This window comes from Tinamus guttatus, unplaced genomic scaffold (assembly GCF_059628265.1).
Source record: "Tinamus guttatus ecotype Peru unplaced genomic scaffold, ASM5962826v1 Tinamus_guttatus_pri_ptg000069l, whole genome shotgun sequence".
Classification (NCBI taxonomy): Eukaryota; Metazoa; Chordata; class Aves; order Tinamiformes; family Tinamidae; genus Tinamus; species Tinamus guttatus.
In genome coordinates this window covers 776,632-1,064,989 of record NW_028288603.1, presented here as the reverse complement: position 1 = coordinate 1,064,989, position 288,358 = coordinate 776,632, and the positions used below count along the sequence as shown (strand labels likewise).

The following is a 288,358-nucleotide window of genomic DNA, read 5'->3' as shown; positions in this document are numbered from 1 at the left end:
TTATAAGCAAGTCCCTAGACTTTGCCTACATAGTGAAACTGCACGGTATCTCTAGCACTTGGGAATTGCTTGGGAAGAAACATCATTGTGGAGAATATTTTTTCTTTGAAGTATCTTTTTCTAGAATAATTAATTTGATTTGTGAATGGAACAATTACTCTAAGGTAAAATTTAATCCCAATACATAATTTCCCTGTTGGGGCTATTAAGTTATTTATTCTACAAAAGAATTCTACTCAGCATCTAAAATTAAGGATAAATACACTTGAAGATTTGGCTGTTTTGTAGTGACAGGAATACCGCTATCTAAAATTAAAAAAGAGGGCTAAACAGATCAATAGTGTTTTCACTTCTGCTTCTTTGTCTAGACCATGTAATAGGAGTTAGTCTCACCAGTATTTGCCATTCAATGATACATTGAATGGTCGGAGGAATGGCCGAGGGAATAGAGGCAAACTCTGGGTGTCTCTGCTTGAGTAGGACGGTTGGACTAGATGGTCTCCAGAGGTCCCTTCCAACCTCAACTCTTCTGTGATTCTGTAATACAGGGACTTGTCTAGGGAGGTAGAAGGAAAAAAGTCCCATGGATTTCACAGCAGGAGGAGTGGGAGGGAGAGGTTGGTTTTAGATTCTACAACATCATATCTTCAGGTGCATCTCTAAAGTACAGAAGAGAGAACCTCCATCCTTTTGTGAAGTGGAAATCCAAATGTTGTATTTATTTCTAGGAAGTATTTTAACAAAATATCCATGACTTCTTGAACCGAAACCCAGAAAAGACACAAACCAGAAAATGTGTTACACATATTTAAAAAAAAAAAAAAATAAAGGAAAGAGAAAGACAAATAAAAGCACAGGAATTTCATGCCAGAGACACTGCTACCAAAACTAAGCTTTTTTCTGATAGAAATGAACTCTATGACAACAGACTACTTCCATTTATAGTAATATATGAGATGCTGTACAGGTTGAGCACCTTTTTATGCTAAAGTCAGACATCTGAAGAGTTTTTACACTTATGGTTTGTCCTAATTTTTCAGCAAAAACTAAACTGCCGCTTGATTTGCGATCAGATTTGCAATCAAAGACATGATACTTGCCATTCCCATTGGGAAACTGTAGGTGCTGCTGAAGCTGCATAGTTGCATAAAAGAGGCAGGTGACCTAATCAAACCCTAAATGTATTGGTTAATAGTTTTAACACCCTCTTGAGCAATCTGTTTTCCTGCTTGTATGTGATACTCGAGAATGCTTTTGGACTCACTGCATTCCTTGCGACTTGTATGGGCTTTTTGCATTTTTAATATAATTTTCCCAGAAAATCAACTGATGTGGATTTTAGCTTGCTAGCAAATTATGTCCTGAGAGAAGCTTTGTGGGGTCTGCAAGAGCTTGACATTTTATTTTGATTGAAAGAAGAAAAAAAAAAAGATCTATTAAAAGCCAATTGTGTTTCATGGACTTTAGAGTACATGGAACTGAGCGTGTTTATTATGTTTTAAAAGGAAAGTTGGTTAAGGAAACAATACGCTCTAGACAATACTTGGAGTTTAGTCATCTAGTTTATCACTTTTGTTGTCCCAGTGACCAGTTCTCCAACCACAATCTGTTTCCAGTCTTTTTGTCATCAGAGTGAAAAGATCAGTGGCCTTTGACATGGCGGGAGCTGCCGAGTGAATCAGGGGAAGCGGCACCACCGGGAAGAAAGACAAAGATCAGAGTTGAGCTTAAAACAAGTTCAGAGCTGCCGAGGCCTCCAAGCACAAGGACTTGTTCAAAGGTCCCAGGGAGTTCAGGCGTTGCTTTACACTTTGTTTTCTTTTGAAGTTCTGGACCCCACCACCTTTCAGAACTTTATGCTGAATTGTTCACATTCTGGCATTTCTCCTTATGATATCCCAGTGTCACTCACGTTAAGCATCTTCAGAATGGCCTAAAAATAGACTTGTCAATCACAACAGTGAGAAAATAGAAAACTTTCAACAGTCTGACATAGCTGAATAGAAAGATTTACATTTCCTATCATGGGAGAAAACACAGAATGAAGTCTGATAAAAATACGGCATTTTCAAGACAGATCAAATGAAAGAATGACTATAATTATCTCAGTACTGATGTTGCCTGTCTCATCAAAACAGCCTTAAACCACACCTTTATAAAGCATAATTTTCTATGGTATAAGTTATTTGTAACTTAGACAAGAATTATGTTGCTACATAAAGCAAAAATGGATTTGCTTTTCCTTATCTTTCTCTTTTTTGCATGCAAAGTTAAATGAAATAAGATTGTAAACTTTATTCTACCAGTAAAAAGATAAAAAAAAAAAGAGTTACTATTACTACAAAGAATATATGTGATACACTAAATAATAGCAGAAGATCTCAACTTTTTAAAGTATACCTGTGTTAGGAAAGCTTGTTAGCTTTTAGATGTTAGACCCCTCTTTAATTATGTAGATTCTCTTGGCAAAGCTTGAGGATTTCTAGTTAAGCAGTTGGGTGGCCGAGTTACCTCTCAGTCCTCCTCTCTGTGCAGCACTGGCCAGACAAACCTGTGTGACGGGCAAATGATGGATTCCCCAGTCCCTGACAGGTCGATCTGCTCTTACTGCTACTTGTGGGTCTTGCCTATAGCCTTCCATGCAGCTACCACCAGCAGTGCCCTCCAAAATCACTACAAATAGAGAAGATAAAGTCAGCCTTGCCTAAAGAGACCCAAGTTTCATGGTATTAGTCTGACGAACAGGAAGGAGTGCTAGTGGCTGAGGAGAAATGCTAAAACCCTCAACCAATTCTAAGATAGTCTTAGCTGCCCTGATGAATAAGGATGTCTTTGTCTTCACCAAACTCTCCTTCTCTATCAGAGCACAAGCAGACTTGTTAAAGATCCATCTAAAGGACTGGTTACCCTTTGAAGCTGAACACTTTCTGCCTGCCAGGAATTTTCAGTGTGCTGGGAGAAGTAGGGCAGCAGGAAGAAATTATGCCATATTTTTCCCCAGAAACAACTGTGTTTATTTACATAGGCTTACATTGTGGGCGAAACACCTCCCTGGCTGTGTGTGAGATGGTTCATTGGTGGAGCAATTCTGGCTTAAACTAATGGAGATCATAAATAAAATACTCCATTAGGGAGAGCATGTTGTTTCTGGATTAAAAAAAATAGAAAAAAAATCATTAAACACTAGTACTGGTCAGTACTTACTATTAGTAGTTTCTACATAGGCCATTGCACTATGGTATATACCACAGAAGAACATATAAAAACCCACATCTTCAGCATTCCACCCTGTTTCACTTGCTGCATGTTTAAACATGCATCTCTGTGGGAGAAAATATAGCCAAACACAATTCACTGCCTTTTATCCAAAGATATTAACTGATCAAATCAAGACAAAGGTCTGCAGTTGCTCGATGACTGATCCAGGTTCAAAACACATCTCATTTCATTTGGAATCAGAGTGGGATGTCTTTTCTATTGAAGTTTCTGCATTTTTAGTACTACCCTTTTTTTTTTTCTTTCCAAATTAGAGAGGACCTTGCCATAGATGTCTTCTAACACTTTGGAGCTCACGAGAGAACAACTAATTAAGGACAGATCTATTATTTTCATCCAGTGAACTTTCTGTCTACTCTGTAGTATTACTAGCCAATTGTCCAGGAGAGCCTAGCAAGAGATACCCCTCAGACCTTGTCAATACATTTTTTTTTCCTTGGAAAATAGATTAGAAAATACCTGGTTTCACTAGCCTTTCTTCTTTTTTAACACTTGAATTTTAAGGTAATATAAATATCTGTCTTTACAGAGTATCTGGGAAGTACATCACTGACAAAGCATATTGCAAGAAGGACTTGAGCAAAGGATGGCTGTCATGCACCTAGGTAGAGAACAATTATAAATCTGAAAGGAATTATTGAAGCAATGTGATTCAAATATCAAAGAATAAACTTTTGTCTTTTCATGCAGCTTCTTTTGGAAACATCATAGTAAGCAATGCAGGATTTGGGGATTTTTCCTTAAGCTGTCTAAAATGTGTCAAATATTGAAGCAAAAAAATTGAGACAGGTGGCTATGAGATGCTTGCATGTGTGCTGTTTGCAGCTTCCCTCATGTCAGCATTAGAGTGGATTATAAGTATAAATTTAATACACACGTAAATATCATTAAAACAAGCTCCATTTTTTTTTCTTCTTTTCAGCCCTGATTTCTTCTTCAATGGAAAGCAATGCTAAAAGGCTCTTTTGCTCACCACAGCACAGCAGAACTGACGCTATTTCTCTTAAAACCTCTAATTTTAGTAATTGTCAATATCTTATGAATGCTTCCTCATCTCTAGCAGATTCTTTGGTGTAAATTTTGTTGTTTATTTGACTAAGGGGGAGTATATGTGCAGAGTGTGTCATTCTAGAGTTTGGAAACTTCCCCAGAAGGTTTCTTACCATTTTGCCAGCTCAGGGTCATACTGATCCCTCCTGCTATCTCTTAGTACATACTTTATGAACAACTTGTGCAAAATTTACAGAATGTTAATCACCTGTGCAAAATATCTGCTATTACGCAAATGGGCTAATGAGAGTAATTAAAAGGATAATTATGTAACTACATACTGCTTAAAAGCATTATTTAAATCATGACCATATGTCTGATTTATATGTCATCTAAATGAATAACAAAACCTCTAGAAGTGTTTTGTGGATACACGGGGTAGCATAATGCCTTTCTGGTGTTTGTGGCATGATGTTCTTTCCAGTTCTTCTAGAATATGATTGTTATGGCAAAGCAATCTCCCTTATATGTGCATGTAGGCTCAAACTTCTCTGTAAAAATACTACCTTTCTACTCAGCATTCTCTCTTTTATATGCTGATCTTAATCTCAAAACATTTTAATCTATTTAATCCCATTAATCCTGAATGACTAACAGAGAGAGTGAGCTAGATTTTTGCCCTGCATCAGTTGCCACCCTTAGCATTTATATCTGGTGGGGTATCCTGCCCCGTGGTCAAAGACTGACCTCCCTGCCTACATTTTATTTTTTCAAGTGTCTATCAGTTGCAAAACTAATTTCAGTCCTGTGAATATACACCTCCTTCAAGCACCAGGAAGCCACTGAGCAGAAAATCCTGTCAGTCATTTTCAGCTAACTTGCTCAGATGATTTAAAAGCAAGAGTTCAGGGTCCCCAAACTGGATGCCTATTTCATGCCATAATCCATCTCAAATATTAGCAAGGAAGGTCAAATAGGGCATTTAAATTATATCCATAGTCCTTTCTATTTTTTTTTTCAGATATCTCATACTACTTGAAAGGTAGCCAAAAGATGAAAAGAAGGAAGAAACAAACTGTTCTGGTAGCCTTAACATTCTTATCTTAAAAAAATCGGTTTTCTTCTTAGTGATCCTGTATACAGTATTTGATGCTATATTGACCAGAGATTGAATTTCTCTTTGAGGAACTAATTGGTTTGACAATCATGAAATCAAAAATTACTTACCTTTAGTTGGAGCAAACTGAATAGAGCATCAACCAGTAATCAAGACCTGGAACCTTAAAACTATTTCCCAGTGCTTAGAATAAACGATACAACCTCTCCAGGTTGTTGAAAGATAACACTTGCTACAAATAAGAGTTTCCGATATACAGGCTGGGAAAACTTAAACCCTAGAGTTCTGGCTGAACTATGCAGCCTTTTTGATTCCTATCAATCTCTTTGAACTATAAATAACCATTTCTTATGAGTGCTAATAAAACTCGAAAATGACAGAGGATCTCCAAATAAGGTCTACAAAATAACATCTGCAAATCACACTGAGGCTGAACCAGGAAATTGTAGATCAGTTAGAGTAACTTTGGTCGAAGTTACACAAAAGTTGCATTGAAGAAAGAAAGTTGATCTGGCAATCAGAGAATTGAAGACCAGAATAGAGACTGTAGATAAAACAACTCACAGTCAGACTTTCATGAAAGGTGCCATAACATTTTGAATTTATTTTTTCATGATCATATATATGGTCATTAAATAGTGCTGATATAGAATAGGATATAATGTGCATGAATTTATCCAAAACTTTGTATCGGACAGTATGTGTGTATATATATATATTTGATAGATGTTAACTGAAACGTAAGGGAACTAATGCTGTTTGGTTTTAAAATGGGCTCATCTTCTGTGTTTTGAGATCAATCAGCAGGAAGACATCAAAGATGGGACTTTTCTAATGAGCTCCCCCATGGACTGGTGCTTATTCCAAAACTATGCAGTGCTTTTACTAACAGCAGACCTCACAGCTCACAGGTGCTGCAGAATCCACAGCAACGCAGATGTATTGCTGAATAGCTATGGCATGAGTAGTGTGATCGCAAGGCCACAATTAAGAGAATGTATTTCAATAAAATCCAAGGCAACACGGAAAAAAGATCTACAAACACCCTCTAAGGACACTGAGACCAGCGTTAAGGTTTCCAAAGGAAAAAACTATGAATTTTTCGTGCCCTGGTGGGGCTGTCGTTGCAATATTCTGTGATCAGAGGTATATGAAAACCCAAAGGGAGATGAGGAAGGCGGTGCGGCAGAGGATGGCGGGGGCTGGCAAGAGGGACCGGCGCGAAGCCCGCACTGCAGCCGCGTGGGCGCTTGGAGTTCTGGCGCCTCCAGCCCATCGCAGCCGGCCAGCCCCACACCAGGGATGCCCCTCGCCGCGGCACCCGCACAGGTTTCGGCAGGCAGAGGGGCGCTCGCCAGCCGCTGGCACGAGATGCCTGGTGGCAAACACAGCAGCTTGCTCCAGCGCCAGCACGGAGCCGCAGCACCAGCACGAGCCCCGCTGCAAGCAGGGAACTGAAGCCAGTGCTGCCCCAGTCTCAGGCTCCAGGCGTATGAGGAGGTGCCTTGTCCCAGGCCATGCTGGCAAGACCCTCAGCAGCGTCTCAGCTCCTGCAGAGTGAAGTGAAGAGGTGACCATGTAGCTCCAGCGCCTGCGGAGCGAGGCTGAAGCCTGAAAGCAGCAGATGGGGCCCAGACTACAGCTACCGCGCAGAGCGGGCCTGGAGGAAGCCACTGTGCCATCAAGTAGTGTTAATTTGGCATACGCCTTATGCCATTTGATATTTTCAATGTTTCTAGAGTGGAAGGGATTGTACTCATTAACTGAAAATAAATAAATAAGTAAAGACCCTCCCAGCTGGAGACAGGAGCCAAAGCACAGAGATACAGCTCAGCAGGCCAAAGCCCAGAGCAGCTGGACCCACGCAGGCCCACTGCATGTGGGGACCCGAGCAGATAGTGGCATGAGGTCTCTTCCAGGTGACCCTGACTGGCCATCAAGCCACTTCCTGGAGCCTGGGGTGCAGCCTGGTGTGCACGCTCCCCAAGGGCCCTGGAGAGCAGCTCCCTCCAAAGAGAATGCAGCTGCACCACGGTCTAGGAGTGCCCGTCCTGCCTCCAGGCAAAGCTCACTTACACCAGGTGCTTAACTTACAGATGGCCAAAACTGGGGATCTGAATCCTGGCTGAAGCCTAAATAGGGTAGATTTTCATCGCAAGCTATTTAAGTCGGTCTGTCTAATTAAAAACTGGGGTATGGAGCTGGATATACCCTTGATTTATAATCCAGACTTTCTTGATTTGTTTTACCATTTTTTTGTATGAACTGTCTCATCTTCATGCCAATGTATGGTGTTTGTGCATTACTGGTCTCCCCCCAAATGGTACTTTTGCTCTCATATTTCGAAAGACCCCTAAGCACTTGCAAATTAAGGAAGAACACCTGTAAAAGTAGGTTAAGTTCCTCAAACCTGGGGGTGGATATGACATTAGCTGGGTGTTCAGGACAATTATTGTATTTATTTTAAAGGAAGCCCCTAGACAGCACTGACTTACTACTGCTAATGATGTCTGGCAGAAAGGTTACATACTAATATGGAAAATGACAGTGTGGAATACATTTATCTTCACAGTTCATTCATGATGCTTCAGGGCATCATAACTGCTTCAGGCTTTATCGCCTGTGAGTTAGGGACCCCACATTCACCAAGAAGCAGTTAGTGAATATTATATCACAGCGCGTTCCCTCCTCTGCACTGCACGCGCATCCCTAATGTTGAATTAGCACGAAACGTAGAAGGGAAATGAGTGTATTGAAATATATGAGACACAAAGATAAATGCGTATAGGCACAATCCCACATGCAGATATCTACCTACAAGGCAGAGTGCCAGAAGCCTCCACAATTCACACAGAAAGCATTGGAAAACATCTATTTTATACTTACGAAGTGATATTACAGAGGCAAGTAGCAATGAAAGCCATGTCAGGAGCACGCACACAATACACTCTGAGGTTTTCAAAAGAACCCCATGCTCCATAGCATCAAAAAGCTGCAACAAGGATCAAGAAGAATTAAAACTGATGATGTGACAGAAGTAATCCACCTTGCAGCATAAGGTCATTACACCCACCTTCTCTATTGAAGTCATCTCAGTTCTGAGGCCTCAGCTAAAGCTCTCTGGCCTGAAAATGCTTCTAATTAGTGTATTAGCATGAAGATGAATGAGAGCTGCATTTACCCCTCCATAACCATTTCCAGGGCATTTGCAGACAGGCTGTAGGTTCAGAAGTTCCTTGTTACAAGTGCCCTGTCTGGCAAACTTAAAAGAATTCGCACTCACAAAACTTGCTTAGCAAAGAGAGAAAGTCCAGTTCTGATCTTGGACTGATATAATGGAATTCTGTTCATGTAGAATCAGTGAGAGGCTAGAATCAGATATAACTGCTGATAATTAACCAGATATACATAATACATCCAAGCATGCATACCCCTAAATTACATTAAATTAAGAAAAACAGCCTATATGTTACAGACTGAAAAAGATGGTATTAAAGACTGAAAAAGACCAATTAAATTACTAATCTAAATTCTAAGTAAAAGGTTTTCAATTTCACATAGACAGGGTAAAAAGGCAATGCTAGCCTATGAAAATTCACTTCATAGAACCTCAGAAACATTAGCAAGTCCTCTCAGCCTATGCGTGATGTGTATCAAGACGCACATTCAGATGACACAGCGCACCGTGAAACTCGTGTGCTGTTTGCAAGGGCGCCGCTACAGGAGTTCTGAATTTAAAGAGAAACTACACACAAGAAGCTTTCCACATTTCCAGTCCCACATGGCCTGAGCCCTAATAAACTGCAAAGGAGATTTATTCCTTGACTGCACCTCCATGAACTAACAGAAAGCATCTTGTGCTTATTGCATCAACCACATACTCCCTCAGACCCACGAAAAGGAAACATCCATGTGTATGCTTTCTGCTTTGCTCTGGTATTCCTTGAAGTCATGTGCTATATTGTCTTAGTTTGCTGAATGGGAACTCAGGTTAAAATATTCTGCACAACATTTTTACTATGTCAAATATAAAATGCAGGTCTAGGTTGCATTCCAGGGTAGAAACCATAGGTGGCTGTACCAAGTTGTGTGTGGCTGATGTTGGTGAACCAGAGGCTTTGAGCTGGATAAGTTCTTCATAATTGGAGGAGGCTAAATGACAGAAATTAGGCTGCAAAGAAAATATCAACATTTCAAAGTGCTGTTTTCATGGAAAACGAAAATTCCAAAGTTTTGTTTCAGAAATTCTGCTGTCTCTAAAACTCTGTTTTCCCTTAGTCCTGGTGAGTTTTGTCCTCTGACTGGATAGTCGCAAGGTGTTTCATGATCCAGAGCTCTTGGGCAGACCATCTTTAGATTTATCTGGTATCTGAGGACTACCAGACACTGTGACTCTACCTGGCTTCCCAAAGGGCCTCAAACCACTTTCATGACTCAGGCTTCTCCAAGAGACAGTTGGTACAGGAGTCCTTAGCTGTATGACAGACCTTTAATTCCTCCTTAAAAAACAGACATTTAGCTTCTGAAATCTCCAGCTAAATAAGCCTCCAGGATCCCAAATGACAAAAATACCAAGAGCTGTACCTGACTGAGTCCAAAATTTTTTAACTATGCTCCAGGGTTGCCCCAGAAGCCTTAAGAGCCTGGGCTTCTGAGGAGCCAGATAGGCAAGACAGTAACAAAACCAAGCTGGTTTCAGTGGGACCTATGCCTTGAGGGACTAAATTTTCATCCAAACAGATGTATTTGAAAACTTCCCGTTCTGACAATCAGCAATTCCAACAAAATACTGTTTTATATTAGAAGTCCGGATAGGTTTTACTGATGATTGTTACTCATCAGCTGAGCTATTTGATGGCTGCAAGAATATGCACAAGCAAGAAGTCAAAACACAGCTGGTCAGCATCAGAAACATTATGGCGGAAATTTCAAGTTGTGATTTTCTTGTAAATCCAAAGCAGATTTGTTTTCAAAATTTCGTGCACATTTCTTCTGTGGGAATGCTTCTTTTTTAAAGCATTACCACGTGCTTCTTCTTTAAAACATTAAAAAATATATATTTTTTTTCGTTCTCTAAAGAAGGCTAAGAAAAACCCTTCAAATGACAGTTCACCCAAATGGGAAGTCTCTCAGACATTTAGTCCCCTCTTCCCTTTTTATTCATGAAACAGCTTATTTACATGAAATCCTATCTGCCCTCAATGAGGTAACCATCAGTGATTAACATGCCATGACATATCCCCTAGTCTCTTTTCCCAGTATATCTTAGCTGAAACGAATAGATTTTTACCTTTGTGGAGTAGATCAGTACAAAACCAGGCTCAAACAAAGAAATAACATTCCTCACAAAATGCAATTCACCCATCCTTAGGGATTGAAAATGGGAAAGGCAGACTGAAGAATATGCTCAAGAATTGAAGGTTTCTGAGCCAGGCCCTCAAAGACCACTGCTTTGGGTATCACAGTTCTTTTTCTTACTTTTCTTAATGACAAATATCAACAAAACAGTGCTTTTTTTCTTAATCAACAAATTGTAACGCATATCAATGCTATTCACCTCACATCCAGTCCCCCACCCCTGACAGCCTTTTTCCCTATCAGACTGCTTTGCCTGAAGTTAATTTTCTTGCAGGAGAAACAGGGATGCTAGCTGATGTAGGCATACTAGTGCTCCTTAAGGTAATTCAGACTTCAGAAAAGCTGTCATCTCCTTCTGGGCAGTTCACCAAAAAGCACAAATAGTAAAAGTTGGTGGGAGGGAGGGAGGATGAGGCTGTAAGCAGGGGTAGAGGAATGCAGGGTGGGGGTGGTGAATGACAGGGGTCTGTCAGTTAGTGACTCTGATTCCCTGCAAGTCTTTTGCTCTGCCATCAGGTGGTATCACATTGTGCGGATATTTTAATAAACGTTACTTTCCTGGTAACTCATACAGAGAGATTGGTCTAGAGTTTCATTCCTCAGATGCTTCACAGCCTTCAGCTGATTTTCAGTTTATCAGTAGTAATTTTTAAATCATTTATCTCTGTGCAAAGGCTGTCTATTTTGCATAAACAGCTTTTTTCCTGCCTTGCTGTTTGCTTCTGTTGTGTATTCAGAAGCAATAATATCCCTTTTGGCTATTGTTTTTCTGGTTAAATAAGCCAGTTTTATTGCTTTCTTAAAATACAAGCAGATTTTTCCCCTCTTTTCCTTAGCAGCCTGTGGGCTTAGCCTGGTTTGGCTTGCCCTTCCCACACAAGTCTCTGGAGCGCTGTGGAGAACTTCTGTGGGCCTGGGCTGCAGGTTAGGGGAATAACCTCAAGTGGAAATATCTCTCCTCTGCTTTTGCAATGACTGCAACAACATCAGTGGCTTCTAGTCACTGAAGGACCCATATGTTTGAATTTTACTGAGTACCACCTTTTAGAGAGGAAAACAATCTTCTTATTAGTCCCTGAGTTAAAGACTCCGCACTCTGTACATTAAGTTGCATTCAATCCATATTGCTGCAGCTCTTAAGGTTCATTTTCTCCCTTTGTCATACTCCCAGCTTCCTGTCTGGCTCGTGACTCCTAGTTTTGAGAGTTCACTAATTTTCATTAGTACAGTACCACTTTTTATGCCACAGTAACTAATGAATAAGTCACGATTGAGTAAGACCGAACACTAGACGCTAAAGGACTTCATTGTATTCACGCTCCAGCTTGATGCTTTCCCTTTCAGCATAAAACAGTGTCATCTTTTCTTTTAGCTCCGTAATCATCTCACAATTTTGCAACTGATTCCCATTTTGCCAGTTTAACTGAGAATTGCCATTATAGCAGTGTATCAGATGTTTTACTGAAGTCAGACAGATTTTATATACCTGTATCTGTAGCTATATATTGGATTTCTCTCAAGTAAAAATGTAAGTAATACTGTTGAGGTGGTAAACTGGACTGACAAACAAAGAACCTCTAGGAAAGCTACATTACATTTCAGCCTACTTTCTATTTAGTAGCACTTTTTCATTTTTTATTTCTTTCAGAATTTGTTCTAATGTTCTAATGCCTATTATCCCACTTACTTCGGAACTCAAATCATGTTTTTGTAACTTCCACTTTTCCCCCACAATACATTTTCTAAATAAATAAAAATATGCCTCATGAGCCTGAACATCTGCCAAGAAAAAGAATCTCCAAAAAAAAAAAATACCGAAGGCACAAGAAAGACAAGAGGAGTGATTATGCCTAAGAACACTAGCCAAGGAACTAAAATTAGCAGGCCTTTCTAGTTGAGAATAGCAAATGGGTAAAAAGTTGATTGATTGATCATTTTCTGAGGAGTCTTGGATGATATATAGAAGAATAAGGGAATCAGTAGTAAGAGCTATAGTGAATCAGTTGAGCTTATACAATAGCTACTCTCTCTAGATGGAAAAAGGACATTTGATCTAATTTAACTGGTATGGAATCAAATATTTATTTTACTTTAGTTTTAGTTAGAAGTTTATGAAAAATAAGAAAATGTGAAAACCAACAGACTGAATAAATACATTTAAATAAATAAATAAGATTAAAATAAATAAATAAATTTCCCCAAGTCATTACTAAATCACTAAATAAATATTTCTATCAATATGTGTTGGTTTAAAAATGTACTAAAAGACTGAATCACTGAAAACATGAAAGCCTTATAATCATTAGTGAATGTATGAGAAGGCAAAATAATGTGAACAGAGATATTGTGAGCACAGCTGCTAAAAGTTGGGCAAGAGTAATAAACTACCAAGTCAGACAACAAACCCTTAAGGAAAAAAAAAGACAAAGCAAGGTTCAGTCAGCAGTGTTTAATCACCAGAGTAAAATCCAGACGTGAAGTCCTCAGAATGCAAAGGGAAGGTGGGAGGGCAAGTTCCTGTCTCTCATAAAGTAACACAGAAAAAGAAGGAAATTTATATACAGCTTTGAGAACTCTGTGTGCTTGCTACGATTAAAAAGGTTTAAGAATATGCATTCTTCAAATAGGGCAACACCTGCTTCCTGAAACCCAGATTCCTAAGTTCCTATCTAGGATATAGTGAGAAAGAGAGTACAGCTTCATGAAGCAGCAGTCTCGAAATTCAAAATATCAATTTAGCTTTGAGTAATCTTATTCAATAAACAAAATGTCTTCACCATTCTCACGTTCTCTTTGAGTGAGATGCTGGCAAATATTCAGTGATAGTTTTGTGACAACTTGAACCAGAAGATATATTTGAAATCATGACACTTTCTATGCTGTAAAGGCATAGGGTGAGGTTGCACACACCATTACTGAGAGCTTAAAAGAAAGTAAAGCTAGGTTATCAATTTCTTATATTACGAAAATAATTAAGAAATTAAGAAAATAAGAAGCGTAATCAAGCTGAAACAATAACTGAGTAATATAATATATAAATTATATATTTTAAAAAGTCTGTAAAATAAAATTTTAATATGAAAACTAACTTAAGGGTGCAGAGGTTGAATCAGCAGATGCTGGAGAAATTACAGCTGATACCGAGACATCTCTGCATTTTTTCCCTGTCGTTCCTCTCAAAATTGTTCTTTAAACAGCTGACATTTCTCCTCAAAAGTATTACCCTTGTCTCCAGACAGATGGTGTGATTCCAACTCCTATTAATATTATTAATAAATACTGCTGGCTCCTTTCTCTAAGGAATTCTAATTGACAAAAATTATTAGTCCGATCATCTAACAGAGATTTCTTCAACTGAAATATGTTTGCTCCTTTGAATTATGTCTGCTCCTTAGGAATACTACCAAGCACCACAGTAACAAAAAAGCGTTTTTTACTCTCCAAATAAAATATTAGCCCAGTAGCCAATATCTAAAAGATGCTGTTTCAGTGTTATGTGCTGTTTTACTTTATCCACAAACTAGTGTAAGAGTTCTGAAAGCATAACTCAAAAGGCGATGCTAGTAATACATAGTAGCAGTACCTAGCTACCTAGCTTAAATAGAGAGAAAAATTCTATGAAGCAGTGATTCCCTGCTGATTTTTTTTTCCAGTGTACCAACTCTTGCAATTTCTTCACACTTTTCACAGCATATGATGTTTTGCTTAAAATAAGAACTACCTGTATCAGGAAATGGCGTGCGAATCTCCGCTTTCATTAAAAAGTGTGTTCCAAGGCCTCTTGGCTGCAGACAATTGCTCAGTAGCCCAGTATGCCTGAAAGTCAGAGAGTAGATAAATAGAAGGATACAAGCACTGTTAGTAAATCCCTATATTTTAACCAGTCACATTAGTATATGAGCAGGATTAATGAAAGATGTGATCTGGACACTAACCAACATTAAAGAATACTTTTGATTTTTTTATTTATAGTGGTTCTGTGACTAAAATTAAGTACATATTCCCCTTTCTGAATTAAATGGACTTAATAGTTTATTTGAAATGGATGGCTTAGTCGACTATAATCTGTAAAAAAAAATTTCCATTGATAACAAAAAGATCATTGAAGAGCTGCGTGTTTGCTATCGAAGTTTTGATTGTGCAGGACTGAAGAAGTAGATGGCTCAGTACTGGGGACCAGACTTTGTGGAAACAATAATGGTGTTTTGGCAGCTGGTGTCTCTTTGGCAGCTTCGGCCAGTCTGGTACGTCCCCTTGTCCTTAGCAGTTTGGGAAATCACTGTGTGCTCCCAAACCTCGCAGGAATATGGACATGCTTACTAGGTAGCACAAGGAAAAGAAATCCTGAGTTCAGGAGCACCAAGAACCTCCCAAGCACCATGCACAGTCATACCCGTTCCATGCATCACTGAGGAGATCTCTGCAATGCCCTTCTCCGGACTTGGGTGCTTGAGTCCCTGGTGGTTCCTGGGACATCCCAGCAGGGAATTTCACCCACCACATCCATAATGTTGACATTAGCTGCTCTTCCCTAATCTCATCTGCCAAAATAACTGTCTCTTTCCAAACAGATTCATCTTGGGGCATGGCAGATTTCACTCTACATAGCCAAAGTTAAGCAAAGTTAGAAGCCCACAAAAAATAAGCCCTGTAAGTGTGAATTATCAAGCAAATTTAAATAGCGGTGACACTTGCTTGTAATCAGATAATAATGGTCCAGATCCTGCACTGTATCTCAGTACAGCTCCATCAACACCATCATTCTCCAGTCACTACACTATCACCAACCGATAATTTAGCCTGGTGGCCCTAGTAAGACTCATTTTTATTTATTATTCCACATTACAGAACCCAGGGTTTTAAAGACTTATAAAAGAAATTGTATCGTCTGTGGTCACTGCAGTGTTCTGAGAGTTCACATGGCAAGAAGCATTTGTCATTGTGTGAACTGAGTTGAAAATACATTTTTAATTTAAAACTGGCACTTCTGAGCCTTTTGTGTTATCAGCTACCATCTTGCTGACAATTCATATAATTTGTGACTGTAGCGGTATGAGGCCAATATCAGAAATTATAAATCTGCTTTCATTTTGCTTAACTCCTTCTTTGCTCTTCTTTGTACTTCTCCTGCTGCTGCAGCCCCTGTTATTGGCACCACAGCATAGCAGGGAGATGCATATACAGAGCTAGTCCTGGTATTATTGTGGGACCCTAGCTGTAGGCACTTTGTCCAGACACCCAGCCCTGCTTGGAAAAGCAGAGGATCCTTGAACAGCTTTTAGGAAGGAAGAGATTCATGCCCTATCCCTCCAAAGCCTATTTCTGGGATCACCTTCACTGACAATAGCCATCTGCCTTCTTTCCCATTAATGGCAAAGCCCCATTCAGGCCCAGGACCCCATTAGCCTAGGTCAGTCATTCTGCATTTGTTGCCTGAAAGCCCTTCTGACGTTGTTCAGGGTGACAGGTAATGATACATATTTCTCTGAACTGATGGGAGGGAAATGCCCAGTGATGCCTGCAGAGCTTTGCTTGCTCGCTCTGTGTGTCCATGCACCGGCAGCCGCTGGACTTCGCTGCAGTAAGCAGTGCCTGGATGCAGGGCAAACAGACTGTCCCTGGCCCGCATCACTTGTGAGCAATGCATTGCAATTATAACAGGTTATTAACGTTTTGAGGAAATCTAAGCATTTTATTTGGCAGAAAGGGATTGGTTGTTCCTCAGGAAGAGGACAGGAGTGCAAGAGTACCGGATTCACCTCAGTTGCCATCCAAGTTTCCAATGCGGTAGGAAAAGTGAATTACCTCAGCTGCACAACTCTAGCTGCACATTAATACATGCCTAGAATTCACTTAGGACAGCAGTGAAGCCGTTAGGATGGGTTTTGAAGACCTGTGATTTAATATTTAAATAAATGTTTAAACATTCATGTTCTTCTTACAGCTGACAGACCCATCTTGGGTCATGGTAGAAACAGATTTATAGCCTCTCTGAAGCAGTCCGCTCCAACCGCTATATGAGAATAATACTTTGCACTTTGGTGGCATATTTCATCTGAGATCTCAAAGCGCTTTGCAAGTGCACAATAATTAGCTAAACCTCATAATGCTCCTCTGCAGGAGGTGTTGTGTTATTTGTCCATTTAACAGATGTTAAAAATGAAGCATGGCGATGTTAGCTCCACTTGTAATGTTTAACAAACAAGAAGTGTTTGCAGTGTATAGCAGACACAGCCATAGTAAAGGGGACACACAGTTTGTAAGTACTAGCATCACTAATGTTTTATAATCTTCAGTATGACATGAAACCAGAACAGCTGCTAGAATTTCACCTCTGCCTGCCATCCTCTGAAGGAGGATGGAAAGAAGTTGTGTAACAAAGCCAGGGGTTTAAGGTAAACACGCAGGTAAAGGCCTATTTCTGTGGACATCACAGCTCAGGGACCCCCGTTTACTCGAGGCCACCTACGTTTATGAACGTGCAGCAGGAGCAGCTATTTTGCCAGCAGCGTCTTCCTCCTGAGTGATCTTCTTTGTCCACGTCTGTACGTGTTCCAGGCTGAGGCAGCCACAGAGCATGAGCGTGGTGAAGAAGGACAAGCCAGCAGGCAGCCACCACCAACCTGGTGGCCCAGGACATGGTCTCTGCGGTGGCCAAGCACCTTGGGACGGCATAGCTGAACAGGAGCCTGCAGGAGACACCAAGGACCTCAAGATCAACCACAGAAAAGGGCTGGAAATGGCATTAGCAAGTGTATGTCATGTATAAGAAAAGTATAGAAAACACCTAGCAGTCCAGAGTAGTATAAAGCTATTTGAATTGTACGTGGAAGAAAACAGGCTGGATAGAGAGATGACAAGAGAAACCAAAAGATGCCCAAAGTGTTGCTGAGACCTCAATGGGATCTGCTGGGATTGCAATGAAGGATGAACAGATGGCAGAGAAAAAGTGATTGACTTTGTTCAAAAAAGCAGGGAATGATGGGTTTCAAGGCTTGCTGCAATTAGTACCCTTTCACTCTAAATGAATTGCTCATTGCAGTAATAAATTCAGGAACTGCTGCTTTTGGTCTGCCCTTTTCACAGACAAGGGACAAGGAGACTGCACAAGCCCTAGGCAAAACTTGAAATTTTGGCCTTTTATATATTAAGGTGTATCAGGGTGACAAACCTGGATTTCTATAACCTATTATTCCTTTCCTTCTCCCTACAACCAGGTATTGCCAAAATACTCTTCCTGTTATGTCAGATGCTTTGTAAGCTCCAGAAACATGCCTTCTTGGTAAGCAAGGAACAGGATCTCTCAGTCAGAGCTTGCTCCTGAGGGGATTAGGAAATGGCACTAGTTCTTTTGGAGTTTCCCAGGCAATTAAGCGCATATGATCTCTTTTCCCTGCAACCCTCTCAAGATTTTCCTGAAAACCTGAACTACAATAGAATATTCAGAGAAAAAAAAAAAGTGAATAGAAAATAAATCTTCACCTGAACTGCACTCAGCAATCCAGACATACTGTATCACTGCTGAATCTTTTTATGTCTGTATGACCATAGAAAAAGAATCCAGAAATGATGTAAGAATCTTCATCTTCTTAAACTATTTAATTTCTGAGAGCAAAAACTCTGTAGCTACTGGATAAAGGCTTGGCAGTCCATTAGTCTCCAATCCAAAACCGTTTGTCTTCCATCATCCAAACTGCTCTTGAATCACAGCATCTGCAAAAGGGAAGGTGGAAGCAGCCAGGTCCACTCCCTGCCAGGCAGAGGATTATTCCCTAGGCAGCACCTTGTAATGCTTTTTTCAGTCTGCAGTTCATTGTATAATGTGTAGGGGCCTTCACCACTTCTTTGGGACAATTATTATACCATTAGAAAAAGTTGTCCTCTAGGAATTTTTCTAGGTCTACACCATAAAAAAGTTTAAATATGTTCATTATATCACTGTCATCAATGTTTCCGGTAAGTTGTTTGTTTGATAAAAGGTCTTAAAAAGCTACTCCACTGATTCTTCCGGTTTTTCTAACTTAGTTTTAAAAGTAATTAGTAATGTGCTAGTTCTCCATCATCCAGTGGTGAAAAGTTAGAAGAAAATATTGACATGAGAGAGGCAAACATTAATACACAAACAAAATATGAAAATTTTTGTCATGTTCTATTAGTAGTTTCTGTGCTAGCATCTAAGTGCGTTAGCCTTTGTTTTCACTAATGTGATATGAAAATTGCTTGAAATGATTGCAAGGTCATAACTTATTAGGGAAATCAAATGCTAAAATTCTATGATATTAACATAACATGATAGAAAATCGCTAATACCATAGAAAGTCACTAATATGTTACGATGGGTCATCTAGGTAAAGTTTATCTTTTTTTCACATGCTTTGCTGAACTATTTTTACTCCTTTTTCTCCAAAGAGAATGGAAGGTGACAAAGTGACAAGATTGCTGAGGTTGCTGAATGCTGTGCATGCCCTTGAATGCCCTCCTGTGTGAATTTTATGAATGCTGATGTTTTTCTTTGATTGAAATCCCTTGAAATTCAGGCAGAGTTGCTCTGAAATTGTTCTATTCCCTTCAGCAAAGGCCCAGAATCAGTCTCTTAATTATCTCCACTTGCATTAGGAAAAGATGACTGTCAAGCATAATGATACAGCTTTTGTACACAAGCAAGTTCTGTTTACATGGATGATAATGACATCAAGGGCCACAGTCACACGTAATTACAACTTCTAAGATGCTGCAGCAGCTCTTGTTAAGAGCGCAGGTATTTTTATTTGCGCTTGCTTTCCATCTGATGAAATAGCGTGGAGTTTTTCCAAGTAATCTGGGCTCTCAGTTGTCAGAAATTCATAACCAGCCAGAGCTTTCTTGCTTTAAGACTCACAGATATTTTTAGAATGGCAGCTCAGACAGACCACGGAGGCCAAGGACAGGAGATGGGCAACTGGGCAAACAGATCCCTGGAGCTGCAAAATGACTTTGAGGTATCCTATTAGGGCATAGTTCTTATTTTGTAAAGGATCTCCAGGGCAACCTTTTATAGCCTGGCTCAGTAGTGTGGTTCAGTCCCTGTGAAAAGTGGGTGAATGAAAACTGTGCTGATTGTCCTTGAACTTGGAAGTCCCCAAAATGGATCTTCTATGTCCTTTGCCATTGCAGTTCCTCCTTGCATTTCTAAGGATCCTCAGTCTGATTTTTTCAGACCTTGTCTTTGTGACTTGTGTCACTGGAATCAATGGGTTTAAGAATTTACACTGAGCTGGTTCACAACTAGTTTAGCCTCTGAATTTATGTCTTTTTGTTTGTCTTCACTGGACTTCTTTGTATAATCCTAAATCTGTACTGTTGCCATGCAGGAAGATAGTCCTGCAAGGCCAGTTATACAGTTTTATCTCTTCTGAACGTGTATTGGTACAGCCAGCTGCAAATAAAAATATTCACATATATAAATGCACAATTCTGTTCTGCCACCCCCCCTTTTTTGTTTGTTTGTTTGTTTTTAGGTTTTGGGCAATAGTCCATGTAGTTTCTGTCATAGGCTATGGGGAAGAGTTTCCTCAAATTCTGAAGTAATGGTAGCTGTCCTTGCTTGTGGGAAAGTAATAGAAGTTACTTATCTGTGCTATACTTTGTGGTAAAAACATTTAAAAAAAAAAAAAAAAGAAGTTTCTCTGTAGCCTTCAGTTAAAGTCTTTCTCCCTAGCTTTGAGGTGACTGTCTTGGCCACTGATTGGAATGTTTAATTTCTTCCTTTTCTTCTCCTCTAAAGCTGTATCCCAAACGTAGGGTTTGTAATTTGGGGAAGATTTTGCTTTGCCCACCTCAGCGAAGATGTGCGCCTCCATCAGCAGTGCTGGGTACCTGGAGAGCCTCCCTGCTAGCAGGGACATGGGCAGCAATTTCCTGAAGCTGATGAAAAAGACAACCCTGAAGACAATTGCAACCTAAGGAAGGAGAGGGGATTTTCATACTCAGCGCAAGCTGAAGCCAGGAAGTATTCCTGCCCTTTAATCTTCATGCTGCAATAGGAAGTCCTTCTGCACAAGAAAAAGCCCTAAGTGAAAAGTCCCATGGCAGTAGCATGGATGGTATTAAGCAAAAAAAAGCAATCCTTTACTCATGTGGGAGATTTTGACTTCGGGGCAAGTAATCCTTTTTTCTATCATTTTTGAGGGGCTAAAATGGGAGCATGCAGAGTGAAGATGTGTGCAAAGTGTTTGTTAGGTGCGCTAATGTCCCCCAGAGTTAATGGGATTTAGGCACACATCTGCCATTATGCTTTAAAATGTCTTTCATTTTGTACTTTTTTGGCAATCAACATCACTCTTGCTGCCATGTAAAGCTAGTAAGAAATTAATACACTGAAGAATGCCATGTGTGCATTTGATAATACAATTAAAATAAAACACATACTCCATGGCTCATTCCTGGTAATTCATTCCTCCTTTGCTTCCTGCAGACCCCACCTCCCGTGAGTGCATTGGCATGCATGAACACAAACACACCAGCTTGCAAAAATAAGGACAAAACATTGCATTTTAGAATGCTTGAAATAATCGATTTTTTTTGAAAAGTGTTATTTATTTCTTATACTCACTCTCAGCCTCTCTCTCTTTCTTATGCTTATTTTAAAGCCCTGAAAGATTTTCTTAAGATATTATATTCACACTGGAAATGCTAAGTTCTAATGTTTATCTTAATGTAACATTTCATACACTGAAAAAATCTTTTTATTCCAAGATGACATTATCTACGGTTTACAAAATGATTATGATGATTGCTTGGAGGGCTTGGCTTAGGAAATCTAGCCTTGACACACATTACTTTTATGGAAAAATAAATTTATCTCAATTGGCTCTTAATGTCATCTGAAGAAGGGAGCTATTTAAAATTAGCTGCCAGACACAGAAATAATCTTAGTGGAAATTAGAATATATTTCATAAAGACATGAACTGGCTAACCTGACTTTTGGGTAGTGCAAGTATTTTAACACTTCTTATTACTACCTGAAAGATGTTTCAGGCAGGGTTTTGAGATGAAGCCTACCAATTCATTTCCCACATTCAGTGCTGTGTTCCAATATGCTGAAAATGTTTGCAGAAAACAAGATATATTGTACCCCTGACTTTTGTGCAGCTCTTTGGAGAGCTTTGCAGTATCAATAAAACAAATTAACTGAAATAACAGCTGTGCTAATTACGGACAAGTTTAAAAAGCCGAGGCTTGTGTTTAGGTTTGGAAATGCCAGTGGACTCAGCTAATTACCACATGCTGTCGCGGTTAGAGCAGCCAGGTCATGTTATCAAGACCTTTGTTGTCCAAAGGCAAAGAAAATAATGGAAGGAAAATACCCAGCACCTGAAATAAAGACCGTGGGCAGCAGGTGCCAAGTCCGGCCCCTTCCCGTCCCGACATCCAGGCTGGTGTTGGAAGCAGGAGGGTATATTCACATCTGAGAATTAAGCCTTGGGACTAGTCTGGATTATTTTTTTAGCAGTTTTTAAAGTGTCTCTCTCTTGAAACAGAGGCTTTTGCAGCAGAGGCTTTTGCAGAGTCTTATTTGTCTGCGTCATTTGTAGCCCTGCTCATTGGAGTCTGCTCAAGGCGCAGAGGGTGAGCACCTCTTTCTGGCCGGCGCGGGATCCCTGTGAGCCCCGGCGAGGGCACGTCCCGCTCTGCGACGCGGTGCCGGGAGCCTGGCGCTCCTCTCGCTTGTGCCGGGGGGCCGTGACGGGTCACAGCGACGGCCACGAGGCCGTCCCGCAGCGAGAGCTGCTGCAGAGCACAGCCAGGCTCTGTGAGCTCGCTCACGGCGAGGAGCTGGGTGGGAAATAAGTGAGAAAAGCACCTGGCCTGAAAAAGAAACCATCGGCAGTAGGCAAAACAGCCTAATTTGAATATATTTTCCTTTATTCCCCCCTTTTTTTTTTCTTTTTTTTTGATTGGTCAAAATTTACTAGATATTTCCTAAAGGTTGTTTGGCTTTTTGGTTTCCTAAGAGAAAAATGAAATTTGTCATTAGTGCAATCCATTTACTTAAAATCCCATGCCCAGGGAAGACAGACACACACGCTCCGCCTGAGTTTTGACATATCAGCCTCAGCGTACACAAATCACCAGCTTTAAATTTCCACAATCACATGCTCCATTATCAACCACACAGATAGTAGGGCAAGCCTGAAATAAAACTGCTTTGTTCCACCCAGGAGCTTAATAATATCCCTTATAAATCAGGATTGGCTGTATGGTTTCTTGCACACAACCCAGAGATTCTTTCTGTAAAAGGCATTGACCATCCATGCCACTCTCTTGCCTCTTTTTAACTGAAGAGTTGCTTTTTGGAGGAGGAGAAGGGGGGGGGGGAAAGCGAAAATTTATGGGTTATGAATATTGACACAGAATATATTCTTTGTTTATTGAAGTCTTGTTTACATAAAAGCTCTTCACAGGCTACCCCCTAAGTCCAGAGGTCCTACAGCAGTGTCAGTGAGCTGTCTGGGTATTTTTTCCCACGTATTGCGCCGCTATTCCGCCAACAATAGAGACCCATTAACGTTTGGCCCTTCAAGTTAGCGCAGCCCAAGCCTCAGTGGCAGGACGTCTGCCCAATATGTAAAATAATGGAATGAATGGATCCTTGGAAACAATGATAACAAGACCTGGCTGAGCTAACTGTGACAGCATGTGGTAATTTTCCAGCCCGCTGCCCCTGTAAAGAGAGCCGGAGCACAAAGCTGAGGCTGTGGGGCAGGTTGGGCTGAATGGCTGCAAACAAGTGCAGAATATCTGATGATGTCATACACACAATTTGACAGATGGGGTTAGGAGGGTTGTCGGGTTTTTCTTGTTTTTTGTTTTCCTTTTCTTTTCCCTTAAACTTGAACTTAACTGTTTATTTCCCAGCGCCTCCGCCCCCGGCGAGTATAATGCGGCAAGCCACACCTGCTTGGAAAATGCCTCTCAGAAGCGGGGTCACGTGTGCGCTTTAGGGAACAACCTAATTTCCTGGTGAAAAATGGCATCGCTTTGCGCTGAATGCTCTGGGAATGGCGGGAGAAAGTGCCTATAGAATGATGCATTATCTCTGTATTCAGCCCCGCGCCTGTGTTTTGAATCTCGCTCCCTCTGAATCCTAATACACACTTTGAATGGCATAAAGAAGTATTGTGGGTGCCTCGCTCTAGGCATGACATCAGAGCAACAGACAACCAGAGCTATCTAAACTGATTACTAATTTCGGTTTGGTGTCTGGATGCAAAATGCGTTAGAAAGGGTTTGTTTGCTTGTTTTACTATGCCAAAATAGGGCGGGGGGGTGCTGTTTGGGCTGAAATTCTCTCTAAGCTGGCACGGGTAGCAAACTTTTTTGAAACACAGGCAATACTTTAAAAACATCAAGTGCAATCTGAATAAACAAATCAGAGGGCCAAATTTTGAGGACAGCTTTTTTTCCTTGCTTTCAATGCCATTTTTCAAACAGAGAAACTGTTGGGGGGAGGGGGGGGGTGCTATCACAGCTTGAAATTATCATTATCCATAATATTTATTATGCCTGTGCCTCATCAACAGCCGCGGATCCACCCCCTGTGAGCTAAAGCTGCTATGGACTCGGAGTAGCAGGCTCTGTGACCCAGAGGGACTGCAGTGAAATGGGCAAATTCAGCACAGAAGTAAGCACAAGAGTTCTCTATATATCCCCAATCGATTAAATCCCTCCTGTCCTCAGTACGACAGGAAATGGCAGGATTCTCTAGAATGGGGAAAGGGAATTTGAACACTTCCAGCGTAATTTAAACAACAGGTCAATTTTATTGCAAAGGCATGACCTTCTGGCTCCGCTTTATTGTATTGCATCTTTGCGAGGCTCAAGCTCCAGCAGCCTGGGAAGAGCACAGTGAGACCACGCGTTGTTTCACGAGGCTGTACAAAAATACTCCCGAATACCTCTAGCTCTTGCCTTTTCATTGCTCCCTGCTGTACGAACGGAAAGTTTCCAAGTTATGGAAGGTTTATGTTTTCACTACCTTTTACTCCATACATGAAGTCAGGACTTTTCCACCCATGAAAACTCCCCTCTGCTCGTCAGAGAATTAGCCAAATTCTGGCACAGAGTTGCCGTAGTGAAAGTGTGGCAGAGACTTCAGCCCGCACACAGTTTCTATGAGGAGAAAATGTTGCTTTTTTTATTTACAGGATGTAAAATAGTTAATGAAGAAGGCATTGGCAATAAGGCAGAAAATGACTCGTCAAATCACAGTTGATAACTTTTTAATTAAAAAAAAACTTTTAATGTCTGCATGCTTAAGCAGGTAAATGTATCAAGTATATAATTTTTAATTAAATTAATGAATTGTCTGTATCATTATTATTATAAATTATTCCATAGCGAGTAATTTTTAATGCTAATATACTTAAGTAAAATATAACATAAGATATAATTAAATAATGTAAAGTGTATCTATTTTAGCATGACAAATGAAGAATGCTCTCTTCTAAACACACTAGGAAGAATAAATATAAATTTCAATGCTTTTGCATGTTATAGTTGGAGCTTTGCTTTCAAGGAAACACTTTTGACTTTCTTTAAATGTAGGAAACCTTAGTGCATGGTGGTCTAAATTGATTCAATACAATGGGTCAATCATTTTTCTCCAGAGCACAAATGCTCATTCCCACAGACCTCTCCACAGACCAAAGAGCCTCTGCAGTCATACAAGTATGTAGCCCAGATGAGGGTGGCAGCAGCAGACCTAACTTTTATTAAGGCTACACCTGTGTTGTACCCTAAGTGGACCCTTAGGAACTTCTGGTGGCAGCTGGTCACGCCACAGAGGGAGAGAAGGGCTGGCACCAGGAACCACAACACGAGCACCAGAGACTCAGGCGTCGTGCTAGCAATCTAGGCATACAGCTGGCCAATAAACTTGCATTTTGGGCAGATGCTTTCACAGAAATTTAATCAGAAAGAAATGTGCAATTTTTTTATGCATACATTGCTGTACAAATACGAAGTGCCATCAAATTTAAAATACTATTCTTCATTTCTGTATAGATTGGCTAAGCAGCAGAATGCAAGCATGCAAGTAAATCACCCCCATGTCCATTTTGTAGAAGAACCAGGGGAAAAATGACAAAGTGACAAAATGACATGGAATAGTCATGGACCTTTCTTGTCTTGTTCCTCTACTCTAATAACTAATTCTGTCCCTGATGAGCTCTGCGTTACTCTTTTGCTAAGCTGTTTTTCCTAGTCTAAAGCTTGCATGATATCAGGTAGGCATGGACTCAGGAAGCAATTTCAGCTCTATAATGACAAATCTCTGGTTCTGCACACCATGGTGGTTTAGATCCAGGTGTGAATCGAACTGGTTGTATAGGGCACTTGGTTGAAAAAAAAAAGTTTGAATTTGAGCTCTCTTTTTAGAGGATATACATTGTAATAATTATTATGAGAATCATGCTTACATAGCAGTACAGCTCTGTTTTTAATGTAGAGTTATCAAAATCCAAGTTGAAATGATTACTTAATTTTCAGTCTGTAAAGGAGAAGAAAAAGGATATATGGCCTTGTTTATGCACAAAATTGGTTTTAAATCAATTAAACTGGTAAAAACCCCTATGTGAACACATTTAAATTGGTTTACATCTGGCTTGTATTAATTTAACTTCATTCAGTTTTCACCAAATCAATGCAAATGTGTAATTAGCTTAATGGCTCTTGCTCTTCCAGAACAATAGTCTTTCAGGCTTGACAAAGGGGAGCTGTTTGCATTTTCCAGAGATTCCAAAGGAGGCATCTAGCCATTTTTATACAATCACTTTTACTATTTCCTTATTCTTCCCTTTGACTACTTAAGGGCTGATTCTAAGCATTAAATAGTCAAAAGTGACAGGCCATGAGGCCAGGTGCAAGGTAACCCAGAGAAAGAGGCTTTTCTGTGTTTTTATGGGCTCAGATAAAAGAGCGCTCTGCGGCAGATACAGAGTAGGTCACCCACTCCAGCTTCTGGGTATTTTTAGGGTGTTAATTTCTCCATCTAATCTCCAACATTTGTCACTTGTCAAACAGTCTTCGTTTGCCCTTTCTCAGGCATTAATTCCATTCATTAATTGCTGTTGGGCTTAACTATTTTTTCAGTTAATTAAAGTGAGTGTTTCTTGCTTGGGAATAAATACCCAGCCCTGGGGCTTTGTCCACGTCCACGCTGTCCTTTGGGCTCCCTCCAGAAGAGCTGGGAGGTGTCTGCTTTATTGTCTTGTATTTTCTCTAAACTGGTTTTGTTTAGGAACATACTTATGTGGGGACATATCCCCAAAAGTGCTAAATAGTTGATGGGAATTTTCAAGTGTCCTCGGAAGATACCCTCAAGAGAAGAGAGATGACGGTGATCAGAAACCCCACCAGGTGCCCTGCACTTCATACAACCCATCCCTGCACCTTCTAGAAGGTTTGTAAAAATAAAAACTTATTTTAAATAAAAGTAACAGGTTATCCATAGTTACCCTCTGTTCTGAACTGTCCCTTGTGTTTATTTTCTGTAACACTGTGTTCCTTAGAGAGAACGATGCAGGAAATATGTCAGGACATTCTTTATGCAATGGCTCAGATGTCATGACACGAGCGGCTGAAGCCAGGGAGTTCATTTCAAGGCCTTGAGAACATCACAGTCTTGTAAAACCAACCAAATAATTTTCAGCTTTACCAAATGCAGCCATTATGTAAAAACCTTTCCCATAAATCATCCTAAACTTTTTTTTTTCTCAATGGCAATTCAATATAAACCTACTTTTCCAATCAGGCATATCTGTGGTATGAAACACCAAAGAAAACCATGAAAGCTGCTTTTGTTAATTCACTCTAGAAATATAAATAACTGAACTAGCAGTCAGTTGCTTTTGACATGGGAGAACTGCTGGAGAAATTAAGATGCCAAAGGATAAACTGAAATATTCAGTAAATTACATATTGCAAGCCCTGATGGAAATCACTAATACATTATTTCAAGTGATTGGTAACTGAGTTAGTGTTTTCTTGCCGATATTGCCTTGGCCATCCTGGCTATGAGTTTCTGAAAAGCGAACCATTTTTTCTAATGCATTATATTGTTCTAACCATGAAAGTTCAAAAACAAAATCCTATTCCCACTGTGGAAAAGACACCATTAAGTTTTAATTGAAAATAGATACTGCATCAGGAAAAGATTAAGCAATGTGTGATAACACTTTTAAGTATTTTCCATATCTAATCTACTTGAAAAAAAAGTTCTTATTTTTGGAACTACTGTCTCATTCTCCCTCTCCTCCTTAATACTGACAGTCTTGGAGAGCAGTTAGAAACGGGGCACAGCACACCTGAAATACGGAGAGGGAACAAACAAACCCAACTTCAGGTGACCACGGACGGGCTCTGTCAATCCAGAACTCCTCAACAGCCAAGCATTTGGGGGTGTGAGGATGGCTATAGACTTAATGTAAAAGAACCATGTTTAATGGTCTACAGATAGGGCTTTTACTGATGTTTGTGTGAAGGTAATTGCAGATATGGCTACACCCCGGCCTTTATCAAAACAGAAAGATGTAATGTGACCCGGTGTCTCGAGACAGCGGGTGGTACTGCAGATTCTCCTCTTGACGAGCAGAACATGCCAGGAGGCACAGGTGGCCACTGCTCAGAAAATGTGGGGTTACCCCCTGCCGCACACCCACCGTTTCTGTCTCTCCTGCCTCCCCCTCGGGGATGCCCAGGCAGAACCAGCGCCTCCCCGCAGATTCAACGTACACAGACTCCACGGTAGGTACATGAACCCCTATCAAATTCCTGCGTAAAAGGTGGTGCACACACACCTGTGTGCTAGCTGGCAGCAGTCTAAACACTTTATTTTGTGCCTATCATTAAAGCTACGCAGCTGAAGCATGTTCATTAGCTACTTCTGTTTCTGGTCTACATTACCTTTCTGCTGCATAGAAGCAGAAGCAGATACACTCAATAACTTATTTTAATATCGAGGAAAGAGAGAACAAATACATAGCTTTTATTTTGCATTTTACTTCTCAAATTATTCTTTAAAAGTGCCAGTCACAATGACCTATACAAAACAATGCAAATCTGTTAAAATTAACAGAAAAGAAGGCTTTGATCCAGGCAGGAGGCTGTTCCTGCTCTCATAATAAAGTTTTGCTAGGATGTATGTGTGTCTTTTTTTTTTTTCTCAACTGCAGCATTTACAGTAGTCCACATCTGGCATTCAAGGCTGAAGATCCAAAAGATAAATAAGATATGAACAGTATGTGATTGCTTGACGACCTTTCTGTATGTTCAGTGTAAGCTCAGCATTGGTTTATCTTTGTCAGAATTATATGATTATTTTCTGATATGTCTTACAACACTGATGTCAGCAAAGGATAATGTGACTAGTGTGACAGCGCTTTGAAATTTTATCCAAGCCAGATTAAAAGCTACAGTATTCAAACTTTCTTTCTCTTCTTTTATGATCAAATTTAAACTGGGTAACACTTATGCCTTCTTGTTGGCTGAATAAAGAGTGACATCTCCTTCTTCAAAGAGAAAATGGCAAAAATAGATGAAAACCCCCCACTCATTTTGTAGGTATGAAAACCATTTTACTGGAACTCGGAGTCTTTAGAGAAGGTATAATCGTCACAGATGGCCCACTTAAGGCTGTTAATGTATAAAGTCTTGCCTGCTGTGCATTACAAGGCTATAATTTTCATCTTGGGGTTCCTATGACTAAACAGCTCAACTTAGCTCTCTTGGTTTATGACATCAGAGAAACCCTCGGTGAAATTATAACCTTGGGAATACCCTGCAGATGCTTTTATTTCTACTTACCGTTTTGAGCTGCTTACATATCACTGCGGAGCAGGTTAACAGTAAGCGATAAAACAATGTAAAGTTTATTTAATATATAAGAACGGTTTCCTTGGGTGATGTGGTTCACAGCAATATCGATTGTTTAAGAGGACGTGGCATTGCCTTTGTGAGTGCTTTTCTCCAGCCTCTTTGCTGAGGGCCAGGCTCACGGCCTGGTGGCAGAGGTCGGCGTGGCCCAGGTGCTGGCCACCCTCTTTGGCCGAGCTGACTGGTCTCTGCTCCCTCACGGCTGCTGAGGGGTACAGTGAGCACCACGCGCCACGGCTCTTCCTTGGCGGTGTTTGTGTTGGTTGCTCAGACGTCCCTGGCGTGCACAGACCCGTAGCTGTGAGGGCAGAGCCCCAGCACTTTCATTACTGGTGAGATTTGCCCAGCCTCCATCCTCCTTCTTGAGCAGGTCCCGAGCCCTGAGGCAGGCAGCCTGCGCAGAGCAGTATGAGCACATGAGGCAAAGCATGATCTGTGCCTACAAAACTGATGTTCCTCTTTCTGATCCTGACTTCTATCAACCCGTGAATTATTCCTAGGTGCTCACTAGGCAGCTCTGAAGAGTGAGCTTTTCAGTATGTGGGTGCCACTTTGCAGGCTATTTCTTCTGAATCCTTGCCATTTATTCTTCCCAGTAGGTGACCAGTCACTCCAGTCACTTTGGTGATGTCGCTACCACTCTTTATTTGGAAAAAGGTCTTTAAAGCAGAGTGCTTTAAAGCAGAGTTGATAGCTGCCTAGACTGCATATCTGCTGGGATGCACATGATGGGGAAAGCAGCACTGAAGGTCCACACTTCCCAATTTCCCGAAGTGCGTCTGTAGCGTGCATGCGCAATGAACAGCATCAAATCCACAAACCATCATGAAAACATACCAGCATTTTTGCTTGTAAAAATACTCTTTATTGTCATTTTCTGTACTGTTCAGATTTCTTTAAAATGTTTAAAATTCCCCATGCTTAATGTCCATTAAGGAATAAAAAATTAGAAGAGTATGTAGTTGCTACAGCTTGGTACCATAACAGATTGTAACATTTTGGTCCACTGCTTTTATTTTCATAATAAGCCAGTTTCTTGGTGTTTACTATTACGTAAGCTGATTCTAATCTTCCCTCACACACAATCACAGACTGATGTGTTGCAAAATGTAGGGGACTGAGAGGAAGAGGTGGCTACTTGAGATCTCTTCCAGTATCATAATCTGGATTTCTGCATTATAACTATTGAAGTTCTTCCTAAGTAAAATCTAAAATAAATTACATCAAAGAAACACCTCTATGCCTTATAGAGTACGATCTAACATCTTGGAAATCCATAGCTCACTGGAAACAAGAGGTATTGTAGTGTCCTGTAGGGGTTAAACATTCCTGTAATTTCTTGTCACAAAGACCTTCAGATCATACTACATTGTCCATCTCCTTTGGAAACATTTGATATAGCATTACTTGGCATTCAAAAGTAGCTGTGTTTCACCCAAAACATGCAGGAACTGCCTCCATGGATAATACCAAAGCACCATACTGATGAGAAGTGTAAAACACGTCTTATTTCCACACTGCTGTAAGAACAGATTTAAATGCAAAGAAAGGAGCCAAATAAGTGCTCACAAATAAGTGCTTAAGTCATTTAGATGTTTTGCTTTATATTTTCACTGCTCTGCTTCATGTTTCTATCATCTACTAGAGGCAGATACTGAAACCAGGAAGAAAATTATATTCAGAGGAGTTTAACTGCGTGGTGCAGTAGTCAAGTGAAATCTCCCAGGTAAAAACCCAGCTGCTAGATGAGAGGCATTTAAACAAGACTCTTGAAAACTTTTGGAGCACTTTGCTGCATAAGGTCACCACATTTGCAGAGGCCTGCTCATCAGCTATTATCACTACTGAACTTATGTTTTGTCTCATCTTACTTCTGCTTCCGTCCCACTGACCTGTTTCAAGGTAAGCCCACATTGACTTCAGCAGTAATTTTGATTCTGAAAAACATGGGAATCAGGCCTTTGATGTTATTTGATATTAAAACAGATTAAAACTATTTGTCTTCTGCAATGGTGCTTTATTTTTGCTTTATTAATTTTCTTTTATCTCATCACGTTTGCATATACCAGGATTTTGTAACATTAGTGAGTACACCAAGGGGTCTTGTCAGTGTTTCCATTATCATTCATAAATCATGATTTTCAAGGTTAATATTTCAACAGTTGTAAATCACATCTTGCTGAAATGAAGCAGCGTGGATTTGAGTCTATTCTTTCCCTTCTGAAGTTGGTTTTGACCCATTAAATCATTTTTGGCTTGTTTCTTGAGTGACAAGGGGCACAACAGTAGGCTTCAGCAAGCATTTGGCTGGAATCTCCTGAATAACATCACTATCCAAAGAAAGAAAGGGGTAGAAAATCAAAATTAAAGAATTTCTATATTAGTGAGCTCCGCACCTGTGTGAGGCCTTGCGGGGCCTCCGGCAGGCGCAGGTTTCTCGCAGTGCCCAAGGCTCGCAGTGCTCTGCGCCGCAGAGCAGCAGAGCCCCTTCCTGGTGGGGCAGCTGCTGCTCTTCTTGCAGCGATCCTGGGGAACCCGGCGCCGGCAGCAGCGTGACGCTCGGGAAGCCTCGGCCCCACAAACTTGGCAGCAACATCCATTTCACTCGGAGACCTAGGCCTGATGCTGCTGGCATCTAGCATTGCAAAGGATCAGGCACAGAGGTGCTGCTGAACAACTAATGTTACACTTACTGGGTGTTTTTCTGAGATAGACATAGTCTGTCTTTACTGAGAGATGCCCATTCCTATCTGCTTAATTATTGCCGTTTCAAAATAGGTATGAGATAAAAATATATATGTACATACATATATAAAGCAGGACCTAGAGGTAGCCCAGAACAATTCACCTGAATATTTAAAACTTTTATATATATATATATTTTACATGAGAAAAAAATCAGGAAAAGATATCAATTTTTCAGTGTTCTAATAGTAATTTAGTCTTTCTGTTATCAAAAGCTAAAACATAAATCTGTACAATCAGCTTGCAGAGGAACAGTGTCTGTACAAATTAAGCCATTTTTAGGACGTTTAAACTTAAGACTCAGACCTCCATCTTAGTAAAAGTCCTCACTGGGGATTTTTCTTTTGTGATTTTTCATCACAAAGAATTTGAAATTATTTTGTGCATCATTCTGCTCTTCTTTCTTTTTGCCTCAGTGAGATCTTGAGTAAGAATCCCAAGCAGACCTCATCAATGCACCTCAAGAACCATTTTATGACCCTCATATAACACTTTACATGACTGTTTAATTTCCTATCTAAAACAAATTAACTGTTGCATGCTCTAATCAGGACACAAAGGATCCCAGATCTTGTCTGGAAGTATGCGGAGGTTACCGAGAGGTTGTCCAGATTGATGGTTCCAGGGAGTGTATGACCCAAGGATGAACTTTGACTAAACTTTGCTCTTTGTGCACTTGGCAGTCTGTATTTGGAAAGCATCAATTGTCCACATTCAACGTATTAAATGTAAGGCATATGCTTTCCTCGGGCTTGGAGCTTCTTTGTTTTTATAGAAGCCAAAATCTTCATCAACCTTATTTATATCGGTTATACCAGTTATTCCATAGCTATTTCAATCTGCTTTAATACGCATTTATTTCATTGTAAAGTATGTAACCGTTTCAGATTTTTCTGCCGTTTCCTACTCTTCTAGATTGTGTATCCTCATCATCACTAAGCTATGGCAAAGAAAACAAGGATTGTGTCTTGTGTCTTGTGTCTTGGCTGGTAAATTCCCACTGCAATGGGGCAAGAATTTGCTGTATTACCTCAGCTCCATTCCCCTCATAGCCAGTGCTGGAGTCAAGGTTCCCATTTGTGTGTGTGTGTTTGGGTTTTGTACACAAATGTAGACATCACGAAAACAAGAATGGGAGACAGAAATTTCTTTCTTGCCAGTAATCCTATTATCCACCAAAGAAACTTCTACTGAAAATAAAAAGGGTTGCCAATGCTGTTTGTGGAAATAAAATCGCCTATATATGGTGTTTTAGCTTCTGCAATTAAGTGGCAAATTCCACAAAATTAAAAAAAAATCCTAAAACTGTGCTATGAAATTAATCATTTTTCCTATCCTATTCCTAACTCAAACACAGTGCCCATTAGGGCTATTTCTGTCAGGCTATTAATATACAGAACAGCCTACTAGGGAGAAAAAGACAAAAACTATTCTAATCCTCAGGCCTTACTGTCCTTGTTTACATGCTTTGCTCATGTGTTTTAGCTCACAGATTTTTCTGCTTCATCTTAGTAGCCTTATTCTTTATCACAGGTCTGAATGCATTAGGAAAGATTACTTTGCTTTGAAGGATGAGACCAGTTAAAACTTTTTTTTTTAATTGACCCCAATTAAAAGCAAGTAAATATTTAAAGCATCTCTACAATCATAATAACATTTTGATGGGCTTAGAGCGAATCCTTTTGGACTGTATTCTGGCCAAAAAAAATGTTATACCAATTTCTCATCAAGTTTGTGGTTTTAGTGGTACTAACAGAGCTATAAATGTTTGTGGAGACAACTGCTGTGTCTACATGAAAACTGCTCTCAGCCTTCAGACATACTTTTTTTACACTCATAAAGATTTCAAGCTTATGTAGAATTCAAGTTGCTGGGATCATGCTCCAGCCCCTGCAACTATCAGACATGGGCTCAGCATCAGAGCTCTGGGCTCTCCAGTGTCCAGCAAAATCCCAGGTCCCGCTCACCAGCCTGGGTCCCCTGAAAGCCAGCGGCACAAGCCACACTTTTCTTAACAAACTGTTCCAGAAACCTTCTCCTTTAACCCATCTGATCTTAAAAATGTCCTACCTACTTCCAGGAGCTCTAGAAGCTCGGTCTAGGATGACTATTTTTAGATTTGCAACTCTAATGAGCTGTTTTCTCCTCATACTAAGCAAAATCTAAATTTTATCTGCTTCTAAACCTGTCTTTCCACAGATGACCCCATGATCAAACTGTCCTTCATTCGCATTGCACCAGTGCAAATCTGTTGGAGGTGGCCAAAACACTTGGGAGGTTCTTGTCCTCATTAACTTCCCCAAGTGCCCTCTGGAGGCACAGAATGATCTCCCACACCTGCACTTTGCCAGTGATCTGCACAAATGCAAGAGAAAGAAATTATCTAAATCATGTAAGAACGAATCATATAGAAATGTACTTAAAAATCTCTTGGAACTAATTGCCTGAGCTGGTCAGGAAAGGTGATAGGATATTACATCCATGCAGATATTTTATTTCCCCACCTTTAGGAGAGATAATATTTGGGACTGGTATGGCACGGCACCACTTGGCGAGACAGATTTCTGGCACAAGGAAAGCCCTTGCAAGCAGCAGGGACTAGGACTGACACAGCAAGGAAGTGAGCACGTAGCTCGCTTGAAAAGCTGAAGGAGCTCACTTGAAAACCAGGAGCTGTGCAGCATAACGCAGAGCGCTCAGCAGATGCTTTTCCAGCTAGATTAGCTGGAAAGTATCCATACAGTTTTTGTCTGTAGACAGAGCCAGGGAAAAACAAGCGTTTTTCTGACACAGCAACTTGCTGTGAGTTGCATGGAGGGAGCATGAAGTAACATAGAGCTCTTCGAGGGGTAAGTTGTTCTGCAAAACTCTTGACACCACCTTGGGTGCATCTATGCTGTTTGATAAAGGTGCAGAGCATATAAGACAACACCTTAGTGCTCTTATGCTATACTTTTTAGGTAAGAACACCTAAGGAGCTGTACACCTAAACTCCACTGTATTAACAGCTGCTGTGGTATTAGCAGTATTTGCCCAGAACAGCTGCCTAGGTGGATCCCGAAGGGAAGAAGCATGAAAACCAAGGTTGGCACTAGGCAGCACTGCTCCCACAAGCAAGCAGCCCCCTTGGCACTTAAAATAAAGACACTTGCATTACACAGCACATATGGGGTGTTCCTGCACTGTGTAAGTGCACTGTTATATTCTGCCTTTTTGCTTCATCACACTTTCTAAATGAAGTACCAATCCCATCCTAAAAAACTTCAGGGAACACCAAGCTTATTTTTTCCCTGGAGTTTCCCAACTGATTTTTGGGCATGCTGGCCACTTATTACAATACCTATGCATTACTTTCTGGAGAACACATTTCCTCCATCGACTTACAGAAGTGATAATTCTAAAAGCAAACTACAGTTATGGCGTTGTTCATTAATATCAATATCAAGGACATATCATGAGAATTGTGGATTTTCCATCATTCATAGATATGCTTCAACCTCTTTTTTTGTTTGTTTGTTTGTTTCAATATCTGCCAGTTTTCATCGGAATAATAAATGCTCGCTCAGTTCTGATGCGGACGTGACACTGTGTTGTGAAGATGTTTGTTTGTGCTTTTTCCAGCCTCTAAAGTGCAAGGCTTGCTCTCAAAAAGCCCATGTTCTGGCACTCCTCAGACGCCAGTGAACACAGAGTTGCAGCTTATTAGAGCTCATCTTCAGAGAAATCCCCTGTTGTAAACAAATGAGGAAACAAGGCTTTTGTATTCCCACCACATGTGACATTAGCTTTTCAATCAGCTGCCTCCCCATTGATTAGTCAAACAGACCAATGAATGTCAACCAACCATCAACGCTTGTGATATTTTTTCAGAGTAAATGACATACATATGTGGTTGCTTTGCTTTAGCTACGCAATCCTTGAGGAATTCATCTGCTCTGAAAGCGGAAGTATTTCTTGGATAAAAGATAACTTGTGATCTTTACCAACTCAAGTACATTTTTCAAGTAGCCCCACTTAACTTTATACCTAAGCTGTGAAGTCAGTTCAGTTCAGTATAGCCACTCTGTAGCAGCTCTTTCCCCTTCTCACAATTTACTTCCTTTAAAAATCCTTCTACTGCCCTCTTTGTGGCTGCTCTTCAAAATCTTTCTATATTAAAACTTTAAATCACTGTTAGAAACATTTATTTCCACCTCACTGCTTCTGGTCAGAGAAGTATTCAGATGACATCCAACTCAATATATAATGATCCTTGAGACTTTTCGTCATTAATAAAAGCTGAACTTCTCTTGTCCTTCTTTTTAAATTCTTCTGGCGGAGCAGCAGAATTCTCTCTGACTCGATCTATAAAGTTTGCACAAGCAGCCTGGTTTAAAAAAGGAACATTCCCATGAGAATCTTGGATTTGTAAGATTCTCACTTGCATTTCTACAGATTTAATTCGCTGTACCTTCCTGGTGAGCGAGTCCCTCTGTATGCTCTCTCCTTCCTGTCAGATAAAAGCTAAGTACACTTGCAGGTTGATGTGAGTGTAACTTCTCACACATGTCAAAACTACATGCTTGTGCAGGCTGAATAGGGGATTCCCTTCTGAAGGTAATGGGACTTTCCTTTTTCAAAGCAAAATGAGCAATATTACACTGTTTTCAACTCTGGCCATATCATGGCTTGGGGTGCGTAAGGCTTAAAATTCTTCTTCTTCCAGTTTCCTTTTAAAATATAAATTCCCTCTCAGGGTACTGTAACGAGGCAAGATGCATTACGGATTGGGGCCTGTGATGAAAAATAATTTAATTTCTAAAATGATTCGGTGAGATAGTAGTAATACTATGTAAAAGCTTCAAAAGGATGCTTGTTTTAAATATCATAGGACACCTTTTATATGCTAATGAAAAAGAAAAATGTCTCTAGGAAGGAAGAACGTGTTTGAGGTTTAAAAAATAAATGAGAAAAAATCTTCAGTCTGCACAGTACAAAGATCCACTTCAGCCTAAGTGTATTCACTGTTCATTTCCTGGTAAATCTCTGGCGGGGGGGCAGAGGGAGGGCTGATTTCACAGTCTACTCAAATGTTCTGTAATTAGAGCAAGGACTGCTCACACTCTTTATCCGCAAGGTCCTTTTTTCCGCCCCCATAAAAGAACAATATCAGTTATTAAGCCACAGGCATAAGGGCAACCTGTTATTTTAACACTAGGACGTTGACTTGCTGGCACTCCAGGCCTAGGCTCTGGGCGCGCGGCCGCGTGGAGCGGTCGCTCAGCCGCAGCGGATGCGCCGCGCTGGGCGGCGAGGGCCGGCGCCGGGTCCCGCACCGCTCCGCAGCGGCACGGCGCAGAGCCCGGTGAACAGTGCTCCAAAACAAGCAGTGCTCGTGGGCCTCCCAACAGTGTGGTATTCACTCTGAACAGCTCTGAAACGTGCTCCTGAAATAGGATTTGACCCGAACGCGCTCATTTCAGCCAAAGTGCTGTCACGAGTTTCAAAAGACAGCAAGTCAGGCTCTACATTATCGTAGTCTTTGCATCGTCATGGGGAATGTAGGAACAGTGTAGGTCTGTCTCCCAGCTCACGCCTTAAATTAACACTATAGCATCATCTCACTTGACCAAGAAAATGACACAAGTAATATACCAGAGCAATACCTAAATATTATTTAAAATTGGCCTTGTGCTCTCATATCCCAAAGGCTAAATCTTAAAAACAGGCCATTATGCTATTTTAAAATGATTGCTTAGAGAATGAGCTAGAAATTTACTACTGACAGGAAAGCAGCTGCTTCTGGCAAGCAGATATCACACCTCCCAAGCTGAGATGCTAGCCATCATCTACATGTTAGAAATGTATTGCAATTTCATCATGAAACCTGCTGTTTGTGGTTACTGGGTTAAGTTTCTTTTAAATAATTTTTAAACGATTTTGGTAGGACATTTTCTTAATTCCAACACACACAAAAAATAATTAAAAGCACTGCACTAAGAAAGTTCTTTTATCTACTTCATAGTTACACGTTCAGGAAGGACAGAGTAGAACAATTAGTCTTTGTTATCAGAGGAAGAAACTATGGTTACCACTTCGAGATAATTTCAAAAAAAACCTCATTGTATTGGATTTTTGTGGTGGACTAAACAGAAGTGCTATCTGAATGATGACTGATCTCTCTACAAATGGGCGGAGTGTGAGAACAAGTGGATGCAGTTTATTTGCCAGGACGACTCATGGGTTAAGCACTATTATGATCATAAAGGATCATCTTTCCTCATAAAATAAGTCAAAGAACATCATTGCATGTTTTCTACATCCAGACCTATAATTTATAGCTGAAGTGAAAGATGGTTGTTAGAAAGATCCAGGAGCATCTTGGTTTTTGTTTTGTTCTGTTTGCTTTTAGTATCCTTACTCTGGTTGCCTCTTTTATCACATTCAAGTTCTAAAAAACCCTTACAACCAGCTTTACTGTTAATGCCTGAGAAGAGGTAAACATAAAATATGTAATCTGTCTTTGATTTGAGCTAGAGTATTGCATTGCTGTGCTTTGAAATTATGGCTGTATTATAAAACTGACACCTTTAATGGAAGAGTGGCTTTCAAAAAATGGTATTGAAAACATAGTGAAGAATTCTCTGAGTGGTGGTTATTTCACTACCTGCATATTCAGGGTAACAACAAGAGGCACAGTTGTACCTTATTCTCCACCTTATTCTCCTTATTCTTCTGAGAGATAATTCAGTAGTAATAAAACATACCTTGCTTTACAGTAAAACCTATACAAGCAACTTGTGTATTTCAGGCCACTTCCCATTTTAAATGACCACTCCTAAACAACTCATTATTTTGATTCCTGATGAAGGAACTTAAGAGTCCCTGGACTAGTATATTATTTCTTTCTAAGTGATATATGTAGCGGATCTCTAAGGTCTTTTGATAAAGGTTACTGATTATTTTCCCGTTTTGTTCCCCTCTCTCATTCTCAACTTAAACACAAATGTATGAAATTCCCTTTCTGGTTCTCCTTGAGGTCTCACTGAGGGTTTCAAAGGTATTGTTTATGAGCATTTTCAACTTAGAATTCTGAGGGCAGGGAATGATTAATCTTAACACTGATCATCTCTACACCGACATGTTGCTAAAGCACTCACATGAAATACCCATTAACCAAAACAAAAGAAGTTTTAAATAGTAATTCTTTATGTCAATCAGCTTCCACTCGTATTCCTGGTATGGCAGTGCTATGAATTTTCCAGTCAGCAGAAGTCTTCTAAGGCAAAGAAGATAGCTGAGATCTGAATTTTGAATTTATAGTCCAAATAAAACACAAACGAAACACTTGCTTTTAAACCTGTTCCTTTAGTCCCTTCTTACATACAATAAAAAGAAAAACAAGAGATCAAGCATATTTCTTTCCTTTTACAAGACATCCTTAAGACAGATTTCTCTTTTGTAGAATCTTGCTAATAACCCAGGTTTACACAGACACACATTTTCTACTCTACAGAAAAGAGCAGTAGACTCTCACCAGCTCCTAGGAAAGATTTAATAGTGGATGCCACAGCATATGACTAAGACAATTATTTTTACTGTATTTTCTGGAGTCCATTTTCCATCCTACTATACACTGGAAAAAAAAACAGACATAAAATTCAGTTAGATGAAGTGCATTTTGTGGTGCTTTGTCTTTGCTTTTTTTTTAATTGTATCAGTTCATTTACTCACCGATAAACAGCATTCAATCATTTGGCTCACAGCGCAGATGTGAATTAAAGAAGTTTCTCTGGTACACCCGGTGCAAGCACACCGGAATGAGGACAGCAGCCAAAAGGAGATGACATCCTAGCCTTCAATTTCACATAGCTTTCAGCCATAGCTCTATGCACCCAAGGTCACAACATGCATCTTGCCTCCATATATTATCAGCTAAAATCAGATGTAAACTCTGCATATTCCAATCAGTTCAGCAGAGGACCTCCAAACTCAGGATTACACCGAACTGCTCTAAAATAAATATATGCCAGTTAAATAAATAAGAACACTTCCCCACACTTCCCATTCAGGCATTAACATTGCTTTTTAACAACCATTGACTAGCACATTTTTCTATCAGGGGTTTGTTTACTTGTGTTTCCTCTTGTGTGTTTTTCAGGAAGCCACTTTGCAGCTACTTATTTAAACTTGGAGTAAGAAAATGCCATTATTATCTGCATCAAATATACTCTAGTGTGATACATCACACTGCTCAGCAGGACTACTTGCAGAACAGTGCACTGCTTCCCCAAGAGTACCAGAATTGGTACAGTAAATAATTCATTGCAAGCCTGTATTTTGAGGTGATTTTTTAATAAAAAGCTTTTAAGAAATATTAAGGAGTAGATAGCTCCCAAACTGAAAGACTGATGATTTAATATTTGTGTATATGATGGAGAAAAAGTGTTTTACCTTGCATAAGAAAAATTACATCAGTAATCTATGATGTTTCTCTGTAACTCATTATTTACAGTTTGGCAACTGTGAAAAAGAGCAATAGTAACACACTTGCCGTAGCAATATTTTGGTCAAACCAGCCAAAACAAAGTTTCCCTGAACCCAGCTGTGAATTCACCCATATACAGACAGCAAAATTCTGGAAGGAGTTTTACATAAATGGGGACTGCCATAGTACTGTAACCTGTGTGAGATCAGCTACTGCCCACACGTGCACAAATTACATGGAGGATCTTAACTTAGATTTAAAATTGGCTATGATGGGACAATTTTACCTTCATAGAACAAGCACTTCATGGGAAATGATAGGCACCTCTAGAGAGCAACCCTCCTCACCTAAGAGTTACTGTGTTCCACTAAATACATAGACTAGTCAGATGATTTAGGAGGCTAAATCTGGTTGGTCCTAATCTAGACTTTACAGTGTAAGAATTTATAAAACAAGTTCCTGTCGTAAAAAGATCACACTGGTAATCTGACTAATCCAGTGCAATTTCTCAAATTATGAGGAGCAGGAAAATGAAAGAAAAACTGCCTTTTGGGAAAGTTTCTTCCTACTTGGTGGGTTTGGTGGAGATGCTTGGGTTGGGTGCTAGGCCAAGAAGTGTAGACTTCTCTGCCTCCACTTCTATTAACTCCAAGTCTTCAGTGAGTATATCAACAATTACCAGCAGGATAGCGTTCCATTTAATTTTTACCCAGATATTTCCAATATACAAATTTATGCAGGAATTCTGAATGAAATGAAATGGCACCTAGAGAAAGATCCATCATGAAATAATACAGCCTTCTTGGGGTGTCCCAGGAGCACAGCAGCTTCTCCTCACTGTATCCTGTCATTTGGGGCAATACCAGCCTTTCCTTGAGGTGATGACCTGCCAGTGCATCTCCAAAGCCCACGCTTTAACTTTGATTAAGCAAAGGTTTCACTGCAGCTTTGGTGAGGGTGTCATGCTCGGAGGAGATGAGAGGCAGGCAGGCAGATGCTACCCCATGTTCAGAACTGTAGGGTGAACTTGTACCTACGCTGCTGGATGTAGTCAGAAACATGTATTACGAATACTCCTTTTTCCCTGCTCCATGAGTCCTGGTACTGCATCCCTCACCTATGAAGATTAGTCCTCAGAAAGCCAAACCGGTTAATTGCATAATCCGTAGGTTTTCTACAAAGCTTTCTGTGTCCCAATAGTATTGATTCATAGCATGGAGTGAAAGGGGTTTTAGGAACAAAGTGGCAGGTGGTAGATTCAGCCTCAACACACCATCTCCCTTCAGGGAAAGTGACTCTTACAAACAACAGATGGATGGTACAATGGCTAAAGGCTGGGAACTCAAGCTGCATTATTATCTAAAAGGGTTTTTGTTTTAATTTAATAGCAGTATGATAGGTTAATCAAATCAGCGGGGGAAAATCCTGCAGTGGCACTGGTGGAGAAAATACAGTATGTCATTCAATCTGGTAATCACTGTAAATGGGAATGGTAGGGGCAGTGAGGTATATTAATACAGAATGAGACGGAACAAATGTTCCGCGGCTTATTCAGCTACTGTCTCCATAAGGCATATTTTGCTAGAGTCAGACATGGAGATAAATGTATCATGTGAGCCTCCAAACCAAGCTATTGAATGAACGCATTAGGGAAAGGCAGAAATCATTCAGACCTATGCGTAGACTCCAAATTAGTGGAAAGTCATGGGAAGGCAGGAAAAAAGTTGGGTTTTGTGCTTTTCTTAAGAAATCTTTGCCTGGCATTTGTCTGCCTGCATCATCATCATCTGTAGTACCTCTTTCTGCTGCCACCCAGATTTCCATTCACTGATTTGTTTAACCTCAAAGTGGGAAAATAACTAACACAAATACATTCATTGTCCCTGCTGTAATAGAATTAGGATCCTGAATACGCTTCCTGCATTTTAATGAGATTTGTTATACACTGCGTTTTGCGGTTGTCCCCTTTTTCTCCCAACAGTTCCGAAGACTGGTAAAAGTGCAAGATCGGATTTTTTTGTCTTTTTTTTAAGCTCACATATACAATGTGAACAGTGTTCAAATGCTGCGGTTGTGGCACAACTAGAGAAATGCCAGGAGATTCACAGTTTTAACTTACACTCCTTCCTCACTGATGGCTTTGTGAATAAGGGAAGGGAGAAGGACGTGGTATCGTATCTCCAATTCTGCCGTCTCTTGAGTGGATTGCAGACACCCCGCATGCACAGCCAATGCCAAGTATGTTCTTCAAACGCATATTATTTGTCCCACAGGAAACAGGACCTCAGGGCACTCTTCTTTACAGGGATGATTTGGTTTGGTTTTCATGGATTACTGCATACCTACCTTGACCTCCAATAAATGCATTATCACTCTCTAATAGGTCTTGGTCATAAGGATTTACAAGTAGCTTTAGCCTGTTTTCAGCCATAGGTTGTTGGGATATATACCAGAAAACAGACACAAAGGAAGCCACAACACAACGAGAGAAGTGAATTCTTCTGGTGCCCGTTTTTACTTCCTTCCTTCATGCCCTTCTGCTCAGGAGCTGGTGCAACGATCCCAATACACAGGTTGAAAGCCCAGCCCCACTGGAGTCACCCGGTGCTTTAGCCTGGCGGACATAAGGCCACTGGGGCAGACAGTAAGCAGCATGCAGGGCAAAAACTGCTCTTCTCCCCAGCTGAGAGCCCACATCTCTTCCCTGGAGTCCCCCGGCACCGGGAGCCTCAGCAGATGTCAAATACTGTGACAATGGAACTGAGACCAGGTTAGGCCTGGTTAAATGTTTTGAAGATCTAATTTCCAGGCATGGATACTTACAAAGAATAAGGTAATTGTTAAATGGTACTTTTTAAAATGCATGTAGCATTTAATTCCTCTTGGCCATATAGAGTGTATGACAGAGTTGGACACTTATTCAGACGTGTAATAGCAGTACTGCCACAGCACACAACCTCTTAGCCCTCACTTTCCATGCAGAGAATTCACTGAAATGCCAACTTTAGGCATCATTAGCCTATCTATGGTCCCTATGGCCATCCTGTACAGACTTTTCAAGACTTTCTTGAATGCAGATGCTGCAGTTGGCCACAGATCTCCTCTTTATACCATAGCACATAATCTGAGTACAGTTCTTTTCATCTCAGTATTCTCTCCATAAAAAATCTATCCCAATCGCGGTGGAACTCTACATACTAAAGATAGGGAGTGACTCAGATGCTGCTGTTGTAGGAGTCTGTAAATATTGTTTCTTCCTGTGAAAAACATTCTGGGGACCATGGATCTGAGAAAGAAAGAAGAAGATTCAGCCACAAAACATTTTGAGATATCTGGTCCCAAGCAATCTCTCTCAAAAGCTCCGCAGATTTTTTCAGATAAAAAAAAATGCCACTTTTTTTTCCAAATGTAGAATATTATTGTTTAATTACATACTATAATTGCAACTTATATCACATACTTGTCTATAAACCTGAAAACTTTAAAAGAATCTGAAAGACTCAGAGTGCAAGAATCATTTGCCTTTAACACTGAGGGTAACTAGTTGTGACAGCTGTGCTCCTTCCCCAGCTCCACCTGACTCCACAGGTAGTCCTATCCAGGCGTTAACAACCAGTGACATTATCTGATCCTGGTGGTGGCCTCCCTGATTTCTTCCCCCACTCAGACATTAACCATTGATAACAGTCCTGATAGCTGCATCCTGATGGGGAGATAAGGTTAATTACAAATACACTAGCCAAAAGTAATCTGAAATGAAAGAATGACTATAAGTCAATCATCTTATCCCATAAACATGGGGTGAGCCTATGGAGCTCTCCTTGCATGGCAGTGGGCAGCATGCCAAGATCTCCTCTTGGGCAGCGACAGAGCTCAAGGATATTCTTTGGGGTTGACAGATACTTGCCAGATCCTAACAGATTCATGGTAAGTGTCTGTAGCATGCTCTCTTTTTGAACTTGTAAACTTTACTAACATAATTGTGCACAAATGTCCTTAGTCATAAACCACTGACCGGGTCTGGGACTAGCATTGGATCCAGCTGTACCCAGACCTTTTCCAGAAGGAATTTGGAACGTAACAGTGTCCAGTCTGAACCCTGTGACTCAACAGGGGGATCTGCTTGATAATTCTGTGTATTTCTTGTACCCTGTGCAGTAAATAGTAAGTGACCTTGCCATAGAATCTTGTGAAACTATTACCCATATCAATAAAAGATATTACTATTTTTTTTTCCACACAAATGAAGTACATGGTGTCACCACCACTCGTTCTGTGACACTAGTATATGTATACACAAAGTTAGCTTCTCTTAAAATATGACTAGATCAGTTTACTTAAGGATGTTTCATAAAATCTGATTATTATATAATACTACTATACTTTTCAATGTTTTGACATATTAACTAATCACTACCTTGAATATTTAATTTTATACAGAGACTTAACTTATTATAGATTATTAGAAGTTTAGTCAACTTAGATTTTCCTAAGGTAATCAGCACATTATCTATTTGTTACTGCTGTCTGATAGAAGCTAATTATGCTTGCACTCCCAGTTCCTTTTGAAAGGACGGCCATAAAAGCAATGTAGGCAGGATTCAGTCCCTAGTGTTAAAATAAATCAAAACAAAATTAGAACTGTAACATCCACTTAAAGTACACAAAAGTGTTGCCTAGCCATTTAGTACTTCTTAGAGCTCAGTATTTTGAAGTGATTCCAGCTATTCCAGCCGGATTCATACGTTTTTGTGTGTTGTGCCTGTGAGCCCAGCTTTGCAGGAGTTCCTCTTATTCTGATTCCATTATGCAATGTCTATTGGTTTCTGCACAACATCAACAGAAATAAAGAAAGGAAATGCAGAACAGACTTCAGGGCTTCCATTTGTGGTTTGGTAACAGTGATTACAAGAGCTTTACAATTAATTTTTCTTCCTGCCTCTCTCACTCTTTCCACAAACCAGCACACACACCTGTAGAAATAGGCAGTATTTAGACACAATGCATCATCACAAACCACACTTGCTGTCTTCTGTAGGCAATTAATTGGGTCTTCACTGTTTTCAAAGGCAAAATAATAGAAGATGGAGTCCTTTACTATAAGTCTTTGTTGCTGAAATTGATATTTTGTATTTGCGAGGAATTGTACTCATGCTTTTATGGATTCAAATAAATACAGGTGCAAAATTCTACGCTGAGTTTTAAAGGTGGTTTTAAATTTGGCAGGACTCTGATACAAACTTGTCCTTAAACACTGCTCATTTAAAATGATGGATGCATTAACTTATTTTGAGATGATGGGAAACTAATACAGGGTACTGCAGATCTAAAGCTCTAATAACATCTTTCATTGTCAAAGGGTGTTAGAGCTAATGACATGGAAGTCTGATGCCCTTTTTGTTGGAGTTCAAGTAGCACAGTTGTGGACCCATAAAAATATGGAATTAGGCTTTTACTTATGCATAAAAATAATCATAGTTTGCTTTGCAAGCTCCTGACTCAAGAAGCTGACTATGCTGATTTAGAAAATTGCCGTAAACTTAGGTCCAGGCTTACATTAACTTGGTATGATGGGTTCGTAAGTGTGTCCTGAAACACCAAAGTGAAGGTGAAGTAAATGATAAGAGTATCAACAAACAGATCTAAGTCAGTAATTCTAATGAAGCTTGGTTTCAGTAGATTTGTGGCTCTTGTGAGATTCTCTGGCATTTAATGAGATATGAGCACCAAATTAAGCTTCTCCCATGACTGCAACAGTCATAACACCTTTCTTCCCAATTTCTCTAGTGTTTAGGAGCTGCTCAGCACATGCTAAGCCTTTTCTTCATTGGGTAGTAACAGAAACTCCCTTCATTACATAGCCAGTTTTGCCTTAAACTTCAAAGAATTGAGTACCACTGTGATGGTACACACAATTGAGTACCACTGTGATGGAATGACACCATTCGCTGTCAGATTTGCTTGCAGTGGGTCAGCAAGTTCAGTGTACAGACAGCTTGATTGTATAAACTTTTCATGACTCTGACCACTACTAAATGACATAATTAAAACAAGAATGTACTTTCACATCCTGGATTCTTTGAGTTTATTAATACCTGTTGCTTGGAACAAAAAAAAAGATGACATGCCCTTAGCTATAAAAGCCCAAGCAGAGCCTGCCTTAATAAATTTTCTTTAGTTTTATGCTTGCTGCATTCTGAAATAAAAAAGCTGTGGTGCTGCAGGTGAGAATATGACAGCCCTACCTTTGAATATTTTATTGTCAACTTGCAATTGGCACCCTGCACGTGTAAGAACACTCCTAATATTTTTCCGTGACAACAGATTGATGACTTTCACTCTTTCCTGCTGTTTGCTCTTGGCCCCAGTCCTGCTATGGTTCTGTAGCACGTTCCTATAATTGTGCCCCCAAATCAAAAGAAACCGGCTTAGACACAACTGTCCACCTGCCCCAGGCTATCTGGAAAACTGAGAGTCTGCTTTGAGCCCGCAGCCTGCTGCTGTTGTGCAGAGTTCATGGGGAGCCGGGACCTGGCGCTCGGGCTGAACTAGTGCCTTGGACACAGCAGCTGCAGCTGCTCGGAGGGGGCAGCAAGAGCAGCCACACCATCATCCAAGCTGAGGAACTGGAAGAGGATTCAATTGCTCTCCAGTTTCCTGTTATATCTGTATGGCATTTCATTCCTTTTTCTCCTAATTCACCACGAGGTGTGTTAGAAACTAGCAGAAGAAGAGAGAATGATGCGTCTTTAACAATTTGAAAAAGCAAATCTGTGCCTTCTATGGTGCCTTTATACCTCTGCATAGGAAGGTTCTTGGCTCCTGGAAATGTTTCATTTGTTTAGACTTGGGATTCTTACTCAAAGCTGGCTGGAATTTGTGTCATGACAGTGTCAGCTGATACAGTTTCATCAGTAGACTGAGAAACAAACTGAAAGATCACTCTTACAAATACAGGAAAAAAATAACTATTGAGCTTAAAACAATAGATGATAGATGAACTGATTTCTGGTAATCCTGAGTTCCCAGCAGGTTGGATAGAAGCTGCATTAATTATTTCCTTAAAAACACAGAGGGAAAATCCTACTTCTGTGGAAATCAGTTACAGAACTTCTGCTGAAAAGACCACTTACACTCCTTAAAAGTTCTCTTTTCTTTTAAAAGAAGAAGAAGAAGAAAAAAAAACCTCTCATTTTCTTTTTTGGCCTTCTGGAACACTTGTTCCCTATTTGTTATAGCCCTACTTTGTCCTTAGAAAGCACTCCTGATCACTCTGAATGAAGGAGATAAATATGGCTTGTCTAGGTTCAAAGTTCACCAGCCTGCTATGCTGAATACTTGCTATGGGAGCTACTGCAAGTCTGCTATATTCCCATGATACAGTTTCAGTAAGGGTTGGCCCACATGTTTGAGAAGGACTGGAGTGGAAAACTGGGCTCTAATGACCTTTAATTTTAGCTTAGTCAGTAACAAGCATCCCAGGCCATTTCCAAAATTTCTTATTTGCAGTCTTAGCTCCAAAGCATAACAACAATCCCTACTAAATCTTTGTGACTTTTAAGAACTCTCCTGGTAGGATAGCAAATGAACTATACCCCCTCCAGAGGCTGTTATACTCCACTTTATAACATTTTTGAGACTTAAAATCAGTTTATTTTGTGTGATACATCTAAAATTGTTTTAAAAATAAAAGTTAATTCAAGATGAGCAGCAGTTTTGATTCATAGAAAAGCAAAAACCAGAGCATAGGAGGCAAGTATTCAAAAATAGCCTCCACAAACAAGATATTTGAATGAGAATCCTGAAAAAAGACTCTTTTAGAGCAAAAAAAAAAGTTCAAATAACCTCTAAGGACTTCATCCCTTCCTGCCCACCAGAACTTTAGAGAATCTACAGAGCTTTGTTAACCTCAGCACTGCTAAGGAACTGGCCTTCAGTCATGTGGTCTTCCTAAAATATTAATCCTTGGTGGGTGTTTCCAATGTTTTCCATTTCTGAAATATTTCACCAAAAATATAGAATTAAAATGAAAAATCATGAAAGGCTTCAAAAGCAGTTGTCTTAGGCTTTGCTTTTGATACTACTTTTTCAGAGAGACCTGGCACCAGTTGATCCCTTTCAACACTTGACACCTTTTAGTTGCTGCCTTTTTGTTTTCTTTTACTACTGATAAGATTCTGGTCTTTTCCTAAAATCAGGTCCACTTTGAATGCCACCAGAATAGAGCAAAATCCTACCAAGACTGGCAAGCAAGTGAGGACTTACATTCAGGTGACAATAATCTGACACTAAACCATGAAGCAAAACTTACACTGGACTGGCTGTATTTGTTGCACATCCTCACTGGATATAAGGACAGGGAGGCAGCACATTTATCACCAGGACCAGCTCAGTATGTGAACTGACATTCCTGATCCAGAGGAGCATATTTCCCATGCAAATGGGAAAAAGGGGCGTCCAAGTAATTTTCCTTACTAGTTACTAAAATTTTCACAACCAGAATCACAATTTTGATGATGCAGTAAACATACTTGGGAAAAGGAGAAAGTGGAGAAGAATAAAAGTTTTTTTTTAATTAAAATAACTTTAAAATATTTTTTAAATACAAGCTTTCATTTTGACCAGATCTAATCACTGCTCAGCAATTGAGCATTAAAACCTCAGATGGCTACACACTTCACACTGCGTCCTCTTGAAGAAAAATATTACAATTTCAATATGCATTACGCACACCTTGCATTATTCCAGATATACTATGTTCCATTACTTAATTCACTGAAAACTGCCTTAAAATCTACTGATTATAGTATGCATTCTAGTAACACATATTTCAATATATCTGCACCTCTGAAGGACATTTTTATCCTAATGTAAGGATTCTATACTGCAGGTTTAAGTGGGCAGAATAAAAAGACTTAAGGAGACTGGAAGCTGCCTAAATAGCCTGGTTCAGATTAGTGCAGCTCCCTACTTTGCACCATCATTTCTAGTGCCACGGTGGGTGCTGGAAGAATGTGCCACCCTCTCCGCTGTGAACATCTGTGCTCCAAAAAGTGATCATTTTTATTTCCCCAAATCTGTAGTGGATAAAATGCCTGGGTCAAGTGGAACTGGGAGGAGGTTGGGCTTGGTAATAGGAGAGATAACAAGAGAATTACGACATTATTGCTTGGGAAAGCTCTCCCTAAGCACACTGAAGCCAGCACTGGCAGTGGAAGCCAAGCGAAGGTGCACAGAGCTCTGTGGGTTCGGCTGAGACTGAGGCGACTTTTCCTCACAGAATAGAGACTGAAAGTGGGCTGGGAGGGAAGGCTTCTCCCTCCTCCATCCACTGCCCAGTTGCTCAAGGGAAAGCTGCAGAACAAGGCCCTGGGAGCTCACATGCACAGGAACCTGAAAGGTTCTGGCGTCAGGCACTTTTCTGCAAAACCCCTAAGCAATTGGTAGAGAAAAAAATAAAATGATGATACCTCAAATATGTGAGGTTATCATTATTATTTGGCAGGTGACCAGTTCAGCATCAGACACTACCTCATCTAGGTTCAGGCATGTAGAAATTAGCTCTGCGAGTGCGTTCTTGACTCCATGGGCTAAAGCAGCTCCTTCTGTGGGACAACAGATTTCACTTATCTGCAGCAGCTGCCTCGGGATGCAGTCCCACAGGGAACTTACCTCCCTTCATTGACCAAAAAGGGCCCTGAGGACTAGCTTACTCTTAGCTGAATTTGCACACAGTGAGCGCCTCAGACACAAGTCTGTCGCGCTCAGCGCGCATAAAGAAGATACAGATGCGGCCTCCCCGCCTCGGCGAGCTCATTGAAGGCACCCTGTCCACACTGTGGTAGAAATAAATATTTACCCATGGGCCTCTAGCCTGCAGCACATTTTGTAATTTGGTAGCTGTAAAGTAGGTTAGGTTCATGCAAATTATGTGTTTTTCATTTGGATTTGTTCTGCTTCATTATGACTTGAAGAAGGAAGTGTAAATCCTCCTACCATCCAAGTCTCCCGAGAGATCGGACTCTGCCTTCGGTTAAGATGGGACATGGCAAAACAGAGCTGGGATTGAGGGATTTAGGGGATGCTGAGGGAAAGAAGCTGTGCAATACCTGTAGAACTTGGAGAAGTAAGTGATCTATGGAAGGGATATACAATCCAGGACAAGAGGAAAATAATGCAGGAAAATAATACTGAGCTGGCTTCAGTTCTGCTCTCCAGCCAAACAACTTTGTTGAAGCACATCACTGAATTCAATAGGGCTGCTCAGTTGCAGTCAGAAATAATTTTTTCCACTAAAGGGAGGGGAAAGAAGTCTAAAACTGAAGAATAGTCAAGTAGGACTGAATAAATAACAGTATTTATTTTATGCATTGGAAATAAAGAGAGAAAGGCTTATCATTTATGAAAGGGGAAAAAAGGCTAATTTCCCCAGTCCTGCCAAGTTCGATGTGATAATTAGTTTGCACCACTTACTTGTGAAAACTGGATTGACAGTACCAAAAAATATACAGAGATGAGATAGGCAATGGCCTAGAGAAGAAAGATAGTATTCAAACAACTATCATTTACTCAGATAACAACTGCTTGAAAAATGCAAAAGTTTAGTGATCCTGAAAAAAAAAGGGAGAGGGGGGAGAAGAAAAGACATTGATGCAACTGAACTCCACTTGTGCTGTGAAAAATTGAGACTTTCTGCATAACATCTAGAGATTCAAACATTAATTTGAAGAGTGCACCACAAATACTGATCTCCCTGAGAAACTGGCTCTTTGAGAAAGTTGAATAAGATGTTGTTTGCAGATGGGCTCAGATACATTCATTTCTCAGCTTTGTCTCAAAGTGCAGTGCACGTGAGACGAGTCAAAAGAATAGGAAAAAAAATCAGAAAGGAGAAAGCTGTAGAGGTGAACAGAAGAGCTAGAATTCAATGAGTAAGAGCAACAGAACTGAAGAGCAGGAGAAAGAGAAGATGTTTGAAGAGCACAGAGTTCAAAAAAATGAAAGTGGAGAAGTAGATACAAGGACTGAGAAGAGAGATTGAAAACTACAGGAAAGAAAAGTCTGTGAAAGAAGGAGAGAGGAAGAAGAACATGAAAATATACACGGGACTACACTATACACTGACTTTGAGAAATCATTCAAATGAGAGAAAGAAAAAAGAGAGGGAGGGCATTCAGAAAAGAATATATTAAAGAAAAGAATATATGCTTAAAGTCAGATAGAATTATTTAAATGATGCATGTTTTTAGGAATATGAGAAAGAGGGAGAGAGAGGAGTAGAAAGGAAAGGGAATTGAAGCCTTCTTCAGAAGAAATGAGTTATTCTGGAATTAGTTTGTAGAAAATGGGGTGCTAAAACTTGATATAAAAAGTACATGTAAATATGCCTATTTTTGAAGTGAATCTGTCACATCTCAGCACTCACAGGCTCAAATCCTGCAGTCTCATGATAAAATCTTAAGAGTATTACTGGGGAAGGCTGCGATTCTGCAGCTCCGTATATCCCTGGTTTTAGGAGAATATTTCCTAGGAGCATGTGATTCTGGCTGGTAATACGCAGGAATCCCCTGTGGCACCGCCTGGATTGCACAGAGGTTAGCTGGAGATGAGGCAGCCGTAATCCAGCAGAGCTCACGCCAAGGCAGAGATCCGCGCACCGCGGCGCTGCCTTGGCCCTGCGCCCACAGCCCTTGCCCGGCCGGGCTGCCGTGCTCCGCTTTAATTTAGGGAACAGGTGGCTTCTCCGTCAGCTGGCACCGCTGGTGAACGGGAGATGATCTAAAGAGACAAGAGAAGAAACCATGGAGGGAATGAATTTTAAATGGCATGAAATAATCTGGAAACCTCCACAGGGGGTTTATACTCATCTGTGTTACCTCTTGGGTGAAAAACAGTCAATGGTTCCCTGCTAGCAAGCAAAGTGCTCTATATTTCCTAATGAATGTGCCTGCTATAACCACACATTCCTTTTTATTAAAAAAAAAAACAAAAAGTTAATATAGATTCCAGTTTAATTAACATGGACTGTGTTGCAGTTCATGGAAACTTTTAGAGGCTTCATACTCAAATTATACTGTTTTCAAGCTCTTTGTGATACACATCTTCACTAAACGTGGTCTAAAAGGTGCACAGAGAGCATGAGGGAGCTATTGGTGCTTCAGAGTGACAGGTTAGATCTGGCTCCCATGCACATAGCTGGATCTCCTACTTCCTTTTTGGTCCATGTTTCCTTTCTTTGGAAAAGACATTTTCCATTTCAGTTAAGCTCCCATTTAAAAAAAATGATGCCTATTTGGCGTATTTGCTCACACACGTGCTAACCCAAGCTGCAGTAAATATTGATGTTCTGGTGTATGCTTCTGTTAAACTCTGGCACGCAGTCAGTTCTGCTTCCAATTGTAAAATGCCATGAAAGCTAAGCTATACCTGAGCTACCAAACAGCAGCTCCATTATTTTAATACCCAAGACTCAGTTGTCAGCATCTGATCTAGCACATCTACCTGCAAACCTCTGTGCATACCCTGGATCCTGGATACACATGGGTATATGTCTTACAATTTACCCTGGTTAAAGCACAGCGAAAAGAATGCTGGATATTCATGCAGTGTTGCAGGCGTACTAAATAGTGTGGGAATATCTTGAGATTTCTATTTCTAGTAAGAAGAATGTTCAAAATCAGACAGTCAAATTGCAGAAGTAATGGTCCCATACATTATTTCCTATGTAAGGCATCATCTAGTGCTTGAGCAGACAAAAAAAAAAAAAAAAAAAGAGGGTTTGTTAAAAAACGATATTTCTTCTTTTCAACAGAAGGGAGCTTGTATCTCCCCACACCTGCAACCATTTCACACTCCTAGGTTTGGTATTCTTTTCAAAATCAGCAAGTATATGCAGAGACAAAATACACCTCATAATTGAGACCATAGGGGATGAATACGTGGATCATTGTAACACAGCCCCTCACGGCGATGCCACCACGTTGTCCCAGGCAGATTCTCCTTAGTCTCCTCGCCGCGGCCGGCAGCTCTCGGGCACTGTCCATCGTCCAGGTGCAACGCAGTGCGCGGTGGCTGCCCTCAGAGCCACCCCCGACAGCGCCCTGGCACGTGTCAAGCTCCCCGCAGGGCTACAAGGGACCCAGCCAAGAGAGGAGCGGGAACGAGGCTGCAGGGTCTTTTCAGACCACGGCTCCTGCCTGCCCTCTCTTTAGCGCTGCTTCCTCCAACAAGGAAGCTCTGGAAAGTGGCGCCTTTCCGAAAGGACGTGAGCCAAGCACGTCCTTCCTGCTCTTTGAGGGCTCATTCATAGGCTGCCTGAATGCCTTCTTCAAAGCCCAGCAGCTTCTTCTCCTCCCTGGCAGCGCTCGCTGGTTCCTTCTCCCCAAGGGCATTTCACCTCACCGTTGGGCTGGAAGCAGTGTGTCCTACCCAGCCGCCCTCCAGCTCCTGCCCGGGCCTCTTGTGCTGCGCGGAGCTGCAGGTGGGCAGCGAGGCCGCCTCTGAGCGCCTGCTCTGCGCAGGGCTCGGCCTGCCGACGCTCCAGCGTTTAAAGCCAGTGCAGAGTTAGTGTTATGGCAGCTACACGCTGCTCTGTAAGCAGCAGTGCCAGCGTGAGCTCTGCATGCACTGACGCTTCTTGTCCCCCATCCAATAATACAGGGATGTCCTGGATTGAGACTCTGAAAGCAGCCCAGATACACCTGGAGGAGGAAGGGCATACTAGAAAAAACATCAGAAATCTTCCAAACGTTTCTGAGTTCTCCTTCTGCCTATCTTTATTTTATATAGCTTTCATTCCGCTCCCCCATCAAATCTATACATTTTCCAGAGGTGTCTCTGGCGAGGGGAGCCGACATGGCAGTCATCCCCATAGGGCCATTGCACCGCAAAGCCACGCAGCCCGGCGACACCTCTGCCTCCCCACGGCCTGCACTCCCCTTGCAGACCGGGCAGAGGAGGCATCCGGGGGCAGCGCGGCAGCAGAAGAAAGGCCCTCTATGAGCATGGGCACAGGCAACTCTGTGCCACAAAGGCCATGAATAGCGCTCCCAGCTGTCCCCACTGGACAGGGGCCAACACGGGCCTCAGCAATTACCGGGCTGATAGCACACACAACGCTCATTTCATAGCCTGTCAATGCCAGCGACTGACACAGCACTGTACTTTCATAGGCCGTGAAAGCGCCATCAATTATACGTCATCCCTGGGATGGCAGATCTGCCACAATTGTGAATATAACCAAAACCGCTGACATTTTTCCCGACTCCAAATCTGCTCTCTGTAGTAAAGCTTGGCTCTTATGTTTCAGTCATGCTTCCTAGCTGATTTCACAGGCCTCCATGTTGCTCCAGCTATGTTTGGCCCTCCCAAAGAGACTTTGCAAAGATAATTGAAATATTAGGTGCTTGGCAGAGCAGCATTTTATAGTGGGTCTCCATTGGTTGAGGTGTGCAATAACTTTTGAGGCAAATTTCATATTATAACAAGAATTCAGCAAAGCCCCACCCCCTTTTCTTTTTCCCCTCAAAAGGACAATCATGCAGGGCTTGATGAAGAGCAGGCCCCGGGATCCTCAAGCCTGCAGGGCGTGAGCGTGTAGCCAGGGCTGCAAGAGAAACCCGCCAGCGTGCAGGTCAGGGGACAGGCACCTTAACAACAGCGCACACCCCATGGGTGGTCCTGGCTTTACTCCCATTTGTACTTTTGTGATACCTCGGTACAAAAACACAAATGTTTCTTTTCTTAGCATTTGCTGCTTCGGGTCTCAAACTTGCCTGAAAGGATCAGCACGAGGACCCCCGCATCCTCAAATGCTCAGGATCTTGCAAAGCCAAACGTATTCTTCTTTTTCTTCCTCCTTTTTTGAAGGCAGCTGATTTCAGGACTAAGATTACCCTTTGGCCATTTACCAGACAGACCATACATTGTATTCATGCTTTTCAGCATTGTTGCCCTCCTAGTATCACCATGGTATGCTGCATTAGCAATAATATTTACCATCTTGTCAGTCGGTCAGTGGCAACAGGCTTAATGAAATGGGTCGTTTGTTATTCAGCACAAATCACAGTCATTGAGAAATCAAGCTGGGAGATGCTTATTTACTGAACTTTGATTATTGAAATGTGCACAAGCTTTGGGAAAAAATGTGTAAAACTTTAGAGTTTGAATAGTGAGAATGAGATGGGGGGAAAAGAAAGAGCCTTTATACCAATTCTTTTAAACAAAGTTTGCTTAACCAATTTTGCCAGTGTAAAAAGGATGTGAGTGTAATTTGCTTATTTGCAATTTAAGAGCCCTTTCATGCTATTAGAATAAATAAGGAGCTATTGGCAGCTATGTTTTACCTTCATACAGCAAACTTGTATTAATTCTGCATGGCTAAAACAGTGCATATAACACTACACTACTGTTGTGAGACTGCAAAGAGAGATTTGCAGGAATAACACTGTCAACTAATGCCACCAGAGAGGAAAACCTTTCCTTCCATACAGTGTTAACATCTAGGAAAACATATCAACAATGAAATGCTCTCTTCTCCCACCACATCCCTGGTCTTTTCTAGACTGAATAAACACAGCATGGTTATTCAAAGGCTTGTTTTCAACTTCAAAAGCGCTGGAGGAATTAACTGAAACTTCTAGTGTTCCACCAAACAATGACCTGAGTGTGGTAGCCCTTTTACTGGGATTTTTTACTGGGGGGAGGTTGTTTTTCCATCCTCTATCTTTGGGGGGAAAGGTGGCAAAGACACATATTTAATTTTACTTTATATTAAAGCAATTAGATAGAAAGAGAGAAAGAGAGAGAGAAAGAAAGAAAGAGAGAGAGAAAGAGAGAGAGAGAGAGAGAGAGAAAGAAAGAAAGAAAGAAAGAAAGAAAGAAAGAAAGAAAGAAAGAAAGAAAGAAAGAAAGAAAGAAAGAAAGAAAGAAAGAAAGAAAGAAAGAAAGAGAGAAAGAAGGAAAGAGAGAAAGAAGGAAAGAAGGAAAGAAAGAAGGAAAGAAAGAAGGAAAGAAGGAAAGAAAGAAGGAAAGAAGGAAGGAAAGAAGGAAGGAAAGAAAGAAGGAAAGAAAGAAGGAAAGAGAAAGGAAGGAAGGAAGGAAAGGAAGGAAGGAAGGAAGGAAGGAAGGAAGGAAGGAAGGAAGGAAGGAAGGAAGGAAGGAAGGAAGGAAGGAAGGAAGGAAGGAAGGAAGGAAGGAAGGAAGGAAGGAAGGAAGGAAGGAAGGAAGGAAGGAAGGAGAGAGAAAGGAGGAAGGAGAGCACAGATGTTTTGTTAATTACAAAAATAGAGGAAAATATTCTTACCTATCTTTTTGGACAAGATTGCCTTACCATGCTTCGTAAACTGGTCTTAGATGATGCCCTATGTAAAACTCTCCTCAGATAATACAGTGTTACCAGATCTTCTCCAAAGGTCTGGACTCTGGCCAAAGTTGCCTGGCCACAGTAGTATTCTTGGCACTAGAATGGCCTGATTTGTCAGCTATCTTAATCTAAAGCATCTGTGAGGCTATTTCTAATTTTGTCTTTAGGATTACAGAAATGTCACAACAACTTGTGCCACCTCTCCACCAAAATCCTTCTTTACCCCTTCCCAGAGATTTATGCTGTTGTCCAGCTTCCCAGTGGCTGATATGGAGGCCAGCCATGCTTCCACCCATTTTTTGGGACATCTCTCCCTGCCAGCCGAACTTCCTTGGCAGCCAAACGCTGCTGCTGGAGAGGTGCTGGGGCCTGTAGGCTCTGGGAGGGGACAGGAGCAAAGCTGCACTCTGGGAGGAGGTGCAGGAGGACCAAGGAGCAAAACTCCTCCAAGAGCAGGTCCTCAAGCCCAGCAAGACCACAGCAAGTGGGAAACAGTTACTGAAGAAAGGCCGTCACAGAAGGCAAGGTCTCTCAAAGATTCCCAAACCAATGATATCTTGCCTGAGTTTTACTCAAAATATATGGTGGCATCCGACTTCTTCATGAACTGTGAAAGATTAATGGTACCACCAGTCCCTAATAACATTACACTTCTCATCTCCAGTCCTTTTCTTTACGAATGGTCACCAAAGTCATTGGTGTCCTCCCCAGGGTGCTGCTTGGGTCTCCTGCCCCTGTCGTTTGCTCACCTTGCACACAGCAAAAAGCAGGGCTTTCCCCCCGTGATAGTGGATGAGCAGGTCTTGCAACACAGTGGCTGTGCCACTTGACCCATGAGAGCTGTCCTGTTATTAAAACAGGAGGCTGTTTCCACAGGTATGTTTTGAACGTGCAAATTTTGCGTCGTGTGAAAATGTACTTCTGAATATATCCACATGTTTCCAGTGATTTGCAGCATCCTGTAGGCTACAAATCCCATGCAAATAACTTCCAGAATTCAGTCCCAGTGAAAACAGAGAGCCCTTGGACAATTAGGCCTCTCCAAAAGAAAGAGAACAAGATCATCACAAAGCTTCTTTTTTTTTCTTTTCATGGATGTGTTTGAGGATGGTGCTGCAGAAAGGGCATGGGGAGGGAGGGGACTTCATTATTATTTTCTAAATTAAAGGGAGAGAAGAACTATGAGTTTAGCTAAATCATCTGCAAGTGAAATGCTGCATTGCTCGCTTGTTAGCATGAATGTGCTGCATGATAGTGCCCGGCCGTACACTGCGTAGCATAAGGAGTTGCTAGGTTACCCAGAGCATCAGGAATTCAGGGAACAATGTACTTATATCTTTTTCAATTTTGAAAAATAAAATAGGTATTGACATAAAATACAGTGTGGCACCGAAGTAATTTTGTAGTGGAGAGATCAGAGGAAGGGGGCCTTTCATCTCGGTGACAGCAGTTTACTCCTTGTTGTGCCTTAGCGAGGGCAGCGGCGGGGCGGCACGCCGGGACGTCGGCCGGCGCGAGGATGCTTGCGGCTCCTGTACCCCAGCAACTCGTTCTGAAGCCCAGCTCTCCAAAGCCACCGAGCAGCTGCTGTTCAGAGCCATGTCAACTGGTCCTACAGAAACGCATGACAGCTCCAATGATGTATGGGCCCGCAATGGAAAAAAACAACCCTTTCATGTTAAAAACAAATCTGACAGGTCTAGTGGAGGCTCCCGGCCTACTGGTGTTGTGCCTTGAGCTTTATTATTGTTGTTATTATTATCATCGTTCTCCTGTTCACAGATAATGTCATAATTTACAGTCAGGTATTGTTTGTGCTGAATGATTGATGTCACTTGGGCATGAATAACCCTTTCTGTAGGATTAATAATGGGTCTTCAGTGGGAAACAGCAAGGGCGGCTGGAGGCAGTGGGGGAATTTGCTCCTAAAGGCAGCCTTTGCTTGCGTCTCCTGCTCAGGGGAATAGGGTGAAGCTCCTCAAACCTCAGAGTGGTGCTCCTGCTCTCCTGAAACAGGCAATAGGTACTGCAGAAACGCTAGTTTATTCCTCAAACCAGCAGTGAAACCAAATACTATGTTCCTTTTTCCCTCAGACCCAGAGTTTAGGTACAAACAGCACATCTTCTTGTGCGGGATTTGCTGGAAGGTTCACACTGACTGCTCTTTGCAATTAAGAGCTCGCTCTGACATTTATCCTGGTGGAGAAAAGACTCGCCTGCTTGTCTCCTCCATCTTGGGAGGGTAAAGGAACGTTATTAATGAGAACTATGTTCCTCTAATAGGGTAGGTTCTAACACAGGCACTGTGGCTGCACAAAATGGATTGCATTTTTAATGACAAAAGATACATCACTTTTCAGAAAAATGTGAGTGAGGATAGTTCTGCAGCTATGGTACTCAAAGGACCAGAGCAGAGAGGCTGAAAAGGGTATCATCTTTCTATGATATTATTTAAAAAGAAACCAACATCCACGTTTCTGTGAGGTGTCTGAGGGAACTGTAATATTTCTTAAAACTGACACCAGACTAATCATGTATTCTTTTTACCTCTCTATGCAGTGTTGTGTACATGTCCTTCGGCAGCCCCAGCAGCGCTCCTATGTTTGGTGCCCATGGAGGCCAAAACAGGCGCTACTCGTTCCCCCACAGGTCCCCCTGGCTCCAGCATCTTGATGCCAACATAGCAATGCCAAGCTGTGAAAAGGTCTCCTTTTAGCATTCCTTCTTTTCATGTGCATCCTTCTCAAATTGCCAGGGGATTTGGTGCATTTTTGTTGATGATTCTGATGATGCCATAAATCATAAGGTCAAATCCTGAATGCTTGGCAAAACCTAAAAGTAAAATTTTGTTTTAAAATTAGTAGAGAATGAAATGACTTTGGCTGGGTTTATTGGATCAGAAGACTTTGGGTACTTTTACAGATATTACCTAAATTGTCCAAACTTGTTGGATTCCCCCAAACCAAACTTAATTTCTTTATAAACAAAGATTCTTCATACGTGTAAGTTTTAAAAACTAGGGCTGTAAGGATCTCAGGATACTCTGTGACCCAACTGCCTGTTCCTGTCAGAACTGACAACATCTGCCTCTTTCCTGTCATGTTTTCGTAACTTGTTCTTGGAAACCATGAACAATTGATATATCAGAGCTTCCCAAGACAACACAGACTCTAGCGCTTTTAACTCTCCCTACCTTTCATTAGTTTTCCCTGACGTTTAACCTCAGTCCTCTTTGCTGTATATATGAGCTCATAACTCCAATATAATTTACAGCAGGCAGAAAGGAGTTTATTCCTTTCTTTTTTTTTTTTCCCCAGCAGCTCTTGGTGCACTTCGAGGAGGTTATCCATTTCCTCTAAGTCATCTCTGCGCTAAACTAAGCAAATCCTCGATTCCTCCTGCCTTTCCTCCTAGCTCACGCCTTCCAGAATGGATCTCTCTCATCGCCATCCTCTGCATCCTCCCCTCCTTCTCTCTCTCATGACATCTCTTCACTTACCATTTCCAGCCAACCTTTAAATACTACTGCCAGGTCCTGAAGAAAATCAATGCTGCCATATAAATGGAATTAAGTTGACTAACCCAACAGTTACAACTGCTCATATGATCAGTAAAGTGGGCAAAAAGATATATGTATACTTAGAAGTGCTTTGGCGCACAGGGATAAAAAGCACTGCAGTCGTAACACCACTACTGTTTTCCCCTGCTGTTGTGAATCAGCACCACTGTACTTCACCTCCGTATGCAAGCTTTACTTGCATTATATTTACTTAGCCTTTTATTTCTTAACTCACACACACCGCTGTACTCAGCAATATAGGCCATACTCATCATAGAATCATAGAACACTTAAGGTTGGAAGGGACCTCTAGAGGTCATCTAGTCCAACCCCCCTGCACACGCAGGGTCACCTAGAGCACGTGGCACAGGACTGCGTCCAAGTGGGTTGGAGTCTCTTCTCCAGAGAAGGAGACTCCACAACCTCTCTGGGCAGCCTGTCCCAGTGCTCTGTCACCCTCACTGTTAAGAGATTTTTCCTTAAGTTCTTGTGGAACTTTTGGTGTTTCAGTTTGTGGCCATTACCTCTAGTTCTGTCGGTGGCCACCAGTGAAAAGAGGCCAGCACCATCCTCCTCACTGCCTCCCTTGAGGTACTTAGAGACACTGATCAGGTCCCCTCTCAGGATTCTCTTCTCCAGGCTGAACAGGCCCAGCTCTCTCAGCCCCTCCTCATAGGGCAGATGTTCCAGGCCCCTGGTCATCCTTGTAGCCCTGCGCTGGGCTCTCTCCAGCAGCTCCACATCCCTTTTGTACTGTGGAGCCCAGAACTGGACACAGTACTCCAGATGCGGCCTCACCAGGACTGAGTAGAGGGGCAGGATCACCTCCCTCCACCTGTTGGAGATGCTCTTCTTAATGCACCCCAGGATCCCATTGGCCTTCTTGGCCACGAGGGCACACTGCTGCCTCATGGTCAACTTGTCATCCACCATGACACCCAGGTCTTTCTCCGCAGAGCTGCTCTCCAGAAGGTCGGTCCCCAGCCTGTACTGGTGTCTGGGGTTATTCCTCCCCAGGTGCAGGACCTTGCACTTGGCCTTGTTGAATTGCATGAGGTTTTTCACCACCCAGTTGTCCAGTCTGTCCAGGTCCCTCTGGATGGTAGTGCAGCCCTCTGGGGTATCGGCTACTCCTCCCAGTTTGGTATCATCAGCAAACTTGCTGAGGGAGCACTCTGTGCCATCATCCAGGTCATTGATGAGTAAATTGCACAGGACTGGACCAAGGACTGACCCCTGGGGGACCCCACTAGCTACAGGCCTCCAACTAGACTCGGCACCGCTGATCACCACCCTCTGAGCTCTGCCATCCAGCCAGTTCCTAATCCACCTCACTGTCCACTCATCTATCCCACACTTCTAGAGCTTGCCCAGGAGGATGTTGTAAGGGACGGTGTCAAAAGCCTTGATGATGTTGATACAGACGACGTCCACCGCTCTCCCCTCATCTATCCAGCTGGTCATTCCATCATAGAAGGCTATCAGGTTAGTCAAACAAGATTTCCCCTTGCTGAATCCATGCTGACTACTCTTCAGCACCTTCTTGTCCTCCATGTGCCCGGAGACAACCACCAGTATGAGCCGTTCCATCACTTTTCTGGGGACAGAGGGGAGGCTCACTGTAGTTGCCTGGGTCCTCCTTCTTGCCTTTTTTGAAGACTGGTGTCACATGGTCCTTCTTCCAGTCCTCCGGCACCTCTCCCGTTCTCCAGGATCTTTCAAAGATGATGGAGAGCGGCTTAGCTATGACCTCTGCCAGCTCCCGCAGCACTCTGGGTTCCATCCCACCAGGGCCCATGGATTTGTGGGTATCGAGTTTCCTTAGGTGCTCTCTGACCCAATCTTCCTCTACCCAGGGCAAGTCTTCCTCTCTCCAGCCTTCTTCTCTTGTCCCTAGGGCCTGGGGCTCTAATGGGCTGCCCTTGGTAAACACTGAAGCAAAGAAGGCATTGAGCAACTCTGCTTTTTCTGTTATTTGTAACCAGGGTGCCCATCCCGTTCACCAGCGGACCCACGTTTTCCCTGATCTTCCTTTTGCTGTTGATATATTTGAAGAAGTTTTTCTTGTTATTTTTAACATCCCTTGCCAGATTGCATTCCAAACACGCCTTAGCTTTCCTTGTCGCATCTCTGCATTCCCTGACAACGTTCCTGTATTTCTCCCAGGGGACCTGTTCTTTTCTCCACATTCTGTATACCGCCTTTTCTTATCTTATTCTGGATACTGCCTGTATCCCTATTAGACAACACTTTCCTTTGGCTTTATGCTTCTTTTCCCTTGTGTATGTCGATCCCTGCCAGCCCTGCTCTTGAGCGGGAGCAGCCTGTTGAGATCTCGAGGGCTGGGCAGGAAGGATTTAAAAGCTGGCCCCGAAGCATCATGAAGCTCAGGGAGAGCTTTACGCTGCAGCAAGAACCTCAAACTGCTTCCCACTCCCGGGAACAAGCTGGCAGTAGATCCAGAGATCTGTGACATGATTGGAGACCTGCTTTCTCCACTGCAGAGCATGTTCTCTTTTTTTTTTCTAATTCTCTTCTAACTTTTGATTCTTTTCTCTTCTTAGTCAGCCCAAAGTTTAGAAAAAAGAAAACAAAAAGAGCATTTGTTCCACAGTGGAGAGTCACATTCCTCTCCCACATCTTGCCCTGGAACGGCAGTGCTATAAACCTTCTCTATCTCAAAGCAGAATCCCAGTACTGGCAGCTTAGACAATTTGTATCACATAATTCTGGGGCACTAACCAAAAATAGACAACGAAAACATCTATTTTTTAAGCCCTTGGTGTATTACTTACTGTCTTTTCTTCAAGATAGGATTAATCTTTCTATTCATCAGATAAAAGGTAATTTGAAAATATTTTCTAGAATATAGAACACCAAATTATAGCCTGGAGTAGAGAAAATCAAATTATTTTTTAATTTTAAAATACTTTTATTAAGAACTCAAATTATCTTCCAACATTAAATTTGCAATAAGATAGCAGAATTACAACCCCAAGTTTTAACAGAAAATGGGATTTGCATTGCTTGATTTCCAGGACATTTTTTTTTTCCTATAAAGTGCCTTTCTACTCTGAGAAGAGCATTTGCAAAAATGGTATCATGGGGTGCACACTTTTCATCTCTCAATGACTTCCAGATCCAAATCTGATCTCTTTAAAAGTAAAGAGATTTCTTTTTAACTCATATTATGCTCATCTGTTACATTCCTTGTCTGCAAAGCACTTGTCTTTTACAACAAAGATGTTATTCAAGGCTGCTGAAATAAAACGATGTAATTCTCTTACAGTATGTTGACTACTCATTTTTCTATCTCTCTATTTCCTTAAACATCCATGGTCTACAGTGCAACTAGACAAGTCAGTTTAATCTCTGGCATCTGTGGGGCATTTACCATGTCGCCAAGTTCCAATACTTAATGTTCTCCTTCAAAGAAATCTCACGTGTGAGGTAGAGGATTTCTGCCGTCTGAAAATGAGTCAAAACCTGTGTGCTGCTGAACTAAAAAAAAAGTTTCTGAAGTGAGTTGTGCTCCACAGCACAGATCCTCGCCCTCCCTCACGTAACACTTGCATCCAGGGGGGTCGGTGTCCGGAGGCTGCTGGCAGGTGGACACTGCCAGCCTGTGGCTTTTATCCTGACCACAAATTCCTGGGATACAAGCATAATGTAGAATGATTTTCCAGAAAAAATACTGCATTTTGGCAGCTGCAGCACACAGGTGGGGAAGATCACTCATCTCCCCCTATGGCATTCAATGAGAAGAGTATCAAGCGAATTCCAATTATCCTATCACAATTGTGAATGCCTCATTAACTCTATTGGCTCCAAAGCCAATTACACTAAGCTTAGGACATGCCCTAAAATTAGGACATGTCATAATATGGATGTGCAGTGAGAGGAGTGTAAGGCAACTTTTCCTTCCCCTTCCCTCATCCGCAAATAGGCCTATCATAACTGTGAATGTGGTGTTGACACCACTGGCCCCAAAGTCAATTATCCCAAGCTAAGAAAGCTTAGCACTCTCTCCCACACAAGCCCTCCATCACAGGCCTGCACAAACTGGAGATCAATTCCCCATCACTTGTCATGGGCAAATGCAGGTGTTGCAGGCAGGACCGATGGTGTCTGTGAACACGAACAGAGCAGAGATTGCTGAGAGAGACAGGAAGCATTCAGGTATCAAGGCACCCACCATCATCTCCTTTCCTACCTTATACGGCCCTCCACAAGGAGGAGGAAAATGCAGCACCTCACAGAGACCACTGGCAGATTCAAAATGGAGAGCTCCAGATTAGAAACATGAGCATGTTTAACTTGCAATTCTAAAACCTCTGCTTTCTCTCCATAAAGGTCAACTACGAGCTTATCTAGCAACCAAATACATGCTGTGCATGCTCATAACCCACCTGAACATAGTCTTCCTGAAGTAAGCAATTATAGCATTTCAATTATCGGAATGTGTCACACTCACTCACTGTGAGTGCCCTGCAGAGAAGAGCCTCAATACTTGCATGTATCTGTCTGACTAGGCAAGAATTTGCTCTTTCACTTCAGTGGGAAAGATGGTTTCATAAAGCTATCCATCAGCTCCCGAAAATTTTCAATCCCTTTGCTGTCAGGATTGCACACATTGTTCCTCCATTTAAGAGGCATATGTTAGCATCACAACTGAGCCAGTATTGCAGTAATACCAGATCCTGTGAAATAGGCTTAAAAATGTAGGGGAAAAATATAGGTAAAGACACACCGCACAGCTCTCCTGTGGTGAGTTTATTAAGTTTTTCAAAAGCAATAGAAGATACAGGTTAACATATGGCCCAATAGTGACTACAAAGCAATAATCCAGGTGAAGGGCTCTGCCCACGTTCCAAGCAGTGAAAGCTTGGTTTAGGGGGTTAAGCTGGGATAGAATTCATCAGTACAGGTCAAAAGTAAGGACTGGATTCCTGTTCTAATTACAGGAATCTACCTACTTCTGTGACATGCCCCCTCCTCCCTCAAGAAAAAAAAAAAAAAAAAAGGACAGGAAAAAAACAAAACATAAAAGATACCAGGCAAAGGAGTCGGTAAAAACCCAGGTCTCCACACTGCTAAGCACTCTTTTGCACTAGTCATTGCTAGACACACAGAGACTGAAACAAGGCAGTAGGATTTGCTCTTGCTGAGCAATTTGTTTAGGAAAGGTGAGAAGGAAGCAGTTGCACCATTGCCCCATCAGAAAATGGTCACTGGAGAAAGTTTCCCACCAGGCACAGACCATGTTTGCCTGCAGGCTCTGTTGCATCCTAGGAGAAGGTGGCAACTAGAGAAGCAGCTCTGCTGTGAAATGCACTCTCTAGTATAGAAGAGCAAGAGCTGAAGGAAAAGATGAAGTCTCATATTTGTTGGAAAAGACTGGGAGGTTTTGGGCTCAGAGTCGTCTCCTCAGATATAGAAAAAAGCAGTGTGATCCATTCAGCAGTCAAATCTTCTGCAGTCAAATCAAACCATAAGCTGGAAATGATGAGGGAAAGTATTGAAATGTATATTGCTATAAATATACAGAAAGATACCCTCACAAGGACAGGCTTCACGGGCAGTAATAACATATACAGTGGCGAAGTCGGAGAAACCTTTCAACCCTCTAACCCTTCACTTTGTGCATGGACACTGTAACATAAAACAGAATATATTCCATTCTCCATAGAAAAAATACATATATATGTATTTATATATACATATATATGCTGCTATGGACAAGCAATCTGAAGGTAAGCAAGTAAGAAGATAGTAAGGTCATATTCTTGGTTAGTCCAGAAACCAAGGCCATGAAAAACCTAACAAAGAGATAACCTGTAGAAATAACTAGTGGTATGCACAGGATCTGTAAAGTGGGAATAGTTTCTGAGGACAAATTCAGTATAGAGGAAATATTTCAAATCCAGGCAGAAGGTCTTGTAGAAGTGGCCAGAAGAAGAAAGTCAGGATATTGAGACTAGGCAGCTGGATATAGGAGTCAGGGCAGATGACAGTGTGACAGGGAGAGAAATGAAGTCTGCTCATCTTTAGGAGACCTGGGCCAAGACCATGTGGAAAGTCCATCAAAAGAGGGATGGGTGTGAAATGAGGAAAGCATTAGGAAGAAATGGGATGAAGACAGAAGACATGGCCAGGGGATCGAAATGCACAAGTCAAATGATGTGAATTAGGGAAAACTTAGGAAAGCTCAAAGTACTGCAGAAGTAAAAACTAGCTAGAGAGAGAGCAATGAAACAAAAAGTGGGAGACAATAGGCAGAGAGCTCCTTCCAGACACTGTCAATCTTTCTTCCAGGGAATCAGTAAAATCCCAAGCAAAATAAGAGAGACATAGAAGTAGCGAAGAAGGAAAAGGAGATGAGATTTTAAGCAAAAAGTCAAATGTGGTAAAGAGCTTTTAAAGATTAGAAATCTCTGAGCAGATAAGAGGAGAAATAAACTGGCCTGGCCAGAAAGAAGATAGAGCTCAAAGGAAAGAAAAAAGGTCAAACTCACAGCACAGAGAGCAAGCAATGTCAGAAGGGAAGACTTCTCTCTGATGTCCTTAGCAGAGCAAGAACAAGGGCCAGGAATACTGAAAGATGAGAAAAAAATCACAGTTGTTGACACCGTGGTAGCACTGATTCTGGCTTTTCTTTGCCACCACTTTGATATTCCTCAGGACCTTGTGGGCCCTTGGGTTAATCCATTTTTCTTTCCAACCATAATCCTTTCTCCTCTCAATCTGGCGGTGGCTGCAACGACAAAAGCATAATGAATATTGCTCCCTGTCAGCTGTGCAACAGGGAGCTAAAGAGGAGAAAGAGACAATAAACCTCATGTGGGGAGCAGATTTTGAGCCATCCAGACACATATCCTCACCCCTTTGGACCACCCAGGGACAGCAAACATCACTAACTGCCCACTAATTTGAGGCAATTGGCATCCAGCACCCTCCAAGGGCAGAGATCTTGGCAGCAGCAGGCAACACTGGGCACACACAAAGTCAGAGGCAGCGAGCAGCACTCAGGGCACAGCGCCAGGACAGCTTGTCCCCAATGCAGACAGGGCAAGCGAGTGGTCCCCTGTTGAGGCTCCACATAAAGCTTTTTCTCTGGCCTTTAAAACCTGCTTCAGGAGCCATTTCCTACAGACCCCACTTGAGCACTATCATCATGAAGAAAAAGGGAGCCCCACACACGCAGAAAGCCCTTTGAAAACCTTGTGATTGTTAATTTCATATTGGGGAAAATACTCTGTTTTGATACCACAACTGGAACCAGGCTCAAAAGAAACAAGACTTGAATATCACTTTCCCATTTACCCCGTTGGATCAGAATCCAATGAGGACCTTGCACATTTAGAAGCTAACGTAGAGTGACATGTTTTTAATAACTGCTGTAATGGGTTTGGCTGCTGGAGAGATGAACCCATAGGCATTGATATCCACATTCTTGGGTTGATATTAGAGTAAATAGAGAAATTTCAATTTTTTTAGATGTTATTCACTTGGGATGACTGTTCACTTTATACAGAGCAAGCTACAGATATGCTTAAACAGAGGAGTAGAACATTAAAATTAAAAACCAGCCTACTTTTCTCCAAGTACCTTTTTCAAATGGCACAGAGAACTTTACACAAGCTAAAGGAATCTCTACATTTAATTCCTAAAGGCAATGATATTTCCTAAGCTCATCCCACAGTCTGCTCAGGTACTGCTGAGTCAACCTAGTTCTGGGACCTTCCTTGCCTGTTAATGCTGTGCACAGGCCTTGAGATGTCATTATTTCACTGCTGCAGCACCGCAAGAAAAACCTCCTTGCTGGCTAACTGCAGCTTAGAAGCAAAGGTTTTAAAATCCCTAACATCGTGTTTACTCTCTTTAAATCCAAACTTGAAATGCCAATTCATTTGAAGAAGTAGCTTCTCTTTCATGCTGTGATGTTATTTCTCTCGGGTTCAGGTACTCTCACAGTTATATAAGGACTCTAAAACACTGAATTTCATAAAACATTGAAACCTAATTCTATTTTCTGCAGCACTACCATGGAGTGTCAAGCTTGTCATACTGAGGCTTACAGCATTAGAGACCTTAAAAAGTGTGTGAGTTTCAAAAGAAGTGCTCTGCATACATCAGAGAGCAGCACGTTAGCTGTTTACCATTGCTGCTGATTTGCCCAGCAGACCTGCCCTTCTGCCTCCAGAAGTGACACAGACGCAGGGGTGCAGCAGGGCACCAGCACATGGACCTTGTGACCCACTACAGCATTGCCGTGAGAGCGTATGCATGCTAGCAGGGGGAGACAAGGCACTAAAAAAGCAATGAAAGGGAAAAGAAATGTCTCATACAAAAATAATGAATACAAACCAGCCATGAGCAAACATAGAAATCTGAAAATAACCTCGGAAATGCCATTCTGCATCTTGCAGGAATAGTGAACAAAAAAAAAAAAGCTTAGCTACTGCAACATATGTTAAATGTTTTTAGGGAATTACACGAACTTAACTGGACTTTAGTACCAGGATGATGGCCATAATGTTTCAGTGTGGTCTCCACTCCTGCCCTTTTCTGCTTCCACAAGGATAATTGTGCAGCACTGAAAACATGAAAGAACAAATTGTACTACCAAATGTTGCCCTACTCCCTGGCAAACAATTATCATAAGCAGGGGAATGAGCCTTTTGTGACGATGAGCATATTGCAAAAGTCTGTTCCAACCAACCCGACCAAACTCCTTCACTGAGGCGACTTCCATGTGCAATGAAGGCAGTCTCCCCTTGAGCTTCATGGGTTTTAAATAATTGGAAATACACTGGCAGGTAAAATTTGAGATATCTTATCCATATCAGTGTTTTTTGTACATACAAGAATACCTGAACCTGTGCTGACAGATGCTGCTCTACATTTTTTTAAAAAAACAACCAGTGATAGCTGCTCCACAACTTCAGCTGCAGCTATGCATCATGTTGGTATTTTTTTATAGTTAAAAAGTTCCACTGCCTCTGCTAACCCCTAGCACGTCCCTTTAAGACCAGCATTCACAGTGGAGATGGAAGATAGTTTCTTTTCTCACTCTGATTTTTTTTTCTCTTAATTTCTATGAAGCATAATTTTTGCATATATTCTTATGTAAATGTCCATGTCTCTCCAAAGAGCTGAAAAGGTTTCAGAATAAGTGCAGTTCTCTAAAGCACTAACAGCTTCCTCAGGGCTCTTGCTTCCCTCCTCCATTAGGAGCTCCATTCCCACAAAAAGCCCAGTAAAATTCCAGTAAGACACAGGTCTCTTTGTACTCATGTGGCCCCTGAAACTGGAGTCCCAAACAGTCAGCCACCACTTCGGGGATGACGGGGTATAAGAAATGCTCACTTGTGTCGCCGAGGTGGCATCCCGAGCCCTGCAAGACAGGAGGACAGGGGTGAGAGGACATGAAAACGGGTGGAGAAGTGAGGAGGTGTCGGTAGCACCCAGGGGTCTGTCCTCGGCGCTGTTTCACGTCAATGGACCCAGGTATGTGCCTGGCTAGCACCTGCCTCAGGATCCCCACCTGGAAGGGGAAACTCACATAGATCCCATCCATGGGAGGCACTGAGCTGGACCAGTGTGCAGAGGGCAGAGAAAATGCATGAATTAACACTCCTGGGGCTCAGGCTCTCGGGGATGCTCTTCTCCACCCCCCAAAAGAGTGGCTGCACGGATGTCACCCCGCAGAAGGGGCAGTTTTCCTGAAGCAAAACAAGCCCCGCGTGCCCAGGGGAGCCCACCTGGGCCATAAGGCAATAAGCATAATTAAACAATCCACATAAAAGCCACCTCCTTATTTACCATTCTGCTCAAATATTTGAACCTTCAAATTGTTTAACATTTTTGAGGTGGAAGGGATGAGTGGCAGAGCCTGAGAATTTCATAAAGGAGGTGACCAGAAAAGCAGTGCTTTGGTTACCTGCTCTTTTTTTCACCTTTTTTTTTTTAATGAAGGTTTCATTTCATTTGCCATAGTTAATGTAAGATATCATTACTATTTATTATCATTATGACTAATCTTACAGTCATATGGAAGAAAATCTTTTAAAGTCAGTCTTATATATGATATTGGGAGGAAAAAAATCACTTCCCAGGAGACTTCATGAAATCTCCATTCACTTCTGTTTTTTTCCCCCGATCTCTTATTATTCATACCTTATATTAAACTCGCTTTCTTCCATTATTTCATCAGCTGTGTCTTTAGATGAAATTTGGAGCATTAGAGAAATATTAGTTACATTTTGCCATTAAAAGATCTTAATATGAGCATCACTTAATTACAAAAATAACGTAACATGGAAATTAATACTTTTATTGAAGCAATCATTTTGAATAGATTTTTATACAAAAAAGAAAGCTTTACACTGTATTGCATGTGTATGGACATGCAAAGAGTTTCACAGCCAAAACTGGGTTTAGAGCAATGTATTTGTATTGGGGACCAGTTATTCTCTTTCATTACTGCAAACAACAAATAAGCAAGTGCCAAGGGGATCATCTGGAAAACTTAACGTGATACCTGCAGCGAAGGAGAAGCGAAGACAAACTGCTTGTAACTGGTGTCTGGTCTTGAAGCGCTTCCCAGGCAGAAAGTGCTAAAAATACCTGATTTCTCACAAGCCTAGAGGGGAAACAGACATTTAAATCGTTCCTTTTAGTTATATTTGGGATCACGTTCCTAGCTTTACACTGCTTTACAGACAACGAAACCTAAATTATCTTACTTTATTTTTTTTAACCTGGTGATGGATGAGCAGGGCGTGCTCCGCCGGCTGCCCGGGTGCCCCGGGACACCCGCTGCAGCGAGGGCGGCTGCCGCTGCGGGACGGGGCCACCGCGGGGATGGGGCCGCCAGGACGAGGCACGACACCCAGAGGCAACGCCGGAGCCCTCCTCGCTTTGTCCCCGCACCGGGGATGCCACAAGCTGGCAGCACCCGACCCCGGCTGGCTACAGCACGGTGCTCCCTGCAGGGCCCCCAAGTCCCCATGTGCCCTCTCAGGTTGCTCCTGGGCAGCGGGGCTGGGGTCAGACCCTGGCAGAAGGGAATTTGCCGCCCCAAAGAGCCTTACTGCTTCCCGAGTGACTTAGAACAATTCGTTGTCCTGCTGGCTAAAGCTCTTGATTTTTCAGACTTAACTTTTTCAGACTGAGATAAAAAAAAAAAAAATCACAGTTCCCTTGAAGATGTAGCTACAAATAAAAGATCTTTTAATATGAGATAGACATATTAATGTTAATAGTTGTAAACATAGTAAAAATGACTTGTATGTTGCTCTGCAAAGACTTTCTCACACAGCTGCATGAAAATAATTTAGAATATAAAAAGCCACCACCCGAATAATTAACCCTAGCTAGACCCCCAACAGAGTGCAGCTTTGTTGCATGTATTGCATATCCATACTAAATAATGCAGGGGAAATGTATTTGTTTTTTCATAGTTCTTCCTATGTACGTTTCCTGTATATATGCTGTATATACCATGGCTATTCCAGTACTTCTATCGTCACTGTTAAAAAGGGGCCTTGCTAGTAATCAGGTGCCTTATGAAAATGCCAGTTACTTCAGTAAGACAAATTGTAACATGAAAACCTGTAATACTTTTCTCCCTAGAATGGTAAATTATATATTAAATTCAGAATGAAATACAGATGTACAAAACACTCTATCATTATTTTTTCCCCTTAAAAAAAAAAAAAAGCTTTCATATAAACTGACCTGTTCCTTTCCTTCCATAATCCCCTTCAATAGTGGGAGAGGAATATAATTAAATCATAATTTTCACAGATTTTCTCAACTATTCTGTCTTTGAATCAAATTACTGCATTGTACAATATTTTGTAACTGAGAGATTATTATTGCAAAGTTGCCAGTGCATTTGCAACTGAAGAGAATACATTTGGGGTTAGTATAGTACACATTACCTATATATTTAAATGGGTAGCACAAGTACAGAATTTTGGAATCAATTTCATAATAACAAGAGCACTATAAGGTTACAAATGCATCTGCAAAATTAGAATGATGCTTAAAAGTCATCTGTTTTGCTGCATTAGTCACAAAATATCGATAACCCTACCAGTTGTCAGAAAACTGCCATTATGATTACTGATTAAATTAACAAGGGGGGAAAGGGGTTCTTTTAATCCTTCCAGATGCCCTGCCTAGATATAACACAGCAAGCTGGAAAATTTACCTGTAGCCATTTCCCTGACCGGGGAAGGTCTGTGTGTTGGCGCTGGTTGGTAGCCCAGGGGGTGGGCGAGGATGCTCTCTCCGTGCAGACGCTCCTCAGGCTGGCACGAGGAGCAGCCTGGTACCACTGCGCTGAGCTCCGCGGGGACGCAGCTGGGCTCGGCCTGCTTGTTTTAAGGGATGCAAATGTGAGAAGAGGCCTGTGTCAAAACTAACAGAGAGAGAGGGACGTAATCTGAGGAGGTCTGAGACTGCTCCTGGCTGGGCTCACTGCGGTGGCTCCACGTCTCTCATGCTGCAGAGCCCAGCACTGGAGCCAGGTGAGGCAGAGGCAAAGGGTCCCCTCCATTGACCTGCCAAGGCCCACATCTGGGAACAAAAGCCATGCATTGCAGGACCCCCATGAAAGGGGAGGCACATGAGGCACTCGCCACAGCAGACTTGTTCTTTAGGTTTGTATCAACACAGAGGAAGGAGGAATAGGGAGGTTTGGGCAGGCTTGTCACCACTCAAGGCAGAGGCATGATATTTTCCTGTCAGTTCCTGTATTGATTTTAAAAAAAAATCTACTGACATAATTTATATTTGAAAGAGTTGGTGTAACCATGTGGGTGAACACATTGCCTACTCTTTTTGCTATAAATATGCTTTTTAACTGTCTTTTTCCCTCTTTCCATGCCCTAAGCTTACTAAAGCAATCTGAGTTGTACCTACGATGAGAAAAAAATTAACTCTTTTCTGCCTCCTCTTGGCCCTGACTCTTTGAAACTATCAAAGCCTTCCCCGTTTCACTCCTTCTCCTGCCACACAGTCCCAGCAAGCATCCCCAGGCCACATCAACTGGTGGCTAAGGGAAAATAGCAGCCAAAACAAGGCTTGGCACAACCCCGAAATGAGGAGCGAGGTGGCTGCTTGCACATCCTTGACCTGGGTTTGAAGCTCTCCTCAGACTAGGTGTGAGGCGTTAAATTATCTCCCCTGAGAACCCAGTAGCTTGATCCCCACGCAGGGAGACATGTATCCATCATATGTGCATCACCACTAGCGCACGCACAACCGCCACTGAATAATGTGGGGAGAAACAAGCCATCCATCATCCCAGCCCTGCTGGTAGGGCCACAGTTCACCAACTCCAGAAGAGACTTTTCTAGACTAAAAAGAATTTAGCAATAAACTCACTTGGACGAAGTTGCAAGAAGATACACGAAGCAATGAGATGCCCCAGCCTTCAGAGAGGAAGAAGGTGGACAGTGGGATGGGAAAAGACAGCGCTGCATTAAGAGGTGAGTAATCTTTCTGATTGTGCTTTCTTCCCTGCAATTTTTATTTTTGCATACACACCACACACAAATTTTGGAAGGGAACAAGATCTGAGAGCAGACGTGACAACAGACGTTAACTGACAGAGGGAGGCGACTCCAGCGACCGCGGCAGGTGTTGGGGACGAGGAACAGGGTGCGATGGAGATATCCCCAGACCACATCAACTCTTTCCCAATGATAATGAAGTACCACATTCTGAAAAAAATGGTCATACAGAAAAAAGCATCAATGTGGAAGCAACAAAGGTTTTCTTGCTGTGGTGCGAAATAATCTGGACCAGTTGAAAAAGACAAGAAGGGGAAAATAATCTTGAGGGAAGAGAGGAAAAGGGATGGAAGAAAGGCGCATGAATATGAAATGCATAGAACAATCTATAAAATCAAGTTGTTGGACAAGGTCTCTTGTGGAGGGACAAGCCTTTGCAAGTCTGCTGGCTGTTATCTTCCAGAGACATGGCATTTATTATGAAAAATAACGTGGCCTGTCCCATGATGTAGCATCTTACTCTCACCGCTTCGACATGGCCCTGTTTCTTTGTCTGCGTTGCCATATATCATGTATGCGCATCTGGTTTTGCTTCATTTCTTCCTCCTTTTCCCAGCAGGGCTTTCCCCCGTCATTGCAGCAGGTGACACTTCATTAAGGCAGATGCTAATTGCAAGCGTGGAGCGGGCAGCCCGTGCCTGGCATGGGCACCTGTTGACTAAATGGCCGATGCACTTGCAAAGCCCAAGAAAAGCAGCCCAGGCCTTTGTTCCCTTCCAGCTGCCAAATCTCCAGCCCCATAAATGAGGGTCTGAGTGCACTTGGAGTGGGTTTTCAGGGTGCTCTAACCCCTGGCTCAGCTCTGTTTTCACTGAGTCAGCTGCAATGTCACAACTCTCTTAGGATTTGTGACTTCACCATCGAGGCCCTTCTGTTTTTATGGACAGTTTTGAAGCTTGGGTGCATTGGGGAGGGATATTAACTACCATTCTGGAAAGAGAAAGGACATTCATAAACATATACTGCGATGATATTCACTCTGAGGTGCGTCACCTTGTCTAAAGGCAGCTAATTATTAAACTACGAAGATTCATTCCAGATTTAATCATGTAAATTTCAGCCATTCATTGTGTAACATGGCCCGCAAATATTTACTGTGGCTGTGCAATTGCCCTTATTAACTGCCCTCCCACTTGGTCCTAAAAAGATCATATGTCCCAAAACTAGCACATACAGGCTGTTGCTGCTTCCTTCAGTGGAAGGACTGGATTTCTTTGCACTTCTAAGAGGAGAGAAAGACAAATAAAAAAAAAATAGGCAGGGTGCCAATGCTTTATTCCTGGGATTTCAAAATTATATAACAGCACCGATGATGAGGCATTCATTTATTAACATATTCCTAATAGGAGTGCTCTAAGGAAGACATTCTTTAGGTTTGTTATTATGCAGATATTGGTTCAGATCCTAATGATTTCTTTTCCTTTGGTGAAAGTTCTCATTGATTTTGAGAGTACCAAATTGCTAGTATTTGTATCCAGTTAGTCCACAAGAAAATGAGTACACATCCCCCAAGCAGACAAATCTTAAGTCTCACTTGCTACGAGCATTCAGACCAGACAGTTTATGATTTTGAGCAGTATTCGTTCAGAAGACAAAATGCAATTTATGACCAATTACAAGAAAGTAGATGTCACATTCCAGAGGGCAAAAACAACACACGAAAGAGCTGACAGAGGTCAGGTCATTCCTAATGTGCAAGAAAAAAAAATCAAGTTTTTCCAGAAAATGCAATATGCATTTGTTAGCAGTTTTCACTTTACTCTGTGCAAATATTGAACCAGACATGCCCTACTGACAGGACACACAGGTGCTCCCTCTTCATTTTAAGGCAGAGCATCTGTTTCATAAAACCACAAGGTTCAAGCATGCAGCCTTACCAGGAGGCATGATTGAGACTGCAAAGCAAATTGAACTATTCTCATACTGCTTTTCAAAATAAGGGGGAAAAAATGAGGGAAAACATGCACAAAAACTATGATTTACATTCAAAGTAAGCAAATTGTGCCATCATATAACAAGACAGTTTCCTTAGAATATCTAAGACCACTTTGAATAAGATCCTGACCATTGTCAGTAAAAGTAATTTCAAGCACATAAGAGTTAGTAAGACAGTGACAACTTAGCAGACACTCTTTGCAAAGTGGACTAGGCTATTTTTTAAAATAGCAAACTTTCTCCAATCTCAGTTTCTCGAACTGTTTAGTCTTTAAACATGTGAGCATGAAAAATGCACCCACTTTTTGCTCAGCAAATGGCTCATCACCTTTAACGTGACTGATGCCAACACCAACACAGGGCTTCTTTTCTTAGGAGAGCATCACCATGGTCCCCTCCTTCACCTGGGCACAGCCTGCACCTACTGAACAGAAATGTTGATATAGCAGAGGGAGTCTTATGAAAAATAATACTAACACATGGAAAGGAATCAAAAAAATTACTAGAACATTTATAGGCTGTGCATACACAACGGTACTAAAAGCCTTACAAAACTTACTACAGTGCTGCTTGAGTCACTAACAAATTGAAGCACTTTATAAAATTTGTAGCTCTTCAATAATTTTGAATCACTCTAAAGTGCTCGTGCTCCAAACCATAAAGTCTTTCTTAACCACTGCAAACGTATAAAAGGCACATCATCAAAATGACGGTAATCAACTTCTTCAATCTCAGGTGTGAAATTGTTCTCTATTTTTCCCTTGTCATTTTTGTTATTCACCAAGTGGGGAAAAAAAAAAAAAAAGGCGGTCATAAGGACACAAGAAAAAAAAAACATTTTCTACATTCCTATGTAATCAAAATTCAAAAAAAAAACTTTGCAGATTAAAAAAAAAATCACAGTATCTTATGCAAGGTTGACTAAGCTATCATAGACCTTTTGTTTTTTAATATCCACCTCGTACACAAGAAGAATCAGTGAAGGGGCTAAACAACCTCCAGAGAGGTTTCCTCTAGCAGTGAAAAGTGTGGGGAGAGTGGCATGAAGACGCGTACTCAAAGCATGTTCTGTTGGGTACTGAAAGAAGTATAACACACTTGTTAAGCTAAACATTTTTCCTATAACTCCCACCACACAGCAGAGAGCAGTATTGAATTGTCTAGGTCAGATGTTCATAACTAGAAGTTGTATGAAGAGTGTGTTTCTCGCTTTAGCCATGAAACCAAAAGAATACTGGTGTGTAGGAGGGGAAATTTCAGACTAACTCCAAACAGCATGAAAATATTTTTTACACCAACTGAAAAGGTCAGCTGCAAAAATTGAAAACACTTAAAAAAAAAAAAAAAAGGGATCGAAATTAAAAGTTTCTACTTCTCTATGGAAAAGAAAACCAAATTAAAAAAAAAATGCCAGTTACCCATTTACCTTGCAAATATTCCTAACCCCCTGAGCAGGATAGTCTTTTGGCTTTTTGTTTTTACTATCCCCTCACCTGCCTCCACGGTGCCCACCACCGTCGTGCACGCACACATTCGGCAAAAAAAGGCCTTGCCGCATCCGCCGCTCCCAGGACAACGCAGGCGACTGCCATGGGCCTGGCCGCAGCCCGGCGCTCCTTCAGAGGTCCCCCTGGGGACCAGGTCATGCTTGGTCTGACAGCCAGCACCCAAACTTGGGTTCTCACCCAAGAAAACTCCACAAGAGCAGGGCTGAACGGAGATGTCCGGTTAAGACATATTATAATGCAGCAACGCAGCGGGGCATTTAAAAGCAATATTACATTTAAAAAGGCAAAGCAGAGGGAGAGGACGAAGGAGGGACAGAAGGGAAAAAAATGGGGAAAAAAAGGCAATGCAAAGCCCCACATGCTACAGGAGCAGCAGCAATGCCCCCTCCTCCTGCCTCTCTGCCACAGCTAACTACAGTAATCAGATCAACTAGGTCAGCATAAATGAACAAGGTGAGCCAGCTGCAGACTAAATGGGCAAAACAGCAGCAAGCAGGAGAGCTCGGAGGGTATGTGCACCAGAGTTCAAATCACCAGGGAGCAGCTTCATGCAGCTCTAATCAATTTTTAAATGTGCTTATTCTTGAGTTTTGCAAGTGAGTTTAAAACTAGCATTTCACACTAATTTTGGAACCATATTTTGCATCAAACGACACTATAAACTTGTCACTAAATTACAAAAAACTTCAATTAAACTTTCTGTCTGTGTTAAAATTAACCCAAAACCATTCCTTTTGATTCAGCAAGGCCTGCATACTCCCTGGATCCCATGTTTACCTTTAAGAGCCTCCACCTACAGAGTGTGGAAAATATTCATACTTGTGCGACATACAGGTGAAAGTACCAAAGCACATTACATTGCTAAATTCACTCCAAATACAACACAAAATAGGGGAGGAAGCAGGACCAGAAGCAAGGTCCTGCAGAAGACACATAGAGAAAGAGGCAAGCATGAGCAAGTAACACCCCGCAGTATGTATATGCCCTCACCACAGGGGCAAAGCCCAGCTCCAGGTTAAAGAAAGGGGGGCTTAAAATCATATGGTGGGGAAATGAAAAACGCAGATTTGGGGTGGAGGCAGACCCAACACTGCTGTACCTAAATCCGCTGTGGATCCACTCAGCCAGCTGGAGATGTGCCCAAGTTTAAAAGTCACCAGTAGAAAAAAAAAAAAAAAAAAAAAAGGGCAAGACCAGGGCCTCTGTGCACACTTAGGAGCTTGCCTTGAGGTAGGCAGCTTTGAAAACTTTGGCCTAGAAACACGGAGAGGGAGATTTATAACGACAAGGTGGTCTAATATTTACCCACTAAACAAACTATTTACATTGCTAATTCAGATTCATTGCCGTTTTGTTTGTTCAGCAGCAGAAACTTAATTTTAAAGCCTTTTTAATTGAATGACCTGCTAGAAGTATATTAAAGTGATTTCATTATTTTAAAATTTCCTCAGGAAAGGTCATTTGCATAGCGATCATTTTTCACGTGCAGCAGCACCAGCCATTTCTCAACCTTCAGCCTCCGCGGCCCCCTTCCTCCCCGCCGCTCTCTCACAGTTAATTTGACACCAGGTAGCAGACGCTCTTTGTCCATAACGGCTCTGAGAAGACTTGGCCACCAGGAACTCTATGCCACCCATTTTAAAAGTGTAAAAGATTCAGACCTTGTACCTCAGAATTTCGCAGCTTCACCATGTTTTTGGTCCTGAGGCCTCCCTTCACCACTGCAAGCTCAGAAGGCCCAGGCAGGACATGATGTTGAGCGAGGAGATGGCGCCTCACAGGGGGCGCATTCGCCGTTCCTCACACAGTTCCTTCCTTTTCGGGAAAAATAAAAGCCAAGGCAGGTTTTGGTCCAAGGTTACGGTTGAAGGTTTTGGTCCAAGGTTATGGTGTGCAAGAAGTCGTCATTGTTGAGGGAGAGGCTTCAGGAGGTGGTTGCAGTTACCCTTCCTTATGCTCTTCACCAGTACCTCGTCCTTTCCGCAAGCGATTTGTACCATTTAGGCTTGATTTCATTATACCTCCATTGCCAAAACTAGCAAAATGTACCCATCTTGATGCCACTTCTAAAATCCAGTCTTTTCACACAGATACTGCCACCTGGCACTTTATTTGAATATAGAACCATGAAACCATTACTAAATACATACGTTCAGTCTCTACTGTTGTGCTTTTGTCTACCCGGAACCTTCTTTGAAAAACATACGCGGAGGCAGAAGAGAATTCTTTCAGTGTTTTGACAATTTTTTATTAAGCATATGAAACATTTGTGTGTGAAACATTTATCATAGTCATTCCCTAAGATACAATAGCCCTCTCACAGCAAAGAGTTTGGAGGGAAAGAAAAAATCCCCACGCTTTTACTACGCACTGAATTAGAAGACTCCGATAATGGAAGAAAAAGTGGGATGCTACAGAGTTTGAAGAAAGCAACACTAGGCACTTCAAAACTTATTTCTGAGAGTTTTTGAAGAATTTTAACGTAACCTAACTGAAAGATTGAAAAGCAGAACCGCCACTAAAGCCACAGTTCTATACGGAGGACCAAAGTGTAATGGGGGGACAAAAGGATGAGCATAAGGGTGCAGACCTCCCTGTGATGCCCACCACACCTGCTAAGCTCTCCACCAAATTTTGGGGCACTCTGTCCTGCCCTGCTGAAGAGCTGCTGCTCTGCTTCGTATGGAGCAGCATGAGAAGTATTAGTGGCTTAATTTCGCGCTTGCGTATGCCTATTTAATTCTTTCTGCAGAAAGTTACTCCCTTCTTTGCTACAGCTCTGCCATGGAGAGGAAAATATCTTTAATTCTTTATGTTGTTGAGATGCTCAGAGAATACAGGAGGTGAAAATATCAAAGTCTAGCAAAAATAAAGATCATCCTACTGGAAGTACTTTGTACAATAACATTATTTTTTTCTTTTTGAGCCTAGACAGGCTTTGTTTTCTATTGAGGCAAACATCTGGAACCTGTGGATATGACAGACAACAAAGCTTATTTCACCCACTTATCCTGCAGGAGAAATTCATGCTGCAGGGTGACTGAGCAGGTTTCAACTCCTGCAACAGCTCGCTTCCCCCAAATCATATAAGCAAACTGACTTTGCTAGGAAGAGTAAAGAGAGAATGGCAAGTTATGCTAGCATGACAGAAACCAAAAAGTAATTAGTGCAAGAAACACAGATTCTTCCATAACCAAATAATGGTACTTAATTAAGGAGCATAGAAAGGCTTCTATCGGCAGATAGGGACAAAACCAAGAAAGCTAAAAGGTCTCAGGCACGAAGGAAATAAGAAGAAAAGATTTCTTAGTAAGGAAAATAAAAAAGCTGCTGGAACACCCCATGTTTAATTTTCCACAGTGATAGGCCAGAATACAGGAAGAAAAGACGATAGACTGTTAAGTTAGATGCATTTAACTAGGAGGGCATGATGAAATCCTCTGGAGTACTCACTACACAACTGACAGTGTCACCACACAATTACTGGTCATCTCATGGAGGATAAGAAGTTTCACAGGGTTTAAGACAGGGAAATATAATGTCCCCCTTTAGAAAATGTGGAGGATACCGGGATATTAAATCGCCCAACCTAACTTTAATACCCAGACAAAAAAAACAAACAGATTACTAATCAATTTGTAACCTCTGAGGGGGTAAAGCGATAAGGAAAGCTAACACAGATTTGCCAAGGACAGATCATGTCAAACCAATCTAATTTCCTTTTTTTGTCATAACTGGCCTGATGGGAAAGGGGGAGGCTAGAGATGCTATCGTTCCAGGCTTTATTAAGGTCTTTGAGGCAATCCAGCATGAAATGCTCATAAGCAAACTAGAACGTATGGATTAAGCAGGCACATGCCAGTTAAACAGTATAGGCAGAAGTGAGCATCTACTATTGGCAGAAAGCAGTGGGGAAGCCATTTTAATATGGACATATCTAGATATAAACGTGAGCTCTTGTGGGAGCAAAATGCTTCAATCTTTTCATTAGCATCTTAATACAGGAGCAGAAAACACATTAATCTAGCAGACATCAAGTTACAATTACTTTGAAAGACAATGTTAGAAATTAAAATAACTCTGACGCACTGAAAAAAAGATATAACATTTTAATGTAGTTTTAATTTTAAGTGCTACACTTAAAAAAAATGCATAAATACAGAGGATAGTGTAGTGACAGTACTGCCAAACAGGATGTGGGAATTATGGTAGATCAAATGCCCAGATAACCACCAGTACTGCAAAGTTCTTGCAAAATAAAGGTAGAGTCAATTCTGAGATATATTAATGGGACTGTCACATTAATACTCAGGCAGTGAATATCTGGGAGGTTTGAAAGAACTAGGCTTACGGCAGGAGAGAAAAAAAAACAAAACAGGGAGCACAGCAATAGCCTTCAGAAATACATAAAGGGGTACAGTAATAACCAGCTAAATTTGCATCTACAGATAACTGGGAAAGTGGTAACACTGGTGTCCCTGTTTGTGGGAACAAGGATATGAGGAATCTCATACCTGCAATCATAGAATAATTATGGTTGGAAAAGACCTTTGAGATCATCGAGTCCAACCGTAAGCCTCCCAACACCATAGCTGCTAAATCATGTCCCTAAGCACCTCACTGACACAATGTTTCTTGAACGCCACGAGGGACGGTCACTCCTGCACTTCCTTGGGCAGCCTGCAAATCTCTCATCTCTAGGCGCAGACGCAGTGAGCACCTCAGCGGAAACCACCAACTTTCGCCTAAAAGCTGTGTTTAAGGGCTAGAGAACAGATTACACAAGAAAAAGAAAATTACAGGTGAAAAAGGAAAAAGTGTACCAGAAAAAAAAAAAAAAAGAGAGAGAGAGAGATAACTAAAGGAGATGAAAGTCGTATAGTCTAGCCTGTAGGGAGCCTGTAATAGACAGGGACACCCTGAGTTCCTACAGAAGCATCCATAGCCAAGTGCAACAGTCTGCTTAGACCACCGTCATTAGCCACCCTCTTCTTGAGCACAGTTCTAGTGAGGAGATGAAGCTGCAGGGGGAAAGGAGAGGAAGCAGCAATATAGAGTTTCTTGGCAGTGGCACAAAAGTCTCAGTAGTACAGCCAGGAGCCTCCAAAAAGTATATATGAAAAGAAAAGAAAAAAAAAAGAAAAAAGTACAGAAGAAACAAAAATCATCCTTAATTCCAGGCATTCAAAGAAGTAAATTCAAGCACAGATTTGAAGCCTGTGACTGCAACAGGAAATCTCTTCCTACCAACAGCTTCTGCTGCTTTGAAAGCCAAAAATATAACTAAAATGTGTCAGTTCTTGCTTTCTCATCTAGCAGCTTCCTTAAGAAATCTATGTTTGTCTATTTTTAGCTGGTAAGTTAAAATCATAAAATCACAGCGGCCGAAGAGTTAAAGTACTAAAAACTGGCCCCCCTAACTCTGTAAGAACACAGTTATGACTCTACCGGTAACAGGAAGTTTGATTCTGCAGCTTTTGGAAAAAGAATTTTCAGAGAAAGTTTTCTCTTCCAGGACATCAGTATGCTATTAAAAAGGCAAAAAGTAAAATTTGTATTTCCCTACTTTCCTATTTATGTGACCTCTTTTGCTAGATACCAGCAAAATCTGTTTTAGAATTTTTGAGCCTTGCAATTTCTCAAAGGCATTCAAACCTACACAGTCTACAAGTCCAAATTTTAGACGCGTGACAGTGAACTCATCACTTCAGGTTGCAAACTGATTAGTGAATCACTCTATTAAAACTATTTTCTGCTATTGGAATTTATCTATTGTCATGTTCAAGTCACAAGTTCTTACCCTGTCTTCCTCTATAAGTGTCCTTCTCTATGCTGCTATTACTCCCCATTAAGGTATTTTAATTTCTGAATTTTCCTTTGATACTCTGCAGAGGTTTCTTTCTATTTCTCACTAAGAGTATTTTTCTAGTCCTTAAATCCTCCACTTTTCCAGGTTTTCACATTAAATAAATACATACGCACATAAAGACCTGTCTGTAGTCTTGCAGTGTTGGTCGAAGTTATCCTGGTTTACACAAAGCAAGCAAAATTCAACCTACCACTTTTGTTCCCAAAACCATAAAACCCCATCCTCCTGGATGCTGTTGAGCAACCTATATGGAGCTGCCTGTTCACCACATTGCACTTGTGCAGGTCGATTAGAATAGAGTATGCTCACACAAGGAGAAGAATTGGATTTGAGGACCAAACTGTCCACTTACGACCTGCTCCCAACATAAATCAAGAGACTGGGTAGCAGCTCAACCTCTGTGATCCTTAAATAGCAACTACACTGTCTAATCCTAATTTAGAGTCTGTATGCTTTTAGTTTTTGACAGTTGCAGGACTGCATCTTGCACAAAGAAAGAGTACTTCAGTAAACCACTTGAATATGGCGATTAAAATGCTTTCAAATTTGACACTTGGGAAGCGTGCCCATCCGGAGTTGCAGGGAGTAGTTTGTGCCTTTCATAATTCAGAGATGATGCTTTATTTCCCTTTGAGCTTTCAGGAGAGACAGAATTTAAAACTGTCTCCATAGTTCCAAGAATAAAGTTCAGTCAGGGCTGCGGCACTAAGATTGGTCGAGGGCAATCCCTCTGATAACGATGCTTCAGAAGGGTCTTTAAATGAACTGGTATTACAAGAAGCTGAAAATATTCTAGGGTTGACTCACTTGAACAAGTATAAGAAATTGCATTTTGCTAACATGAAACTTTAATAATAATAAATAGCCCTCAGAGAAAGAGGCTTCCTGTTCTTTGGAAAAGTCAGCTGGTAAACGCTGTTCTAGCCGAGTTTCTAAGACTCAGCTATCATCACCACTATTATAGATAGGATCCAAAAACCACAAAACTGTGTTTGGAGCAGTTTAATTGGAACCCATGAGCTGTGACTGTTATCCCAGGTTTAGGTTGTTCACGTAGAGCACACCTTCTGAGGAATATTCGATCTCTACTGTGCCTCTTTTGCAGTAACAACCTGTCTTACCATGCAAGCAACAATAACTGAGTAATAACTTTTTAATTAATATTATTTATAACATATGAACTAAGTTTCTTATTCCTGTCCAGAACAACTAGAATCAGGCAGATACCAGACACTTTTGCAGTCTTGCCTTGACTACACTCCCAGGACGTCCTACAGAACCGTGCTTTTATAAAACTAGAACTAATGTTTTAATGTTTTAAAAATTTGAATGGTCCCTAGGACATCGAACGCTACGGTGAATCATGCATGCTTGTCCTTTACAAGGGAGCACTTCTTCTAAAGGTTTGTTCACTTATGGCCTTTTAAATCAGTGGGGCATTAGATAGTGTTGAACTTACGGGTTTGATATAATCCTTGAAACAAAAGGTTCCTTTCTATTCCAAAAGGGCTGCCGCAGACCTTCAGCGCGGCTCCTTGCTGCGGAGGACACACGCGCAGCGGGGCGGGCAGCGCGGCGGGCACCTCCGTCAACAGCAACCCGCGGCCACAGCTCCGCGGGGACGGACTTTCCTCCCCAGACAAACGAGCTCTGCAGCACCTGAGCACTCAGCCCTGCTCGCGGCGCAGGGAAGCGACCCTGCAGCGCCTACAGCCCAAATAATCCGTAATGCTCAGTATGACCCCACCAATACCCACTGGAACATTAAATATGTGTTCCAAGGTACAGAAACCTAGCCTGGAATTAAGCCTTGAAAATCATCCCAGTATGTTGGCACCCACCAATTAACCCTGAACTTTGAAGTAGCAAACTGGTTTCAATACATTACTCAAAGTCTCCATCTCTACAGAAACAGGGACTACGAAAACTGCAGACAAGCATACAACATTAAGTATCACTTCTGGAAAGTTTGAAGGATTGTACATTTCTTTTAGTTTGCGAAAAAAAAGAAAAAAGAAAACAAAGCAAAAACACCAATTACTTTCCATCTAAACAGGATCTCAAATTCACCCCATTATCTGGGATGGGATAAATACCCTTAGGAAGAGGGTCCCACAGTTCCTGTAGCTTGCGCGCTTCCAAATATGTCAAAAATCAAGACTACCATCCTCATTTTTTGCTTTAGCTTTTCAAAAGCTGCTTGTAATTATATATAATTACATGGCTTTAAGAAATTAACAGCTTTCCTTGGTCAGTCTGCATAACATATGCCATTGCTTGTAAAATTTTAAAAGCCCTTGTTCAAGAATTGTTGTATCATAGCTCTTTTCCTCAGGACTGAGGAGCACTTTTCCCTTCTGTTTGCAGTTAAAGGAGATGGTTTTCTCAGGGATATATATACATTTTTACTGCTGCAGAACTACCTGGGAGTAATTAACTGAGCAGTTATGGCACTGTTCATCTGTATGTGCTGGTACATGTGCATCCATGAAAAATAAATGCATACCCAAATTGAATATATATTTTTTTTAAAGTGACATTTTTCTCATATTTCTTTTCAAGTATATTCCTTGCTAGTCCTGAAACTCCAGTGATGACAGAGATAGAAGAGACCTTGAAGTATGGTTTTAAACACATTACTTATCTTCTTTAGTTATTGAAGATTACAAATATAGTCCATGTTTAAGTGGTTACCTGTCAGGAAGGGTGACAGTCAGGAAGAATGGTGGGAGATAAATCCAGCAGTGGGTGTAGTGTCAAACTTGGAAGCTACTGCGCTAACCTTTCTGAACAGTAGATCTTTTTCCCTGAAAGTTAAATTATTTCCTAAATTTCATTCTGAAACTCTCAGAAATTAAAATTTTATCCAAACTGTAAGTGTTTTTTTTGTGGACAAATAGCTATTCACAGGATTAAATCTGAGCCATTCCAGATATGGAAGGGAAACATTCCCGACAGGGGTGTCCAACCATCCCACCTTGGATCAGTACAAAGATGGAATATGTGTATAAGTTTGTATGTGACAAATGGGATGCAGTATACAAGAAAGAATTACACTGACACACAATAACCATTTATTGATGTTCAGCTTTAGAGGCTGTCTTATTCTGAACAAGGGCACTACTGTCTAAAATAATAGAAGGTATTTTTTAACCTAGAGTAAGTGCTACAAAACAGCCTAAGCCATCATTTTAGTGCTCAAATGCAAGGCATGCAGAGTAGATGCAAGTATGCTAAAATATTGTGTCATCTCTAACGCTGTAGACATTAAATGCCTCTCAGATCAATGCTTTATAAAGGCAAGCCTGTTGACACACAGCAAATATCTTGTGCTTTTCTTAAAGCCAGTGGGGTAATATCATTAGTACCTAACTAATACAAATTTAAATAAACTGTTTTTCATAAAGCACAAATTAATTACAGCATCTCAACAGAATGCCTAGGGGGATAAAAAGAAGTATAATCGCTTCTCACTTTGCAACATTTAATGCCATCAAGGGACTTTTGATTTTTTGGATTACACACTAACACTTACTATTTCTGCCAACATTAGTAAAATGCTCACTAACACTTACTAAGCAAGACAAAAACAGCTTCTTAGATGCTCTTTAGTAAAACAATAAGCAACCCAATTTCTTACACATAGTGCAAAGAAATGTTTAGTAAGCTTCCTAGAGCAACTTTTCTCAGGGTACTACATATAGTTTAGAGTGAAAAAGATAATTCTTAGAGCTTAAAGCTCTACATGTTTTTATAAATCTTCCTTTAAGAAGGCTTCCCTTGGTAGATTTAAATTAATAACTCAATTTACAAGCACTTCACATTTAGAATGTATAATTAATTCAAAAGTAGGCACCTACTGTTGTCATCACTTTTTTTCCTGCTGAATCAGACCGGTCAGGTTTCATCATCGGTTCTTACAATTCTCCAGGGCAAAAAAAAAAAAAAAAAAAATAGTAGTGGAAAGGTAGGGAAGGTGTTGCTATTTGATACCCTGATAGCAGTTTGTGCTTTTTGTTTTGGATCCACTTTGTTCAGTCTCAGACAGGTATGTTATAACCCAGCTCTTTCATACTCCTTGTGCCCCACATCCATACGGATGTGATGGACTTCAGTCTCTCTAAAGCTCAAGCAGAACTACCTATCTGGCTACAGTTACCTATGAGGCTACTGAATAGAGACATAGCAACATCAGGGCTGTCGTTACCACATGCTGTCAGAGCCAACCGTTCCAAAGATGAGCAAGTCCTTCAGTCTCAGGGGAAAAAAAAAAAAAAAAAAAAGAAAAAAGGAAACTGAATATGAGGTGTTAAATTATCATAATGGGCAGAGCTGTTAGAATATCATTACATATGAAATTAAACATTTCTACAAAATCTTATTTGCTGCCCATGCATAACAACCCCTAACTCATACAGGTATTCTATATAAAGAAAACTAGAAAAGAGTTTCATATTAAGTCCCTTTTTCAGATGCGGCAGTTACTTGCATCTTCTTTCCCAAAGATAACCTTCTGTTATTTAGCAAGGTACCTACAAAGGCACAAATTGAAAATACGTCTCGTTGAGACCATTCACGCTTAGGCACTTCAGGTCTTCAATGTACACAAAAACTGCAACTTTTCTGTAGGTTGTTTCTTATTGGTAGTAATTGCACCTAAGTATTGTCCACGCTATCCTAACAAACAAACAAAAAATCCAAAGAGAAACGTAAAACCCCAACTTCAAATCCAACAGCTCTCCAGCTGTTCCAACAGAGGTTGCCCTCTCCTGCTTGTTAACTTCCAATGAACCTCTAGAGCCCAGAGCAAACCAGGTTTGTTTTAAAACCATGGGCAACGCAACCCTAGCCAGAATGAGTGTGCATAATCCACCCATTTGATATCATCTTCACCATGAAGCATGCCAGTCTCGATACTTTTAAAACTGGAAATATCAAAATCATATTTTTACAGTAATTTAGCAGAAGCAGGAAGTTATAATTTACATAAGTAAAAGGAGTCCTTCCTGTTTGAAATGAAGGGAGGGGAGCACTTTGGTCTCAGGTACTATCTAGAATAGGAAGTGTTATGTGCTCTTTGCTCAAGATGAAAAAACAAACCAAAAAAACCCAAACAAACCACAAAAAGACTAACAACAGCAAAACAACAGCAACACTCAATTTATGTGTGTTCCCAGCAACAGAGTCATATCCAAAGTAAAATATTTACAGCCTAAAGCATGTACCCTGTGCAATTTTTAACAAGTCTACCTTAAGAGAAATTTTAGGCATAAATTATTTAATACCATGTTTACATAAATATTTGCTCATACAGATGAAAAAAATGAAACATTAGGTGAAGCTTCCTGGGATTGCTATTACAGATTGTTCTCCCATGTATATTGTTCCTAGAAAATCTTACATATACTGCAAACATGCAAGATCGTTAATAATAGGACAAAGACATAACTGAAGACAAGAAAAACAAATTGTTAGTTGGCACATAATGACCAGGCATAAACTGTATTTACAAAATAGAATTTTTGGTGCATTTTTTCTTCATTTTAGCTTTTTATCAAAAATACTGTAAATATGCATTCTTGAAACTTAAAACATATGAGGAAAGCAAAGTTAGCAGAAGAGAATAAAGTTTGATTTTAAGCACAAGATAGTTTAAGTTGAGCTTAAAAAAGAATTAGCAGCATCATAAAATAAATGTCCAGCTACCAAGAAGTTTGAAAAAAGCTACTCTCTAAAACAGTTTTCTACATAGTTGGGTCATAAGGATAGCATGTTGTTGAGAGAAATACTGCGAATCTGGATTTCCTCCATTACTCTTGACTGATGTGGGATCTGAAAAAAAGTTTGGTATTTATAGGTTGATACCACACTTTAGTATGCAACTGCACACTTGATAACACTTCAGCATGGATATCAAGTTTTTTAAAAAAATCCGAATATAGGAATATTCGAATTCTAGTTGCAGGCACTGGTATTAATTTTCTTAAAAATGAAAAGTGATAGATGATACCAGAATTAAAAATAATTTCCATTAAAAATGTCATTCAAACCAAGATATAAAAATACATAAACACTGGTACGTAAAACAATGTCCAGTGTAGCATGTCTCTTCTGACAGTCAACTTCGAATAAGTGCAGCATATGTGGCTTTCAGTAACAGCATCCTTGGCCTCACCATCTCTCCTGGGCAGGAGGCAGTCCTTTCTGTCTAAAACTAGGAATGAAGTTTAGATATGCCATCAGTTTCAGAACATGCACTACCACAGCCCCGAAGCACGGCAGCCCTTTTTGAAGTAAAAATTGCACAAATTAATTCTGACGTATAAGCTGACTACCCTCTATCAACTGTAGCTCAGCTATATCTAGCACTTGGCTAATATTCTTGTTGCCTCTATCTCCTCTAGAGTAAATATCAGTAGGGTGAAAATATTGCTCTTCATTTATCATTTGGGATTTAAGACTTAGGCTGCAGATGCTGAAAATAACAGTTCTACTCGTTATGATAAACATTCACCATCAATATTTCATTTAGAATACAAGTGACCTGCTGTTGCCTTCCTTTGCTAAGATTTTGTTCAGACATAACAGATTTCTCCAACAGAGCACACTATTTTCTTTGGCCTCTTTTTTATTCAAGCTTTTCCATTTTCACTGTGCACTTATTTTTTTCTATTTTAAGTAAAATATTTTAGTAGCTTTCTAGGGACAATTAAGTGTGAGATTGAACTTAGCTTTTCTGACTAACAAATGCACAAACTGTGTTGTGTTTCAAAACATGGAGCATTTTGAATCTAGTCAAAAATCTCAGGAAGAACAAGTTTGTGTTCAAAAGGAAAACGAAGGCCTTTGAGAATAACGAGGTATAAGGCCTTTTACAGTGTAGAGCTTTCCAACACATCTAAGGCTGAAATCTGAAATAACAGGTTTCAGGACTATCTGCTTTTTTATGCGTTAAATCCAAGACCTCATTACCAGTTAGCTGTCATTACCGTGACAAAGCACAAAACATTTACCTGTTAAATTTTCTGTACTCGATAACCATATTGCATCTGAAGTTACGTATGCTAACCGCAATGTTGATGTATCCTCATATCATTATTGTTCACAGGCAAGTTTGACTTGCGAATCTGAGTGAACAGGCATCTCTGCTCTCGTATCTTCCAGTATTTGCGACTAAAATGATGAAGAACAACTCTAAAAATTGAATTTTTTAAAGCCTGTTGTTCCATACCAATATGTTCCCTTGCACTGAGATATAACCTGCTTTTTCACTTGTTATCTGTTAATTCTTATGCAAGAGAAGTCAGAAAGACCAAAACAGAAAATAAAAGTATGCAGCTGAAGTTACCACAGTCCCTTCAGCAAGTTGGAAATCCTAAAGCTTCGTTAGGTATCAAAAGACAGGTGCTACCTGGGAATACTGAAAAATGCCCACAAAGTGAAAGAAAAGACTTGTTTACAATCCCTTCTCCTCTTCCCAGTCACTTTCTCTAAGCTCAGAAATAGGCAGGGTTCTGTTTGGCCTTCCCTGAATCTTGCTGGAAGACTTGGATTTATCACTATCCTAATATTTTGTCTAAAGGGACTTCTACTATAAACCAGAGTGCAGCATTCACCCAAACGGTAACAAGTTTGTGTTTAGCCATTCACATTTCAGCTAGATTTCAAAGGTATTTAAACTATTTGAAGGAAGTAATCCTTCACAGACAGATGAATTTATATCAAAACCAAAATAATGAAAATCAAACCATAATTTAATTTAGCCAAGTCAGTTCTAAACCACAAAAGTTCCCAACTTAGAGAAATTGTGGGCAGGAAGGAAAGCCAGGCTAACAAGCACATTACTGGAGTGAGAAAGGGAGAGTGACATGGAGGAAGGAAGGAAGAAATGCTGATTCTTCAACAAAGACATCTTTAAAAAACAAAAATCTTCAAAATTAAGTAGTGGAGGGGAAAAAAATCAGCAAAACAAGCTGCTTAGGCATCCTGAATAAAAACTTACTGTTTTCTGATTCAGGTTTTACCTGCTTTTTCATTTCTGCAAATTACTTCCTCTCCCTCACTCATGCTGACAAAGTTCTGCAGGAAAAATGCATTTGCAGGCGGCTGTTTTAAAGTTAACTCCCTGAAGAAGTGAGCAGTTACTTCTTTGAAGCTTACATAATGTACGTGGAAGTCAGGACTATCAAACCTGCTATTTTATTTCGGCGCCATCACGTAGTTGTACAAAGCACTGCTCACCATCAGAGCAGTATTCTTCCTCTAATTCCTGTGTCACCTCACATTTCAAAGACATTTGTTGCTACATGGTAGTTTATATTAAGCCTCCTGGACTCATGTAAAGATTATATGAGTCCAATGACCGACCATCTCCCACCCAGACCCAACTGCTGACCAGAAGGTCAACGATTCCGTTCTGCAGAGCAGCAACAGCCAGAATCGATGATCTTAATGACAACGGCATCCAGGTGCATATTTTCAGTTTGATCAGTATGAGCTTATCAGACGCTTATCACCAGTTCAGTGAGGCTCAGCTACAGCACACAATCAACTATCTGAAAAACTGCTGATTTTATATAACTACAACTTATTTTCAGTCATGAGCTTTTAAATTAAAAGAAACTAAGACAACAGAAACTGTATCTCTTCACAGAAAAGTAACTTTCCAAAATTTGACTCTGAAGTCAAACATTATCTAGCCAATTCATACAGCCAAGCCTTTGTCACCATGAAAAGTTGGTGTAAAAAAATGAAGATCCAGTGGCACTGAAATATTATATTGCAATGAAGCCAGGAGAATCATGCAAGGTGTTCTCAGATATCCCAAACACATGCAGTAGGTACTAGCTGCTGTACACAAGCATTGTCCCAGTATCAGTAAATACAATTTAATAAACTAATAAATAACTTAAAAGGTTTTCAGAGTAGCAGGACAGTTATCATCAGCTTAAACCCTTAATTTTCTGCATCCATTGACACTCTCTCATCCATTTTCCCATATGGTAAGTTTGCAACAGATGAAATATTTGTTAAGCTTTTCCATTTATAAATGCTTAAAGCCAAAGCTTTGCACAGTTTCAAGAGAAAAAGAACAGTAACATAAAAAAATAGATGAGATTAAAAACCGAGAACTCCCAACAGCTTATTAAAAAAATGCTACTCCATTTAAGTTTCCATTGCTGTTTTCTGATTACACAAAATATCTGTAAAATGTTGTTATTCTAGCTTGCTTCCCAAGGTTCCTATACTTAGTATCTATCCTACCAATTAGGCAAAACTTGAAATATCAATGCTTTGCTCCTCCTTACTATACTGCTTTATTATACTGAAAATCTATTTCTGAAGCCAAATTGCATTAGTTGTTATTATATGGCCAAGTTAATAAATATTAAACTGGCAAAAGATGATGATCTGATGGAGCAAAAATCTCAAGATTAAACAGTTTTAAGTGGATCTTTTCTTCCAAAACAGTGAAGGTTAGTTAGTATAGTTAAGTACCTTTGTAGAGGCACCAAAAACAAATAGCCCTTTCAAACTGAACTTTCAAAAAGATTTTAATTTTCATTTCAAAAGGGAGCTTAAAACTATTAGATACACATATATCCCTGCCCCACTGCCTTGTAACATACATTCAGTAATTTAAAATAAAGATTCAATATTTTATAGGTTTCATATATATTATATATTTAATATATAATATATATTTATATGTACATTACACAGATACATACACTCTCAGTCAGCAGGATTAAACTGTTTTGTTTTGAAATGTTTGATTGGTATCACTAGCCTACATCGATTATTTTGTGAATTCAATGGTATTTATCTATTACCTGAAAAGATGAAATTTAAAAGACCCAAATGGAATCCATGGATCGATATTAGCACCAATACAGATGGCCAGTACTTCAAAATGACTGCAGGGACTGCAATAATATATATTTTTATAACACCCCTCCCACTGCACAAGCATTCCTGCATATATTTAGGCAGCAATATCTGCCTGGTCTACACATCTATTCCTATGCTAAATTTAAATGTTATGTAACTTTCTTTACTGTAATATACAGCATCTTTCCGGTCCTGTTGGATTATTTCATCTTCCATGGTGAAAAGAGATCAACAGCTATCCAACAGAAGTTTTTCATTTTATCTCCTCTCCCCCTCCCCTTCACTGTATGGCTCTGTTGCAAGATTTTACTCAGCAGGCAGTCACCATTAGCATAACCAGCACCCTAGTAACATAGTTCAGTCACTGACTGAAACACAAAGTTTTAAGGGTGGCTCGCTGTTTATGGAAATGGAGACACTTGAAGGTGTTACCTTTTCAACATGCCCACCAACACCAGCCACACAACAACTTTAGCCAGTCCCCACACCATAATTCAATTAGTTACCTACCATTTTTTGGTAACAACAGTAACAAACCCAGTTCTGATTTTAAACATTTTAAGAATATTCACCCTGAGAATGCAGAGGAAGTGTTTACGAATAAACTCTGATATGTTTTCTCTTCATATATAGCTTTCTTTTATCTTCATCTCCTCTTGGGTACCTGGATTTGTATCTAGAATTTGACCTCATTCTTGCTTTGCCAGCTGCTCAGTTCATGCCACAGTCAGGTACTGGTGATAGAAAAGCCCAAAAAGGCTCGTGGAAAAGAGGCAAGCAGCAATCCACCAGGTGAGGAACGACAGCAGTCCCCGGAAAAGGAGAGGAGTGAAAATATTCTTTAGGCTTCCCAAAGCCATTGTTATTTGTAATACAGTTACTTTCATCTTTCCAGCAGCAGATGGAGACTCCGAATACGCTGAGCTGGGAAGTGGATTGTTTTCTACTGGAGTGTCAGAATTAGATTCTGGATAGATGCCCCAAGAATAATTACCTGTTTAAAAAAAAAAAAAAAAAAAAAAAAGGAGTAACAGGTAAGCTATTTAGCTATTTGTAGAATTAGGCTAAATTCTGCCATTTCTATGAACTACGTAGTTGACAGAAAGAGATCTTTTTTTTTCCTCCACATACAAAATCTGGAAAATTTACTTAAAACTTTGTAAATATTAATGGTATTAATTCAGTAGGCTAGGATTCACCTTTCCTTTTGACATCCTGACATTTACATGTGAATCAGTTGCCTTGGGACAGTGCTTGGTGTGATTCATCTCACCAGATGTAAATGTCTACTGTAGGATGGAACGAATCACGGCCTAATAATGCCTATTTCTTTCTGTTGACATTTGGCAAAATGAATGCCACCACTGCGTGGTAGGCCATGAAAAACATCCCTCACAAGAGGGAGGAGAGAACCCCCAGAATCACAGCAGGTCTCCTTATAATGAAACAAAACCTGTATCTTACAGCTTCTGTTCAAAATTGAAAAAGGAATTAACAAATATTCATAAAGTTAAATCAGCAGTGCTTTGCACAGCTGATTTCTGAAGTGTTTTTAAGCAGATGAAAATTGCAATGAAGATAAAACAGCTTAATTTGTATTAAACAACTTATCAGAAATAAATTAAACTAGCATAGTGTTCAAAGATGTCAAAAACAGTTTAACAGCTTAAAAGCTGTTTATCAGCTAGTTTTAAGTGGCAGGAAACAACTAAGTTTTTCTCAGTTATAAGTACCCATACTTTCCAATTCTCTTTAGCAACCTGAAAATATAAGAACATATAGAACACACCACGTTTTTGTTCATCAAATTTTGCCTACCTAGTGTTTTCAATAGCAGAGTTGTGTGAAGGAGCATTACCAATGGTGCAACATACTGCAGTGCAATAACACAAAGATAATAGAAAACTCGAGCCACCTAGGAAAACAGAAAAGAGTAATTCATGAGTAATGGACATACAAACCAAACCTTAATGTACATTTTTAGGAAAACAAACAAACAAACAAAAAAACCCCACAAGAAATTATTAAAAAAAGATATTCCTATTCAAAAAGAAAGCATTTTTAAGAGTTTTCTAGCATGTTTTGGTATGCTAAAAAGGCCTAATAGAGAAGTTATCTCTAAAATTAATTCTAGTTTCAGGACACAAAAACCAGAACGGAAATACTGAAAGAAAATAATTACAAACACAAGTTTTGTTAAACAAGATTTATTTTTCTTACTTATGTTAACTTAAAAATAGCATCCAAGGCTTCATATTTCAATACACTTAAAATTTTGCTAGGCCATCGCAAAGCTAAATATATAGTTAAATTTTAAAGTCTCAAGTAAATTCCAAACTAAATCCCATTTCAGAAATGACATAGGAATCACAGTCCAAAGTCCCATCAAAAGTAAATAAAATTGTGTTTAATACTCCAATCCCTTTTCACAGTAAGGTAGTTTTAATATTTCCAAATGTGAAACACCAATACTTTAAAAACAAAGGCAAGAGGGCTTTTCATTAGTAGTTGATCAATAACAAAGTATTTAAATGGTCTTTATTTCTGATACACATTATGGTTGAGACTCACCCAGCTTTATCCCTCCCCCTGCTCCCAATCTGTGCTATCTTCCTCAAGATTGTTACATTACATATTTTATACAAGCTGTTGACCTAAAAGACTAGATCAAATAAAGAGGAAAAAAAAAGTCATAAAATCAATAGCAAGCAGGCAATGAAATAAAGTTAACTGGATTTTAGAAGAGAACAGAATACAGGGTGGTAAGAAAGATGAAGGCAGACATGACATTTTTGGAAACAGCTTTAAAACCTCAAAGGGCTTTGAGATGAGCAAGCATCAAAAACTAACATGAGGTAAAAAGAATGTAGTAAAACCCGACAGAAGAAAAAACATGAGGCAAAAATATTTTTATCATATGCCATCAATTACTTTACTAGAGCAAGTAGGAGAGCAATGACCAGGAGAGACACATAGGAAGAACTTTACTGGCAAGAGCTCCAGAAGAAGAAGGAAAAAAAAAAAAAAAAAAAAACTGAAGAGTAGCTAGCAAAACAAGAAAGGTTTTTATTTTGGGCTTCTTATTGGATAAACAGATTAAGGAAGATTCACGTAGAGAAAACAGATAATTTTAGATTTTACAGATAATATGAAATCTCCCCAAACTAAGTTATGCATTCACAACAACAACAGCTCTGTCACAGCCAGCTGTCACTAGCTGTACTCCCTAACAGCTTTGCTGAAGCCCAGTGCTAGTCACTTTGTAACCTAACATTTGAAATAGCAACTTCTGCACAGTCCATTTACAATCTTCGAGTATTTGTGGAGACAAGCACAAACGCAGGGACCATCTAAACCCATAGAAGATGGATGCTCCATCCTATGACATACTTCTATATTACTTACACTCCGACTCAGCAGGATTAAAGATTATCAGATATCACCATCATGAAAGATGATAAACTTATTTTGCAGACGACATGCAACAACATTTTACTATTATTTTATAACAAATTTTTAAAAAAGCTTCTTTTCAGTTTGTAGTTAAAAAAAGAAAAACAAATAAGCAACAAATAACACAACTCGAAGAGCTCTTCCCTTTTTACTACTTTCACCATATGGGCAGACAGTTTTGTATCCAGGCTAGCCCATTTGAGAGTGATCTTACAGAACTAAAGGACTAACTCATGTTATCCCAAAATACAGCCAACCTATCTTAAACTTTGCCCTGATTTAAAAATCACAGTTGAGATTAGGTAAACAATATTCTGCCGTTCTATCAAAACCCACTTTTTTTCCCCCACACTGTAGCTACGAATAACCACCCGCCCTACATGCTCACCAGATTATTTATGATTAACAGAAGCAATCACCAAGCTAAGCACAAGGCTTGCCAAAATATTTGTAAAGAGTATTTCATGAAGGAATCTTTTAGACATTAAACAACTTTACAAAGCATCCATCTAATATAGATGACATATGTCTTTGGTTACCAGAGTTTCTCTCTAGTGGTGCCAATATTATAAGGAAAGCATCTTAGGAAGCTTCATTCAGATTTCAGTTCTAGTGCCACAAAGACACAACAAATCAGCTGTTTTCCTATTAAAAAAAAATGCATAGAGGGAGCACTGCAACTACGTACCAGCTTAATGCCATTTTACTTACCATTTTCTGTAAATCAACTGTACTTATTCTGCCAGCTTCTTTTTTCATCTGATCTACACACTTCTGTGCTAAATTCAGGTAGGCCTGCAAATGACTGCGCATCATGGCCAACCGTAAAGCACACAACAGGATTATAATCCACAACCGCATGGTGTCAAAAGTATCTTCTGACATTCTGCAAGTAAAAGAAACTTAATGTTCTCTAAAGGTCATTAGAGAGTTATTTGCTTCTATTATCTGTAAAGAAATCTTAAAGCATGGAGTTCACATGAAAGCAATATGCACTGCCACCCTCACCCCCTTTTTTTGGTACTTCTTGGTAGCCCTGTTTTAGCATTAGATTCAAATTAGTACCTATTTACATGCAAACACAAACACTCTTAAACACTTGAATTCTGAGTGATGTAGGCAGGATGCTAAAAACAAGATGTTCCAAATAATTGAGCTTTCGAGATATATACTTGCAGATACCTTATACCTTACAAGCACAACCATAGCACAACTCTGATTTTAAGAAAAAAAAAAGAAAAATAAGACAGAAATACAAAACTTGTGTTTTCAACTCTTTACATAATAACTCTGTGAGCACTGAGCTATCTTATAAACATCTGTTACACCTAGGAAGAAGTGCCATTCAACCACATCAGTTTCAAGTCAGTAACTTAATAACATGACAATCATCTATGCTACTTATACAATATTAATTTCAGTTTCTATTCCTCCCCCAAATTTTTTGTATTTTAATCCTTTTAAATATTACAACTATCAAATTTCATGTGCATTTCATCTACACAGATCTTAAGACAAATCTCATGGTACTAAGAGCCTTAGGTCAGTTCTCACACCAATGTATCTCAATTGTCTTTGGTGAAAGACTTCTCTCTTACACCTCTAAGTAAGACGTAAGGTATTAGACATTGGCAATAAAGTAGTATTCTGCCCCTGGGAAGAACAGCACAGAACTCCACCAAGGAGATGCCAGCAGATAGCGGCTCTCTGGGAACCATAGCTTTACATTTCTCATCCATAGAGTTTAACACTCTGTTTCCCTTTTTTCCTTAATTACTGAAGCCCTGTACGCTTCAGCTGAAATGTCTAAATTCGGATTATCAAGACGGATGTAGTCACACCAACAATCTCCAGTCATTTAGATTGTTATAACTTTTACAATGTGCTACTTGCACTCTTGGTTTTATCCCGAATACTCCAGATAGGATTTTTAAAGGGAACCTTACAAAGGAATGCTCTCCTTGCCCAAAGGTGGGTTCATAATGTAGTCCTTAGTGATGGGTTTTACCCACAGCAGAACCGTAAGTAAAGGCGCCAAGAAGTTTATATGTAGCAGTGTTCTGAAAGAAGGAAAAAAAAAAAGGGTGGAGGGGAGAGAAAGGGGAGTGATTAAAAACAGAAAATCACCCTTCTGTTAAAACTGCCGGTACAGATTCAAAAAGAGTAGTCCAATTTTAAAGTACTGGGAAAAGGAAAATAAGAAAATTACTTTCTTATGACTTAAGTTCCAAAAAAAAAAAAGAGAAATATAATATACTATGAAGTCACTGTGGTTGGCTGTGGTAAAAAAATAAAATACAATAAAATAAAAACTCTTTGGAATAAATCCAGTTTTTAGACATTTCAACAAACTAACCAAAATGAACTATATTCACTACACCACACTAAAGTCACTTGTTTAAAGTTTGCATACAGTGGCATAACACAGAACTGCAGTGGCCATTAAAATTTTAATCTAGAGGATCGGTATCTCAGGTGATTAATTAGGACACACATGCTGCTATTTTAGTAAATTTTTTCTTCACTAATGGGAAACCATTCTCACAGGTCATATTTTCCAGTTTAATGCAGATTTTTATAGAGGAACCTTCACTAAATAAAACTTGGTGCTTGCATGCAATTAAAGATACTCTTACCAAAAGAAAGTGGTCACTCCATTTCAAAAACACTACATTCCCTCTACATTAAACTACACAGCTAATGTAGAAGCTCTTTAAGATTAAAAAAAAAAAGACATTAACATTTTAAAAGAGAAAATAGTTTTCTGTAGGTTTTTCTTGAAATTAACATTCTTCTTCATTTGAACTCCATATCCCTGTCTTTTTGCATTACTCAAATGACAACACAGCTGGAAGACTTCAGTGCTGTAGATCTGGTGTTGTGCTAGTAGCACTTCCTTACTAACAGCTTCAGCTTGTCTCTATTTCCATCTCCAGTCAGACTGCTTCTACTCTATAGAGAAAATAACGAAGTAACCAAATTACTCTGAATTACACAAGACCTTACTGATTTCAAACTACCAAGCTTCCTAACCACTTGCACGTTTCAGAAGATGTCACCACAAGTCACTGGTTTCATATGGAGAAAGCAGCACTGCTGGTTATGCAGTGTGGCTAGGGAACAACACACCACCAAGAACAGGCCAAAGCATTTCAAAAACTTGCAAAAGGATTTTACCTCAGCTTCTACTTATTTAAGACCTCCTACCAGGTTAATGGACAGGAATGTGCCAAAGTGTGACAAGAATTGCTTTCTGTTTATTTGAGTTGAGGGAGAAAGGCTGAAATCAGGACTCCAGAAGCAGGCTCAGAAAAGGTAAGGGAAATAGGGAAGAGGAACAAATGGATGAAGGAACTCCAAAACATATCCAGGGATGAAAGTTACTGCTAAAAGGAAAAAAAAAAAAAAATCAAACATGCCACTGGAATTAAAACAGACATCAGGTTATTTTCACTTTATTGTGCATGAAAACTTATACCATATTTATATAGGTAAGAATCATGGTTACCATTTTAGCCAATTACAGAAGGGGAATTTTATCATTTATCTAACTTCCTACTCTTTAAGTTACTATTCTATATGTCAAGTCTCACATTCTGTAATTATGGCTTGTGTCTTTTAAGCTTTACAAATGTATGACCTTATATTTAACTGCAGGGAAAGGCATTGTTTTCCAGCACCGAAATTGGAGAGCTTTGTATCAATGACATGTCATCCCCATTTACTGCTCCCCTTTAGTCACTGTCAAAACTATGGAAAACGGTCAATAATGATCTACTCATTGATAAAAACACATCACTTAAGGCAAATACTGATCTCTTCAGAGCCCATTAAAAACAATCACTCAGCAACGATTCTTTATAACTGCATTACTCAATTATGCTGATATCTAAGCAAGTTTTAATCCATCTAATGTTATTTTTATACTGTTCCAGTTGAATAGGCAAAGTATCAGTAGACTTTCAAAAAATGTTGCTTGGTGTTGCACAACCAGTTTCAACTTTCACTGAAGATTAAGTTCGACAAAAGCCTTTTTTTTTTTTTTTTGCCTTTTCCACAAACCCAGACTAGTGAATATTAATCGCTCTCTTAGTTCGTGATTAATCAAGTCCTGTTTCAGTTACATTTCTGCTAGGACCTAGGATCCTGTGACCTAGGATCCACAGATCAAGAGAAACACTGGAAAAAAATAGAGGATAGTTCCAGAAAAGACTTAAGAACTTTTAAAATACTGGAAACGACAAAAACAAAAGACTCAGGAGTTTAATTTGCTTAGCTGAAAGAATAAAAGGGTAAAGAAGTTACCTAATCACAGTCTACATGGAGACAGAAACTTAAGAGCAGATGCAACAAAAGCCAACAGCTTGCAGTTGTAACTGGATGCATTCGACTACAATGAGAATGTAAGTCAAATACAGAGGAATTAATTAATTAACAATCTACCAAGGCTGAAGGATCCATTCTGAAAACAGATAAATTTTTCAAGTGGGCAGCTGAGGCTGACAGGGAAAACATTGTGTGTACACGCACATCTTAATCTGAGTAAAATTAATTGCAAAAAAAAGTATGTCAAAGTCTAACAGGTTTCTCATGTAAGCAGCAACACTATATGATCACAATGGCTCGTGCGCAGAATCTTTCATTAACATGTGCTAAATATTTAGAAGCTGTGATCTATGAAAGACATTTGAAATTGCTCCCTTAACCAGAAAAAAAAAAACTGAAGAGAAATACTCAAAATACTAGAAAGCATTTTATTTACAACCTCAAGAACAGCTGAAAATGTAAGTGTTCCTTTAAGTTGAATAAACCTCTGACTCTTATTATATATTTTGCATCACAACAAAGCAAGATACCTGGAAATACTGAGGAAGACAATTTTAACTTACCCTTCATTTTAAAGACAAAAGTATTACCAGTTGAACTTGCTTCCTATATGCTACTCTAATTTCAACATTTAAGAGAGATTTTTACTGAGTTTTAGATTCCCTTTAAATGTGTTTCCAGATTACTGCTTTTCTGAAGCTATTTCTTCCCTTTCATTATCTTCTTCTGGATCTTACCCTAAATTCATTAACATTACCTAGAAGAATTAAAAATAAATAAGTTATGGGTGCACCTCTTCTTCCACACAGTTATCTGAACTTCCAAAAAGATATGATGGGGAAAAGAAAGCAGGAAGCAGAAACACTCACGTTGGAGCAGAAACTCTCATGTTGGAGGAAACGAACATTCCTTTAACAGGTACTCTAGTAATGAGGCAGAGAAGGTAATAGACTGGCAGAGGGCAGGTTGAGCAGAGAAAGGCAGATGGCAAGTTTGCTGGATATATGAAAAGCAGGCAGCAACACAAGTCTTAGTCACTACCTTCTTATTGGAATAGTTTGTTTTCTTTTCAGACATCAAATAGAGAATTAAGACTGGGTAGCATATACCTATGTGTGTATATTTTCTCTTACTGTGTTATTTTTTCTGTTGCTAAATTCAGAGCATCCAGATGCATTTGAGCCAGTCGCAAGCCAGGGAATGTCAAAAAAGCACCAATAAGTGAACACAGAACAGCCAGGAACAATTTGAAGGTTAGTTTAGACACAGGACCCCTAAAAGAAAAGAAAGGAAATAAGCATTTTCTGACGGGGCAGAGGGAGTTGGGGTGGGCAAATCAGAGACTACTTTCAACTTAACACGATCTAGCATTTATCAAAAGAGCAAACAGTTTTCTATGGTTTGATTCTAGAATATCAGCATTATTATAAGCAATTCAAGAAATTGAAATTAAAAAAACAAACATTCAAGTCACCTATAAAAAAAAGAACACAAAGTTCTTCAATGTAGTAAGACAAAAAGCTACACTAATTTCTACAAGACATTAAATTTGTTAGTAGAGAAAAAATGAAAAAAGTATATTGTAAATGACAATAAGTTATTAAATAAGACAGGCTATCAGAATGAATACAGTGTTTTTAATAGAAAAACAAATATAAGTTTTAACCACTCAAAGACAAAAATGGAACTTTTTACTGTATTCAGCCTTAAATAGCCACACGTATGTTACCAATAAGTCTGTGGAAAACTGGATTAATAACAGTTTGATAGAGCTAACCAACATATCTCTACCATATCTCAAGTGGTATTGTTTGTTACAATGAGATGGCTTTCAAAATAAATTCAAAATCAACTGATGTATTAATAACCATGGATTACATGGGACCAAAAAAAAAGTGGCAAACAACAAATAGAGATTAAAGAGGAACAAAAGCAAGTCTAGTGACCCACATGAGCTTCAGATTCTTTCTTAATCTGCGTCATTCAAACTAACACGAGATAACAGGGTCAACTCAATCACTGCTGTAAATAGCCAAAGCACCACAAAAGTTTAAGAGAAAGGAATAGGACACTAACAGGAAAATTAATACTGAAGTTAATAAATTCTGAGTATCTTAGGAAAAACAGAGCAAAAATAGGTTAAGAAACATATGGCATTCATGTTAGAGGCTTCTTTCTCATCAAATATCTACATGTATAAAAAGACAGATTATTCTAAGTGTTTGGATATATATGTGTGTGTGTGTGTGTGTGTGTATATATTTGAAACTTCTGTTCCTCAGAAATAAAAAAAACATAGTTCTTATACAATATTTTAGAACATTTAATCATGAAATATGAAGTTGTATGCCTGCAGTGATGACATATTCCATATAAGCATTTTAGAGCATATGTTTAAGACAAAGACTGTAACAGAAGTCAGTTTTTCAATATACATAGACGTTCTATGAGTGACTGTACACATAAGTAAAATCACAAGGTATGCAGTTTTCCTTTGTCAGTACAATACTTGGATGTACTATAGCAAGCAGATGTATTTGCATAGAGGAAAACATTATTTCCACCTGAAAATACAACTGAAAGCCAAATTTCCTCCTAATTCCAACTTTATCACAGGCTCTGTGACAGGCTTTTACCCTCTGATGCTCTTGCATACCACAGAAACTGAAAAAAAAAGGGGAAAAAAAGAGAGAAAAAAAAATCTCCTGATTTAAGCACTTTTCTCTGAGAAGGAGAAACTACACTGGAATTACAATGAGAAAGAGGTTCATAATTTGAACTATACTTTATGGTTTCAGGCAAACTGCTAGGACAGAAACTGCATCAAAACTAAAAAGAGAAAAGACAATTGGAACTTAAGTTATTTGCAGATACTGATGGATTATTTTCATTAATCCACCCCTTCATTAATACAAGAGTACCAGCACTTACAAAGCAATGCATGCAACACAAATGCTTGCTTAGCAAATCCAAGTGGTTCAGTTATTAATGCAACATAATGAAGACCAATATATTTCCAGAAACTTACTGGGATTCCAAACCCTGCTTTTCAAGAAACTGCATAGCACTTTCCGAAAAATTTGAGAATCCTGTAGAGAGACATATAATATATGTATTTTTTCACAGTACAAACACAGAACCTCTTCTTTTTGAAATAAAATGCTAGGTAACAGAACATCTTTAAAACAAATTTTCGCATGTCTAGCATAGCTCTTTCATGTGCTAATTAGCATGCCACAATGCAATAAAACTTGGTTATTAACATGAGCAGTCTTTGAAAACATCTCTTTGATATTTGTACATTTCATGAACGTGAATAAAATTTACATTAATTTTTAAGAACCTAAGTATCTTTTTTTCTGTAGAGGAGCTTACTTTACTATGCAAAATAAAATGGGTTAAAAATAAAACTGGAAGGCAAATAAAATTAACAGAACAACCAATCTAGGCAAAGACTACACTATCTAAAGCAAACAGGGAAAATATACAGAATATTCTCCAAAAGCCATATGCCAAAGCAAGATTTCCTAAAAATATATCACAGAAAGTTCATTTTAATAAAGATATTATCAAGAACACCTGAAGGCTTAACACTAAATTTTCAGTTCATGCGATCAATAGGGCTATTGGAAACACTGAGGAAAGCAGTTACCTGATTCCAGTCCAAATTCTAGGTAATTTTCTGTCACAATTAGGATTGCCATTGCTTTCACAAAGAAGAAAAAGCCAAAGGTGACACACAGAGATCTTTCACCTCCATCCTCTACTTTGAAATAATGAGTGGTCAATGAAAACAGTATCTTACTAAACAAGTAAAAGGTCAAGGAAAATTAAGAGTTTGTAAAATAACTATAGTTAAGAATTATAATACCATATTTTTACCATCTATACTAATATTGTTCCTAGATGCACAAATGTTAAATAAATAGTATGTACTAGGCCAATCTGAGGTTACTTATGCTTTACAGTATTGGGGAAGTTTAATAAGCATACACACAATCATATAGTGCGTGTTGTTGTATTTGGCTATCAAGCAGGGATAATTCAACCAGTTATGTCATAATGAATTACAGATGTTACACCAAAACAAGGCATTTTATATTGAAGTCTATCTTCAATATAAAATATCAAGCTACATGAAAAAATTTCCGTTAAGCTAAATGACTCAAGATTTCATGTATTTTAATTTCAAAATTCAAAACATTACTTTTGAACATAACATTGAATACAGGGAAGTAAGGACACACATTTTTTAAACCACAGTGATGGTGTATGCATGTTCTGCCCAAACGCACAACCTCAAATGAGTACATTCAAAATTCTGCCCTACAGAAACCTAAAGTGCAAAAGCAAAAATACAGAATCATTCACTGTGTGTTTGTTGGAGACATCATCTGGGTCAAAACATTGCTTCAATCTCGAGTTAACTGTATGCAAATGGATTTGGACACACACATCCATCCTCACACAAAAATACACGTACAGAACAAAACTACTGTTTTGTTTCCTTGTGGAGTAAAAGGTAGAAAAATACTCCTCCTCTCACAAATCCCAATATTTTTTTTCCCCAAAAAAACTCAGATACGCAATTTTGTCTTCCCTTCTGGCTTAAAGGCTGGGCATTTTATGACACTTAAGGTGAGGACACAGATTTTTGTTTGTAAACTAAAGGCAACAACAACAAACACACAATAACCATTTAAAACAAAAGCTTTCTCTTGAATGTCAGCTGAGCTTTCTCAAATAATTAAAGCTTCCAAGTAGTCTTATAAAATCTGTATCCTTTCAATTAGTTTTTTTTTTCCTAATCATCAGACACAATGATTACTGGAACCAACAAAGACTTAACTCTTCAAGAGCAGAAAAGTTCTACTTTCTTAATAAATGGCAATACAGACCATATTTGTTGTTGCTTTAGAAACACAGATTTTCTCAAGACACTTGCAACTATTTAAATGTCAGATAGAGTATCCTTGTGCTCTGTTTGGGGAGCAGGGCAGGAGACACCAGGTGCAGAAAGAGCAGGGACCGGTGCCACACCACTGGTCACCGATGCTGAGATTATTACATGACTATTTCCTAAACAGAAAATGTAGGAAAAGATTAAACTTGTGTTTCTCTACTTTCACATACAGGTGTTTAAGATATCAAAACCAATCGCTCAATTAACAGCGTATTTAATATTACCTAGCAAATAAAGTCTACTCCTTTATCATTCTGAAAAGGGAGACTACAAATCCTTGTATGATACCTCAACTCCTTTTATGTTCATATTTGTGGCAGCAGGGTTACATCTAAGAGGTTGCCTGCTCTGTTATCAAGCTGTTTAAAAAACATTCATTGAATATTCTCATTTTTAATGCATTTCTAAACATAATTAGCTCCAAAACTATACAGTAGATTAATATAAATTTTTTATAATATACTGTCAACTCTATTTAATATATGCTGCAGCCCATTATAATTTTTTTTTCAAATGGCAAGTGATATCAAGTTCATATTTAAATAAAATACTTGGAGATCACTCCAGATATTACTTGTTTTGAAAAAAAAAAAAAAAAAGGAGGGAGAAAAAAAAGAATAAGTGTAAACTCTACACATTTTCCTACTACATCACAGCATAGTCATTTATATTTGCACCTTTTTAAATACTGGAAATATATTTTCAAATGTAGAGTACATGAAAATCCATTTTAAGGAACCTATTCAATAAAACATTTCAACTGTCATCGGTTAATCTCTCATGAAAGCATATGATTATGCAATACTGTACTTCATTAAGCAGCACACATTTAATATATGCATTGCCATATTTCATCTATATGCAGAGAAATATTCATATATGCACATTAGAGTGGCCTAACCACAGCATCTAACTTGACTCTTAAGTTCACAATAATCAGCTTAAGCTCCCTTTATAGTTAATAAAAAGAACAGGCATGCCTAAAGGAATACTCCCTTCATCCTAAAAGGGGTACATAATAAGTCACATAGAGTATGTTCTAGAAAGGTGTCTTTATATTAAAAAGATGTTAGGAAGAGCAGGGTAACTCTAACCATTATAAACTTTTTTCTTTTTTCCAAAACTGAACCATAAAATATGCCACCAAAAATAATACATTCTTAAGCCAATTACCCTTACACAGTTAGGGATGCTGAGCACTAAGTGAAATATGTTACAGTCAAATCCTGAAGTCAGACAAAGTACTTCCTAACAGCTTGCCACTAGCACTACCTCCAAACAGGCTGTACTCCTCCCTAGATACTTCATATTTTCATCTGTGGATTGTGCCTGAAGTATCCAAACATAAGTAACTGAAAAAGCACACTGATAATAAATTTCAGTATGAGCACAGGTTCAAATACCTCTAGACAAACTAAAGATTATACAAACCAGGTAACAAAGTTCAAGTAAAGCGAATAATCACCACTGCTATTTCATGGGTGAAGAAGGTCAAAGTATTATGTAAAGGAAACATGACTTGTCTTCATGACTTCCATTTCAATGCTAAACCTTGTTTCAGGCACTGACACATAGCCTTGAACACTATGTTAATAATTTGGGGGATTTTTATCAACCTTTTTACTTCATTTATTTCACAAATAGTGGCAAGTTTGTAGAATTTACAGAATTATTTCTAGAAATTGTATGCTATCCTTTATATAAGATGCTATTATTTTAAATTTTTTGAATCACTTCTTGTACAGTCATTTATGCACATAGTTAAAAAGAACCCCCTGCATATCTAGTAAAATAGCTAGAACTTTAGGATTCACATCAAACAAAATAAGCAAATAAAGCTCTCTGCATTATTTCTAATTGTAGGTATGTAGGAAAGAAAAAAAGAAACTGTAACCAAGAATCCAAGAACTGTTGAGGCTGGAAGGCCCTTATGGAGGATCATCTAGACCAAACCACACTCAAGCAGGGTTGGACAGAGCAGGCTGCTCACACCAGCACCACTGCTTGGTCACCTCGCAGTGAAGAGGTGTTTTCTCGTGTTCAGATGGGATTTTCCATGCCCTGTGCCTCTTGCCCTGTCACTGGGCACTACTGAGAAGAGTCTGCCTCTATCTTTATTCCCCCTGCACTGAATATTTATACACATTGATAAAATCCCTCGAGCCTCCTCTTCTGCAGGCTGACAGCTCTCTCTGCCTCTCCTTCCATTCTTGATGATCTCCGTAGGCTTTTGCTGGACTCGCTCTAGCACCTTCCAGATGCAGCACCCCAGACGTGGACTCACCAGTGCTGAATAGAAAGGCAGGATCACCTCTCTCAATCCACTAGAAACACTGCCAAATGCAGCCCAGGCCAGAAAAAAAAAATCAGAGAAAAGCTATTTCCATTTCACACTGCTGACAAAGCAAGCTTGAAAGTCAGTTCTTGTAAATATCTGAGTTTGGTTTTGCCCCTGAATGCATGACCAATAGATGTTCAAACGAAAGCAGTGATTAGACTGCATTTAAATTCCACTGTTAGAAAGCAATGCTTCAGTCTATTTTCCCCTATAATCCAACCCAATAAATAATTTACCATTCTGTCACTTACAGTTGCAATTACTACAGTATTCCTCAAGTTGGTTACACTCAAGATTTGTTTCAAAGACGAAGCAAGGAGAAAACAAATATGTTACCATCCATACATTTAAGAACATAGTACTTAGGAGACAAGGAAGAGGCTATTTAGTCTTAAAGTTGTTTTTTCATGAGTTATATTAACCCCTGCCCCCGCATTCTCAAAAAGGGGTTGACGCAGCTTGGTTTCTTAACCAGCAGTTGCTCTCCTCCTGTCATGATTGTAGTAGAAACACTTCTAGAAATAAAAGCTGCTTAAAACCATAGATGTTAACACCATCTAAAGTACACAAGAGTCAGGCACTATTTTTCTTGTCACCATCTAGTAGATGAGAAAACCACCTGTGCATCCATCTGCCCATTGACAAATAAAAGTCAACAGAGAAATGGCTTGTCTGTAAAGCAACCTATTGTCATGCACTTCATTCTTTTATAATGCAAGTAAATTCCAGCTCTTGGTGAGTTCTTACTGATCACCAGGAACATTCTGGATCTTGTTCATTCTGCAAACTACTCTGAAAAGGAATTGCTGTTCTTACTGTAAGGGCAGCACACACTAAGAACTACCAAGTACAGACAAGCAGGAAGGACATCCAGAACTGTCAGACAAGTCTAACCAAACACAAGAAGTCAATGTTTCTACAGGAGTTCACTAGCTAGAGCCTAAAACAAAACAAAACAAAAAAACACAGTATGATTTTCTACATGAAAGGAAAAGCATTTCCATAGAGGAATCAATTTTAAATATTCAAGTGCCATATTAAGTCTAGCTGTTGAGCGTACAAAAGAATTGGACAAATTCATTTTCTAACTCACCTCCACGCAATCTGCTTTCCTCCAGGCCCTTAACCAATTCATCACCTTCCACATATTTAGAAGGCTACTTTCCTCCCCAAAGCGTAAGTCTGGATTGGTTTGTGAAAAATAGCTAACTACCACACAAGCATATACGTCCAATACTGCTTTCTGTAGTACATAAAAACATCAGGTGCTTCTTACTGTGGCTTGATAATGCTTTTTTCCTAAATACTCTGCTTTGTTTCTCTCAATTTCAGAGGGCAGTTGAGCTCTTTGCAGAACTTTGAAAAATCAGTACCACCTCAGCTCCTACAATTCTACACATTTCATTCTCCTATAGACTTCATTATAAGAATACCTAAAGAAATACCATGGTAAACATATTAAAAGCAAAACACGCGTGGTAAATTAAAAACTTCTGCTAGTTTAAATACTTCAGGTACAAAAATCTATCCCTGGGCAAAATCCAATTAGTTTAGAACCATTATTTAGAACCAATTACAAGTAAGCACCGATTTCTGCTTCACATACATTTTGTTCATTTTCTTTCGTAGATGATCTGGTATTAAGATTTACAAGTTACTTACATCAGTAAGTGCAAACAGCAAGTATAGCACATACATTATCTAACATCAGCACTGGCATATATCTCCTTTATCCCAATGTTAAATATGTATTTATTCTGCAAATAAGCAATACACTGCTTATACATGAATTGCGAGATGATAGAAGAGCTGTCTGGCAACAGATTTATTAAAGAAAACAGTAAAGGATACACTGCAAAGGCCAAGACCAGCAGACACCACACTACGCTGATATTCATTTCTTGTGAGGGCTTCACAATACTGTAATAGGCTTCAGTCACCACATACACAACTGTAGCTGCAACAGTGAAATCCACCAACCACTGATACTCAGGAAAATAATGCAATGCTGAAAGATATAAATTGGCAAATCTTATACATATAATGATATTTTAAAGGAAATGATTGACATATACAGAAAAGAGAGACAATTGCAAATTATTTTCAAAGTTGCCTCTCGAGGTCCAGAGCAACCAAGTTAAAAGCAACAGCAAAGAAAGCAACTTTTGTTTTCCCCAGCAAGTCTATCTTTTAGCCTGAACTTCACTGTTCAGCTGATTACTGAGACTACAAGATGTCGCTGTTTTACCATTTCAGTTTTTTTGCATCGACCTACTAATATTGAGAAGCATAGCTAATTTAGATTTTAACTTCAAGGTAGAAAATGATCCTCTACTTAAAATTAATTACAGCTGTAGCAAGAATTTTATTTCTCTATTTAAGATTGAAAGCCCACTGCCAATCATTTAATGTGCTATATATAATTGTTTCCTCTTTTTCTTTAAAAAAACCCACAGATCTAAAACACTAATGCTTTGCTCTTCAAGATTTTTATATCTCCTATCTAGGAATAAATCATTGTGTAAACTACATTCTGAAGATTCTGGGCAACATTCTCTACTCCCTGCAGGCCCGGTGACCTAAAAGGAGAGAAGTTTCCTTTCTTCCACAGATGCTTGGAATTGCAAAGACCAGTTCTTGATGATATAGTGCAAGTCAAGCTTGCCAAGCAGCTTTCTCTATTAACAAGGTTAAAACAAAACAAACAAAAAAAGCAAAAAACAAACAAACAAGCAAACAAAAAAACCTACACACAGAATACTACTGAGCATTTCTCATTTGACTGCAAGGCACTGGATGCCAAAAATAAGAAATTCGCTGAATCCAGGTATTTCAGTGAAAATCTACTATCTATTTTCAAACAACTATTAAGTTTAATGTATGCTTGTATATATAGTTTTTAAAAGATACTTAAGCCCTACACAGTACAAGTATCTATTAGAAGATGCTTGTTTTACTCTCAGGGAGATGCTTTAATGCTATTATGTAAAGCAAATAATACTAACTTAAATTTGCGAATGCTTTGCCTATTTACATGCTAGTCTAAAAAAAGCTGTGTATTTTTGTTACAGGTCAAGTCTTCCCAGCACTATTTTGGAGACTTTAAGCTGAGAGATCTCCTGCTCAGCACTATGCTTTCTTTCCATATTCATGTATATAATACATGCCTGTAAAAACATAGGTAAGGAAGAAAGTGCGTATCATATATACTTACTTATCCATCCATGTATAACTTCTCTTTAACAGAAAATTGGTTATGTTTAAAGAATCAAAAATTAGCATTACAAAAAACATCTATTAACTTTCAAAGTATTTAATGCTGCTTATTTCTGCAGTGTCACTTTTGTTTTCTAAATATTTTACTTCAAAGTTTCAGATGTGTGGGTGAAAGGTCTAGGTTTCAATGCTACAGTACATCTCCTATTTTAGCTGAAAAGAAAACGTGTGTTTCAACATCTGCCAGTTGTCATTTCCTTGTACAAAGCTATGATCACATTTTTTTTTTGTCTGTTTCAAATACACTGAGTGATGTGATCCTTTTGGTGTTGTCTCATATTGCTAGGGATGCCTGATACAACAATAGATGTGCTTTATGCTGGATTTCACCTACGCATCCTTTTCTGTAACACTGCTATTAAGATGTCACCCTTGGAACAACAAAGGAGATTTAACCCTAATTCTTGCCTTCTCACTTTATAATCAGCTGTGCTTTTATTCTTTCATTGTCTATCAAAAGAGATATTGAAGCGTTTATTGCAAATAAACACTTGATGGAAAACAATGTACCACAATGTCAGAATATATTTGACACAATATACTGTTGTCTGCATCCACTTATTCTTACCTAAAGTGTCCCTTTCAGTCACTGACTTTGTTTCCAGATGAAGATCAATGTCTTTTGGAATGGTTAGGGGCTTATTTTCAATATGACCGTTATATTTTCTGTAAAAAAGTAAATGAAACATATGAATACAACCAAATGAACTTGTTAATTATACAAAGACATTTCAAATTTAAGAAGCGTGCAAATCGTTTTTTCCCTTTATGCAAACACGTTTATCTAGGTAAAGAAAAGCATTAACTCAAGTTCAAACATGCACATATCTTGAGAAACAACTGTATATGTCAATAATTACTAGCTTTACCTCACAAGTCTCTGAAATACTACTTTTTGTTAAATGTACAGGTCTAAATAGCACCTATTTGCTGCACCCTGTGTATGTATTATGACAGTATCACACGGGCACCCTCTACTCCAGCACAGCTACCTCTGACAGGGAACTTCACAGTTCAGGCAGGCCTAAAGGGTGCTTCAATAGGTTCACCCAACTTTGAGAGTCTAGTGATGTGACTGCAGGTACAATGCAGACTACATCAACCCTGCCATACAAATATACAAGACAATCAAAGCTAATTTGAGACTTTGCAATTGAGGTCTAGGCCAGGACACTGAAAGGCAGCTGCATTAAAATCATTGGACTGAAAGAAGAGACACTTAGGAGCATCCATTTTATTGAACATGCTCTACAATTAACAAAGTGTAATCCAGCTCAGAAGATAACTCAGGTAGTTAAGCAAAATGTAACCAAGTTTCTGAATTTTCCAAATTCCAGTATTGCATCTTTTGGCCACAACAGACTGACTATTAAGCCTACTACCTGAGCTGGAGAAACTTAGGTCTTTCACAGATCTATCCTACCAGCCATCAAGCAAAGACAGTTTTAGCATAGTTTTCTAATCTAAAAGAAAATGTGTAAAAATGCCATGGAATTATTTCAATTTGTTATGGCAACTAGTTAGTTTTATGGAAGTGATCACCTTTACAAATCAGAATTAAAAAACCAACAGCTTACTTCACTACTATATTAAAGATACCATACAACAACAAAAACATAACATTAAAGCAGACCAGAAAGTGTTTTTGCTAGGCAAAAAATAAATAAATAAGAACTTGAAACATGTAAATGCTTTGAAAACATCTATCTGCCATATTTTAGAAGAGTATTCCTGAAATCATAAGAGGAGAGGTGGATTTTCCATTGAAAGAACTGTCATCAGGACATAAGCATGAAGATGACTGTAAATCAACTGTGAACTTATTAAAGAATTATGTCCTACCAGCTGAAGTGTAAGATGAGAATACAGCATAAAGCACCAATAAATATTATTTTTTCACATCATCTTAATTCTTAATATCCCTAACTGAACTATAAAACTTTTAATGAATAAATTCAATAAAAATGAAATAAAAACCTAAAGTATTACCAAAAGAAAAAACACACAGAAAAGTGTCCAAGTCTAAGATAGAATTACCAAACACTGCATAGCCATTTGCATATCTGCATACTTCTCTGCACTTCTCCCTACCCACCTTGTTAAATTCTTTTGTTTTCCTCCTGTGTGCACCCAGGAGTACCATCATCTTGAGTGAGATGAGCATTTTGATAACCGAAGTCATCTCAGCTCAACAAAATTTGGTGTTCCTATACTTTAGTTATCCCCAGGGACCCATAATCCAAGAGACACACGCAGAATATGCCTAATATCAGTGACGGCCTTTAATTCAGAGTAATTCACAGTAGCTATGGGCCCTTTTCATTAGCCTAAAGAAAACCATTCTGAAGTAGCAAAATTATCTTATATTCATGTGCTATTATAACTTACAGCACAATGTACTGAAATGCAGTATGCATCGAATAAAATGGACTAGTTAAATACAAGTTCCAACTACAGGTCTTTTCAAGACTAACTTCCAAGCAAGTTCCCCGGATTCCCCCTTTACCACTTCACTATTAAAATACTCAATTTTGAAAAGTATTTAAGTAAGGAACAGGTATTTTATATTACAAGATTTTGTACTTGGAAAAAACGAACAAAAAAAATCTTTATCATGAAGACACACAGGAAAAGTCAACAGGCGCATCTCCTTGGCTCAAATGAGCACTGCATTCCAACACATGCAACCTAAAAAAGTATATCCAAAGCAAGTAAATAGGAACAATTCCTACTTTAAAATAGGCCTCTCCTCCAATAACAGCAGCTTCTTCAAAGAAGTATAGTCATTGCCTGAAAAGTCAGGTTATTACACATCCTATTGTTACAATAGGAAAACAAAGAAAGCAGCATTTAAGTCTCAGTATTACAACATCCTGGTTTCCCTGAACTCCTATGCCCATATATAAAATTTACCTTATTATAAACAACTACATATAGCTATTACAACTACATTTTTAGTTACATATTAATGTACTAAGACAATCAGACAAACCTTAAAATAATTAAATGACCCAAAAGTTGAGTGTGTAGACATGAAATTACAGCATCACATTTCGAACATATATACCTAACAGAGGTATAACTGTTAGAAAAGGACTTCAGTGAAAGTGAGAATACACACATTTTGCATGGCAGAAGGTTGTCATAGTTGAAGAAAGGCACTAGCAGTACAGAAAGGCATTAGCAGTAGAGGAAATTATTATTTGGTAATGTGATTGTGTTTTTCTGTTTAAAGCTTGTATTGGTGGAATGTGTCGCAGTTATATAACTGACATTGTTTTACACACGACTAAATATCACTGATTAAATGGACAGTCATAAATTGTAATGCAATTTATATTAACTATTTTGTTTTAATTTGTTACAGAACATTTGGATAAAATGAATTTCTGAATTTAGAAGAATACTATGACAAACAAATAAAATTAATTTAATATTAAAAGACTTATTTTTACCCCAAAGTTTGGTAAATAAGGTTCCTATCCACATAGCTTCAGAAATAAGAAATGGAAAAAATCTGCTTTGCTTTTATGATGAGCTTGCAATATTTGCAGCCTATGGATTAACATAAAAGTTAGATTAAGAGTAGTTCATACTGGAATAGAACACAAAAAAAAATCTCCTGACACACAAGAGAAAGAAAGGGGAAATATTTTTTTTCCCCTATAGTTGATGCAGAAATATTGCATCAATATAGCAAGCTCTACCACCTCACGATTAGCCTTGGTTCTTGCCCCAGTTATTATTCTGGTAGGGCTGTTCCAGAACTTCACACCTGATGGCCAGGAATCTGTTTCCAGCTTAAGTTGACACACAGCAATCCTATCCTTTTTCAGCCTTCTTTTTGCTAGGTTAAAGAAGTCAGGCTCTTTCAGCCTCCTCTTGTAAGACAGACTTTCTGTTTCCTGGATCATCCTAACAGCCCTTCTCTTCACCTGTTTGAGTCTGAATTCATTTTTCTTGAACATGAGTGATCAGAACTGTACACAGTAATCCAGATAAAGTTCTACACCAGTGCCTTGTGGAAGAGGATTAACATTTCCCTATCTCTTCTACTGGAAATACCTCACCCAATACATCCTGGGAGCACATTTACCTTTTCATAGCTCTGTAAGAGTGGTGGCTCATAGTAATCCTGTGTTCAACTAATATAATCAAATCTTTCTTCTCTTGCTTTAAGATGAAAAGCTTCAATCCTACAGAAGATTTGCTATCCTCAGTCTTCACCCAAATGAAGAGATTCACGAAAAAAATCTTGCCACCAAACCAGTGATTTTACAGATCACTTTTGAGGACTGGGAATCATACAGTCCTGCACAATTTGGGCACATTAAGCTCTCTGTTAAACCAAAAGAGCATAGATCAGTACAGAGGTGCGACAATCAAAGTGAGCAGGGTATGCAACAAGAGGCTTAACACTCACATGAACATAAAAGTTAGCCAGTAAGGTTATTATCTAGATTATGCTTTAAAACAACAACTAAAAAAACCCTAGACCTTAAAACAAGCATTTACCTGTCTTTTTTAGTCTTCCCTCTTTGCTTGCCTGCAAGTATTCGTAGCTCTTCTTCAGTAGGATGTTGATACCATCGTAAACTAAAGAAAAAAAAAAAACAGAAAAACCTCAAGTAAAAGAATGGCAGTATTAGCAATTTAGATTTTTTTAAAATCTATATATCAGCACACACATATACACTCATTAAAACACATAATTTATAGCACATAAACAAAAAATACATTTTTCAGTACCGACACTACTCTGAACTGAACAATTACAGCTGAACTTCAATTCTCTTCAGTATACAAGATAGTTGTAATTAGAAGGGTTTGTCACTATCAACACACCAAATGTAAGCTCCTGTTTCTTAAATCTGGTAATTCAAGCTGCCATCAAATATACCAAATAACACTATATCTATGTTAGTGAAAAAGTTCACTAAAATAACCATATTCATCAACTACTCATCACAACCATATTCTAATGGATTTTTTTAAGGATAATAATTCTTCTCAAAAAAAAAAGTGTTATTTTCCATAATCTGGAATAGCGATGCTATGATCAAGTAGCCTTTACCTTTCTTTATCTGAAGTGATATTTATAATTCTGCCTATACAAACACCTCAGTGATATTTTCAGCTCTTACTAGAAAGAGGAAGCACGAAGTGCAACAGCTAACAAAAGCATAACTATTTGTAAATTAAGGGTAGTTAACTAACCTAGAAAAAATATTTGCATGTTCCATTATTGCTCTTAGGGGCCTAATATTTAAGCACTACTAAGACTTCATTAATTTATATGTAGTGAGTTGTACATTTTCCCACTTTGACAAGCAAATGCTCATTTATTTGAGAGACAAGTAGTGGCAATGAAATTCTGAAGGAGGAAAGGAGAAAAAAGGATGGCTAAGTCTCTAGGTGGTACATTATATCCTATCTCCTAAGCATGACAAGAACCTTAGTAGCTGAAACAAGGCCTGTATCAACTATGGCAAGGGGGTTTTGCCCTTCAGATGATGGGCAACCGTTACACCAATTTCCCTCTGAAATATCAAAGTGAAGGGGGCAAACTATTAATGGGAATAGCCTTGGAAAATTTATCTGCATTCACCTGGAAGTCCTTTTCTCAAGTAGAAGGCTGCTAGCTGCAATGCAAATGCAAAGTTCAGCTTTCAGCACAGGGCAACAAGAGCAGGTAAGGAGCACTAGTACTTAACCACAGCAGCATAGGCAAAATTCTGAGTAAAAGACTAGGAGAAACGAAGGATGCTTAAAACAGAGCTAGATCTTAATTTCTCAACTATGTCGTAGTGGATTTATACTGAAATCTAACAGTACATAAGTCGCATGATATTTTTAATCAATAAATCCTAAACATGTTAGAATCTCAAAATAAAGAGATTTGAACAAATGTTTTAATTAGGGAAGAGCCAGAAATTTGTAATTAGCATCTGCTGTAGCTTATCTTGTTTAAAGCTGAACTGGCTGCCCTGTACCTTTGACACATTCAAGTTTGTCTGAATGGGAACAGTGGCACAGATATGCCCTAGTTAATTTGAATGCAGGTCAATAATGAACGCACAGCAAAACATCAGTTTTCGCTTCCCAAAGAGGACTGAAAATAGAAACAGAAAAGTAGCTGAACAATTTAAAACCAACATGTTGGTAAAGTCTGATTATTTGTTAAAATGCAAAAGCCTACACAGATACCTCAGCTGCCAATTGAATTCAATAAACATGAATACTCAAACTCTGTTCCAGCTTTGATAACGGCACAGACTTTTAAAAGCCGATATATGCTTTCAAATTTACATAAACAGCTTTTCAATCAGTGATTATCTGTTCATTGAATAATTACCTTACATCCATCTAACAATTCTTTTACATTTTGAAAGTCTGTCTTTCCTTTTAATGCACTTTGAAAGTACACATACTAGAAATACCAGAATCAACTGACTTTTCTGTTTATAAATAAATGTCTTGATCCCTCCTCTTGTTTTCCTTCTATCCTACATAGATATTTTAGTCAGTCTTCCCTACAAAGGCCAACCAACTTTCTGAAAGGAATAGAAAAAGAAAATATATATATATATCCTGAAGTCAAATAACTTAAAATGGTTTTACTTAACAAAGACTAAGATATGCTTAGTGAAGTAGGCCTACTCAAGTGTGTGCATGTGTGCCTGTGTGTGTATACACATGTATACAGATATATAAAACACCCCACGCACAGAGGTTTAATCAAACAAAGCATTGTTAGCAAAATAACAGCACTACAGAAAAATATGTTAACACAAAACATCGTTTGTCCACTAAACTAAGAGTGGTAATTCTTTTCTTCCTGCCATTACAATTCAGTTTCTTGTTTCAGTGAACTTTATGACTTGTTTTTATTTTGGAACATAGGATTATTTCTCAATCTTTACATAGTCCTTGTAGTCAGAGTATTATCCACAATGCCTGAAGTTACAGTGCACTCAAATAATTACCAGGTAAATAGAAGAACACCGAAAAGTGATAGCGAGATTTTCAAGGTTATGAACATGAAAGGCAGTATCACTGCCAATGACTTCAGTGGGAATGGAACTACATAAGCAAAAGTGCAGAAATTCTGCCGTATACATTTATCAGCTACGGGTGCACAAAGACAGAAGGAGGAAGGGATGATGAAGAGGAATATCTGAATGGCAAACTTCTCTACTATTGACAAAGGTGTGCCTTAGACAAGGACACAGAAACTGAAAGCTTCAGGAGAAGCAGGTCTATCAAACAGGTCTCTAAAAGGAGCAATAAATATTTTTATGTGTGTTAAATAAAACAATACAAAGTAGAAAGTATTTGAAATACCACCGATAAAAAATTCCCGGATAGTTGAACATCTCTGGAGGAAAAAAAAAATATGAAAGTAACAGTTTCATTAATTGATTTCATTAAAAGTTGTTGAGAGTTCATTTACAATTTTAAATTCTTTTTAGATCACAAAAGAGGTGATCATTATTACTCTACAAATGTGGTTAACAAACAGACGCCACACAAGGATTAAACATTATTTAAATTATCTAGTTGTCAATTGCTACATTTTCCTTTCTATCTACCCCGTAACACCTAGCACAACTCTGAACAACATTGGAACCATAGTGAATCTTTGGGAGATTAACCAACAAGTAAATGGGGAAAATTGAGAAGAGATGGCAATTTCAAGATCCAAGAGAAAAAAAAAAAAAAGAAGAAGAAAAAGGGAATGGAAAATTACATAACGCTCTAGATGATGTTCTTACGGAACGCATGGGTATTTGAGGATACTCCTTCAGAAATGAGCAAGTAGAGATTTGGCATTTTTAAAATTTTAACAACTATAAAAGACAGCACACTACCTTTTTAACAAGATGCAGTGTTTTTCTTCCAAGAAAAAAAGTGCCTGTAGATTTTTAATATTTAAGATACTGCTTCATATGCATATTAGCTGCAAGTTTTCGTTATTGTTGATACAGTCACATAGGGAGTGTTTGCCTTGCAACTCATTATGTCTGTTTGATCTACATTTATGAAGAAGCAGTGTACTGAAACCTACACTAATCTTGCCTTGTGAAGTATTAAAAAAAAAAATTTTTTTTAGTAAATACCTAAGCACTTTTCCTATGCAAGGCCAATCAACCAGTGGATTATGAAGAATAGTGTGGCAGCAGAGAGAAAATCCCTCCATTCTTGTAGTGTCTCATATTCAGTTCATCTTTTCAGTATCCAAATGTGTAGCTTACGCCTTTAGAAAAGTTAGCTGCTGTCCAGCCCTTATGATTGACATGAGTTATACCAACAAACTCTTGTCTGTTTTTTGCATTGCCATTATTTTATACCTTTCTACTTTAACTCCATAAGTCAGGTATCACAGTACTGTAATCTTGATAGCAGATCAATTATTTTTCAAGAAAACCCCATCTGAAGTAGTCTGGTTTGCTGTACTGTAATACATAAATGTGTTACCGTATTCACATATAGTGTAACAACTGTTTCTTATCTTACCTGCCACTACAGAGAAGCCAACGAGCAAGAGAATAGTGAGGTATGATCTTCTGAATGACACTAGCCATTACCATGGTAACCACCAACTGTACACCTATCACACCCTGTAGAGGAATAAGTTAATAACAAGTCAATATCTTTTTTAAAGAAAAAAGTACTGAAATACTTTTTTATGTATATATTTTAAGATACTTTCATACAGTAGGGATAACATTTATTTGTTTTAAAAATGGAGAAAAAATATTGCATTAGTTTTCAAGAAATTCCTTAGAACTTGTTATAATCACTTACACATCTTATCCGAAAGAGCCACTGCCAGATCACGCAGCTAGGAACATATGTACTATCTGACAAATCACAAATACAAGACTTTCTCTGCTTAACAGATTTTAAAGCCACATGTTGATGTGACATTTCACAAGACATTAAGCCTGAAAATTACTTCACTGATTACAATCTTGCATTTTGTGGTCTCTTTGATTCTGACATGATAACTGCATAGACCTAGTAGAATTAACAATTTATAACATCTGTGTCTTAAATTACTGCTTTCTCTTAGTACACAGCATTTTCTCCTGACTGAACTCAGGGAAGGGAGAAGAAGGAGCAGAGGAATTAGCACAGTTCACTTATAATGTCTGATTATTGCCTAGTTAAGACCTGGAACTTCAGAGGTCCCAGCTCTGATGCCTCAGAGTCATTCGACAAGTTTAATTTAGACTTCTTTTTCTTTTTCCTTTTTTTTTTTTAAAAAAAAAAAAGAGAATAGAGTAGTACCACAGAAGTTCAATTGCTAGCAAGTTCTTTTCACATACCAGTTTTTCCTTCCTTACCTAAAAAGTCTGGAATAATAAAGTGCAATCTCTAACAGTCTAAAGCTAACAAGCAAGGAGTGAAATATTGCACCATATTCCTGCATATAGAAAAGGCATCAATTCATACTATGTTTAAAACACAGCAAAAACCTTGAACCTTATATTTCTTCTATTTACATAAAACACTTTTGTACTTAAAACATCACAATTAATAGTAAGAAGAAAAATATTGAGCACAGAGTAAGTGAAACCTAGCAGCATATACAAAAGGCACCAAAGCTACACCAAATTAATTATTTTCTCTTCTTTTTAAATTGATCTGTTTTTCAGAATATCCTCCTGTGAAAAGGGGTATACACATTTTCAAGGGCATACAAAAAAAAACCCACACCTTAGTGGGCTATGAATGTTTATACGTGCATTCATTCCTAGACTCCCATCTTGGCTTGTAATCTAACAGCACCTTGAAGACAAAACATTTCCCTCTGTAGCTCCACAATATCAGAATTGCACTTTGCTAGGTTTGTATTAATACAGCAGGTCACAGGAGGTCAAGGGGAAAAATATACTTCCATTTATGTAAGCGATACACAAAGTACCAATGGCAAATAAAACATATATTAGCTTATGAATTTGAGAAACACTTTCCTAAACTTTTACACATCATTCCCCACAAGAAGAAGATTCACCACCCGGTAACACCTTACGAGCAGCACTGCATGCAATACTGTCAGGGCGCAGAAGTGGGAAGGAATATCTGCTCCCTTGGAGGAACGTACGGGGTATGTTTGGAAGATACTATTTTATTTAATAGGAAGTTTATTTCAAAGTACAGGAAGAACTATACAGTTTCACCCTGTACCCTTTTTGCTTACCAACCAAGCACAAGACTTTTTCACTTGTTTGTGGGTCATCACCCCCTTGCTTTTCCACTCCTCATTTAAAGCTCCCCTCACCAGCCTATTGGCAAAAATAACTTTGCCTCTCTTGGTCAGGTGATCATGTCTCTTCTTAGGAGTCCCCAATCCTCAGAGAGGGTTATGCTTGAAGTATTACATTAAGTATTTGTACTTAATACTTTTACTAAGTATTACACTGAGGGTTCTTGTTTTCTTGGAGATGTGCATTAGACTAGCCAAAACAATTATTTAGCTAAAGGAAAGTGTACTCAAAATGAGATGTACCTATCCACCTCTTAAGAGATGAGGAATTGTTGCATGGGCTGAATAAACTGTCCAGAGTTGCAAAACAGTTTGGAGAAAGTGAAAGAATTTTGGATTCATTTCATAAAAGGAAATTCTGCACTCTGATTCCTTGCACATACATATCCCTACCATACGTCCGCTTCAAAGCTTGGAAATTGAAATCCAAATTCATGACACTGGAGAGAGAAGTCAGCTTCTTGCTGGTCAGCGAGTGACATTTCTGACAGTCTCCATAAGGCTGAGAAGCACCCAGCCCAAAGAAAAGAAGAATAAGAGACTCCAGTTTCTCTGCCAGACAATGCCTGGCAAGCAATCTTATCACCACAGATACACCCAGCATAGTACACTCAAACAGGACTACAGCATCTAAAAACCTGCTATCGGCTATACTTCTTTTACAGAGGAAAGTCTTTGATCAAAGTCTTACAGTCCAGAGTACTGCACTCAATTCCAAAACCTTCTTAATAAGCAAGGCATTATCACTTCTGCTTGAGCAACATAACTACACACCTTTTGTAAGACAGATTTTAAACAAGTTAACAGAGAAAAACGTATGAGGTCTCCAACACAGTATCAGCCACACTAAAGGGTAAAAGAGCATGACTTTGTACAACACTGAAAAAAAGATGAGAGAAAACAACTGGAGAAAGTTGAACAAAGCATAACCTAGACCTTGGCTTTTTCAGTCAATACATTCTACACCACATATCTGGAGACTTGCTACTGATAATTAGGAGCAGAAAAAATAATCATAGGTAATTAAGATAAAGTTACAATACTACTTATCCACAAGTAGTCTGTACTTTTAACATACCCACAGCTACCTTAACGTAATAATGACAAAACAAACAAGTTCTCAATAGTCCGCTTCCTAAAGGACATTTTTCTTTACAGCACAAATTGATTTAAGAAACACAAAGAGCAAAGATAACCAAGCCTAATAGTTTATGCCAAGGCACCCCTTTCATTTTCTCATCTTGACTTTGCCCAAGATTATACACTCATAATAATGGTCTTTTTTTCTTCTTTTTTTTTTTTTTTTGTCCTCCAGACGCTCACTTTATCACATATCTAGATCTTATAAAAAAATCAACACCTAGTTTTTAGAGAGGACTTGAAGCAACTTGCACTCTAACAATAACCATGTCCACCACCACAAGACCAGAGCCTTGCTCTGAACTCATCACCTGGATGCACCAAAACTACTGCAGTTTGCAACAGGAGCAATGTGACTGCATGCCCGAAGAAGCACCTAGCAGAACTACTTTACAACTTTGTCTTCAGAGATGTCATGCCAAACACTTACTTTTTAGAGTGGCAAGTCTTCAAAAAACATGACTTTTTTTAAAAAAACACAAGAGCAAGAGATTATTACATAAGAGATTCTATAGAAGTCCATTCAGAGTATATCCATCTGTTTCAATGGCAGCACACAAATACATTAAAAGGTTGTGAATCTTCAAGTAGGAAATGAAAAAGCTTTTACATTGATAACAACCAGCAAGATGTCTAGGAGAATATAACAAATACTTTTATCTTCTACAATCCCAAAAGTGCAAAGGCATTTGCGAAGTCTAGAAACTAAATGCATACAACATATTTGAAATGCCATTTAATCAGTGACAAGTTATTGCACTTGCTATTAGACTTTCCATATGCAAAAATCTTTTCTCCATATGTATTTGAAGATGCTTAAGCTGCATCTTAGAAAAACACGACAGTGCTTTGCTGAAGTGCAAATGTAATGCAAAGTGCATTACACAGTATAAGATACTATTTAGGATGGCCAAAGAAAAGAGACTACACAAAGTCTTAAAATGAATGTTTCCTGTAATAAAAAGACTAATTGCACAAAATACTTACAGTCAGAATGGTATCTGACAGCTGACAGTCTGATATTTAAAGACCCTAAGGCAATTATGATCTCACGGTCTGTAAGCATCAAGCATTTATAAAGTTAGTTTGGGAAAGACACCTGCATCAAATGGCCCTTTCCAAATTTGTTTTCTTCCCCCCTCCATTTTTTATGAACAAGTCTTCCTAAAGCTAATTTTTCCTACCTGTGCCATTGTTTAAAAAGCAACAAAGAACAAAAAAAAAAAGTGGCATGAAGATCACACAAGGAATTCAGGACTTTCGCTGCACTCCTCACTTTCATGTGTCCTCCCACCTGAAGGTCACCATCTCCCTCTGAACCAGGCAGTGTTGCTCCAAGTGTTCAGGGGAGGCAGATCACAAACTGCTGGATGGAAGCAGTCAACAGCAGTATAATTCCCTTTGAAACAAGGTATTTTGTTTAAAAACACAATTAGATTACAGCCAACTTTAACCTAACTGTACTTTAACAGAAGCAGTCTTGTTTCTTTTTCCACTGGAGCTCCCTAAACATAAAGACTTTAGGTCTCTCTGCTAGTGACCATTAGGCAAATCACGTTACTGCGTAGAGACCTCCTGACCAGAACAAAGGCATCTTTAAAAATCATACAACTATCATTACCATTGAAGCAACCAATAGAAAACGCCTGTTATGGGCAATGCAATACATATTCCATGTTATATTAAATTACAATTAGAACTAGTCCAAAGAATCTGATCTACTAAAAAGGAAAAACAAGGTTGGATTATACTACTATTATTACAAGATTTTAAAAATCTAGTTTACTGTATTTCCCCAATTAACACATCAACAAGAACTATGGAAGCTATCGCTCTCCAGAACATTTACTTCTTACATAAGAAGTTTTATCATCACAAGAATGATTACAAATATAAATAAGACTATAGTATTTAACACCTCTGCTGAACAATCTGAACATCATGGCCACAGTATTAAAATGTTTGTGCACAGTTTAGAGTTGTTAGTCTAATGGACATCCATAAATGATACCAAGTGGACAGAACTTGGAAGACTGCAGCCAATGTTGATGATTTAATTTACAAGCCTTCTAATCCTGTGGAAACCGATAAACATTTCACTCTACTTTTGCTCTTGAGCTGGAGAACACAGCTCCAAAGAGAGCAAGAGCAGAACACCAAAATGAGCTTTTTCTCTTATGTCACAGAATTATATGCCAGGATTACTTGACCATTCTTCTAGTACCTAGTAAAGAAAACATATTCTGTTTTTTCAAGCCCACCAGGCAACAGAAGCAAGCACTCGCAGTTGTCGTTGTTAAGATCTGCATTGAGTGAACAAGCAAAAAGTTTCACATGAAGCACTAGGTGATAATACCCATGTTCAACAGATGGTACGGGTGTTTCAAGACCTCTTCATTCAAAAATGTAATCCCTACAGAAGGAAAAAAAAAAAAAAAAAAAAGACCTAAAGTGGTAAAAGGCATTCCTTGCTTTGGATTATGGCCCCTAAGCAATGCTTGCATCATTTGAACAACATTAGCGCCATCACAGTTAAAACGACTTACTGGTATCTATATCCATATGGGAATGAAATGCTTGCACTCAGGGCACCCAGAAAACATGTTTGCATACACATGTATCTCTATTACAAATGGTGCCCCATGCACCTCTTTTCTGCACATTACCCTAAAAGTGGATCTGACCAGCCCAGCTGCTGCAAGTTATAACTAAGACTTCAACACGGAGTCCAACTTATCGTTCCTTAAATATGATGAGTTCCTCACGTGCTCAAGTCTCTGCTACTTAAACTTCAGCTATTCAACAAGCCAGCCATTAAAAACAAGTCCACCAATCACATTTGTTCCTCTTTTTTTGGCTGCTTTGCAGAAGCTCATTCACTGCCACCGAAGCACAGCAGTTTGCATACAGCCACCTGAAACTGCAGCTCTCACAAAGCTGATGTGTTTGCACACTGGTGCAGCACACCCTGATGTACCCCAAGGCCCTGAACAGGAACTGGCAGCAGGTGAAGCGTTTGAGAACCTTTTTAGATACGTTCCAGGTTAACAGCTGGCTCACCCCTTGGCTACAGGGCATGTGCACGTACACACAACCATGTGCATACATTTATATTTGGGGAACGGCCGGCCGGTACGGAGCAGTAAATGCAGTAACCGTACCTATTTCTCAGGGGGAAGCAGCAAAGAGGGGAAACAACACCCCGGGACACAAAGCCCTTCCCATGTAAAACCTCGGGGAGCGGCGGACGCCAGCGGCCGCGACGCTGCTTTGGCCCGCGGCTGCCGTTTTCTTTCGCTCTGCTCCTCCGGGGGGGGTGGGGGGGACCGCGGCCCAAGTCACGGGGGGCAGCGGGCGCCCCTCGCCTCGCCCCGCTCCCCCCGTGGCGGGCGCTGCCGCCGCCCCGCGCTCACCATGGCGATGGCGCCGCTGCCGCCGCCGCTTGCAGCTCATAAACCCGCCGCCCGCGCGGCGCCCCGCGCCCGCCAGGCCCCGCCGGCTCCCCGGCGCGCACCTCGCCCGACGAGGTCACGCCAGGACCCCGCCGGCGGACGGCCCGGCGCGGCTGCCCGCGCGGCTGCCTGCGCACACGGCGCGGCGGCTTCCCGCGGATGCTCGGTATTTGCGAGCTGCCGCCTTGCCGGGCCGCCCGCCATGCGTCGTGGGGGGCGCGGGGAGGAAAGCCGCATGCAGGGAGCGAGGCGCAGCGGCTAGCGGCGCCATCCCCGTCAGGCGCGGCGCGGGCAGCCGGCGCGGTGCAGGGCGGCAGCGTGACCCCCGCGCACGTGACGCGGCGGGTCGCGCGAGTGCTGAACTCCCCGGGGCGCGCGGGGCCTGGTGCGGGAGCGTAGGGGCCGCCGGGACGGGGACGGCAGGAACGACCCGGGACTGGCGGGGGCGGGGGGAAGGTGAGGCGGGGGGGGGCGGGGGGGCTGGGGGCGGGGCGGGGCGGGAGTCGGCTTCAGCCATGAGGCAGTGCGGCGCTTCCGCGCATGCGCGGGTAGTCCCGCCTCGCCGCCTGCGACGGCGTCCCTGAGGCGCATGCGCCGCTGTCGCGACGTGCGTCGCGGGCTGGACCCGGAAGCGCGCGGGGCAGGGCGGGCGGCGGCCCCGCCCCCGCGCGAAGGGGCGGTTGGCGGCCGTTGGGGCGCAGCCCGGCAGCCGCGCGGGGCTGCGTGGAGCGTCCTGGGAGCCCCTCGCTTCTCCTTGGAGCCGCGTCGCTCTCTTCCGCGGCCCGGAGAATCGCGCCTCGCACGGAACTCCCGCCCGGCCCTCTCCGGGCGGGTGCCTCAGGGTGGGTGCGGGGGGCACTGCAGGCAGAGCCCGCAGCCCCCACACCCGTCCTTTTGTGGACGGTGAATAGGGAACTGGGGATCGCTGCCTTTGGGTAACGGTGCTGGGGGTGTCCGGATCCCAGCCAGCCTGCGGACAACACAGCTTGCCTACGCAAGCTGCGTCCAACATGCCACTTCCCACGTTCAAAGCACTCCAGTCCGCCAAAGCCCTTGGCCTCTGCTGTGGGTTCTAGAGATAATGTGTATTCCAATATGTGCATCAAAACTTGGACAAAGACCTTCCTTTTAGCCCAGAAATAGGCTCTTAGTGCCCACGGATTGATTTGGACTGTGGTCCTCTTCCCTGAACACAGAAATGAGCGTGACTGTTGTATTGTGGGGCTAGCTCTGCATGTGCATAAAAGAATGCCTGCTACTGGCATTTGATCTGGAAAAAATGTACCATGTTTCTGCCTTTAAGCAGCTCTTCTAGACCATAAAAAAAAAAAAGCACTATTTGATCCCTTGTGCACTTACGTATAGCCCTCCGATCCCTTCATGTAGCAACATAGCAGCAGCCCCTTGAAGCTGCTTCCAGCATCCCAAAAGAGGTATCGTAAATTGTTGTATCTATAACTGAATTAGCAAAATAGCTTGCTTGTAAATCCCACTGTTTTAAATATACTACCACAGTCCTTCATGCATGAACTGAAAACTGAAGCACGAATATTCTGCTTGAATGGATAAATAGTATTTTTATAGAAAATATTTATCTACCTCTATTGGTATTTTGACTAACTTTACCTGTCTTTCAAAGAATCCCAAGAGGGGGATTCGAAGTGAAGCTAAATCTCACACCACACACAAATACCTCAGAAAAGATAATAATATCTTAACAACTGTCATGGAGACTTACAAAAATGTGACATTCTGACATTTTTAATTGTTCCTTTGAACTATGTTACAGCTAAAAGAAAAACTCAACAAAAACACTTAGCATTACTGTAGCAAAACAATAGAGAAATTGAAAAAAAAAAAAAGCCTTTAAAGGAAATCCACTCAGATATAAGAGATTATAGTACCAGGGACTGAAACAGGATGGTTTTGACCTGTTCGTATCAGTTTAGTCAACAAGTGTTGGGCCTTCCAATTTATTAACACTAATTTTAAGAAGTTTGTGGCAAATGTAGCACAGTAAAGCAGAACATTGTCAATTTACAAAAGTAAAAAAAACCTAAAAACATTCTATCTAAATCATTAATCATATATTCAGAGAATACCAAAGAAAATAAGCAAGTTCTTAAAATAGTGTTATAACTGAAAACATTAATCTTGTTTTTAGTATACGAACAGTAGGAGACCTGATGCACTTGCAAAGCAATCAATTTAAAACAAATTTAAAACTTCTGGCCCTAAGGTCCCCAAAAGATGTGTAGCTTTCGTAGAAAAACTATGAGTTTATTTTAAAACTCATTGCCATGAGTTTTCATTGCTAATTAAGAGTTGGTGGCATTTTGTAAAAAATAACAATTGAAATTGGTAACAAACATGGTTCTTCTGTTAACTAAAATGAAAATTGCTTAAAGGTTGCCTTATTGTCTAACAAGTGTGGTTTTAGGGCCCTGGTATTTTAATTCCAGTATTGCTTAAAGGATGTAAAAAATAATCAATAATCACAAAAAAAAAAGGGGGCTTAAGTTGTATCACTGTGCAAAAATGGATTTTGTAAAAGGACTTCTATGGGCTGAGTGGGACCTTTACAGCAAGCAAGCTAACAAAGATTGTAGCATGCATTATTAAGTGCTGCTGGCAAAACATCATCTCACCTCCACTAGCATTGCCCCTAAATCCTCTGCCTCTGCACACCTGCCAAGATGCAACAAACCCACTTGACTGGACACAGCCCTGCTACCAGTGCCACCAGGAAACAAGGCTAGATTAAACAAAACCTAGACCTCGTTCTTGAGGAAGCAGGCACGACCTCCCCAAAGTACCTAGCCGTAGACAGTCAATTGCAAGCTCATTTTCCAGTTGTTTTTATGCACCTCAGTTCTGTTTCCTCCATGCTGATAAACCCTCTCTCCTGTGAGCTACTATAGCCTTTCCCTGACCAAGGTCTTTATGACATCCACAAGAAAAAAAAATCAAATTTTTGCACAACAGGTAGCATACTAACATCACTTAAACTCAGCTTAGCTCTAAGATATGAGCATGCCAGCTTTGCAACAGGTATGCCAAGATTGCACCATTTGGGGTTCAGAAAAATTCTCTATGATGTATTTCCTCTAGCGGGAAGAAGCAGGATTCACATCTCTGACCAGCTCTGAGAACATTTTCATTACAGTCTCTACAGGCTGCTTCTTTAAGCTCGTTACAAGAGCTGATCTCTGACCGACCTTCCTTATGATGAGCGTTTCACCCGCTGTGATTCAAGACAAACTGTTTCATCAGCCGTTGAACTTCATGTGAGTGAAGTAAGGCCAGGCCACAAGTCTCATTCTGCTGCCCTGGCGACGAGAGTAGCCACTTGCAGCAGAGGGATACACGGACACTGAGGGAGACATTATCATCTTAATCAACTCCATGACACTTAATAAGAAGATATCTAACGGAGTGACACAATTAACAAGTGTTGTCAAGCATCGTTCCCACTTTTATGTCCAGCTCTGAATGGAAGCAGGCCCCTGACACCACTGAGACTACTGTGAGCTGATTAGGTCTAAAACTTTAAGGAAGCTTAATGTGAGCATGACATAACTCTTTCTGGTCTCCATCACAACAATATCATGAAATAATCTTAGTCTAGACGACTGCAGAGTTTGAAAGAAACAGGGAGGATGAAAACTTCTATCCAGAGGATTCTCTCTTTTTTCTTTTTTTTTTTTCTGTCAAGTACTAAGAAGACTTAGTCTCACAGTTCCCCATAGGAGAACACCCTGCTGGAAGGGCCTGGGAGATTTCTGGGACTTCCTGAAAGTCCTAGTGATTGACACTGATAAAATGCTATAAACTCACTTAGAGATAGGTTCTATCTCGCAGCTTCCCACACAGCAAAATGCCCAAGAAGCCTCCCCGCAGAAAGCAAGCCAGGAAGCAGTGAAAATGCATACAAATGACAACTTGAGAAGTCTGCCTCATAATCCTAAAGCAAGGTATCTCACCTGCTGAAATAAACATTGAATATATACATATGTGTGCGTGTATATGTATTCAATAATACCATCTACAAGCCACAGGGTGCTGGACTGATAGCAGGCTATTAGGTGAGCTCAGCAAAAAACAAGTTACCTAATTAAAAAAACAAAAGGTGGTGGTAGCTTTTCAAAGCAAGTTGCAGGAAGATGTCCTGAAAAGAGCAGGAGCTGCACTTCCCACAGTGTCCCAGTGTCTGAGTTGTCTGGCATAAACCATGATCTAACACGTAATGGAAATTACTCGTGTTCTGCACTTACCCAAAGATGTATTTAAGGAGTGTCTTTTTCTAACTGCACCATTGTTACTGTGTGAAAGGATAAACAAAAGGTGTTTAAAGAAAGGAATATTCCTATGTATTTCTTTCTAGATTTGTAAAGTTCTGCTTCTCATTGCATCAACTCTGAAAGCCGAAGAGCATCTTTGCTTGCCTGGGTGTTTCAGAAGAACTTGTTCTAGAAACAGCACTTCACTGATAGGTTTCTAACAGCTGATACAGGTATAACATCAAATATTTCTCTTGCAGGGCATGTATAAGTCTCATGGTTGACATTTGGTTGGCCTAACTTCCACCTAAGTCTCTCCGGCTGGTTAACAAAGAGATCTAAACTGTTTCTGAAAGTCCCTCAGAGGTCACCCAGGTGCTGAATAACCTGACCGGACTTTGGGTGGGATTTCGGCCATCTGATAATTGTTGTATATTTCCCCTGGTACTGACAGAGCTCTGCGTGCTCTGATAGGACTTAGTCGTCCTAAACAGCACTAGAATATCTCACGTATTTGGAATCAGAGTACAAGAACTTGGTAAAGAAGCTCGTAGTTAGTTTGTGGAAGGGAATCCGAGATGAAGTCATGTGAAGATCTATGCGAAGTTCTCATAAAATCGCCAGGCTTCTCTATAGGTGAATACATACCTGTAAACACAGACCAGTTTTTAAAAAGCTAGGACCTAAAGGAGAGAATAGAATTTGGTTTCTCTGTAAAGGGAAGAATGGAAACAAATTCAATTGCAATATGTTCTGTTAATTTTTAACTTCCCATTTTTTTGGCTACTTTCCATTTCTGTAACATAAAGAACATCAGATACTCACTTAAAGGCTAATTCGACACACAAGAGAAAACTGAAAATTATTAAAATGCATTCCAAAGAGGATTCACTGGTTTAATTTTTTGATGGTTTGTTTGTCAGACTGGGCAGTTTCTGTTTAGACAAAGAATTTTGAATTGTCTGTGTAAGGTACAAATACTTTCTCAACATTTTGAAGTAAAAATACATGCATTTAGGCATAAAAAATGTGTGAGTAGGGATTTAGCTGGCATTTCTTTTGACTTAGGCAGGTGGCTGCTCAGCTTATTTAGACTAGTTCAGTGAATAGTGGGGCTAATGAAGCTTGGTTTCCTATGGATTTTTATCTCATGACTGTTTGGCTAAAATGCCAGTTTCTGTTTTAACTGTTTCTCCGATAGGGGCATTTATGACGTCTCTGCCCTACACACAGCCACTTATTTTCATTAAACCTATAGCATTGTAATTATCTTTGAGGATTGTACTTCACTAATTTGATTGATACAGGACAGCATGTTTGAAGCTTAATGACAAAGCACTTACCAGGAAACACACGGGCAAATTCATGCATCAGTATAAATTTGCGTATAGACACACTACAAGACCATGTATAACTTAGTTCAGTGGGAAATCAGGATTAAAAAAAATGTATTTGTGCCACCAGTATGTTTGTTCAACTCGTTTTACCATGCCATGAAACAGAATGAATGGTGTGAGTATAAAGCCAGTGCATTCTCTTTTTTTTTTTTTCATCTGGTGTGTAGTATCTAACATCAAAGGCCCTAAATCTGGCCTGGATTTCCTAGATATGAATCCCCCTCCCCTTGCATCTGTCAGTCATATTTTCAAATTCTGAACCAATGGTTTTAACTATACACAAAAATGTTGCTTTTCAAATATTGGTACACGCATCTACCCCCATATATATATATATAATAAATATATATAATATATATGTAAATACATATATATACACACATAAATATATGTAATTAGATACATACATATATATATATATATATATATATATGTAAAGCTTGTATTATCTAAAGTTCATGCTCTTCCAAATGAGAATACAATAGCTTTGCTGGCTCCATGCTTGCCACTTAAAGCAGGGTACTCCTATGTGCTGTGTGTCACTTCAGAAGTGGTTGCTGTTCTTTTGTTCAATTAATTTACTTTACGATAGTGACCGAGAATTCCCCTTCCTTTTTTTTTCTTTTTTTTCTAAAAAATCAGATTATTCAGCAGAAAATATGCATTTTCTTGCTGAGCAGCATGGTTGAGCTAGAAAGGCCTATGGTGTGTTGTGACTTTGCTTAACCACTGCATACCAAAAAGATTTTTAACAATAAATGTCTTTTGACAATAGTGTTACCTTTTAAAAAACCCTTAAGTAGTTCTGTTGTTTTCTCCTTTGGAATACAACTTAAGATCCCATCTACATTGTTTTAAGATAGACTAAAGGGTTTGAAAAACAAAATTACCAAAGCAGCACTGGGAATGCAATTATGTCAGCCACAGGGCAGTATATTCGCAGTTTTCCAGAGTGGCATTCATGTGTAAAAAATCTTATCATGAGTGAACAGACTGCAAATTGGCCAAGTGATGCAGCTGTGTAAAATGCAAGGAGAAAAAAAAAAAAAAAAAAAAAAAAGTAAAGTTTGTTGATATTTTGGTATTAGAGCTAATAGGAGATGATGAGCAGTGAGGAAGAGAGCTTGTGTGGCTGTGCAGGGCGTGCACCACTGAAGGTCTTGCGGGTCAGACGCAGAATTTTAAAATCAATCCTCTGCTTCACAGGGAAGTGGTGTAATGAACAAAGTAACTACAGTATGTTCAGAGGCTTAGGAGCGCGTTAACAACCTGACAGCAGCCTTCTTCAAAAGCTTCGTGAAAGTGCCACAGGCCGGCTCCGCGTCTCACTTCCTCAGGCACCCAAAAATGTATTCCAAGCGCTTGCAAGGATTGCTGTGTGCCTTCAGCTGCTTCTTTGTAACAAAAGTAAACACAAACTTTATGCTTAAAGAACATCCTTCCCCTTCATTTTTATGAATAAGATAAAATAAGCGGCACTTATAACGTTCTCGATGAAGAGCCCTCCACCCCTATTTATAATCTGCGCACATGCCTCTGCATTCCTCACAAGAATGATGATTTGTAGAGCTCTAAACTGTGAAAGGGGCCCCAGGATAAATGACTGTGAGTGGGTGGCGATCAGGCAATGACTTTTTTCTTGTTCTAGTCCCATGCTGTCAAAGGGGAGACTAGGGTCAGGAGACAAGTTTTCCCCCTTCCAGGTCCCTCTGCCAGAAGAGGAGATCAAGGTCAGTGATGAATTTTCTCCTTCCCTCTGCTGTCTAGGAAGGAGACAGGGCTGGTTCGGTGAACTACAAGGACTGCATGCCTGGAAAACCAAGCAGCCTTTGGTTTTGTTTGTGTGTTCTGGCTACCTTTGAGAGAAGAGCCACGCAGATCACACGTGCAGGCCTCCCTCCAGAGAAGCGCCTTGAAGGGCAGCAGCAGAAAAGCCTTCCCGCCGCAGGCTGCAAAGAAGTTTGCAGTTGTTGCAGCTGAAAGCACCGTTGCCATCTAGTGAATGCGAGTTAATAAAATGAAGTGGTAAACCAACATGTGAATTATGAAGGTCTTCCCTCACTAATGGGAGTTATCCCATGTCCCACAGATGCTCATTATGTGTTGTTTATACCCAATAGTAAAGGCGTGCGTTGCTTCAGTAGCATTAGCTGGAAATGATGTTCTGTGATCATAGAAAAACAGCTATTGAGGAGTTTTGCTGCCTGCACTTATTCCTCTCTCGGTATTTTTCGTTTCTCTCTCTCTCTGTGTCTCCCTAAGTCTGTGAGAGTCTTATTTATAGGAGTAATTTGTCCCTCTGTTTAAAATAAAGAAAACCTTTAAAACATCTTGATACTGTCTGATTATGAAGAAATGGGAATGTTAGCATAACCGGCCAAATTAATCCCCAGTGTAAATCCATTTACTTCAGCAGAGCTACACTGAGAAGGAATCTGGGTCGAAAATGTCTAAAATAAATGTAGTCAAGATATAAGTCTCAAATTAAAAAGTGGAACAGAACAACACATCTGTTGAGTGCTTTCAACTATGCCCTCGTGTGCCTTATTGTGATTCCAAAGTAGCCCTAAGGTAAAAATGTGAAGAACTCTGCCATCCTTCTGTAATATGAAGTGTCACAGCAGCAGGGTTAGCATTAGTTTTCTGATATGCAAAGAAGAGATCAATGAATTTTATAATCTGGCTTCGGGTAAATGATGCTAAAACTGTCAGTGTTTTGGTGTTAATGGGGAATACACAATTCTGAATAACAGGACCCTTGAGTTTCAGGAGACATTTGAAAAAGCTGAATGTTTTCAGTCATGCCCTTTCAAATCTTTGCAGTTAAAAGGAAATAATAAAATAACATGTGGAGATTTACAAAAAACAAAAGAAAAAAAACACAAAATTTACAAATTTATAAAAATAAAAATAAGTCTGCTAGCATAATCTCTGGTATACTGATGCTTCCTTTAAAATTATTCTAGTAGCAGTCTGTAATATTACAGAGCATATAAAAGCTGACACATATTGGAAATAAATATCTTCTTCGTTCTTAAACATTTAGCCTATTTTACAAATTTAGCCTTTCCAAATTAAACCATTTGTAAAATGTTAGTGTGCACATGCACACATGGTTTCTTCCTAGCGTCCTCACCTGGATAGTTTAGAGCATTTGGGCCAATACTAATGAAAGCTGCAGATACCTCAAAGATACAGTCTTTGAGATATAGCTAACAAAAATAGTCCTATCCTGCAGATGCTCTGAAAATATGAAGCCAGGGTAACAGATCTTCATTATTGCCGCCACTGAGGGCAAGGATACGATGTGAACTCACCCTTTACTAAAATCTACGTGGAAGGGTGCACGTTAAGTGCAGGCAAAGCGTCAGCTGGCCCTCATATCTTATTCAGACATTAGCAAGTCCAAGGACAAGGCACAAATGCAAAGGCTTCATTATCTCTGTTGCTCATATGATATTTGTATTTGAGTAAATTTTAATCTGTCATTTAGGAGCACACTAAAACATAAAGTTTCTTGTTCAGAAATCTTTTTTAGAATTTATACTCTGTCTTTCACGCCATATTTTGAAAATTGTTTTTCACAAATGTTAAAGAGCAAGTCTGCAACTAGCTTTGCAGATGGTCAGAATTTTTGGAAATATGTGCATGTGTGTATGCATACACATATATGTATGCATATTTATATGTGCTTATATGTGTGTGCGCATGAGTGTGTATTAACAGGAAACTTGACAAAATGCTGTCACTGGCTTATGAGTTAAGATTTTGAGAAGGGGTGTCTGAGTTCAGGACATCATATTTAGACTCCACTGAATACTAATTCAGGCACTTTTTTGAAAGCAGTGGCACTAGGAAAAAAAAAGAATGAATTTATCAAAATGAGCTTATATATTTTTGTGGTCTTCAGGCAAAAGAATTGCATCAAACAAGCCTTTTCCTTGTTGTGCTTTGCCCTGCCAAACTTTCTCTTCTTCCCCTTCCCCTTATCCCAGGTAAATAGAGAGATGAGCCTTTGCATAAGTTGGGAAATATGAGACCAGCATGCTTGTGGCTTATGAGAAATGTGTGGCGTGTGTTTTCTGGATCACAGCCCAAGACTATGACCATCTATGTCAAATGAGATATAACCTTAAATCAGAGAGTTCAAAATCATGAACCTGCTAGTGGAAAAACACCTAAGAAAAAGATTTTTTTCCTTCATGTACATATATGCATCTACATTCTCTGTTGGTGTAATTCTCTTGGAAAATTATAGTTTCTATCTAATCAAGATTGTATATGCCTCTGTGCCACAGAAGGATTCTGATAGAGTTTTGCTACTGAAAATCTTCACTGATGTCACATCAGAAAAAGAACTGACACAATGCTTAAATAACTCCTTTAATTTCAAAATGTTTCCCTTTTCGCTATAGTTCTGAGTTTGTTTTTTTTTTCACCTTTATGAGTGTCTTATAAATATTTCAAAACATGTTGCTTTAGTTATCCCTAGAGAAAACAAAACAAAACAAACCTCTGTTCCCTACAAAAATATTTGAGTTCGACTTACCACCAAACAAGGAAACATCCATAATGGGATGTTAGTTTAGAACTGTTTTGCAAATAGCAACATCAATTAGATACAAGCTCTAACAAGCCAAAAAGGCATGAAAGTAAGCAAACATAATTGCAAATACACATGTATTTACCCACGCTTAATCCAATCTACACATTAAGTTGTGGAAGATGGTAGATGACTTAGGAAACGTGAAGTCCAACACCAGGAACTGACTAGTAAAAGGCAAAAGGACATCAATATTAAAGTAGGAGGAAATGGCAACCAAAGCAGCCCTTCCTTAAGTCCCTGTTCAAGTCTCATAAATCTCTGAGCCCAGCCTATCCACCTTCCATTTGAGTCTCCAGCATGTGGCATTTTGGGGACACTTGCACTAAGGTCAGAATTTTTGAAACAGACCATAATTTACGTTGTAAATAGCATTGACTCTCTTGGTGAGTAATATCTTACTTATAAATTGTATTGTAATAAACATAAGGGAACTGGAACAGTTTGCCTTTGGGCGTGACTGGGAATGCTTACCCAAAACATTTTCTCACACCACTTTTAATTCTATTTTCTTTTTGTCCCTGTCTCCTGGGTGGTTTTGATCTCTGCTATATCTGCATGAATGCTTATGTAACACCTATTAGTAGTGCATCACTTATTTAAAAAAAATATTTTTTTTTAAGCAAAGGCACTTGCTTGGCACTTCTAATATGCTTATATATATATATGCATATATATGTGTGTGTGTGTATACATATAGCTTTAGACCACATTTTTCCATGTATTTTTCATTCTAATGTCCTGAAAAAAAAATAGATCTAATAACTAAGTGCTAATTATTGTTACAAATCAAACAGCAGTCCTGGGAATTTGGTCACAATGTCCTATGGGTAGGAGGATCTTTAGACTCTCTCCTTCTCTCTTATTCTGTCACACTCAATCATTGTTCTGGGATAATTTTTTAAAATTAATTTTCTATAAGAAGATGGATACAAACAGAGCAAACGGCAGCCTGAATGTTAGACTTAACAAAGGAGAAGTAAAGATGACATGCTGCCCTTTTGATATGTCTGTTCAATATTTACTGTCAACTTCAACTAACATTTATATAATATGAATATTTTAAAACAAACTCATTACTACACTCAAGTACTTACTTGAGTAAATACGTTACAACCAGCTCCACCCTCCCATATTCCCTTAAATCCCAGCAAGTTGTCTGAGCAATGAAAGAGCAGAAAATCAGTAAATAATGGAAAATGAAATGGGTTTGATAGCGCCAGCAAACTCTTTGTCTGTCAGCAGAGTACCTTGAGCATTGCCTCGCTGGTCAGATATGGTATTTAACAAATTGTATGTCAATGTATGTATATGGCATTTTCCCAATTGTGTGTCAATGTAGGTGAGGTGTTTTGGTGTACAGCTCGGGTATGGCCCAGGCACCAGAGAACCTGTCCTGGGGCTGGGCTAATGGCTGTGCGAAGTGCAGAAACGGGAGCGCACGAGGGTCACAGCCGTGCTTTGATACTCAAGTAGATGCCGAGGAGAGAGCTGCAATTATAAATGCTGAAGATCATGCGGTATACGTGAAAATCATCTTATGTTCTGGCATCTCTTTTTTCCCCCTCTTGAAATTCAAGGGCTGAATTTTCATGATTGGCCAAAGACTGGGCTGCTGAACATGGGCTTTTAGGCCATCCTCAGCATCGCCCTCTACACGGCTGTCCCTAGCAGCTCCACAGGAAGATTCCTGACCCGTCTGGCAGCCCCGAGCTAGCACCTTTCAATCAGGAGAGTTCTAAAAGAACCAGATGACACTTCTTCCTGCTATCTTGTGGCTTTTGTCTTTCTAAGCTTCCTTATGCGTGCTCTGGTTTCTCTTCTCCTCTGTGCTTGACCCACAGGGAAGAGTGAGCTGGTTACCACTTCTTGCCACCACAGAGTTGGACTTTTTAGATGTAGCTGCAAGACTAGCGATTAATTCTAGATGCTGTCTGCTCAGTGGCCTGGGTTGGCCAAAACTGCGGAATACAATGTTGCCATGTAGAAACTGTGTATTTAGTATGTGAGCTATTTCAACATTAGATCATGCTCATTATATTTATTATTCTCCTCCCTCCCGCCCTTTTTTTTTTTTTTTTTTTTTTTTGTCTTCCACCCACCTGGTTTGCTTGTCCATCCTGAACTGAATGGACATCCTGGCTCATTTAATGCCATGGATGTGCTTACTCATTGGGTGTAAGGACCCGATGGTTTGTAGTAACCATTTGCTTGTAGAAATTAGGGTCAAGAAGCTTTTAGTCCGTCTAAGAGGGGAGAAACTTCGTTTTACACTTGTTTTCACCAATTCCAGTTAGTTTCTAAATAAGTTCCTGGAAGTAACCTGCGATTCACCTCACCCTGGGAAGACCTGAGAAAGCAGCATGACACTGCAGACGTATAGGGATGTGGGTATTAGAAGGGAAATAGCAGCAGGTGCCTCACTCCATTTCCACGAGGTGCAGCAACCTCAGAGCTCAGATTAATCTTAATTGTAACAAATAAATAAATAAACCCTCTAGGTGTGGTTTTCGATGCAGCACAGGTTAGGGAGGGGGAGGCAGTTCTTGCCTGTCAGACTCGGGCTCGGGTCCCCTGTTGCGGGGCGGGAGGAGGCGCCGGGGGCTCCTCGCGCGCGGGGCCGCGCGTGGGAGCAGCGGGGCCGCCGCTCCGCGTCCCGCGGGCTGAAACCGAGCGAGGAGGGAGCCGGAGCCGGAGCCGGAGCCGGAGCCGCGGCCGCGCCGGCAGAGCTCGGGCACCGCGAGCGAGCGGAGCGTCGCACGCGATTTGACAAATTCCGCTTTGCTTTTAGGGAAATGCCCGTTAATCCTATTAAAGAGGCAGGCGGGAGGGGGGGGCTAACGCAGCTGGGCGCAGCCGCAGCACCTGGGGCGCCGAGACGGCGGTGGTCGGGGCTCGGGGTTTCCCTGCGCAAACTTCGGCCGGGGACGTCGGGTTTCCCCATCCACCCGAGCCAGGGACAACATCCGAGGCGCCGAACGCTGCCAATGCCGCAAGACAAGGCGCGGGGGGAGGACTTAGAACGTCCTCCTGCAAAGCAAATACGCCCCCACACACAAATAAACACGCACCTTCCCACGCAAAGCACGCGTGAGTACCCCCGTGGACACGGGCTCTCAGCGGCTGCCCGCCTACCCCCACCCGCTACAGCGCCCGCCGTCGCGGCGGGGGAGCTCGGGGGTTATTTATTTATTATTTACCTATTGCCGCTATGCCCCAGCTGCCACGAAATATCTGGCTGCAAACGGGCGTGTCCCCCCCCCCTTTTTTTTTTTTTTTTTTTTTTTCCCTTTATTTTTTCCCAGTTTGGCTCGGCGCGAGGCGGTTCGGGAGCGGGGGCCGTCGCCCCCCGCAATCAGGCGGCGGCCTCCCGAGGCTGTGATTGCAGGAGCCGCCTGATTTGCATTGATGAGGCCGAAGCAGCTGCCGGCGCAGACAGGGCTGCACCTGACACAATCACCGCGCTCGGGATTAGCGCGGGCGGCCGGGGATCCACGGCGCTCCGCGGCAGTCGCGGCCTCCACATCAGAGTCACTCATGCAAAATGACCCAAATTTGCAATGAGCGCAATTAGCAATCCAAAGATGCATGTTAATTTAGGAGCTGACATTTCCTTGCGTTTTACTTATTAAATATAACGATTATGTGCAGCTTAGTATGCAAGGCTGGAGGGGAGCATTTGAGCGCTTTCCTTCCCCCATGAGCCCCAGTAAGCACCCTAACTACAGTCCCTAATATTTAGGATGGGCCAGAAATTCGATACTCTGTAACCCCAAATGGTTTTCTTCTTCCTCCCCTCCTTGCTTCCTCGCTTCCTTCCTTCCTCCCTTCCTTCCTTCCTTTTCATTGTTTGCAAGAATAAAAGAGTGTTAATTTTTTCCCTTTTTTTTTTCTTTTCGATAAATGATCACTTCCGGTTATAACATAAAATATTGCTGTGTGACTCCCTCCATACGTTCAAAATGTACACGCACCTAAATCACTCACTGTTCAGCTCCTTGCCAGAGGGATGTTTCGTCAAAGTTAAACTGCTCGGATTAGGAATCGAGGAAGTAGTTTATCTCTGTTTCCCCCTCTCCTTCCCCCCAGATTGTTGAATTTATAATAGGAACCAAAATTGGAGTTCTATCTTGCCATGTCTTTCGTGTGTTTAGGTAATGAAATCCTCACCTACGCTTTGGAAAACATTTTGCAAAAATAAATAAATAAATAGAAGGGAAAAAAAGAAGGAAGAAAAGGGAAATAAGTGATAATTCGGAGCAAAAGCATGCAGTTCAAAAGCTAAAGCTCCCATTGGAGAACAGAAAATTTAATGAGCTTTTAATGGAATGCAATGCTCAGAGTAGTAAATTATTTGTTAGTTGACGATGCAATCAGCATGCTGATTAAGGTTGCTTGGTTTTTTACTAAACATTAACTGAATGAAAACGGTTAGTCCTTGTTGTTCTGCTTGGGGGGCTTTCGTGGAGCAAATGGACTTTCAGAACAGAGATTGTCAATAAAGGTGAGTGCACTCCAGGTGTCATTTGAATATGGTGATAAAATACTTCTGATAAATATTTAAAAGCATTTTAAATCCACAATGTTCGCCTAGTGTATTGTGAAGTCTGTTAAAGAAACAGCGGGCCTAGGCGGGCCTTCCATCAATCCCTGTTTCTCTCTAGCAAGATAGATTATTTTATATATTATATATATACATATACATATATATAAATATTAGTATTACCTTAAAAATGCACGTTGGGGTGTAAATGCAGGCAAGTTATGGATTGGGGGGAGTAAATGTGCGGTAGGAAATAAAAACTACTTGAAGAAGAAATGACTGTTCCCTGAGTAGATTAGGAGTGTAATCAAAGATCTTCTAAAACTATGTGCAGTATTTATGGAACTGAAAGTTGATATTTTTTAATGCTAAAATCTGCTTTTTATGAAGGGAAATCCCATCATCTTAACACTAGGCGCGATTTCTTTTTACTTTAGTGGAATGGAAGAAAAGCAACAAAACAAAACTCCAGTGTCATTAACACCACAATGGGGAGGGTGGTTATTGTTCTTTTATGTATGTTGACTGTAAATATTTAGTCTATTGAATCTTTAGACAAGTCTTGCATTGCACAAATCAATCCACGTATTGACCGAGTATACGTCTGTTTTAAGACAGTGTTTATCGTTTTGGTCGCCTGTCTGCTTTGGTCTATAGATTTACGAGAGACAGAAAGGGGAATTTGGCGGGGGGGGGGGGCGTGAAGAATTATAGGCTAGAAGCTTTGCATTTTATGTTAACGACAACAAAGTTCCTCTTCTATAAATCCCAATTAGTTAAATCATCGCGTTATTCACTCACAATGATCAGATACCTTTAAAATCCGATAAATAACTATCTATGTGTTTTAACTATTCCTGTTTATGACCCAAGAGGTTAAAAGCCTTTGACTGGCATTTGACTTCTGACCTCATATAAATGTTATCTTATCAGTTCCTGCTTGTTAACTTGTATTGAGTGCTTGTCCCTGATGGCTTTTAGATAAAGGGGTTTTTATTATATTTCCTATTGAAACTGAACCATTTGCTTTGTTCTTCGTCTGTAGTCTCTGCCCACACAGTAACCTCGTAACCTAACGTTTTTGCTGAATAGACTAAAATCCAAACTATTTACAGTTTATACGAAGCCTTATTTTTGTCTAGTCTAGCTGGATTTCATCTAAAGTTTTGTAATACATTTTTTATTATGCTTATAATTCAGGAGTATAAACCCAATGTTTAGCATTACTTTTTTTTTTCTTCCATCATTTTAAAATTTGTAGATTTCGGCCAAGAAGCAAGACGCTAATAAAATCATTAAAAAGTGCTTTTTTTTTTTTCAAAAAAAAAAAATCTCAGAAGCCTCTCTAAAGAAAGCCTGAAAATATATTTTTATATAGGGCTGTATTATTTAGCCTCTATTTTTTCAGCTGCGAAAATAACGCGGTTGTGCCATTCGCCTACCCAAATCCTGCCTTTCCTGTCAAAGGCATCTCCCGTGTCTTACACACCCTTTTATATCTCACCGCTTTTCTCCCACTCGCGAGCTTGTACATATCGAACTAAGGTGCAGTGGGCATTGCTTGAGAGGAGCATGCCCCACGTTCACTAGCATTTCTGCAAGTCTGAACTCGTTTCGTGTATTTTATTGTTGTTTGCCAGCAGAAGAATCACAGTGCTTACTCGGCCGGGTTTGCTAAGGAGCGTTTTGCATAGATTTGCCTATAGGATTGGGGCGATAATCATAGGATAGAATGCAAAGGCAGCCATCTTGTGAGTGTCATCTCGCACTTTTCCTCCTTGGCTCCTTTCCATCCAGTCTCACCTCGCCTGGGATAGTGCCTCTCACCTTAATTAGCCTCCGAGACGATCCAGCATATGAAAAAAAAAAAAAAGAGAGATTTTCAGCATGCCACGGGTTGCGGAAAAGTTGCCTTCCCCTTTGGCACTCGAGGCTGTCCCTGTCTGGTGGTTATAAGCGAGCTACGCCTGCTTTTATATTTACTCATACATATGAATGAAACATATTTTTTTGCATTGTAGGGCTCTCCCTTGAAATGTATTTACAAAAAGCAAATATGTAAGCAAAATATTATTATTCCTGTGAACGACACTAATTTGTCTGCAAACTAACACGTAGGTATGCCATTCAGGAATGACAAAACAGCAAACTGCCGGGTGCTTCCTTCTCCAAATTAACTTCGTGCTGCATAACCTAATGGCATCTACTGAAAGACATATCGACTGCTTTAATCGTTCCTATTATCTCCGGAGAAAGCTTAAGAGCATAAATTCATCTTAAAGTCGATTCTGTTCCAGTGCGTCGATCGTATTTCCACAAAAGGAATATTTCATGCAATTCCAAATTTTGCCCTTAAACTATTCTATAGTTTAAATATATCAGCTCAAAGAGAGAGAAAAAAAACTATTTGCTATGTAACGTAGTAACTACACGACTTTGTACTAGCCGCTTTCTGTCTTTCTGTTTTTCTTTCTTTCTTTTTTTTTTTAGAAGAAAGTCAAATCCTAGTCCCCAAAATTCTACCGCCAAAAATTTCGAGAATCAGAGAGTGAAGTTACTTGTCAATGAGAGAAACGTCATTAAACTGCGGGCTGCTTGAATTAACTGCTGGCGAGGTTATTGATTATGCCGCTGTTGGCAATTTAGCCCCAGACATTCAATAGCGACTCGAAAGTGGTGGGTTTCATTTGTTGGAAAACTTGTAGGAAAATTGAAAACTTCCTTTTTTCTTCTTTTTCTTCTTATTCCTTTTTTTAAGTCTGGCGATGTAAAACCAATCTGCAACACTAATTATTAAGCGGCTGTTCACATCTTTGTCAGTGCAAAGCGCGCGGGAAGGGCTAAATGTTATTAATAACTCTGAGGACAAGGGTAATTCGGGATTCTGGTGTTTCAGAATAATAACCTCCACCCATTCATCCGCTCACATCCCACTCCAAAACAATCGTGAGAGGAATAAAAAGGAAAAAAAAATCTCTTTTCTTCCTTTGCAAGAAAACCCAAACCTAAGTTTTGTTTCTCCTATCTGCGGAGAATTTTTGGACAAACTTCATAGGCAGCAATGGGCGAGACCCTTTTCCAGGAGGAAAAATAAAAGAATAAAAGCGGATTAGGAGGAAAACATCTCTCCCCGCTAACCCCGCACTCCCGCCTCCCGTCCCCGTCACCAGCCCCGTCCCAGCGTGTGTCAGCTCGGGCAGCGGCAGCGCCGCCGCGCTCTGTCCGTAGGATGAGGCTGGACCCGTTTCGGGCGAAGGAAATAAATAAATAAAAAAAATCACCCGACTTTAGGCAAACTTCACCCTTGGGAAAACGCTGGTGTCTGCGTGCCGTGGGGGGGAGGGGGTGGAAGCATTTTTATTACCAATGGGGGAGACGCCACCCGAGTTTTGCTCTCGCGTGGCCGTGGGATTAGGGGCAGCGCCGTGTCCCTGCTCCCCGCCGCGCCGGGAATGGCCCCGCGCGTGGGGCCGGGCCGGACGCGCAACTTGCGCGGGGCGCGGGGGAGGCTCAGCCCCTTCCCGCCCCGGAGCAGCTCCCATCCTCCCCGAGATGGATTTCCTTGTGTATAAAGATAATTAACTCATTCTTCTCCGCTTAATGGCATTAGCGTGGAGCTGGTGCGGGGGGAGAGGGAGACCCCTCTTTGTGCCCAGAGCCGGGCACCTCTCCAGGCGCAGCCGCCTCGTCCTCGCCTCCCCGGGGGCCGAGGGAGCCGCTGCTTCGGTGGGGAGAGACCCCAAGCGCGGGGCTCTCGCCGCCCTTTGCCACCGGGCGCCCTAAATCAGCCGGGCGGGCCGCGCCGGTGAAAGGGGAGCAGGTAGCCTTGGAGCAGCCCGAGAGGCGTAAATCTCGTCCTCGCTTTGTTCGGGCCAGGGGTGAGGGGTTGAGTCCGGCTCCCTGGAGCTCCCGGGCCCCTCTGAGCGCCCGCGGTCCCAGGCTGTGCCCTTCACCGCAGCCTCCGGCCGCGCGGCGAAAGTCAGCTCCGGAGAGGCGCCCGTTTTCGTGGCCTCGGGGGCGCGCCCAGGCTGCGGCGGCAGGACAGCTCCCTTAACCAGATTATTGGAACTACAAAGGCTTTCGCCGCGGCTCGCGATGCTGCCGAAAGGGCCCGCGAGAAATTAGCAGCCTGTCCTGGTATGCGGAGCACAAGAGTGACAACTTATTGGAAGTTCTCAAGGAATCATTTATATTTCACACTCCAGCAGGCAGCTGATTTGAGGTTGTCTGTTAGCATAACAAAAGCTCTGAGCCTGTGAACTTCAGAAACCTTTCGACCTCTTAGCTGCTGGCATGAATAGCCCCCAGCCCTGCCTATAGAGATCTCCCAAAGCTCCCCTGTTCGTGGCTAAATTGTTAATCAGGGTAATTTAATATAGTTTTCAATATGCCTCATCCCTTATTGGGCAAGGTATTCACACGTCTCGCCCCCCGCCCGAAAGCGAAGTTCGCCCTTATTCAAGTGCGAAGGGGCAGCTGCAGAGCCGCCCCCCCCCCCGCCCCGCGCCGGCCTGCGCGGAGCTGCGCGGAGCGGCCCGCGCCCCCGCGGCCCGGGGCACCGCGCGGCTGCGCTCCCTGCCCCGGCGCCCCCGCTGCAGCGGGCGCGGAGGGAGGGCTCCCCCGGCCCCCGGCCCCGCACCCGGCCGCGCTGCCCCAGGACTCAAACCCGCCCCGCGCTGCCCCGCGGCCCCGCCGACCCCCGTCCCTGCAGGGGAAAGTTGCGGCCGTGCAAGCTTCGGGCATCGTCCCCAGCACGGGGCTTTGCTCCCCATTGGCCGGGGCGGGTTGTGGGCACCACATTCTGGCTACTGTTTGCCAGGATGGCTAAAAGGCCAGGAGGGGGTGGGAATCCCGGGTTATTTGCTTCCCGCCCGAAAGCGTTCCTTCAAAATCCCGGTTCAGCGTCGAGACGCCCGGGGTGTTTCTTCCCTTGACTTGGGCTACAGACGATGTGGGCGCCCAGAGTGCAGTGTAAGCAGTGGCCGTGGGCTCTGGGAGCCGCATGCTTTAAAATAAAGTTATCTGGGATCACATATTCCTTTAACGATGCCTGAAATCGTGCCTCGCCCCGCTTGTGTCTACAGATCTTGAAATAAATTTTTCTTGAAATACAAGGACAAAAGAGAGAAAAAAAAAAAACAGCAGACAATCACCAGTTTGGTCAAGCCACAAAAGTGTTTTCTGGATCTTGCTTTCCTAAAGTAGAGATTTTGCTTCTTTGTGTTTTATTTGTTCATTCAAACTTCTGTGTTTCTGTCTATGTCCCCTATAGCGGTGTCAGGGTCCCAACTAATGTTAATTTCTTTCTTAAATTCTTTCTTTCTTTCTTTCCTTTTTTTTTTCTTTATTTATTTAAGCTGCAAAGTCATCCTTGGCTTTATACAAATATCATATAATTTTACCTTTGTTCTCAGATTAAAAAAAAATACACAAAACAAAATTTCATCAAGATAAGATTATGTTTCTAGTATCTTACAGATATCCTCCGAACAGTCAAAAATCCAAATAAATAAGAAAATCTGCTCATAGAAATTCAAGAAGTAACCTCTGGTTTCTTTTAATTGTGAGAGGGTAAAATGATGGCAATTTTTCCTTTTTTTTTGCTCGTTAGCACTTTTTTTTTCATTTTTCATTAGATTTTTTCCTTCATTAGAATTTATGATCCATACCTATCATTACACTTGCACATCTCTGAATTTCTCCTACATTTCCTTGAGAGGTTTCTAAACACCCAGGAGAAGATGCTTTTGCTCTGTGCCTGGGCAAAATTGTATTTTCAGGTTTTCTTCATGAATTATTTTTAGTTTCTTCGTTAAAATAATTATATTTTGATTGAAAATTGAATTAATTCCATTTTGATTAAAAAATTATGTAGGGGGCCGTTTGAGGGGAAGGTTGTTTTGTTTTTCCTTTCAGCAATTAAAGAACAGGTTTTCTGTGCATTAGAAGCTGTTTGCTTATGTTGTTATTTCAAAGCTGCTTCCATCTAATGGTACAGTTTGGGCCTATTGTATTGAAAAAAGGATGTATATTTGGGATGGTGTTTGACAGGGGGAATGAACGCAGACACCAGAACAATTATATTACAATCCCATCGGGAATACCAGCACCAAATTTAGCCAGACTGATGGGGCACTGTCTAGACGGTCCCTTTTGTGTATCAGCTGTTTTTCCCCTGCTTTATTGTCCAGCTTGAATATATGGCTTGAACCTGCATATGGAGCCCAAACATAACCATTCCTGCAGCCATACTTTGCTGTAAAAAAAAGAAAGAAAAACCTACAACCAAGACGTCCTCCCCAAAGCTGCAACCATCTCAGTATCAGAATAGTTATAAAACATATATCTGTGTGTTTACAGATAGTCTTTCTCTAATTAAAAATGAAGTTTGGAACAATTATTGTTTGGGATCACAGGTGGATGCATAAGAAATCTTGGCTCTTGGTCTGCAGTTTTTTTCGTGGGGAGGTTATTTTGGAGGGAGTATGGGTTTCTAGCAGACATGGAGATGAGGGTAGAAATGTTGCTCTCTTTCACACGCTCCACCTCTTCCCTAAAGAAGCTAGAAAATAAATAAAACAAGCAGGTTTTGTGAAGAGGCAATTAGGAACTATCGCACATGTAAATTACAACCTTTCATTTCTGAAAAGGGCAGAGGATAAAAAGAAGGGATATTTATTAAATGTTTACACTGTAATTAGCAATGTAGACTGCTCAGCTTTTCTCCTACTGAAGCTAATGCCGATCTGGAATTAGGCCTGTTTTAGAGACTCCCGGGACCGCAGGCCATTTTTTCTTATATATATATATATATATGTATATTTATAGTAAAAAAAAAATCATAAACCTATGAGGAACTAATTGCTGCAAAACTTATCCTTATTGATTAATATGCATCATGCCGCTCTGTCACAAAGGGATTTTTTTGCCCCAATACCTAAAAGTCATCATAGCTAGAAACTGCGACTGATAATGAAAGAAAAAAAGAATAAATAAATAAATAAATAAATAAATACACAAGAGAAGCTTCTCAATACATTGAGCTGGAGCAGCTTTAGGACCTTCCCCACACACAGCTGGGGGAAGTGTGCGGAAAGCAGATCGTGAGACTCCGAGACTGCTCCTTGGTTATTGGAAAGGGTTCTGTGCAGGCAAGTGCTTCCAGGGATGACTTGGTTTTGCCTTTTTTGTGGGAAAACTGCTCGATTTTCCATCACTCTACCTCTTTCTACCCGTTTGCTTCCTCTGGAAGCATTTTGGGGAAGGTGATGGTTGATATTTTGATTTTTTTTCCCTGAGTCATGAGTAGACAGGGACATTGGTAATAACATGCTTGTTCACGTGCTTAGTTGCAAAATGTGCTTGTGTACAGCCAAGAAGAGCTCTGCCGCCATCCTCCTGTGCTTTTCCAGACCATTCCTTGCAGGTATTCTATACTTACATTGATAGTGCTGCCTATAAAGTAGCATGGGAGGTCAGGTATTATGGATTTAAACTCCAGAATCATATGCTCTTCTGCTCTCTCATCTGAAAAGCCTAATAGCTACAAATGCGCACGTGTAGGTCACGCTGCAGAGCCAATGCCGTGTCTCATGGCCTGGCGTAAGGGGAAGGAGGGGAGCAGAAATCCTCCTGCTGGTATCTGCTGCTCCTGGTGCAAGCACCATTTGTTTGGTGGCAACTTTCTCACTCCTGGTGTGTTTGCAGATGTCCCCCCGTGTGCCCTTGCAGAGCTCGGGGGCTGCCTCTGATGGCTTGGAAGCAGATCTAGGGAGTATGGTGTTCTCCAGATAAAGTAGGCTTATAGCAACAGTGACTCCTTGCCAAATAAACACTGAGTAAGGGAAGCTGAGGCCTGAGAGATCTGATAGAGGAGCCTACAGAAGAGGTGACTTTGGCAAATGCCTTCATGCAAATGAAGCTCCTCAACCAACTTAAAATAATCATCTTAATTTAAATAATTAACCCATGAGACTTTGGTTAGTTCCCAGTGATCTTCAATATGCCATCTCCTCTACCTCCACTGGAGCTCTAGGAGCGGCTACTCTGTTCCTTTAAGGTAAATTACAGCACCTCTCCTCTTTCTTTCCTATTTTTGCACCTTGCTCACCCTCCACCCTCTCTCATTGCCCAGACCACATCTCTGAGGTTGAAATTAGAAGTGTAGAAAAGCCCCTACATCTTGGCCGCACGCACTGTGCCTGACCTGAAGGGACGCACAAGGCCGCAGGGCCACCAGTCTCCCCAGTCCTTCCCACCCTCTCAGGGTAGTGCAAAGTCTCCTGCTGCGGGTAATTGGGTCCTGCTCCATTTCTGTGGTGAGTTAAAGGCAAAAGATTTTCTTGGTGCTTTCCTTGGTGAGGGCAGAAGGCTGTGCAATCCCACGGAGTGACTTAGTGCTTCTCGTCAGCGTGTCAGGCGCGCTAAACGCCCGCAGAATTATGATGGCGATTACAGCACACGGGGACAAGCCGTGCCGGGCACGCTTCCTATGTTTGAGTGCCAATGGGAAGCGCTGGGCCTGTATTTCCCATTAAATTCACCAAACTGCAGCACATCTTGTGCTTGTGCTGCTGGCACCTGGCTCACACGGGGACACTTCAAGGCAGCAACGCCGACACCATGCGAGTGGGTCTGGCACTCGCCTGCGCTCCCCACTGCCGTCTCTCTGGTCTCCTCATTTTATTCACTCTCATTCCTAAAATAATCCCTTCAAATAAGTGCAGCTATTAGAGCTTTTATCGGGATCCCCAGTCTGTCAGAATTCTGTTTCCCAGTCACTCTGTTTGTTTAAGTTGGAATAAAACTATTTAAATCAGTTCCTTGTAATCTTGAGTTATTTATAGATAAAATGATTTACATGTTTGTGAGCTATCTGGTGTGGACACAGTATTACTGAAGGTTTCTCTTTGGGGATTACAACACCATTCAAGTTTGTTTTCTTGTTTTCCACATCATGTCTTGATCTCCTAAAGGAAATAACTTATTCTCTCTATCTCTTTCCTTCTCCTTAAGATAAAATGCCCACTTTTGGCTACATTTATTTAAGAAAGTAGTGTAGTTTATCAATTTGCTTGTATTGGAAGTGGGATTGAATTTGTGTTTGGAGAGCATATGCCAAAAATCACTCCCTTTTATTTTTTTTTCTACTATGGTGAAAGAAATTCAAGGGATTTTTATCTAAAAATCCTACTTCCAATACTGATTATTTGGGCCAGAGTCTGATCTTTACAAGACTACCACACAGCAGGCTTACTTCTGCTAAAGGCAGTAGAATTGCAGAGTAAAAACGGTGCATGTAAAATAATAGCAGATGTGCCCATTTACCACAGGCTTTCTGTCCCGGTGAAGCATTTGCCAACTGCTCATGCTTGAGGAGCCAGGTCCGAATCTGTCTCTCCGCATCCCTCTTCTCCATGGCTGGGATGGCTGCCAGAGCAGAGCAGAGGGCAACACAGGAGGCAGCAAGGGCAGGTGGGAGCTGCAGGTGGTGGCCTCGTGATCCCAGGGCAGGTCCCTGAACTGGCTGTGAGGCACATGAGGAGCACAAGCAGCACAGAGAGTACAAAGAGCATGAGGAACACAAGGAGCATGAAGAGCAGGAAGAACACAAAGAGCATAAATAGCGTGAGAAGCGTGAGAAGCACGAGGAGCACAAGAAGCATGAGGAGCATGTGAGACACAAGGAGCCTGGGCAGCATGAGGAACATCACGAGGAACATGAGGGGCACAACAGCAGGCTCAGGAAACGGAGAATTTCATGCCAGTGAATTATGGCTGAAGATACTTAATCCTTAACACCTCATGTCCACATCGGCAAAATACAGACAAGGAAGAACACGACAAGAAGTGTGTGTTGGTTGTTAACTTTGAGCGACTGAGTCCTAATGGTTTAAAAGACATCTTGCATTTAACCTGAGCACCTTTCAATCAACCATTTAGTGGTGCATTTACCATCACAGGGGGAAAAAAAAAAGTCTTCAGGGTACAGCAGCTCTTGAGACAGGCTGCAGTGGTCCCTGCAGTGCTCTGGACATCGGAGCAGCTCTGTGCTCCTGCTGAGTCCCACAGCCCGAGCCTGACTCCATATCTTTGTGTTCTGGAATTTACTTCAGGATTTTTGTGGATTTTTTTTTTGAATAGTTAATATTATCTCACAGGGGATATTGGAAGAGTTTTTAACATAGGTATCCAATGGATATCTGCAGCCTAGAAACTGCAGAGGATCATTTTGCGTTAGCTGGACATTAAAGGATTCTCTAGGCTATCAGAAATAGCTTGTGTGTCTTCTGCTTGTAGACTCTCAGCTGTGCAAAGGGTTATTGCTCTGTTTGTGCCTGTGGTTGGGTGTAAATCAGTTTAATATCGTATTTCCGTTCTTTTGAAAAAATAATAAAAATCCTGTGTCAGTGAATTTGGTGCAATGCTTGTGGATTTTCAGATTTCCTAAACAATCAATGCAAACATGCACAATGTAAACAGTAGTACTATTTTTTTTTTGCTTTGTAGGAACTTAAAATATATTTTGCATCAAAGAAATTTTTTAAAAAACAAAATTTGGACTCTTTAATTTTATTGTAAACTTCATTTTGTAATTATTGCTAAAAAAAAGAGAGATTTTTCTCCATTATGCATTCCGCACTTCTTAATTTACCCTGTACAAACCTCCAATCTCTCCTGCCTCTTTCACAAGAAACTAACTAAAAAGAAAAGAAGGAGACAACGAAACAGTAGAGAATAATCCTGAATTAGCAGAGAGATGAACTCACTATTTAAGTCCTTCCTACAGTTCACTGTTTTTTCTGCATATGATCGCTAATATAGGAACCTATATGAGACTCAGAAGGAGGAGCGTAGGTGGAAAAGAAAAAGGGTTTGAAAGAGAGTGTGATTCAGCCCTTGCACCTGTCTTGGTTGCCAGCTTTGGGTGAAACATCTTTGACTCTTTATGAGATTTTTTTGTAGTTTTATTTTAGAAATGTTGCCTCCTCATTTTAATTTGCCCACTCTGCAGTGCAGTGGACATGCAGACTCTCAATTTTATTTTATTTTATTTTTTTGCTTGAATAAGAAATCAACAATGAAGAGCCATATTCAGACAACTGGGTTATTAGTATGTTAGGCTGTACCTTGGCTTACCGTCCCCAGGCAACTCGAGGAACAGAAGCAACCAATGACTACATTAAGCCTAGGAGAGCAGAGCCAAATTTAAAATACATAGCGTATGTCCTTTCATAAATATATATTTGCAATAGTGTCATGGTTTGCTTTGAATAGCTGAAGACTCTGATTTAGGAAAACTCTCCTGTTGCAGGAAAGGGACTCAACAGAGTGATTCAAAATGGGTTTGAAGCACCTTGAGCGTAAGGAAACTGGGGCTGATGCGAGGTCTCCTGTCGGAGCAGCGGGAGCTGCAAGAAGAGCAGCCGAGCCAGCCACCCCTGCTACTCAGTACCTAGACATGCCAACTACGCATGCCCCAGCACCAAGGAAGGAATTTCACCCATGGCTTGTAAATCATCTCTATTTCCAAATATATAATGCTTTTACTAGCTGCCACCTTAATGCACCGCAAGCCTGAAAAGAGGAGGTTTATATCTGCGTAAAAGGCAATTTCCTAAAGGAATCCATCACATCCTTCTAGACCTGAAAAAGCCCTTGGCAAGAGTTTCCAGGCATCAAATATCCAGAGCCAGGAAAGGTATGTTGGGTATTTTTAAGGTTTTCATTGCTCTTTCTAAGCTTGCTGTATTTGGCCTGGTAATTATCGAGAGGACTTGGCTCTACAGGTGTAGGTGGACGAAAAATAGCCTTTGTAAAATGTTTTAATGCTCTCTAAAACACTCCTAAAATAGGTTTCCTGTATTGCACATGCAGCGCACTGGCTGCGGTGTAAACATTTTACTGATGCTCATCTGCCGGGAACTGCCTTATCACTGCCGAGTCAGTCATGTGTAACATGACCAGCCACACTTGCAGGGATAAAATCTTTATTTGAGGCTACATCATATATCCTGCATATTTCAGAAAATATCTAGGGTCCTTCTGTCACTTATTTTATCTCATATTTTCGGCTGGTAAAAATTAAAGAGGACGAGAGGAAATAACTCCTCCTCATGCTCCAGCTTTCCTCAGCCGGCTTTCGCTCCCTGCCTCCCGCTACGTCTTCGCCTAGACCCTCCCCTCCATTCCTCCTTTTAGTTCCACTTGTCTCTTTGTGCCATGTTTCTTTTATTTGTTTATTTTCCCCTTCCCCTGGAGAAGGGGGCAGCTCATTGTGCAGATTGCAGCCCTTGGCGTGTGCCCACCGGCTCTGGATCGAAGGGCAATGGATCCTCCTGCTCTGCAAATGGCCACATTCAGTTCAATATCTTGTGCTCAACTACAGTGCTTCTCCAAAGAGCTTTTTTCTTTTTTTTCAGTAGAAACATTTCACAATTTTTGTTCTAGGTTTACCCATGTACTTCAAGAAGCTGTAATTTCATATGTATGGTTACACAGATCATGCATATTATAATCTACCTTTTTTTTTCAAATAAATATGATTTGCTTGTTGGCAAGCTTGCCAACAAGCTTGTTTGCTTGTTCGCTTGTTTGCTTGTTAGGCTGTACCTTGGCTTACCATCCCCAGGCAACTCGAGGAACTGTACCAGAGTCACAATTGCACAGTACCAGAGTCACAATTCAGCAATTACTTAAGCAGATGTTATATTTTTGCTTTGGGTGAATCTAGACTTCAACCAAAGAGAAAATACCCTGGATATCTGGTGTTTTGAGCAGCTATTCTCCCTTTTTCGTAGCAAGCCATTTGGCGTTCCACCAGAAAAGTCAGTCTAAAATGTCTCTAATGTTCTCTTTTCTCCTGTGCCATCTCCTATGTCCAAGCTGCATGCTTGGTAGCCAAATGCTACCTCCTGTTCTCCTGGACGGCCGGGCCAGCTCACAGAGTTTTGCCTCATGTCTCGCCATCCTCCCAGTTGTGCTGATAGGGGTGTTCACAGGGCTGCACTGGGCACTGGGTCAGCAAAATGATTTGAATAAGCAGGTGAATAAACAAAAACTTCATTAAAAAAAAAAGTTACTCTAAATGGTATTGTTTGTGTTGTAATCTGCTGAAAGAAAAAAAGTATTCCCCAGAGGATTTTTTTTTATCCTCTACCTTTTGCTGACCATATTTACAGCTCAGCTCCGCAAGCAGCAGAACTGCTCAGTGAGAGGCCTCTCAGGGAGAGGAAATGCGAAACTTGGAGATTTAGAGGTAGCCAAAGGTGTGTGGGTGCTACCCTGGCCTGTACCCAGGGCTACGTACAAACAGGCTGAACAAAACAAAACCCCACACAAAACCAAGCCGGACAGAGGCCCCCCTGCCCTCCGGGGCCAACTTGCCCCTTGGCGGAAAGGCTGGCGCAGGAGGGTGACCAAGGCTGGCATCCCCGCCAGTGCCACGGCACCCCTAAAAGAAAATTAGTATAACGTGTGGTGTGACTCTGTGCGTGTTTCTTATTGAGGGTAAGTGTGCTTCAATATAGACACGTAATGGATGTCTAGCTGTCTATAACTCTGTCTCAGCGCCTCTCTATTTCTCCCTTTCTCTGCTGGAGTGTAATTTCACCTCTCTATTTATACTATTACAATCTCAATTTTATGTCTGTTTTCTAAAAGCGTTCAAATTAGACTATTTGACATTTCCTTGTGCTAACATGCTCTCATCCAGAGAGAATCCTGTTTTGGAGGGAATATTAATATTTCTAAGAAGCTGGAGAGCGGAGCAGGTGTAAGAGGCAAGTGCCACCAGTGGCCAGGAGCCCTGGGCTGGCCCGGCCTCAGTCCAACCATGCTGTGAGTTTTCCCTAGCACCTCAGTAATGAGGGGTCTCATGATTAACGTGAATTAACCATAGTGGAGTTACAGCTTGTTTCTCGCGGTGCTGCAGGCACTGGGGAAGATGCCACGTGTGGATGTCCCACCAATCCAAGGGGCTCCCGGGCTGCAGCAGGCTCACCTTGGACATATGGACTTTGGCCTCATGCAGATCCCTCAGGGAAGTTTGCTCCGAGCCAGCTGCACTGGCCTCCTCAGGGAAAAATAATGCATTTTCAAGATAACGCTGGGATGAACCAAGCCAGGAGCTGTACTGCAGCAGTGCAGAGGACTCATGGATGAAGGACGTGATATGGCTAAGCGCAGCCATGCGGGTTTTGGTTCTTCCTCCCTTCAGGCCAGTGCCAGGCATTGCACCGACCCAAAACCGACCCAAAGCGAGCGGGTCACAGTGTGGGGATATGCAACACTGCCGAGATGCTACCTTGGAGGAGCGCTTTGCTGTTGGAGATCTAGGTTAAGTTAAAAAAAAATGGAAACAAGTTGACTTCGATTTATTTCGTAGTAGATCTGGAATTAGTTTGAACTTGTCATTGCTTTGGCAGGGAAAATAAACATTAAATAGAAGCAAAGTCAATCATATTTCAACATTTGCATTTTTACCATTGAGTGTGTTTACCTGAATTATCATCTTGTAGCAGACACCTCTGCTTTGCTTTGATCTCACACTACTAAAGGTATTTTATAAGAAGCAGTCATTAAAAAACCTCCACACAATTATGACAATTTCTGTAAAGCTCATCAAGTAATAGAAGGTGCAGGGCTTTTCATTTTAATTTTAATATGCTGTACTGTAGAATTAAAAAATAATGAAGTGTTTTAAAGAATCCTTAGATTTTACTTCCTCCTAGTACAGCAGCGGGAGATGTGTGCTTAATGTGCAAGATGATGGCAGAATGGACTAGATTTCCTGTCTTGCAGGAAGATTTATAGGATGGCGATGATACCAAGTGACAAACCAATTGTGCAATCGAGTTAATAGGAATAAAACATCCTGTGAAGCTTGTGAACTGTTATTGCCAGTGCTTGTGTAAATATGGTTTAGTTCATTGTTACTCCTTCAAATTATGCGTATGTTCAGCTCTGGAGTGCAGCCTCCACATCCTCGCTTGAAATGCCACTGCCTGAACCAGCTCTCCCATTTATATAAATACATTTTCTGAGTTGTCAGGGAACGGGAGAAAGCAAATCTCTCATCTGAAACACAAACAGGCCAGGGGAAACAAACAAAATAGAAGTATGCAGCCATGAAGAAAGCTAGGTTTACAATTAATTAATTAATTAATTGCCTGGTTTTGAGGACAGCTGGTTTCCAAGAATTACCATAAAGCTGATGGGCAGCAGATGAATAGTTACAAATTAACAGGTAATGCATGCACATTGTGCTTTCCCATTATGAAATGCTATAGTGTCGCCTAAAAGTACAATAGATGCATGGAATTGCCAGTCATATACTCATAGTAACAAGAACATATAAATTTCTTAATGTGCATTAGTAATAAAAGTACTTCCATTCTCCATTACTGATGGCAGAATGGCATATGCCAACATGATTGTGAAAGTTACTGTCATTCTCCTTCTTAAAGGCATCCAAGCATTCAGTGTCTTTAGGGTAGGTGAGAGTTGCTTGCAATGCAAGAATCGGCAGCTGAATTGCCAAGATCAGGGCTTGAACCTTGGCTCACATGTAACTTATATGAAATATTTAATCATGTTGGAAAACGTGGGGGTTTATAGATAACTTTTAAGTTTGCAATCCATCAGATGTCACAAGGCAAAAATTTCCAAAGATGACTGAAGCAAAAACTGCTGTCTTCCACAAATCAGATTTGAACATTGTTTCACTCCTAAACTTTCAGAAATGATCATGACCAAAACAGAGAAAATGCCATTCTTGCCCCTATTTGCGTTAACCCTCTTGAAGTCACTGAAGGTAAACCCATGGTAGGCACAGGCTAAATATCTAGATGGAAAAGAAATTGTTTGGTACTTTCTATGCAGCAGTGCAAGCAAATGTAATACAGCACTCTCTTCCGTGTGTCAGGTGCTTTAGATAATCCCTTAAAGGATCAAGGATGATAGAGGTAATGGCCTAGATGTTTGTGTTTTGTCTTGTATACCTGTGCTTATAAAAAGATCTGGATGGGCAGTTTTGAAATTGAAGATTTCTTGACGTGTAAGAGAAAAAGTCATGTTGTTGATGCACAAGACTAGATCTTCTTTCACAGCATGTTGACATTTGCTTTCCTATTTTTAGAAAAGGAAGACCTAAATGTTCTCTTGATTCAATCACCAGAAGGAGTGTTAAAGCGTTGGATAATGCATTTTTGGACATCATTAAAAATGAAATAACTGTGTATTGAGAGGTGGTTCTTTACGTCTTGAGGTTGCACCCTTGACTTATTTCTATATGTTAGGCATATTTTTAGTATATTGAGGACAATTAACAACATTTTGTATTAAAAAAATCCAGTATTTTGTAAATAAAGTACTTCTTGATGGTGGAAAATATTCTCTAATGTTTCAACTGCTCCAGACTTTTCCTAGCTCCTTCATAAGCACCCAAAGTCTGAAGATGTTACATAGCCATGGGTACACTTCAACCATTCCAGCAATTTGTGTTGGTTAGTGTCTGTTTATTTATGCCCGTTAAGATTAACAGTGACATCTTTACCTGCAAACCCTGCACTTAACTGGGTTTAGGAGCTGTGATACCTGTGCCTTAGAGGTAAGCTGGTCTTACTGGCAGATTCTAATGAATGTGCATGCACACTTCAAGATGCTGAAAACCCAGTCCTAACTGGACTCTCAAATTCTCTGATATATTTTTATCAGAACACAAATAGTATTCTTCTCTCACTTTTTGCACTCAGTTATTTGCATATTCATTCAGACAATCTTATTAAGCTGTCTGACAGCAGTCAAATAGCTGGGAACAAGAGTCGTTTCCTCTAACTTTAACTATCTTAAAGTGAGACATCTAATTTAAGCTAGCTGTGAAGGTGCCTGAGTAGCATCTAGATGACAAATGATCCACCTCTTTAGACTCTGATTTCTGGAGGTGCCTCTCTCTCGTTATTAACTATAGAGAGTGCCTAACTGCTAGGTAATCCAAATTAGTAGAGATTAATAAAGGCATAAAAGGTCTAAGCTCTTTCAGCTGTGTCTGCAAAACTGCACTGAGCCTGAGATAAAGAAAAAGGTGCAAACCTTCTCTACTTTTGAAAATCTGAGCCACAACTTTTTTTTTGGTGTATGTGTGTACGTATGTGCACGCACACATGCACAAGCCCATGCATAGATATTGGATAATAAAATGCAGAACTAAGTTGGTGCCTATTTTTCATAAAACAATGAATGCAAGAGTGTATATGCATGGTGGTATACCATCCTTCTCAACCTCTGCCTGACACATGTTCGTGGGATTTCCTTCTATTTGCCTTCCAAAGCATGGTATGTGTCTAGGTGACTTCTAGACACTTGAAAGAAAATGTACGTGAAGCTCATAGGGCCAGGTAAGTAATCCAATCTGCAGCAACGAATAATAAAGAGGAAGCTCTTATTTACATGCAAAATATGACTTGGATCAATGAAGAAAAGAAATACTAGTTTGGGATTTGTTTGCTTATTATGCACGCCAGTGGCGTGTATATAAAAACAGTCACAGGACAATGTTGATTTTTTTTCCCCTTTACCTGTTGCTATAGGGAAATATTTGGCCTAGAAAATGTTTGTAGCCATCTGTAAAGTCCCCTTATGCGAGCGCTGTGCTGAGGCTGAAGGCTCCAGCTAGATCTGATTCTCCAGCCATGTCTTTATCTCAGCTCTGCAGGACTGCCCTGCTGCTCATGTCTCCTTGCAGGATCACAAAGCTCTATCTTGGCTGGAGGATGAATTCACCTACCTTGAGAGCTTGGTGCCCAACCCTGAGCTGCCTACTTTAAACCTGTCTAAACCTATTTAAGATAGCCTTGCTCTGTGCTTGCTTCAGCGTCCATTTACAAAATCCCAAGTGTTGGCGTGATGCTCTCATTTGTGTGCGGGAATAGCTGATAGCTATTGTGCTGCACTACTGCCCCAGCTGCAGCTAAAAAATACAAGTGTAGTTGCAGCTACAATTATAAATGGTATAAAACTTTCAACATTCCCTTTTCCTTCAGAATCTGGGGAGAAGAGAAAAAGCGAACTGGAAAATGCTGATTCATCAAACCCAGACATTTTTGAGAGTGCTCACTAATGCAAATGTTCTTCACATGCCAGTGAGAGCTTCAGCTGGCTTATCTCATGCATGCAGGCATGAAAGAAGAATCCACTCAGGGCTATTACATACAAAGACACAACCTCTTGCTCAAGAAGTTCCTCAGCTATGAGTCATTAGAGACTGGCAAAATATTAATACACACTTGCCCTATTCTTCTGCTTCCCTAAATACCTACCATTCACCTTGGCTGGAGACAGGATGAAAGGCCAGATGGATCCTGAGACATGACTTAAAGGAAGTTGTTTTCATGTCTGTAAGTCACAAGGTGAAACACAAGTACCTCAAAGGACATGAAGGGTAACTAGAAAATAGTCTCTAAGCACAGCAGTAGTGAGGTATAGCACAAAGGCGATGTTGATTCGCTGCTCAGGGGAAGGAGATACTAGCTAAAGATGCTAAAGGAGCACGAAACTACTACTATTTAGGATTTAGAGCACTACTGTTTAGGATGTCTAATTGGATTGCTACCCACTGACAGTAACAAGACTGACATGAAACCACACTTCTTCCAGTTGCACGCTGATTTCCAGGATGGTTGGGTGTCCATGGTGTTTTGCTCTCTAAACACCTATTGGGCCAAACACTGAATGCTGCCTTTCACATGCTGAGACTTAGAAGAGGAAATGAGCACTGTCCTTGAGAGGTAGACTCTGGAAGCTCCACATTGAAATGCTAAGCCAGTACGCCAGTTTGCTTCTTTTGAATAAAATCAATACATGTAATATTGACAGTTTCCAAGTATACAGTTCTATAGTTGCTGTCATAAGACAAAAATGTCAAGATCTAACTGCAGTGAAGGGTGGTTAAATTGCAGTCCTATGCTGTTTAAACACAACTTGGTCACAAACCTGAACAGCGGTGAAGCTTGCAATTGTTTTAATATAAATGAGCAAACGCAAGTTTTACGTTTTTAATACTTAGGCCAAAGGAAGTGGTATTTTTCCAAACATTTTACTATGCAAAATACACAGGAATATTTCCATGATATTAGGTAATTCTGTATCAAATATATTTGTAATTCTAAATGGTTTGGTGATATCTGAGTAGAATGTAACTGTGAGAGAAAATGTTAGCACTGTGTTGGGTTTATTGTTTCCTGCATGCTCTAAAGCAATCAAATAATTCTGCAAACGTTCTTCAAAGAATACATCTACAACATTACTTCATTAAATATCATCTTGGCATTCATTCTATTTTCCACTTTGAATTGCTGCATTTAGTTTTGAAATGACCTTTCATAGCAGTGAAATTTTGTTAACTCTTTGATCCACTGGCACAGAGATGAAAACAACAGCGAAAAGCGAAATAAAAATATGAGTGCTTTTAGGCTGTGTTGTATTGTGGAACAGCGTGAAAAGAAAGTAAGTTCTATCACTAAAAGGATTACACTTTGCTTAATATTGCTGGCATTCCCTCCATCCTCCCACTAATGTCAGTGATCAATGTTACGTACCCAAGCACGTATGTCTTATGGCCTTCTGTTAAATACACCAGGACATACTTGCCTTCAAATATTCTCTCACTTTACTTAACACTTAAGGTCCAAATTTTGTGCTTTTTGCCTTTTTTCTTTCTGTAACTCAATATCCATTATAAATCCAGGGCTAGATTCACTTATCCCATGAATTATTCCTAAGCAAGTAGGGTTAAATGAGCTCCTATGAAAGATGCTCTAGAGAGGCAGTATATATTAGAGTCACAGTTCAGTCCTTGCTTTTCTTTCTTCTAAAGTGGCAGGAAGATTCAGCAGCCCTTTTGCCAGAGCAGTTTATTCCTTGCTCAGCACTGTGTTGGTATTACTAGAGCATTTAGAGGTCAGGGAAAAGACTTGGAGTTAATGGGAAGTAGAATGGTGGTCCATGGGCAGATTTTCCTCTTTTCCTCACTGTGACCTGCAGTTTATCTGATATCCTTGACATTTTCCTGCAGGGGAATATAGGTGGACTTACAACTGAATGCACCATGCTCAGTGTCACTCTGCCCATGCAATGAGCATTCATTAATTTAAGGGTAACCAAGTTAGACTACAGAGATCCACAGAAAGTCCATGCAGTTTCACTCCTCTCTGTCAGGAATACTGAATATTGACAGAGTTGAGCCTTTTCCTGGCTGTGAAGAAATCAAACAAAGCCTGAGACTGCAGAGCAACAGAGCTTATATCAAATGATTGCCTCCTCCCGTACCCTTAGCCACAACCACTGTTTATAGCCATGACTAATCATATCGACTGCATTTACTTGACCTACCCCTCATGGGAAGTGTCTACCATTTATTTTGTGTTAGTAGGAGAGAACACCATATTCCACCATTGCCATCCTGCAGATTGCAGCACTGCTTGTTCCAAAAAAGTTAAGGTACACAGAAGTAAATTTAGAGCTCTCAAAGCAATCTATATTAAAAGCAACAGCAAACATGTTTAGGTCACATATTGTGTGGCTGGTCTTGGATGTTCAACTTTGCTTATTTAAAATTAATAGTGTTGTTTTTAATACTTCTATCACCACAGAGCCTCTTAATTCTTCTACCGCTATTACAGTGCTACTGTGCTGCTCAGAGTCTTAGACTGTGCCCATCACCATAATACCCAGATTAAAACAGATCAAGATCAAAAGAGGAACCTCTTCACCAACAGTTGAACTTCCTGAGATGCATAGAAATGCACCAAAAAATCTGGGAATTTAAAGATTTTAATTAGGAGTCCAGACAAAGAGATACGTGTTTTAGCAATATTAGCTGCTCAGAAAAAGGCATATTTTATTAGAGAAAGGCATATACATTACTTATATCGCAAGTTAGGTTGTACTGGTGGGAAAAGCATTCTGAATAGCTGTCAGCATCAAAGATGACTGAAGGCTCTGTTACACACACACATACACACACACGGAGCTAATCTCACAGCGCAGTTTTATAAGCTTTGTCTTAGCATGTGACAAATATTTTATCTGTAAAGGATCTACAGAATTTCTAAAAAGCTGAAGGCTGTTTCTATAAAATTAAGCTGAAGCAGAAATAAAAACTACAATTCTGCTGACACCGATTTGATTTTTTTTTCTGATGTATTTTGCCTTTAAAATGTAGCTATACTGCTATTGTTATAAGAAGAAAAATAAAGTAAGAAAATTTGACAAAACAGTAATTTCATAGAAAAGGAAAAAATAGGTAATTCTATAAGAAACCTTTAAGGAATGAAATATATATTGCCACATTTTGTAAAAAGATACTGGTTTTAAAGGAAAAAATATAAATTATAGATATTATAAAACGGAAAAAAACACGCTTACGGTATTGATTAAATCAGTTTCATAGTTTTTTCTTGTTGATTTCTACTTGGAATTGTGATGGGCTGCAAATCAGTCTGCGTCTGAAGTTCATATATGTTTAGTATGAAACAGGGTCGTTAACTTATTTGTATATTAGGCCCATGGTGTCGAAACTAGACAAGCAAGCAAATAAGGAAGCATTCAATACGAGAATGGTATTTTTAATCCACAGTGCAATAGGCAAATAATGAAAGGACTCAAGCAATAGTTACCATGAGACCACATCTTAAAATAGGCAAATAAATAAAGATTTTGGTTCCGCAACTGAATGGGCTACTTGTGGCTGTTAAGAACCCTTCTCATTTTCCATCTGGCTTCGCTCCACGTAAGCTTGTGTGACATACTGCAATTTGCAGACAGCAGTCAGGTACTCAGAGCCACACGTGTTAATGTGTGTGGCTGAACACGAGCTGAAATTAGCAGTCTCTACACACTGCCCAGGTTCTGCGCACACAGCTCTGACTACAAGACTCAAGCCCTGTATTCCAGCATGAAGAGACACCTACCTTAACTTTTTGCATGCACTGGAAACAGAGCATGTGCTAAACATGCCTTGTTGAATTTGCTCAAAAGCTGGTAGTGACTGATGCATCCTTGAAAAAAAAAAAATAGAACAATGATGGAAATAAACTGAAAGTCATATTTTTACTATTTATTTTATGTTCTGGTAGTGCCCCCTGTCAAGAATTTTTATGCCAAGTGCTGTACAGATGCAGAACTGTCCTTGCCCCAAAAGCAGTGTGAACTTCACATTTCAGTGAAGTTCAGCTGTCACTAGACAGCTTATTAACAGCTACTGCCTTAAAAATATTCCATGATGTAGATAAATAAGGCCAAGTTTCCTTTCTGTTGTTATCATCTTTCATTTCCAAAGCATTCAAAACTGCAGATGTATTTCTCAGTAATTCATCTTGAATGCTTTCAGGGAATATGGTGAGAGTATTTTATCTGCAAAACAAAACAAAACAAAACAAAACAGTTAGCTTTAACTCTTCATTACAAGATAATGAAGTAAATAAACTGTTACTTTCCACACAGTTCAAACAAATGATCCATGGCTGAGGTGTTATCTTTTCTTTTATTTCTGCTTCAAATAGTAAGGAGAACAAACAAACAAAAAATATTTTAAGACATGGAAAGACATTGCCTTACGGTGCTTATTACTATATGAACATATTCATAGATAGTCATTCATAAAGATGTTTAAAAAAGGTACACAGAAAAGGGTGAAAGTGAACTACATTTTCATTCCTGCTTTTTTAAAAAGAAAAAAGAATGGAAATCAGAATGCTAAACTTTGGCCCTGACACCATCCATTAAAATCTCCAGTTAATTTTTTATTCAGAAATTAATTTAATTCAAATATATTTCAGCAATGAGAAATGTCTCAGTGAGATGATAGAATAGCTTTTGTAGAACTAATGGCCTCTTTCACAGGGATGGTGGAACATCATGCAATTTTCAGCACAGATCAAGTACGTGGATTTGAGTTTTCTTAGTGCCTGTTTCACAGCAGGTAGCCAGTGGCCGGGAAGAAGAGACGGCCAAGCACTGGCCTCAGTGCCTTGTTTGGCCACTTTGCTTGGGAAGCGCCTTCCCGGAGCGGGGCTGCTTCAGCTGCTGTGGTACCTTCTTTATGGTATTTCTGACACTGTCCGAGGTTCACTCTGTTATGGCTTGCAAAAACAGGTCTTTTGGAAACTGCACCGAGCATATTCTGCCTTCCTAGTAAAGGGGCTGGTATATCTCAGCTGCCTGACACTTCACTTCATACCTGTCCATCAGACACAAACAGATGAAGCAAAATGAACCTTTCTCTAATCCAAATAACAAAACTGAAATGAAGATTTTTTCTCTCTCAATATTCCATCATTTCACATCACTAATGACACTGATTGTCCAATAATCTTTTTTTTTAAAAAAAAACTCCTTTTAAGATTTAGAATCAAAGATCTCCCTTTCCTTGCCACTAGGAATTGGTTTCACCAGAAAATGTTCTTCCTTCTTCCATCTGATATATCTTTGATGCAGTTTTATTCAGTCCTAAGTACCTGGAGCTATAAAGCTTCAGCAGGGAAAGAAAACTGAATGTCCAGCACAAACCTGGGTGAATTCTTTTGAGCAGCTTTGGTCAGCTCTAGTGAACAGCAGGAAATAGAAGGCTGATGTGGAATTTGTTTCAGCATCAGGCAGTTGGTCTCAGTTAGTCTGTTAAAGGCATTTCTGCTCCATAGGTTGTCCTACTGCAAAATCTGTTGTTTGTAGTTCTTAACGGCACAGGAATATGGAAAGGCTGCATTGCTCTAAGCAGAGTAAGGTGCTTGCAACCTTCAAGTAGAACAAGTATTCTACAAATTACAATGCTTTTTAAAAAGAAAAGAAGCCTCTGAGTCACTGGAAGCTACAAGGAAGTATGTTACAGAAGCTACCTTTTAATTATCATGTTAAAACCCGTCAGTTGGTTCCATTACCCTGTGGTTGTAAACCTCTCCCTGTGCAAATTCAATATGCAATGCTTTCCTTTTTCCACACACTATATTGTTCAAAATATGCAACAGATATTGATTTTTAGAAGGGCTCATCCACATAACATCTCTTGATTTCCACCGGTTTCTGATACACAATTCATTTTTTTGTGATTTTTAGACTGTCAATGAAAAATCTTGAGAACAGAACAGACTCCAAACTTTGGAGTATATGTTAATGGAGAGTCATAAATTTTACCTGATTTCCATTTGTAGACATGAAATGGATGAAATTTGATGTCTGCGCACGTCAATGAGACCAGCCTAATCTCCTAGCTTTTTCCACCTAAGTTCTGTTCACTCCATGTTCTGCAGAGAACTGACAATGATTGTCTTTGGTTTTTCATTTTCTAACACTTGCCTACTGTAAAACAATAGTTTACATCTTCATGCAGCGTGTACTTACTTGCCAAGATAATTTAATCCAGGCTACAGAAAGTACGTATTTACTTCTCAGACGTTAAAATGCCATTACAGATTGTATTTAAATTTATACATTACATAAAAAGTAATTATGTTCATGTGAAATGATGATGATGATGATGATGATAAGATTGAGCAGCAGATGTATGAACATAAATACTTGCCACCTGATTTTAAACATCAGACAAGCTAAATGGAAGCTTAAGTATCTTTCTGGGATCATTTTGTTAACCCAATATAAATAACTCTTCAACTTTTTTTCTCCACTTGAAGAAACAGTAAATTATAGCAGAATGTTTTCCATAGTCTTGGTATTCCAGTAGCACTGACATCATTACTTTGGAAGTAACTAATTGAGAAAGCCATTAGGCACTAAGTTTATCACAACACGTAAGTAGGGGCATAGTCTAAACTTTGGTATCTTGCACCAAACTGTACAGATAGTTAACCATGTCCTTCTCAATATAAGCCCAATAAGAACAGCCAAGGGTTTCCTTCACATTTACTGCCTCATCTTTGGGCTTTCTCATCTTTGCCCATCTTGCCCCACAAAATTTTCTATAAAACACCTGAGAGATTGGATGAAAAATTCAGTCGTGAAGTCACTGATCCTTGCCACCATTTATTTGACATGTTTGCTTTGCTACTCATAAAGAATATACAAAGAGTACATACCACCTTCACTTTGCTGAATTTTATCCACAGCTATTCTCAAGAGTAGGCCTAAACCATACCAGTAATCCAGGGTGGGAGATCCTCTCAGTCCTTTGCATGTGAACTGCTGCATTTTGCATTAAGGAGAGATGGGAAGAGTTGGTGGCAGAGCAGGACTCTTTCTTTGGCTCCCATTCTTTCCATAGATTGCACCAGAAGACTCTTGCATAACTCAGTGATGTGCATCCCCCTGCGCCTCTAAATGTATGGCTGTTTGTAAAGCCAATGTATAGTCTAAAAACGCTTTGCAGGTCCAGTCATATGAGAGACTCACATTTGAAAAAGATCTGGTTATCACTGTTTCATTTTCCCCTATGTATGTCCCCACTGCTGTGGAAGGACCTAAGAGGGTCATAAAAGTGCTACATACAACTGGCTTCCCTTTTAGATCCAGTCTGCCATCTGCAGTTCTCGGCAGGACAATTCTCTTCTCCATGGGTTTGGAAAAATATGGTTTCCTCCAATGAATCTCAAGAGGAATCCTCAGATGAAGCAATCATTGTGTATCCATTGTAAGGATGAAAGAAATAAAAGCACACAATGGAAATCGTATTAAAAATGCAGGGATGTGACCTTGAACCAGTGCCAGTGGAGAGCATAGAGCTTTATTTCTCCGTCTTCTGCTACTAGTCATGCTCAAGAGATTGGCTGCTGTGTTGTGGACAAAAACTAGAGTTTCTATCTATGCTGTGATGGATAGCCCTAGTTGGAGGCAGCTACCCTAGCTATAACATATTATAAAATCATTTTTAATTTATTAAAAGAAGAAAAGATCAAGGATTGTTTCCACTAACCTTAACCACTTTATTGGTATTAAATCATATTAAGTTGCTGTTATTTTCTTGTATTTGGCATTTTCTTCTGGTTGTTTACTCTTATTCGCCTTGGCCTCCTGCCAAATGTGCATCTAGTGTCGAGAGTCAGTTCTAAACTCCATTTTTCCTACAAAAAATGAAGAGAGATAATTATATTTAAGAGCAGTACAAATAAAAAAAAGTAGCTGTAATTTACTTCTATGGTGAGGTATAGAGCAAAACAATAGCTTTAAAAAATGTATCATGTGAGCTTCTTCGATAGAACGTATATACATATCACTTTAATATAGCTTTAAAAAGAACTCCTGAAGCATGTGGTGTCTTAAAATAAGGCAAAGAAAACCTCACGCTGCAAGACAATGCACCCGGTGTGAGAGGAGAGTTTCCTTCCACTCCCCTATGAAGACAGTCCAAGAAACTCAAGACCCTGCAGGCTCCGAGAGATTAATTTTGTGCATTTGCTTAGACTAATATTTATACTCAGACTAGTGCAAATAACATTTTCATGTCACATAACTATGAAGCCTGGTGTCACATGGAAGTAAATCAAGAATAACTCCACTGAACTTAGACTGTCTGATAAGCAGAGAACAAGAATGTGTGTGTGTTTATATACCCAAATATCATTAATTACTTCACAGAGCCTATTCCAGGGGTGAAGCTGGTGCTTACAGTTCCCAGGCAACGTATTGACTCGTTAGTAGTCTATCACTGAGTGGAATATATTCTGAAAGATTTATAATTAAGTGTCTTTTGATTTAGTGTTGCAAAGTAAGTAAGATTTATGCAAGTATTCAGAATACATGCAGACAGAGCAATTAGCCACTTTAGAGTTTGCTTTTGGGTAACAGTGTCCAGACTAATTAAACTGATTAAGAACATATGCAATGTAAAATGCAGGCCAGACTAAATTTTTCTTATGCATATAATATAAATAGGCTATTCAGTTAAACAGCATCAAAGCTAATTCATTAATACATTCTAAATATCCAGTGGAGGTTAGGGAAATTCACGGATTTTAAAATTAGACTGGTTATAAATGGTGTGATAGCACTTCAAGTGACTAATCTATGTAACTAAGTTTGAGCATATTGGCCTTTTGCTTGTAAGTATGTTAATGTGTGCAAATTAACAAAAGTACCCTATATCCTAAATGTTGAGTCATATCCTTTCATTCTTGCAGTAAATTCTTCTATAAATACCATGAAGCCAAATTAAAAATACAGAAAACTTTCCAACATCCATACATCTGTATTAAACATAGCTTTGCTACAATAAACCTGTATGTGGAAAGGAAAAAAAAATGCCTATGAATTTCAAAATTCCTTTTCTTACTGAAATTCTCCCTGTTCCATGCTCAAAAAGATAGCAAGAACACAGTGGAAAATTTGGGAAAAAAAACATATAAGAAAGAAAAAGTTACAAAGTAAAGTTGCACAGGGCTTGCTATTTAACCATTTGAAAATGGAAAGAGCACTTTACCAGCAGCAATTAAACTCAGCTGAAATTAAATGCGGCTATACTGAGTCCTAATGAAACTTCTTGAAAGTCTGCAAACTGGCTTTTAGTTTCATTTCTTACAAAAGTTACTTGTATATCCTGAATTATCAAATTTCACAATGTGCTGTTTCCATTATATAGCAAAACTGAGTTTGATTATGCATATTTTGGGATTATGAGATCCTTGCAAGGTATCTGAAATATCTTCAAAACAAAAATATTTTACATCTGCACATGGAGAATTTGACAAAACATTAAAGGTCTAATTTCTCTAGATGTACAAATGTAACTTCTGTACCCCTCAGCGGTAGTGAAGAATATGTACTGTCTTTCAGAATTAGACCATTAAAAGGAAAAAAACAGCAACCCAACCAATGGACTTCTGAAGCACGTATTCTGTCCTGTTTTTTTTTTTTTTTTTTTTTTTTTTTTTGGTTCTTTGAGTGAGTACAGGCTGAAATGTTGTTTGCAGCTGTGACTTGCATTTTTATTTCTGACACATGTTTAGTCAATAGGGACAACTCCAGTTTGTTGCTTTCCAGTTTCACCTATGGGCATCCTCTGAAATAATTAACTGTGCAGTTATCAGATTAGCCCTGTACAAACTATATATAATGACACTACATTTTCATTACCTTTGCACCATGGATATACTTTGGTCAAGCATGTTGGAAACCTCCATAGTGAAAACAATAGCTTTGATCAACCTTTGATTGTTCTTAGACGCCCTGGAAACCTCTGTCAGCCTCCGCAGGCCCACGCTCTGGCCTTTGCACATCAGCTAAAATACATTGGCCTGTTTTCATGAGCCCATCCCAATATCTACCCTGAATGTTTTTGGATGCTTATCTGAATCAAATAGAATCTACAAATCTTTTTACGATTTACCTATTGCTAGCTGTCTAGCCTGTGCCCAGAGCTAATAATGGCAACTCAATTTATAGCAGCATCTTGTGACTTATGTTTCTAGTCAACAGTGTCAACAGCGGAGACATGTTCAACAAAACCCTCTTTACTCTGCTTCCAGTTTTCTAATGGGATCATCGACTCTGTGCAGCAGATTCAGAAACACCATCCCACAAACAAAATGGAAGCTGAAAATCAATATTACATATTTTATTGTTAAAAAGATTTCATACTTTTTCAGATCTGCAGCCGAATAATTGTAACTAATGAGCTAACTTTTAAAATTCTTTGATGTCTTCCTACAGTATAAATGTTACAGATGTACTTATGAACAACAACTAAATTAACATCTGGATTCTCTGCAAATTTTGTTTTCTTGCCTTTTGAAAACACAACACTATCACCTGAAGTTCTTTTAAAACAATTCATCTAATGAGATGTTATCAAATAGAAAATAATATGCACTATTTACCATATTCTTTGTTTAGTGAGAAACAGCTCTTCGCACTAAACTTTGTTAATAGGCTGAATTTGAACCAAACTTGCATAAGTTGCTCTAACTTGGCAGATAAGAGTGAGAAATTCCACTACTTACTAAGTATTATTGCCTAAACACTGCGGTGGTTGATATGTTCAGGAAACAAACAGGAAGAATGCTCTGACCATGTTATGCAAGTATTTTTTTAATTATGTTTTTCTAAACTTTGTTCACATCACTGATAAAAATGCAGGCATATATCTTTTTTCTCTCTCTTCATCACTGATAAAAACACAGGCGTATATCTTATTTCTCTCTCTTCATCTCTCCCATACCCTTCCTTGCTTTTCGACGATATGAAAAAAGACAAGTAAACAGACAGCTAACAGGATGCACTGAGGGTAACGTCTTGGCTCATTCTGTTTGCAGGGCTGAGAAGCTCACAGTTACGCTCCAGGACTGGATCTTGCACATCACCATCCTCTGCTGTACTTACTAACATAGAGGGAAGATGCAAAAAAGGAATTGTGAGGAGATTGCAATACATGAGAATGTCAATATGCCTGTCTTTGGGAATTTGGTCTCAAATGTCATACACATCAATACCATCTTATTCTTTCTTAGTACATTTCTCATTTTTAAAAGTATTTTTGAGAAGTCTATTTTAAATTTTACTTTGTAGCTTATTTCACTGGTCCCTTAATTTGCTGGCTTTTTTTTTTTTTTGCTAAATTCCCTGCTTGCTTTTCAATCTACTGTTGTAAAGGGATGGGTTTCTCATTGATTTTGCAAAGATGAGGATTAAATATTCTGTGGGAACCCTGGCCCTTGAGAACAAGCACTGGAATTCAGGTCTATGAGTGGAAGGATAAGCAAGATTTACCACAAGTCCTGCAAGTTGTGAATAGCATGTATGCACTTTGCTGAACAGGTATTTTATATAAGCTGCATGTATCAGTCATGATTAGAAAGCCAGGATTTGCTCCAGAATGGAGGGCACGCTGTCTATGTATACAGTGCAATGTGATGTCTCACTACAATCTAGTGTATAGCACACGTATAGTCTAGCCAAAAATGTTCCCACGAATACATGCCAGATGGAGCCTGGTACCGGCACTATCACTATCTGTCAGGCGCAGAATATGAAAACTATTGTCAGAGGGTAAGTCTCATATCCATGACATAAAAATAGGAAGGGAAAGTCTGTAATTTGTTGTTGTCACTTGAATGCTTTGTTTAGACACATTGAGGAAGAATTTAATTGCTCTATCAGAAAAACTCAAAAAAGACAGTAAAGCAATCACATACTTGGAGCACAAAGTGAAAGTAAATTAAAGAGGACATATATTTTTTCCTTGGTCTGAATTTCTGTGTAGGCTCATTTCAGCTTCAGGTACCCTTCAGTTGGAAGCTGTGTTGCCTCCTTAACTTTTCATTAGCTCTAACTGATATATTTTCTTCTGGCAAAGTTGATGCAGAGCCTGGCTATATTTTGTACACAGGAGATCTTTTACAATTTAAAATAACAATTGGTGGATTGTGTAAGTGCATGGTGCAAGTAACAACCCATTTTTTCAGCTTCCTTTTTGCAGAATTTGACAATTTTGTTGTTATTCAGAAAATGCAACTCCAATCCCATTTTAATATTTTATAGTGTCATGGATGCAGGATTGGCAACATCTTTCTCACTCAAACCTTGGCTCTTCATGTAACTATAATAACAAAGAACCCAAGCACTATGAAACGTTCAGGACCCCAGAAAATGTTCTGTAACTACAGAAATGCGTGCAAATACTAAACCTAGTTTCAGTTCTTTCATAGACTTCTCATCACAGACTTCAGAAAGAGCTATTTACTGTTGCACAGAACAGCAAAACAGGGGCTTTAAAGAGCTTCTGCTCATCAATCATATCCAACTGAGATGTTACCATTTCTTCTCCACACACACAGCCTGAAATTCATATATGTCAGTAGTTACCCTTATTTACCTTAAGGGAGCTTCTCTTTGCTTAATTTTATAGGACCACTGTAAAAAAGGGCCAGAGGTGACCCACACAAATAATAGACATCTGCAGGTGTTGTCGAAGAGGGTAGCTAAGTGCTACACATTGAGAGACATGTGATAAACATAACTGACTAAATTTACCTTTTCTGCAGTTAAATTTGCTAAACAATGAGGTGTTATTTGATAAACATAGCTTAAAATGAAATAATACATACTCACAAAAGAATTCTGGGCAATTCCTTCTTTACAAAAAGAAAAAAAACTATAAAAGTATCCCAGATCATTTATAGGAAAGAAAGACTACTCCAAAATGCTAATATACTATCTTTTCTGTATCCTAGAGAGCCTGAGCTTCATCATTACATTTACCAAAATCACCCCCAACTCCATTAGCTCCAAAAGATACCTTTTATCAGACTACACCAAATTAATCTGGAAGCAAGCATCAGTGTGTGCAAGCATCACTCACAGGTTGCAATATTCCTCATCTGCCTCTAAGTGGCCACAGGTACAGCGTCTTCTCTGCAGTCCTCCCAACAGCAACACCCTTCTTGACTGCAGAGCCTCTTCTATGCAGCAACACTCAGGTCAGTCAGCATAAAGGGGGATAGTATCACCACAGCATCATCAGATTTCTCTTAGGTAAGACTTGATCACCAGAGACAAATGATTAGGGAAAATACAAGCCTCTGAAACCAATGCTTTTGTATGAAATGTTTACATTCTAACGTTTATCAACTGGACCAATATGAACAAAATTCTCTAAAGTACATGGATTCCATTCCTATCTCTTTGTGATATGGGGAGAAGAGAGAGCTGTGCTCTGACTGCATTTATAAGTTTTGCTCTGTTCTCCAGAGTTTTCTCTGAAATTTCTGTACAACAGTACTGGAGAATCTTTCAAGAAAGCAGAACAATGATGGCCTGTGAAGCCTGACCTGGAAAAGGAGAAAGTCTCCTCCAAGTGGAATGGAGGAAAACTAGGCACCAGTATCAAAGCTGGAATCCTGGAAAACATTGTATGGCTAATGCCTCCTTACTCCCTAGATGCCACACTGCTGAGTTACCCTTCCGGGCTGTGCGAGTGCCTCGGGCCCACCACATCTGGGAAGATCACTTTGGGCCTCGCACGTCAGCCCCAGCGGCCTCCACTCCACTGGCACTGCTGGAGCAGCCCAAAGAGCCCGGTCTGGAGAGTGTTCCCAAGGCAGCACCAACATAGCCAAACACAGCCTTCTATCCTACAAAACAGAGTGAAAACTGCCACACTTTTTCAAACCGATAACTGTGGGACTACAGCCCCCTTCCCTTTTAGTAACCTATTTAACTACCACATTTATCCAAACTCTGGGAGACCCATCTTTCTCTGAGAGTGCAAATTAGCATCACTTAGATGGATGCCTTAGCACAAGTCTCTACCTGATCTCTCAGTCTGAGCAAATGTTAACCAAGAAAGCAGTGGGAAAATTATATTTCACTCTCAAAACACACAGTTCTGCTTATGTGTGTAGGTGGACACACACCTGAGCATAATGCCTGTATACCCTCCCCACTCACCCTTTTGGTGTGATGAACAAAGTAAGCCAGCAACAGGAAGACAAAACCTGTGTCTCTTGCCTAACTGAAAAACAAGTACCTGCAGAAGCAGCTATTTATCAAGTAAATACTGTTGTGTTTGTTCAGAGGTGACCAACACACAGTGTTAAGAAGCGTAAAGAAAATAACCGAAAACTCACAGAATCTATTACTTCTTATATTTCCCTCTGCTTGCATTTCAGTTTGCTTGTATTTCAAAACTCAATGAGAAGCTCCTCCATGTGGTTCCAGGACCATTTTGTGCAAATCTTCCATGGCTACCACATCCTGACTCTCATTTTTTTAAGGTACAATGAAGGGCTGGTCTTAGCTAAAGCTTACTGATTGTTCCAGGACTTCTTCATGACTGATTTTATTGAATCAACCAACAGATTGAAGACTCAGAGTTCAAATGAGAAACTTCATGCCTAAACAGAATAGAATATTAATCTAGTATTTTAAATGTTAGCTTAAATACTAACATGTCTGAAGGAAATCTAACATACTAAATCACATCTTTCCTCATTTAAAACTATGAATGCTCAGAAACCTACCCCCAGATCTGGACAACTGTGTTATTTATTAAAATGTTAAAAGGAGGTAAACACTGTTCTGGAGCCTAGAGCTAAGAAGCTCTTCATCTATTGATTCACAAAATTTGCTTGTGCATCATTAATTGACTCTTCAAGGTCCTTTTCTAAACCTTAAAAACCCACAACCTCTGTTGAGGCAGTGGTAACATAATCAAGAGTAACAGTACATAAAACAATGGCTTATAAAGAATTGAATTTTCATCTTGCATCTAAATTCCACCATGTACGCATACACAATTTGCATCTCAATCATATCAACCTAACATATCAACAGCACAGCAAACACAAATGTACTGAGAGAATGGATGGATTTATAAATATAAATAGGCAATTACATTACTAATCCACTGGATCATATAACATTTTTAATCGAAGTATTTGTCATGAGAATGAAAAACACTAAAGAACCTGAAAAGTCTTTTAAGAAAAGATAAAAATTACAGCATGATCCAACTTAATACTCCTTAAAACTGATATTCTTAACAATTCAGGCCTGACACTGTTGAATTCACTTTTGTGTATTGTGGAGAACTCCAGCAGGAAATGCAAAGTTTTATCTCTCCTATGTACGTTCACCATTCAGCAGTATTTACACTCAATGGATGAACCTAACTAAAGCATTGAAATAGCACAAATATATTACCATGAACAACTATCATATGCTCCTATAAACTTTGTTTTATCTTTTGAAAAGCTTCCACGATTTAATAAGATTTAGCCTCTTACTTTTAATCTCATATTGCAGTTGCAAGAAAAGACCTAGTAGTGCTCTGGCATGTTACAGTGTTGTCATGGATACACAAGTATGCTACATTACTTCCACCAGTAAATAAACAAGATTCTCAAAGAGTGCTTGGTAGGATTTACTAGCCCTCTGGTATTGTTAGCTGCACAGAGCTTTAAATAAGCAAATGGCTTGTAGTTTTACAATAATATCCAGAGCTGTGTGGAAGCACATATAGACCATATGCCTACTTTTAAGGAATCGAAAGGCAAATGTTGAACTGTTTAACTTTACTGTCCTCACTTTTTAATTCAATTTACCTTTGCCTTCTATATTTCATAAAATATTTGTACATTATACAAAGGATCACTTTCTAATGTGGTAGACAATTTGAGATAGTCACTAATTCTTTAAAGAAACATTTTATATCTTTACACATATGAATAGTACACTCTAGATGGTCGATTTTGCATGGGAAAAAAGAGATTTTACTTTCACAACACAGTCTTCAGTAGTATTTTAATTGTCTTTTCTAAAACAAAAAGTCCTCTTTCCATTCACGGACTACAATGATGAAATTCAATCAGTCTTACTAGCCTATATGTCAACAGCTACATCAGGCTTGGCTTGATTCTAACAAATCAACATCTTATGTTGATGAAGGGAGGTAGATTAAATGCCCTAAGCTTATGTTTCAAGAAGGGAAAGCAGAGGTTGTTAAGACTGCTATATTTAGTTTGTTTTTTTTTAGCTTAGCAAAAGTAAAAGCCTTACTCTTAGCTAGAGACTCCAATTTATCAGAGAAATGAAAACAGAAATGTAAAATTAAATTGCTTTAAATCTCAGGTTTAAAAGCTTTAAAACTATAAACCTTTAATATTTAGGAAAAATACAGAAAAAATGACATAATTGTTTTCCATATAGAATTTACAGAAGTGTATGTATGCCTTTCTTGTTCTGAAAGCCTGTACTGCATGACGATGTGTTCAGGCACACACACAGTGTATGTGACTGGGATGTTCTGTGCGCTTAATTGTTGGCATATCTTTGCTGATTAGCCTGAGTAAACCTAATTTAAGGCTAGACAGAGCAAATAATTCACAATGAATAATTTATTTCATAAATTTAGCCATTTCTTCATCTCTTGTCATATCTGTGAGCAGATTGCAAGTTAGCTTTTTTTCTTCTACTGTATGACTTTATTACTGATATTCCAAATCTGTATTGCACTTATCACCACACACACTGGGGAAGCCAAACATTGCAGTGCCTCTTCTTTTATTTTGGGGGCTAGGGCTGCGAAGTTTTGAGTGATCGCTCTGTGTACAACAAATCCTCAAAGGTGGTGATCCCTGAAGATTAGGGACCCACCCTTGTGGGTCAAGGCCAAAGCACATTACTCTCAAGCACATATACATTCCTGATCAGCTCAGGAGGATCCAGTATCTCCTCAGGATGAACCGAGATTGCCCAGTAAAAGTTTCTAGCAGGCAGACTTCTCTCCAAGAGAAAAAATGTGCTTTCCACAAATATTTTGCCAGTGATACTCAACTGCTAAAATATTTCTGATCACAAGCACAGCAACAGCATCAACTGAGGAAATTTGTGCGTGCAAATGTGTATTTGTGATTTTTGATATTTGTTTTTATTGTTTGCCCTTTGCTGCATGGCATATGCATAATCAAGTGGTATGATTTGATTTTAAAAGACATCTATGCAGCTGTGCAAGCTCCTTGGGCAAGAACCTCTCTTCTCTGTTGAGAAAGTGCAGACCACACTGGGGTGCTCATAGAAATAAATAATAAATAATAATAATTAGTACAACCCAGGCGTCTTTTGGCTCATTGGGAATTCTTGCTATGTGAAAGAAGTCATGCTGCAGTTATATCCATAAGGGCTGCCACTGCAAGTAAAGGCTACAAGATCAAACCCAACTGTCAGAGGTCAGGGGGAAGCTGAAAAATACCAACATCTCATGAGCTGCTGGTTTTGTCTGGTTAAACAAAATATTTGGTGAAGGTAGCTGGGGTGTGTTTGGGGGGGGGGGCGAAAAAAAGTAGCAAATATTGATTTCCTAAGTTATTTCCAAATTAAATCTGAAATGGTGACTTTAGAAAGGAGGGAAAGAAAGGAATGGGCGCCAGAAAAAGAGAACACTGCAGCTCCTGAGGGAGAGCAAGGCATCGCGATGGGCTTCAGAAATTAAGCTTTTCAGATTCCTGCTTTGCAGGCCTCAACACGGGTGAGACTGCGTCCTTTGTGGGCCAACGTCATTGTCAGCGAGCAGGCACAATCCCTCCTGCCTCGGGGAGCGAGCGCAGCTTGAAAGGCAGGGCTGCAAGCGCGGGGCTCAGTGCGGAGAGAGTTAATTTAAATTTGATAACAAATGGCTCTGCTTTTGAAACGAATGTAGCCTGGCAACTTCAACTGAGAGCCCTTCATAGGGCCTCAATTATGTATGCGGCTTCTTTGAGAAATAGTTTCACACATCTGACCCAAGGCCCGCTATGCTGTTGCCGCGGAACAGAACTGTACGCGGGCGACGTTTCCTCGCGGCCCGGCCTTCCCCTCTCCCCCCGGCGTGGGCGCGAGGCGCGCAAGGCCCCTGTGGCCAGGCCGCCGGCCCGCGAAGCCGCGCGGGGGCTCGGGGGGCTCTCAGCGGCCGTGCGAACCGGGGCGGCGGGGACAGGAAGGGGTTAAACACCCTGCACTGTTTCATTTTTTCTTCTCCCCCCCCCTCGCCTTTTTTTTTTCAAAATGGCTGCTTTGTCTGTGTGCATACACCAATAGCAAATGTCCTTCTGTTATTGTACAGCCAATTTGATGTGTCAAGCATTCATATGCTAATGGCAGTACAGTTTCTCACTTTTTCACAGATAAATTGTAAAGATTGTTACAGACAGTGAAACACAAGAATAAACAGCTTTTATTTCAGAAGTGATAAATTACTCCCCATTCAAATAACATGCAACACATGCTACTGACCATTATTGTTTCCATTCATTGCGAGCTTGCCTTCTGCTTCTCCTTCTGAGAACGGTTCGAAAATATTTAGCAGATATAGCCAGAGCTGATGCAAATGATTTAATTTCCTCTGTTCGCCTGGCGATTGCAGGATGGGAAGTTAATTTTTACTGGGTTTTCATGGACAGCACAAGTTTTGCGAGGGGGGCAGCCACTGTCCCCTCGCACAGGGCTTTCACAGTCGTTAAAGGCAGCAATAGGCAGGGTTTGAAGACTACGCTGTTTCCTCTTTTATAGTAACAAAATGGGCTAGAGCAGGCCTGCCCTGAATGACTTCGCTCAGGAAGGTTCCTGGAAAGGGATTCCCTGAGTATAACACGAACCAGGAGCAGAAGAAAATAACAGCCAACAGCTTTCTGCTTTGCTGGAAAGTCAACATTTATTCAAAACCTGGAAAGACTAGAGATGATTGTCATCTGCCTTTTTTAATCAGAAGTGGCATCAGAGTGTGTTCATAGCCCACATTTTATAAATAAAAAGACAATGATACTCAAACAATTAGCATCAGCTGATATTTGGCACTGCTAAAGTAAACTTGCTTATGAACCAAAGACAGACTTTTTTCACAAACATTAAAAATGGGTACGCATTTCTGCTGATTAAAAATGTGTACAGATATATAATGTAGTCACGAATCATCTCAGTGTCTTCAATTCAGGCACAAAAATGCTTTTATATAATTATGTTGCTGCAAATCCAATCCATAAATGTAAGGAAATTCAGAGCGAAACCTTGCATTCCAGGCAGGCACTATTAATTTAATTAACCACTGGCAGATATCTGTGCCACTCCGCTGAAGTCTGGTGCTCTGTTGCCCTTCCTCTTTAAGCCACTGCATCGCACCCAACTACAGGGAGGAGGGTGAGGGCTGGTGCAAATGAACACCAAACCTGGAAATTGTGCATTTTCTGCCTTTACCTTACTCTGTGGATGGAGAAGTTAAAGCTCCAATGCTAGCTAAACGAATGAAACCTCAGGCTGTTGGAGACGTGCAGTCATGAGAAGTTAAGCTGTGCAAAATGTAAGGAAGGCCTTCACTGTAACCACAGCTGATCTATAATGTGTTCTCCTGTGTATTTATGATGTATATTTAACCAGAAGAGCAGCTCTACATTGAACGATTTCTTTGAATTACAAAACAGTGAAAAATCCTACAGATATCTAACGTGTTTAAGCAACTATTTGCAGAGGATTGGAAGACAAAGTGGGATTCAAAAAATACATGAGCTTTCTTGTTTTAATGGTTCCTCATTAAGATTAATAATCTTGGGGATTTGTTATTTTAGAAGGAAAAGATATTGGTTAGGGATAGAGTTGGTTCAGGTGATACTTGAAGAGAGATGTTGCATGTCATACTTTGAGCAAAAATGTTAAACTGAAGGTCATGAAAACTGCAAACCATGGGGAAATGAGCATCATTCACACAGAACAGCAGCATGCAGTAAATGTCCTTGACAAAAAAAAAGGGACGGTGGGGAGGAAAGGATGCACCCCACACACACATTTAGCTCTCCTAAAGCACAAACTCCTTACATTTAGCCTTCCTGCTGTACTTGCCTACACTATGCATTTTTGAAATGCTGACAGTGTTGCTGATGTCCTCCCAGCTTAGCCTGGGAGAGGAGTCATTTTTCTGCAAATCTCTTTTATGGAATGACTGTACCAATGCACAAGGATCTCAAACTGAAAATTGCATTAATCAGATTTCCCAGAATCGCCTCTGAGAATTTTTTTAGGGATCTGAAGTAGCTATGGACAGAGTACACGAGCAGCGCAACTGTGGACGAAGCCTCTTTCTTCTGAGAGGAAGAGGAGGAAATGAAAAAGTTTCCTTTTTTTTTTTTTTTTTTTTTTTTTGCGGTCCTGGTGCCTGATTATGCTCTTCAGTAGCAGCAATGGAGCCCAGTAAAAAGCCTGCTTCTGCAAACGTTTCCACACGTACATGACTTCAAGTATATAGGTAATCCTGCTGTGGTAAACTTTCAGCAACTAACTCTAGGAGCAATGACATTGCCAACATCTCAAGCCCAATATGAGAACAAGAATCAAGATCCTAATGCCTTGAAGGATGCTCTATAACAACATTCACCTTCTTTCCCTAGTTTGGTGTGAGAAGTCTTCTTCCATTTTTAAATTATTTTAATGTAGCTGTGTTTGCAATAATAGCATAAAGAAATGCAAACAAGTTAGAAAAGAGAAAAGCATAAGAATATTCAATGTTAATAATGCTATTAAAAAAAACAGAACACAACATTCAAGGGCTTTTTCTCAGGACTGGCACACACACACAAATAAAAATAAAAATTTAAGCTAACAAACAATGGTAAATTTTATCTACACCACAGAAAAGATAACTTTTCTTTGGAAAAAAAAATCTTGGGTCACAGTCCCCTAAAAATAATGCTTGCAAAGGCAAATAAATATGCTTAAATATGCTTGGTAATAGCTGATCTATCCTTTATATATCTGATAAAACTGTTAAGAGTATGTGTTTGGAAGTGCCAAAATCTACAGTGCTATGTTGCAGGTATGTGCAGGAAGTTTCTACATTTAGAATAGTGACAAAATGAGAAATGAGAAAATGAGAAAAATATACTAAAATCTTAAATGAGGAAAGAGATGGATAATACTTTAGTTCTAAGTTTATGGATGCCTTCTTTCCAGTTAGAAATTTAGGAATATTGCAGTCAAGCAAAACAAAGTGTTGATCTTCTCCTAAACCCCATAGAGAATGCTCTAAAAAACCTGAGCACTAGAACTACAATTTACTCCACTGTAAACAGTTCACTCCACTGTAAAGTGGGCTGTTACTCCACTTTCACTCCACAACTTTGTTAACTTCTGCCTATAAAGGACGTCCTGAAGACAATGTTAATTCCCCAGTCCTGAAGCTATAGGACATTCAAGTCCATAATTATGGTCACTTTGAAATGTTTCTCTCTTGAGAGTTGTTTTCAGGATATGTCAAATAAAAGATTACTTAGAAATGTTTATATTGATAGACAGTGGATGCTAGTGGCATAAAAGGTCACTATCAGGTCAAGGGGGAGAAAGCGTACATAAACTTAAAATGAGTGTATTTTAAATCTTGGTGAAATATTCATCTAAAACCTGATTGCACATGTTCTCTATAAAGCAGCCTATTTTTAAGCTAGAATGTCATAGTCAAATATGTTTTCCACAAATGACTGAAAAAGATGATCTCTGATTAAACACTCCTGCCTATCCCTCTGTGGACAGAAAGGCTCCATTGGCCATGAGTGTCGGTATTGCCCTTCCTCAGAAATGGCTTTTGCAGAAGAGCAACTTATGGGAGGCTCACTGGTGTGGTCCTGTTTCAAGGATTATGGGGCAGTACCGCTTCATAAAATGATCAAACACAGGAGCTATGAGGTTAAGGATACATCTAGTCAGCTATCTTCTCATCTCCTATCAAGACAACAGTGCTGAAGCGGAAGTCATCTCTGCTTAGGGCCTTAGCCAACCAGGGAGAATTTAAGTGTCCCCAGATCCTACTTCTTTCCGTCACAGCATAATCTGCTTTTCCAGGCAGTGTCCGTTAATTGGAATTTGACCCTTTAAGTTCCAGACAAACATAAAAATTCAAAAAGCATATTGTTAATAATATTATTATTAATACTATTTTTGTTGTGATAGATTCATGAATTCTCAAACTTTAAGGCCAGAAGGACTCATGAGATCGTACTAGTCTCACCTTCTGAGTATCATAAGCCATTACATTTCATCAGTTTGTTCTTGTGTTGACCCTGAGGATTTCTGTTTGACTAAACTGTTACTAGTGTTTAGCTAAAGCACGCCTTCCCAAAGACATCCAGGCTTGATGTGAGGATATCAGAGATGGAGATTCTGCAGCTTCCCCTAGTAATTTGTCTGACGATTCATCAGCCTCCCTGGTAAAAGATTGTGTCTAATTTCTCATTTGAAACTGTTTGGCTTCAATTTCCAGACACTAGTTCTTCATATGCCTTTCTCCGCTAGATTAAAGAGCCCTTTAGTACCCAGTCTGTTTTCCCCATGAAGGTACTTATACTGTGTAATCAAGCCCCCTCTCAATCTTCTTTTTGATAAACTGAATAGATTGAGTCTTTAAGCCTCTCACTGTAAAGCATTATCTTCAGTAGCAGAATCATTTTGAGGGTTCTCTTCTACACCCCTTCTGTCTTTCCAACTTCTTTTTTAAAAGAACTATTAATGAATCCAGTATTTTAGTAGTGGTCTTACCAGTGCTTCAGTCAAAGACAAACCCTCAATTCTTTAGAATATTATACATGGCACAGGTATCAGGATGCTTTTTTTTTTTTTTGCCACAGCAAAGCAGTCATTTTGTATGCTCAGGAAATCTTTTTCTTAGGCACCATTGGCTAGGTTGAAGCCTCATATTTTACGAAATGTAGCTTGCTTTCTGGAGTGCAACTTTCATGTAGCTGTATCAAAATGTCAAGACTTCAGTTATTAAGTGAACACCATTTTATTTGACTGCCCTCATTGCATTCCAGTAATTTTAGAGTTACAACCAAATCATGAATGAAAATGTTGACTAGCATTAGAGAATCACAGAATCACAGAATGGTTAAGGTTGGAAGGGAGCTCTAGATATCGCCTAGTCCAACTCCTCTGCTCAAGCAGGGACACTTAGAGCATGTAGAGGTACTCCTGTTTCCCACAGTCTGAGTAAGGACACCCTATTTGGCTGATAATTCTGCATTCCTATTTGTAGAACTGCTAGCCAAGTCTGACCGCCTTTACCATATGTTCATTCTGGGAGGGGGTGGATTATTTTTATTTTATATGGCATAATAGTTGTAGTTTTATTCAGCAATGAAGACTGCTTCACAAAATTAATTTTCCTTTATCATCTGTGAGTTTTCCTGTAATTTTCTGTTAACCAATTCCCAATGTGCTTATTTTTTTACTTGGATAGATCCACTTGCCCTTTCTAAATATTGGCACAGTGTTCTCCCAGTTTTCTGGTATTTTCCTGCTTTTTCAAGGTTTATTAAAAATTAACATCAGTGAATGAGTGTTGTCCCTGGCCAAGTCATTCAGGACTCTTGGGTCAAATTTATTCAGGCCTATGGACAGATATTGCTTAACATCTATTAATTGACTGGAAAGTACTTATTAACCTCGTTAGAAGATATCCTTATCTAATAAGAGTGTCCTTATTCCTCCCAAGTGCAGAGCAGAAATAATTTTGATTGGTTCTGGGATGCATCCCTATTGATAATTTTACCTTTACTATTTACTAACAGAATCATAATATTGATAGGATCTCTTTGGTTCCCACTGTGTTTTTCAATATATATTTTTAAATTTGTAACTGTCTCTTTTTCTCTGTAAAGATACTTGAAATCTCTTTCCAATATCTTAAAACTTTTTTGGTTACCTACACTGTAAATTCTTATTTGTACTGATTGCAGTCCACTTCCTTTGTTTCCCAACTCTACTAATATTTCCTTTTTATATAAATTTCTATTTGGTGTCTCCATTTCTCTGCTGGATAGCCAAGGAATGTTGTTGCTTGATTTTGTTTGTGTAATTGCAATTTGTTTGACTGATATATTCATTTTAAAGAGCCATTTGTTTTCATTCACACTTTAAATATTCCACTTATTCTTAAATCTTCTCTTCCCACAAAAAAAATCCATTGAAAAGTATATGTTTGAATACTTGTCTTTGGAGACAGAAAAGGACTCTCTCTAATTCTGAGCAGACATATCTATCTTAAAGTCTGTTTTTCTCTCTTTCACTTTTAAAAGTCAACTAATAAATGGATTTCTAATATGTTGATTTTTTAAAATAATATTAAACAAATGGTAGAAATGTTATGTTAAACCCTTTTCTGGGATTTAATTGTCAAGGAAAAGGAAATAAACAAAAAGAGATTTTTTTAAAATATTCACTTAAAACTTCTAATAGCTATCACATAACTCCAAGCAATACTATTAATTCATATTTTTCTTTTAATTATGTAAGATGAAATTAACAACTTTTTAGTTATTCTTTATTTATTTTCCTAGCAATTTCTCATTAGGTACTTAAATAGAATTACACTCCATCGTTCTGAAATTCCAGTGTTCTGGGTTTTCAAATTCCTAGTTTTTCATGCAGTTAGCACCTTATCTGCAAATATGCAAGCCAACCATGTGAATTTGCACCTTATTTGCAAATACAGAAGTCAACCCCTATCTCACATCTCATTTACCACTTATTGCTCAAGCACCATTTTTATTTGTGGTTGGAACTGCCTTTTAAGTGAGATGGTTTAATATACTATCTTGAACTTGAAACCATCAATACAAGGTTACTTTGGGATTAATTCTGTATGTGTCATCTCTGTGCGATATTTGATCTTCCATAATTTACTAATGTACATGAAAACCAGGCAAACTCATCTGTGCTAACGGAGCAATACACTGTGTTCAGCAGCAATGGTTTCATTATAAGTAAGGTCTCAATTGAAAGCAAATAAGGTGGAGAGTAGAGTGTCCTGAAAGACTGTTAATGCACTGCAGGGAACGGGCCTTTCTTCTCCTTGCTTCAAAAAAGTGCACATTCTGGGTGTTAATTACAAAACGGGAGAAACTTGCAGCCAGTATCTTGGAAGTAAGCATTCTACTTTATTGCAAACTATACAATATATAAATAAATAACAGGTATGTGGGTGCTTTTGACCCCAGAGATTTGTTCAGCTGAATACAGACTTTGCAACTCAAACATCTTATGAAAAAACAGTTTTCAGCTGACTTCAGACATGGGGAACAGTGCAAATGCCACATTTGACAGAAAAAAAAATGAAAGACAGAATGCTAGAGTAGGAAATAAGAAATACTGAACCTCTGGGTTTCCCCAGGAGAAATCATTCTCCTTGAAATGTGACCACTGTTGCCATCTCCTCCTCTACCCGCTATCATAAGATGCTACCTGAATGATAGCTAAGCCTTCTTAGATCGCGTGTATTTGCCTTTAATTTTGTAAGCTAAAATCTTTGTCATACTTTCAAATTAAGAAAACAAAACAGGTTCTATTGTATTTATGAAGGTCAGGCATAAAAGAGCTAGCCTCATGATTCCAGACTCCTGATATTGCCCTTTCCTTTGCTAAACTCACCCTGTTAGTATGTCACTAGCAGAATATCAAAACATCCATGCAATGTTTATAAATCACTGGCAAAACGAGTAGCATAGTGTCTCCCAGTGCAAATATAAACAATCTTAAGTCACCTCCCTCCATTACTTCTCAAGGGGTGTTCACACAGTTTTCTTTTAGGCATTTTAGATGCTTTAAATTGATTCCAAAGATTGCTTTAAATTGATTCCAAAGATTTTTAGCTCTTTCCATTGACTACAGAACCAAGATATTCTGGTGGCAGATAACACGGATTCGCCTTGGTGTCTGGTGGCTGATGTAAATACTGTTCTCCAACCTCGAGCACAGTCAAAACCTCTGCCACAAAAGCTGGCTTCTGACAGGATGGGGAGCCTTTGCCTGAGGGGCGGATCTGGTCCATGAGAACATTTCAGGTCAACTAATGTGGGGGCTGACCAGAAGCCGCAGGGGCTTCTGACGCTTAAAATTGACTTGGTTGGAAGGGTTTCTAGTATGCAAATGTAGTAGTTTATGATGTCCTTGCTGAGAGAATGGCTTGTTGGTATAAAAAGTGCCCTTGCCCTTGCTGGCCCAATGGGGACTAGAGGGAGAGAGTTGCACAAGAAATAATGACAAATGCATTTATACTTCAGCTATGGGATTAATGGCAATAGAACTAAGCAAAAACTGCAGTTCAGGTCTACTTAGCAAAAACTTATCTGACTATGAGCTTATGTTTGAGGACAGTTCTTACTATAAATAGTGATAGATTTGCTTTTCAACCAACAGTAGCAGTCTTGTAATTGAGGATGTGCTGATAAAATATGTATATGGTATGTTCATATGCAGAATATAAGAACTTTTTATTTTTAATTGCTAACTGCGAAATCAGGATTATATTTTTGAGTATACTTAATTTAGTTCACTCATTATTTTTATAGGATGCTTTACTGCATTTCCATGAGTTGGATTCTGTATTCTTTATTACAAGAAAAACACAACTTCCTTCTTGATGATTTCCAAGTTTACCTTCTTTTGCTTAGCAGTTACTACTGCTGTTGCAGTATTCATGTATCTTAGGAGGAGAATCCTCCAGATGAGCCCCGAATAGGAAAAGGAAGGAAGACTCGGCTGTACAAGACGCGTCTAACTACACTAGACATATCTGCCAGGCCACTCCTCAACAAGGAGTTTATATATTTGTATTTACTCAATATGTATAATATTCTTGTAAAAGACGGTCAAGATGCATACTATTTATAATATACAAAACACTTGGCAAATAAACCTGTGCTGACACACTGCAACACACACACAGCAACTCTCCCCAGTCAAAAACCACAATGATTCTCCCACCTTAAATGTCACCTAGCGCCAGGTCTCATCCTGGGAGGAAGCAGACAGACTCTGCAATGTGTAATTAAGAGTGTTGACATGAAAAAAGCCATAATTAACCATCAAAGTTAGCATTCCATTAAAGTTATTGTAAAACTTCACACCTTTTATGGTGTTGTTATGACAACCTCAGCACAGAAAATAGATTCAACAAGATAGCAGTATTTGGTTTACATTGTGAAGACTGATTTTGAGAAAGCAAACCAAATCCTTTCTTTTTTTTTTTTTCCCTGAAGTCTCCTCTTTCTAGATCTTAGGCTTATGATATTTCCTGCATTCTCTCCACATCTGAATGTCATTGTTTCTATTTAATAAAAAATACCTATGCATTCCTCTATCCTTGTTCTTGGGTAATGCTGGAAAGATGAGGGATAATACAACATCAAGCTATTAATGTAGCCATCTCTTTTTTTTCAGTGTTTGCACAGGGAGTCTTCAAAAAAAGCTGCAGTGTTGTCTAAACCTCTTGAGCCCAGTTGTCCAAGTTACAGATACTAGGAGAATGTGTGGTGGTGTAAATCTAATCTAATCTAAACTACTACATGTAGATTTATTCAGTCACTGTTAGCATAAAGTCTGAGTGTTCACAAGCAAAGCCTACCTATAACAATGTGTAAAAACATGTTGTAAAAATGGTCAGCATACTGTAATGATAGAGTATCCACAGATAGTAAAATATTTATGAACTGGAGGTCATTTCTTATCTTGCTATAACTTTCTGATTCAAATGACTTCCAGACACTGGAGGAAAGAGGAGAGAAGAAAGAAGGAAAAATAATCTAATTTTCGTCTATTTTTCTTGATCTGTTCTTATTTTTCCCATATATACATATGGGAAATATGGCATATGCTTTTCTCATTATAGAATATACAAGTCAATTGCAAATTCTCTATAAAATATAATTATTTTGATATATACTAATTTACAACTTTTCAGGTTTTCATGTCCAGAAGGAACACAAACTTCCAGGAAATAAATATCTCCTGCCTACAGGCAGCTTTCTGCCTGGATGCTGCACAGAGTTAAGTATTCTTATGAATATTTCCATTCAGTGTTGGTGGTAGGCCTTATCTGAAGGTAGACACAGACATGCCAAAGGAGGCTGACTACTCATTCTGATGCCCTGATTCAAAACCTATGGAGCTTACGCAAGCATGACAGCAAAGACTGCTTCGACGTAAGGAAAATATAAAAGAGAAAAATCAAGTGTACTGAGGGTGAAGGATGGCCTTCTGCTTACGTCCCCCAGACAGGTTCCTTGCAGATCTATTCCAAAGCCTAATGAAATTAGTACTTTTTTTCCATTGAATTTGGCAGGATTTGGATCATGGCCAAGTAGCTTAAGGCACATTGAACAGGAGAAGGGAGAATACATGTGCATATGTAACTATTTTACATAATTAGAACATGTAGAACATTACATTAGAATATAAAAATATATTGGGTCTATTTTGGAAGTTTATCAGTATTAAGAGGAGAATTATAATAGCAAGTTATCATACTTTGTAAAAAAGCATGCAAGAAAAAAATAAAACATTTTACTGTGTTTATACTGCTCTATAACGGAGAACATGTATAAAAGCCAATACACAAAACAAAGCAGCCACTGTACCTCAAGAGTACCATGTAAATTAAGTTGTTGCTATGCCATTAGTATCATTTGTCTTCAGATATCCTGCTATAATATGAGAAATAAAGATTTCTCTAAGTCCTTCTTGATTGATATAAATCATACAAAGTGTAATAAAAATAATTTGTACCCGCACAGACATATGTAAACAATGTTTGTCTCTGTATAATAGTTTGTAAAATTCTACTACTTAAATGCCGCAATACTGTACAAAGTAAGGGTGGGTAGAGGTATTTATATAAAAGGCTTAGGACTGAACTGACTAGTGCAATTAGTCCTTAGCCAAACAAAATCTCCGTTTGTGAGTTCTGCCTTGCTTTGGATTTCAGAGGGTCCAGCTTTCACTGAAAGTTGTTAAACCTGAAACCAGCTCTAGGTTTAGCTTTATTCTTATGTGGGGAGTAAGATATCTCTCAAACATACACCCAGATTACTTCCTCTGTTCATAAAGCAGGTGACTGCCTTTCCTCTGACCTAGCTTTATCTATGATTTAAAAAGGAGCTTTGACTGAAACACCAAGGATCAAACCTTTTAGCTAAGCATCTGGTTACATTCTTAACAATAAAGAGTATTGAAGCTAGTTCTGAACATAGACATGGTCTAGTCTCCTTCCCCCCGACCCTTTATAAAAATCTAAAAAGCAGTAAACACATGGAAATATAAAGAACAGTAGGAAAAAAAAAAAAAAACAAGGAAAAACAAGAAGAAGCAACAGCAAAGAAGTATGTTTCTCATAATTAGCAAAGTTATGCTCCTGAGAGAAAGGTAGTGATTTTTAACTAGCTAAAGATAAATCTTTCATCTGTTAAATGTTACTTTTATTTTTGATAGGCTATCAATTCTTTTTCAGTTTGATGGAGAATTGGACACAATCTCAATCATCTGAAAATGTTATCTGAGCAAAAAGATGAGAAAATAAGTTGCTTTGTGGTGTGCATGATCACTCATAACACCTTTAAGCTAAACACTTTCAGTTCATATGAAATGTGACAAGCAGAAAAAAAGATATAGAATTTTTAAGATTATAATAATTTCTAAGATTAGCCTATTCACATGAACTTTAGTGAAAGACTGTTTTGAATAGAAAAGAAAATTGTAGTTTCTGTATATTTTACATAATGGAGAAATGCCATTATATCAAGAAACAAAAGCTGTGATTCATAGCAAATTAACAGTTTTTTTTTAAAAAAAAAAAGCTTAATATTAAATCAAAAAGGAAATCAAACTTTAAATCCTGCAACTAAAAACCTCACCTTCTGTTACAACAAGTACAGAGACCTCACTGTGCGCCCTGGCATGTATAGATTACCTTGCAGCAAAACAACAAATTGAGTTGTCTACTATGTAGGTGAAACTTCAATTGCTTTCTTTTTCCTTTAACAACTGTTTGGAGGTTGGAGAAAGAAGAGAAGTTAAAAATACTCTGTTCTACATGGCTTAAAGAGTTATTGCAAGTTAAACATTATTTGAAGAAAGTATCTTATCAAAAGCATGAAAAAGATTTCAAGACTTTTCTATTTTTGTCTTTGGTATATTTCCATGGGGAAACATGAACCAATACAGGAAATGTCAAAATGTAGGGAATTTTATGAGATTTAAGAATAGAGTCAGGTCCAATTTTATTAAGTTCATTGGTATAAGTTCACTAAGACTTCTGTTGAAAGGTTGTCTTTTCAAAGATTCTTTGTTTAGAAAAAATAGTGGATTTATAACATACTGTCTTGGACATAATATATTACAGCACCTTTATAGATTGTAGTATTATTACCTACATATTGAAAGTTTGATTTCTTTTTGATAGCTTGACAGTGATGCTCCATTTTTATATTATTCTTGATATTTTTCAGAAGTTGTTTTGTGGAAGTGCCAAACAACAAGTAACTAGCCTCTCTGCTTCAGAGCACAAGTTTCTCACACTAAAAAACAAAGGTGGCTAAAGCATTATTTTTATTTTTCAGGTAAAAAGCAGGAAAAAAAAAAACACAAAAAAAGCTCTGAATCTTTACCAGAGAATGGTCTACATCCATAACTCTTTTGTCCAGTTCTCAATTTAGATTGAGGCTGCATGCCTTCAAGGCTGCATGCCTTGAATCGCATCCATGAACTAGCACTCAACAGATTTGTGCAAGATTTGTTTGTGTTCACAAGCCATCCTTAAAAGCTTTTTGCTCTTTCTGTTTTTCTACAAGTTTGTTTTAGCCCTACGTCATGCTATTCTGTGTAATTCAAGTTCATACTTGGTTCACTGAGACAAATCATATGCGTTAGTCACATAATGGTAGTTGCACAGTAATTCTCTTATTTCTCTTACTGCTTAAGTCAGCCTAGCTCAAAAAGAAAGTTAGTCTCATTTACCTTCTCAGTAAAAAAAGAAGGTGCATTTCATCTGAATTTCCTAGTATAACTGGGAAAAAAAACACTTTATGTTGTCTTAACAAGGCACTTGTTCTGCAATTTCTACAAGGGGAGACAAAAAGTAAACACTTTTCCTCTTGTGCCATTTTTCATTATTTTATTGTTTTTGATATCAGTTAATAGAAAGGATTCTTTTTGTGCATTGTAGGTCAGCAAGCCTACTGTAAACACTAAAAAAGCAACCAAAAATATGGAAATCTGGAAAGATATGTCGTTGTCCATCTGGAGTCCCTAAATCAAATTCCTCCTTGAAGCAATACTATTATCTTGTTCTATGTGTCTGGTGGGCCTCTACTGCACAGAGATCTAGAGTATTTATTTCCCTCAGTAATGTTTTTACTTATGTGTATAAATAAAAATAAATATACATTTTTAAGTATTTATGTAAGTAATGCAACCTAAGCTTCTTTAGTCACTTCTAAATTGGACACTCCCTCTGATATTTCATGTGTGCATCTCTGAAATCTATACAGAGAATTGTGAGTCAAGTACTACTCCTGTCCAGCCTGCACTGTGAAGTGATGGTGCCAGCCTTGAGAAGCTGGGTGAATGCTATATATTTTTCACCTACACTTTCCTGACTTTCCACAATTATTTCTCCCCTTCTTAGAGAAAGATGCATTTTCAGCCAGCATCTTTTATTCCTTCTTCTCTTCATTACATGTTGAAAACTAATATCCAGATAATTCTTGGATCTTATGGTTACTTTTTCTGTGACTTTTTGAAACAGGTATTTTCTGCCCTTAATACCTGACAAAATAGCTTAATATGAAAAAGGCTTAATATGAAAATAGCTTAATATGAAAATAGCTTAATATGAAAAAGGCGAAACTTATCTGGAAAATTTGAGTTATGTGTGTACCTTTGGCTCTGGTGGAACCCTGAAAGAATGAGGCCATGTTCTTATTAGTTATATTTATAGCAAAGTGCTCATAACCTAGAAAAAATATTAAATAAGAGCTATGTCCTACGGATTTGATGGTGATGGCTTCGTGCCAATACCATTTGCCATTCAGGTAAGGAGTGTATCAAGGATAGTGACCAGGCGTATTGGACACAGCAAAATATATAATGATTTTCCTGTTTTTTAGGTGGTACAATGGTTCCTATGGGATACGGAGAGATCACCAAAATCATCATTAGCTGATCTAAGTTACATCAAAGGCTATGTTAGTCCCGAGCAGTCCAGTAATTGAGAGTGTAAAGAGGTTTCTTGAAGCATTTTCTCTCTAGTCTCATTTTTTTTGCACAACTTGCATTTGCTGCAAATATGAGTAAATCATTTCCAAGGTTTTTGTTTAAAACAAAAGCTGAAATCGGAAGCTCCATTCTGAATTGTGATTCTGAGAGAGGAATCACACTAGCAGATAAACAGCACTACTTACTGAAGTAGAAAAATTGGTTCTAGAGATGAAGCCTGATCCGAGAAAGCAAGAGACAGCTTTTTGTTCCTGAGTAACTGAGACACATTTGGATATCTTTTCATTATTTCTTCTTTTCTTCTTCAATTTTCTTGAGTAAGCAGCTAGCCTGTCAGAGGAATTCCCCATTCTCAAAGAATTTCTTGGTGATCAGAGACTTAAGTGCTTTGCACAGGAAGGAGAATCCTGTCCAGAAGAAAAGCATAAGCAGACGTCTAAGTAAACAGTTCTTTAGGCTTCCTGAACTGCTGTTCATCTTCTCCAGTAGTTGCTAGCAGCTTCTTCTCCATTAAGAGCACACCATGTACCTGAAGATGACAGGAGGAAAAGGGCACAAAACCATCAGGTTTCAATAGATCAAATATGCTGGAAAAGGTGATGACACCAGGTAAATAGGAAGAAGATATAGTATTTAAGCCTTTTGAATAGTGTTTAAGTCTTTTAAGGTTTTGCCCATGTAGACCTGGACTACAAACCTGACAGAGATAGATGAAAAGATAGGAGGAGAGAGAATACTTTTTAGAAGGATTCTTTGGAGATGGGAAAGGTATTTCACAGAAACTGCATGAAAGATTATAAAAAGCAACACCTGATCATTCAAAAGAGGTGCAGTCATTCTACAGAACTGATAGTACAATCTAAAACATATACAAACGAGGGAAGCCACTTGATACCCCCTTGCGTTCTTAATTCCATGGCAAGAGCCATGAGAATTTAGAGATGGAAGATAAAAGTAAGGCAAAAGTGTTTGTCTTACAAAAAGCAAATACTAATTATCATAAGAAAGATCAAGAGTTTACAGTATTTTAAAAAAAGAACAGTTGTAGACAATAATGCCAATAGAAGTAATATTTTCCAAAGCAAAGAGTAAAATGCACTGCAAAAATGAAAGACATTTCATTTTCAAAGACAAGTTATAAATCTTGGAAAGAGCACAAGATAGGGGTAGAAATTAAGAGATCATCAGAGAAAGGGGATTTGGTATGAAAGGTCAAAAAGAGTGATCAGTTCCAATTACAGATTAAGTAGAAAGTACATCCACTGTAGTAGATGTGAGAAATAATCACCTGTTTTAGGACAAATGGTAAGATCATGAATAGGGAAAAAAATAATCACAATATGGAAGTATCAGATTTGATGAATAAAACCAACAGATGTGAAACTGGAGGACTTGAAATACAAATAAAGTAGGCATGAGGAGTTAAAATTGGAAGGGAAATATAATAAAAGAGGTGTAGCGACCATAGTCATAGTAGAATATAATTATATTGTCTGATTGCTTTTGTATGAATCATTTTTATCAAAGTCACTTATATAATTTAACTGAAGTTCACACTGTCTTATCCTTGCTTGATGAACAGGGAACTCAGATAGGTCAGTTATCAGTTACCTAAAGGACAGAAAGTTTAATGTATGAGTTGAGAATAGCTGCACCAAGAACCTAGGACATTGAGATTAGATTTCTTTTAGAATCACCAAACAATTTACTCTTGCAAAACAAATGCGATTTGGAAATACATGGGTTTATTTCAATATGTTATGTGTATGCAAATTTAACATAAAATTAATTTATTTCTAGGCTAAAGTTGGTTCTAGTAGGAATTGAAGATAAAATAACAGAGTCAAAGGAAAATTTAAGTCGGAAGGGACCTTTAGAAACCAACATCCTGTTGAAAGCAGGACCTTGGATTAGGTCATCCATGGCCTTGACAAGCCAAGTCTTTAATATTTCTAGTAAAGGGAAATTTCACCACTTTTCTTGGCAAACTATTCCTACAGTTAAGTGTTTTTGTAGTGAGTAATTCCTTTCTTTCATCCTAATGTTCTTATCTTTTTTTTTTTCAAATGATATTCTAACAAGAAGCAACATATGCTGGTTCTGCACATAATGGATGAAAGTTCAGCTTCCATATTTTCTAAAGGATACAAAGTAATTTTTTGTCCTTTTTTGCAGAGGACTATCTGCTTTAAGAGTTTGGAGGAATAAGATAATGCATCATACTTTGGAAGAGATGCCTTTAAGAGATGGCCCTTTATTAGATCAGCATACAATGGCTGGTGATGCATGATCATGTATCAGTCAGAAAGTGAGAGGTCAAAGGGGAGAGTGAGGAAAATAGGAAATGTTTAATTCTAGGCAGAAAGCACTGACTGCCTTCAGAGCAATTAAGAGAAATTGTCAGCAAGGGACTAAGAGAATAATTCAAAAACATGATGTCATGGGTATCTGTATCTATGATATTAATAACACTTATGATTTATTGCTCTTACTGATGACCTGAAGAATATGCATGAACCCAGGGCAAAAATAGCAACCAGAAAATAGCAGAAGGATGCTTAACCTAGGGTAATACTCAGCATGATACTTTTATCTTTCCCAACTCTCTTAGAGCTGAGATTTTGATCTAAAAACCTGTTCTCTGGATACTTTGGTAGACTGGAATGTGTTTTCTTCACAGCATTTGGCTTCTTTGTTCAAGAGCAGCTGTTGGAGCACAAAATGTAATGCCAATACATTCACAGTGCTCCTTCCCAAGACAATTAAATGTATTTGTTCACCAGCTTTGGCACAGTTTTAGTCCAGATATTTAATCTAGGTTCATCACAAGGTTGACAGCCCACAGAGGAAACAAGTAGTGATCTGGAACTGGATAATAAAATGGAATAACTCGGAAATGTGCAACTGTGTAGATCTGGAATGAGAAAATTAAATTTAAGATAGGAAGAACTGAAGGACTATACAGACACATTTTTTCCTTATAAGAGTGAGCCCTTACAGACGGAATTACAGCACTTTAGTAGGCACATCAGGTCCGAGATCTCTGATGCACAGAGAGTGTGGCACTGCTATATAACATCATGACCTTAAATCGATGATAAAAGCTGCTGAAAATGAGGACATGCAAACTTAAATGTCATCACCACACTCAAAAAAAGAGGAAATGAATTGAAAGGCTGCTCTCAAGAAACAAAAACAAACCAAAAAAATTGAGTCATGAGTCACACCAGTCTGGCATGGAAGTCAGCAGTGGGAAATAAAGATTTCAAAGCATGTGGAGAAAGACAAGCCAGGACCAGAGGTGGCAACAGATAGAGAATAAGAAAAGTTTTTTCTGGTTACCAGAATAAATACAAATTGGAGAAAAGAGAGGAATCATGTGAGAAAGCAGATTTGGGGGAAGATAAGTAAGTAGTTGAAAAAGTTGAAAGTAGAAATGTTAGTAGAAAGAGGAAAGAAATATATGTATAAGGTGCAAACGCGAGTTAGTGGAAAAAAAACAAAGTGAACACTTTTTGTCTCCCAGAGAACGACTTTCTGACTCCTGCTGCTGAATGGTAACTTACACCAGCAGGATTTCCGGAAATTTTGAGGCAGGTTGTTGCTCAACATGGGTACAGATGGCAAAATTAGACCTTTTTCCCACTAGCAGCAAGGAAAAATATTTTGTTTTCCTAGACTTACTGTATGAGCAACTGCTCATGGTTCATATACAAAGTGCTCATATACAAAGTATGAGCAACTGTTGTACTGGTCTGATACCTGCTCGGCAGACAGTTCCCTGACTACATAAGATTTTACATATTTTGCAACTAAATCAAAGGTCCATATACAAAACACAGCACTCAGTGACAACAATTAGATTTGTGACTCTGAGGAAGCTGGGATCTATACACCAATAAATAGATCACCTGTATTAAATCAGATACAATTCTGCTAAATTACATAAAAATAAAAATTTCTTAGATACACAAAGGGAGGAAACCTGCTTGCCAGATACTGCAACACAGGGCAATTCAGTAGAAATTTGATTTCTTGAGATATTCGAATATGCCATTTCATATCCCAAGTAATATTAAGAATTAGCAATGAAAGTTTTAAACTCAATCTGCCAACCTGTTTATGTGACTGGAAGTTTTGGTTTCAGAAACAAAATTTTTCGCTTGTCTTTCATTTGACAACTTTCATTCAGTTCAGGTGAAAAAGATCACAATTATTTCCTGTTTTCTCAAAAGAATATTTGGAAACAAGGCAAAAAATAGCTTCTTTTAGAAAATAAACTTGTTGAATTTATGGACAACATAAATTCATGGTTCATAAAACATGTTTTCTTAATGTCTATGAAAAAAGGATTGATGACACATATATCTATTTTCTCATCTCACAAATAAAGTCATTTTAGCAAATTCTATTTAGTCTCACAGATTATGCTAACTTCAAAAGCCATTCGTGTCTACTTTTTATCTGACACAAAAAATGGTTAGCAAATACTCTCCTGGACTGAACAGATCAGGTTTGGTATACAGTGGCTCACGAATGGAACACCAGTCATATGCAAAGTGTATTCTTAAACATTAACTGGACATGATAGGCATACATAAAGCTATAGAATCAGAGCAAACTTCTCCATGGGAGTGGCAGAACAGAATTCTTTGTAAATTCTAGTTATTTAATATTTCTTTGAATTTTTTCTTTGTCTTTAGAAATATTTGCCTGAATAAAAATCAAAATGCAATCCTGCAGGCCTGCCTTATGCTCATTCTGGTGTAAGTAGGGAGTAGTTCCCTCAAAGTGTACTTATAGTACAGTGAAACTGATCAAAAGAAAACTGAATCAGTCCTAGGAGTATTTTTTTTCTATATGTGGAGAAGACATTTGGGCAAAACCAGTAAGTATGAAACTGCAGTGAAAAAACATTAAAAGAAAAAATAAAATATTTCTAAATGGGCTCTCTTTAAAATTATTCTGTACAGGAAAATGAATTCATTCGAATTTCAGTTGAAAGTTTCTCATGGGAATGGGCACTGATACAATAAATAGAAGTAACTTCTTGTTGTTGCTCTCCAGTCTTTGACTTACTTTGCTAGAGTTGTTTCTCTCAGCTCATCCCTCAGTGCTACTGGGTAATAATACCAGACAAAGTTAAGGCTTCTTTTTTTTGGGGGGGGCGGTTTGTATTTATTCTTTAAAAAAAAAAAAAACACACACACACACACACAACAACTAATTGATAAGTTGCTTGAAAAATGTTTTGGAGGGAGAACCAAAGCAAAACAAATTATTGCTGAAATAATTTCCTCCCTCCGCCAGGAAAAAAAAAATAAAGAAAAAAGTCTCAGGCTCATTGAAAGACTAAAAAAATGCACATGAATCAATTATGAAAAAGAGAAAGTTTCTTTGAATGAGCAAAAGCTGATTGGAATTAAGATAGGCTTTGTTCATATCTGCAAGGTACAAGGAGAGGACTTTTCAGTGAAACAGAAAAGGGGGATTTGGGAGTGTTTGGCTGCTTAACGCTATAGTGCTTCAGAGCCCATGTGAAAATTTGCTGCTAGCTATTAATCATCATTGTGCCCCTGCAAAGAAGCTGTTACAATGATGACTATATGTCATTATATTCCCACTGTAAGTAACGAATCAGAGAGCTGGGAAAGTTGGATAAGAGCGGCTGGCAAACTTTTAAGCGGTGGAATCTATTTAAATAAATTTACATCACATTTGCTACTTTCGCTGGTATGGGAATCATACTTTAAAATGAAACAATATGCTGTGTTCATGGGCCCTGGTCTTTTATTCTCCTGTCTCTGAGCCTACTTTCCAGGTCAGCCTTTGCCAGCGCTGACAGCACGCTTTTCTCATAGCCTCTCCTTCTCATAGCCTTTGGTTGCTTTCAAGTTCAATTTAGCACAATGAAGTTGTTATGCATGACAGTTTGGAGAGCAGAATAGGTGGTGTCTGAGCCCGCTGTGTCGCTACAAAGTGGGTTCATTCTCTGCAGGCCGGCTCAGTTACTGAAGCCTTGCTGGTGGGACACCGCAGTGGACTTCCAGACGTTCCCATCCTGACGAAAACAATTAGCTTCAAACTGCAAGAAGCCGCGGGGTCGCCCTCTCTTTCAGTGAGACTGCGCCATTTAATATGCTGCAGTGGATTTCAAATTCATGTTGATTTATCCTGTTGTACTCTTCTTTTATGGTCTTTATTTACAGATGTGTAAAGGAACAGGGAAAGTTTGAGTCTCACACGGTTCAAGAGTTTTATTAGAAATCTAAACCATTGTTTTATGTTTATTTTATAAAGAAATAGAGTTGAAACATGTCAGGCTTAATTCCATTAGGCTGAACTGCCTAAAAGAGAGCCCCGAGGTTCCTAGAACAGAACCTGAAAGTGTCTCTTCTGCTAAGCATCAGCAACAAGCCAAACAATAAACAACCGTAAAACACTAAAGTTGTCCACAGGGTTATCTGCTACAAGATTACCCCAAAACAACAACAAAAAAACTAAAATCACGTCCAATCTGCAAATTGCTCAAGTTAAATATTAAAAATGAGTTAATTCTGAGCCTATTTTGAGATATCAAAAGCTACTTGTCTACAGCAGACATAGCTCAATGCCTGCTTGTGCTTATTGCCAGCTCTACCGTAGGCCACTGAATTCAGTAATACAGCATAGTTATTATTCCTATAGGATAGATGCTTTATTTTTATATAAACTTAGTTAGTAATATGTTGATATCTCTCTCTGCCAGACACTCCTAGCATTAATGTGACAAGGCAAGACAGTTGTAGACTGCTTGACTGTTTGCTATAACAGATATAGATTCAGTTTCTTAGATTCTCCAGTTAAAAAAAAAAATCAGTTGTCTTGATTATGGCCCTTGCTAATTACTGGGTAAACCCATCAAATAATTCTTCTAGATTAAAAATTAACTCAAAAGGTATTTCAGTAATCCTTTCATAAAAGACTGTGCTATTAGGAGAGCAAGCTGTTCCCACCCCCTTTGCATCTTCCCTCCCTATCCACCCCCTCCCCTTTTTTCAGCTGGAAGAACAAAGTATTAGCTGAAGCTGTTCTTTGTAAACTGCTCAGTTTGGCTGTGGGCTGTTGAAAGGTAAATATATATTTATATAATAGTAAGTCTTCTATCTCTTAAAAATTATTTTTTTTTCTAAAGAACCAGATAATGCAATTAAAATGTCTAGTTTTGAACAACACAAAGTGCAACCATTACTGCTGAAAAAAATGTTACAATCTGGCCTAATTGCAGTTTGAATTTCAGAAGGTTGATTTTTACTACTATTAATTAACCTTACTCCAACAATATGTATGAGTAAGGCTTGGCATAATTAGCAGGCTATAGCAGAAAGAAAAATAATCAATATTACATTTAAAGGCAGATATAGACCTCAGTCAAAAAATGGGGCAGAAATTAGCATGCTTGGTTTACGATATAATTCACAACAGAGTGTCAAGACCACCAGAGCTGTTAAGCACAAAACTCTCTTCTCTGTCCTTCATTCACAAAAAGCCAAATATTATTTTTGTAATATTGCTGCAGCTAAACCCATCCTTTACGGCCTCATGTGTACAGAAGAATGTGTGTTGTGTTATTGGGTTTACTCCTTATTTAAAAAGTAGAAGAGAGCAGATGAGTTTTGTTGATGAGGAACCACACTTAACTATGAAAGAAAATGATGCATAAAACAGTCTTTTAAATGACAAGAATATCCTTCAGATGGTATATTTTATCCAAGCAATAGGGTCATACTTCTTCAAACATCAGTGATGTAGGTCTCACTGAGTTTATTATTAACAGAGTTATGTTTACAAAATTAAAAAAAAAACATATACTTTTTTCATTAAAAATGGAATATCAGAATAAAATAGGAAGATCTAAAAGAATAATGTAGTCTTGAAAAACAGTTACCAGTTTTATCTCAAGACACTTTCACTGTAAAGAGTCACCAATCAGCAATGTCCTAAGCCAGAATACACTAGCCTAAATTTAGGCCCCCAGAAGTAAAATGTTTAAATTCTCCAAGTCAGTTTAGTAGTAATCTCTTTGTGGTCATAATGGCCTCAGTGCAGAAGATAAAGTTTAGAGGAAGAGATATCATCTATATTATGTTGAGGCCTTAGGAACTCATGAACCCACAAGCTTTCAACATCTTTTCAACATCAGTTCGTTTAATAAAAGATATTAACTCTCCTATAAACCTGTTCTGAGGCTTTTGAAAATTTGAAAATAACATCTTGCCTTCCCAAGATATTATTAACTCCTTTTAAAGCCAATAAGAATTGCTGCTTTTTTCGCACTTTCAAAACAAACAAAAAGAAGCCTAAATTTAGGCTTTGTTTTCCACTAACATGGACTCATGATTCATCTAGAAATACAGATGCTGATGATAGAAACACACCCACGCATATGCTATGTAAGTTGTGCGATGTTTTTGTATCATAGTTGTGTTTGCACATACATACCAAGTGTAAGTTTGTTATGCAGATAACCTTGCTGTACTACCAAGATGCTCTTTGCTATTGCTCTTGCCATTTTACAGTAATTTAGCACTGCCTTGTCGTTCCTAATTTTCCCCCCAAAAGAACAGAACAAGGAGTGGTAAGAGTAGATTTATCTGGCTCCAAGCCCATTCACTGCTAACACCCAAGTGCCTTGGATCAGACTCAGGGTGCTATCTAAATCATCTCTTGTGCACAATGTAGCTCATGTTTCCTTCTCTTTGGGGGTCAGGAAGAGTGTTTCTTGTGATACCAATTGATTTTTTTTTTCCTTTTGCCTGTTTCAAAGAGAGTTCAGGAATGGATTGGAAGCATGGAATAACATTTTAACCATGCACACAATATTCAAGTTAAACCCAAACATCTGGCAAGACTGAACCCCCAGAACTCAACTAACACATTGTAGAATGATGGGAGCTCACCAAGTGCATATATACAGACTTTAGCTTCCTTGTGAGCTACAAGAAATCCTTGCCTTCGTCTCTTCATCAGGATGCAAGAGGTTGTGGAAAACTGGTAGAGCTGCATAAAAATGTTCAGTTAAACCAGTTCAGTTACATTGGTGCCTGTTTGTTTGTTTGCTTTCTGCAAACTCAAGTTTTATGCACTTGTAAACACACAATAATGAACTTGGAAACCTTTGGTAATCTGATCACAACTGAACACATGAACTGTTTCACTGTCTGGGGTGTGCAAGTGAAGGATTACACAGACTGAGTGGAAGTAAACAGCCTGAATTCTATTTATAAACACACTGAAGGGACCATCTACTGCCAGATATTGCATATCTAAGACATAGCTGTTATAGATTACAACAGCAGTGGCTTTTGATGGGTTAAAGCTGGATTTCAATAGAGCTGTGAGTTATAATACATGAAGAATTTAGGCTTCTGGCCACCAGTTATCTCCTGTTATAGCTATGGAAAAGCAAAAAAGCTAGCCAGCCAGAGTCAGACTTTTCTGACCACTTCTCAGGAAAGTTTCTTTAGATTCTTGCCAATGAGGTCATTATTACAAGTTATCCCATCTGGTGTTTTTCAGATCTACTAATTGACCCACAGAAGACTGAGTGGTTGGGATTTGTTCTTCCTATTCAAAAAGATTAAATAGTGAAGCCTCAAGTGAGGTTTGACTCATAAGATTTAAGTCAATTGAACGTTATGAGAGACTCTCCGCTGAGGGCCGGCCAGTAGTACATCACCTGGTGACAACCATTACCTCCTGTGGGCAATCAGAGCACCCTCACCTGAACACCGGGTGAGGGCATCTGCTACATATGTTTATATGACAATACACATTTTCCTGCTTTGGGTGGGCTGGAAAAGGGCTTCACCTGGTATTGGCAATGACACACAGGCTTCTACTTCGATCAAGCTAGTTTTGAGCCAGTGCCTATTCACTGGTTTCCCTCAAATTAGTTTGGTGGTCTCAGCCTGGTTCCCAATGAACAGGTGTCCATATCACAAAACTATGGCAACAATTGACATTAATTGGCACCCCAGTTGGCTGTCTCAGCAGCTCTGCAGCCTCTAGAGGTGGTCTCTCCTGATCAGCCGAGGCACCCTGACAGGGCAACATGTGGGACGTTTGCTCTGCTACAGCCCCTGCTGCAACAGCTCCATGACAAAGGGTTTCATTCTCCTCATCAGCCTAATACAATATACAACAAAGTAAACCAGAAAAAAAACATACATAAGAAAACCCTTACAGAGTAAAAAAATGTGTTTTTGAGTAGAACACTTAGCAAGCAATAGCCTTTGATATACAATTTGCCAAGTTAACTGCAGTTAAGAGGTTGGAATGTGCACAATTCAAGTCCTTGATCAAACATCAAGCAAAATGTTAAAATACATATATACTAAAAAAAGTTCAAAGGAAATAAACTTTCATTCAGTCTCATTCTGAAAACAGTAGTAAGAGGAGCTTTAAAATTTCCTATAACACCTAACACCAACCCTGGCTTATTTTATATTTTCATCCACTGCACACAGGTCTCTCAAAATCAGAATTTTTCGGTTAAAGAGCTGCCCTTACAGGTAAAGCATATTTGTGGAATAAACAAGCTTTTTTTTTGTACATTTTTAAGAGGAAAGCAGTTAATAAAAATGCACATTTGCTGTTTTCTGTATCAGCATACTTTACTCCCATCTCTTAGATAGGCACAGTAACTTAAGTTGTCTTCCCCACAAAGTTTGGCAAGCTTCAATAGATTCATTAGTGGGTTTTTCTTTAGGACCAATGAAGCTCAAAGAACCCCTAACAATGGAGCTAATCACTGTCTCTTCCCTGACCCAAGCTTACGCTTTCCCCTTTTTCACTGCAACCTCTATTTCTGAGCAATTGGATTTCTGTGGTGCTCTCAGAACAAATAAATATCTCCCTTTTTTCCTTGCTTACATCTTTTGTGTATATTTTTCTTTGCAACTGCCTGTATTTAAACTGGCGTGCTAAATGACAGGGTTCTTCAGGTAATCTTTCATCGGACACAAATGGCCTGGCATTAAAATGCAGATAATGTTACCTCAATTAGAGAATGCTGTGCAAAACTTTAAAAAGACATAGCTAAATGTTTGGACTAAACAAGTAAGTCTACGTTGTTAGCAGTGGTGTTGGGCAAGTTGCAAATTCAATGGCTCCATTAATGAATAAATGTTAGACTGTATCAACAGTCCTGAACAAGCGTGTGGTTTGTGTGTGCATGAAGTGTAATGGTATCAATTGACTAGCTCTTTGTGGTTGCTATAAAGTACCCTTGAATGTGTCAATGGAGGGAAGGCTTGCAGACAATGAAGCCATGACAGCTGAATGTCAGCAGCAACCTTGAACCTAAACTGGTTTCACGATTCCAGTGATTCCAGCTACAGTGGAGACATGCACTGCAGCTGGACCTTCGGCATTGCCTGTCACTTCCTCTGTTCAGACTCCAAGCATTTAACTGACAATTTCACCACATTGCTAGACCCTGCTAATAAGCATCAGGGAACACTCACTTATTAGTGATGTTGCTAACGATATGTTCAGCATTCTAATCAGACTCGCGCTGGCATTTACAAAACAGCAAACACAGAGCAAAACAAAGCCAGTCACCACTGATCAAATGTTTCAGATGAGCATATGCAGTCAAAGAAGGCACAAGCTGCTCTGCTACGAAGCAATGTTTTTCTTGATTTGAGTGCTGCATTTAGAGACCATATATGCTTTATTGATATAAATAACACATGATTGGTTAAAACACTGTGAAAAAGGAATAATTATTATTTGGCAAGCTGTGTTTTTTAAGGAAAAACAAAAGATTTTTCCTAAAGATAATCCTTGCAGATTAAATGAGCTTTTAACATTAAGAGCATGCTATTACTAAGATACGCACAGTGTGCAGCAGAGACCTGGAAAGCTCTTTGTGGCCAAGGAGCCAATATTGGTAAGCAGTGGAGCCATTTGCTTGAGGTAAGCACGTTGGCATCGCTCTGCACATATTGTATGCAACACTAGTACAATGAACAAGCAAGAAAGAAGGGATATAGATGGGTGGCCAGTTTGCAATTAAATATGCTTTGTAAGACATTTATCTTGGACACTGAGATTGAATTTCGGTGGACACCATGAAAAGAGCCTGCACTGCTGTGGAGGATGGTCTTCGCTGTTCACCTGGGTTGGAAGCTGGAAGGAAAGGGAGTTTATTTTAAAACTCCATCTTACATGCTTAAATCCTGGGATACAGAGCTGTTAGTGAGAGCACTTATTTCCTAAAAAGGCTCTGTCTGAGGCATTCCTACGTTCCTCTCACTTTTAGGAGGAAAGTGAGGGCAAATATCCGTGATGAGGAAGGCTCAATTCTGCCCCTATTCCTTGTTCCAGTCTCATGCAGTTACACTGACATAAAATGGCAAATTACTTATGAGGGTAGTAAGATACAAAGCTTACTAAAGGGCAAGTTTTTGGAGAAATGGTTTAAATGAACACAACCTAAAGTGAATTATAGGGCACGATCAATTCCCTGCCTGGGCCAAGAACTAAGAACTAATCAGGGCATACTTGTGAATGACATAGAGAATAATCCACTCTCCTATTTGGCTCTGAAATAGCAGTAGACGGAAAACAAATTTTATATTGAGTGAACACTTACAGAACACAGAGAAAAAAAATAATGAGGAAATAAACTACCTAAATAAATTTAGACCACTTTGAAGGAAAAGCCGTTTTCAACATTTGTGTATTTTACCTAATTTCTTGTGAAATTTTTCTATTTTCTCTGCAAGGCAACAAAGTCAAAATCAAAAACATTTTTCACTTTAGAAGTCTATTTCTGGCTATGATTTTTGCATTAAAAATGGAAAAGCTGACTTAGCTAACAAGCACTGTCTGTCTTCACTCTCAATTATACATTTCAGAAAAATGGATCAATGCTTTTCTAGACATATTTAGTTAAAAAAATGATGCTATTGTTCACAGATTTGTTTTAAGAGACTATTTTGATAAACTGAAGAGTATTAGTGATTTAAAGCCCAAGGATAAAAAAAAATTCATTTAAAGAATAGGTACCCTAAGTTCTGATCATAAACAACACTAGCTGGTTTGCTTGCTGTACTAGCGCTAAGTGGTACAATAGTATGGTAATTAAGCAACAGAGAATGTGTTAAAAAACGGTCCTGTGATCAATCAGAGTTTGTACTTTTAGGAAAAGAATTCAAGAATATTGTAGAATAAGCAAATTGTGCAATAAATTCAAACTAAGGGCGCATATTCAGTCATAATTAAATCAAATATAAAGCACTTCGATACTAAGTGCATGAAGTAACAAGCTAGCCTGGTACTTTTCTGCCTTACATGTACAGCAAAATGAGCATAAGGAAGGTGGTAACAAGCAAGACCTGAAGAATTCCACTAAAAGCCATACAAGTAGTCTCTGTAAAATAGAAACAAGGAACATTTGAAGCCTGGGTATCACAACAGCCTCTGCAGCATACTTTCCTTGAAGATTTCTACAAATTTCTGCAAGAAATTGATGATTTATCAGCATTAATTTACATGCTCAGTTCCTGTCATGTTTTCCAGAGGGGCTTTCTGTTTATCACAGTGTCAGCAGTGGTTTTGCCAGCATGACTCCTAAGGCACTTGTATTATTGTGCATGTACGGAACTCGCCACTCACCGCATTTGTTGCGGCACCTTTTGTCTCTCACCCATTTGAAGGATCTGCTGAATGATTAGGCCTCATCCCATTCCCTTTGCACAGTTCCTTTCCTTAGAGTGGAAAATTTGAAAGGAAATTCTGAAAACACCATAAGGTTCTCCACACAGTTTTTCTTCCTTGTTCAGCGTATTTCTTTGTGAATAGACTCAAATTACCCCAAAATAACTGTACTTTCAGTGTTAACATAAAAGTGAAATGAATAAAGCAAAATCAGTAAATTGTTTTTACCATCTAATGAAGAGAGAGAAAAAAAAAGGGGGGATTTCAATTACCTTTATGCAGAAGTAGGAAGTTCCAGAACACCGCCTTGAAGGTTAGCTGTAGCTCACTGCATAGGGTTAGGAGCACTTCTCAACTCCCAAGCACACATTTCTTGCATGTTTTTAGTCAATACAGCAGGCAGAGTGAGCTAAGAGGCACAGGGACTGGACAAGGCCTCATCAGCTCTCTCAAGCTTTCTAGCAGGCACAGGGATGCAAGGCTAAGGGATAATTTACTACCGGGAGAGGTCACCTACAGATTACTGTCCTCTGGAGCAAGGGGTGGGCAAAGTACATAGCCATATATATGAAAAAAAAAAGTGACTTCCTAGAAATCTCTCTGAAACAACTCAGTACACAGACAGAAGACAGTACAGCCAGTTTAGACAGAGCTAGTTATCTAAGCAGTCTAACCCCAAGCGAAGAGTACTCAATTAAGAGGAATACATAAGTGTTTTCCTTTATATTATTAACAACTGTGAGCTGCTTAGCAGCTTCACATGTTTTAGCACCTTAGAAGGATCTTTATTCTCTTCGAAAGGCACTGGTGTTTTGTTGTGAAAGAGAGATAGCATTGTTGGCACCCAATAACGTGAGCACTTAGGAAGACAGGTAACTTTGATCACATAAGCAGCCCCACAGAAGTCAACAGCACTTTGCGTGCTTAACTGTTTACAATTCTGGGCACTTCATGCTATCTCTTCTTATATTGAATCATTGAGGTTTATGTGAATTATGTTCACTCTAGAAATATATTATCCACAGTTTTTTTAATATATTTATATTGACACTTACAATGTACAGTTACGGTATAAATTTTATGAATGTCTGAGAGCAAAGTACCTTTCCCAAATATAACACCATTCATCATGAACTGACATCTCTGCAAACTGCTTTTGTTACTATCCATTCACAGCACTGTATCTGGGCTTAGTCCTGCAAGAAATTACTTACATCTCTAACTTTATCCAGGTAAGAATTCTCGTGCAGGCTGAGGATCTATCCTTGCCAAAACTTGTATGTGTGAGTAGCCTCCTTACATAAGAGAGCTTTCTGAGTAATAATTTCCACTTGAGAGACTTTCTCACGACACTTAAAGCTAAGAATAACCTCCTTCATTAAAATGTGTCACTTGATCTTTTATTGGGGAGATACTGACAGAAATAAATAGGTAAATAAAAAAAGAATTAATTGGCAGAGCATGCAGGTAGCTAAGTTAAATTTTAAACACAGAAAGATTTAGGAATGAAATTCAGGCTAATAGGTCACTGCAACGCCTACAGCTGGAGCATTCATTTTTGTTAGCCTACATACAGTCACACTCAGCAGATTTGATTTAACACAAATGTATGTGGTCATGTCTGAAAATATACCAGCCTTCATAAAATAGTAAAGAAGCATTTTTCATGCACTCATTTGACAGGTTTACTTAGAAAAACCTTGTAAGGCTGCAAAATATTTCACTTTGATTAGGGACACTTAGTGGGGCAAATTCTCCCCTGAAGTATGTGATTGTGCACATGTAACCGAGGACAAGATTCACCTCTTCCCATAGACAGTGTAAATAAGCCTTGTGCTGACAGCTTTAGAGTGCGAGCGCCGTCCCAGCACACCCCATCTGTGGGGCATTCTGGCCACCGTATCCACTGCAAGGTGAAGAAAATGACCCCTCCAAACTAATTCGGAGAGCTCTGTGTGAAGCTCTCTGTGAAACACAGTGTGAAGAACACATCTCAGCACCTGCAATGTGCAGAGGCCTTTGTCTCATGGCTGTTTTGTGCATTCAAGAGGGCATGCAGTTTTCTACATTAGCATGAGGATCCTTGAAGAGGACTTTCACATAATGTGACTCATTGAGCTTAATAATTGCAGACAGTGCAACTCAGCATAGAATGTGGGCCATAACGTGCTTCTAATAGAGAAATATAGCACAACTGTATTTTTAATGGAACCTTTGAAATAAGTGAGGTTGAAGTGTAGAAAGTGGGAAAAAATACAGTATACAGTATGTAAATTGTTCATAATATCAAACATATTAGGTTAGCAACAAATATTTTAGTTACATTCTAAAAATAAGCCTCAGGGTAATAACTTCAAGCTGGGCTTTGTGGCAAACCTGGAAAACTCAGTGACTGGGCAGTTTGAAGGTATACAAATTACGTGGGTGGCAAACAGGCCTGGTTTGTTCTTTTCTTTCTCGCTCAGATGTAGCATGTAGCTCATGAAGGCTGTGCTCTCGTAAGGCAAGGCTGTGATTCAAGAATGCAATGTTAGGCTACCTAAAAGAATGGTGGCCTAAGCTCTTCACATAAAGAGAGTTTTCTTTGGTCCTTACCTACCCAAAAGAGCAGCCACATGGGTGTATGGCACTTCTCTGGAAAGAAAAGTGGCTCCCAATTAGACTTCAAAGTCCAGAGATTTGTACCACCCAACTGAGTGCCTCATTGTGTCCCATGTAGCTGAAGTAAGCCTGGAAGAGCACAAGTGAGCAAGCGCTAGTTGCAGAATGAACACTAGAGATCTGATGAGAATATAGATAGCTATAGAGGCAAACAACTACACCTATCATGACTGTGATTTATAAACCAACTCTGACAACATTGACTTTTAATCCTAGTTCATAAAGAGTGATTGTTTTGCCTGCAGAATACACTGAAAAGCAGATTATTTCCAAAATACTCCCTCAAATTTCTTCAAGGAATTCCAGAACTTCTTTGCTTTGGACATTAATTAATATTATCTTTGTTTGCTAAAAGGCATTACTGAGGCTCTTGGAATTTGCCACCTGGTCCTGCTTTCCATGACGTATGAGTAGAGTTCCCTAAGCCTGGGTAGAAGTAATTGAAACATTCCAAGCACATCACAAGCTGTGGAACTGCTTCACCTCCTGCATCTGCTTTATCTAACCTGCGCAGTGGCTTTGATGGCACACAGACCTTCCCGCACAGCTTCAGTCCTGTTCCGTTCAGAGTCTGGGCACAATATCTTCTCAGTCATTGCCTTCAGCTCTACACATACCTGCATGGTGATCCCACCTCATCTAATTCTGCACAGCCATGTCTTAATTCAGAATGGAACCCTTTCCACTCCTCTCCACTCCTCAGAGGGAACTGTTAGGATGGTCAAACAGGCTGCCCACACAACCCACCCAGGCACACAGTGAGGGCCTGTCCCCACAAAGTACAATGTGGTAGAAGCTGAAGAATCTCAGTATCCTACAGTTGGGGTCCACAATTTTCTATGCTATTCCCATGTTGAGTGAAACCTTTTCACTGCCTCTGAAGACAATCTTACTGAAGCCGTATGAACAGATGTACAAGATTAGTCCAGAAAGATAGAAAGAGTAACAATACTTGTTACTTACATAAAGACTAAAACATTAACACATTAAACACTTTGACATTTCTTACAAGGCAATAAATGGTATTGTTTCCATTTACTTCAGTAGAAATGAATCTCAGTAATGACTTTGAATTTGACCTTAAAAGGCAGAGCAAATTTCATAAAGCTGACAAAAATAGAGAGAGAGAGAGTCTTATATCTTTGTTGAATGATTTCACCTGACCCTAGCCTAAGTGTAAAAAGTTCATCCTAAAATTATACGCAGCTGGGAGAAAATCATTTGTTACAATGAACATCAGATTTTTTCTGAAAACACATTCTCATCACTTCCAGTAACATGTTGCTCAAAAACATACCAAAAATCAGGGCTTTGAAGTTCTACTTATTTACTCTGTCACTGCAAGTACATAAACCTGTGCATATCTTTTAAGCTTGAGAAGACACTTGCAGTTTCTCCTGCTCATGTTCATGTTGGATTAACAGTAAAGTATTCAGTATCCTGCCGCATTGCTCCAGTGATTTTGTTAGGATTTGGATTATTCCTTCTGGAGTCTAATCCTGCAATTTGCACTCACCTTTTCTGTCATTGACTAAATAAGTAGTTTTGGTGAGTATGAACAGTGAGTACTACAGAAGAAAGTAAAATTGGCATAATCAAAATCTTATTAAATCATTCATTGCAAACAACAGTAATAATTTATCCTAGTGGCTTTTTATTTCACTTTATTTATTATCTTTTCTAGTAAAGGAGAATTGAAAACACTAATTGTTACACACAACACAACAATTGTTATAGGATGTTGTGATGGGTATTCTTGCTTAAAGTCTGTAGAAATGGGTCTGTTGTTCTAGATTATGCTATGCTATTTCCTAGTGTATTATTCAGTTTCATAGCAGCAGCACAGTAATACATGAAAAACACTGTAATGCAACTTAAAGATACAATATTTTTGAGGATACCTGGGGGATATACATGTATACATACACACACACAAATACTCTCTATTTTTTTAAATATTATTATTTTTAAAGTGTTTGGAAAAAGATTTTGTTGCCTCCACAGAAAATACAGCAAGACATAATCGCACATTTTTTTTGAGAATACTTCAATAATCTTCTCAAAGGATTCTGCACCTCCAATCTAATTTTTGTCAAAATTATTTAAAGCATAAAACAGAGAATAATTTGGGCTAATTCTCTCTCTCTGGAATTTGAAGGTTGCAGTACTACTAACTGGCCAGCAACAGGATTTTCAAAAAGTAGTTACTCAGTCTTAAGATTCTCTCTATAGATCTGTCACTAATAATCATGTATGTACATATACAATGTACACAGATGATGGCACTAGCTACAGGCACCAACAAGATATTTAATTTCTACATGATTTTATGTATGGTATGTCCTCAAAACATATTACCTAAAAGAGTTAGCATGTGTTAAACAGTGCTTTCAGGTGCTGATTTTATCTGTTTTATAATTGTATATATAACTGCAACCTCTTTAAGAGACAAATAATCACCCATGAAACAATGCAGCTGTACTTTGCATAATTCTCTTGTATACAATTACATTAGCTATAGTTCTAACAATATATTTAACTATTCTGCAATTGATAACATACTTAGATTCTGTTATTACAAAGCATAGTTATTTGCGTAAAGAAAAGTATGATCTCATTGTATTTGCAAACTGCACTAATATTGGCCTTCATGCTACCGTACAGCAACACTGACTCTTAGAGACATCATTTAACTTTGCCGCTCTTCCTTGAAAACAACTAGAGGGCTGCTGTTTAATTTAACAACAATAACAAGACCAAAATCATGTCTGTTTTTGTTCCTGAATAAGCAGCCTCACAGCTTCACAAAACAGCTTCTGCGATCACAATAGTGACTAGTAAATACAGCAGCAAATAACATCCTAGGAATAATTACCAAAGATAAGATTTCCTTGCCTAAAGTGCCTCTGAATCTGCACAAGTTGTTTCACAAATAAAGACACTTCAGTTAGACAGGCTTTAAATCACCAAAAAAAAAAAAAGGGAAAAAATCCTAGGTCATTACATGTTGAAAAGGTAATGTTCTTCCTCATAAGAGAAATCCAATTTTTAATTTTTGTGAAATAGCATAAAATAAAAATAATGATGTTTGATAACTGCACTAAACACTGGAAAAATAAAATAAAGCATACATTCATTGAGATCCCAGGGGGCGGAGTCCTTGTGAAATAGGTTTTATTTTTGCAATTCAAATGCATCATAAGCACTCTTTACTCTTCTTGCTACCTAAGCAGGAATCAGTCAGTATATGGAAATAAATATACTGAAATCCAAGTCTTGGTAAATACAAGATGAAAATATCATTTTAGCATGTTAGGGACTTTGCATATTTTACGTGCTAGAATTGTAAAACTAGGTATTATTATATACTTTAAATGTTTGTGCATTTTATTTTCTCTAAGAGAAAAACTTGGTAAAAGCTGCATGCTTCTTGTTGTCTTTTCACAAAATTTGGCAGTCCAAAACAGAAAATATAAACAATTCTGCAAAATTCCTATTTAAAAGCACCTGCATCATTGTTTCCTATCAGTAAGCTACCTTCATTAAACATGCGTCTAAGGTTTTAAAGATACAGATTTATTACAGCTCTTTCTTGCGCAGATTCCACACACACTTTGCAGCACAGTAAAGAGATTATTCAATTACGGTTCTCTTGGTTTTTTTAGAATGTTAACATTTAAAATATAATCTACCAGTATCCTATGGCTGACAGATAGCTAAATGTAGCATAAACAAAGACAAGCTTCGTGTTAGGTCTACATACAACACACCTTTCTACAGACGAATGATTACTTATAACAATGAAAATAATTGTAGCACTATGCCTGTCAAGCTTCGTGGCCACTTTCTGGTAAATACGTACACGTGTTTGTAAAAGAAACTCCTGAGAATTGTTTTCGATGTTCGACTTTTTTTTTTCAAGTGTACTCAGCTATGAAAACATATAAAATACACTGACATTTAAATAGAAATATTCTATGTACACCCATACCTATCTATGCCTATATACGAGCATGTGCATTTGTAGATTTATGAATGTAAATATTTAAATATTCTCAAGCCTCCAAATGATCAATCAATACAAATTTAACAAAAACACTTTTGTGTGTTTTGTGCGTATTTTTTCCCTAATTCATCGTTTCAGTGGTACTCACCCAAACACCTAAACTGACACAGGTTTAAGCATGTCTTTATATTAAACCTGCTTAATGCAGGGCCAAATCCTGGGTCCTTACTGCAGACATAGTTCCACAAGCTACTTTATACAGATTTTCATCTTTTAATGCCCCTGCTCAGGCTAGCCTCCCACTGCAGACACTGGAGTTCACAGGCTTAAAGACTGGAGCCGTAATTCTCCAAACCCTCCAGTCACAAAATTCCCTTTGGCTTCAAAAGAAATTTGAGATGCAAAAGGTTTGGAGTTTTGGACCCTGACTAGGGGCATCTTGTTTTAAATCCACCAGGGTAAAGCAGACCTAGAGGACCAGCTTGTGATCCTCGTGCTCCCAGAGAGCAGCACTTTACCCTACAAGGAGCACTGCTGAAATCAGTGGAGCTACTCAGGGAGGAAAGTGTTATGCAGGGAGAAGAGCTCATAGTTGGAGCTTTGAGTAATTCAGAACCATCAAATGTCAGCGTTTGTCCTGAAGAGCAGATTGACTTTAATAACAATGCATAAAGTTCCACGTGATTATTTTCCAGAAGCCCACAATTGTCCTAGTAAAGTATTTAAGTAAACACTTCAGATGGAAGAGGTGCAATATTATTAATATCAACATTTGTAAAGCGTATGTTTATGGACTCTGACAGTTGTCATTGACAGAACTGTTACAAATGGGATTTTTGACAAAATAATTTGCTGGGTTACAGTTATGTGGTCATGGCAAGATCTGTGAAAAATATATATAAAAACAACACCTCCTCAATACAGCTCTCTCCTCCTTAAATAATTCTGTGGAGCTGCCCCTCCACTGCAGGTTTTATAGGGACAAATGAATGCAAGTGTTAACAAGGCCTAATCTTCCCTTTTGTATTTGTTTCTTCATTAAGCCCTAACTAGGCGCTTGCCTCCACATTGAGTATTTGATGAGAAGATGGTATGACAGGCTTGGCTTCTCCCAATGCAGCTGGCACTGCTGATGCCAAAAGCTGGAGCCTGTTGTAGTGGGATCAGGAGAGATTCGTTCGGAGCGCAGTTTGCCTGTCACTTTCCCATCCGCCTCGGCGGGCTCGGCTCCGTGGCTGAAGCCCCTTAATGAGAAGTGCGGGACAATACCAGTATTGTTGTTTCCAGGCGGAATCTTGTGGCAAGAACAATCGCTGTTTACCCAAGCATTTGTGCGAGCCCAACTCTGGCGATAATTACTTCTAGAGCCTCTGATTAACTCTGCTCTCCGCCTGGACACAAAACAGCCTTTCTGTCTCTCATAGTCTTTTAACAGTTTCCCGAGTATTGCTCAGGCCTCCCCGCATTTGGCGCAGAAACAACAATACACCTTAATTCACACTCGCCTCATCTCTAGCCTGGGAACAAATGCGAAATTTGTGCCCTGCTCTGATGCTGGAGATGCAACACACACACACAAAAAAGGTAATTTTGGAAAATACACCTCTGATTTCACATCCTTGCTTTTCTTTGCGATTGTCGGTAATAAAAAGAACCTTCTAATTAGCACTGGCATTTCTCAGTAATTTATGCTTGTTAAATTTTTACGGCCAAATGTATTGCACAAAAATCCTAATGAATTGTAAGCATTGCAAGAACAGTGCTAGGGACTTGGGTCTGTTTTTGTAAACCAAGCAAAATGGAACTGTTGCTGAGTCTATTGCGAGGATGCTGGTAATAATTTTAGTCTGTCAAATCACTCGGTCTTTCCCCACCCTCCTCCCTTCAGATGCCCCCATGCAGTCTGCTGCAACTGCTATGCAAAACACCATCATGAATATGCGTAATTATGGAGATTCATGGTAATTTTTCAGGGTTATCCGATGTGACGTTTATAGGACAGCAGCATACATCAATTTAAACGAGAGTGACAAATATCTTATCCTTTTTATTTCTATAGTATTTTTAATATTTCCTTGGTCTCTCCTGGGAGCAGTGTGAACTGGTAGGAATTTGAATAAAATATTTTTAAAATCAAATACTTTACTAGCATACACCTTTTTAAAGATTCAGGCTTTTTATATATATGTGGTATGTGCGCATGCATGTAAGAGGGCTTGTCTTACCTTAAGACCAATTATTTACATGAAAGGAATAAAAGGCTTTCGGTAGATATTTTACATGCTATTATTACATTACTTAGAGATAAGAATGGAGAGTAAAATGCCTCTTATATCGGACTGGTTTCAGAAAATGAGTTTGGTCTGCCTAATTACTCCAATAATCTGATCACCCACCTGAGAGAATGACTTAGCAAGCTTCTCTCCTCATTTTTATTTTAAGTACAGACTTTTGAAACAATGACAGTAGATTATCTGCTGGTAACTGTGGCATATTGAAACTATGCTCAAGATCTGTTGCACCTCCTAGAGGTTTGGATATGATTTTTATTAAGGAAATTAATTTGGACCTAGCCTAAAAGTTTCCTACGTGTAACAATTACCATGATCTTTGTTCTGCATATTTTAAGGAGCTAGCTCATCAATTAGATCCTCAAATCATGATGTGATTTCATTAGAAATCTGTAAAGTTACTTGCAGATGAAGGAATAAAACACTGTGAGGCCTCAAAATATCAATGGATTTTCAACATATCCTCCCCCCCCCAAAAAAAAAAAAAACTTGTAAAATTGCCTGTTACACTGCAAATACAAAATACTGGATACTGTTATGAAGTTAATTATTTTGAAAAATGTATATATATGTTATTTAGGCTGGCACATGCCTATAAATATTCACAAAATAAAACATGCAATTTCAGTGCTGTATAAATCCTTCACTCTTAGCAGAAAATGTTCTAGGGCCATATATCTAAACAGATAAAATGTTGCAGGCCAAATTAAAGAAAAAACTAATTTTAATTTTAATTGTTTATGTTCTTAGTGGAACTTATTCACTCTTCATAAAATTTAAGAGTATACAACATTATGTCATAAATGCATAAACAGCATTTGCCCTTTCCAAAAAGAAACAAATATATTTTTTGTTTTATTTATCATTCCTTTGCTGATACATTCTACACCAATCCTGTCCTTCATGTGTAACATTGGAAGAAGAGAACCTCACTAAAAGTCCTATAATTCATTATTGCATGGGAGCTCGAATTTTGTTGTGGAAATTATGCAGAAGGTAATGAAACAATGGAATATATGGGAAGTCTTCACTTTATATAACACAGGAGTATTAAAGCTAGCATTTTACATATATTTGTTTCAAGTGACTGTATGCATGCACGGTATAAACTTCACTGTGACACACTACAAAAATAACATGCTTATTAAGAAGAAGAAATATTGTACATACCTAAATGCATGGGTGTGCATGTGGGTGGATGCTTGTGCATCTAATCTGAACAAAACAATATGGCTCTCAAGTATTATATTTTAAAATGACAAAATTTATAATCTGTCAGAACATCCATGAAGATCGAATGGATGTCCTCATGTTTGTTTTTTGCCTTTTTTTCCCTAGAAAATATGGATATCCAAATACATAAAGGCAAGAAGTTTCTCTGTTTACTTTGAATACGCATGTAGGATTCAGCAGTCATAGAAGGGATGACTATGCTGTTCTGCTTTGTGTTCATAAGGAGTCCAAGCCCGGATACCACTGAACACAATCCCTCATTGTGGTTGCAAACTAGTGCACTGAAAGCTGGCCCCTTCAAGATGTTCAGTGCCTTGCACATATGAGATCAAAATAAACATGTGTCCCTTTGGCTGCTGTAAATTGCCACCAACCCCTCTGAATGAAAAAACCTAGGACACATTTCACATTGTCCAGCAATTTGTCCTAATGTGTTTTCAGTACATTTAGACATGATGGTGTATTCTAACTCTTGTGGAAACAGCCATTAAACTGGGCTCGCATTTGTCTCCGTTTTCAGCTTTCAAACTAAGCCAAGTTTTCAGAGTGGTCCAGCAAAGGCTAGAGATTTGGAAGTAAGGTTTAATTGGATATGCTTATTAAGGCCCTGATCCCGCAAGACCCTAGGCAGCTCACAGAAGGTGCCGACATCCCGAGTCAAAGTCATCAGAAGAGAAATCTTGAGAGCAGCATCTTGAAAAATTATAACATGTTCTTTTAAATTAGTGACAAGTCAAAGCACTGTACTAGCTCTTGTTACAAGCCCAGGCTTGGTTTATTTAAAATTTTGGTAAAATAATAGATTCTGAGCTTGTATCACTGCCAGCTGTTAAGCCTGGAACACTAAGCATCACTGAAATATTTTCTGAACCTATTAGGTGATGAAAATGACCTAGTGCTCCATTATAAATTCACTACATGCATGCTCACATGTAACAATTGCGCATATTTTCCTCACTGCTTGAAAAATACTAATTGCTGCATACAATAGGCAGAAAAATGCATCTGTCTACATAGAGATAGAGGGGCATAAAATCCTTCTTCTGTATGCATTTATAGTTTTTTTCTTCAAAGGATTGTTTTAATTTGTTTTTAAAACCACACTCCGTAATTTTATTTATGGAAAGTAAACTTCTGGAATTAAATGGACACATTTGCAAATGCCACACGCTGGCTGCGACAGATATTTTTCTTTTGAATTGCTAAGGAGCAAAATACAATAATTTGGTGGCAAACATCTGTCTAGTAATCACGTCCGATAAATTCGCAAGAAATACAGGAAAGATATTTATTTACTGTTACCGCTAAGCCAGCCTTTATTTATCTTAGGAGATTTTTCATCTATGAGTGGAAAACAAACTTTCCTTCAAGAGGGCTGTGAACCGAATAATAAATGTCAGGTCTAAATCCTGTATGAAAATCAGGCGGGCTTAATCCTGGCAAGCCTTCCACATGCAAATGCCCGTGCCGGCGCGGCCTGCACGGCCTGCTGTCGCGCGGCGGCCTCCGCGGCGGCGCGGGCCGTGGGGCGGCCGCGCGGCCCTCCCCGCGCGCGGGGTTCAGCTGCCCGCCCCGTGCCGCCGCCACGCACCGCGGCCGCGGGGCCGCGATAGCGCCCTGTAAATTAACCTGACATTTGATGCGGCAGTAGGGGAACCTAAGGGCTTACAAAAGACACCGAAAACAAAAGGCATTCGGGCCCCGCACTACATTTATTGGGGTTTTAAGAGTTCTGGAAGGTGGTTCTGCTACTGCAAGACATGCACAGAGCCCTCGTCATCTTTGTTAAGACAATTCCGTCATTCTTTGTTAGAGCCCCAGCATCCATCAAATAGTCAAGCAAAAAGGGCCCTATATTTCCCTTCGTGTAGTCACGAAGCCAAATGCTAGTTTGAAAGCACCTCAGTGGCTATGGGCTTGCCTTTATTTCACATCTTTAAAATTGCAATATTGTTAAGTGCACTATTATTAAAAGATAAGTTGGGCCTATTAATATTAATTCCCCAATAATAAGGTGTGCTACATAACTAAAACATAAATAATGTAATGCTGGCATTGCATGATTGGCATGTACCATGCTAAACATATGAGAAATGCAAGTACTGTTGTAGCTTGAAAATATTGTTAAAGTAAACATTTCATTTTTTCCTTTTACCTAAAGCTACAATTTCTACTCTTTTTTTTTTTTGGTGAAAAGTACTTGAATCAAAGGTGGACTATTGATGAAATATTAACTGATCCTTTGACTCTACTTGCGATACAGCTAGCAATAGGATACAGAGAAGCATTGCATATTTAAGCTATTAGACATGCAGGAATGCTATTATGCTTTATTGTGTCTGCCTGTCCCCACCTCCCTTCCTCTCCCCCCACCTCTCCCTTCCTTCTCCTCCCTCCTCTCACACACGCACACACACACACGCACACGGATGCACACTCACTCTCTCCCCCTCTCTGCAGAGCTGGCAATACTGCATCTCACAAATGTCTGGTCTTATGGTTTACAGGCATAGAAGTGTACTGGTAAAATGCATAATCTAAGCATCTCTGCTTCTTGATATTCATGGATTTATTTACAAGTCCCTGTGTTCTACTTTTTCCTTTTTTTTTTCTCCTCTCTGTTTCTATGGTTTATATTACTGGCATGCCTATATTCTTGGGGGAATTTCGACTAAGAATCGAGATGTAACTGGCAAATATTCTGTAATGCAGTCTGCATTTCCATAATTTAGCTTTTTTTAAAAAAAAAAAAAAACAGACAATTTTAAGGGGTTTACAGACTTATGGATGTATGAAGAGTATTTTGATTGGCTTTTTTAGTACTTCAACTACTTAAGGTTCAGTTTGTGTAAAATGGCTGTAATAAAATGAATTTATGTACACAGATATGCTTGTGTATATGTAAATGCATTTTGAACGAAAAAGTTTATAAATCCTTGTCAATTGTGTTGATTAAGCCCCACACTCTGACATTGGCAATGTTAAAATTTTACACAAAAGAGTTAAAGTGATAAAGAGTTATTCATTTCAGTTTTTCTTCCAGTAGCAACTAAAGATAGGATTTAACTAGCTGAGAGGAAGTCATTCATACTTAGGTAATTTTCACTTCTTTAAGAAAACCTTTCAGTAGCACATTTTACAACTGCCAAATGGACATTTTCATCCTGTAAACAGGACATAGGCTATTTCATCAGAGATTTATCCTCTAAATATTTACAGTCACAGGCTTGATTCTGCAGATTCTTGCACACAAGTAATATATACTTACCTGAGTAAAACTCTTAGTATCAATGGGTTACCCATGAGTAGCTTCTTGTAAGTGAATTTGCAGAATGAGGCTCTCAAATTAAAAAGAATTAAATGTGTATTATTTATTATTGGTGTGGGTTTTTGGTTTCTTTTTTTTCCTCTTCTCCTTGGGAGGTTCACTTGTGACAATTAATCCTTCCTTAGGATTAATTAGTCCTACTAGACTATGATAATAAATAATAACATAATATAACTTATCATGTATATTACTACGTTTTCCCCCTGTTTCCTATTTGAGGTAACGAGATACTCCCCCTAAATCTACTATAAGTAAAAATACTACAGGTCTTAACATGGGCACACTGTCTCGTTATTAAATGAGAATAATAGCTTTCAAAAGATAGTTAATTTATGGACACAAGCAAAACAATCTACATTAGCATTATTCTGCCTGAGATTTGAGAGCATGTGTTTTTTTTTCTCCCTAAACAAGCATACTGTTTTTGCAAGACACTGCCTCCGTAGTAAAGCAATTTACAGTGGAAGATATTTTTAGACTACATTCATTTAAGAGGGAGGGGAAAAAAAAAAAAAAGCCCGTGCAGTAAGATATACATGTATTTGTAATTCATATTGTTGCTGTGCTTCTATTGTATTCTAAGCTTCCATCATGGCTGAGAGATGGGGAGCTGGCATCCAGACAGTGCAGCAGGGCAAAAAAAAAAAAAAGAAAAGAAAAAAACCCTCATTGAAAACACAAATAGTGGGGTTTCTCCCTCTTCTCCATTATACTAACTAATTATTACCATGCTCCTTTAATTTAAAAATAAAGGTAATATTTGCAGGCTAGAAAGGTATATCTGGATAGTCTGTTAAATAATGATATTAATCCTTTTGGCCCCAAACAGAAATCTTTTCAGCCTAGTCTTTCAAGAACCTCAGTCTACCCATTCAAAAAGATGACAGAAAAAATGAGCTTGAATGTGCAAGCATTAAACATTTAAATTCTCTACTCCTTGGTCATTATACTGATGGCCATATTTTACACGCTCCCCTCCCCCCGTATGCTTTTGCTGATTTTGCCTCATTTGCATGGCCTTATTATGCATATAGCCTTTGTTCTACTGATATAGAATGCGGCACAGTGACAAAGCAAAATCTAAGGACGGAGATAATTTTTTTTCTCATCTTCAAAACCGTTCCAGCCATCCGACACTTGCAGAGAATTTATCAAGATAATTCAACCTTAAAGCAGATGCAGGGTCTTGCTTATGAAATAATAACAGGTTTACAGTCATTTAAGAACTTGAAAAGCCAGTATCTAAGCCATCTTCAAAAACCTTCAATTTTAATTCTAAAATGATTTTTTTCCCCAATACTTGTTTAAGGCAATGGTAGGTAGCAGGTAAGATATACTATTATTTCTATATAAGATATTTGCCATTTATCCATCTCTATGGATCTTGATAAAGTGATATTATAAATTATATTTTTGAATAGCACACAAGGCTCAATATGAACAGCTAACCTTCAATTTAAAGGGTTCCTACTTTCTTTGGATCTTAAAACAAAGAGACTGTATCCTGCAAGTGTATTATTAATTGCATGTTTTTCTTACTGTACTGAACATATTTTGATGTTATGGAAATCTGGGGCTGACTCATCCAGCTTTAAGCACGGATTTCAGTCATCCACCAACCAGAGGGAAGGTTTCAGGATCAGATCCTTGGTTTCTTCCATACAGCCCTTGGTGACAGAGTTTAACGTAGCCCCTCAAAAGTGACTGTACTAGGAATACAACTTGGCCCAAGTGATAGAAGCGTAATTTTACATTATAAAAAGCATTTTCTTTGATTTCAGTAGAACTTTAGGATGTAAAAGGAAGGAAGAATTTGGCTTTTTAAGCTTCAGGCTTTTAATCTAAGGACCTTCACAGGTTGAATTCCCTCACAGAAGATTAACCATTTATTTAGTCTCTAACATCCTGTAGAAATACAGAATTAAAAAATACAATGTCATTAAACGTTTTTTAAAAAAGAAGAACAATCTTTAGTAGTGCTAAACAGACAGGCCATGTACAATGCCACAATCATCACCTGCTTTCTGGAAACCAGAAGGCAAACAAGAATGTTCCTTCTGAAAGAGGGTCTCTCTCATACTAGTCTTAAAGAATCCTGGTTTCAGAGCATCTCCTGGCAAGAGAACAGTTCACTGACCTGATGAGATGCAGATAAAATAGCCCCATAATTTGAAAGAGGAAACATCTCCCTCCTTAGGGTTGTCCATAAGAATCTGTGCTTTCTTGGGAGCTAAGACAATTACTTGGTTAAAAGACTGCACACTCTTTTAAAGTGCTTTTAAATGTTACATAATATCCGCTTCAAATATTTCTTGCATTAATTAAGTCATCTTTCATGCATGTGATACAATAGTTTTTATTTGTTAGCACTTGTTTTGTATGGAACACAGTCCATAAATACCGCAACATACAATCCAGGAACATGTATTTTGAGACTGAAGGTTTCAAAACAAGAATGAAACTACTTCAGCACATCCACACTAGTCCCCCATGCATAGTCTGTCTGGGCCTAGATTCTTGTTCTTTGTGACTAGAGCTTCATACAAGTTATAGATGATGTTTAGAAAATGTAGACCTAGAGTCTTGTCTTGGCATGCATATTATTATGCCAGTTTCTTAACTGTAATTCTTCCTTGCGGCATGTGTGATTGTCAGGATAGCAATGCACAAACAACTCCCCATTAAACAGGGAGCTGATAGAGAGCCCATCTTTTCCCAACAGAGAAAGTCCTTACGAAGCCCAGGTGGGAGCACAGAGGTGACCTGCAGAAGCACCTGTTTCTCTCTGTTGTCTCTCTAGAAAGTGTAGACATCTTACCTCATCCTACCATAAACCACCTTTTGCACATTACAAATCTTTAGTTTGAGATACTTAAGAAGCCTTTCTAGATCTTACCCCAGAAGCTTTCCCTATATAAGGAAAGAAGATCAAGCTGGAGTATTATGGTCACAATTCATGCTCTAGTCTCAAATTGAAGAGGAAAACAAAAGAGAGAAAACAGTCTGGAAAAGTCAGGAGTTCAGTGAATATGTAAATAACTAAAAGCAGAACCCTAGCCCATTATAACTTAAATATAATGGTAATTTTCCTTCAGCTCCTTCCAGTAAGGGATACATGGACCATATCCTCAGTTGACTTATCCTGGAAAAGCTTTCTCTCAGCAACTCTGCAAACCCACAAGGCTAAAGGTGCCTTGGCATAACTCTCAGCCTCTGGAGAGCTGGGGTTTTCAGTAACATGAGCTTTTTGCCAGTGTACATCCTACTTGAAATTGCTCAAAGAATCACGCTTCAGAATTTCAAAGGTCAACTCATTCCATAGTGAAACGTTTAACTTTTATGGAACCTTTTGGATGTTGCAGTGTTTCACGCAAATGTACTAGCCAGGATTGCACGTTTGCAAATTTAGGAGAACCAAGCTCTTGGGAATGAGATAGAAAGTGTGCTTTCGCTCAATAGATTATTATGAAAATGACAGAAATCAGTCAGCTGAGGAAGAATTTTAAAGGAAATGTGACTGTGAGTCATCACATTCTTCCAAGCTGATGATTTTGAAAATAAACCAGAGATGAGAAAAACAGGCCTAAAGGTAACCAATCTGCACACCCTACCTTCCTATACCCACTCACACCATAAACTTACGAGACAAGGAAAGCAATTGCCCCTTGCAGTAGGTAAGCATTACAAAGAGCTTCCTGCAAAATTGACTACTGAGGAACAGAGGAAGTATCATCTGCAACAAAAAAACAGCTGCCTGGGGCTTCATCAGTTCAGCAAATATTAGACCTGTGCACAACACTTAACAAATTCTGTGCTGCTACTACAAAAAAAATTAGTGAGTTAAAGCTCCCTAGGAAAGTTCTCCCCTTACCCCAGGTAAACGGAAGCATTCAGAACCATCATCTTTTCTCATAAGAATCTGTAAGTGACTGAGCTAGAAAAGTTAGTACAGGTTGTATGGCCCAGACTAAAAGGATGTAGAGCACAGCCAACTATTAAAAAAATCAGATTTTAAGAAAAGTATGCAAAAACATCTCTTCTAATTATCTTATTCATCTTTAATATATAGCTATTTAAAAAGTAACTAACAACTATTGTTAAAATTATTAATCTATAGCCTTATTTGGATATGTGTGGCTATGATATATTTCTTGTCTCTCACTGAACTGCTGAAAAGTAGTTTTTAACAGTAATGTTTATGAGTATGAATAGAAAGTTTTCTTTCTGTGAGTTTTTGGGAATTTGTTTTTAAATTGCTGGTTTTTCTGTTTTCTTATACTAGTCATACACAGATGAATAAAGCAAATTACATGGAATCACAATCATTCCTTTAAAGAAAAGCAAGATGTTCACCAGCTTCTAATGCAAAAAGGAGATTTACAGCTTTAGGCACTTGGAAGCTACCTCTGAAGCTTACCACTGCTTGTGAACAGTGAGATAAATTTGATTGCGTTCTGCTTGGTTTTCACATCGGGTCAATTCTTTGCCCAGATCAATTGACTTACTGTGGAATCGACACTTCTAGCATTGAGAGACTCTGCCTTGCAGTTATTGTCATACTCCTTTATGGTGCTGCTGATAGTGGTGGAAGCAATACTGAAGTTCTAGCTGTCAAAATCTAACCCTTGTTTATATACGTGCAAATACTCATCCAGATGCATACATTTTTATGTGCTATTGTTAAAGCCATATAAATGGATTTTCACTGTTTCTGAAGTTTGCAAAACTTAAATTTATATTCACACAATGTATTAGAAAATACTGTATAAATGTAAATGATACTGTATTTATCTCAGTAGATACTGATTTTTTTTTCTCTAAATGCATAACCAAGTACTCTTATCCAAAAAAAAATGCTTCTGTGTGTTTCTAGTGATACATAATAGTAGCCTGGTATTAGCCTGTGTTTAGTGACACTGTCATCTTCCAGAAGTTCAAGTTGATGGTGGCTGAGCTGTCAACATAAAACATGGTGCCAAGATGCACTGCCTGCTGACAGGGTTTGGAGCTGGTAAACATCGGTCAGTAACTTTCTTAGAGCATGAGTTTTACATAATACCTTGAACAGGATACCTAAGCAAAATGACATTTTTAGCATTTTAATAAATACATCTTCAGTACAGACACTCAAAATAACATCTCTGAAATCCAGTCTTGCAGTCTTAAAACAGACCTGTTGAAGGGTATCCTTGCTTTCTTATTTTTTCTTGTACTCTCCTGTATTTATTTATATAATAGCACTAATTTATTTTTTATTTTTTATTTTTTTTTAAAAAAAAAAGCTTATGAAAGCATATTTAGCTATGATTCAGGAGACAAAAACTCAGTTCCAATTTCTTTTTTCCTTTTTCATTGTGCTCAGGCAAATTCTGCTTAGTGTATAGACCTTATTTCTCAGTGGAGCTTGGTAGTCCTTTCCAAAGTAGCAAACAACTAACACTTTGCAAATAAAATAACCTAGGGTTACACAAGTTCACTTGCTGTAGAGCTACAAATAGAATCTAGATCTCAGTCACAATGGATTTCATGCTGGTTGTACCAAATTATGTTCTTCCTTGGGGCGTTTGTTACTGCTGCTAGAGCACACATTACTCCCAGCACTAGCGATAGAGCCTGGCAATACCCTGTATTTCACTGCTGTCTCTGTTATGTTACTCAGAAGTAAGGTACATGTTGAATCTCTCCCTGAGAGCTGCCCACATACATTAAAGTGTCTGACCTCAGTTACTGGTCACGCCGCTCACTCAAATGAGCGGAACGTGGGGTACAGCTTTGAAGATCTTACCCTTGAACTCTGCTGACTGAACATATGAGAAAGGCACTATGTAATCAAAGACTATCATAACGGTTACAAAGGAAACTTTAATTCTTGTATTTAAAAACACTTTTAAAAGATTGACCATGCAGAATTCTCTTTTAATCAATTCCTCCTATGTTGAATTACTACAAAACTTTCAAACTTGTAATTTTCTGAGGTTTTCGTGTAAGGAGACAGGTTTTTCATTCTTTCTATACCAGCCACGTAAATCTAAATGCAGACAATATTATTTCTGTAAAATGGTGACCAAAAGTGTCCCTACTCAAGTCATATGTAGCCCTTAAAAGAATTATTACAATAATTCTATAATTGATAAGTTATAATGAAATATAACTAAATAATTAAAACTGAAAAGTGTTTTTACAGTTCTTCAGAAGATGGACTACCACAATATGTCCAGACATCTTACTGAGCCACATCAGCTTAGCCGAACTACGCACCAAATTTGTCTTATCCAAACTCTTCTGCAGAGGTAAGGCAAAAAAAGATGCTGTTGATTAGCTTGTTGATCCTTACTGTATCCCCACGAGCTAAGCGAGGGCTTCACTGGTATTTAGATAAAACTTCATCAAATCTCTCCAGAAGAGTAGTGGTATAGTTCTGTAAATTAATCTAGATTCCTGAATGTACTCAATGAAGGCATTTAGCTCCTCTCCAAACAGCTTTTATCGTGTTCTAGGTATGTAAATTACCATTGGCTTTAGCAGGTATTTTGGCAATTACTATTGGTTTTAGAAGGCCATTTAACAAAAGACTAAGATGAATAACAGCATCAAAACAGGTCTGAGATCCTATGTTTTCAGAGTTGGAGAGCAGTACTATGATTAAAAGTACAGAAGTATTTTGTTGCACTTTAATAAAATATTAAATGAAGTACTCTCTTAGTAGGAGATTGACAGGGCATTTGTGTCACAGAATAGCACATCCTTTATGAACACACCTCAAGTAAGCATCTAATTTTCTTGTAGAATTGGAGACCTCTAGAATTTATGGGGGATGTACACATATATATACATACATACTATTATGTACACGATTCTCTTAATGATAGCTGTTTATATGTACTGGGATATACTTTGGCTTGGCAACAAGCATGCAGTTTTGACAGCTATTGGAAAATGTGTGCATGTACACTAAGGCAATATTAGTCTTTAAGAGACGCTAATATATCCTTAAATCTCACAAATAAGTTCTAGTACATAGGACATTTAACTTTCCATTAACTTGCATATGCAAGAGTTTTTGACAGCTAAATGAAACATCTGATAGAGTTGTGAAAAACAACTTTGTTCAAGCTTTTTCTTAAAAGGTGAATTTTGTTGTCTGTATTTTTGGAATCACAATGTCTTTAATACTGAAAACAGATTTTCATCCCTCTGTTTACAAAGCTCCCACTGAAATCAAGCCAAACCAGAGGACCGAATGAGATTTCTGAACATGGAAGATTTGTATATTGTTTGTAATGTGTTTTAGGATATTTTAACATGTTATTTGTTAAGGATTTGAGTGCCTTCCTGGAGGTTTTTCAGGTCATTTGAGAGATAGAAAAGTGTGAAGGTTAAACCTCCCCTAAAAAGGTAACAAAAGCCTGACATATCCATAACATCATTAAAATCCTACTGATTTGTCTCACCAAATTCATTAGCAGAAGCAGTGAGCATTTTGCGCTACAGACATCTTAATGGCCATTCATTATCCTTTACTATTGTCAACACAACCAATTTTTTAAATTCTCTAAAGGGAGAAACAATTAGTGCAGGTTATTACATAATAATTAATATCTTTTCAAGACCAGACTGTTATCCAAAGTGAAGAGGGCATACATAATTTATGTAACCTCAAGGAAGCAGACGGAGACCGATGTACCTCAGACCTCAGCGTATATACTGCTGCTTTACAGGTACAGTCATTTAAAGAAAACATTTCAAAAGAACACGTTAAAGCAATCAAATTGGTTTCCATGCATATCGTTGCCAAATCACACTTGCCTTACTTATGTGTATAAGCCCCAGTAGGGTTGATTCCACTTGCATTTTTTAATCAGGCTCACCCTGGTATAAAAAACAATTGCAACTGAAACCTCTTCTGATGTACACCAGGTTAAGGGAAAGCAGAATCCAATCACTTTTTCTAACGTGAAGCTTAGGTCCTTGCAATATCAGACTGCATAAGCTCAATTGTCCACATTCTCATTTCAGATTGTCTACTTTTCTTTTAAAGGGACCTCTGAGGGTTGTAAGGGCTCTACAAATTAACTGGAAGCAACAATGTTATTGTATTTGCCATTATTCTGTGGGCTGTTAGGTAAATAACTTTTTAGTCAATCTTCACAGCAACTTCAAGAAGGTGCTTCACTGTGACAGGCAGCTTTGCAAACAATAATAATGCAGGCTTCTATCGGCTTTTGTATTGCATCTTTTGGTTCCATTGACTAAATATCACTCAGAAGGGAATTTATGTTTACTATGTCTCATAGAGTGATGATGTCCTCAGGTTTACCCACTCTTCTGGCCTTTTTTTTTTTTTTTTTTTTTTTGGCTTCAGGCTCATAGAACTTTTGCCAGGCTTGACATTGTCAACACACAGTCAGCTGGACATACATCACTGGATTTCTTGCCTTTCAGCAGTATTACCTTAGATTGGCAGAGGAGACCTCATGCTGGTCTAATTCCAGGAATAATTCCAAACAGACATCTCAGTCATTCTCCTCAAGAAGATAAGTTACCAGCTGCATACTGCTCTGAAACATAGAATTGTTAAGTGCATTAGACAAAGATGTTTGTTGTAAAACGTCCTCATTTTTCTCATTTAAATACAACTTTAAAGCACAAAATCTTCTCTCTTTCATTCTATGTGCAACACACTAATGCAGGCATGTGCTTATCTACCAAGAGAAAATGAATCATTCATTTTACAGACAGCAGGACACAAAAACAATTACACATTAATGTTTCAGATATTTGGCTCTTTAACATTCTTGTCGTAACAAATTCATTTATATTTGAGTAAAAGGACAAATGAAGTAGCAATATCAAGTGGCCTAAATATATGAACAGCACTAGAAAACCCTTAGTTTTAACCCTAGTTCTGATAATATCTTGTGCTTGACCTCTAATAAACTCTTCTACCTCTGTGTGTATCTCTGTTCCTGTGAAAAGGGGATAATAAAGATAATCTCTTTGCCACAGTGACTGATTGTGGGGCTTATTACTTCAGTGTATATATACTGTTTTTAAGGCATTATGTAAAAGATGTTGTTATTAATGGAGATTCATATAAGAAATCTCTTTCAAAAGAATATTTACTGGGAGCAAAATTAGATTAGAGCTCAAGTAACTTGTAAAATAACTTTGCAGAAGTAAAAAGTATCCATTTAACTAATATATATATATAAATATATATATATATATATATATATATATAACTTGTTACCATTTTAACCACAGGAGCTCCAAGCCACCTAATACTTAAGAATAGTCCATTAATCTATTTTTCAAATGCATCAATACAGAAAACCTACATGTTTTGCCTACACTGAAACCATTTTGTTAACCCGAGCACTGGGTTTTTGTTTGAGCTCGAATTTTCTTAATCATTTGCAGTAGCCATATGATGTTTTTCTGTCCTGATTCTGTCCTGAAATTGTTCTAGTGTCAGAGAGCTTCATACACAGGAAGCATCTGACTTGCATTTCAGTTCTGCCCTGTTAGGCGACAAGGACTTGGTAACATAAGCCACTGGCCTCTCAAAACTCCAGATCCTACTGCTCTGCATATGTAAGTGTAGACATAGCGATAGCCAATTCCACATTCACTAGGTAAAGTGTCTAAAGAGTCACAAAAGATTAGTCTTCCATTAGCACTAAAGTTATGAACTTAAGATAACTCTAATCTTGTTGACAGCCCATACAGAGTCATGGAGAGAGGGAAGAGAAGAAGGAAGAAAAAAAAAAAAGAAAAAGAAAGAAACAAACAAACATACTTGGGGCAGGAGGTAGCCTCCAAACTTCGAGTACATATAGTAGAATCACATCAAAGCTCTACTTCAAAGCATACCAAGTAAATAAAAGAAAGAAGTAAACTACTGAAAAACACCTGCAAAATAACTGTGGTGTTTCAACACAATATATTTAAGTAGGATGCCAGTCTTTTATACAGCAAGCTGTAAAATCTAGTAGCTGTCCTCCACTAAGTTTTGGGTTATTTCTATTTCATAAAGCTATTTCATAAAGCCATCTCCCCTCCCTGAGTACCATAGCACTACTAAGGCAAGTGAAGCCGGGCACGTGCGTTAGTGCTTGCTGACGCAGAGCCTAAAACAGGGCACATGGGCGAACCCATGCAGGATCCTACTCATTTCCCTGCCACAACCCACAGCTCTGGAGCCAAAACAGCTACAGGATGGGGACCTTTGCAATTAGTTAGAACAGAAAATATTTCAGCTTTGCTTCTAAGTTAATCCATAAACAAAATCCATTTTTCTCCATTTTACTTGTTTTTCCATTAATATCATTGCAAACTGTAACAAAACGATCAGAGAGCTTGCTTCATCACTGCCACTCAAAATGGGAAACACCCAGCTATTCCTGACATGGAGAAACACAAAGCACCAATCAGCAGGAACATGCCAGCCTAGCTAACCCTTTGGAAAACACACATTGAAAATACAGGCTAAATCACAAATGTAGTACCAGCATTTTGTCTGTGCTTCTGCTATCTTTAAATAATAATCCCTATCAATAAGCCAGTTTACAAAGATCATTTTCTCACCACAATCCTCACAAGCTTCCTCCACTGTCCTCTCACTGAGATGAAAGCTGGTCTCTGTGGAATAAATGTTTCTACAGGCTAAGCTGCGAAACAGGTTACACCTGTGCCAGGGCTAGTCATGCACGGATGTAGCTATAAGGCCTTGTAAGTGCAATTCAGTAAACAAGACCTCAGTGCTACAGTATCTATGTTTAATGTTATGCATATGAGTCATGTATGTACCCTGAAGGGGACTCTTGCATACACAAGTATTTGCCAAATGGCGAATGACATATTTTTAATGGACAGGTAGGAGCAGCTCAGAAGCTGAATCTCTTACAGATCTTAAGATTCCCTCACTGATTCACATGACATTATTTCTAGCCTTTAGTTTGATTACTTAAAGTACATAAACAAAGTAATGGGGCTGATTTAGACTGATTCTCTTTACTAAAAGAAAAAAAAAAGAAATAAAAGAAAATGGGGATTCTTAGTAGGTACACGTGTTTAAGAAAATTCAAGGCGGCCTTCCATGTGTTTAAACACACACACACAAATACATGCAGGTATATGCATGCTCATACATATACACACCCCAAGCATATAATATTTAGCTGGGTATATTTAACTGGGGGTATTCTAGAGTTTTTTTTTTTCTTATCACATGTGTATATGATTTTTCCACTATGTACTGAGTGAAGAAAATTAAGTCTCTATCAATTTTTCTTAGTGTATGAAAATCAATTTCTCATAAAGTCAGATTCTTAATGTAACTTCAAACTTCTGGAAAATACAGTGCAGTGAAAATCAATACTCTCCCACAAATTTTCAGGCTCCTAGAACTAAATGTTTATGAAGTTCCTTGACTAAATAAGAAAAAATAAATCCATTAAGGTCACCTAAAAAGACTGTTTTAAATAATGAATTCAGTTACGAGTGCTACATAATAGATTTTTATTATAGCAAGACTGAAATGATAAACAATAAGCTACAACTGCAACCATTAGAAATGCAAATTCTTAATTTTTAATACTGATAAAAATTGAATATTTCCCATACTAATGGGAACAGGTTTCCCATTTCTATGAAGATATTAAAAAGGCCCATTAGTCGGTCCAGGCTGCTTAACAAGGGGTGTTCTAGTACTAGCAGGTTCAGGAGAGAGTTACATGACTCATATCTCCCTCCCTAGGGCAAAGGCCCCTTCAGCATCCTCCTGTATGTCAACATCCTGCTGCTCCTGTTGCAGACACTGAGCCTCCTTTGGAGCTCGTTCTTGCACTGACAGCAGCCTCAGGCCCTCATTGAGCTCCCGTCTCCAATTCAGGTTTCCACCGCTTTGCCACAGCCTCACGCCAGGCACCTGCTGTTGCCCAGGAGATGCTGCCATCGAGCGCAGCACACGTGGCCTCTTCCACCGCTCCCACCTGCAGTGGTCTCGCCCAGACTTGCGTCTTGTGCTTGCCCTTTCCTAACGCAACTCCCACGTAGGAACGGGGACGGGCATGCCTGGCCCTCTGTGCGGTGAGTAATGACCCTGAGGACATGCAGGGATGCAAGGCACACTTCTGACCTCTCTCTTCCCAGGTGATACGTAAGGGTGCTAGTGATGTGACAACTCCTCCACCACCACACGACCATGGTGTGCTGTGGGCAACAGCTATATGATTAGATGCCTGCCTTGTCCGGAAGTGACACATGAATACTGCTTTTATTAGCAGCACAACCCCTTCCAGCAATTCCATCGAGTTATCAACACTGCCTTTCATTTTAAGCATTTTTGCTCTTTTTTCCTGTGTCAAAATATCCCTCCTTTTCATTCCGGCTTTCCAGGAGGAGTTTTTAAGATGGTTGTGCAAATAATTCCTTTGAGAATCCGTGGTGCTTTCCACAACTTTCTTTGTATACTTAGTCCCAAAATGCAAGAAAAGTGATCTTAAATGCCCTGAAAATAAATTCACAGTCCTAGTGATACGACTGGTCTTACTTTTCCCGACAATATTTCATCAATCTTACTAATACACAAAAATATGAAGCACTGATAATCACTGAGAGGAAAAAAAGCAAACAGTAAAGGATTAATGCTTGAAAATTCCATTTCTAAAAGTTCGGGGTGCTTCCATTTACTTTAGCGGGAAGAATAAGTGCTTATCATTCCTGAAAATACGGTTGACAGTGGACAAGAAGTTTGAAGTAAGACTTTCAATGCAATTTGGCAGGAAAAAAGCTGTACTATCTCTGGCTTCCTACAAAATGTCATCAAATCACAGACTTGAGAAGTAATATATCTTTTCTGTGTGGCATGGAAGATGCGAAACTTTCATCAGCTGTGTCTTGTCTACTGCAGGACTTTAGTGGAAAAATATTGCCAAGTTGCAAGTATTGTTAAAATAAAGAATTGCATGACAAAAGTTTAAAACATACTTAGTGGCTGCTGTAAAAGCATGGAGTTTACCTAAGAACCAGTCTCAAAAAAAAAAAAAAAAAAAAAAAGTTGTAACTGTTAGGCTAGGAAATAAATTGTTCAGAGATACAATAATGTATACTTATCTGTAGTCAAACAGAGCGTTCATATTTCATAAACTAAGTAAAGTTGGGCCATGTCAGTGACTGAGATAAGAGATAGGTGATACCAGAAGTTGTTTTCATGCATCAGTAGCTGGCATGCTTCTGCATAAGCGAGCATTAAATTAAACATTCAGCTGAGCAGTCACTTGCACTATTTTGCCAGAAATATGTCTTAGCTGAGAACAAAAATCAGGTCCTATCACTACGTTGCTTAAAACACCCTTGAATATGAATTGCGTAAGAATAAGAAGTCACCTCTCCATTTGAAATAATGTAATACTCCAGGTTTCCTATTCGTCTAGTATTTACGTGAATTGAAAGCTTAAAAATAATAAATGTTATGCGTACACATGAATACATCTTCACTCATACCTATTTTTCAGCCATAGAGTTCATTACAAAAGTTGACTATTATATTGCATTTTTTCACAGGCTCCTACATCTGACAAAATGATCCTTATCCTGGTATGCTTACTAGACTCAAATCTCTCTGAGAGAAGAAACAACCAGTGTTTAATCAGGTAATAAATCCAAAAACTGGCCTGGTGTGTGGTACAACACTGCAGTCTAGAAAAGGGCAACTCTTCAGTGTTTGAATATAAACTAAGGGCCTAAAAGCTAAATAGAGACATACTTATAGAAAGATGGGGATTATAAGTAAATGAAAAATATGATCTAACTGTTACACAGGTAAAGAAACACAGTAAAAGATACACCAGAAGAAAACAAAACTACCTGCCTTTTAGCTAGCAACAGGATCAGCAATACAGAGTGCATGTGCAAAAGTTTCGCTTGCTCAGTGTCTATGCCTCTAATTTTTCCAAGAAATAATAACAGTAAATCCTTCAAAGAAAGACAAATAGTTTGAGATAAGTGGAGCAATATAAATTCACTTAATCAATTAACAGGTTGTAGGAAGGGATTATATTTTGCTGTGCAAAATTCCCTAGGAACTGTGGCAAGAGAGTTATCTCTATTCCAGGTAAGAGGATGTATGTATCATTATCCCTAAGAGAAAATCTGTAAAGGAAAACTTCAATATATATTTCCTCTAGGCTCAAAATGAAAGAATAAAGGTGGTTCAGTGAGAACTTTTTAAAATTTACTTTTAAGTAATCACAGTTTTGCTGGAGACTAATCTGAGTGGGTGGATTTGGCAGAAACACTAAAACACAAGACCTTAAAATTAGAGTGTCAAGATAGTTAATATCAAAAATTCAAAAATATATTTCTTTAAAACAAACAAATTATGAAAATATGTATTTTGTTAAGTTTTGTGTCACCATCAAAGGACACAGGAGAGTTCCAACAAACAAATAACAGTGAAACAAATTGTTTTCCCTTGTACTAAGAGAGGACTCATTTTGTCAAACTATTAAGTGATGATAATTTAAAGATGTTGCTCACAGGCTGGGGGAGCCATAAGAGTGCACACTAATGGCATAGGCCTCTGTCCAGAAATAATACAATACAAGCCCGAGGCAGATACCTAAATTTTCTTACTGTATCAGTGAAACAAATAAATGTCTTCGTGTAAAATGGAGAGATATTTATGTCAGGTCAAATAAAAAATAAAAACAAGATAGTTCCCAAAGGAGTTACAGAAGGTAATAAAAGACAGCAACAAGACTAAGGCTAAAACTAGGAGAAGATGCTCCTTCCAGATCTCTTTTTTTTTTTTTCCAGCAGAATCAGAAAGAACATGGGAAGTAGTTCTTTCTTTGCTGTGCAACTGAGTGGAAACAACATTTGATTGAACTTCCACCACTGGTCATTCATTCAGCTCAGGATCGTAGGAAGTATCACCAATACTTGCACTGCCTTACTTTCCTCAAATAACCTTTTACAACAAAGCAGACTCATCCTGAGATTCATTGTGAAAAACAGCCTGAGGACAGGTCCAGCAAAGAGCGATAGATATATATATACTTATCCATCAAAGAGCTTCAACAGAGCTTATAAGGTACTCATAACATTTGGGCAAATAACTGCTAATTTGCACACACCGTTCAAAACTGAGCCAAACCTGACTGCAACTACTTCTGCAGTTCATGTCAAATAGCTGAGTCACCGCTAGACCTTGGCATCCAGGGCTGTTCTTTGTGCCTGTCTCTTACCGTTGAGTAGCATTTGTATGTACAGTGGTATTCTTCCTACCACTTTTCTCAAGACAGCTGAACCTCAAAAATTAAGTTCTATTCTAATTAGATTCTATTAATTAATTTCCTTGAGATCTAAGCTAAATTTGATGTTGAAGTAAAAAAAAAAAACTATTGATTTTTTTTTCTCCTCATTAGAATTTCAGGATCACATTAATATTGATACTGTTAATAAGAATGCATAATTTCTTTTTCTTTTTTTTTTTTTTACATTAGACATTACTCTCCCAAAGCAAGCATTTAGTTTTCCCAAGGAAGTCTATTTTTACTAAAACCAGAGCACAACAAAAGTTTGAGAACTGAAAAGAATGATAGGGGGGACGCAAACATCATGGCTAAAAATAAAGTTACTTGGTTACTTAGCAAAGGTAAATTTTTTACCTTGCAGTTCATCATTTCAATCTCTGCAGTTTGTAAAATATAAAAACAGTCAAACATTTTAAAAGATTTTGCCATTGTTTCTTTAATTTTCATACAGAAAAAATGGACGTTAGCCGGAGACCTGAGCAGGACATGGGCGTTCCGTAACTCGGCTCAGTGAGGATGTTCTATGCAAATAGCTGGGAGGACACAAAAAGACACAGACGAAGAACGCAGACAGCCAGGGCACTGAGGGTAACATCATTAGCAGAAAAGAGAGGGCAGAGGCAGGTCAAATGTCTAGGTCAAATAAGGTAGGACAATGTTAGGAAGATTTCTGAATACGAAGGCAAGAAGCCTGAATTTAACAGCCTGAATTTCAGACATACATGAATTTGCAGGACATGCTCAGCACCTTACAGAATTGCATTTGAACATCAACCATTGAGCATCCAAACACTGAATTTTCATAACTGCGCATTAGTAATGACTGCAGAATTAGGTTCCAAATGTTTGGGAATGTATCTGGAAAGATGATACAGTATGATTGTCAGATTATTATCATTAAATAGAAGTATCTGAATGAATAAAGAAAAGCAAAATGTAAGCTGAACAAAAGGAAAGTGGTCCTAATGCTGAATTCTATTAAACTGTTGAAAAGTTTCCCAAGGGAAATGGTGGACTCCTGTTCTTTACAACACAAGACAAAACAACAAAGAATATACTATAAGGAACAATCCTAGAGTGGCAAAGAAAAGCATTAGATAACCTATTAGGTTTTCACCATCTTTGATTTCTGTGGAATTGAATAGAGCCAGAGAAATACAGCAGCAGTAAGAAATCACAAATGCTCTTTTGGCAAAAATTCTTTGCTTCATTAATGTTGATGAGACCTGTGAACACTGTTAAACCTTTGTTACCTTGGCAGGAAGTGGAAGTGTCATATATGCTAACACTGGAACATACACAAATACATATTCATGCAAATGTTCTGTTCCAGAGCAGATTACATATTTGTTTTGAAAATGCATTCCTTTCTGGTGAAGTAAGAAACAATAGTTCATATTATCGGTAACATACCAAGATAACAAGGTAATATCATATGCCATGTAACAATACTCAATCAGAATATGATACATTCACATGAAAATGCAATCAAATGTCAGAGAGCAATCCACTGGATTCAATTTCTTTGTGCCAAATATTGGGTTACAATGAAAGCCATACTGCAAAATTAAATAAAATTAAATAAAATGCCCTGTCTAATCATTATTGAATACATTTTGTATTGTAAATACTTCATGCCTAATTTTGAAATTCAGTTTCACACAAAAAGCATTTTTTTATTGATTTCTGTGATAATATCAATGAAAATACTCAGTCAACAGAGCAGACTGAAGCAGCAGAGAAACAAGTCTTGGTGAAAAGCCCAGTAATGGAATATTGTTATACCCGCATCTACAGCTTCAGACCAGTAAGCTTCAAGATTGTAAAATACAAAATGTGACATTGCTAAGCCACATTTCATCACCATCATTCTTCCGATCTATGAAAGCGAAGTTGCTTTCCTCCTCCAAAAAGCAAAATTTACAGCATTATAAGGAAGAAAAGAAAGGGCACACAGAACTACTGTCTCCCTGAATTTTAGTGTCTTTTTTTATTATTTGGATAACACTCTAAAATAATACAAAGAAAGTTAAGTAAAACGCATTAGTTCCTATGGTAGGGTACAAGAAGGGAAGGGTTATGATCAATAGACAAGACCAAAAATGTCATACAACCAGTGCAAGGCCCTGATTGCTATTATAGATGAAAATCTTCACAATGGCACCAGATGTGCCATTCATTCCACTTTGGCCTTTTGTAATAATACTTACCCATGTATTTCTGAAAGTATTGCAAGGAGAACTTCAGGGATCTTCCCTGTAAGGAGGTGCAACTGCCTTAACTATGTAGCCCTGTTCCTTGTAGCACACCTGACAATTGTAGCTAATAATCACTATTTAATGGGATGTGTTCAGCTCTCTTGTATAGCTATTGAATTTCATCTTCCACCCTGTCTTTAATTAGAAGTTTGTAGATAGTTTTATCATACACTCTAGAGTTGTTGTATTTGACTTGGGAAGCATTACTTTTCCTCTTCGGTTCTTGACTTCGGTATTCTCAATGATGTAATGTTTATATTCTGGGCAATGGCATAGGAACAGAAAAAAAAATCAGTTAAATGAAGGCCTAAACCACATATTTTGACATATTTTTTTTTCTGTTGTCTTCATTAATGGTATTATCAATGACCTTAACATAGTCCCATAATAATGCCTTTTTTAAGGCAAAGTTATTGCAGGGCAGTGCTCAATTCTTAGTTTCTTAATTCTTTAATTGTTACAATCCTACGTTCTTATTTCAAAATATATAACTATTTATTTAAAATCTGCTCTTTTTCTTAGTGAAAAAATGTGTGTAATCCCTACACAGAGAGTATAACTAAAGGCCAGACCGTGAACGAAGACAAGGAGCACACCCCATTGTAACACCTCTCCTGGTCACCCTATATCTCCCATCACGCGAGAAGTGGTCATATTTTAGAAGTGCATCTTGTGTTCGGGAAAAACTACCTAGCAACCTTGCAAGGTCTTCAGTGTATACTAGAGATTGATTTGGCCACAATGACTATACATATTTTTGAAACTATTCCTCCACCCATCTGGTGATGAGCAAAGTGTTTACTGATTCTCAGCATTCAGATTAAAATGTAATTTATTATTTCAGCTAAGAAAGGCATAGTGTAGAGCTAGGAGAAAATAAATAAATAAATATTAAAGTCATTTTAACTCACTGTTCCTTTTCCATTATTAAGGAAGGCAGGGAGGGAGAAAGGGAAGAAGGGAGGAAGGGCGGAAGAATCACACCAAAACACTGGTGGCAAGTGAGCCACTTTCATAGTGCTAATTGATCATGAATTTAGCACAGGAGTTGGTGACCCTTGACAAAGAATTTGATTCAGATCATTGTGATTTCAGTTTTGTGCATGTGTGCAGGGCCTGAGTTTGGAGCAGATCCTCAAAGGACGCTTCCAGAGATGTAAACTTCCCATTTGGTCATGGAAAATCTGTTACAGTGCAAATAACCTAGACAGAGAAAACATGTTTACTTCTAAATGAATGGAAGATACATAGTAATAAAAATAATATTTCTTGTTTTTTAAAATGAGGCTAGTGCATTCTGAGACATGACTTTGGAATTTGAGTCTAATTAACAAAGAGCAAGAAATGAAATCCTAAAACTAGAGATGAGACTGCAATAATGTCCTATTAGTGTGCATATTTGTGCCTAGGCAGACATGATTAATGAAGCTCATGCTTATATATCTTATTATTGGATTTAAATTTTTAAAGAAGATTCCAGTGAATTGTAATAGAACATTGAACTGAGGAAAGTATATTGTGACATTGCTACCAATTCAATACATTATTTTGATAACAAAGGAGTTGAGGTGATTTACCCCATCTTTAAAATCTCCATATTTTGTAGTTTCAGAATATGTATGCACATGTCGAGGTGATCTTGAGATGTTTTATTCTATGCAGGGTTGTAAATTTTTCTCACCTTTTACTGCTTCTATGATGGTTAGGCATACATAAAATGCACTGTAATTTTGGTCTTGTGATTCTTGTCACAATTGGAAAAGTCTTTAAATAATGATTCCAGCAATATACAGGTTTTCCTATTCATATAAAGACGAGCCTGATTTTCACATATTTATGCCAGTCTGTTTATTAAATGTACTAAACCAATTTGGAATTGTTGGCTGGTGTGATAGATAACCATATAACCTTATGGCATGAGTGATCTAGACTCAGAAATACTTCACTAACTTAAGAGAAAGATCATTCTTCAGTACTTAAATTAGATGAGTAGGAAAGTCAAAAGGTGTGTGGAAGAAAGAGGTATCAGCTTCACTGACAGTGAGAAAGCAAAATATACCCTGGAAGACATAAAATAAAGAGCTGTGTGAAAATCAGACCAAAACTTCAAGAACAGTACAAGAAGATACATGCAAAAGGCTTGCAGGAGTATTCCACTGTCTTATAAAGATTGCATTAGGTTTTACAGAGAAAAACTAGATACATTGCTCACATCAGATTATATAGAAAAAGGGACTGTAGGTTTTACAGTATTCTTACAGCTAAAAAGAAAGCTTCATTTTAAAATGTCAATGGAATATATGATCCATCAAATACTTATATTAATGAAAACTGCATTAAAAGTTGCCACAACAAACCAAGATTTAATTATATTTACTGAGATTTAAAACATTGTAACCCCAAAATAATAGCATTAATTAGGTTTTATAAAATTCACAAGTTTAAGTTAACCTTTCATTTTTAGAACTGAAGGACCACAGTCACTTATATTCTTTATATTATTATAATTTCTCTATTGCCTTTTCACACCAAACTTTTATTCATGATCTCAATGAATTTTTAACCATTGTTGTTCCAGATGTAGTTTCCAATACTTCTGTGAGAATTATTTATCTAATGATAAGAAGCATAGGAACTGACATCCTGGATCAGATCATTCTGACTCTATTGCTGGCCAGCATTATTTACATCCAAGGAAAATTTATTTAACACCTGAACTGATCATCATAACGTTGTTACGCCAGTCCATCATTAAGGTGTGGACTGCATGGTTTATGGCAGGAACTACTAAATAATCACTGTAACCCAGTGTGTACTTTTGTTTAGCCTGTAAACAGTACTCATACTTTATAAAAATGCTAGTTGCTACTTGTTGAATCTTGTGATGAAAGCCAGAGATGAAATGTTTTTTCTGAAACTTGCCAAGCGTAACTTCTTGGTACACACTGTTTCACCAGGAGAGCCACACATAGATCCTTTGGGTAAGGTTATTTAAAGAAGCAGTAAAACCTTAACATTGCAGAAGGAAGAAATATAAGAAACATCATTTGAGGGCTTTCAAGTAATTAGATTACCTTAGGAGAACACTAGCTAATAAGCAGAATTGACGTTTTATCCATGTGAGCCTATAAACAATTTTTCCAGAGTTCCCATCACAGGAAACAGTTCCTATAGTCATGTATTTCTTTAACATAAAGTTGGACAATCATTTTCCAGCATAACAATTTCCTAAGGAGTGTCCACCTCTCTGTGTGATTTACTTACAATTTACAACTGTTTTCTTCTATGTACTTAGAATAAATTATTGAAAATATTAATTGCTTTAGGGAGTTATTTGCCCTGTATATTCCTGGTCTCCTAACAAAGTTCAACAGCAAAAGAAAGGCAAAAACAAACAAACACATCTTCCTCTAGTGCCTTCCATCTCTAATCTCTGTACTGAAAGTTCTTAAACTAGAGAGCAAAGAAAGTCATTCTCTTACAGTGCACAACTGCAAATTAGAAGCATAAATGATCCCAAAATTCCCATTTAATGGCTAGTTTTGACTATGTGAAACTTGAATGATCTTTACATCTTCTGAGTGAATGAACATGACTTTCAGAATCCGATTTCTGATTTAAATAGTGGAGACTAAAAATTTAAAAATATTTTTTCCATAAATATTTGATCTTTTTATTTTAAGCCCACAATTTCCATCAATATACCTTCCAGTAAGTGTGTTTTAGAAGGAGTGCAAGCAAAGATAAAAATGTGTTTAAAAAGTCAGGTGAATGTAACCATAAAGCCATAATAGTAACTGTCCAAATGTTATACAGCATACCAATTACAGATCATTTCAAAAGAAATAATTTGTACCTATAGGTAAGATTTTAATATCTGAAAAATACAAAAGCATTGACAATTGCTATTGAAACTGGTTGTACTCTAATTTAAGATCTACATTCACTACCTAAAAAAAACTCAGAAAATCAGTGCAAAGTATATTTTCATGGTTTACAACTGAGGATCTCAGTTCTTGCTTTAAAATAGGTGGGTCTAGCATATTCATTTCAAGACATGCCATTCATTTGAGTCCCCACTACACCTATATTCTATGTATAGATCGCATTCTTCTCAATATCCTTGTTGAAAATCATTCTCCTCAAAATACAGAATCACAAAAAATGAGCTTGAAAAACATATCTGAACCTCAGTTCTGTTTACTCCATCAGTCTGCAATTCAATTTCATTTGAGATAGTTGTCATTCATATTTACTAAAATGTACTCTGGACACTTAACATTTTTGCACAGCTAGTACTTGTGTCCACCATATAAAAAAGACAAGGTTCCCATCTATGTCATCTGTAATAAATGTTATGTCAGTATCTACTACAGCTTTGAAGTACCTTCAGGGATTTTGCTTCTTGTTCAGTCACTAGTCCATGAAGAAATACCATGATGGACAACCACAGACACCTGGACATATATTATCTTCATTAGTATGTATCAATATCAAGAAAAAAAGAAGACTTCTTAATCAGTATGATAATAATTTGCTACTGGTCAAATTACTAATATTTCTCCATCCTTTACAACTGTTGTGTAAGTGACAGTTGCCTACCAGAATTTTCCTGTGCTCAGAAGCTCTGTGAAAGCTCTATGAAATCCAGCTCTTCAGGAATCTGAAAGAGTTTGATGTTGGATAGGAAGAAACGTAAGGGGACTAGTAAATTCAAAGCTGCCATTTCAAAAGTATATAGGACCACAGTAATCAAATCGTTTAAGAGTTACTCCATTATCAAACCATTTCTAGATGGTAAAAAAAATACCAGTTAACCTAACTGAAACAAGTTACTCATGAGAGAGAATAGAATGTGTCTGTGCCATTGTGCCCTTAACTATTGTCTTCTGTATTTTACATGGCATATTTTGGCTCAGTAAAAATGCAGGGCTTTGTACACTTTGCTGTGTTTTGTTCACTGGTACATACAGTATACATCTTTTACCCAAAGCCATGGCTACACTAAGTGAAGAAGACATCATGTCAAACCACCTATCTTATTGATTAATTAGTGAAGGCTTGTGCAATGTTATGCATAAAAAGTGCTATAAAAGTGTTAAGCATTACTTTTCGAAATTCCTGTAACCGTACCTAATCAAAAATATTTACATTTCTTATGGAGGCCGCGTGTACTTCAAACTCAGGGATTCCATCATTTTATTTTGAGAAAATCAGAAAGATGCATCCTCTGTGTTTCAGCCTTTCATACATTATGTCCCTGAATGTCACAGTCTCTGCATGCCTAAGGCCACATCTGTCAAAGGCAAAGCCATTTTTAGCAGAGAATGTTAGCATGTATACTACAGGAATGAGTCTACATGAAGATCTCTGTGAGAAGAAACAAAATCTCCTGAGCTTAACAGAATTAATATTTTGATTTACCTCCTATTACTTCCTAAAATTCAAGTACACATTATTCTAAAGATTTTACACTTATATATGTATTATAAGTCAACAATTTATAAGAAATATTTAAAAGAGGTAGGCATATAAATATAATGTTAAAGTCTGTTATCATTAAAAGAAAAGCTAAGTGTCCAGTCATGTAACCTTTTACAAGCATAAATAAATCTTATATGCATGCACCCTGTAAGTTTTTACTTACACTGTGGTAAATCTGAAGTAACTCCTCTGACCTTAATAGATTTACTCAAGATGTACCCCTTGTACAGACAGATTAGAATTTGGCTTTTTAACCTGAATGGCACTCCAGTGCAAGTAATATATCATGAATGTGAGGATGGCAGAATCAGGTCCTCCATATTAAACATTATCACTAGAGAAATGTGTAAACAGTGATTTTCCAGAGTAATTTTTAGATCTATAATTGAGCTTAGTTAAGTCAGTAGCAGTCTTAATTATTTACTACTAGTGTCCCTGGACAGAATACTGAATTTAGAGTAACTCTGGGGGTATAGTTCTCAGTCTGTTTAGTTAAGAAAAAATAATGGCAGTTTTCTTCTGATCTTTCAATACCCTATCACTTTTGCCCCAACAACATTCTAGTCTTTAAAATACATGCTGGAATACAGAACAAGGTTAAAGGCAATGTTCTGTCTTTGAGGCCTTCCTCAGGCTGAAGAAGAAATAGAAAAAAAAATGTTAGTTTTTCAGCTCATGGCCTGAAGAAGGCCCAACAGCCAAAACATCACCTTTAACTCCCGGTTTCTATTTTTGAGTATCATTTGCTATCAGCTCTCCTTTCATTTTACAGCTTACATACTGCTGCCACACTATCAGCACTTCCACTTATCCTATTTTTATAAGGCATCAGATTCTTTCTTTCTGAAGAATCTCACAGTGATCCAGATTTTGCAATTGATTTTTGAGCAGAACCTCCCATTAAAGTCAGTGGGGAATTCTTGTGAAAAATCAATGGCACAATCGGACTCAAAATGAGAGAGTAAGTCTTTGAAAAAAGCAAAAAATGAATGACAGCTTAATGCTAAATTGGATTTTTTGTGGAACCCCCTAAAAGTTAAGCATATGCATGGTTCCCATTTTTGACTAAACAGGTCAAACCCAGTATTTAGTAAACTGGGAAACAATGAGAAAAAAAAATTTTACCTACTACAAACTTTTGCTACAATTCACGCCATTAATGTGTGCTTAGTCTAAATATAATAAGAAACTTTTTCTTTTTTTAATTTTAGAGATTTTTATCTGATTTTAAAATTTATAAATCAGATTCCCAAATGTTGATATTAATATATTCCAGTTGGTGTATAAGTTTAAGATTGCTTCCTAAATCTTAACAGCTCTGAAAGTTACAAAGCTCCCAATAATGTAACAAAGACCTTTTTATTTTAGAGGTTATTAGGTTAAATAAAATGCAAGAACCATCAAAATACTTAAATCAGTGTTTTAGAAGATGAATTCTGAAAAATGTCTTTGAAACAAAATGAATCCAGAAACAATATATTAAAAAGAAAAGGTTGTCTCTAAACTGGGACTTATATAATTTTAAGTTATCTCTCTGCTTGATACTGAAAAAAAACTTTGAAAAAAAATGCAATCCAACTGGAAAAGTAACTCCTATCATTAATTTGGGCTAGTATACTTTTGTCTTAGGTGAATATGTTTCTCTAAACATTTTCTATTTTATTAATCTAATAGATTTAGCACAAAAAAGCAAGATTTGGGGATTTTTGGTGTTTTTTTTTTCTTTGTTTCTTTTTTTTAATTTTGATTCAGAGGAAACTTTTTAATAAGTAAAAATGGCCACATAGACCCAGCAGTTACATTTCAGAATTGCTTATATGGGAACTATTCTCTTTGTGCCAAAGACCAATTCAGGCAAAATCAAATGTCCTCAACAGAAGAGAGAAACCATAAAATGAGTGCAGAATTTCAGGTCTACACTACATCTTACATGGAACAACAGATGTAATTTTAAAAGTACAGGCTTGAGATCAAATTCTAATCTTAGATGAACTTATTTCTGCTGCCAAAACTGACAGAAAGGATGTGAAAAAAAGCAGATAGTTAGTTCTTTGCTTTTTTGCTTAACCTAGGTGAGAATACACACACACACAAAATATATATAACTGATGTTACATAGTATAGGTTTTCTCTACAGGAAAGTCATTTTTCATGCTTTTACTGGTTATGATATTATAGCCTAAGTAAAATCTGTTATGAACTGAATGATCAGTTATCATCTACACTTTTGTAACTGATGTCGATTTCTTGTTTTCTTCCATTTAAATGTGTCCATTATTCTTACCCCTATGAGAAATAGGGAGATTTTCTGTTCTCTAGAGCATAAATGCAATTGTAAAGTTGCCTATACAAGTTCAAAAATGCAGAAAGTCAGTTGCCCACAACTGATTAACTATTGCCTATTATTTGGAAATTTAATTAAAAAAAAAAAAATCCCCCCCCCAAAAAAAAATCCAATTGCAACATGGCATCTGGTATTTAAATTGTGTACCAAGTTTTCTTAGAAGCCTTTTTTTTTTTTCCATTATACATTAGGTTTGTTATTCAGTGTGCGTGCACCTGTAGTCATGCAACTTCCAGCGATGCCTCTCAGGACTTGATCAGGCAGAAGACCACACCTCATGAGAATCCCATTCATCCACAAGAAAAGGAATCTCAGCTCCAGCTTCCATTGCAACACTGAGAACTATAATCCAATAACAATAGACCCAAAATATCTCCATCTATTTTATAAACCTGAACATATCTGCAAACCTGGTAGTTTTATATAGATTTGTTTCTATCTTGGTTGTTCCCTTGTTCCTCTCTTTTGGCCTGACTCTGAAAAGGCTTGGCAAGTGCCTTCACTGAAAGTAAGAATTCCTTAGTAATAGGAGGTCAGACCCACACATAAAAAATACCCATGTAATAAATACTTCTACCAAGACCCTGAAGTTCAAAATTCAGATTCTATGCATCATCAATGTTGCAAGAATTTAAATATCTATACAGTATGCTTGAATCTTAGGAGAAAAAAAGGCACTGCACTGCTCTCTGTTAAGTTACCACAGAACTGTATTTACAACAAGCAGATCATTTATAAATCTTGCCATTTAAAGTGTGTCCAGGACGAGTTTATTAACATATAGAACTCAATTGTATAATAACAATCACAGCTATAAAGTAGATTTGTTTGGGTATTTTTATATTGTATCTAGTAAATTAAAGCTTGGGAATATTTCCTTCTTACTCTGGCATGGGTTTACATTACTGTGCAATAATTTTTATCTCCCTGCTGTGTTTAGGATAAAGGGTTCAGCACTAGGAAAGAAACAGGGATTATAAACTTGATTCAGTTGTATGATAATACAGCTCTCTGCCTCCATGGGGAGCACAGGTAGCTAAGCTCTCTTGGATTGCCAGGAGATTTGACCATCCAATAACATAGCTGATTGGCCACTGTGTGAAAATTTGCTCATATTCATATAAATCTAGTCAGGGTGCCCTCGTCAGAAGACAAAGAACTTCTAATGGGAAATGAAAGCCCATCCCAGCTCTTCTGTCAGCAGCAGATCTCCCACCCATCTTTCTTCTTCCTTTTTTTTTTTCTCCTGTTGGTTTTGTTGTTGCCATGTGCCTTGGTGCTAAAGCTCAGAAAGAAATGGTAGGATTACAGATGTAGATTGTTCTGTCAGAAATTCCTGGTGTTGTAAACTGCCTTTTTCTGATTGCCCGATTTGGGTCAGGAAAGATATTTCCTTGAGAGCATATTTTACTTTATTGTTCTTTCCTCTGCATTTGAGAAGGGAATTGAAGGCCTTTGAGTTGCTGAGTGTCTACTAAAAGGTGCTGAACAGTCTCAACTTCCATTAAAATTGAGCGCATCACAGAAGGCACTTAGCTTTTTGCAGAGTCGTATCTTTGCTCGGTCCTGTGGGAAACAAAATTCACCTGGCCAAAGTTTCAAGAACTTCAATACCTGCCTAACCTGTGTGTGCCATGTTGGTTAGAATCTTTCCTGTTCATTACAGAAATCTCTATTGTTCCCCCCAATTTAAGAGAAAGTATTTATTCTTATTTAATAATCTGATCAAGACTTTGTAAAATGATCAGTTGGGTTCAAAGAGGTCCAACTGAAAAACATCAAAACAGGACTTGAATTAAACTGTGAAGCATGAATACTGTGAATAAGATTGTCTCATGCAATGTAAGACCGGCCATTTCCATAAAAAAAAAAATCTTAATTCTTAATTCTTGCTTTCAGAGTTGAATCTTCTAGATAAACTTGTCTTAAGAGTAATGCCTCTACAGGCTTTTTATGAAGGTCTGCTGAAATGTGTGCTTGATCCCAGTGCTGGGGAGATTCCAGTTTAGAGTTATTTGTTTTGATATTTGACTTACTGATAAAGCTGCAACCTTTCTCGTGAAGTCCAATTTCGATCATGTCCTCTACTGAAAGGATAATTACACAAGTTTATATTCTCGGCAACCACCATTCTGTGTCTGAAGTACTAACAAAACACTTGTGCTGTGAAGGGAGATATGCTTTAGAACACCTGTTAGAAAAGAGCAGTTTTCTCTGTCCACACCAATAAATTTGTTGATATTCTCCAGAAAAATTACCCTCTGTAGATTTATTTCAATTGCTTGCTTATCACGTTTTGCTAAAATAAGCAATATCACGACTCTTTAATGATTGATGGTCTTTCCCAGAATTATTGCAGATAAATATTTGCATTTATCTTTAACTAAATCATTATGTAGCTTAGGTAAATTTGGTGGATAGTGTATCTCCTTCTACCATCCAGGTGATACTCCTTGATATTATTCAGAAAAATCTTCAGACTTAAAAGACTCTGCCCTGGAATGAATCTCAAGACAAGATAGCTTTGAGGAGCTTAAAAAATCTTTCTGAGCTAAACATACACAATTTTGGCTCAGAAATGTATTTGAAACCTATGAAACCGAGCAAAGTTGATTTATTAAATTATTAGTCAGCGACCAACAAAAATCATGAATTATTCTTGCTAGGAATGCTTACCAAATAAGTTGTCCTTGAAGCAAAGAACACAGAGGTGGCAACTCTTTTTTCTTTTTTTTTTACATGAAGTTCCGCAACTATCTTTCCTACGCTGAAGTATCAGGACCATAAAGATGAGTATTTAGTTCTCCATAATTCTGTTAAAGAATCTCTTAAAATGGATTACTACGTCCTCTTTGAATTCAAAGGTCAAAAATGCCTATTCTTAGGATGTGCCTCTTATTATATATAATTGAGTTCTGAAAATAAATTTAAAAACTTAATCAAGAGTTTAACTGATTAAAATTTCCTTTTCTTTCTCTGATGACCTGCTTTCAGTTCCATCTCTCTTTTGATGCCATCATGCCACTAGCTGTCATCTTGACATAAGACTGCCTCTTTACTGAAGCTAGGCCAGTGCTATGAAAGGTGTCACCAAAATAAACTGCTGAGTAAACAAAAAAAAAATCAGTTGCCAGTAATCACAGGATGAAAACATAACCCTGCAGTGGAAAGCCCAAACAAACGTCTAAACAACAGTGAACGTGTTTTTGTTCCATCTACACTCTGATATTGTGTCTAAACAGGAGACTTATTTTGGAAAAGTAATTAAAATCAGATGGTCACTAGTTAGAACATATTAACCACCTTTATTCACAAGCTGTAATGAACCTTCGGTCTTCAATTAAGTATCCTGGCATAAATAAGTCCAAATTTAAGACATCTGTAGTACCAATTCAGCAGTAACAGTTTCTGACTCAAGCTCACTGCCAGAGATACATTTTCCAGTGAAACCATAAGCATTTAAGCTATTCAAGGAATGTTAAAATAGAAGTTATGCTACAGAATAATAATTAAGAAAAAAAATACCAATAATTTGCCTCAGGCCTTTTCTAAAATACAGAAAATAGCTTTTTTTCTTTTTAAATTTTGAAAATTAACCTTTTTCCACTGCTAAAATTAAGACCTAGTGAAAGACAGGATCTACAGAGTAAAGAGATTTCCATCTTCAAAAAAAAAAAGCAGACAGATGCACCTTATTTTAGGGAAATGTAAGGTAAATGTACTGTATTTTAAGATTAATTAATACATATTTATGCAGGATTTCATCTGGGAAGAACCCTCTTTTTCTATTCGTATACACATATACATACAAACACACACATACAGTACATGTGATTACGACAAGCATGCTGCATTATTTAAAATGTTCAAATGTGTTCAAATATAAAGGTAGGAAGGGGATTTATTTTCATCCTGATTTATATCAGGAAATTGTAATATTTCAAAATTTCCTAATTTAGAATACTTCATTATTTTATAGCTTATTCATTTTTTAATTAAAATGCACACTATTTGGACTATTTGAAATATGCATATATAGACATTAAAAAAATCAGAATTCTTCACAGACAACTGGTTCCAGAAGAATTGATGTTTTCTTTTTCTCATTCTTCCCCCTCTGTCAAAAAGCCTTTTACGTTTCTTTTTGTGAAATCTTGTTTATACCATTGTTAATCCTTAATAATCTGCCTCAAACTTACTGTACAGAAAAGCTCATTCATAATGTGGACACAGATTTTATATTTAACTTGAAGGTAGACACCGTTATCTTATTTTTATTTTGTTAAATTCATTCTAAAAAGGGAAATGATATCTCTTAACTTACTCATCAAGTTTCAGACTTCAGCATTTCAGTGAAAAAGTTTCAGAACTCTACAAGCCTTCTTGTAGTAACACAATTTTGGGCTGTATTCAGAATAAACTACACTCTACTTTATCTGGCCTTTCCACACAAATGAAAAAAACAAATTTCATAAATATCTATCAGAATAAGTTTGTAGCAAAATTATGACAAAATTAACTTCTGATAGTCACTGTTCACATACGTTCCGCTAGTTATACAGTTTAGGCTTAGCTTTGTAATGCTTTAGATTCAGTCTGTCCAAAGAGCTTCTACTTTGTATAATCACTACACAGTGAAGTATGGACCATACACAGCCAGGAGTGCTGTTTGGCAGGCAATGAGCCTATGAGCGAAGGAGGATTTGCATAGCAGCAGTGTGGTTCTCCTTCGATAATCACACCCTCCACAATCTCTCTTCTGAGATTGGCTCTGGGATACCAACTTCTCAAGCCATTGGCCTCAGTTTATTGCTTATTTAAATACCACAAATATGTGTGAAGAAGGTTTTACATTTTTACTGTAATTTAGAAAGTAGGGTTAGCAAAACTCTGAAAAAAAAATGATTCTGATCTCATTTAAATCATTGCAAATCAGAATTAATGCCATGAACATCAGAGCAGATAGATAAACCAACAATAAACCATTTTTAACAGGCCAGAATATGCTCTGATTTGTAAAGACTGAATTCTATCATCGATGCTCCCTATTGTAGCACGTTTGTCTATTATAATCTCCCTTGCTATCTTAAAGACAGCAAACCCAAGAGTAAGAGCTCTATATTTGCTTCCTTTATTTACTTCCAGTAACAGAATCCTTCTCCCTTCTTTCCTACCCTGTTCTGTAACACAGTGTAAACAAATATATCTTGCTGTTTCCTTGGGACCTGCACTTGTAAGTAGGGAAAGACAGTTGGCAGGGGCAGGGCAGGGAAAGGTCTAAGTCAAGAATGAGGAGAGCTGGGTTTGGGAAGAGTTTGCTCAGGGAGGCGTCTTAGGGCAAGATCCTATAAAGAAACAAAACCCTACAATCTCTGAGAGCACTTGCTTACGCAAGTTAGTGTCCTAAAAACTGTCATGCAGCTGCAATTTAGCCCTGAAGGCACCTACACTATGCAGGCACCTTATATTTTTACTCTACATTTCCATAGCACTCTAGGCTATACCTAAAATTGTATCAAGTTTTTGGCATCTAATTCATGTCTACATCCAGCTTGGATCCTGAAACTAGGCATAACAGTACGCCAGTCGTTAGTGCAAATAAGGCATGGAAACAGTCCCAAGACCCAGGAGTAGAATCCAGGGCTCTCCAGGGTGTGATCAAACCTTAAAGGACAGTGCCAAACCCCTCTGCTCTCTCTCTGCCCAACTGAACTTTCAATTATTTCCCCACACATCGGCAGAGCTTCCCACAGCTTGTAACTGATATCTAAGACAGAGATGTAGCAGAGGAAGGAACTGAACCTTCGACTGCAATTTTCTGGATAAGTGATCCAATCATTAGGTCACCACATAAAAGAAAGTGTTGGTCACAAGCACCAGAATTTTCACTATCATCACCTCTCTTAGAGCTGTCCTTAAAAAGAAAACAGTGAGCTCTCTGCCAACACACCCATTTCAGGGTTCAGAGCTTTGCATCTGTCCAGAGCAGAAGCCCTCTAAAGCACCTGAATTTTAGGGACTGCAATGTTTGATTGGATATACTCCTTAACCTCCCCTAGAAAATAAAGGACTAGAAAATTAAGCTTTACTACAGAGAGAGAGAGAGAGAGAGAGAGAGAGAGAAAATTAAGCTTTTAAAAATAAATATAATTTTCTTAGAAGTTTCTGGTAAAATGACAAATACTTTCCAAAAGTTTTCCAACTTTTTTCACATTTCTGTTGTCTCATCTCTCTTTTTTCTCACCCTTTTTTAATAGTCATTGTGTTATAAACTGCAACTTTGAAACACTTAGAAAACATTAATGCACCACTATATTTCTTCTACATATTTAACCTCAACATGCATTTGGGCTAATACATATTATTGATTGTTGGTCTTACCAGTAAGAGACTTTCTCATGCCTACTCATAGAAATTATTAGAAAAACAAAATGTTAAAATGGAGCTAGGTTGGAGAGTTCATGCTTTATCTCTAATTTAGCAAACAATGACTCCAAGAAATTCTACACTAAGAGCAAACCAAGTACACACACATATACACACAGAGCATGTACACCAGGGATGCATACCAATAAAGTATCCAGAGAAAACTAGTTATATCTAATACACTTTAGAAAGTGGTTGATTTTGGCAGACTGGCCTATGTTCTTCTTAACTAATAAGGTAGCTGAATCCCTCCCATAATGTTCAAGCTAAAACTTAGGGATGAAATCATGATGGGTGTTTCTATAATTAACTTGGCCTGGTATTCTGCCAGTGTCTGTCCAGAGACAATAATTTATAAATGATTTGAGACTCAATCATTTTAACTTCCTACAGACATTCATAAAGAGATCTTGATCTTGCACAAGCTTCAGTCATTCTTTTCAGCAGAAAGATGCAAGAGTCTTCAAAGGACAATGCAAAATCTCTGGGACATAGACATTAAAAATAAATGTAATTAAAACCACTTTATTTATAAACATGTTATGTGTTCCTATAGACTATAATGTAATGATGTATAATACGATACATTTTAATTCACCTGTTCAAAGAAAAGAATAATTCAAATACTGTCTTACAGGAAATGATGAAAACGGCAAAGGCAGTACATATCTATCTATGTCAAATAAATGGAAAGAATGTGCCTATATCTAATATAATTATACCTTTGGGATCTTCAGCATAAGGCTGTGCATCTTAAACCAACCATTTTCATTTCTGATTTTTAAATTTATATTTCATGCCAATGTTTGTATTCCTATTACTCCCATGATGGTAGCTGGGCAGCAAATACTATCACAATAGGTCTCTATCATGCACGCTTCTCAAAACCAATGCACAAATGAACTATCAAGATTTATCTTTAGAAAGCATTTTATATGAAGCTTTAACTCTATGCAAAAGAGTCACCTGGAATCAAATGAGTAGATAATCATAAAAATTTAGAAATTAAAAAAGATCTAAGAGCTGATTGTAGTCAGCTCTCCTAAGCATGCAGGCTTGTAACTTACAGTGGGTTCTCTGGAGGATTCTCCACTCGAGATTTACATGAGTCAGGCAACGGAGGCACCATTATTCCCTGTGAATCTATTCCACAGTCTATCTTGTCACTAGGATTTTTTCCAGATATTCAGCCTACATGCTCTTGTGCTCATTTTCTTCTCATTTCCTAGTAAAGCATAACATCACCTCACATTACATCTTGTTTTCAGTTTTACTGACCAGGCTTTGGTTGATATTATGGAAACTTTGGACACTTAAAAAGAATGACCACTTCGGCAAGTCTTCGGTAGGCTGGATTATTCCCTACATGAACACATTTGCTTTTCATTATTATTACCAGTCATCTCAGAGAGTTTTCTCCAGCTTTCCTCCTGAATCAATCTACACATTTTCCCAGTACTATTTTTCCCTTTGAATTTCGATAGTTTGATTCCTAACAGTTTTCTGAAGTACACAGCATACATCTAGTATTGCCATGTGGAGATTATCAGTTCCTAATATGATGCCTTTACATATCCTGCGTGAAAAGATATTGCTACTTCTTTTTTAAACAAATCATATTTTAACTTTGTATCGAGTTTGCTTCCCACCTTCACCCTTAGGTCTCTTGCCATCGCATCTATTTCTGTTGAATATTTGTGCTCTATTTTTTTTCTCCCAGGAACCCATTACCTTGTTTTGTTGTTTTTTTAAATGCTGAATCTTACATTTTTATTTACAGACAATCTTGCTAATCCATCTTGATTAGCTTTATTCTTTCTCTTTTCCCACAAGTATTTACAGCCTCTCCAAATACCGTAACCTGAATTTTCATTTGCACTTTTCCAAATAATTAGTATATTCAGCAAATTATAAATTCCATATTCAGAGAACTAGCCCATACGCTTCACCAAAATCACTAAAGAGTGTGGAATTATACAAGCATTTTTGGGAAAAAAAAAGAGAGAGAGAGAGAGACATTGCTCATTTGTCAATTTATTAGAATATTAAAATTGTGTATTTTTCATTCACTTTTAGGTGAACTGCTCTTATTACACCAGAGAGTGCAAATATTCTCTGGCCTTTAACATTCCGTGTAATTTGACGGTAGCTAAAGAAAGGGTTGGGTTTTGTTTGAGGTAGCAAAAGCACAGATAAAAACATAGAAAGAATAGGTCAAAATCAGTTTTAAAACTCAGAATATACAAACTTGTAACCATTAATGAGCAATTTTAATTTGATGTATGATAGGCCCAACCGAAAGCCTCTGCTTGTTTTAGCAGTTCTTATTTATAGGAGCCATTTCATTCAAACCCGGGCAACACCTAAGGTAAGTAATGACTCTATGGAGAGCTGGGAGCTCACAGGATTGGGCTCTATGTGGGAGCAATAGCTTGTTTTGGCAGGTATTTTGGCCTACATTCCTACAGATACTTGAGGTATATTTTGCTCACAAAACACTGGTTAAACACACTGTGAATTTTTCTTAGGTCAGCATGGGATAACATTATAAGCTAAATCTACCAAATTAAACATCTGCCTTAAGCATACTATCTTATGTTTATCACACGTACAGCAAACCTGTGGGTCTGCATGCTGTGAGGTATTAGCAATATGGGCTCAAATGGCTGACTTTCATTTACATTAACTGGAATATCTTTTTTCCTTTTCCTATTTCCTATTTTCCTATATATCCTATTTGTTTCACAGATGTTGAGAGACATGAACAAAACTAATGAATATTTCTAGGCAAAATGCTTCTAAACAGTATACTTCCAAAGTGACAGAAATATTTAATTTTGTGAATGTATCTCATTTATGTTCAAAATAGAATATTTCAGTAGGAGAATTTACATGTTTCAGTCTTGCCTATCAACAGTGTTTAAAAAAAGAGTGGTATCTTTCAAATGCAGCATTTACAAGTCACCACTTGTCATTAAATGTAACTGTATGTTCAAGAGGTTTGTAATAATAGCCTTTAATTAAACTGGGGGCTGTTAGAGGGTTTCTGTTGCCCTTTGAAGTTCTTAATTATTAGTTGTATCCAGCCTTTTATGGCACACTTAAGGTTAAATTAAATAATTAAAATATACCTCCAAGAAAAATAACGAGACTTTACATGTTTTAATTAAATTTCTGATTTTCAAGGTTTTTGAAATAATAACATATGTTTGGATTTTCTTATGATGGCATACTAGAATGCTACATACATTAAACAAAAAATCGGTAGCTTTTTATGGGAATAATCGCTAAGCATGACGCATGTAAATGAGCTATTTTCTATGCATGGCTGGCAAAAGTGCTAATTAAATAGTTGGTATTCAAGGCTATGCTCGTTCATTGTTTAGTGACATACAAATCCAGCGATGTGTGCCAGCAGACATTTTAAGTTGAATGTTTTCTCCTCTACGCTCTTTGTCATGAAATGGTGGCACCATGATGAGAACACTAGTGTAAGCAAAACACTGAAATATGCTTTAATAATGTTTTAACCGTGTAGCGACACTAGTCTAGTTTTCTAATGAATTTTTAATTTCTTTCTTCTTATAAGGATGTTACGAGTTATCACTGATGCATATTAAATCATATACATGAGTCATTTTCTCACTAAATTTGCATAAAATGGCTAAATGCTAATGCACCAAATGGGGCTTACTATATATGGTACAGTAAATATGCCCTTGCAGGTTTTCTGCAATCAATCTCCTGTATTTCATTAGCAGCTAGATAAAGGTCTGTTGTGGAAAGAAAAAAAAAAAAGAAAAACCATTGTGTATACGCGGCAAAACTTACGATGCCTATGATAATTTCTACATGATGATTAGAACCTGGTCTAGAATGAGAATTTGCACGCGATTAAAAATAAGGATCCTTGACAAGTGCAGTTAAATGGTCTCTCTGAAAGCAGTCTAGTGCTGCTAATAACCACCAAGCAGTTCATTGAGACTTTTTGCATTTTGTATTAAATGCTGGGTTTAAAATACACATAGTCCATTATTCTAATTCTGCAGTGTTTTATTTATCTCTAACTCTCACTGCTGACTCTGGAGCCATGAAAATCTTGTCAGCTCCAAGCAATTTCTAAGTGTAAGTTAAAAATGCTATTTTTCTCTTGTTGTTACACACACTCACCTTCCACCCACTTCCCTTTCTGTATTCCTGCTAATAGAAATCATACATCACAAGCCATATGCATTTGAATTGCCACAATGATATCGTGGTCACAAATAAGAGTGGTATCATTAATGACAATATTATTAATACAAACAAAAATCTTGTACTTAATGAAGGAAACTTTGTTCTCCCTCTTTTTTCTTTTTTTTTAACATCTGGAACATTTTTGTACCTGGTGCAAAAAGGGCTATTTAAAAATAAATGTATGCTTTGCCCTACAGTTATTTTGAATTAGTCTTGATAAATAATTAAGTAATGCATAATATATTATTTAGATGCAATGGTCTTAAGAATTTGAGTGGTATTTCAACTACAATTATAGTAATTTATTTATCAGTGAAAAATTTACATAATCACACTTCAAAATCCAGTGGACTGGAGAGATATCAGAAAGACACCCAGGAATGTGTGTAATGACTTTGGGCATTAGAGTAACGTAATAATGTAGTGATGTGCAAGATATTATAATATCTAACATAGCTATATTTTGTGAATCATACTTTAATTATGAAACCAAAATATTATTTTCTCTTTATTTTTGAGAAGAAAACACAACTTTTAAACACAGAAGAGGATTCAAATATTTTATAGCAAATAAAATATTATTCCTATGACCATGGAAGTAAATTTAAAGAAAATTTGTAATAAAATCCTGGAGTCTCTGTTTTCAGTTATCAGAGGAAACATTGATTTTATTACCATAACATCATTAAAGGGTTACTTGATTTTGTTCAGCTATTTTAAATTTTCCTACTGGCCATGAATGGTAAAGGAAAACACAGGAAAGAACTAGAAGTTTTCAGTGTGGATAGAGTGGTGCTAGGAGTAGCTCATTCTTGTTAATCATGCTGTGGCTTTTCCCTTAGCACATGAAATGTTTCTGAAGCAAATATGGTAGGGCTCACCGTTATGAGGGAGGATAGCAAATTCATTTCATGAAAAAAAACACAAGCAACTACAGATCATAAGCTTTCAGGATGTAAACTTACACACACACGCGCGTGTACACACACACACACACCCCTATTTGCCTGCATATGCCAATTTTGTTCATATGTAAAATAAAATAGAATCTGTCATATGAATCTAATTTATGCCATTTGAGAATTATGTGCATTTAGAGGAAGATATAAAATTAATATTCATCTATTTCCACCAATATACTTATGCCTACTGGTAAAATATTGGTACCCCATAAAAACCCCGGTACTCAACTAAATAGTAACCTACATAATGTGTGCTTACATCAATTACAGCCATAGAAAATGAAGTTTTAATGGTCTGTTTTGAAGCAAATATTCAATACAGAAAAATCTATGAAAAAAATAGCTCTGGTTCCAATTCAATCCGTAGCACAATAAGGTGATTCTTTGCTATGAACTTATGGAGAATGCTAAGATGCTAAGACAATAATTAACAGTTTACGCCAAAAAGAAAAAAATAAAAAATTTATTTTCTGATATACCGTAACTGCTGCTGAGCTACACCAGTGAGGGGAAATTACTCCCATACATCCCATCCTTACTTTGCAAGTTTTCTGTTACTAACTTCAGCTTTCTCATACGGAGATATTGTGTCTTAGATTCCAATTACATTAAACTATTGTCATTATTTACATGGTAATGATATTATTTAATAACACCCCAAACTCTTGTTTCCTAAAGATAATATTCTACACTACTATGAGAGTGGAGCATTTTGCATGTTAATGCCCCTTTCAGAAACTTGACATTATTAACAGAATGCAACTTTTTTGAAAAGATGACTATAAAAAAAAAACTTTTAATTGACAGATATTTTATTTTGGAATTTAAATTATCCATACAGGTCCTTTAACAAGGGCCAAATGCCTGTGCTATTGGAGTTCAAAATTAGACTGACCAACCTTTGGCTCAAAGCACAGGACACTTATTTTTTCAAATGAAGCCTTCTTAGACTCTAAAGAAGGCAAAATACTGACCATTTTCCCATGGTCATTTATTTATGAAGTTTGTTTTGACCTAGATCCTACTTTCCATACACTGATGTGCACACTAGAGAAGCTAAAAGTAAAAGGTGGTTCCTTACCTAACTCTTTTGTACATTGCCATTTCCTTTAGTTCCTGTATCAGAGGCAGCTGGTGATCCTGCTCTCTCCCAAACCTTACTCACAATCCATGTGGTTCGCAGGACCATCAAAGCCACAGTAGTCTACAAAATGGTAAGCAAATGAAGACAACCTGGGTTCTCATCACACCGCACTTTAGCATAGATATGTAATGATCAGTGTTTAGGATGCCATCATCCTAACTTTCGAGCAACACACCTCTTTAAAAACAGCTCAAGTAATTGCAAAAGGTGGCTAAGAAAACACCTGGAGGGACAACCTTGAGCTCATCCTGAACTTGGTGCTGATTAATAATCACCATCTGGTGATTATTTCTATATTAAATACATATGTAATTACCTTTTGACCACATTTTACAAATACCTCTACTTAAGGGCATCCCAGCCACAAAAAAAAAAAAAAAAAAAAAAAAAAAAAAGACAGAGAAGGAGCCATAGAAAACAAAGCGAAAACTTTACAGAAGGGCTGGGTAGCAAAAAGTTATTTTCAAAACACTACGCCTTTCCATAACAAGCAGTGCAAGTGCCCACACTTGCGGGCAAAGTGTTCAAATCCACAAGACAGTTTAAAATAGAAGCCTAACCTCCCAGGGCAAAACCCGAGATGATGGCGACCAACTCAGGGAAGGGCCAACAGCCTTTCCACAGTACCACATCTTGCCACAAACTTGATTCAAACAAACAAACGAAAGCTCTCGTTATCACCCTATGGCAAAGCCCTCCCGCTGCGGTAAGGGCTGGGAGGCGACCGCGGCCGGCAGGTGCGCGGGGAGCTCCGAGGCCGCTCGCGCCGCACCGGGGCGGATTTGGCTCCACCTTAAAGAGCTAAAGAGTTAAGATGGTATCATTAGCTGCGCACAGCGTGATTTGCCCTAATCCTTCCTGGAACTTACAACAAGTTTAAATGTCCATGCATGATGTTATTAACTGGCATTAGCGAGGACTTAAGGCTCGGACATTTTTTTTCCTCTTTTTTACGACACTCTCCGGACAAGTTGCCACTACCGAGCCCGCGGATAGAGCCCAGGACACGGCGGGGCTGGGTGCAGCTCGCCTCGCCCCGCCCCCACCTGCGCGGCGTTGCGCGCGACCGTTAACGGCCGCTAACAGCCGCCGGGGCAGTGGCGAGGCCGCGGCGCGACGAGGCTCCGGCAGCCGCCCCTCCCGCCCCGCGCATGGCGATAGTGACACGATGACAAACCAGCGGCAATAATAACTCAATTACTCTGCAACGTGATATCGGCTGGGAGGGGCCGCTGCGCTCCCGTACGTGACTTGCACGAGGCGGCGGCACAAGTGGCTGCCTCTTGGTGTAGGGGAAGCACTAATTAATAATAATCACCAACAACAATTAATAGCTGTCATTAATAACGCAGGCTCGGGGGCGGCCCAGCAACCGGGGAAAGGAAACCAATGATTAATGGCAGCAGGAGCGCAAGTGGACAAGCAGGAGCGCGCAGGCCAAACGTGCGCGCGCCGCCGCCGCGCGTGAAGCTGTGGCGGGAAGCGGCTCGGCGGCAGCGGGCCGGGGCAGCCGGGCTCCCCGCGGCGGCGCAGGTCCCGCGGGGCCGGGCCGGGCCGGGCCGGGCCGGGCGCGGCGCAGCCCCGAGCGCCTCGGCGCCGTCAGGCCCCGCCGCGGCAGCCAGTCTCCCGGGAAACACCAATCAGCGCCCGGGCGCGGGTGGCGCGCGCCGCGGCGCGCGGGGACGGGAGGAGGAGCAGGGCCGAGGGGCGGGGCTCGGGCCGCGCCCGCCGCGCACCAACGGCCGCTCCCGGCGGCCCCCGCGGCGGCCGCCCGCCATGTCGGCGGGGCAGCGGGCTCGCTGCGCCGCGGAGCCGTCGGGAGCGGGGAGAGGCGCCGGCCGGGAGGCTCCGGCCCCTCGAGGGGACCCCCACGGCAGCGCCGCACGCGGCCCAGCGCAGGGGGGTTCTGCCTGTGGGGCCCGGGGCACCGCCGCCTCCTCCCCGGCCCGGCGTGCGCACCCGCTGTAAACAATAGCTTGGGGAAGGCGCCTGAGCCGTTCACCCCGACCATTCGAACCTTAATCATAGATTTTTCCAATTAGCGCTGTCAGATATGATGCAAGATCAAGACCCAAATTAAGGAAGACTGATGATAGTTGTCCCCTGTCCTTCAGATACAAGAGCAAATCACGCTGTCCTCAACAGAAACAGGAGTGGGCAACCATGAGCACCGGCCTTCTTTCAGTGGCAATTCTGGGGCACAACTGCAAGGTTTGTCTCATGAGTAGCTTAGCCCCAGTCACTGTAATCGGGGGAAATCGCATCTGTTGTAATGACACAGGAACACCCCGCTTTCCCTTTCCTTTCCTTTACTCTGTGTGTACATACAAATGTGCTGGACAACAGACTGGTGTGAGACCCAGTCCTGCTTCCGGTGAATCCAATAGCCGGTTCATCCCTATTTGACTTGTGGTCCTTGCAGGAAATGTTCGCTTTACATCACACATCACAAAGGTATACATAGGTAAAGAAGATGAGTGACGGCTCCAAGAAGAACAAAACAGCTTATTGTTGATGGGCAATTGCAGAGCCAAAAGGCCTCTTTTCTCCTTTCCCATTCATTCCCAGAAGCCCCATAAAAATGCACTAATTTTTATATCATGCATTTGCCATTTAGTTCGGAGATTTAATTGTCAAAGTCGGACGTTTTCTTCTAAATTAAAATAATTGAGGAGGTATGGCGTAATTAATGTGCTCACCCCAGGGTGTGCGATCTACGAAAGTGGTGCACGTTTTAAAAGTCTAAATGGACTTTTTCATCATGTCTCTGGGACTGCTGCTTCCCCCTCCCTTTTTGGAGTTGGTCAGCAGAAATGAGAAAGCAACTTTTCATTCGCACAGGAAAGGCCAGAGCAGCTCTCACAGACAGCACCCTCTTGAGCCCCTCATAAAATGAATATTTCACAACATCTATTTTAATTGAGGCAGAAATAATGAATTTATGCTATGTTAATGTGTATTAATGGCAACTTTAGGAAGGGGTAGATATGCTCATGAATATGCCCATTCATACAGCCAGCCCTTTCTGGGCGGGTAAATACAGTTTCCCTGCTGCCATGTTATGTACAATGCCCAGCTTTTGTTGCTGGCCGTGCAGCAGCCCCGCCAGCACCGGCGCTTGCGGAAGGTTGACAGAGTTCTGACTCTTGTCTCTACCTGGCATGAATGGCATGGAGATGTGCCCCTCTGTGTGTCATTCTGCTCTTAGAGCCTTGGGCCTGAGGGCCTCTAGTTGAAATTGTTGTTCTTAACCTGTAATTCACTGCATGAGGAAGTAAGAGAAATGCAACTTTCCGAGCACTAACTTTTCCCAAGCCATTCTGAGCGTACTCTCCGTCAGCTTTACACAATAGGATTGCGAATGTCAAACGCTACAGATAATGTTCCTGCTTAGAAATGTACTGGGTTGCAGGGCTGACACAGATGTATTATTCAGCAAAAGTGTAGTTACTCATTGTTTTGCGGTTTTATGCTAAGAACTGTGTGACATTTTATGAAACACTAACAAAATCGCAGTCAATTAGATTTAAAGCAGAGACTTTCCAATAAAACATATATAACTAACTCCTTGTAATGTCTTTGAACTGTTTCTTTTCCCCAGTCTGCATTGTGTACACTGCCAATTGATATATGAATGCTAAACAGAGGACTAAACTGAATAGCTCTTATAATGGAAACTACTATCAAGCAGAGAAAGAAAAAGTACAATAAAAACTCAGAGAACTGGAAACAATTCTTCTGGTATCTGGGTCTACACTGAGATGCACTGAAGGGCTTCTGCAGCACCTGGAAAAGCAGATTTCGCCAGTAGATTTTGTTTACCAACTTCAGCCTTATTTCCCCTGAATGTTCAAGGAAAAGCTTAGACTCAGCTCAGAAGCAGCAACCCATGTAACGTAGAGTACGCTTATTAATGCTTCAGCCTCCCAACTCAGAGGGTTGCAAGAGTTGCCAAACTCAAGCTTGTTTACACAGTATGTTTTCTTAATTACATAAGAAACAGTGGTATAACTTGAACTTCTCAGGCAATGATTAGCCAGCTCTGCACACTGAATTCAAGTTCCCATAAGTAAAATTAAAATGTTTATCTGCCTAAAATAACTTGTAAATGAACTCATTTTTCTCTGCTTCTTTTTTGTATTTTGTGCATTGTAGACCCTAGCAATGATATTAGTTCTAGTGTGGGAAAATATTATAATTGAGATCTGGTAAGTTATTTGCAGACTTCAAGTTTTTCTTTACACTGTGCTGACATTTAGTACAGCCCCGGTGAGGAAAACAATACTGCCATTCATGGCTCTAGACGTAGATTTCAATCGACTTAAGCGGGCACAATGAAACTTGGTCATTCACTGGTTACCCATATTGTGTTCTCAAATTTTCTCTCAGCAAAAGTATAATGACTCAGTATTGTATGGTTGCATAGACAAGGGCTCAGAACAAGAGACACTAGTTTTGTCTGACGGTGTGAGAAAGTCGTGAAGGGATCTTTTCTTCCAGATGGTGTTAAATTCAGCTGCCTTTTTAACATTGGCCTTGCACAGCAATCTGCTGCTCCCTTTTCACAAAGCAGCAGCCTGGGTTCCTGCTAGTTAACATGCATACTCACGCAACCTGCAACTTCACTCCAACTGTTTTACAATGCAGTGGTATGCTAAATAAACTTGATCTGGCTTCTCCCAGTGCTAAAACCAGCCTTCAAATAACTGCTCAACTGATATTTACCCTTATTTTAACGCCAAGCCGCACATATATGTATATACATTCAGACAGTTCTATGAAACGTTATAGATAAATAATTTTATACAGCATTATTTGTTATGTGAGTCCCTTAAAGCATAAGCTTGGAGGGCACGCAGGCACATCTCAGCATGCTCTCTTTTTGCAGGTTAGATGTGCAGGATAAAAGGGGGAAGGAATGGGACATTTCGCCTCGAAGTGGTGAAGGAGTAACAGTAATAATTGATAATGATAAAAAAATAACATCCAAATGCACTTTATTGATTGATCGTCAGGTAACATTAAAAGGGTACAAAACAATTTAATATGACAGTGGCTAACACACGGTTATAATACTGATATTTTCCTCGGGTGTTTTCCTTAACAAATTTACATAAAAGACCAAGACGCCAAGCAAAAGCTTAAGTAAATTCACCCATTGAATGCCTAAGTAAACAATAGGTTTCCCTCGAAAACAGCTTATTGCCTTAATTGAGGCGCTCCAAGAGAGAAAACCACGCACTTTGTAATGTAAATGTTAATTGTAGTAGACAATGGCCCTAGGTAAATAGCACCCCTGGACACGCCGTGAGTGAAAGGCGCTCGGGCGCGCCACAAAGGGGCCGCGCGCGCAAACAGGCCCTGCCGTGTGAATAAACAAGGGGCTTCTCGTCGGCCTCTACAGTAGTAAAACTTCGGCACGTGGACGGCAGCCAAAGTGGGAATTTATGTAAATACAGCCCGGCTGGAGCGCGGGCACCACGGAAGCGCCTCGGGCTGCAGAGGCCGGGTAATGTTTTGCGGCTACGCGAGGGCCGTGTTACTTAGGAGGGAAATTCTGTCTTTTAAACGAGGCAGGCGCTCGTGCTGCTTCTCGGTCCCGTTCGCTGTCCCTCTCCTCTCCCTGGTGTGAGGGGTGCCTGGCGTGAGAGCAGCTGCGGCCGCTGCACCCCTGAGAGGACTTTCTGCCCGCCTCCCAATTAAAAGAAAAAAATAATCGGAAAACGTGGAAAAGAGCCGGTGCGGGGGCAGCCTGTTTACTGAGCGCGGCAGCCGGTCGCCCTCCTGCCCGAGCTGCTCGCGGAGCGGCGCGGAGCGGAGCGGGGCAGCCGGGGCGGCCGCGCGAGCGCCCGGCTCGCGGCGGGAGCGCGCAGATGGCGCGGCCTGGGAGATGCCTCCACTCGGGGAGGCGCCGGAGCGGGGCCGGCGCGCAGCGCTCGCTCTTGTTGTCCTGCCGCAGCCCCCAGCAGCGCTGTCTGTCACGGGCCGCCGGGGCCCGGCGCTGCCACTTGCCCCGAGCGTGGGAATGGGAGCGCCCAGCCGTTCACATCTCCTGCGCGCCCGTTAACGGAATCAATTAGGCAGGACAGAGCCGGCGCTCCCCGCCCCCTCCCCGGTTTTGTCAGGTCTATATACGTCCTAATTATTTCGGTTTGGGATGCCAGCGCTGTTTCCCGGATAGATCTGATCATCCTTAAACAAAAAGAGAGGAGGCGCACACGTGGGTTTGGGAGTAAATGTCACTTTCATTTCCAATGCTAGGCGCAGAGTAAGACACAGAACATTTTTTAACACTTTGACAAGGGGGGAGGCGATCTCGTCTCCATCATGTCTTTCTGCTTCAGTAGCTTCCTCAAGGAAACCCTCTTGGAACAGAGAAGCATCTGTGCTCGCGTTTTGAATAGAAGAATAAAAATCAGCCATCACTTTTCTCATCTTTGTGCAGCTCCACCGAGTTCTCAGCACATATAAATTATTAAGCTTGCCTACACCTCGGTGTAAACTTTTTTTTTTTGAAAGCCTGGCTTCATATTATTTGAAATAACCCCCCAATTCTTTGTCTAAGATGCACGCAGATTTTTTTTTCAGTTCAATCCACACTGCATCATCGTCACCACACCACCATCATCTTCATCAACATCACTACTGCCTTTATTTTTAAGGCCATTTCAATGCAATGAACCATTCTGCGAAATGAAGCTCAGCATTTTTCAAAGCAGCTCGCTAAAAAACAAAATCGCCTCAGCCCAGTTAGCAATGACCTGGTCTGGGTTTCTCTTTATTTGTTTATTTAACAGCAGTAGTTGCACACGCATTGTTTACCATCAACACCATCTCCTCCTCGCAGCATTTAGCTACCAAATTAACTATGGCATCTGCCAACTCCGCGTTTTGGAATAAGAACGCCATTTAATTTCCTGCACTCCCACCTTTAGCTGTAAAAACGTTAGATTCAATAAGCATTCCTGACCTTTCTTGGCTTTTACTGTCTCTCGCAGTGGTCTTTCATTTTCACACGCTGCACGATGATCTTGAAGGAGTTTTTACTTTCGGTTATCTAGCTTTATGAAGACCAAAACACTCATACAGCTAGATAACCAAAGATAACAACTCGCTTCCCTCAAAGCTTTTATTATTATTATTATTATTTTCCTTGCTAGAATCCAGATTCTTTCTGACAAACAGGCGTGTTGCTTCCTCCAAGAGTACTAGTGCTGCTTTAAAATATTCATCCTTTTATGCAATTGTGACCTGGTTTGTGTGTGTATATGGCTGTGCAGCTAATAACATCCAAAAGGGAGCTGTTGCCTTCAAAGTTTATTCCGAACTTTTTCTCCTTCAGCCAGTAATTTCCGGCAGCGAGAGCCAACAATTCATCTGTTAATATCAGAAAACAAAACCAGCTATTAAGGTGCACCAAGCTGTGTTAAGACCGAGCAGCATCCATCCCTTCACAGGCCTCTATTTGCATTGTAAATTGCTTCGTTCTCACGAAAGACTCTTTAGCCTCTATAAAGACGTAAAGCCATCGGCAATTTCCAGCGCGGTGCAAGGAAGCAAAAAAAAAAAAAAAAAATCCCATTTCAGCCGAAAGTGACAGGATGATTCGAGGATCCAGCTCCCGATCGCTTTAGATTATGCACGGCATAGAGCTTTTTTACCAAATGGTGGCAGCTTGATTGCAAATATCTCGCGCGTGTGTGTGTTTTGGGGGGGAAGATCCTCGATTTCTCAGGGCTCCTAGAGCTGGGGAGAAGAAGAAGACGCGGTCTCGCTGGCTTGCTGCTGCCCCCGGTCTGAAAGAAGGAGAAAAGGGCCATCATTGGAGGGCTTTCAGTGCCAAAATGCGGACCAGCCCGTCGAGGTCAGAGGTCCTGGACCGCGGCGCAGCAAGGTAATGATGATGTCATGAGAAACCGCAAGCGCCCCGCTATTGATATGCATGAGCAGCAGCGAGACGCGGCCGCGCCGGGCCGGGCCGGGCCGAGCCGGGCCGCGCCGCGCCGGCCGCCTCCATCCGCTGGCGCGCGGGCGCCGCGGCCGCGTCCTCCCGCCGCCCGGTTACCTTCCTGCGCGCCGGCGGAGGCAGCCGCTCCCGCCCGCCGCGCTGCCCGCGGAGCCGCCGCCCGGCTCCTGCCTCGCGCGGGGCCTGCCGCCCGCGCCGGCGGCCGCGGCACGCAGTGAGTCGATGTGTAATTACAGTGACAATTTGCGCTGCTCGGGGCTCTTTTAATGGCTTCGCAGCTCAGGCGTGTTTTGTATCTCTAGTGCTTTGCAGGTATTTACACCAGGGCGAGCGTGCAACGCGTTTCCCTCGCTCTGGGTAGCGGCAGTGCTGCGCGCAGCAGCTCCAGCTCGGCTCCAGTGGGTTTTACAGCATCTACCCTCGTCTTCTCCCCATCTTCTCCCTCCCAATGTGTGTCTGTGTGTGCGTGTATGTGTGTGTGCACGCTAGAATGCAACACAGGTGAACACTGCAGCATGCTCATCTAAGGCTACCTGTCATTCGGCGAAATGCCTTAATAAAATGCTGATTTACTGTTTATTTTTATTAACCTCGCAGTGCTGCCGAGAAAAACTGCATGCGCACATTACTCGGGGAACGGAGGAAGGCAAGTCCTCCTAAACTGCCAGCATGCGCTATGGGCAGTTTTAGGGTTTAAGCCTCTCAGGTCCCCTCCCCCACCCCCCAAAAAAGAAAATACTTTGAATTATTTAACAGTATAATTTGTATAGAATTTTTCTAAGTCTAAAGTGCAAACACTAAAGGTCTCTCGAGTATATGTGATGCAATGAATCTCCTGACTGAGATATACAATATTTACTGTTGATATTAATAAACGCACTCCAACTGCTTCAATATGCTATGGCTGCTAGAAGACACACATTGAAAGATTCAGCACAGACCCGGAATATGGACTGCTCTGCACTTCTGAGGGAATTATGACTTGCAATTCATGCTGCTACTGTTCTTTAAGGTATAACATAAAACAAAACAGACTGTGCTTTATGTTCCCATGCAGTTACAGGGAGCACATCACCCTGCATCTATTTAAATAGATCTGTTTGTAAATTAACCTATGTTTACATATTTTGCTATTTCAGGGGGAAAATACTTAAATGCATGGAGTTATATGAAGCTGTTGATCCTTTAGGATGGCTAGATGCCTGCTTGTATATTGCAGCATATGTATACTTAAATGTACATAGAGGAACCATATATACACATGTAGGTCTATGTGCATGACTGAGTGTGTATGTATTTGTGTGCACCTAGGTATATATACGTAGGTGGTTACACTGCAAAATTGTAACTAAATAAACCATTCCATTTTTTTTCCTCATAGATTAATATTCCAAAAGCCTCAAAATGGGAAGGCAGTATCATTTGTCAGACAGGGCCCAGAGTTAATACAGCCACCAAGAAGTAACACATATACATTACTAAAGTGCCAAGCCTAAACTCAGTAGTGGTACTGCTAATAAGGCCATTCATTTGTGCTTTCAAATTTTCAGCCTCTGAAACGGAGCACAATTTTTTTATTTTATTTTAGTACTTTTTAGTATTTTTTATTTTATTTTAGTATCAGCGGCTTGATAGAGGGAAACACTGCAATTTGCCACCCATGCTCTGTGTATAGAAGTGGTATATGCTAATTGTGCCAACACTCTTTGCAGATTACACCTAGCCTGGCATAAACTGGTTAGATTTCTTACAATGCTGTGTTATTAGCTGCTGTGCTTCCTCATTACCTCTCAGGCCACTCAGACACAACAGGGAGGGCTGACTGGGATGTCTGATATATCTAAAGGCACATGATCATGCTGATATTATGTAAAATTCTAATGAGCTTTCCCGAATTGGCAGATAGACAGAAAGATGCTTTTCTTGCGATAGCTAGAGGCATCAGTATTAGTGATCAGGCATGTGTTACATATAACAGGTTTGCGAGCTTATGCATTAAATTCTTTCAGTCAGAGGCATGAAAATTCACGTTCTCCTTGTATACATGTGTGTGTACATCTATGGTTACACAGATACACACATATATTATGCATATTAACATGGACACATATGTACACATTAATACATGCATGTAAAACATGTCGCAATGTCACAGGGCTTTCAGTTAAATGCAAGGCATTTCTTTGTAAATCATTTTGTTTCAAAGATGCAAAATATACCTTTAAAAGATCAGGTTCTGCTTCAAGGCCACCTCACTCACGCACTGACTTAAGAGGTAACTGCAATACACCTGCCACGTTTTGGACATTAATCACTGGAGCCTCACTAAGCCAAAATAGGCAACATGACAATTATAACGTAGCTGTTCATTAGCCATATTAGCAATTAATGTTTCTACCTCTCAGTCATCTAGCAAGGCCTCAAAATCTATCGGTGTCCAGTAAGACTGCACAAAAAACATTTGCCTAGGCTGAATAGTACAAAAAAAAAAAAAAAGTGTACAGATTTGTTAATATACATTTCCAGAACGCAGGGTGGTCTAGTGTGTGAAAATTTAGAACAATGTGTAATTCTGAAATTATCATCAGAAACCTAATCCAAAATGTCAGAACTAACTGCTAATACTACACACACACTGCCCTACCCCGAGTTTACATAATTGTATAAAACTTAAGTATTCCAAAATCACTTTACAAATGATCTGTATATTGTTGGAGACCGAATGCAAACATATACTGTTTCTCCCTACCTCCCTTATAAATTCCCATTAATGGCCTGCAGATTAGTATGCGATTGCCATGCTTGTTTTCTAATCTTTTTATAGGTCTCCAGATGGCCGTGACGTAAAGAAGAAACATCCTGCGTGAATTTCTTAGGAATAAACAGTCTCTATATGCTTTAAAGAGAAATGCTTATGAATCTCTAATTATTGCAATCAGAGCCTTGCTCTAATGCCCGTACCCCCACCTTCTGTATGGAGTACACAGAGGAACCCTACTTAAACTGCTCTGAACTACGTAAGGAGGGAAAAACGTTCCAGGACTCCTCTTTCCATACTAATTAGTATATAATTCACATAAATATAAACCAGAGCATGCGAGTACAACCCAGGCCAGCATTTCCTGCATGATATCCCTTTCCTTTCAGCCAGGTAAGGCACTTGACTGGCTTGCCTCTTAATGAAGGTTTTATCCTTTCTTTTGTGACCATGATTTCATTTTACAGGCAAGTGCAGACTGCATTTCTGTAATGTTGAGCACATAGTATGCAGAGAGGGAATCTAATACAAATCCGAATTACAAAATAAGAAAAGGCAGTCTATCAAGAATTCAAATTCTTGAAAAAATATAAAAGAACCCCGAACGCTCAGTAATTATACATAGAAACACTGCGTGCTGCTAAAGAACACATATTCCTTTTTTTTGCAATATATTCTCTATTGTCTGACTTTGATTGAAAGAAAAATAAAATTTACCGTTTCTTGTCATGACTGTCTCTTTCTGTGGCCTTTCTGCGTTGTCTAAATCTGAAAAATACCCACAAAAAAGCAAAGGATCATAATTTAAACACTTTCAGCGTTGATTCTCATTCATGAAATGTATGTGAATAGACAAGCATATGTGTGTTCAGAAGGCGCAGTATATATCAACATTTGAGAATATTAAACAAATGACCAAAACGCTTGGCTCTCTATTAAACAGGGAAATAACTAGCCACATTTCCTGCAGATGATCTAATGTGACACAAAACAGATATGACTAATGTACTCCGGTATCTGCAGGGTTAAATGTAGTAATTAATATTTACAGGAAATAATAAGAACGATAGAAAACTAGTTCCAAAATTATTTGTTGGGGGAGCTATGCTAAAGAAGATTAATATTTGGGGCTGCTGAGCAGAGGCGGTGAAAACTACAGAGGCAGCTGCAATATTTGCATACTACAAGCTGCCAGTTACTTAATAAAGGATGGAGGCTCCACCTAGCCTCCAGTTCCAAACATGCAAAACACATTAAGCCAGTATTTCCCCGCTACAATTTCCAGGTCTTTCAGGTCACTGCTGTCCTGAAATCAAGATCATGAGGAAGGCAGGCTCTGTATTTACAGAACTAATATCGTATAAATAGTTGGCCATGTAAATAAATATAACTTAATCTACTCACTTTCATTGCATCATATCGATTACATCAGCCTTAGTTTAATAGCAGATTATTTCCCACAAAGCAATAACGGTTTTTTTTTTTTTTTTAAGATAAGCAACGTCGTCTCCTTCAAGACTGTGGGAGTGGAGCAGAGTTTTTCCCTCGTGCAGAGGGATGCTGCTCGCCTGGCCGGTGGGCGGTGGGGGACTAAAACAGAACCCCTCTTGCATAAGTCTCTCGCCTGCCCGGACACCCGCCGCCTGCCGCCCGCGCCGGGCCGGGCCGCGGCAGCTGCCGGGGCGCAGCGGGAGCCCCAGCGCAGCGCGGTGCCCTGCGCGGCCGCGGAGCGCGGCACGGGAACGAGACGGGGCCAGACGCGCCACAGCTGCCCCGCCGGCCCCGCCGAGCGCCGTAATTACAGCAGCATCAAACATTGATGACCCCCGCGCAAAGGGACGAGCACCGCGGCCAGCCTGCGCTGTGGACTGCCCAGGAAGTGATGGCTGCTGCCTCCAAGTGACCCACAAGCACGAAGGCAGCTGCGTTCGGTAACTACGGCGACCTGGCTCTAACACGTTGCTCTTTTTTTCTCAAAAAAACCCAACAACAACAACAAAAAAACCCCCACACCTCTGAAATGTGGAATGAGCAGGAGGTAGCTCCCAAATGTCCATTTTAGGCATTATTATGGACTGGCCCTGTGTCGATACCGCCTCGGAGGATGCCCTGGCATCGCTCGGAAGCTGCCTGCCAGCGCGCGCGGAAGCTACTTGTGCGCCGCCAAACTGCTCGATAATTAGCAGCTCTCGCCCCCAACCAGGCGCAAGACCAACAGGTTCAGCCTGAGCCGCACAAAATCAGTTAACTCCTCAGATTCTGGCTTTTAATGGAATGTCGCTCGCGGGCTCCGGTAGAAGGCGCGAGAGCCCCGCCGAGACAACCTGTTCTGCGGGCCCCGCGCTGAGCTCCCCGCGCCGGGCCGCGGGCAGCAGCCTCTGGGCACCCCCGCGATACTTACATTGCTGCTGCTCCTGGGGGAGAGGCTCACCCCAGAGCCAGGCGGCGAGAGGAGTCTCCGGTGCAAAACAAAGATCCCACGGGCGAGCCCCTAGCGCGCGGAGAGCGGCTCTTCCGGGCGCCAGAAATTCGCAGCTCTATTTGAAAGTGCCGCTTAGTTCCACGGTGTAATTCTTGCACGCTTAGTTCTGAAGGATTGCAAGCTTCCATCCAGGAAAGAAAAGAAAAAAAAGAAAGAAAGAGAAGGGGAAAAAAAAGGGGGAAAGAAATGCAAAAAGTGTTTTTTTTTTCTTTTTTTTTTTCCATATTGCTTCCTAAGCCCCAGAGTAGAAAGTGAAGTGTTGTATGTGAGGCTCTGCAAGTTTTTTGGGGGGGTTGGCCAAGGTCTAGTCCAGCCCTCTCTGCTGAGGAGGACGTGCTCTGAAATTCAACCAATTTCCCCAACGCTTTTGTTGCTGATGAACTGAAGCCCTATTGTTCATCCATTGCCACGGTCTTTTTCAGTTCCTACTATACGTTATGCGTTGCCAGAGATAATGAATTTGCACCAAAACCTCTCATAGTCCCATTCTGACAGACGGAACAAATTAGAAATGTCTAATCTAAAGAAGAGCAATGGCTACATTTTCCTAGAGAAGAAGGAGCGCGTACTTTTTTTTTCCCCTTAACTTAAAAAATGCACGAAAGGTCGCGTTCTCTAAGGTATTTTTTTCCAGCTAACTTCTGAAGAGCAGTTTCTTCCGAGTCCTGTTTTGGGGAGACACTGCCATTTTGTGTAACTTTTGTCAAAATCGGTCAAGTAGCCAACAGCAGCAGTGATAACAAGGCTAACAAAAAGCGTCTCTTCCAATTTCTGTTATCATGCAAACTTGTAGCGTGACCTCTCGCCAACACAGCGATGGCTGGAAGGAGGCTTTCGAAAAGCTTTGCCGTTCCCTCCCTCCCCCCCTTTTTCCCCCGCACTCATTCAAGGCTCCAGGTCGGAAGGCAGTGGCACAGACCCAACGGGAACCGGGCAGCGCCTTTCAGGGCGCGCCAGGCGGGCGCGGGCGCGGATCGCGGTGCGGCGGGAGAAGTTTGGGTGTGTGTCTGAGCGCGGGAGGCGCGCGGGGAGCGAGGCAGGAGGAGGAGGAGGGAAGGGAGGGGAGAAGGAGGAAGAGGAAGGAGGTGCCCAGCAAGGTAGGGGGCGGCCGGCTCGGCGGGGGCGCCACGGCGCGGAGCGGGCGCGCGGGGAGGCGCCGGGGCGGGCGAGCAGGTGCGAGGAGCGCGGCGCCTCTGTGCTCACACGCGTGTGCACACGCACACACACGCACACGGACACACACCAGCTCCGCAGGCGAGTGAGGAGGCGCCGCGTGGCCTTGGGGCGCCCGGCCGCCCCGTCCCGCAGCACCGGGGGTGTCTCCGGCACCACGCGCACAAAGGGCGCTCCAACGGAATAAAATAGTATTGGCCGAAAAGCCTAACGCGACTCAGGCCAAGAGGCGCTTTCGCGGCGCTATCGGGAGGACCTGTCCTCTGCGGCGGGGCTTAACCGTCAACACCACGCGGCCCCGCTTCCCTGCGTGGCCGCTCACGCTGGGGCGCTGGTTTGGCTGGGCAGGAGCCCGGGGGTTGCGACGTGAGCTCCGTGCCAAGACCTGAAGAGACGTTCAGGAACATAACGTAGTAGAAGGGCAGAAAAATATGTACTGCCACGGGACGAACAGACGCTTACACCCCAATGAAGAACACTCTCCGTTTTCAAAGCAACGCTCGAATTTACAGTCCGGCCGCTGGAAATACTCCCGCCGCTAAAAGTTCTCCAAGCACCAGCGCAAGCCGAGGGGTTTCTACAGACAGAAAGCGTATCGGCAAAGAGCAGACACCTTAGAAACACGCTCACATCTGTCCTCTTCTACCTCCGTATCGGTGACAAAGGCAGTTTCCCCCAGTCACATATCCGAGTATCCTTTAATACCCCCTCTCCCCTCAGACGGCAGAGACTAGCGTAAAGGCAGCGGAGAGGCTTTGACTTGCAGATCAGGGCGCCGGGGAGCGGGAGGCTGCGGTTCTGAGGCTTGCGACTACAGCCTAGCGACCCATCTCTTTTCTGCCTCTGCTCGCTCCACCCGCGCTGCTACCAGAGCAGTCCTCACTCCAAAGCCCTGCCACCAACCATATCCACACACTGCAGCTCCCAAACGCCGTCGCATGGGCCGTTTGAAGCGAGGATTTACCCGCGCTCGCTCAACACACGCGCGCCACGCAACACTAGGCGGGAGGGGGGACAGATTTCTTTTAATGCAAAGCTCGATGCTTTCCATTTCCCGCCCCGCACCCGAGGCAGAAGAGCAGCAAATAAGGTCCCGCTAGGACGAAAACGAAGAGGAGGGCGGGCGCGCGCGGGGCGCTTTGTTTTGCGGCGCAGGGGCGGGCCGCTCGGCTCGGTCAGCGTTGCGGTTACGGGGCCGCCGCCCCGCGCCCGCCCCGGCGCCGCCAGCCCAGCCCGGCCGGGCCGCGCCGCGCGCCGCGCTCCGTCCGCGGCGGGGTCACGGCGCTGACGTCAGCGCGGGGCTCGCTGCGCGCCGGCCGCGCGCACACACGGCCGGGAAATTAGCGCGGGGCAAAAATAGATGCAAATCCCGCCGCGCCGAGAAGCGATGGCAGGTTCGGCCGTAATTAATTAACAAACCCAACCCGGCCTCCCCGGCATGCACCCCCCCCCGCATCCACAACAACAACGACAGAGCCCCGCAAAGACAAATCGGCGCGGGCGGCAGCACCGGAGGGCTCCGCGCGCTTAACGCCGCTCGGCCCTGCGCCATTCTCCTCCGCTCCTCCTGCTGCGGCTCCTGTTGGCTCCAGCGCGCATTATTTTTAATACTGATGCATATGTAAAGGTACATTTGCATTTTTTAAAATTTACTAAAAGTTACAGGCTATCGCTTTCTTAGATCTCCCCTTCCTTTCTTAAAAACAAACAAAAAAAATCCCTCCTCCCTGCTCCCCCCCCGGCGCTTTTTGGCAAGACTCTGTTGTGTATGTGTTTTTGCATACTGTGTCCTCCATGCTTCTGTTTTTATAAGGCTACAAAATCTGCACAGATAATACAAGCCACACTGTACAACCTGCTTATTGCTCTTGGGAGGAGAGTCGCGGGTCGCTGCCATGGCCAGGGCCGATACCAATAGCTCGAATCGGGAAGTTAAACTGCCTAATTAACTTCATATTAGAAAAAATACCGTTTCAAGAGATCGAACACTATAGATAATGCTAACGGGGACTGCTTCAAAGTATTTGTAATATTTCACTGCAGAATTACGACATGTATATGCATCAAGATCTTTCCTGAGATTAGGATTTTTTCTTTTTTAATATTCTCTTAAAACGTACAGAGGCAGGTATGAGGAGCTTTCTCCCAGGAAGACATCTTGTACGTCCTGCCTCAAGTGCTACATTAGTAAATAAATCGCAGTTCATTTCAGCATGTGTAGCTCCAAACTGCCTACCTACATCTTTAGCAGGAAAAACAAAAGCATTTTTAGATATTATTTTAGAACATTCTCAGTATCGTTACATGATCTTTATCTGAAAGGCCTTGAATTACATTAAGAACATCAGCTCACTTTCGATTCACCTTAACGAGAAAATTCTCCAAAAAAAAAAAAAAAAAAAAAAAAAAGCGCGCTCGAAATTGATTAAAAGCAGGAGATTATCCTCTTTTTATAGTCCAGAAGCATGACGCTTTTAACCGAGTAATGCAACACCCTAAGAACGATGCCCGCCCGTTCCCTTTTTTTTTTTTTTTGGTCTAAGTACATGCATAGATAATTAGTTACAGCATGAATGACTTACCTGCAGGAACGTATAGGGCAAAAGTTCGCCCTCCCCAAAGGCTATCAGGCATTTTTTTTTTCCAAAAAAGAGCAAAATGCCCGGTCTGTATTATTCAGTACCTATTTCACGACACATATACTTTAATTCTTTGGCTTTCCTTACGGTATTTCCAGTACTACGTATAGCTCTAGTTTCACAAGCCCTACGCTACAGTGCTCATATGACATGTCACCCAATAAAAAGCGGTCAGATGGCTACATGTAAAACATTAAAAGAAAAAAAAAGACAAAAAAAACGGAAACAGACAGTATCGCCCACTAGGTTATTTCTTACCTTACCCTATATGGCAACAATTCATTAGGAAAGCACATTTTCGACACGTTTTTATGGCTAGCAGCCGGGCTAGAGAACGGAGCGCCGCTGCCCATTACGGAGCAGGGTCGGGGACTCGAGCACGGGAGCCCTTTCTCTCCCCCGCTTTGATTAGCGCGCGTGAAGCGCGCTCCCCTACAGATTATGCAGGTAGCGGGGAGTGCGCGCGGCTGCCGGGCCCGCTCCCGCCCGCCGCCGCCGCGCCGCTTACCGCACCGGCACCGCACCGGGGGCTCAGGCAGCCCCCGGCCCGCGCTCCCATAGGGCGGCCGGTGCCGCGAATCAGGGCGGCGTTTGCGCGGCCCGCGCGGAGCCGGCGGCGGCCCCTCCCCCGGGCCGCGCGCGGCGCGTCCCGCCGCCGCCGCCGCAGGGGCCCCGCGCCCGCCGCGCGGCCTGCTCGGGCACGGGGCTCTCCAACGGAACCGCGGGGACCACGCCAGGCGGGACAAACATAACCGCGCTAATAATGCTCGGGTTTTGTTCCACCGGCAAAGCCGGGCGCACCGCAGAAGGGTCTGGAGCACAAATCAATTAACGCGTGAGATGGGTGCCCTCCCTCGTCTGTTTGCGGGGAGCTTATTGCCTCGAACGCCCCAAACGCGGTGTTCGCCTACATCGAACCTAGTCTGAACATCTCCCACTCGGACTTTTCCCTCTCCCACCCTCACCGTCTGTCTTCTAGCCCACCCGTTAATAATGAGCTGTGCACCGGCGGGCTAGCCACGTGAACATACATGTTTTGGCATTACTAGCGGGTTATTTTGGAAGAGGGGAGATGCAGGTACACAGGAATGCTATTTTTTTCCCGCAAGACTGAAATCCTTGCACGAAAATATGCAGAATGACAACCAGGTAATTTTAGGTTAAATAACTGATTTTTAAGCTGATTATAGTGACTTTTGTCTTCACCAAAAAAAAAAAAAAAAAACATAAATTGGGCGTCCTTACACAAAAGCTTCCAGTGTGAATACACCTTACCGTATACCTCCTTAATAATAATAACGGACCCCAAATGATACTCATCTCTCCGATTACTTAAGCTTCTCGCGATTAGAGGTAGAAAGGTAGGAACCAAGAGGAGCGGCCGAAGAATAGAGGGGACAATTCTAAATATTCGTAAATTTCATCCACACCTCAACTTACTGCGAGGGGTAACGTGCAGCAAGGGTTTTTTTTTGTCGGGTGCGTTTTAGCAAGCCTTCCAAGCGTTAGCTCCAGCATCAGTCTCAAAGCAGCCAATGTAGTTGAATTTCCGTACACGAGAGGTTTACGGCTTTAGCGCTGACAGGATGAAAATTAGCCCGATTTTCCCAGTGTCTTTCCAACTGTTCCATTTTGGCCATCAGTTTATACCTTGCCACTAAATAGCTCAAGTTGAGGTTTGAAATGAACCAGCACGTCCCTGCTTTCCTTAACTGCTTCTCGGAGGGAAGTGACCCTGTTTTGTTTCGCTCGGGCCTCCCCCGCTTCCTCCCTTCCTCCCTCGCTTTCCTTCCTCTTCCCATTTGACGCGAGCTGGGCTCGGGGAGCCCGCCCGATCAGCCGGGAAGGGGAGGCCGGCACGGGCGCTGGGACGGGGCAGGGGAGCCGGGCGGGCCGGTGCCGCCGCCCGCTGCCGCCGCCCTGGCGGCCCCGTCCGCGCCGCTCGCCCGGGCCGGGCCGGGGCGGCGCTGCCGCTGCGGCCGGCAGGGGGACAGCGACACCTGCCGATTGCCCGCGCTGAGCGCGGCGGGGCAGGCGGCACCGCCGGCATCGCCCCCTGCTCCATGCTAGGATGGAAACCCCGCTCGCGTTAGGAGCGCCTGCCTGCAGCAAGTGGCAGTGTAAAGCCGGCAGGAACAGGGGGAGCAGGAGAGAGGCACTAATAGCCTGAGCGCTGGGCGATTTTCGGATTCGTCCCCGCAGAGCGGCCGCCTTTCTTATTTATTTTCTACTTATGCTGTGCAGAAATAAGTCGTGCTTGTAAACAGTTCCTAGTTTTCCGCACGTGGCACCTGAACGGCATCCTCTCTTCTTCTTTTTAATAAAAATCGTTAAAAGGAAAGGGTCAGATTAACTTTGCCAAAAGGCAGTTTAAGCAAGCCCGAGTAGCGGTGAAGGGGCACTAATCGCGTTAGGCTGCTCGGGAAAACACCCACCCGACAAGCTGGAGGTTACGTTTGATTGGATTAAACGCCACTTTTTTTTTTTTTTTTTTTTTTTTTTTTTTTTTTTTTTTCTTTTTTCTCTGCTGATGTTGTTAATTTGGGGAGTTCGTTATGCCGCCCGCGCAAGGCCGGGTTGCTTCGATAATTGATTTCCAATATACCCTTCCAGGAATTTTCGTGGTGGTTCCCGCCGGGCTCCTTTGGGAGGAGGATAACGCGGCGGTTCCCAAGGACGTTTCCGCATCTGCAGGACGGCGTTTCCCACAGCGCACGGGCGCTTCGTGCCTGGAAAGCGTGGGCCACAGGGCAGTTACATAGGGATTTTTACAATTAGCATGGCTGCTATCTGCCGTTGCAACGGAATATACAACAACGTTTCAGAAATTTTAACTTTCGTGTTGTGCATATGCAAGCGCAAGGCCTCAAAGTGGCCCTTCCATGGCCTTTTTGAAGTGTGGGTTAAGGCATATAAACAAAACGTGGCTAAATTGTTCTCCACTTTTTACGACCAGGAACAATGTGCTCGCCCCGAATAGAGTAACAAGACTGAGGTTTCCTCCTTAGAAAAACTGCACCTATTCACCGCAACCGCTATCACACTTGAAAAACCGTCCCACTTAGAGAGGCGAAAAAAAAAAAAAAGTGAATTAAAATAAAGGAAAAGCGAGCGGTACCGCCAGGTAGTGAGGAGGTCTCCGAGCGCGGCTCGATCCCGCCCCACCCGCGGGCGCGGCTGAGACGCGCTGCTCACGTCTGCTGCCTTCCTTCCTACGGCGGGTTTTGTTCTTTTGTTTTAGCGACGCCGCGGAGCGCGCGTGACCCTTTCGACGCCACGGCCACAGTAACTGATTCCCCGGCCACGGGGAATCTGTCCCGGCCACGCCGCCGTGTCCCCGCCGGCCTGGCGCTTCACCCCCGCCCCGTCCCTCCCCCGGCGCAGCACGGACGCCCAGACGGACACAGGGTCGGGCTCCAACGGCGGGGCAGACTCCCCGAATGGCTCGCAGCCCGTTCACCAAAATGTTGCCGTTTTGAGCAGACCCCTGCTCACTGCCTATCTGGCAAAAAGTTTCGGCCATCTCCTGCTGTATTTCTTTCTCATGTCTGGTAACACAGGCGCTACTTATTTAACAAAACGCCCCAGGGTACCAGTCAGTCCAAGCACACAAAATCCTTACAGCCTCTTGCCTCGCCATCCCCGCTCCTTTCTACTCTGTTTTATTTCCGAGCTTTTCCGCAGCAATGAACGGCCCAAGAAACCGACCGGCTCCCGAGCAGCACACCCACCATCCACGCGTGAAGCAGGAGACGCCAAATAGTCGCGTGCAGGCACCAGGCCGACGTGCGGCTGGCACTCCCAAGGCAGCCGCATCCTGCGGAAACGCCGGGAACGACCGGCGCAGGAACCCCGGCTGCAGCCTTACAGGGCAGGAGGAAGGGGAGGCCGCCGCACCTCGACCTACCTTTGCAGGATGCGAGCCCTCCTCCTCTACACACCCCCAGATTAAACCCAGCGAGAGCAGCAATAAATGCATCGATGGACTTTAAAACACGCCTATTGATTTTCGAGGCCTTCTGAGGCTGACCTGTCTTGAGAGGGTAACTAAGCAGCGCCTTTATTTCCTCCACCTGTCCCCCACGAGGGCTCCTGCGTCTCCCGGCGAGTGAAGAGTCAGTCCCGGGAAAGGCAGCAGCCGGCCCCAGCGCGCACACGCCGCAATCAGCAGAAGGAGCCCTCCCACCTCGCAGGAGCTAGCCAGGAGCCCTTGCTTATTTGGGTTATTTGCAAGAAGGCGGGCAGCTGCGGGCCTGGCGATGTGCGCACACACACAAGTGTGGTGCGATGCAAGCGTGTGAGCGGGTGGCCGGGGCCCTGCGCAGGCACGTACCTCCCTGCACGTGCTGCGGAGACGCGTGAAGCGGTGTTTAACGAGCCCATAGGTAGGTCGCCATCAGGTGATCAACCTCGTAATCCAATAGTCTTTGTTCGGATAAATAAGATTTGTCATTAACAGTAAGAATTGAAGAGGGGTAGCAAAATAAATAGTAAAAAGGGAGATTCGCGGCTGACGTCCCTCCGTGCTCGAGGGGAACGGCCTCGCCAGCTCGCCCTGCCTCGCGCGGCTGCCCCTGGCTTTGCTCTGCCCTGCTCGAACCGGCGCTAAACTTTCTTCCCGTGTTTTCAGGAGACTGAAGTGCCGCAGAAAGTCATGGAAGGGGCCGAGGAGCCTCGGCGCAATGGAGTGTGAGGGCCCGGGGGCGGGGGGCTGTCCCTGGCATCCCTCCCCAGCCCTGGGTTGTCCTCCTGTCCCTTCTCCCCGCCTTGGGCGAGCCAGCTGGAGCGCGGGGACCTCGCCGCGGAGCCAGGCCCCGAGCGGGGAGGTAGGGGGCTGTGCCGTGCCCCGCTACTCACCGAGCCGCTGTCACCACTCCGCCACTCCCGGCCGCACCGGCGTTACTTGGGACCTGGACAGGCAGCCCTACTCATCCAGCGGCAGCCAGAAGAGGAAGAGAAAGGGGGAGATGGAGGGAGAGGGCGACCTGCACCGGGCTGCAACGTGGCTCCCCCCTCCCCGTGGCCCCAGCATCTTCCCTCCCACCCCAAATGGTAAACCCGGGGGCGAGGTGGGGGGGCGGCTCTGCGCTGCCCGTGCAGCCCGCGGCGCCGGCTCGCTTGCCCTCCCATGCCGCGAGTGGAGCCGCCGCCCGGGGCACAGGTGGGACACCCGTCCTCCCCGGATACGCCTCCTCTGCCCTCGCTGCTATCATAAACATTACCGATCATTACCGATGATGCTAATAATTAATTAAAAGGGTCTCGGCTAGCGTAGCCTGGCAGCCGGGGCCGCCGCCGACACGGGGCGAGCGCAGCCACATGTGGATACGGCGCAAGGTGCACCCCTTGCCTTAATGACATAGGGGCTTTACGGAGCGCAGCGCTCTCGGCGCCCTGCGCGCACCCCGAGCTGCGAGGGACTGCCGGCCGACCCGGCGCCAAGTTTCAGCGCTGCGGACACACTCATCTCACCTCTGGTTCCCGCGCTGTAGATTCCTTTGGCGAATCGCTCTATTTCTCCCAAAGATTCGGCCACAGGGGAGAACGTACTTGCATTTATATTTGGCAGAAGCGATGCAGCAGGAAAGCGCCCGAGTAGACCTCCTCTGAAATCAAATCCCTGCATTTGTAATTGTTGCATCTCCCACAATTGGTTGGCAATTTGCACACTAGAGATTGCATAATTCTATGCCTCCTTTCCTCTGTACTACAAATAACGGCAAAATATGATTCGCCATATAACTAATTGTAACAGAGAAGGAGCACATCAGCCACCCTGGTTTTTCTATAAGGTTATACAGGTTTCGGGTTTACATAGAGCGAGAGGAAAAAAAAAGCAAACGTTAATTATGTCCAATTTGACGTGTTTTGGGAGACTTTAACCTCATGTATACCACACTCGAACAAACAATTTACTGAGCAACTGTATTAATGGCATTTAAGTAAAATGAAAAATTAAGAGTTCAATTATATTTTGAAATAGGTTGCTCTAAAAAAATATTGTGATGCTTTAGGATAGCCAAAAGACACTGTGAAATATATCATGTAAATGTAATATTATGTTCAAAAGCATAAAGTCATCTTGAATTTTGTACCGATTTGGTATTATATAAAGTGATGAATATAGTAAGCAAACTGGTCAGAATAACTAGAAAATATTATTTAAATTATCGAAATAAAATCTATCGAATAATGTTTTCCATTCTAATGACCATCAAAATGTTTTCCTTCTAACTTACTTATTTTTAAAATAGAAATTAAAAGATGATAAAACTGTCTCCCTTTCAATTAACAGAAGTTAATATTAGACCAATTGTCTGCATATACTTTCAACAACGTGCCTGCAGCAAGCAAAATGTTATGCAAGCTGTGAATGTTTATTTCTTCTTTCCTCTGTCTATAAATACTGCTATATGGTTAGATGTACTCACTTTCTTATATGGACTATCCATTGTTTTGATCTCTGTATTTTTTTAGAATGTATTCACACTTAGGGTTATTCTTCAGAGCAGTACTAGATATAGGAAAGCATCGACGATTTTTTTTCTTTTATTTTCTTCTTCTTTCTTTTAAATAGATGTATATATGTGATGATAAAAATTGTTTTTAATTTTCAGAAACCAACTCAGCTCCTCCTGGGCAATTCAGCTCCAGTGATGTAGATATAAGTTGCTGTCGAGCTCTAAAAATTCAATCGGGAGAGAAAAAAAAGAGGAAAAAAGTGGATTATCAAGTACGGAACGACACCAAATTGATTCCAGAGCCACTGAAATCAACAGAGCTGATCTTAAAGGGCCACAATTTGGTCCAGTTGATCAGACTGAAAGTCTGAGCAGCCATTGGTTTAAAAGGGAAGCTCCCAAGCCCATCTCTTGTAGTACTTACAGACTTAAAAAAAAAAAAAAAAAAAAAAAAAGAGAGAGAGACGGACTACTCAGCAGTATTTTCAAAGAGATTTAACGGGGAAAAATTATAAAAGTTGAAGTTGAACTGTTCATCTCTAAATTTGTCTGATTGTCTTCCGTTTCAGTAATAGCAGTTAAAATAAAGATATGTATTAGAACGAAAAATCTCACCAAGAGGGGGACACTACACGAGTGGCAATGTGGTGCTTAATTATTTCAGGGATGTGTAGTGATTTAATTCTATTCCTGTCTTTTCTCTAATGACCTTCTCTTCTCAAAATTCCCCTTGCAGATAGTACACCTGTATTTGTAAGCAGAAACTAGGCCATTCTTTAAAAATAATCCTGTCAAGCAGTGGAAGTACCAAAGCCAAAAATCACAGTGCTCAGAAGGTACGTGCTCCACCAAAGGAGCAATATCTGTGGAGGACTCCCCATTGAAGTTACTGGAGAATTCATTTTTAAAAATAAGACACACTTCACCCCTCCCTTCACAAAACCAAATCGACTGAAGTGCGTGATAAGTCTAATAAATATTAATTTTGCCTTCATTATTTGAATAATCTAAAACATTCGTGCAAGGCTTTCTTTAGTTCAAAGGACACTGTGGGGGAAGAACTGAGTACAGACTCAAAAATAGAAGTTTGGTGGGTACTTTGAAAGTTTGAATGTGATGTTGTAATAAACATGTATTTAAGTAACAGAGAGAGAAGTTCCTAATAGACCTTGGCTGCACGTGTTTGAGTTTTGGAAAAGTGTAAAATTAGGCAAAATTCTGTTCCTAATGAAGTCAAACATAAAACCCCTTGGAATTCAGCGACAGCGAGAAGTGCCGTTAATTTGCTTTTGTTTACACACACAATTTGGATTTCATTTGTGGCACACCTGAAAGCCAGGAGCCTGGTATGTGTCCTGAATCACGCAGTATCTCCACGTCAAAAAACAAACAAACAAACAAACAAAAACACGTTATCGTCGTATTCTCTGTATGAATGAAGGAGTGTAGCAAGTTTGGCCTCAAAAACGAACGAGGGGTTTCCAACTATAAGGGTATCAACAGATTAATTGCAATCGAATGCATTAGAAGAATCAAACGATTCTTTCGCGAACTTCATCACAGTCTTAGTTTAGCCAAGATCGTTACTCTTATAGAAGCAAAATGAACAATTATATGATTTGTCTTCCCTCCCGCTCCCCCCACACACTTTTTCCCTGCGGGGAGGAGGGAGATTTGCTGCTTTCCAGACACGTTTAAAGGGCATAGGGTTTTTTTTTTTTTTCCCCCCCATGTAGCGCAGAAACAACATGAGTACTTTTCAAAAGATAGTTCGCTGTTTTCCAGCACGCTTTTTTTTTTCCTCCCTCCGCCCCACCAAAACAAAAACAAAAAACACCCTAGGCGCATTAAACATCAGAGGGAAAAAAAAAAACCCTACAACTAGAAGAGTGATTAAAGCTTTCAGGTGTATTGAACTTGAACGTAAGGGCGGTGAGCCACCTGGAGGATGTAATCAGCAATTTGTAGGATGAAGCCCGCGGTCCCACATTTAAATGTTACATGACGCTACAGGAATTCGGTGTGTCTACAGCTGCCCATATAGCATGTAACAGAGTATATCTCTATGACTACACATTATTAAGCATGGCTGCTATTACACAAATACGGAAATATATGACAAGAGCTGAACGCCTGGATTGCAAGAGGGACTCGGGGCACCTCCTCGCAGAAGTTGCTGCCGAGGAGCCCCCCGCAGCCTGCCTGGTACCAGATGCGAGTCCGGAGAGCTGGCCCGGTTCCTCCTGGCCTGGGGAGAAGCCCTTTCCCTTCCCGCCCACGCGAGTTCCCAAGCAGCTCTGACGGGGACGGGAAGGGGACGCACCTGATTTGCGGCAGTACGTTACCTGCGGGGGAGGGAGAGGGTACTAAAACCTTTTGTTTCGCGTGCTGGGAGCCCGTGCGGTAACGCGGCGCCATCCGCAGCGACGCCCGCGCAGCGGAGGGAGGGAGGGCAGCGCCCGGTGCCCCGCGCCGGGGCTAGCGGGCACGTGGGAAACTTCCGCGAGGGGAGCGGGGGCCGCGGCGAAAGCAAAACCCCGCACTTCCCCCCGCCTTGCCTGGCCGGTTAATCCTGCTTTTTAGCTGTGACCTTGGAGCGCTTCTGTTCGGTTATTAGAGACCCCCGCAATCAGGTCAGTGCTAGACCCGTCTGCAGACCCCTCTTCTTTTGGGACGGGGTTGGGTAATTACCCGCGCGCATTGGGACTGTCGCTTTAGGCAGCCGCCCACTTCAGTTCCAGTAAACGCCTCGTACCGCACAACTCCCGGAGAAGCGACAGGAGACCTACGTTCTTATTAAAGGAGAATAATAATAATCATCATCATCATCATTAAACAAAGACAAAGGAAGCTGTCGAGCAAGCCAAACGCGCCGCCCCGCAGGCGACAGGCAGACGCAGCCCCGTACCTGGCAGCTGAGACGGGCAGGAGCGGCACCGCACGGCCGGCTCCTGCGCGCCGGGGTCGCGGTCGCAGCGCCGCAGGGGGTGGTCCGGGGCCTCCCCCGGCCCCGCTCCGGCCTCGTCCGAGCGCTGCCCCGCCCGGTGCGGGAGCCTCCGTCGCGGCTCCCGCGGGGGCACGGCGGCTCCGAGCGCCACGGGCCGCCCTGAGCGGGCCCGGGGGCGGCTCCGCGCAGCGCCCCTCCCGCCGGCAGCCTCCTCCCACCGCAACTTTCGGGCAGCGCCAGCCGGAGAAACCCCTGCCCGGCGGTGGCGCTGGGGCTGGCCCCTCGCCTCGGGCCTCACTGCGCGCTCGGGGCACCTCCTGGGCACGGGCCGGCACGGAGGAGACGTTAACGGTCCGGAGGAGCCGTTGGGCGCCGCACCTCGCCCCGGTGGCTGAGGCGCGCGGCTCCCACCCGGAGCGGGGGCAGGACGGAGTGGGGGTGCGGGCCGCGGTGTTAATTACCGCGGCGCTAAGTTGCGCGAGGCGGTGGGCGCGTGGGGCGAGGTGATGGCGGGGGGATCGCGGCCGCGGGGCGCTGCTGCCCCCTGGCGGCACGGCGCGGAGCCGCCGGCGCCCTCGCGGCGTGCGGGGCCCGTCCCGGGGCGGCCGCTGGGGCGGCCCTCGCTAACGGCCGAGGCGGCGCGAGGCGGGCGCACTGTGGCGGCCGTGGCGCCCCGGCCTCTGCCGCCCTCGGGAGCGGGGAGGCGCGCGGTGGCTCTCAGGGTGTCCCTCGAAAGGACCCGCTCAGTAACCCCAAGGAGGAACTGGCTGGGAGCAGCGGGTTTTTGAACGAACAAATAAAGCAGTTTTCTTTTCCCCCCTCCACATTTCGCCTTTATTCATGCCATTTTAGAAAGTTGACTCTGTGCTAACTGTGGGGAAAAAAAAAAGTTAAATCCCAAACTTAAGTGCTAAACTAAGACACTTTGTTTTTTAAGCGTTACTAGATAGTTCAGAACACCCCATTGAAGTGTAAAGAACAGGACTCCTGGAGAGCTGCTGTCAGGACAGGAGGGAGTGGGAAGGGTAAGCAAATGGCGGTGGCCATGCCAAAACGGTATTGCCCATGCCAAAACGGCAGCGCCTACACAGAAACGGTCACCTGAAATGGTGGTGCCTACGCCAAGACGGCAGTGCCTATGTGGAAATGGCAGTGTCTAAGATGAAATGTCAGTACCCAAGGCGAAGTGGTGGTGTCTACACAGAAATGGCAGTGCCTATGCCAAAATGGTGGTGCCCATGGTGAAATGGCGATGCCTATGCCAGAATGGCAGTGCCCGCGCTGTGCCGGGGTGGCATCCGCTGCAGCATTGCAGCAGGTCTGGCTGTGTGGGAAAGTGAGGTGAGGGAGTCAGCAGCGCTCGTCCCTCAAAATCGGCTACAGCAGTTTAGAAAGGCAAAGCTGGGAAGAGGAGTTAAGTCAGCTGTGTGGCTCGGAAGGTAACTACTAAACATTCAAACGGTCAGTGTAATCTGGTTGGGTCTGTAATCCCACAAGTGCACTAGCACCTTAGACTACTTCCCAGCACTAGGCTTTACTCAAGCTCTAAATTAAAAGCAGCCCCCCCCCAACTCTACCCCATTTTCCAGCCAATCTTGGAAAGATAGAGCCATGGGAAAATGGTAGATTTTTTGCTGAGCCCCCAGACACAGAACTTCCCATACACAGAAGTAAAACAGAAAACGAAGCTCTAAATTCCTGAAAAAAGTCCTGAGTGGACTTTTAATGATGTTTTAAGGATTTAAGACCCTTAATTGCTAAAAATGAAACCACAATGGAAGATATATCCATAGAGTAAGAAGAGCTGAATCCAGAAAATAATGTTGATTAACGCAATACTTGGACAAATTAAAGATGCTTTAAAGTCCACTCTGTGTTATATGCTTTTGAAAAAGTAAGATAAAGTACCTGGAAGTAACTTGTAGCAAACTGATTTTCCTATTGTGTCTAGAACACTAAGGATGAACGTTAAATATCAATATATATATATCAATATATATCAATATAATATATCAATATATTATATATATTATATATATATAATGAGTCTGTATTTGAATGGCATAGGGTTTGGAGCTATCCCTCTGCCCACTTTGTACAATTACATTTGAGGATCCTGAAGTACGTTTTCTATATACTTATAACCTTCTATATATACTTAAAATATAGACAGCAATTTAGACAGTCTCTTTCTCAGCCCGGGTCACTGCAACACATAACAACATTACTGTAACCAAATAAATTAATGTTACGAATGTGAAAAACTGAAACACCAATGATGAACTTATACCTTTTCATTGCATTCATTTCATTAAAACCCTTAGTTTTTGGACTGTTTTACTTCTACAATGTTGAACAACACTATGATTATGTATTTTTTATTTTAGGATTAAAGTGTAAAGCCATAGGGTATTAAGCTTTGCCACCACTTACAGATATAATGCTATAATAACTCTTTGTTTGGCATCTAGAAAGCTTCACTTTCTCACCTAGAGGTGAGGTTTCCTAATGCAGTAAGTTTTGCTTTGAGGCAAAACCAATCACAAGACTTCAGCTAAATTCTCTAGAAGTGGGATAGGATCTGTAATTCTTAAAGTACAGTCCAGAACACTCACTAGAGATGAGAACAGAGATGAGAACAGATGATAATGATTTTAAAGTTAATACGTGACCTTTGCAAACATTTATGGGATTTAAAATGTATTAGGCATACATTTAGAATTTCAGGTTGTGTATTTATGATTTTACAAAGTGGATGAAAGCAGCAGTTTATCTCTGAGGATGACGTCCAACAATAAAGTGAGGGTCCACCCAACAGATTGACTCACAACACCTTATTTCAGCTGTGAATGGACGAATGCTTTTGCTGATGGAATTAACTTCAGTGGAGGAGCCAAGTATTTTTAGCAAAACCAGAAACAAGAAAATTACGTTGCTTCTTTTAGTCTGATACAGTTCATAATTACAAATATTTAGTAAGCCAGAAATCAGCATATAATCACTCCATTGCGTGTCAGTGGAGTATTCTTTTAAATATTACTTTTATTGCTGAACCAGATAAAATAATATCCATCACATTTCCAGAAGAGATTAACTGAAGCAAGCACCTGTCTTCAGAAAATACAGCTTTCCTCCTTTAAAAGCATTTTTGCACAACAAAACTGACAATCTTCTCAATTGCCTAAAAGCCTCCATTGCTGCCCCTCCAAATGAACTCAATCTTTAAAATTGGAGGAAAATAATTCAATTAAATAAACAACAGCAACTAAAACACTTGAATTTTTTTGCTCACAAGTGGAGAAGAGCCAGATATTCCAAGAAGAATTTTGTTATTACTGGCTATGGCTATTTTTTTTTTTTTTGCTAGGAAGAAATTCACACACTGTGTAAATGCTCAGCAGTACTGGAAGACAGCACAGAGTTAGTTTTATTTTGTTATTGACTAGAAGAGAGAAACTCATATCTATAGACAGACACTGTTCTCCACTGCACTTTCTGTCATCATGGCCTGACCGGGGTGTTTTAACATGAATCCAGCGTGAAAAACATAGCTTTTGAGGCCTCCGTGAAGTATCCTTAGTTTCAGTGGCCCCTGGCGTTTGGAGAGGCTTCCAACAGCAAAGGCAGCTGAGAGGAGACGTGACGCAGCGGCAGGCTGAGCAGGCTGTGGACATTTATTCGGTGACAAAAATAAATTATCCAAGTGAGTGGTATCGCACCCTGTTCCTAATACCTAACAATTACTAATCAGTTCATTGCAAACAACTTGCAATATGAAATGTTGGTTTGTTTGCAAATCCTCTTAGTACAACTGCCAAACGAAGGAAGTGGTGTTTATTGGCCCTTGTTTCCTTCTGACATCCTTTAAAATTTTCAGTTCTTCTCAGATGGTAATGGATGGTCGGGTTCTCAGATTAAGACTAACTGTTGACATTCCCTTACAAAACGTTCATTCTCTCAGCATATTGCATTTGTGATAAAGGCAGCTTTTGACTACTTCCCACCATATTGCAGTCATTAAAAACAGCAACAACAACAACCTCCACTGCCCTGCGTAATTGTCCAAACATTGATTCTCACATTTGCTACTGCTAGGTTAGTATAACATATTTATTTGGCATTCAGCACAGGATTTCTTTCCTATTGCCCACAGCTTGTCTCAAAGGCAGAGGTGGCACAGACTTGGTTTCCCAAATAAATCACAAGCATCTGTCCTTTGTTCACAGGTCTGCCCTTCTATGTGGAGTATTGTGTTTCTTCAGGGAATCTCCCTCCTCACCTTCGTCCATCCCCACTAACTACGTCTGCGTTTGTCTTGTCCACTGTGCTGAATCAGCCTTTGGTAACTGCCAGGTTTCTCCCTAGAGAGCCTGTGAGCTTTGTGCTACCCCAACGGCTCTGCCTCTGCCCTAAAT

At 40.0% G+C, this 288,358-nt stretch overlaps 1 protein-coding gene and 1 long non-coding RNA gene across 5 annotated transcripts; both read right to left on the bottom strand.

Annotated features, from left to right (window-relative positions):
- Positions 1 to 94,285: 94,285 nt before the first annotated feature.
- On the bottom strand, positions 94,286 to 124,684 carry TMEM161B (transmembrane protein 161B). Its single transcript, XM_010214272.2, has 12 exons — positions 124,623 to 124,684; positions 120,451 to 120,554; positions 116,449 to 116,529; positions 112,502 to 112,599; positions 110,509 to 110,665; positions 105,009 to 105,160; positions 104,385 to 104,445; positions 102,490 to 102,630; positions 98,977 to 99,090; positions 97,742 to 97,916; positions 95,396 to 95,492; positions 94,286 to 94,571 (listed from the first exon to the last, which is right to left on the bottom strand). The coding sequence occupies exons 1-12, from the start codon at positions 124,626 to 124,628 to the stop codon at positions 94,294 to 94,296; spliced, it is 1,464 nt and encodes a 487-aa protein (XP_010212574.2). The 5' UTR covers positions 124,629 to 124,684; the 3' UTR covers positions 94,286 to 94,293.
- Positions 124,685 to 163,829: 39,145 nt separating this feature from the next.
- Positions 163,830 to 270,875, bottom strand: LOC104569723 (uncharacterized). 4 transcript variants are annotated; one of them, XR_015913089.1, is made up of 5 exons: positions 270,643 to 270,875; positions 268,959 to 269,009; positions 227,795 to 227,901; positions 167,540 to 167,687; positions 163,830 to 164,031 (listed from the first exon to the last, which is right to left on the bottom strand). It is a non-coding gene; the product is annotated as an uncharacterized LOC104569723 (long non-coding RNA). The 4 variants fall into 4 exon arrangements; XR_015913090.1 differs by lacking the exon at positions 227,795 to 227,901; XR_015913091.1 differs by lacking the exons at positions 163,830 to 164,031; positions 167,540 to 167,687 and adding an exon at positions 190,656 to 190,747.
- Between the last annotated feature and the right edge of the window lie 17,483 nt (positions 270,876 to 288,358).

Coding starts and splice junctions, on each gene's coding strand:
- TMEM161B (XM_010214272.2), bottom strand. Junction 116,530..120,450: donor TGGCTTCTCTGTAGTGGCAG/GTAAGATAAGAA, acceptor TTTTTTCTTTAG/TTTACGATGGTATCAACATC. Junction 102,631..104,384: donor AAGCAGGGTTTGGAATCCCA/GTAAGTTTCTGG, acceptor CTTTTCTTTTAG/GGGTCCTGTGTCTAAACTAA.